Source organism: Centropristis striata, chromosome 11 (assembly GCF_030273125.1).
Source record: "Centropristis striata isolate RG_2023a ecotype Rhode Island chromosome 11, C.striata_1.0, whole genome shotgun sequence".
Lineage (NCBI taxonomy): Eukaryota > Metazoa > Chordata > Actinopteri > Perciformes > Serranidae > Centropristis > Centropristis striata.
The window spans coordinates 19514305-19802662 of record NC_081527.1 but is presented as its reverse complement, the minus strand read 5'-3'; the positions used below and the strand labels follow the sequence as shown (position 1 = coordinate 19802662).

At 38.5% G+C, this 288358-nt stretch overlaps 10 protein-coding genes across 16 annotated transcripts; 5 read left to right on the top strand and 5 right to left on the bottom strand.

The window, feature by feature from the left end:
* Nucleotides 1–34338: 34338 nt before the first annotated feature.
* On the bottom strand, nt 34339–39940 carry ube2v2 (ubiquitin-conjugating enzyme E2 variant 2). The gene is made up of 4 exons (XM_059345159.1): nt 39806–39940; nt 35593–35741; nt 35353–35478; nt 34339–35202 (listed from the first exon to the last, which is right to left on the bottom strand). Exons 1-4 carry the CDS (start codon nt 39819–39821, stop codon nt 35056–35058), a joined length of 438 nt encoding a protein of 145 aa, XP_059201142.1. The 5' UTR covers nt 39822–39940; the 3' UTR covers nt 34339–35055.
* Nucleotides 39941–40838: 898 nt separating this feature from the next.
* On the bottom strand, nt 40839–53343 carry mcm4 (minichromosome maintenance complex component 4). The gene is made up of 17 exons (XM_059343713.1): nt 53301–53343; nt 52065–52142; nt 51771–51929; nt 50661–50824; nt 50430–50531; nt 50242–50337; nt 49761–49856; nt 48147–48285; nt 47743–47963; nt 47493–47613; nt 45585–45844; nt 44182–44547; nt 43943–44070; nt 42606–42813; nt 42256–42484; nt 41654–41787; nt 40839–41403 (listed from the first exon to the last, which is right to left on the bottom strand). The coding sequence occupies exons 2-17, from the start codon at nt 52126–52128 to the stop codon at nt 41308–41310; spliced, it is 2583 nt and encodes an 860-aa protein (XP_059199696.1). The 5' UTR covers nt 52129–52142; nt 53301–53343; the 3' UTR covers nt 40839–41307.
* Nucleotides 53344–57105: 3762 nt separating this feature from the next.
* cebpd (CCAAT enhancer binding protein delta) lies at nt 57106–58511 on the top strand. Its single transcript, XM_059344757.1, has one exon. The coding sequence runs from the start codon at nt 57305–57307 to the stop codon at nt 58184–58186; it is 882 nt and encodes a 293-aa protein (XP_059200740.1). The 5' UTR covers nt 57106–57304; the 3' UTR covers nt 58187–58511.
* A 344-nt stretch (nt 58512–58855) lies between these two features.
* On the bottom strand, nt 58856–99122 carry spidr (scaffold protein involved in DNA repair). The gene is made up of 20 exons (XM_059345179.1): nt 98892–99122; nt 98419–98580; nt 98219–98273; nt 97389–97595; nt 95841–95977; nt 91327–91553; nt 89901–90004; nt 86808–87027; nt 77969–78152; nt 76699–76943; nt 70488–70646; nt 67271–67358; nt 65916–66056; nt 65749–65811; nt 65049–65247; nt 63500–63688; nt 62160–62253; nt 61491–61602; nt 59707–59763; nt 58856–59120 (listed from the first exon to the last, which is right to left on the bottom strand). Exons 1-20 carry the CDS (start codon nt 98904–98906, stop codon nt 59001–59003), a joined length of 2778 nt encoding a protein of 925 aa, XP_059201162.1. The 5' UTR covers nt 98907–99122; the 3' UTR covers nt 58856–59000.
* A 927-nt stretch (nt 99123–100049) lies between these two features.
* On the bottom strand, nt 100050–115378 carry mapre2 (microtubule-associated protein, RP/EB family, member 2). Of its 2 annotated transcripts, none has more exons than XM_059345439.1 (7): nt 115325–115378; nt 105899–106026; nt 104624–104769; nt 104285–104501; nt 103901–104049; nt 101691–101849; nt 100050–101451 (listed from the first exon to the last, which is right to left on the bottom strand). In XM_059345439.1, the coding sequence occupies exons 2-7, from the start codon at nt 106017–106019 to the stop codon at nt 101353–101355; spliced, it is 891 nt and encodes a 296-aa protein (XP_059201422.1). In that variant the 5' UTR covers nt 106020–106026; nt 115325–115378; the 3' UTR covers nt 100050–101352. The 2 variants fall into 2 exon arrangements, with proteins under 2 accessions (XP_059201422.1, XP_059201421.1); XM_059345438.1 differs by lacking the exon at nt 115325–115378 and adding an exon at nt 108829–111333.
* A 1970-nt stretch (nt 115379–117348) lies between these two features.
* On the bottom strand, nt 117349–149511 carry dtna (dystrobrevin, alpha). Its single transcript, XM_059345437.1, has 24 exons — nt 149328–149511; nt 144605–144672; nt 143108–143188; nt 142817–143030; nt 141568–141653; nt 140905–141059; nt 140706–140811; nt 140096–140262; nt 139796–139920; nt 138746–138754; nt 137032–137115; nt 136728–136808; nt 133840–133935; nt 131561–131642; nt 131139–131233; nt 124546–124659; nt 124240–124336; nt 122110–122133; nt 121373–121532; nt 120203–120292; nt 120020–120119; nt 119685–119799; nt 119121–119159; nt 117349–118560 (listed from the first exon to the last, which is right to left on the bottom strand). The coding sequence occupies exons 2-23, from the start codon at nt 144669–144671 to the stop codon at nt 119142–119144; spliced, it is 2166 nt and encodes a 721-aa protein (XP_059201420.1). The 5' UTR covers nt 144672; nt 149328–149511; the 3' UTR covers nt 117349–118560; nt 119121–119141.
* Nucleotides 149512–150537: 1026 nt separating this feature from the next.
* On the top strand, nt 150538–190531 carry LOC131980090 (coiled-coil domain-containing protein 178). 4 transcript variants are annotated; one of them, XR_009395184.1, is made up of 22 exons: nt 150538–150716; nt 150974–151123; nt 155011–155147; nt 155261–155319; nt 155409–155488; nt 155912–156130; nt 156235–156455; nt 170027–170169; nt 171380–171533; nt 171619–171714; nt 171958–172094; nt 172208–172391; nt 172511–172573; nt 172870–172998; nt 173144–173257; nt 173456–173601; nt 175167–175326; nt 177957–178106; nt 181580–181714; nt 186872–186979; nt 189450–189581; nt 190460–190531. XR_009395184.1 is itself a non-coding variant. In XM_059344255.1 (20 exons), exons 2-20 carry the CDS (start codon nt 151066–151068, stop codon nt 184308–184310), a joined length of 2490 nt encoding a protein of 829 aa, XP_059200238.1. In that variant the 5' UTR covers nt 150538–150716; nt 150974–151065; the 3' UTR covers nt 184311–185174. The 4 variants fall into 4 exon arrangements, 3 of the variants coding, with proteins under 3 accessions (XP_059200238.1, XP_059200237.1, XP_059200239.1); XM_059344255.1 differs by lacking the exons at nt 186872–186979; nt 189450–189581; nt 190460–190531 and adding an exon at nt 184191–185174 and having other exon boundaries at nt 155927–156130; XM_059344254.1 differs by lacking the exons at nt 186872–186979; nt 189450–189581; nt 190460–190531 and adding an exon at nt 184191–185174.
* Nucleotides 190532–194958: 4427 nt separating this feature from the next.
* On the top strand, nt 194959–215176 carry klhl14 (kelch-like family member 14). The gene is made up of 9 exons (XM_059344253.1): nt 194959–195702; nt 196515–197415; nt 199361–199482; nt 205732–205821; nt 206907–206985; nt 207326–207516; nt 211211–211369; nt 213744–213901; nt 214666–215176. Exons 2-9 carry the CDS (start codon nt 196538–196540, stop codon nt 214804–214806), a joined length of 1818 nt encoding a protein of 605 aa, XP_059200236.1. The 5' UTR covers nt 194959–195702; nt 196515–196537; the 3' UTR covers nt 214807–215176.
* A 16023-nt stretch (nt 215177–231199) lies between these two features.
* On the top strand, nt 231200–280476 carry LOC131980964 (voltage-dependent R-type calcium channel subunit alpha-1E-like). 3 transcript variants are annotated; one of them, XM_059345261.1, is made up of 47 exons: nt 231200–231931; nt 232022–232286; nt 237203–237307; nt 238168–238307; nt 250283–250386; nt 251042–251200; nt 252728–252918; nt 253008–253111; nt 253194–253309; nt 254498–254551; nt 255170–255250; nt 255390–255599; nt 255758–255870; nt 256077–256189; nt 256305–256436; nt 256701–256770; nt 257165–257282; nt 258196–258263; nt 258415–258482; nt 260802–261572; nt 261686–261930; nt 262192–262345; nt 262483–262612; nt 265297–265356; nt 265498–265604; nt 266982–267078; nt 267177–267337; nt 268827–268964; nt 269106–269307; nt 269402–269566; nt 270506–270616; nt 270735–270815; nt 271077–271196; nt 271309–271374; nt 272146–272237; nt 272370–272544; nt 272638–272765; nt 273055–273151; nt 273979–274084; nt 274316–274423; nt 274508–274608; nt 275449–275555; nt 275640–275739; nt 276545–276649; nt 277039–277174; nt 277364–277527; nt 278682–280476. In XM_059345261.1, exons 2-47 carry the CDS (start codon nt 232023–232025, stop codon nt 279186–279188), a joined length of 6744 nt encoding a protein of 2247 aa, XP_059201244.1. In that variant the 5' UTR covers nt 231200–231931; nt 232022; the 3' UTR covers nt 279189–280476. The 3 variants fall into 3 exon arrangements, with proteins under 3 accessions (XP_059201244.1, XP_059201246.1, XP_059201245.1); XM_059345263.1 differs by lacking the exon at nt 276545–276649 and having other exon boundaries at nt 231202–231931; XM_059345262.1 differs by lacking the exon at nt 276545–276649 and having other exon boundaries at nt 231202–231931; nt 277036–277174.
* Nucleotides 280477–281512: 1036 nt separating this feature from the next.
* Nucleotides 281513–286400, top strand: LOC131980965 (RING finger protein 11-like). The gene is made up of 3 exons (XM_059345264.1): nt 281513–282160; nt 282535–282704; nt 283789–286400. Exons 1-3 carry the CDS (start codon nt 282038–282040, stop codon nt 283958–283960), a joined length of 465 nt encoding a protein of 154 aa, XP_059201247.1. The 5' UTR covers nt 281513–282037; the 3' UTR covers nt 283961–286400.
* Nucleotides 286401–288358: the final 1958 nt, after the last annotated feature.

Here is a 288358-nt window from a genome sequence, read left to right as displayed (position 1 = left end):
ACAACAATAAAATTCTATAATCCACTTTTCCATATTTGGACTTGATAAACGACATGACAACCTCTGTCAAACCAGGAGGTAACCTCTGGGCCTGAACAGTGAAACCAATTTGGAAGTGCCTTGAATTTATAGCATTTAAAGGGAAAGTTCAGTTTTTTTGAAATGGGGTTGTATGAGGTACTTACCCATAGTCGATGTATTACATGCAGTAGATGATGGGCGTTCCCAGTTTTGAGATCCTGATGCACGCCCCAGGCAGGAAACAGGCTGCAGACCTGGCCTGTCACAAAATATATTTTAACCACCTAAACAAAGGCCCACCCTAAAAATGTTATACCTGTTTATGTGTACGCTATTCATTCATTCATTATCCTTAACCGCTTATCTGGAGCCTATCCCAGCTGACATTGGGCGAGAACACCGGGTACACCCCGGACGGGTCGCCAGACTATCACAGGGCTGACATATAGATACACACAATCACGCTCTCATTCACACCTACGGACAATTTAGAGTCACCAATTAAACGTGCATGTTTTTGGACTGTGGGAGGAAGCCGGAGTACCCGGTGAGAACCCAAACTGACACATTTTCCATCTCCCGTATAGCATATACAATATATATATATATATATATATATCAAATTTTGGTGTTTCCATCAAGCTTTTCTCATGCAAATCTTAAAAATGTGCAAATACATTTATTGATGAAAATTGGTTATTCCATGCATTCTTCTTCCTGATTCCTACATTACCCCCAATGTAAGTTTTTCCACATCACAATACCTGTAAACACACTTTGATGTGTGAAACTGATGAACTTTGTCAGGCCTGGCTCAAATTAGGACTCAGATGCAGAGCAGGTGAACTCCTGAAGCTGAGCTAGAAAATAAAAACTAAGAAAAACCACACAGAGGGAGGAAAAACACTATGAATAATCTACGCTAATAAAAAAAAAGGTCCTAATTCGAGTTACGGGGCTTGATATGACACATGGAGAACATGAAAACGCAGGCCAGTGTCGAACCAGCGATCCTTTTGCTGTGAGGCAAGAGTGCTAACCACTACACCACCGTGTAGCCCTGTGTATATATTAATGATATGTCCACTGATTGTTGTTGTACTGTAGAACTTCCATCTTTATTTGTACAGAGAATTTGGTGAGTCATGTTATTCACGGCATTACTCCACCCTAATCATTCAGAATAACTGAAAAAAAAATCATGTGGCTTTGCAGAGCTTTTAATCTACAAAGTAATGAGCAACTAAAGCTGTTAAATAACACATGGGAGAATATGAAATGTAGAAGTATAACATCACATAGCTACAAAATTCTACCTAATCAAATTATTTGAGTAAATGTCCAGTAAAGTTGCATTCCACCCCCATTCAGGAGGCCATGCTGCCAGCGGAAGCAAATCTCAAAAGATCAATGGTCAGTGAAACAATGGCATTGGAAGTGAATGCAACAAGTAGCTCTGAATCAGATTCCAGTTTGTACAGGAAGCTGTTGAACACCAGGAAGGACACTGCCCTCACTCTTCCTCTGCTACGTCAAAAATACACCAGCTCTGGCACCAGACGCTGCCCGATCAGGATCCTGTTTTCACTCTTTTTTTGTTTTTCTGTTCCATATTCATAGTTTCCAAATAGAAGAGAGGTCAATGTGACATGACACGAGCTCTGTGCCGCACATGTGACCAAACGTGGCTGCTAAAAGAGGCTTTAATTTCCTAATCAGGAGCATCGTGTCTAATTTGAGAGGAATCATATGATCAAATAGGAATAACTGATAACTAGTCACACTACAGACTCTGTAGATATTCAAGGGTTTTAAACGTTTGTTATAGGAGGAAGTGATTATTGCAGCACTACGGTGATTCACTGAGTTATTACTGACTTCTGAATCTATGTCACAATATCAAAGTGACTGTGATTCATAAGTCACTTGACATTATTATAACTGCTTGGAAAACTCAATTTTCTTCCTGACCTTTTAAATTGAGATTTGTCACATGTATTTATTGTACGGGCTGTCGCTGCTGTCTTTAAAAGCTTTACAGTCTGTGGTTTAAACAGCGTGTGAAGGATTTAGGGAGAACATTTACCATAGGAATGTACCTAAGTAGAATTTTGAGGTACACATTTACGTATGCATACTATTTTATGTTCCTGTATCGCTCTTCATCACCATGTTCCAGGGAGAAAAAATGTATGCTTGTATTGTTGCTTTTATTTACTCCTTGGTTTGAGATATTTTTAGATATTAATATCACTGAGTGACATGCATAGTATTATTAATAGTAGAAGCTCAAGTTTGCACACAACATCACCAAGCTTGCTAACAGCTGTCAAAATAAAGCACAGAACACAGTGAACCATTTGTTAGGAGATATGCATTATCGTTGTATCGTCATTATGTTGTTTATAGTGACAAATCTGGAAAGGTGGAACGGCTGGATACTTGTGCTGCTTGGGTGGAACCATGCTGGTAATAACATGACGTTACCAAACCAAATGTACTAATAAGGGTGAAAAAGGAGTACATTTTCTTCCTTAAAGGAGAAGTTTGTCATTTTGTGTTGTGTTCATTTTAATTTCCTCCTTTAGTCTATTTCCCAGTTCATTGTAAAGTGTTAGCAGCTTTGTTTATTTGCTCTAAACCAGTTGATGAAAACATCCCTTCACACGACATTTTAACTGATTACTGATAACTGACAATGAGTGTGTTTACATGCACAAAATATTCAGTTCTTTGCCCATATTCTGAAAATCCCTACAATGATGTTTAACATGGCCAATTAAAAATGAATATATAATATATGTATTGGAACAACTAAGATATATTTCCACTTTAAAATACCAATTTTAATTTAAATAACTGATCATGCCCAAAGAAGTAAAATTTACCCCAATTTCAGACACAAAAAAGATTTAAGTCCAAATAATGTATACAATTTTGTGTAGCACAATTTGTCATCTCAGGACCCCTCTGATTTATGTTGTGACCCCTTTGGTGGAGCCAGATCCCTATGTTGGGAACCACTGGACGACAGCACCTGTGTATGAAGAGCTAGCTCCACATCAACCAGCTATAAAGAGGCTCAGGCATTGATCCATCCATATTAAATGTTATAATGTAATATATAACATAGCCGTCACAGGGGGCATTTTACTTCAGAACAAGCACTTTGATACTTTAACAACATCTTCCTTCTGTACTTTAACTTAATGTATTGGTACTTTCACTTCAGTGAAGAACCTGAATTCTTCTCCCTCCCCTGGGGGTGCAAGAGCAGCTCGGCCAACTACATAAGTAATGAAACAGAAATAGGAAAGTACCATGTAATGTAGTATCTGCATTCAATCTCCATTTCCCCCCTTGTTAAACTATAGCTGCCGAGCTGCACTGCTGCTAAGCACAGAGGCTGGACTTCCAGCTGGAAATGTTCTATTGGGCTTTGGGCCCATTTCCTATAATCTTTGCTAATTAAAAGCAGCCCCTCCTGCTTTATTCACATGCTCTGTGCAACAGAATACCTTAAATCCTTGTAAAAGACCGAATGTGTGAGAGAGAGAAAAGGAGAACGGCTGAGTGGGAGAAGATGAGACAGAGCAATTATTCACCATCATTATTATTGTAAGAGGAGATTTATTTTTGTGGGGATTTATTTTGTAATTATCTTATTTTTCTCATCTTTAGTGGGATAATTTGCATAATTTGATTAATTGTATCCTGTTCCTTAATTTAGATCGAGAACTATAGTCCATTTTATCGTGTTAGTAATGGTTTGGACTGGCAGAGTGATATGTTAGACAGCGACAGATTGTGCTTTACCCAAAGAAGTTTAAATTCAGTTACTATCAAGAATATAGTTAATGCTGAGAATAAGAGTTATAATATCATCTTGGATAATTATCCTCCTAATTTTTAGCGAGAGAGGAGACAATATGTTGCTCTCAATACTCCACATATGTGATTCTTTATTTATGTGACATGTTTTAATGACAAAATGTTTGCTATTAATAATTAACTAGTAATCAGTGAGACATAAACTGCTGGATCAACTAGATGTAAATCATGTAAGTTCACATTACTTGATGCATGACTTTGATATTTGCCAGTGATGAATGTGTGTTGGGTATTTATAATCCTTGCACAATCAAGCTTTTTGGGGGCTTTTTCTGTTGGACTGAATATTGTGTGAGAAATGAATAAGACCTTTCCAACAGGAAAAATATGTGCTGTTAATTAATCTTTTGGGGTATTTTATTAATATTGACCCCGGATCACTGCACAAGCATCAATTTACAACATCACAATGAGGAAATACTTTTTTAAATAAATAATAATTTCAGACTTTTTGTTTGCTCAAATATGCATAAATTGCATTGCAAATGAATGCTAATTAATTGAATCCATCTAATTAAAATTTAATCAGATGTTTGTGTAAACACAAGTGCTTGTTTGTCAATTATGAGTTGTGATATTGCACGCCAAGACAATCTTTGTGCTGATTAGTTGAAGGGCTGGAATGATCCAAGCGATGCAGACAACCAATCAATAACGCCATGATCTGAAGTGACCTCCATGTCACTCCCTGCTTATTTGCAAGGGAAACCCCTTTTCTCAGCTGCCATCAGATTGAGTCGCCTTTGAATCCCACGCTCTGAAGCATATTGTTATTACCCGCTTAGGGCGTGGGTATAATGAATTTCAGATTTATTAAAGGAATACTTCAACCACAAAATGCTAACTTAATCAATTACTCACCCCATGTTACATTCCTCAATTCCTCAAAATTCAAGGCGACTTTATTTTTCTCACATTGCTCCACAGTGAACAAGTGGTGGAAGAAGTATTCAGATCCCTTTCTTAAGTAAAAGTATTAATACCACACTGTGTAATTACTCCACTACAAGTAAAAGTCCTGCATTAAAGTATCGGCATCAAAAGATACTTAAAGTATCAAAAGTAAAAGTATTTATTTTGCAGATTGTTTTATATATTCCAAATACATTATTAGAGCTAAAGCTAAATGTAGTGGAGTAAAAAGTACAACGTTTGCCTAAAAAATGTAGAGGAGTAGAACGAAGATTGAAAAATGGCAACAACAAAAAAAATCATATTCATTTGCCTTTAATAACAGCAAAACTACTTCAAAACCTTCCCACAGATCTTGTAGTTTGTAGTACAATCCAAGTCTCATTTATCCAGTTGTTTGCACAGTACTTTAACAGTGCATGCATTTTTGCTGTATTCATACTATTTTTTGTATTATTTACACATAAACCATCTCACTCTCAGCTGCAGGCTAGCCCGAGCTTTGTTTATACTCACGCAATATGAAGACTTGCCAAAGTTATCCGATCAGCAACCTCTTTTTTTGTTGTTGTTTTATCTCTCTTAGATAATCTCTTCTTCTTCTACTGTTTACTGACGGATTAGCCTACAGCAATACATTACACTGCCATCTTCTGACGAAAGTTTGTTTATGCAGCTTTATTTATTCGCTCTAAACGAAGTTTATAGAAACGTCCCTAAATTGCATTCTCTTAACATTGCAAAATCTTGCGTAAAAATTTGCTTCAACTTTAATGGAAGTTTAACTGATAATGGACAATGAGTGTGTTTTTCAGTCTTTTGCCCATATTCTGAAAATCCCTACAAAGCTGTTTAACATGGCTAATTAAAATGAATATATATATATCCTTGGCCATGTTATATATTGGAACAACAAAGATATATTTCCACTTTAAACTATCCATTTTCATTTAAATAACTAATCAAGTCCCAAGATGCACAGTAGCGTTTTGAATCATATGATTTCAGCGGAAAATGTTTGGAAGTAGCGAGCTGACGACTGGATAAATGAGACTTGGATTAATTGCACGAGTTGTGTGAAGGGTTGTAAACAGATAGTTTGATATAGCTTTGCTGTTGTTAAATGCAGCCTCTATTTACCTCAATTCATCAAGAATTTCCTTTTCATTCACCATGTTGGCATACAAAAAAAAACGGTTCAATAGTAACAAGTGGTGAGTAATTGCTCAGTACTTCCCAAACACATGGTCATTTTGTGGGTGAAATAGTCCTTTAAAGGTTATTTATGGCCACAAAATAAAAAAAAATAAAAAAGGTTAATTGTGATCTAAAAAAACACATCATCCCACTTCTTTTCCTTTTATTGTTTTGTTTTAAAGGCATTTTCTAAATTTAGGTTTTACGTTGGCAGTTTTCATGGGCCAACAGATGAGTCAACATGTGGACGGCGATTATGAGAGCCAGTTTCCCAGAATAAAAGCGAGGTGCAAGTCATCCCATGAACAATACAAAAAGATCAATAAGTTGTGTTTGTTTGTGTGCGTGGGAGGTTTGAGTGTGCCCATGCGTCTGTGAAAAAACAACAACAACAAAAAAGGTCATAAATACAAAAATAGAAACGCTAGATGAAAAGGCTACACATCCCTGAAAGTGTAAGTGTTTGTGTGATAATTGTGTTCTGGTTTTTTGTGTAGTACTGACTTTGCATTTTCTCTAACAAGGGTCTGGCGTCCCCACAGCCGTCAGTGGGATCCACGCTGGGCCCTTTCGCAGTAATCAGCCAGACTGTCTTGCTCTAATTGTTTCCAGATTTGTGTGGGAGGTCAGAGCCCCGGAGTGCTGATCCTTGCCAAGTTTATAAACAGAGCAGTGTTTCCAGATGGCCACTGGCTCCAGACTGGCTAGCAGGTTGATTGGGACCAGAATAATAACAGGTGGAGAACAGACAATGAATTCCTTGACACTTTTTACCTCGCACACACTCACAGACGCACCGACACTCTCAAAATACACAGTAACACACTTTCAATATGGTGAGCAGGAGAGACTCCTGACGCCGTCTCTGCGGTTTCAGCTCGGCAACAAGCAGATCTGAGGGTAATACAGGCAGGATGTAGAGCACATTTCGAGAGCTGAACAGAGCCTGTTTTAAGGTTTTACACTTGAGAATATAATGTAAGATCAGTATAGAAAATCTGGGTTGTGTTTTTGGACCAATTTGAACCTCGTGTTTTGACATAAAAGTACAATTATTGGCAGAATCTTTAAAAAAGGTTGCAGACTTGACTTCTCCTTTGAGTGAGATTTTGACATTTTTACAGTGTCTCTTTCCTGACTTGGCCCAGTCCCAGCTTTATGAAACCTTTCCTACTTGTGGGGAACAATGTCAGCTGTGAATTGCAAAAGACGAGATTACAAAATATGAGGTTCCTACAGGAAGCCAACTGCTTTCTTGTGTTGTTTTTGGATGCCACATCAGATTGTGAAATCATTTTTGAACCTCCGAGGCGTATTTATGTTTTCAGATTCTGTAATTTTTTTTGTACTTTTATTTTTAGTCTAAAACCTGGAAGCCACAAAAATGAATTGCCAGGAAATGCAAAGAAAATAAATGTGTCACAAATAATATATGTATAATTCAAATCTCTCCATTGTTTTTTTTTTACTCTTTTAAGTTGTCACTTTTGGAAGTGTTCCTGTTGCAAACTTTGTCAAAGCTGAAGGTTCAGTGTTTTTTCCAAGAATCGACTGTGACACACACACACAGGCACACACGGTCACACTTTCAAAGTGGAGATTTCAGCAGCTTCGGTGAAGACATTCCCACCACAATCACATCATTAGCTCCACCATGTCTCTTAATGCCTCTCTCAAGTTTTTGTTTACAGAATCCAGTCCTTCCAAGGTCTTTGTAATAGCTTGAGAGATCTGGGCTCTGGAGAAGACGGGGGGAGGTTTCGAGGATGTGTGTGTGTGTGTGTGTGTGTGTGTGTATGTGTATGTGTGTGTGTGTGTGTGTGTGTGTGTGGAGGGGGGGAGCCTGCCTTTCATCGGTTTTGCTCTGCTACACTTGTTTGGGCCAAGGTTGGCCCCTGTTTTTCAGTAAGCGTACTCTACTCCAGATGTGCAGCGGCTCCAGAGTGGCTGCCATGTACAGTAAATCGGCATCTGAGGGCTCGTCAATCTGTGGGGTAGAGCGCTGCGGTGTCGTCAGCCCCAGCCACTGGTATAAACGGAAATTTGTACTGCTGAGCTCCCATGAGGCCTTGGGGGAGGTGGAGGTGGGTGGTGTGTTGCAGGGGGAGAGTGAAAAAAAGGGGGCAGGGGAGGATATTTGGAAGTGAGAACTCAAAACTGAAACTGATGAGTAGCAAGGGACAGAGACTGTTAACAAGCACAAAAGGTGCAGCAAATGTCTGAATATTCTCATCCAAAGGGATAGTGAGCTCTGTTGGCTCTGCGGCGCGGCGGTAAATGAGCAGAAGAGAATGACGTCGACATGAGAATAAATGATGACTTTCGCAGGGAAAATTTATCCGCTGCTGAAAATGGAGACAAGAGTGTGGAAGCGGGTCACAGCCGGGGTATTTCAACATGCTCTAAATCAAATCATCCAGCTCCAGAAAAGTTAATAAAACAAGACAATTCAACAGGCGTTGCAATAAAACACAAAAGCATTTTAAAGAGCTGCCACTGATTGCAATTAGTTAATGCTGGAGTAGGCAGAAAATCAAACTACAAATACAGAAAATGTTAATAGTATTAATACAACTTCTCTCAGTTAATATAAATACATGAGCCTGAGTCATAATAAAGACAAAGCTCTTTTCGGACACAGAGCAGACTCTGGAGTGCCATCAGGGCAGACAGTGTTTCCCCCGCACATTCCTCCCTTTACATTTTCCCATGCTCAGAGCTCAGGCCCTGACTCAGCGCCATTATCACTGGGAACAAGTCATAGGAAAGCTGCTGATGACTTACAGAGTGAAGCCCTCATGTCCAGACGAATGTTTTAGCTCCGTCCTCTTTGTGGTTTTCTCCCATCTGATGTTATTAAAGGTCAGCCATGTTTCTGTCACCCTGAGCAGCCTGCAGCATGAGAAAGCCGCAGATAACTAAAGACATTATAAGTGGATGACTGAGCACTCTTTGTTTTAACTGTCATCTGCTTTATTAAGACAATCAGTGCTTTATTGACAGGGTTAAAGGGTTTTTTACTGGTGTGATTTTGGGCTGTCGTTGTCTAAAGTTGACAGCTGTGAGGAAACGTGGTGAAATTTTGGGTCGTCAGTCAGAAAGCCTCAGTCAGATCACTCTCTGATCAAACTGTGAGACGAGTCCACCTGCAGCGGATTTAGCGTCAAAATTGTGTCAGTTTCCACAATGTGACTGCTGTGAAAAATTTGTCAGAATACGACATGAAAAGACAGATATCACACTGCTAGGGTTGGCAGATTTGACTAACATCAAGTAGTATTATAATATTCATTTAACAGAAAGAGCTTTCTTTTACAGACAGATGTAATATATGTATTAAATAAAATATCAGAGTCAAGCACACTGAACTCTGTCCTCTTTATCTTAATCGTACTTCTTGGAGGAGAGAAGGACGATTCATTGATATAGTATTTTTCACTCGGTAAACAGTATAAATGGTAATTGGTCACAAGGTTTTTTGGTGCATAGAAGTGCCATTGAACAGTCTAAAACAGATTTTGGCCAAGGTTATATTAACCACATTGCACACTGCAAGATGACTGTTGTAATGGGATAGTTCTCCAACCCATAGACCACCCTCTACTATGGGCCAGAGGAGTGTTTCCTATATTAGCGCCTTTACCAGTGGCAGAGGATCAGCATGGCCTCATACCTAAATGTAGCAGTTTCCATTTTAAACATGTGGTTAACGTTTAAAAATGTTGAAGTTTGTTTAGGGTTAGGCAACAAAACTACTTGGGTAGGGTGAGGAAAAGATCATTGTTTTAAAATAAGTACATGAACAGAGGTCTCCTGTGTTTGTTTGATCCATCCATCCACCCCGACCTCCTCCTTCTGCAGATTTTGTTGTTCTTTATACTACGTCACTATGTGCAATAAGTTGCTTGTACAAATTACTTATGGAGTCGTTTCTGGGGGAGGACAGTCTTCTGCGGTTACCCGATTTCTTAATGTATTCAGGAAACCTGTTAGCCATTATTGAGGTGGAGGACAACAAGATTTCCCCAGAAGAACGTCTACTTCTTGGCCATGTAACCAGATTTCTAATCGTTTTTTTGCATGTTGATGCATGCAGTCCAACAAAAACTGAAAGTTACACCACGCTGGATGCATATAGTAATGGTGTCTGTGTTGTTATCCTTCTGAAGGCATGGCCATATCATGACCTTTTCCTCTTCGAAAGACAGACCCACTGCCCGACCCCTGTCCCTGGTTTCCTTTGGGATCTCCCACACTCAACTTTGGGACTCCCCCCACCCCTGCCCAGTAACGAGGCAAGGCGTCAGAGGCCTGATTATTTGCACTGACCCAGGTCTGTCTCCTCGGGGCGGCTGCCTCGGCACAGTCGCACTGGATCCCATTGACACGGTGAGAGGGAGAAGAAGGGGGGAAGAAAACAGACCCTGGCTCCAGTCAGTCGGCCCTCCTCGGCAGGTTGATGAATGTCCAGGACTTCACGATCTTTGCCACCCAAGCCAGTGGAGTCAGGCTACAATGAGTTACAGTCTCCTGGTTAGAAAACCCTCCTGCCCGCCACCGCCACCGCCACCACCCCCCCTAACCAGCCCACGAGCCCCACAGTCCCCCTAGAACCCGAGCTGGCTGGCCTCCCTCCCTCCACAAACACTGGAGGTCTATCCTTGACTGCTCCGTGCTGCACTCCTGCCACCACCTCCCTCGCCCTTTCAACTCTCGGCCCTGACTGCGCCGATTCTACCCGGCAACACACACTCACAGATCCAACCACAAGCTGGCACAGGTCACCTCAGCATGCCATTTCACTTCAACCCAGGCTGCTTATGTCAGCACTCATGACCCAAACACCTGACTGTTTGAAAACATATGATACAGTTCATTATATTCTACTCCCTGCAATGCAAACTAATAGAATATTTGTTTTCCAACAGTGAAGAATGCTGCCACAAGCCAAACTGCACTTAATAATAAATGTGCTAAATATTTTATCGTCTGCCTTTACTCCTTACATCACGTCTCCAGCGATTGCGTACCTTGTAAATGCAAAACAGAGGTGAAAACGTGTGCTCGGGATGGCCATAAAACCCAACCGCAATGGCAGGAGGAAAACAACAGCATTGTTAAGATCGGCACCCTGCTGCTGCAGCTAATTGTGCTCCAGTCATGGGCGATTCACTGTCACAGCTAGCTGGAGGCGAGCATCAACTGACTGAGGAACTCTTGCTCAAGTGTTTCTCTCATCATTTGTGCTTGAATAATGGAGAATCGGCTGATGATAGTGCTTCTACAGAAGGGCGAATGTAATCACAGGCTCATACAGCACACTGTAATGTTTTGTGACACTTACTGTCTCATGTGAATACATTCTCTGAACGTTATTGTCTCATCAGGCTGAAAGGTTACTGATAAACTGGAATAAACACAGTGAAAGGAAAGAAAAAAACAGTAAGAGGAATGATGAAACTACACAGAACTAAAGCCAAATATGCCGTGCCATTAGAATTGCAATTATTCGTTATTACGGCAAAGCACACTCATTATGTTACCCTACAATTGAGACTGGCAGCGCTCGTGGTAATTTGATGACGCACAAGTCGTGGTGCGTTTGGCTGCAGAGAGCGAGTCTGAGAGCTTCACGCCATTTTTCCATCTTAAGCCAGAAATCCCAACTGACCCCTTTGATCACTTGAAAACGTTCGCTGACGCCTCCTGAACATGTGTTTATTGAGAAAACACAACAGTTATCGCAGACGTGTTATCATAATGTTTCTATTAGCGCATTCATTTTGCATTGAGACATAAAACCTGATCCGAAGTGTTTACAGGAGTATGAATACTTTTACTCATGTAATGTACTTTAGAGCAATTATGGGGTTCCTCTACCATTCCTGTATTTTTATTTCATGCTCCTACTAATACTACTACTATTACTTCTTCTCCATTCCATTTTGAAAGCAAATATTGTATTTTTTTTTAATTTATTTGATAACTTTAGTTACTTTGCAGCTTTATTTTAATAAATCATGATTGACAATGATATAATTATAGGTTAAGCTACCCAGCAGCATATAAACTAATTTATAATGAGCTCTGATTTTACCATTTGCAACAATAATGTGATGTACACAATAATTCATCAAGTTATATTGTAGACTTTTCTGAAATGGACCATTCTGACATATACTTTTGGTACTTTAGGTATATTCTAGGCTTATATCCTTGTACTTTTACTTTTTACAGAGTAGTTTTACACTGTAGTATTGTCACTTCTAACCCTGCACTTGACTGATATCGGGGACAAGTTTAAGTGTATGTATTTATATTTTGTGTCTATTGAATGTACTTGTAGACTTTTCAATGAATATTATTCTTCTCTGATAGAGACAAGAAAAAGAAAGTGCACTATGTTATTATTTAAGATGTAATGACAAATGACAAATAGTTGAGAAAGCAGTGATCTATCATAGCTGTTGTTTGGCCAATATATAAAAAGGGAAGATTTAAAAAAAGTAATCAAGCATGTATACATAGTAAATGTTTGTGTTTTAGCTTAGACTATGCTTTGTTGTCCTTGTTTTTGTCTGTAAGTTGACCACAACAAAAAAATGTGGTACATTTCCTTATATGTGTACACATGTTGTTCACATGTGTACAATATTATAATGATATTAAAATAAATAAAGCTGATTCTTATTCATAAAATGGAAGAACTAAGTCTATCTGAAGCACAATACTATAAATTATCACACTGTAGTGTCTTTGCTTGGAGTGTTTCAGCACATTAGATACCAGAGAAGAGTCAAAGGCCTTGTAATCAGCTGACACAGTCACTGTCAAAGGATTCTTTGAATGGCTTTTCAAAGGAAACACTGTGCGCACACGGTTCATCCGTCTGTTCCCTTTAAACCACATCTAACTTCCGTTCACCCCCCCCACTGGTGCAGGAGACATTCCTCACAAGATGGTTGAATGGCGGCCCTGTTGCAGGTCAGCCTAGGCGGCAGCAACAGGCGATTTACAGGGTCCCTGCTGTGTGGAGCTGTGACCTGGCCTCGGAGCAGTGCTCCCAGGTGACAAATAAAACACTAGCCCTCACAGGAGCGGGACTTCAGGCTCCACAATGCTAATTCAATACAATGCGTCTAATTGTGGCCTATTTCAGAGAGGCTAGCAAGATCCTCTGCCAGCCATTCAGAGGATTACTGCTAATTGGGAAATAAACGTGTGGTAAAAGAGTCTGGGATGAGGTAGTTAATGTGGAACCCTCTTAATGGACACTTAGAGCTTATTAGCTTCAGTCTAACAAAGCATTGTTTGATCAGAAAGGCTCCTTCATTTTCTCTTTATGGTGGTTGCATTAGATTTGGTGTTTTTCTCGAAACACACTGATTGTTTTGTTAGGCGCCACCAAAAGTCAGCATCAAAGACGTTTCGCAGTGTTGTTCCTCAGTATCACTCCAATTATCTTGGCAATTTCATGGTATGCATTGAAGCATAATTCATACAAAAGCATATTTTAGTAACGGCCTGTAGATATGGACCACTCAGTACCAAAGAGACCAGACGGCCACAGGGCTTATCAGCGATGGCTTTGTTTGATATGTGTGTGGAGACATTAAGGACTCAAAGACCGTTTGTTAGCGCTTGTATACCAAGATAAACTTGAATTTATAGTACCGCCACCATTTAAAATCTGAATATTTATCAATATTTCTGGATACATTTGCCTACAAATTGCAATCATTTGCTGTTGTTGTTGGGTACTTCGACCATGTCACTTTGTGTTTGAACTTTTACCCTTAAAAGTATGTTTTCAGCTTCATCAAACTGGAACATTTCAGTCACTTAAAAATGCCCGGTTCAGTGTTTGGTTGAAATACAAGACACTCTAAGGAGTTGATGGTTCATTCAGAAGAACTTTTGTCCCTTGCTAACCCAGCTAGCTAGTTAGCACTAGCGTTAGCTGAGATGCACCATGAGTTTGGCTCCTGATCCGTTCTGCACATGTACCGGTTGCAAAAAAAACAAACAATATGGTGATCTGTTATTAAACAGTCTATGATCTCAATGCATGGATTCTTCCATCCATCTATGTGCAACCAGCCCCAGATAAGCAGCAGAGAATGGATACATGGACGGATTGTCTAGAGTCAGTTAAATAATTCTATATACAATAACTTAGATAGGTACATATATTCACCATAACATGATTACTGCTTTAAATCGGAACTACGCATTAAATCATGTAAGGTTCAAATGATTAATAGCTTTGGGTTCATGTATTTTCAAAATAAATAGTTTCCCGTCTGACCCAGAAGGGATCTTGACCTAGAAAAAGCTGTCTCATATGTAAAAGGAAAAAAAAAGTCTATTGCCACAATTTTGGAGGCCATACGTCTTGTTGAAACAACACCTATCTCTTGTGCCCTCGATTTCAAGTTTGTGACATCAAATCGAGTGCTCAGATATTTTGGGTCATCAATAAGACAGATGGTCTGTGAAGCGAGACAAGAACTGCTGCATCATATTGGTTTTTGTCTGGCACAACATTGTTTTCTATCTCAATTAAGGGACCGAAAATGATCCTGAGAGCGAATTGAAATCAAGTGCTAACTGTCCAGGGATGAGGCTGAAACTCTGTGGGGTTAGAGCGATGCCAGAGCTGGCGCTTGACCAAATATGGTGTTGTCTCAGTCGCTGATAAGATGGATTCCCATTTACTCCCATTCATTCATCAACAGAAAGTTATGCCATGTTGTTGCAAATTCATTCCTTGTTTTAAAAAGGTTTTTTTAGCTGCCAAGATGACAAATGTCCTCTGTTACAAATCAGTGGTTGCATCAGTGGCTGAAATTATTCCTCAGTCTGAATACACTGATTATGGTCATTAACTGTGCCATAGGAAACTCTGAAGGAAATAAGCTTCTTCAAGTAGCAACATGAGTTTCATAATCTGTATTTTTTTCACATCTAACTTGAATGTTACAACATATCTAACACCAGACACTGAACTCTCTCGCTTGTTTTTACACTGCAAGAGATTTTTATATATAACTATCTGACCTTTTACATTGTTAATAAGCTGCCTATCACTTTAACTCAAAAGGTCACTGCTGGTTTTGCATATTTTTGCCAATTCACTGCAAGTCACATATACTTTACAGTCTGCTGACCATTCCACAAAACAAACAAAGCTTAAAGATGAATGTTATTGTTTGTGAAGATCAAGTTGGAGAGATCTGAAACTTAATTTATTATTTATACATTTTTTTGCATCAGCGTCGTGTTATTGTTGCATGGTAATACATTTGTAAGCAGGGGCTGATATGTGTGTGTGTTCATGTGCTGTTGGGAACCTGTGACATCCAAGAATTGTGAGTCAACTGCAAAACAACAAGCTTTGTGATGAAAGTAGCTTCCAAATGCATATTATCCTTTTCACAACATCCATATCTGCCTCGTTTTTGTCTAAAGTATTCAAACAAATAAAGCTTATTTTGATCCGAGAAGTCTGCACTGCATTAGTATTCAACAATAACACAACCCTGTTCTCTGGCATGTACTTCAGCTGAATTTCATATTGAGCTGAAATAAGTAGAAACAAATGAAAACCAAGAAAAGCCAACAGCTAAACAAAATGTAGTTAACTGCCTCAAACTCACAAAAACATCAGAATAAAAGAGTTAAAGTTTAGTGGACAGCAGAAGATCAAAGACACTATTTTTTCAGTTCAATGTAAAAAACATCTTTGAGTGACGTCTTCACCATGGATGAACACTTGTTATCATGTGACTAAACGTCTGTGTTTAGGTCATGTGCTGACAGCTGAGCCATGTCTTTGACAAAAGAGCAAACTTACGAGGACTTTGAGATGCAGTTAAAAAACTAGTAAGTTGACCTTTAACAGGAATTTCTACTTTATCACTGTCTAATAAGGCAATTTCTGATAAGCAGCTTAATATCTATAACTGCAGTAAGGATGGATTATTGTAAAAACATTTATTTCTGACTTTGGATGCCATTATTTGAGACGAGAAACCCATCAACATGTATTAATGGATTATCAACATTTATTACTGTATTATTACCAAATTAGAACAGCTGTTTGTGTCCTGTGCAAAAACAAAAGTCAGTATTGACTTATTTTAGTGACTTATTATTGTTCAGTTCTTAACATACTTAACTTCCAACATACATGATTTTTTCACTAAACCTAACCAAATAGTTTTGCTGCCTAAACCTAGCCAAACTGTGGCCTTTGGAAATATCTGCCAGCTGTTTAAAACTGCATTTGGGATGTATTTGTTTCACTCAAAATCCAATTAATGTGGGTTGTTGTATGCGACCATAATTGTAAGAGAACAGGTTTGAAAGATAGGCATTAGCCAAAGGGATTTTGCAGAAACTTCTTCTTATTAATGGCTTATAACTGATGTATAAAGCATTGAAAAGTAGTCATTAATGACTACTTTTTATTTGTCAAACTCCTGCTGCTCAGTGTCAGTATCAGCTGACCTCTACTCGCCTCAACTCTCAGGGTTGTAAATGTATCAGGACGTTCTGATGCTCTTTTCCACCCCTCATAATCACCCACACACTTTACCACAATGGGAGACTCCACCAGTTCGTCCCCCACTGAGAAAGTCCAAGAGAGTCTTTTTACGAGTACATCACAGAGCACAGAGTCTGTCCTGCATTGTGTAAAACACAGAAAGAGACTTGTCATGTTTATACATCCTCTCCGCTCTGACCAAGACTAAACAAGATGTGTCTGTGTCCTAACATTGCTTGATGACGTTACCTACCACACTTTGCTATAATCTAGACTCTGGGATCATTAAATATGTATTTTATATATAAATTCTTGATTCTATTTCATGTTGTCATGTACCCATACTCACTTTTTTAGGCTGGATAACAATATGGTTTTGTGCAAATGTGGAAGAAAACATGCACGTGGTTATCTGCAGGATTATAAATGAACCTTTCTTTGATAGTCTGCTGGATGACACCGGTTGTAAAACAGTCCAGAGCAAACTGTCTCCCAGATCAAATGGGCAGATTCTCAGCATGCTATCAGCACTGTTAACTCTGGCTGTAAACCAAACCTCCCAGGAGGTCAGAGGTCAAAATGTTTGGGCTTCAGAGAGCCGCCATAGGCCGAGGATAGCCAGGATTTAATATGAGGTCTGACAGAAAGTTACTGCCTGTGAATAAGTGACCTCAACATCCACCTTTATGTACTGTAAGGAAGACAATACAGAGGAAGTCCAGATGTGGATCATCCAGGCACTCTGACACAGGTGGATATTGTGAAGTTAAACTCACGAATCTGAATAAGACTGCATTCTTTTGTTTTATATATAATTTAGGAAAAAGTTGACAGATATTATCGGCCGATATTGGTCTATCAAAGACATATCGTATCTGTATTTATGCTGTCAGATATGTGCCGTTATGAAAACTTTTTTGACACAATATATAATGCAGAAAATGTTGCTTGGTGTGATTTAGAAATGGTGCTAGCTATTAATGTATTTATGTTTGTTTTTTAAATAGTCAGCAGCTGACTTAAACTGAACAGTAATGATGTTTATTTAGATATGTATTTTATTCCTATTTATTGTTTATTTTTCGTGGGTTATCATTTATAGAATTGGCTGACAATTAAATAAATACAATACATCCACATAAAAAAGGTCTATTTTTGGTCCAGCTCCAAAAATGACTATATCAGTTATTGATTCATTTCCCCCCTCTAAAATCAGTATTCGCATCGGTCTCAAAAATCACATATCAGTCAGGCTCTATAATTAACAGTTCCAATTGTTCAATTTTTATGTTGCCCAATAGGATTGTGTATGTTATGTTATGAGTTTCATTAATATTTAACTGTCCATAGGTATACCACTTTGGTCCAGACTGAAATCTAAACAGAATTTATTGACTTAATTCATCAAATAGACTCATTCTCATACATTTTAAACAGGTTATTATTACACGTGAAGTATGTTTCCTTTCGTCACAAGAGGATATAAATGGTTAACTCTATGCCTTTTAAAACCTGGTGATACATCTGTTCTGATGAGCAAGAGGAAAGTCAGAGAGGTGACGCCTGGATGAATGAACATTATATCACATCACTAGTGTGGAAATGTGTCTCGCCTGTGAGGTGTGCGTTTGTATTAACCTCGTTCAAACAGACTGGAATGCCTGTGTCATGTTGATCTCTGAGCTCTGCTGCTTTCAGGCACGCTAAGGTGGAAAAGCAATTTCTTTGGTCGCATGAATAGTCAACGATCTAAGACAGTAACAGAGATTTAGAAGAGGTCAATTGGATTTTGCTGATATTATATATAAACATTTGACAGGATCGTTTCTGGTTACAACTGGAAAGTTTTATTGTAGTTGGCTAGACGGAGACAGCAGTGTAAATACTAATGAAGCAGACATAAACAATATGCCTGAGTTGTTTTATGAATACAGAGAAAGCAATTTGGGAAGTGAAAACAATAGATAACAAGCTTCTAATTCATTTTCATAAATTTTAAAGGCGCCATTAAGTTAAACAGCAGCACAACAGACATATATACAGTTTGTTGTGAGAATAATGTTGATTTAAAGCGTAATAGATGTCTTTTCCCCCATCTGGGATACTTATATAATGAAGCAGATAGTGAAAGTGCCTTAACACTGCGGTCAAAAGACTGCACTTTTCTGTGCACAGTCTAATTGAAGGATACTTCAAATGATTTATTTCTTTAGAGGAAATTTCAATAACCAGATAAGAGACTTAGAGCACCCTTGCCTGCTTCCCCTTCTTGCTCTTCATTTGGCATGCATTTTGGCAGGCACCTCAATGCACTGCGCTCTAGGGTGGTACAGATGATAAAGGGAGACAGACAGGCAGCGAGGGAGAAGGACACACTTGTGGGGGAGGGGAGGAGGGGAGGGGAGGAGGGGAGGGAAATGTGGTCCGTTATCAGGAGCTGAGAGCAGCAGCCTTTACCTGAGACGTGCACCTGCTGGTTCAGTGTGTTCTGACGGAGGACAAACCCCCCACAATGCTACATCTGGACACACTTGGAATATAGAGGCCAATTACCGGAGTATTAAAGTGCTCTTGTCTGGTATCACAGAGATTTGTCCGCACAGCACTCTGCAGTGGCACAAAGCCTAATTTTCACACATTTGGAGGTCAACCAAACTAAAAGTGCAAGACATCCAGCTTTATCTGCAATGAACATGGAGGAGATGTAAATGAGTATATGGTGAAGAATAACTCATTTTAAATTATCACTATAGTTAAAACTTTTTGCAGAGAGTTAGATGATAAAATTGTTAACACTTTCAAATTCACAAGCTTAATATGTTGCTGGAGCCAGCAGCTGGGTAGCTTAGCTTAGCATATGACTGGAAACAGCTGGCCTGGTTCTGTCTCAAGGTATTAAAATCCACCTGCCAGCACCTCTGAATCTCACTAATTAATGCGATATATCATGTGTGTTTATTTTTGTACTGTACTTTCTCTAAGTTAGGGTGTCAAACAGATCCATGAAAACCAGCAGCCACATGGATAAGCTTGACAGCCCTGCTCTACATGCTCCACAAAGAATTGACAATAACGACATCATTGCAATATCTGGAGAAAATTTAAAATAATAATAATAATGTTATTAATCAAATTCATCTTCAACTTTATTTGTTGTGCTTTTTCCTTTTTTGGCAAATTATCAGAAATAAGTGGAAATAGATGAAGAGTCAACAAAAAAAACAATTTGTCATTTGCTGGACTGATTCTTGGCAAATTAACGTTTTTACATTTCCGTTTTTGAACAGATTAAACAAACAAAATATAAATAGTTCAACATTTTAGGAAATATGTCTATTTACGTAACTTCTGAGAACTGGATGCCGATTATGTTTAACATCTGTGCACAGGCTGTTCTCATTCACCATTGGAAGTTCTAGCAACAAAAAGTGATACACTCTAATTCTAATTCGTAAGATAACTCACGCAATTGTTAGCCAGGAAGCCCAGCTTATTACGACGCATATTTACACTTGCTATTAGTGGCGACCTCTAGTGGCAGTAGTGATTATGACAAAAGTAAATGAGGAAGTGAGATGATTTTGTATAAAGGCTGCGAATGTTAGTTTACAGTGGTTGGGAGGGGTCCAGAAAACATCAACATTATTATTTTAAGTTAACCCGTAAGATTAACTTCCATACATGGACACGTCACATGCTACATCATGTTCGACGTCACCTCCATTACCACTTTCGTTGGTGATGAAAACCTGATCTTTTTCCTAACCTTTACCAAGTACTTTTGGTTCATAAACCTAAGCAACTAGTTCAATTTCACAACGTTTACCATGTGTTTTAAACAGCCAGATACCCGTTAGCTTAGTGATTCCCATGTTTTGTCTTGTTTATTTAATCACTCTTCCATTTCAGTACTTGTGCAGCTTATAAAATGTAAAATACATTGTGTTGTAAACTTTAGAGGTGCTGGTTTGTTGCCTCAGGACAGAGTTTGCTCATTTTCCAGTCTTTATGCTAAGCTATGCCAACTGGCACAGCTACATATTTACCATGCGTAAATGAAAGTGGTATCAAACTTCTGAATCAAATCTAGTCAAAAAGGGAATAAGCATACTTCCCAAAATGTCAGACTACTTCTTTCAGTAATCTTATCTCATAGAAAATAAAGGTAGCTAATCATTTCTTCACATGTCTAAGTATCAAATAATGTTTCTGCAGGGACTGATTGCCCTCTTGTCCCTCCTGTGCGACTGAGCCCAAGATGAGAGCTATTGTAGGGAGCGTTAATGCAAACCAGATGTTTAACTTGTGTCCTCAAAATGAATGGGCCTATTGGGAAACCAAGGCAAGTCTCAGGGGACATTCCACTGGAGGCTAAGCTGATTGGTTCATATTGAAACAACATGGCTAAGATAAACTGGGATTTCAAGAAAGGGGGTCTCTGGACGCTGGAGTCTAAAATAAATCGTTAGGGCTAAAGGAGGAGCTTAGCTCATCCTCTAAGGAAAACAGTGAGTTTTGCAAGTGACTGACACACATGATGACTGTGGCGCCAGGCAACCTCGGTCTACAGCCCAGTTGTGGGCTGCATGGGAAGTGGAGAGCATCAGGGGCCATGCTTCTTTTGTGCTGATGTCACAAAGCTGCAGGGTATTACTTTTTCCAAATTGTTGTATTTATTTTCCCCTCACGATTTGACTGTTTTTGGCAGAGGGAAAGTAGAGCTGAAATGGTCTTGTAAAGGCAAATTTAAATGCAGCTCATTTGTTTAATCTCACATAAAGGCATCAAAGATATCATGTTTGAGTCGAGCTCTGCAAAGACAGCTACATCTTGATCTATTTACTTTTATAACTCAATTCAGTATGATTTGGTTCATGGGGCAGAGATAATGTATTGTAAGAGAATCAGCTCAAATAAAGTCTGTTCCTTTGCTCCCCCCCTCAACTTATTATCATTTATTAGAGTTTTATCTCAAAGCCCTTTGTTTTTGTATGTTCAAGACTCAAAGATTTACTTGTCAAAGACACAGTCATACAGTGCAGTGTGCAGTTAAATGCTTAATTAACATCACTGTTGACTGTGCACAGGGAAAGCTAAATTAAATGCAGAAAAAACACACATTAAAACCTTTGAGCATGTTAAAAGAATAAAGAGCTCATTTTGAAAGAGCAGTGCAGGCAAAAGAAATGAGAAAGTGGAAAAGCAAAAGTATGTCCAATTTAGTAAGGGATTAAAAAGTAGATGTTAAACATATATATAAAATATGGAGCGTAAATACACTGTAATGCAATCTTTCAACTCTTGAAAGGGCTTTACCCTCACAAGCAATAATTAAAAAAAAAAAACTGCTCATCTCCACAGTCCTTCTCTTTCTAGGAAAGTTTGACATAAACTTAATCATTTTTTGCTCAGAGTAAGGCAACAGAATGGGTACCATCCACATGTCTGCATGCTAAATATAAAGCTATCAGCAGCAGCTGGCTAACTTAGCTTAGCATAAAGAATGGACGCCATGGGTGATAATTGCACTGGATTTGGTGCTGCTGCTCAGCCTTGTAGCCAATTGTTTTTCCACTGGCCGTTAGCGGTATTACAATGAAAAATCCCCCTGTGGTCGAAAAAGCATTTTCCCCAGAGAACGCAATAGCGAAATAGGCGTCTTTTGATCCATGGAGGTGAAACACTTGTATAACTTTCCTCGAGACGATTTAAAAATCTGTGACATCATTGCAATGTAAAGTTTACGGGGCGAGCAAGAGAAACGCATGCTGAGCATATTCAGTGGACATAAACCAGGAAGACAGAAAACAATTCTCATTGGACTGAATAGGCACCAATTTTGGGCTTGTTTCTTATAAAACACCTATGTTGAAAACAGGTGCAGATAGCTGAACTAGTTCTATCCAAATGTAGCATAATTTGTTAACCATCTCTTCTAAAGCTTACGAATTAATATGTTGTATCTCATCTGTTAAAGCATTAAAAAATGTAACTATAGATTTTGTTAAATTTGGACAGAGCCATGCTAGCTGTTTCTACATATTTACCACCTTTGTGCTAAGCTAAATTACCTGCTGCTGGCCTCAGTATCATACCGAACAAACTGACATGAAAGACAAAAAGTTCTAATAGGTGTATTACTTATGGGGTCATAAGCCAAAAGTGTTGAGGCAGCAATGTAATGTCACTTAGCACTTAAAATAAGACAACAGACTACTCCTCATCTTACATGACAACAACCAAACAGAACGTTACTTCTTGTTCTCACTTGTTCCAACAGGACTAAGCAGGATATTTTATTTCACTTTTATAAATCAATAGGGACATTGACTCTCATAAAAGCCCATCAGTATCAGCGGTGATGATAAACTCAGCTCTGTGGCCACATGGTTTTGTAGAGGGGGAGTTCAGTTGTTTGGACCTCCATGTGCAGCCCAGAAAGCCTGGATAAAAAACAAAAAACTCCCAAGGTCACAATAGTGGCATTTTAATTACCACCAGCCAGTCAAAGAGGTAATTGCTGGTGCCATGTCCCTCAGTGCTCTGACTTGTCAGGATTTACAAAGAAAGATCTAAAAAGAGAAGCACGCTTCCACACAATAGCTGGAAAGCAGGAGTGCGGCGGTGCTTTCCTCTGTCAGAGGGCTGGTCGGCCTGTTTTGTAAGCACTTCCATCCTGTGAAAGCCCCTGGTAGACCTCCACCTGCTAGCTCGCTACAAGTCTGCAGCAACTTCTCAGAGAGAGTGAGCCAGCCTCTCCCCCTCATTTCACTGGCGCCAGCGCTCAATGGGCCCTGCACTTTGATTATTTGTGTTAACAGTTAATTTAGCACCACAGACACATGTGCCAAAGCTGGCTTCACTTCCTCATGCATCACCAACAAATGTGACTTTTATGAGTTCCTTTTCACAGGGCCACCCCCCTCTCAGGCTAAGTTCTCGCCTGTCGACTCACTCTGCAAAACCCTCTGTGGACTAAGTCTCCCTCTCCACACACACACTCACCCCTGCAGACACCATCTCCTCACCTCCTCTTACCTCTCCTCCCCCATCTCATTTTCCAACCTCCCGCCTCCACTCGCTTATTTCGTTGGTTCAGCCTTAATCTCTTCCACATCTTGCCTCGGAGAGTTATTTCTGGCTCCTCTGTTCCCAATGTTTGCATTATCAGGAATACATTTCATGTCAATTTATTCGTTGGTTAAATACCACAAGAGAGTCACTCTTTGGTAGATTTGAACTTCAGTTGAAAAGAATGCTTATCCCCCAAAAGAGGGTCTTCTCAATGCCTTTTTCCATTTGGATCAGAGCTTACAAAAATAGCTGCTGAGGGGGAATTAAAGAAATAACTGCTTCATACAGCGAGCTCACTTAAAAAGACATTACAGACCACAAAGAATGGATACCTTATTGCAACTGATGATAAATGGCGCGATCATCCAGACTCCTGGCCGTGGATGACCGCTGTAAGTGTTCCACATATTAAGTCAAACCTGAGAGCATGACCTGCACTCTTTCAGTATTAGGTGACACAAAGATATAATCTGCCTTTATGAAAACCTCTACCCTCAATACCAAGTGGAGCCACAGTCTAGTGGGTAGTGGGAAAGGGAGCTCAGAGGACTTTGTCAATGCCTAGTTAGCTTCGACATTGATACTTACAGACTGGGAAAGAACAGTGCTGAGGGAGCACAAACTAGCCGCACGCCGATGAGCTCATGCCAGGACTATGCAAGCAGAAGGCCACAGGAGCCATGGAAATATTTGGACATCTATTTTGCTCCCCCGCTTGTCTGTAGTGCAACCCAGTGCATCATCTTTTGTGGTTGAGAGACACGTTTTCAAGTGGCCAGAGGCAGAACCTTAAAAGGTCGGGTCTAGCATTTTGTTTTATTTTTTTTTATTGTGTGACTGCAATTCAGCCACTCAGCAGGAGCAAATTGCAACCGCATCCCGACACCGCAGATTCTTCTTCATTAATTCTCCATCCGTGCCATGTGGTCTATCACTGCTGCAGCATTGATTCATGCGCAGTGGTCCATAATAGCCCGGCCACTGTAAGTGCCTGTTTTCAGTGGGACAGAAACGGTCAGTGCTAGTATGATGAAGCAGTGTGTTACATGTGGTGAAAGTGCCCGTGGAAACATGAGAAAATCTTGTGTAATCGGTTTTACTTAACTTTAACATGAGCACACATGGGTCCTGGGCCGCTTACTGAGCCCACAGAGGTGTCGTTAAATCTTCCATTTGGATTATATTTCAATTCTTAAGAGGTTCTAGTCCTGGGTTTTAACTAACAGCAGGTGAATTATAACACTCATAGTTAGCATTCAGCAGTATATAAATTATTAATACATGATTTATAACACTATGTAAAGTAGTAGCTGTAGGAATGGCAATGATGGTCCATAGCAACAACTATTGGATGGATTGTTATTTTGTACAGACATTCAGTGAGGATGAATCCTATTGAACTTGTGATCATTTGACCTTACCTTCAGTGTCACCATGAGGTTGACTTTTTTGGTTTTATGTGGAATCGACAACTATTGGATCGATTCTCATTACGTTCCTTCATTTGTTTGCTTGCTTCATCAAGTAAAAAAATATGTTGAAAGTGTCCTCATACAACTGTATCACCTCAGGCTGCATTCAAACCAAATTAGGTAACAGCAGTTTAATAACTGCATGTAGCCCCACTGTACAGCATTCCCAATCTTACAGTTCAGCAGACTGTGGTAGTAAGCTAGCACTGGCCATTTATTCAATACTGGGAGATTGCGGACTGGCCACTGCAGCATGACGTTTAATTGTGTTTCCATGCAGCCACAGCCTAAACACACTACACAAGTTCAAATGAAACGGAGGACTGGCGGTTTCACTGCTACACCTGATTTGATGTCATTGCAGCATTAAAACTATATTATACGGTTATAAACCAGTTACCAGTTTTCGGTATCACTTGTGTCCATCTAACGATTCACACCACCACTAATATATATATTTACTGCAACACAATGTCACATTTTTATACAATGGACATATGTACATATGTAAAAGTGTATGTTTCATACATCGATCACTAAAGGCATAGCTGTTTTACATAACATTTACACTGAAATTACAGTTATGTTACAGAAAATTATTACATTTCTCTTCCTTATAGCTAGCTAAAAAAAAATTGCCTGTACTTGTACTAACAATTTTTTTTGTTACTCTGGTCCATTTCATAGGGAAATATTTTAGGCTGTATTTCATTTAATCTATCTATCCAAATATTGCCAACGGGAAAAATATAATCATAATAATTAATATTATTATTATTATTATAGTGCAGCAATATGAAGTGTAATGTGGTTCAAATTAGTCCCACCTTAAGCAGCTGCAACATTAAAGGGATGTTCATACATTACTACATCAATAATTATGATCCAATTATATAATGCATTATATGGGCCATTTTGCATGAGTAGTGAGTAAATGTGAATGCAGGACAATTACTTTTGTGTATTTCCCACTATAGTATTGCTACTTTTACTTCAGTTTACGATCTGAGTACTTCTTTCACCTCTATTCTATTGTCCTTATATCTCCTTTAAACTACATTATTATGAATTATTTATAAAGGGTTTATATACTGCTTATACATGCTAACAGTGTGATTAAAAATAAAGTGATACTATTCATTTTACTGAAGCCAATCAAATGAAGCTATCATCTCTTAAATGAGGAAAAAAAGCACTTGTGAAGAAGCTCGACATAAAGCAATCTTCATTCTAATTCCCTTCACACACACACACACACATACACAAGGTGAGAGGATGACAAAGTCTATCCTCAGGGGAAGAGGGGGGAGAAGTCACGGGGGAGTGCTCTCAGAGACACTCGGCTGACCGGGCTTCTGCACACAGCTCCGGGATTCCCTCCTCTTCCTTCCCAGTATTGTCTCACATCCTGCAGGGCCCGGCTCTCCTCTCCTCTGCGGCCATCGCTGCCACAATAGCATCAGCGGGCACCGGGCACTGAGGGGTGACCAGAGGGACACCAGCAGTCAGCCTGACAGGATGTGACACACTTCTCTCAACAATTAATGAGTACAAAAGAAGCGGATGACACGACATGACAGCTTAGCGTGGCACTTCAGGCCTTAATGGCGCGCTGAGTGGCATCTTCACACCCGGCCATCACACTCGGAAACAAAAATGGCCAATGATGGTGACACAGAAAAGAGTGCTAGAATGTTTTATTCAGTAGCAGGTCACGTTCTTGAAAAAAAATGATGCTATAAGATGAGAAAATGATTTTTTAAAAACCCATGCTCAGTGGTGGAAACTAGCTAATTACTGTACATCAGTACAATCAGAGGCTGTACTCTACTATACTAGTACTTCAACATGGTTAGACATATATATAGACATAGATATAGGATATATATAGATATATGCACACCATCCAGCACATACACACTGAGCATTGATATTCGCTGGAAACTATTCGAATATATTATAGACTTACAGATGAGATGAGTCAGCGTGGAAATCCAGAGTGAATTGTGTTACTGACCAGGTGTAGGCCTATCACACAATGGGGCGGAGCTCCCCTAAAAGGCGTCCGATCGGAAACAGTGCAATGCCGCAACACGTCCTATGTAAATAATGATATTTTGAAAAATGGATAGATAGATAGATAGATAGATAGATAGATAGATAGATAGATAGATAGATAGATAGATAGATAGATAGATAGATAGATAGATAGATAGATAGATAGATATTTCACTGGCAAATATTGTTCCTTTTATTCCACTATATGTATTTGACACCTATAGTTACATACAAGTAGTAGTTACTTGTTGAAATAGTTTACAGATAGTTAGAATTCAGCTCTACCTGCTACAACAAAGAACTGCATAATCCAGTTATAACACTTAGAGGCCATCCTGATGCCTGAGGCCTCACTTATATTCCCAAGCAAACGCAGACACAGACAGGGGGCATCACAGACGCAAAGTAGTTCTGTTTAGGGCAACACCACAGAAGCTCAAATGTAGGCATGTGACCATCGCTGAATTTGGGAAATACAGAATGTGAAATACACAGAAATTCAGGTCTGTAGTCTGTTTGAAAGAAAAGTGGGGTCAACCACACCTGCTTATTTGCTATTGGTTGAAGTTGACACTTATAAAAGCACACTAAACCAGAAGTGAATTTGCCCCATTTATCACACAGAATTGAAGCAAATAGGAGTATTTGCTGAAGGTAATTTCATTGATGCCTAACTGTGCCCTAATATTACTTTCTGGAGTCTGCTTCGAGGACACGTTCCACACAAGCACAGTACATTGTTACACTACCACTTGTAGTTTAGTCACAACAAATTGGAGGCACGCTGATGTCCAAACTGAGCCCACGCTTACACCCTCAGATGACAAAAATCACCTTACACAGACCATAGTGGATCCTTGCATAATTTCAGCTTCGTAAATACTTTTGATAACTAAGTACAATTTGCAGCTAATACTTCTGCCTAAAGGTGCTGTTCACATCATTCAGAGGCTATTAAAGGTTCCGAGTCGAGCAGAGTTTGCCTCCACACGGTTCTCGTTCCCAGCTCTTTGCTTACTGACACCCCTTGGTGTCACTTTTTAACACACTGGGTACTCACAAGCACACAGGGCCAGACCGGCTGCCACAACAAAGAACAGAGAAGCTCGGATTACAACACAAACAGAGGGTGTGTGATGATCAGGATGCCATTAATCCACTATATCTTTAGATTGTAAACATTTGTTTACTGCTATATTATTGTTCTGAATGTCCACTTTCAAGTAAAATCTAAACAATTCTCCCCCCAAAGCTTGTAGCTAGCTGTATCGATAAGATAATTACAGCAAAGCCCTGATATAACAGCAAAGTTGCCCAAAATATCATAAAATAATAAAGAAAAACAACATCGCCATCACTAATTTCAAAGCAAAGTCGTCAAATTTGTCAGGAAGAAGTTTTTAAAACCACAAGGATAAAACAAACTAGTATTGATATTCTCTTTCCCAAGTGACTTCTCTGGCCTCAGTAAATGAGCAAAAAAGCTGAATTTCTGCCTCCTCTGGCGTTTGCTGTCTTTGAACAGCAGCTTTCTCAATATTAATAATAATATTACCGATGGCACCACTGAAAGAGAGGGATTAGTGCTCATACTGCTGAATGAGAAGTCACCGCTTGGCTGGTATACATGTGGGATTTGACTTGACTTTTCTTTAAACACAGCAAATGGGAAGCCAAAAATCTTTTTCATTTAAGAGCAATTAAGTGGATCCCAGAATCACTGGCTCCAGCACGCCGCCGAGGCTTTTTTTTTCTCCTGGTTTTATTACCCATTTCCTCTCCCTTGCGCCAGCAGAAGGAATGCTCACTTTTCTCTCACAAAGCCACATTTCCAACGCCAGAATCACACAGGGACCACCATGATTAAGTGCAAGCCAGTGCTTCCCTAAACATGTGAGACATTATAGACCCCCCTCCTCCTCCTCAAAACACTGGAGAAGTGTTGTGTTCCAACATTTATGTGAAGTAATTAAAAACATCCACCAGTAATTTAATAGTTCTCACCAAGTAGAGACATGAAGTCTACACGTTTTTTTCACTCTGTATAAATAACCTGGAATGCAGTGAGTACACAGACAGACGATTTGCTAGTTTTTTTTCTTCCTGCTTTTTGCAACATTTTGTAAGAAGCCCTGCTCTGTGTCGCTTTGACCCGAGACGAGGTTGTACAGTTACAAGCGACATGCTGACTTTTAAATTCATGTTCCAGATAGCGTGATCCATACATCAAACACTGACAGCAGATTCGAATCAAAGCTTTCCCTGAACTTGAGACTGTCATTCTGAGAGTCTTACAGTCTAACATCAGTGAGCATAAAAATGACCTCAAGCGCTCGCTGCTGCGGCAGCGTATCCGAATGTGGATGGCTCTGTGAAGTGCATGTCAATAGCCCAGAGAGCCGGCAGTGCAACAGACATGTGGTTTCAATCTGTCTCTTTTCTCACAGTGAGAGAGGAGGCCATTCATTTATCTCACTGTAAATACAGCACTTAAACACTCAACAGACACACTGTTTTCCAAGCCTCCCAAAAACTGTCCATGTGGGTAATTAGCCTAAGCAAACACTGTTGTCACTGATTTTCTTTTAATAATGCACGGATAAAATACTAAGCAGTACCCCATTCTCTGCACCATTTTTTAAATTTATTGTCTAAATTCTGTGCAACATTTGGATCAAAACCTTGTTTCTACCAAATCCTCTGTTAGTAGGTTGAGGATGTTGTTAGTAATCTGGTGGGGGAAACATGGCATTAAAGAACCTGGAGAAGGCAAACAAGAAAATCTAATTTAATTAATAAAGGACGTTTAAGACTCGTGGCCAATTTTCTTGTTTTTGACTTCTCAGCCTGTGCATGGTTTGAGGGTCACTGTAAATAAATTAAAGATTCTATGCGTTAAGAGATTGTAACGTAATTTGAACACTGAGAGCTTCCTCAACTTTTCTTTTCGGTTGCCTACAGTATAACAGCCTGTTGACTGACTTCTATGTATTGAGTTGGTTTTGCCAGGAAAATCCAAAGGTTGTGGCGTTTATGTACGCTCACAAATTCCTCTGCCTGTGCCATTGTGCAACACTAGCTTGTTTGCTTGCCAACATTATTGACGAAAAATACTATCTGAGTGGATATGTTAGCTCACTCGCTACCTCGCTAAATTACTTCACCAGTTTACACGAACCATGATACTAACTTAAGTTATCATGACAAATGGTGTTGATTTTACCCAACAATAAATTATGTAACGATACAAAGAAAAAGGTTTACAACTAACAATGTCTATCTTCAAACCAAGATGCAAGTCAATGGCGTCCAGCTGGCTAACTGTAACCTCAGATAAGCTAAAGTTAGCCAGCCAACCAGTTGTGCTTATAGCTTGTTGGAAGAAATCTATTAGCGCAGGTTTAGACAAATTTAGTCAGGGATGTGTTGGGCCTGAAACCAACAGCACGTTTGCTAACAGCAATATCAACAGCTAAGCGGGCTAAAATTAGCTGTACAATTACAGCTCGGCCTGCTTATTTGATTTGCTCATTTTCTTAAGTATAGTTTAGCATTAATGATGGTCAATTACCCAAAAACACGCTGTTACAGGTACATTTTCTTTGTTGTTTTTTTAAAATGAAGACACTCACCAGAATATATGAAAAATGGCCACCACTCAGAAAAATGACACCCTGTGATGCTGGCCACGTGATTTTGGGATGAACCATTCTGTTTAAATTGCAGGTTTATTTCCTGTAAGTTACATAGTTGACAGGACTTTTTGAGAGAATAAATAAACTGACATATTTACTTATTTTCACTGTGATATTCAGCTTTTTTTTTTTTTAAATGTATTTAGAATTTTCAAAAACAAACAAAAAGATAATGCTATTGTTAATGTTTTTTAATCATTATTTTGAGGCCAAGACTCACTCGATTTGAAAAACTGCCAATTTAGGAACATAGTGACAATTTCAAGATGAATAAAACACAGTGTGGTCAAATTATGATTTCTCTTATATGGTGAAGAATTATATATATTTTTAAAAACAGTCAGATGGGTACTCATGGGTACCTGTTCCTTGGGTTCTGTGGTGCCTGGAACTGGATTAAGTTAACTTTGTATATTAAAAAATAAGAAACAACCACAATTTTAGAATAGGTCAAATTCTGGCTCATGGGAAACTTCCTAGTTATAATTAGGATGTAGGGTTTTTGTTAACATTTATTTTTGGCATGTTTGAGTTGTAGTTATATAATGATACCTTGTCCGCTAAACTCCTGCCTTTTTGTTGTCTTTACATTTAGTACCACAATGGAGACTTGAAATGTATTGTTTCACCCTTTACTTTTTGATATTTGTATATGTCCTGCCTCTCATGTCAACAAAATGAAAGCTTTTGTCATATTTGAGTCATATGAGCTTTCCTCCACCTTATCACATTACAAAACTGCAAATGTAAGTAATGGCAAGGACTTAAAGAATGGTAACAAATGTGGTTTCTCAGGAAGACAGACACATTCTCCCTTCAGCAGCCATAAAGAAGACAAAGCTTTTTACAGTATCAACAGACGCAAGACATGACCTTTTGGCCCTTCGGGGCAAAAGGTGAGAGCTCTGGGAGCGAGGCCTGGTTCCAGCATTCTGCCGGCAGACGAGACGTATGTCCTCCTCACCACATTCCTTCCCATCTTAGATCACTGAACAGCTCTCTCCGGCTTTCTGCCTTCAGTCCCTTCCAACCCAAAGCACTATAACGCTTTATTTTTGCCGGATGGCACCTTATAAAGAAACCAAAATAAAGCGGGTGGTACAAGTGTAATAAGCTCAGCGAGCTTCTAGTGCGGCTTCAGCCGGTGCTTTTGTGCAGGTGCATGTGTTTGAAATTCAGATTAGTCTGATGGGGCTTGAGGTTAAATAGTCAAGGAAGGATTTCCTACTTCCATTCAAATGAGATTCTCCAAAAAAAGTAGTCATCATGAGAAAAGGTTCAGAGAAGTCTGCTCTGGAAATACATAGGGTGAATAAAGAAATAAGTCTGCGTAACCTGGGGCTGCGTCTTTTATATTTGGGGATGACTGTGCTGCTGAGTGAACTGGCTGCAACACAAGCCACTTCTGATTTCATATTCATGACTTCCCAGAGGAGTGGGGGAAAAATAAACAAAACAACAAGCAAGCAAGAAAAGGAGTATAGCTGATGGAAGCTAGGCGCATATACTAACTGTCACATCTCGAAAGTCAAATCTCATCTGGCTCAGACTGAAGAAGAGCGAGGTCATCCTCTGCAGCAAACACTGACTCATCTCACACCCACTCGCATGCACACAAATTGAAATCAGAAATCTAGCTTGCACTCAGATCTAATGGCTTCATAGTACAAACATTTGTTATCTAGTAATGTGCACAACCTCAATAGCCCCATAAGGACGCACAGGGACACCAGTTAAGAGCCTTTGGAACAGTAGCCTACAAACAGCCGCGCTGTCGCTCCCTACAGCAAACTGCAAAACACGTCACTTTTTTAAGGAGTAATGACAGCATGCACAAATGGAGCCTGGAAGCATCACAGTGGCCCTGCCTTTCCAGACAAGTCATGTCCTCTAAACAGAAGCCCCTTCACAGAGACCTGCCAAGGACATGCATGAGTGTGGGGCGCCCTCTAGGGGAAAGAGCTCTGAGCTGATTGGACATGAGGAGCAGTCAAGCATACCAGTGCAACCAAAGACACATCAAAGCTCACTCTATGCAAATGTAGCTTGAAAATAGAAATAGTTTGAAAAAAATGACTTTTGATATGCAAATGCTGCACAAATTCACGATCCAAGCATGTTTTCTTTGTTTATATGATGCTTTTCTCATGCAAATGTTTGATTTATATTCATATAAGATGCCTTTGTGGTTTTATTAATCTTTTATGCAAGTCAGCTGTTGTGACCCTTGTTAAAATGTTTCATCAGGGGGCACTGTTGAATCTCCACCAACGCCGAGCTCTTGCTATGCTGCAGTGACAAGTGTTGCGGTGCGGAGACAACGTGGCCGACAGACGTGCACTCATCCCAGCCAGGAGACAAGACAAGCTGCTCAGAGCCAGGCTCTGCTGCAGCCAGGGAGATATATGGCCCGGAGGTCACACAGGTCGAACGTGGAAGCTACCACAGTCTATCATTTTTAGATGGCGCACACAGACGCACTGTCTTGAAACCTTGAATGCTTTTGAGGACTGAATTGTTCTTGCTTATAGAGAGGGCCCAGTGACTTTCTGAACATCCATCATGAAAAGGCATTCACTTTATTGGGTCAATGTCACAAGCTCTGGATAGAAGAAGAAATGTAAATCGAACCCTTTCACTGTTGGTGCATCACTGTTTTGCGGCTGGGCCATCAAATATTAATCCTTCCAGAATAAATTGGGTCTGGTGCCAGTGGATAATGGGAATGTAAATTGACAGAAATCCCCTAAAATACGCCATTAACCCTCACTCACAGACCAGCTACTTTCACAAACCATCACTGCAACAAAGAATGTGGTCTTGCTCAATTTTTCTTGTAAATGGGGTCCAAAAATTTAAATTCAAAGATGCTTCAGCAACTTAATGTTAAGCAATACACAATTATTCGAAATAGATAAACAAACTGAGCTCACTAAAGACAGAAGATTACACCATCTGCAACGAATGACTTTAAATGCCCATTTGGTTAATTAAAGTGAGAATGTGACCTTTTGTTGCTCTTCAGCGGTTTGATTATTCACAGAGGGAACAGTACCCTTGCTTCTCACTGCCACACTGGATATCTACTACCAAATGTGCAGTGTTCGGACTAAAACGAGAATTGGTGCACAATTTAATAAGGTTTGAATGGTCTATCAATCATTAAGAAGCAGGCTTGTTCATCTAATAAACATGCCACTAAATGAGAAGTGCAGTATATAATAAATGGCCTTTTGATGATATTATTTTAATGAGCACAAGTCACATATCAAATATCTGCAGTGTGGTGTCACCCAGCAGTTTCATTAACCTGGTTTCCATTACAAGGCCCAACAGGGACAGCGAGAGCTTACTCCCAACATAATGCATGACTCGTGCGTCTAGTTGCCAATGAATAAAGACAACTTGTCAGCTGAGGCCCTCTTGTGGGAAAACCGGTAAGTGTTGGTGCAACAAATAAACTTCAAACTTTTGATTTTTTTCGCAGACAGTGATTTTAATTTCAGAAAATCACAAGTTCATACACCTGCCATTTTCACTAGAAGTTAAATGCAAGGGTTTCAGAACGGAACAGGCTTCAACGTCTGTTACATGTCAAAGAGCTGCAGAACAGAAACATATTGGTATTGTGTCAAATACAGATATATATATTTATTTATAAAAAAAATCTTTCTTACCTTGTGACACTACTTTTAGACTACAGCCACAGTTCAATATTTAGCAATCTGCATGATATTTTAATGAACCTGCTAAATATGACTAACAAACTCAAAAATGTGGTTTCTCTTCGACTAGTTATTAGTTACAGAACATGCCTTCATACACACATCTTGCGGTTTACTTCAGTGATCATTCATTTGAACTTAAAACTATTGCGGCTCTGGTATGGCCTCTGCGTGTTGTCATGCTTCCCTCCTCAAGCCCACTCAAGCTGGAACACGTCGAACATAAAAGTCATTGTCAAAGTAAGTTTATTAAAGGCGGATAACTGTGTTCTTGTAGTCTTTATCTATTCAGTGCTTAAATGGAGGGACATTTTCTTTTTCAATGAGCTATGTAATAAGAAAGTCCAATCTTGCTCTTGCAGACAATATTGTTGATGTGTAAAGTGAGCCTCTTGATGATTTTACACAATACTTCTAAGAGAGTAAGGTTTAAGACAGAGGGTTGAAACAATCCATTACGATTAAGTGCTGTAAGTTTGTCCTTCTGGTGGTTGTGGAAGCTTCATATTTTCTTTGGCCATCATTAGACGCCTTAACTCTTGAAGAACAATTTTAATGCTATAGGAATTCTGCCATTTTGCTAAAACTGGTATGCTACGTGAATCCACCTGTGTGAGACGACAAAAACACCAAATCAGTCATTGTGACAGGACGCCTGACAGTGAGTTATCACATTACAAAACTGCAAACGTGAAACAATTTCTGAGTACAACAAATGATGAGAGCAACACTTGTGCATGACCTTATGTGACACTTACCAAGCCGTTGGAATTATTTATCCCATTCATGCTAATTTTTGTTACAAATCTAACAGTCGGGCACGCCTCTGGGTATCTAGATCCACATTCCACTTTCAGACTGTATATCCTGTTCTCATAATTGGTCTGAAAAACAGAACAAAAATAAAAAAAAACAATTAACATCTGTTACAGTATCTGTAATAGTTGACAGTGTCTGCATTGGCACTACAATCCACATGCTGAGTCTGCTCTGCTTACTCTTGCTGGTCCGATGATCATGCCTGTCCACCGTGTGAGAGTCATGTCTTCGTCATCCTCGAGGCCCCAGCTGACTGTGCCATCGCCTTCGCCTTTCTGCCCCTCTTCAAGCTCCTCCAGCAAGCGAAAATTGCGTGGAACTTTAAGTCCTAAAATAACAAATACAGAATATTAATTACACTGATTTAAAGGATTTGTCTGATATTACTTTTTTCTCTACTATTTATTCAAAATAAGAACAAACAGTGAGATTGATGCTCCCGGTAATTACTGTCTGTCTAGCTAAAGCCTGCTATAGTGTAGCTTATTCCTCTGTGCTTAGAGACCTCCAAAACTGTTAACACATCAGTGAGCAGGGATTGTTTCTATAACAAAACCAGCTATTTGAATACGCAACTCTGGAAAACAGTGACAAGCACTTTTCATTATTTTGTAAGGTTCTATAGACCAAAACGTTAATCGATTAAATCTACAAAAGAATGCCCAGCTTAATCAATAAAGTAAATGAAGCTGAACAATCGCCAGAAAGGTAATCTGCAACTACTTCCATGATTGATTAATTGTTCCATTCAATTATCAAAGCAAAATGTAAAATATTCTCTGGTTCCTGCTTCAAAGATGTCGTAGATTTTAATTTTTTTTTTCTTAAATTATTAATCTGTCAATAGCAAAATCAAATCAATAGATAAGTCAATGTAGGAAACAATAATTTATTCAATCCCTAATTGGAAACAATTTTTACTTGCAGCCCTAAAACTGTTATAAATTGCCTTCTTAAATAGAGCTGCGTCATCATTGGTGCTCATTGGTTGGTGCTCCAACTGTTCATCCTTTCTTAACAAAACGGTGTAGACACACTTTCATCTTTTGTAAGCACGGAAAAGGAATGCATCCAAATGAGTAAGAGTGTTAAAGATGTGCAAGATGGGACTGGTTGATACAAGAAATGACTCAATAGATTGATGTGCTGCACACATATGGCCAAAGCACATCCTGGTCTACCCACTGTGGAGCTGCATCTAATTTGATACCTTCTGCACAAGCCATTTATTAAGATATCTGATGCTGCTGAACGTAGAAGCCTAATAAAAATGTGCAGTCTTGACAGTTGTTTGGAAACAGTCATGGGATTTGGAGCACATGGGCCTAAACTGCTGATTTTTCATAAATGATTCAGAGTAACATCTAGTCACCTTGTGACAGACGTTGTAACAGCTGACGAGGTAATATCATCAATCAAAACTAGTCAGTCAAAGCATTCCCTACTGGGAAAGTGTTCTCAGAAGACGGTTCAGACGCTGGCTTTAAACACACAGCCTGACAGCCACTCACAGCCTTGTAAATGATGAACCACTTACAGCTCATGACTGGAAGAGTGGCGGAGGTTGAGGGGACAGCACTTAAGCAAAACTACTGCTATTCATAATCATGATCTTGAAGACAAATTCACATAAGGGGAAGTGAAAAGGCCCCCATGACTGAAACAGAGGACACGGTGAAGACATTAAAATTTTCCCTTCCGTCATCGAAACCGTTAATTTCACCTCCTCCAATCTCAGACAACATTCATCACAGTAAACCTTCACAACCCACTTTTTAAAATCAATATTGCACATCTGGTGTGCAGTGGCCACAATGAAGGATTGACTCTTAAGCGGCTCTCGCATTTTCTTAAAAGGCATTTCCTCACACAACACTGTTAGAGATTTGAGTCCTTTATCAACATGCAAACACTGGTAAAGATACCAATGTAAGCTGCTAATTTTAGCTCATTACAGCATCACTGGTATCAAGCATGCATGTCAGCTGCTAAGTAACAAGAAACTGGAGTACAGAAATGCATAAGATACTACAGCTCCAACTAAAAAAATGTTGACACGATCAATTAGCTTGACGATTATTTTCTTAATTAATCAAAATTGTTTTTGCCCTATAATATGGTGTGAAATCAGTGACAAATTTCCCACAGCCTTAAAAAAGTTCATCAGGCTATTACTTTTTAAAATCTAAAACCCAAGGATGAATCTGTTTATTGTGATGTAAGACAAAGGTAAAGACACAAATCCTGAAATCTGAGAAGCTAGAACATATTTTTCTTGAAAAATGACAACTTATTAGTTGATCCAAATAAAAATATTTGCCAATACAGTTCCTGTGAATCAACTAATCATTAATTAAGTTCGAGCTCTTACAGTTGACAGTAATTACATTTTCAGCAAAGTTGACCATTACATTTGCCATTTGTGTTACGTTTTTCAAACTGTAAAATATCCCCGTCAGTAAGTTGTTTTGGGTCAAATCTCTTCAAATGTGACAATTACAATATTGTTGTTCCTACAAAAATCTGAAAGGTATGTCAAATTAAGTTTGTACTGTAGTATTAAGTATTAGTAAGTATTGTTGCATTCAGTTACAACGCACAAGAGGCTACCATTTGGGCTACGTCAGGAATAGTATCATTACTGACATAGTAAAGAGCATAAGGTGTCCGTCAAATTAGTGATTCAATAAACCTATGCCGTAAATAACCTCTCCTTCAAGAGCTATAACTGTTTTTGGCGTCACCATCCCACTCCTTTTCATCTTACATTATCTATGGCAATAGTAACATAAACCTTTCTAGGTTAAAAATGAATTAGCAGGTCGTGCCAACTTGTCTCAAGGTAGTTTCGATTATTAAGTTACTTCCCTTTACTCCAATTTGTAATTATATCACCGTGGTGTATAGCTAAACCAACGCAGTAGAAACTATGCTAAACTTTGTAAAAACGTTAATCTCATCAATGCAACTTTTATTTATTTAGTAATTCTCAAAGAGTTTATTTTGTCAGTTTGACATCCACGTTTCCTGCTGAGCGCTTAACCTTCTGGAGTCACCAAAAGCGCCAAAGCATTACTTCTTCATTATATCCAACAAAGCAGCGTGGAGCCCTACTGTAAATTTACCTCTAAAGTTCTGGCTGTAAACTCCATGAGGCCAGTTTCAGTTTGATGATGATATACCAAGTAAAACTGGAGACAAGCTCAAATATATTTTGTATAAAATGATAGAACTGGATGCAACCCTCTTATATGTTATATTTGCAACCTTTGTTCACATTTGCAACATTTCAAATTCTTCATTGAGCATGATTTTGAAAGTAAAAATAAGATTCAAAATCACATTTATGTTGTTTTTTCTTTTGGGTTCAAACTGTTGATCCAGTAAGTCAGAATAAAAAAAAAATCAATAATTATCAGGTCTTATAGGTGAGGCTGAGCGTGGTCAAGCGTGGTTAAGTGGTGTATACAGGCAGGATGAAAAGGATTCAAAAATGGACAAAATAGCCCCAGACTCCATAGAGTTAACAAGCCTGGGCTCCGACTACTTGCTGAAACAAAGCGTGCCAACTACAGCGTGACGTTTTAACATTGTGCTGCGTTTTGACACTCGACTCGCCTAACAATGACAGACATGTATCTTATGTTTAAACGTCGAGTTATTTCCTGCATTTATTCCTTGATTTTCAGAGTAGAAATCTTGTTACATGGACAATGACGGCAGCGAGGAGGCGCTGATCAGAGCAGCGGGACTGGTTTCATTGTAATGGTACCGTTATGTGAGGTGTGTCACATAGACACCAACAGAATACCACACTTTTTATTTGTTATTGTTAAAAGTATGGCACCTATGCTATGAAACCACACAAAAATACATATGCATTGACAGTCCTTACAAATAATAGCAGGTTTCTTCTGATAAAATAAAGAACCAGCCGGACACTAGGGTCGATGGAATATTCTAGTGAGTTAGCTAAGCTAAGCTAGCACCGCCTGCGGCTGTTTACAATCATTAATTAATAGACGGCAACATACACTTTCCATTAAACGTATATGTCACATTGTAAAATTTATAGGATACTATATGGGACACGAATAATTAATACTTGCAGAACTAACGTTCGTGTGTGTCGACACCCTGAGCTATTTTAGCTAACTCACGGGGCAAGCTAGCTAGGTTAGCCAACACAGTACCTCCAAGAAATAGATGGCTCCCGTCAAGACCACGGCTCTACCGAGGAAAGCCTAACGGATCAATTACAATTCAAAGCGATTTTTTTGTAAGTATTTGTAAGGGAGCAAGTTGCCACGCTTGGCGGCTGAGAGGAGAGCTCGGCCGCGGCTTCGCTCACACTTTGTGTCGCTGCAGATGTTACTTTGAAGGCACACAAACCTGTGGACGCCGCCATCTTCTTCAGCCGAGTCCAGAAGCACACAGAGCTGTGACATCAGAGCCGTTAAAACCCCCAGTCACACCACCGAGCTGCTACTGGTCACCTCCACACTGTAAAACACACTACACCCTCTTGCTGGCAGTCCCACTGTCAGGGGAGTGGGACTGCCAGAAAGGATATCACTGCTGACTTTAACGTAGTTTTAGCCTCTGGAACATAGATGTTTACCTTAAAGTTTCATGTATTCTACTATCTGCCTTTTCCCACCATTTAACCCTTTGGTGCATAACATATAAACACCTTCGAATGCACAACATGGGTCAAAAATGAACCACATTATCACAACAGATTATATCCATTTTTCCTTTCATACTTTATGAAGGAAAATAGTTTTTGTATTATTACATCAAGTTTACACACATGGTTAAAATGTGTGTAGCTATGTTTGTCTTTTTTTAAGGTTTAACTTTAAAAGAGTTGTTAGAACCACCAGATTACATTGGAAAATCACATATTTTAACATTTGAGACTTATTAGAGCCACCAAACAATAATTTCCATTGGCAAAACACCAATTTAACAAAATAGGATAGTTAATATTTGCGTCTTCTTTGCCAGGTTTTAAAGACATTTTTAAGAAATGAAAACAAAAAATAGGATGTATGACGATCAAAAACAAGTTATTTGAGGAAAACCTGCAATACTGAATGATGAAATGAATTTATTGCAAAGATATAGAATATAAAAACTTAATCGGGTCACTTTAGACCCATGTTGTGCATCAAAGGGTTAACCAAAGCTATAAAAAAAATTGATCATAAAAAGCAGTCCAGTCCACAAAAGTGGTAGTAGTAATTCTACTACTAAAAACAGTGAAATACCAGTTAATTAACTACCACCATGGTGTGGCTACTGTTAGCTGCTTATTAGCGCTAGATTAGCCTCATAATTAATCTTGGCCAGTTAAGCTGTCAGTGAATTGCTTAACAGCTAATAGACAACACCACAAAGCAGAGCAGAGACTTTCCAAGCATTTTCAGTGAGCAACATTTTATTTTCCCTCTATTAACAAGTAGTCAGCTACACAGACAATTAATCTCTGAAAATAATAAGTGATTGACTTAATTGTCATTACAATGTAAAGTTGGAACAAAAAGCTTTTCATCATAACACACCAAAAAAACAGCAAGAGCATTACTTGAAAACAAGTACATAAATGAAATACAAGCATTTTTAAATATTCACTCTATTAATTGCCAATGTGTTTTTTTAATGTTCTCCCTCTCTTTTTTTTTTTTTTTCAATCCAAACAGACCAAGTCTGAATGAGTCATGTGGTTATTCTGAATCATGACACTTAATTGCAGGAGATTCCAACATCTAATATGGCCAGAAAACATATGGTGGTTCATTTATACAAAATATTTTTTATAGCACAAGAAAAGAGGTTGACACGGGATAGGGTTTTAAAATTAAGGACTGTACATAATCGCAGGGTGTGCCTCAGGCGAGGAGACGAACGGTCTTTCCAGTAACAGTCAAGTAATCCTCGTCAGACAGGGCTCGGAGCGCCTCGTCGAACAGCTCCTTAGTGATCGCCTGAAAACAATGTGACAAAGAGGGACGTCGTTACAGAAAGGGGTGCTGTGGTTGATAAAAATTGACAATGTGTAATAACATTTTTATTGAGTTTTATGGACTAAAAATGAAACATCTCTGCTCTTACTCAACCAAATCAGAAACAAGACATTTTTTTTTGCTCTCACAGCACTGACATGTTATCTCAAAAGATGAAAAGGAAATTTGGTGCACAATGCAAAATAGAAATAGACAATATAAAAAAGCTTACAGTTTCAGACTGTCCTCTGAGATCATCAAGCAGCTGCTGGTATTTCATGGCAGGTGTCTTTCCTTTGGCCTGGATCAGTTTCTTCAGGGCTTGGGCCACCTCCTCCTTGCGTTTGCGGGCGGTGGCACTCATACCTAAAACAACAAATTAATTCACTGTAATATGCTGTGGGATTGCAACTAAGGAGTATTTACTTTGTTGATGCATCAGCAGGTTATTTTTGATTAAGCAATTGATCTATAAAATGCCCATCACAATTCACCCGGAAACCCAAAGTGATATCTCCAAATGCTTGTTTTGGTCGTCCAGTCAAGATATTCTAGTCAAATATATTTTCTTTTGACTGAGAGCAGTGGGAATGCATGCATCTTCTTTCATACGTTGATGTCCCTGGCTTGTTTGCTGTATAATTTGTTGATGAATACTGTAACTTTCATTGTTTTACACGTACTTTAATCATGGCATCCTTGTTTAAGCAGTAATTGATTACTTTATTAATCCCACAATGGGGAAATTCAACCTCTGCATTTAACCCATCCTTTTTTTTTTTTTTTACACACAAGTGCAAGGAGTTAATATTCATAAGGCCCCGTGGTCTGTACCTGTTGTGAGAATAGAGATGTCAACAAATCCTGTTCTGGGGTCAGTGGCCGATTGTTTGAGGGCCTCTCTGTGCAGCCGCTTGGCCTCCTCCACATCGATGGTCTCCACCTTCTCAGAGAAGCGGACCTTGGCGTGCGCCTCCGCCAGGCGGATCAGGGACTCCAGCTGTCGGGGGTAGGCGGAGACCATCCCCCGACCACTGCCGATCTTCCTCATGTCTACATAGGCCTGAAGACCGACATGGACAAAGTCAGTTAAGGGCTGGTTGATAAAACTTCAGTCATCACTTGATGTTACTTGGCAAACCTTACTGCAAATATTCAACATAATTTGTGGAGGGAAAACAAACCTCGATGAGAGCCTGGCTGGCCTCCTCACTCAGCCTCGGGTTGATGTATGTTCGTGCATATGCAATGTAGTCCCTCAACACAGCCATGTCCAGGAACTCTTCCTCCATCTGCTCCTCGCTCTGGTAGTACAGCGACACCAGGTGGTGGGCCAGCCTGCGGTCGTAGGCCTCGTCTTGGGGATCCAGCATCAGGAAGATGAGGTCGAATCTGATGGGAAGTGCCATGAACGGGAAAAGTAAGATGAAATTAGGTTGGATGTTGCTTTTTAGTTTGATATATCACAATTTTTCTGTAGCCAGCTCTTAATGAGCTGTTCAGATACAAGGGACTCAGTTTAAGAATTCTAAAGCCAAAAGATGTGTTATTTAAGTATCTGCTTGATATGCAGTCACTTCAGTTATAATAGGAACAGTAATAATACATGAAAAGAAGACTAGCTGATCCCACACGGTCACCCGACATGCCAGAATTTCCTATTTATCAGATTTGTATGAAACAAATTCATAACATTCATTTCAAGCTGTAGGGTAAAAAGGGGTTGCCAAACTCTGTCAGTCATCATGTTTGATGATGTCATCACTTTATTCAAAGTGAGGATTTGTCTGAGGACACTTTCTTTTTGTTTTAAAGTGATTCATAGATTTAAATTAGTTAGTCTTTTTAAAAAAAATCAAATTAACTTTATGTTGATGAATCTGACGAGTTATATTCATTTCATTAACATGTAGGCAGAAAGCTAATCCTATAAGGGCATTAAATAAATGATGAAATCATAATCGCGCCCTGAGGCTTGTAGCAACATAATGCTACGACTTTGCATTTCAAGTCATTTACTTTAGTAATGTTTAAAGCCAAAATTTTTTTTTTTTTTCTTATTGTGGTTATGTAAATGTAATTTATGATGCTGCTAGATGCCCCCCTTATTTTAGGTGCGTGCCTCCACAGGAGAGCACACTGTTTGGTGACCACAGGGAAACTGTTATAGAAGCAGAATATTTTCACTAGAAATATTTGGAATATTTGGAATTGATTACAACCATCTTATTTACACCCACGTTTGACTGCCTGGACTTCACAATGCTGTGGAGTTACTGGAAATGTTTGGATCACAGGAATCGGAAACAATCCTACACTACCACCACTGGAATCTAGTTCGAGTAAAATATTAAACATGAAAAACTACTGGGCTTAAACAAAATGAATCAAAATGTTTAAAAATGTGCACATCATGTGAATGTCAACGTTATGCAAGAAGTTTTTAAACTATTTGATGAAGCCCTATATACAATTTTCCATCGTGTGTTTCAGTGCGATTGTGCAGACAGAGGCTACTGACCTGGACAGCAGTGTGTGAGGCAGCTGAATGTTCTCAATTGTGGTCTTTTTGGGGTTCCACTGAGACTCAATGGGGTTAGCAGCGGCCAGCACAGACGTACGGGCGTTCAGCTGGCAAATGATTCCAGCCTGCAGACAGATTTTTTTTTTTTTTTTTTAAAAAGGAGAGTGTGAGAACCTTCCTTTTGTAACATGTTCCAGTGTTATCTGCCTATACATATTAATATGTATGCGGCATACCTTGGCAATAGAAAGGGTCTGCTGCTCCATGACCTCATGCAGCACGGAGCGCGTGCTGTCACTCATCTTGTCAAACTCGTCGATGCAGCAGATGCCGTTGTCGCTCAGCACCAGAGCTCCGGTCTGCAGGACCAGCTGCCTCGTCTCCGGGTCCTTCATCACGTAGGCGGTGAGACCCACGGCGCTGGAGCCCTTCCCTGACGTGTACTGGCCGCGGGGCACCAGGTTGTAGACGTACTGCAGCAGCTGGGACTTGCTGGTGCCGGGGTCTCCGCAGAGCAGGATGTTCACATCTGCTCGGAAGTTTCCCCGGCCGGTCTGGCTGAAGTCCTTACGAGTGCCACCGAACAGCTGCAGCAAAATGCCCTGGAACCAACAAGGAGGGAAACAAAAGCTCGTAAAATAGTTTATATGTTACCGTTCGGAGGCTTAATTCAATCTGGAGTTATCAATACTGTGATTTGAGCAGACATCACCTCAGATTTTAGTCATCGTAGCATGTAAGTAAGGGTTGTAGTAGTAGTAGTAGTAAGTAAGGGACAGTAAAGGCTGCAGAACTTAACAAAATAATATTAAAAAAACATGCTCTGATGAACCTGTCAGCAGATCAAACTCCTTATCTTAAAAAATGTCAGATTATAAAATAAAAAATGTTTTAAACGTGTTAAATATGACAAAGTGTCAGGTGTAATTGGTCCATTTTTACGATTTCCTCCCACTTAATGCGGCCGACTAAATAAATCCACCTTTTTAATGTACTTTTTCTCCTTGCTCAGCCTCAGAGGGCCTGAAATATTTTCTGTGGCCATTAAAATGATGGCATTCGATTCCGTGAAGACCGCATAACTCTGAGTCCAGTTATTCATCATCATCGTCCTTATGTTACACCTTTATCCCCTTATCTAAATTTGGGTGTGCACCTCATTAACTAGATTTTTACTCAACCTTAACTTGACTTGCCACAGCAGGAAACACACAGGTGTGACTCATAATATTAATGATGATGAGGATTAATGACTCCGGTGACATTACATAGCCATTTAAACTGGTCATAGCAGGAGAAGCAGGGGGGAAACTGATTTAGTGAGCGATGGCTCCGTTCCATCAAGTGTCCCAGTGAGTCAGGATGCACAATATCAGAGCGCTGAAACTGAGATGCAATCATTATTGTTATTAATTGCACCTGTTACCTCATGCTATAATGTATCAAAAAGTCCCCTGCGCCAACTCGGGCTCTTTAGTACCCAAGGTTTTTGTTGGCTTTTCTTAAAATGCACGATAAATGCATTAAATGTGACAACAGGGTGTCATTGGGAAATCAGTGCGAGCTGTGATGAGTCATGTGATTGGGTGCTTGCGCAGGTTAACACATGTATTTCTGGCTTGCGTCTATCCCCACACACCTTTTTGATGTCCTCATGCTCGTAGATGCTGGGTGCGAGGGCGGAGGAGAGGCGTTCGTAGACGTCTGGTTTGGCCGCCAGCTCCTTCAGCGTCTGCACTCTGTCCTCGGTGAAGAGCTTCTGTTCGGCATCCTCGTCCAAACCGTGCAGGCGCTTCTCGTCTGTCTTACGGAAGTGGATCGCGTCGATGTGAGTCTTGTACACCGACTTCACGTTGCTCTGGCGTGGATTCACGCGCATGGGGACGGCTCTGTATACACCTGCGGGGACAGACGGGGAGCTGTTAGCATGTCGATGTCTGACAGATGAAATATCAAGGTGTTTGCTAAAAAGTTGATGTACAGTACCGATCAAAAATTCGGAAGCACCTTCCCATTCAATGGTTTTTCTTATTCTTTTTATTACATTTTCTACATTGTAGATCAAAACTATGATGGATCACATATGGAATTATGTTGTAAAAAAAAAAGTGTTAAACCAGAATATGTTTAGATGGCTACTTTGAAGAATCTAAAACATTCTGGTTTATTTAACACTTTTGTTTACTACATAATTCAAAAAATGTTCTTTTAAAGTTCTGATCTCTTCAGTATTAATCTACTATGTTGAAAAGAATAATAATAAAAAAAAAACATTTCTGGTCTATTGGAAAAAAAAGTAAATTGGCAATTACTCTTATAATAAGCAATTGGGTTTTTTTTCTTATTATTAAATTAATTCACAAGCAAATACTGTTTGATATTCTGTAGTCCCAGTTTGTAATTTGTGAGTACTCTCAAAGCCTTTATCATCACATCTAAATCTACAACAACCAATGTTAACTGACAGTTTATTTTACCAGCTGCTCTAATAATCTGTGATCGTAGGTTTTGCTCATGATTATTTAATGCAGAGTTAGAATCAACAGAAGACTTAGCTAACTATTAGAAAGCTGAGCTCGTCTGATGTGAGACAAACAAATATGATGACGGAATTGTTTAATTTGAAATATTTTAAGGTTTTATATTTCTGTGAGTAGATCACCCCTCAGGAGCTAGAGACTCCCCTCACTCTCCACCAAGGTTATAATAGTTTTGGTTTTAAATTCATTGTGAATTTTTGTTTTCAAATTCAGTTAGTTTTAGTTAGTTTTTAGAGTGAGTTTGCTAGTTTTAGTTTAGTTTTTATTTTTTGAAAATGCTTAGTTTTAGTGTTTATTTGTAATGGGTATGTGCCTTCATTTCCTTTGGTTTATCCGTCTCAGCCTCAATAAGGTTAATAACTCTTACAGTTCGGGGTGTTTTGTATTTTGGTTGAAGTGTGGACATCCCAGTCTCAGTAAACATATTTACTGTGTTCCTGCATGTTGAAATAGAAACACTGAAATATGTATGAAAAAAGTTGACAAAGACGAAAACTAAGGACATTTTCACGATAATTTTAGTTAGTTTTGTAACCACGCAATACAGTTTCAGTTAGTTATCGTTTTTGAAAAAACTCTTTTTATTTTTATTTCAGTTAACGAAAATGTTTTTTCAATTTTAGTTTTCGTTATTTTGTTAGTTTTCGTTTACTATAATAACCTTGCTCTCCACCTTCAACAAATCCACCAACACACCTCTTCAACACTGCCTACAAAACCCAACAAACTGTTTTCACCCTGCTTCTCTGCTTTGTTCCCCTTCTCATCAATTATTTCATCTTTGAACCTTTGCCTTCGTTTTGTTGTTCTTTGTTTAGCACCTTTGAATATTCATAATTCCAATTCAAACAAATTCCTAACCTAAAAAACACAGTGGTTAAAATTAAGCATTTCCAGACTTTCATGATTTTGTATGGAGCCTGTAATAATAACAGGGTGATTAATTGATCACAAAATCTAAAAAAATGTTGTTGTTTTTAAAAAGACAACGTTTTAGAAAGTCTTACCGGTGATATTAATACGATCTCCTGGCTGAACTTTATCAACCAGGTCGTTGTGGGCGTAGATAATACTTGTGTGAGGCGTCTGACCGGCCGGCATGTCTTCAGGAGATTCTTGAATTTTGATCTGTCGTGAAACAGGATCAATAAATGAACAGATGTCGTGAACACGGCACTAATCACTTGACATGTTCGGAGATTAGGTGTCGCTGACTGACGGCAATCTGACCCTTTATCACCCGTGCGGAACACTCACCATCTGTTTGTCTGAAAAGGCGGAGCGGTTGTGAATGAGCGCCAGGCTGTGGGTGGTGTTGCAGTTGCGGCACACAGCCGGCTCGGGGATGCGCCCGCGATCCACCTCCACACGGGTGCTGAAGGCGCACACCTGGCACTGGAAGAAAGCCTCCTGCATCTCTGGGATGAGCTGCGAGGTGCGGATCACCATGCCGCTGATAGTAATCAGCTGATCGATGTCTGTGGGGGCAACACATAAGGCACACAGATGCTTTAGCCTTGAGCTGATACCTCACATTTTACCAAAGCAAGGAACAATATTCACAAAAATCCCACATGAAATATGGGATGGGATATCGCGGTGTGCTCGTCTTAATAAGTGTGATGTCACTTCGCAAGAGCTGGATTAATGAATCCACACACCTTCTGGGTTCAGGCTCCTCATGTTTTTGGTTTTCAGGGCGTTGTAAGGGCGGACTTGGATCTGGAATTCCAAGATGGAGTCTGGGAAACGCTCAAAGAAAAGCTCGTTGACTGCCATGTCGAAGGTTGGGATGACTTCCTGCAAAAGGAATTAAACTTAAAGTTCAACAAAACAGATGATTGAAACAGAAAAATAACAGAAAATGAACAGAAAATATATTGTCTTTGTACAGTTTTCAATTGAAAATCAGTCACAAACTATTAGCAAATTATCATTCTGTTTCATTTACGTTTTAGAAAATGTCCCATTTTTAGAAATCTGGTAGTATAATGTCTTATACAATATTAACCAATTAAAGCCGGGAAAGCGGATGCGTCATTTTGTAGTATTTGTAGTTTTTTTCACCTATTTTCGGTCTCTTGGCCAATGAAATGCATCAGAATACATGCGGGAGTATCGCAATGCAACATGGGACTTTTCCAGAACTTTGAAATCATGGCGGAAGACGACTAAGCGGAGGAGCTCAGCAGTAAGTGAAGGAAGCGATCTTGATGAAAATAGAACCAGCGATGTTATTGCTGATCCGGACTTTGAACCCTCGGAACCAATCGACCGGCATTTATGGATGAGGAATATGTTTTTAGACGACATATTTTCACCGAAGAACAGAAAGATTTGTGGCCATCTGGAGATAATAACAATAATAATACTAATTGATTGTGATGATATAAGAAATCATGACTGTTTATTTCTTATATTACTTTATACGTCGTTGAGTACCCTGAAAAGTGCAATATAGATAAAATGTATTTTTATGATTTTTATTTTTTATTACAGTAGGCTAAAGAGAACTATGTCTGTTTCTTCCAGTGGTCATATCATTTTTACATCTTGTTAATGGGAATGTATTAGTATTATGCATAGAATTTTTATTCAGGCATCATCACACAACTGTAAACAGTAGCTTACAGTCCATATACAATCATACTAGTACATGCACTTTATGTTTTACATTTTTATTGAAAATAATGCTGCACTGACACTTAAAAAAAATGCTTGTACTGACACTTTATTTTTAGATTTTTGATTGAAAATAGTGCTGCTAAGTTGGTAGAGCACCTGCCCCATGTGTTGAGGCTGTAGTTCTCACTGCCATTTCCTGTCTCTTTCTTGGATTCTGTTGTTTTTTTTCCTACAAACTTATTTTATACGAAGATGTTCAATAAAAGGCGAAAAGGCCTTTTTTTTTTATTTGCCGAGTTTGTTGGTTTTAAAATGTACTTTTTGAATTTAATTTCTATCTGCTACAGAGGCTGAAAAATCTATTATTTAGTAGGCGCTGACACTTCTGTTGAATTTCCAGAAGAACTTCAGGTTTTAGGGGGTTATTTTAAAAATGCCCAGAGGTTTTAAAAGGCATTTTCCAGGCGTTTTAGGCCTAAATGGGTTAATGTAACTATTATGTGGCTGTTTAGGCACTTGGATACATGTATTATTATTTTAACTTAAAGATCAAAATTGGTGGCTTTAAAAATTTAGCCAGAAAATATTTGCATTAAAATTGTTCAAATTATGTTTGTAATGCGAATGAGGTGAGGGCAACAGGACATTACCTGTGGGTAGCAGATGAGCTGCCTGTAAAGTTCAGCATCAAAGGCCTGAACATGCAGACAATTCACATTCAGCACTGGATCCCCAACAACACTGATCTGAGAGAGAAAAAGAGAAATTCATATTTAAGACTTGCTCAGACAGAAAATCACTTTGTGGGGTTTACTCCTTAAAATAATTAACAGTTTGAAGGATATTCCTTTGAGGATACATTTGAAACGCATGATTTTGTAAAATCTTTAAACATCTTGTCAGAACAAGAAAGCATCAGTTTGACTGATATTCCCTAGCTTGAACCCAAACAAAACAAAATAAAAAGGGCGACATCTGTTTTTGCAAATTAACCCTATAGATCAAATTAAACATTTTAAAACAACATGTAGTGAGAAGCCGGATTAAACTGAAGTATTGATCAGCCTTAACAGTATCACTTAATACAGCTACAGACCACAATTAAATAAACGGGGGGGAAAAACACACTACCTCTTCCAGTTTCTGCATGTATATCGGCTCATTCAGGTCCAGACCAGCGTTCTCATCCTCAGTGGAGGTCTGGTCGATGAACCTCTGCAGGAACCTCTGAAAGCAAAGTGACACCAAGTATGCAAACAATTAACTTTGCTGTACTAAGAATGGAGAATATATTAAGATAGAAATGTAAGATTTCATACCTGAAACTTCTCCTTACAGGTCCCAACATTGACATCAGTCCCCCAGATCACCAGTCTCTGGGCTGCATTTGGCTCGCTGGCGACGGCACCATCACCACTGGGCTGCAAAACAACATGAAAAAACTGTTCACAACTAAGTTTTTTTTTATCCTGATTAACTTAAATCTGAAAAGCTTCATATGCTGGCTCATACAATATAATATAAAAAATATTCTTGGCTCCTGCACTGACCGGCTCAGAGTGAAGATCCACTTGTGGAGCCTTCCTGACTGACCCCAGATCAGGACGCTGTCTGGCTGGAGTGCCGCGCACTCCACTGCGTGGGGTCCCTTCAACCCTGGAGCTGGGGGTCCCGTACATTAGAGGGGAGCTCATGTCCACTTCATTGGGTTGAACTGATTTAAAAAAAAAAAACAAGACACTGGAGTTAACTCAAGTGTGTAATAACAAAGAATATCAACCCTTGAGCCCCAAAGCCTGCATGATTGATAAGCATTTTTTCTAAAAAAGAAACAGCCTAAATGACACCATTTATCATGGATATTATTATTGGATTTTCAGCTTTCGAACATGAACAAATCTTGTTTGGTTATACTTCCATCAGTAAAAGTAATCAAACTAAGCTTAAAATAGTGGGGTTTTTTTGTTTTTATTTAGATTATTTTTTGGCATTTTTGCTTTTTATTGAAAGTGATAGATAGAAAGGGGGGGACAGAGGGGAGGACATGTGGCAAAGGGACCTCAGGCCGGATTCGAACCCAGGTCCGCCGCAGGAAGGACTCAGCCGTACACACTCTACCAGTGTGAGCCACCGGGACGCCCCTAAAATAGTGTTTTTTCATTGCATTTAAACATCTTCCAAAAATTAAGAGTAAGCAATAACCAGATCCTTAAAAAAACATTAAATTCTGCAATTCTTCACGCAAATGTGAAACCCTGAATCACTGGGCTGAGACCAGTCACCTGGCAAAAATTCAGTCAAACTTCGATTCAACGGCAGGCTGATTACACAGCACAGGGAGAAGTTGATCCATTTCTCTTGGTCATATTTTTTTAATTTTCTCATTTATTTAAGGCCGATTGTTTTGCTTTGTTTACTGTTTTTTCTGGTTTAATATTCCTATTTGGCATAATTTACTATTTTTCTTGATGTTGTGCTTCTACTTTTTACTTTCACTTATATATTTTACAATCTGCTGTTTTTTTTAATTGTCCAGTTTTATTTTCTGTTTTATTTGTTATTGTAAAGCACTTTGAACTACATCTGTTGTAGGAAAAGTTATCTAATTAAAGTTTGTTATTATTTATTTCAAACATGGCACAAAACTGTGCGTTTGGTACCTGATGGTCGTGGGCTGGAGAACAGAGAAGTGTCCTGAGGTGCTGCTGGACTGAGCATGTCGGTGGCTGGGGAGATGGGCATCTGCATCAGGTCCCCGGTGGAGGAGTCCAGGCCTCTGCGGCGCTGAGAGGGAGGCGAGATCGGGCCCTCGCTACTGGCTGAGTACACAAAAAGACACAAAGACAAGTGAATAACAGTACACCACGTACAATCATTTGGATATCTCAGTGGCACAACAGCTGAAATAATTAGGAACTGTTGAGCAAAGTGTTTTATTTAGCATGTGAACTTACGTGTGGACGGGTTGGTGCTCCTTTCTCGTTTGCGGCCACTGGGAGTCGATGTTGGGGAAGACATTGTTGCTTGGATATCTGGAGATCAAATGGATCCAACTGATTTAATTTTTTTAGCCAAATGAATGGCTGCCATATTACTGACAGACATCTGCAGGTGAAGTTGAACAAAAACTACACATGCAGATGGAGTTTATTTTGCATAACACCTCGTGGATGGATCTCAACTGACTCATGAAAGTCAGGGTGTTGTGTTTAATTGTGCTTGCTTTCTGCTGGAGGCCAGGGAAGACAATATCCTCACTTTTAAATGAGTTGAGGTTTGTGTTGTGCAGCCACAACATTTTACAAGTACAACTGTGGAAAATATATCTACTGACTCTGTAGAAAGCTGTATTTTAACATCTTATAAATTGTTTTCCTGCCCTTGGTGTTACTTTGTTTAGCAAGTTATTGTTTAGTTTAGTTTTATATAAATCCGTTAAGCCTTGTAGGGACGAGAAATAAAAAGAGATATGGACAGTTTGTTTGTCCCTTTTATTGTTCAACGTTCATACCACAATACCTGCTGAATATTGTGTATAAATTGAAAAAAAAATGTTAAAGTCCTTAAAGCTTTTATATATTAAGATGATTTATTTTAATACATCTTTCACATTTCGTACATAAATTATAATTAACTGATGCTGACTGCAGGTGTATGTGTTTCCCTTCACTTTGTCATACTCAACTATATACAATAAATGTATGTAGCTCCTCTGGTTACTCTGTAGTTTGACGCTTTACATGTAAATTATACAATAAACAGTTTAAACAACATAAAACCACAATTAAAGAGTTGTCCAACATCACGCAGCCAACCGTCAAAGCTAAAATACTGCCTTTCTTCACATGTTAATGCATCAATGAGTTATCTCTTAATTCTTCTCAAAAACATATGTTTATACTTGAGCACATTGTGCTGCTGAATCTTTATTACTTTATTATGCTTTTCCCGATTTCCCTGATGGCTTCTTTGGGTGCGTTGATAATAACTTTTCCACCATTTGACATGTGGCTGCGGAGGAAACAATGAGCGGAGACTAAATACGCTGTTTGAACTCATTAACACTTAAAACTGAGCTTGTTACTTGGTCCACCATCAAGCAAACATGTGTAATAATAGGGACTTTAATTCAATCAACGTGATCGATGGATTAGTAAGAAATAAGTTAATCAATAAATCCTATTCCTTACCTCTTCTTGTGTGTATGTCCGACTGCTGCAGATGTGGCGCGAAACTGCGAGTGACGTAAATTTCGCGGGGAACTTTGGACCAATAGCAGCCAAGAACTTCGTTGTCTTTCCGGCCGAGTCCTTCACCGCAGAGGGGGAGGTTCATTTTGAGATTCATTCGTTGCGCCTTCAGTTAAATGTAATAAAATAACTTAACACAAAACAAAAAGTATAAAATAATAATAAAAAAACACACATTTCTCTATATTACATTTTAAATACGGTCTGCGTTTTCAGCGCTTGGCCTTATGCTGACTGATTACCCTGAGCTGACTTGGTTTGGTCCAACAATAAATAACGTTTTTTCCGTTTATTTTTTTCTTTATTAAAACAGTTCACACACACAAACATAAAAAAATAATATCAATAAAAGGTAGTACAACATGAAAGTACGCATACCTAAAAATATCAATATTAAAATAACAGAATAGCAGCTTAATAATTGTGTTGATATATACAAACAAGGTATAATACACTTAATGAGTTTGTATTTATTCTGTATATTTTTCTTATTCTCTTCTGAGTGCTACACCCCATGTAGATATATATAGCAATTTTATTTTTATTGTGGTTTTTTTGTCTTATATTTTTCATTTATCTCTTTTTCCTTTGCTTTTTTAACTCTTGAGCTCCAACAAGTGAATTTCCATTAGAAAAAGGTAAAGACATAGAAAGACGAATTATAGCCCAAATATCTGATCATGGTGCTGTGTGCATTTGGTTTTATGCAAAATATTTGTACTAGGAAAAACCTTTTTTATGAACAGTCTTATAAATACAGGCAGAGGTTTGGTTTGAAAGTTATTGTTTTCTATCAATGAGTTGAAACTTTTTTAAGAAGGCACAGATATATGCTGTTTAAAATTACTCAAATTTAGCTTTATATCAGTTCAAATAGTTAATAAAATAAAAAGCAGGAACATTTTTAAATAAGTGGATTAAATCCTCTGCTTTGCTGCAAAATGACCTGCCTGAGGACATTTAAATTGTATTATATTTAACTAATGTTGCAAGTTTTTTTTCCTTTATCTTTATTTTTTTAAATCAATCAAGCATTTTTACTTGATTGTCCTGCAGTTACGCTCATTGGCCACCATGTGGCGCACTTTCATTTTCAAAAAGGCCTTTGACAGAGGAAAAGTACAGCACACTTCCTGAGGGGGGAAACATTGGAGCATTTCCGAGAAGTGTCAGAACATGTGTCCCTTAAGGTGGTAAGATCAACCACAGGTCTTCAGTTCATCCTGTCCCCTTATTTTGTTCCGTCAACATGAGTCAGTGCAATAAAATGCTGCAAACAAGTCAACAGGTGACCACATTCATTATACAGAATATATAAATTCCTGCATGTATATGTTCAGTTCAGAGTAACAGTTTGGCCTGTACATATAGACAGTCTGTTGTCTGTATATAACAACATCTTCTGTATGTTTAAGTTTATTTGTTGTTTGTACTTTGTTCAGTTGTGCCTCTGGTTTTGTATCCCTCCCTGTATTTGTTTTTGTTTTCTTTCTGTATGTAAAATCAAGAACTAAGAACAACATTAGTTAATTTCCTTGTATGTGTTAACTAGGGCTGCAAGCAATGTTTTTTATTTTATTTTTATTGATTATCCTGTCTCAATTAATCAATGATCAATCTTGCAGCCAAAAAAAGGTGGGTAAAAATTCAATAGTCCAAGCTGACACCTTGAAATTGCAGATTTGTTTGGTGCAAAAAAAAAAGGATTGATTGGCCTGTAGATAGTTGTTTCTTTCAGTTATAAAACTATTTATTTTCTTTATACTACCTATTTCATTATAGATTTCTGGCTGTTATCTTGATTATTTGTCCGTTTTTGTCTATAAAATGACATAAAATAGATTAAAAAATGCACATCCTAGTTCCTTGAAGTCCTCAGTGAAGTCTTTAAATGTCTCGTTATCAGTAGAAAACTTGAAATCCGCTACACAAAACCTCCTCTCGCCTCCTTTCTCTACGTTGCAGGACGGAGAGATACAAAAGATCCTTCGCTCCTACAGCCATCAGTTTTCCCCTTGGGCATGAATAAAGTAATTTTGATTTGATTTTTGATTGATTTTCAATATGACATAAAACAGAGAAAAGCAGGAAGTCTCAATTTTCTGACATTTTTGCATGAAAAATTACTTAAGTGATTAAATGATTATCAAATGTAAGTGATGTTTTTCATATATATTGACTGATTAGTTGACAAATCCATGCAACTCAACCTTTAACTCACATTTAGAGCATAAAGCAGTAACAGTACAGATATTGTACTTATCTCAGGAGCTTTGGTGCGGAGGATGTTCTCAGCCATCTGTCTGTTTTCAGATATTGTATAAATGCCAGATTAATCTAAAGAGAAATTAATCCTTAACGTCCTTTGTATTTTCACACATCATTTGTCTCTTTTTACCCATATATAGAGTAACCTTTAATACATTGAATGTTAAGAATAAAATAGAGCACACAAGAGTTTCATTATCCATCAAGAAAAACTGGTGTCAACAATATAATGTGCTTAAATGTGTTTATTTTCTCTCTGCTAGACTTTAAAGCTTGATTATACCTGAAGCTGAAAGGTGACACATCCACCTGAATATGTTCCAATGCTGCTGTTCTCCACATGACCTAATGGAAATACAAAGCTCAGAAATCTACTTGTTGGATGTTTAACATTCTTGATCAATAAAATGTAATCCGAAAATCGATTATATATCTTTAAATACTTCTTAGATTACTGCATTTCCTCTGAATGGTCAACCGCCTCATAAACTACATCAGCATGACAGCAGTCATTAATATAATAAGAGCTAAAACAAAAGAAGATATGTTGCCTTTGCTTTTGGTGTTTTGCCTCCGCAGCATCACTTTGATCACATACTATTTGACCACTTAAAATGTGGATATAATTTACTCAGGTACTGTACTTCACTACATTAGTGAAGCACTTGTACTTTACTTGAGTATTTTCATTCTGTGATACTCATACATATATGTGTGTGTGTGTGTGTGTGTGTGTGTATAGCCTGTCTATTTCAGTAAATCATATTTTTCTGGTTATGGCTAATACTGAGTTGAGCAGTTTTCTTTCAGACTTTTTGTATGCAGGTGCAGTTTGCTGGATTCAGTGTGTATTGATTCGTGTCCTTAACACAATCATTATTATTATTATTATTATTATAAAATATGTGATCAGTTTATAAAATATGATGTATTTTTACAGATTAAACTGCCAAACAGTAAATAAAGTAGTTATAATAAGCTGCAAATACATTAAAATACCACTTAAAGGTTAATGCATCAGTAATAATGACACAGTAACACATTCTGCATAATGAGAACACTCAATTCTTTAAGTACATTTTGCTGATAACACTGGTGGTTTTACTAAACATTACAAGTGCAGGATTTTTACTTGTAGTTAAGCACTTTTACAGAATAATATTGGTACTTTTACTTCAGTAAATGGTCTGAACAATTCCGTTTGAGTCTGACATTAATAGTGCTGGTAACAAATTAAAAGTTAATCCCAAACAACCAGAGCCTTTAGTATGTAAACAACTCTGAACCATTCATACTATCGTAGTAAAAAAGTGGGTGGCCTCAGCAACACGCCCCTCGCTCCTCAAATGGGAAGTTAACGGACACCACGTGACCCCCGATTGGACTTGACTGGCTCGTGAGAGGGCGGTACGTGTGACGTCAGTGGGGAAACGATACAAAACACTGCGCGAAACTACAGACACCTCAGAGAAGTGTCAAGTGTTGTGAATGACAGGACCCTGACATCCAACAACAACCACCACCAGGGCTAAAATCCTGAGGTTTTTATAAAAAGGGAGAAAGGCGCGTGCACAGAGAGTGAAGCAGCTGCAGGGTTGTTGAGCTGTCATTCCTGTGAGTTACATTTTAACAACTTTATAATCTTCCTAAACCACGTGGGCAAGCTACCAGGGTTCATGTGTGACATATACAGCCTGGACTCTCACTGCGTGTCTCCACGATGCAACATGAGTTGGGCAATGGAGCCTGCTAACTTCTACGAGAGCACCAAGCTGGGCGCCCCGCAGCAGGGGGTCTGCAAGCCGGGCAGCCGAGGCGACGGCGCGGCCGAGGACGGCACCATGGTGGAGCTGAGCACCGCCCCTGCCATGTACGACGATGAGAGCGCCATCGACTTCAGCCAGTACATCGAGTCCATGACAGCCGTCCCAAACCTGGAGCTGTGCAACGACGAGCTCTTTCTCGACCTGTTCAACACCGTGAAGCAGGAGAAGTTGGATTTCTACAACATGCAGAGCCCCGCGCTGCCCCCCAGCATGCAGCAGCAGCTGTCAGCCACATACACGGCGGAAAGGAAGGCGGACAGCGGGATGGATAAAGCGGTGTTTGCTGCGCCTATCAAGCAGGAATCCGACTGGAGTGACAGCGACATGTCCTCATCCCTGCCTTCACAGATCGAGAGCTGCGCTCAGACGTCCGTCAGCCTCACAACAGGGCAGCCGACTCCCCCCACCACCCCGGAGCCCGTCTCCAGCGCCAGTTCGGCCAAATCCTCCCCACGGAAGCTCGGGAGAGAAAAGTCGAAGAGGGTGGACAAGTACAGCACGGAGTACCGACAGAGGCGAGAGAGGAATAACATTGCAGTGAGGAAAAGCAGGGACAAAGCAAAGAGGCGCAACATGGACATGCAGCACAAACTGCTTGAACTGAGCTCTGAAAACGACAAGCTTCACAAAACTGTCGAGCAGCTAACCAGAGAGCTCACAGGGCTCAGAGATTTCTTCAAGCAGATGCCCAACTCCAACTTTGCGGGCTCCACGAGTGCAGAGAGCCGGTGACAGATTTATTATTCTATGAACTAAGCTTTTAGGAGACATACCTCAACAGACATTTCGTTTTTACCATCTGTACCAGATGTATTTTAAGCTTACCATAATGGCACTGGAAAATATATGATGTTGCTGCCATATTTTTGTGGGATTTTCTCTGTATTAAATTATTTTACCACTGCATTTACATGATGTTATACCTGACATGGTACATGTTTATAATTCCAAACTTTGTATAAGAGCCAGAGCATGATCTTTTATATAGTTTGTATGAAACCTTGAAAACATTTTTGTTTATGGAATCTATAATAAAATTGCTGAAAAGGTAAAGAAATATTCTGGTGTGCGAGTAGTCTTTGCATAAGATATATGTTGAGGGTGAGTGAGTGTGCTCAGAAGTGAGAAAGTGCAACAGGAAATGGAAAGTAGCAAGTCAGCAAAAATACAACTTTATTGACAGTGTGTCAGTAAATACAGAGGTAGATGAGTTGGAAAATTAGTTGTTTTTTTTAGAACACTTAAATAATGTCTTCAAAGCCAATAGTCAAATAAGTCCCAGTTGATGAACCACGTGGGCTGCTTTGACAGACTGCATGCCACTGGTCTACCCTTGGGCTGTCAACTCCTGGTCCACAGGATCACATATCATTAACACAAACAAGACCTTGTCTTCTTGCAGCCAGTTCACTTCAGCACAGCCTGAAGCTGTCAGGGAGGCCTTCAGAGGGGGGCTGAACTGGCTCATACTGAGGCCTAGTGTGCAGATCTTTGGAACCTGCTGAAGCCTGAGGATTGATATCATTAGCTACTTGCCCTGACAGCCTCAGAGGCAGATCTCTTCCAGGCCGATCCAGAGGGCAGGTTTCCTGGTGACCACTCGGACATAAGCAGCGAGGGGGCCCAACTCTTTTCCCAGGACATTCTCCACATCGTAACCTGGGAACTGAAACAAACTTTATTTACTACTTGTTTAGAGCATTTCAGGCTCACATCTTGTATTTTTCTCCACTTAAAAACGTAAAAACACTACCTGCACGTGAAAGAACAAATATAGTTTTTATATCTGCTCATGTTGCAAGATTATTTTAGTGCACTTAAAGCCCTGATCTTTGCATTCTTCACATTAGTCAGCAGTATTTCTTCTGATTTAAGAGTTCATTCTGCAGCCATGAGTTCCCCTGGTAAACAGCATTAATGCCTATATTGCAAACAGCACTTTATTTGCAAGATTATAAACAGCTTCACCACCTGGAGATTATATTATTAAAAAGTGTTAAATCTGCATGCAAACTTTAAAAAAAAATCACTAAATACAGGAGGTGGGTGGAGGATTACGTCAGTATATTGGCAGCAAATTCTTTAACTATCTGTGACCAGCATGACTTAGGGATTGTTCTGGTTCAGTCCAGAAGACTCTTTATCACCCTGACATGGACGGATGATGGGGCTTTCAGGACGTATTGACACAAGATCAATGCAGCGAGCAGTCCAGCCCAGGGTTATGTAACAGTTTGTAAAAGCAAACCTACCTCATTTCCCTCCAGCGCTGCAATGTTCAGGACAGACATGATCGTCTTTTGCTGCAGCTGTCGGGAGAGATGAAAGGGTTTGAAGCCATTAATGCCTTCTTAATTATCGGCTCAATGTTGTAAATAAAAAAAAAACAAATGCTGCACTGACACACTGTGCTTGCTGGTGAGTGACAGACTGATAGAAGAAGCCGAAATATCAGTTGGCTGATAAGAACAGTCATAATTTTATCAGTTTGGCTCACTTAGTTTTCTGATTAGGAAGTCACAACAGGTTTTACATAATGTTTTCTTTAAAAAAAAGAAAAATCCTCCAGAATGACGTCACATCATATGTGACTAACACTTCTGTCAGGAAAATAATCAAAAAGCTTAAATAGTATTATTCATCAAATTCTAAATTTAAATTTAGAACATTCACTCTATTCTACATGTCGCAAATAAAATGTTGCCCAAATTATACAGTTTGCATGAATCAAATGCTGTAAAAAAACCCAAAACATTTAATTTTGCACTCCTCAGCACATCTGGTAAGTCATGAATGACTTGACTGAGACCAACAGTCACGTGAGAAAAAATGTGCAAAACTTTGACTAAACTGCAGGCTGTTTATACAGAGCAGAGAGGAGAGGATGATAGAGCTTGTTAAAATGTAAACAGTTTAATATGTTTAACATGTGAAACTCCCCATTTTCCCCCAAAATATCAGTAACGATGATTAAAACGGTAAATTTCATGATAGCAACCTCTCAAAGCACTATTCCATGACAAGTCAACTTTCACCAGTTCATACACACATTCATAAACTGGTGGGTGGCCGAAGCTACAAAGCGCTGCTCATCAGTAAGTTCAACCACTCGATATGTACATGGACTGCCATGGCCAGGGATCAAACTACCAACCTTCCAACTGGGCGACCGCTCTCCCATCTGAGCCACAGAAGTGCATGCACAGAAGACATTACTGAGTGCTGCCTGCATCTAGCCATGATTGTGCTGTTTCCAAAGAGGTGCAGGACTTAAATACTGAAGTGAGTAAAATGTGTTTAAAAAAAAAAAAACGCCCTGAAACTGCTTCAGGTTCAGGAGGTTAAAGTGTAGGAATGTGTCTTCAGTGGAGGATTCAGTGTCTTGCTCAAGGACACCTCAAAAAGACGGTCACCTGTCAAGAGGTTTAAATGCAGCCAAACCAGAGCACTAGCCTTCTGCTCTTTGACTGTCATACTTTTGAAACTAAATTAATTTTAGATTTTTAACCACTTCCCTTTTTTCCAGCTTAAAGTCATGGTAGGACACGTTTTGGGACAATAACACTTTTCCCTTTCGTGACAAGAATTAGATGAGAATATCAACACCACTCATGTCTGTAGCGTCGGTTAGCTTAGCTTTGCACAAAGACTGGAAACAGGGGGAAATGGCTCTAAAACCTGGGTTTCCAGGAAATCAGTGGATACTCCAGCAAGTTATTAGTCCCAACCAAGAAATATCCTGACACACTACCTCTCATCAAATTGCAACTCGTCCCTTCAAAACATCTGCTTTTGTACGGTAGGTGGGCCTTAGAATTTAATTGTCTTATGCTAAGCTAACAGACTGCTGACTGTAGCTTCATATGAGTGGTATCGAGATGCTCATCTAACTTGGCAAGCCAGCAAACAACTATTTCTTTGAATCCATGGGAGCCAAAAATGCTCTATCAGCCCTAAAGCATTTTTATTTTTGAAGCCTGATTCTCCATACAGTGGACAGAAATGCAAACTTATTACTCAATAACACTGTTCTTACCTTAACCTTCAAAGTGCAATTAGTTAACGAAGTACTGAGGAACACTTCTAGTTGAACCCTCATAACAGGCTGCTCCACCAGCGACTTACAAGAAACACAGTGCAAGTTTTGACTGTGGACAGAAAACATAAAGACAGATAGTCAGTAAATGGAGATGTGTCACACATCACACATCACACATCAAGTAACACAGACAAGCAGCTGTGTGAAAAATATAAAACCAAAAAAGCTGTAGGAAACAAATGTATATACAAGAAACATGTAAAAGTGAGTTAAATTGATTTCTTTGGTTTTCTTTTATAGTTTGTCTGTTACTGGAAGTAAATGTAAGCTTATTTTGGTGAGAGAAACTCATTTTGGACACTTTGACTTAGTAACATGTATAATATTTGACCAGAATCTCTAGGAAACAAATGTATATGCAGGAAGTAGCAGTATTGCATAACTGAGTTCTTCCTTTAGGTAAATTCAGATGATGTTTTTCAGATAACAAGGTTAAGCAAAATACATCCATGAGATGTATTATTAACAGCTTAGTTGTTTAAGAGGGAATAAAAGAGAGGAGAAAAGACAGTATTGGATTGGTATCAGGCATTAAAAAGTATTTTTTGCAGCATCCCTAGCATCAACATTGGGCATTTACATTTTTGATTCAACCTGAGAGCTTACGGTATTTCAGCTGACATCTCTAAGTTGTCACTTCCACAGTGGTTGCAGGTGAGCCAGGAATAGGCAGTGCTCTCATCCACACCAACTATCACCCCTGCAGGCAGAAACAAAACTGTTGCAATCAAATATTAACAGACAAAATAATCTCTGGGAAACATCCATGCACACTTTTGCAAATTTTTTATTATCGATTTTGTTTACATTTCAAATGATTTTCAACGGGTGAATGCCAAAAGGAAGAACGCTGACGCATTAGTAAGTAACACTGATAAATGATCTACGCATAGGTTTCAAAGTGTGTGTATGTTTGTGACAGGGTGTAAAAGATAAACACATCCCTTTCAATTTTATCTAAGATTGCAGTGATAAATGCAGCAGAATGCACTCACTTAACAACCAGCAGCTGTTCCACAAACATAAAAACACAAACACAGGGCTTTAAATAAGATACTGAATTCAGCACTGATAAATCGCTTTAGTACATTCCGGTCTGAGCCTTTTTTCCACTGGTAATTTCCAGAAGATAGTATTTGCGCTTGAGTGCAAAAGATAATAAGTTTGTTTGATTTTTTTCAGACACCTGACCAAACATGTACAGCCAGAGGGGCCTGAACCAAGAGGGTTCACAGTTTGATCTTTGCCCTCAACTGTTACACAAAGTCGACAGATGCAGATTATTATCTGATTGAGGTTGCTTTTTTTCTGCAGCACATTTACATAATTGGAAAGAATCAACGACAGCAAAGCAATACTTCACAGCAATGACTTTTAAGTGATACTTCATGCAAGTGAAGTTGAAAAAAAAAGAAAACAGTTTTCTATATTTTATCAAGATGCCAAACGTCGAGTTTGTGCAACATATTACATACTTTTTTTTTTTACATTATGTAAGAAAATAGTATAAAGCTTGAAAATTTGAAGAAACATGCACACTGACTGCATGCAAAAGAGATGTTGGGGAAACAGTACTAAGTTCCCTCAATCTGTAACTTATTTTCACAACATTACTGCATCCTCATCTGAATTTTTAAGCCGTATGGGGAGCATGAATGTTAATTATCTGACATGAGAATTGACACAAATCCAACAGAATTTCATGTGTTTTCATTTCACAAAGTCCCAAACAATGACAGCCTGAGGACACTGAATAACAAACAGCAGAAAGCGATGCCTTGAAGCCACATCAAGGCCTCTTGCTAAGCTGTAAACTTGCATGTGAAAGAAACAAGTGGTTTTCTTCCCCTGAGAAAACAACACATTGGGCATGTTCTGCAGGAATCACTTCAGATGAGGCGGGTTACATGAAAACCACAGGACTCAGTGAAAGGGGGGAAACCGACCTGAGAGAGAGCAGAGGGAGTTGGGTGTGATCTCAGGACTCAGAGGATCCAGTCTCACAGGATGGGGCAGGGTCTTTGCCTGAGGCTGCGACTGTGAAAGTGACTCTGGCCTGGCTGAAGACTGGAGGCTGCCCTCAGGGTCCACAGAGCTCATCTCAACAACTGACTGCTCCGCACACAGGAGAACACCTAGATGTAGAAAAAGAAATATTATTATAAAGGAAATTATATTATCTACAATAGTTTGTGATGTGCATGGTCCCAGTTTGGTATCCCAGAATACCAACAAAGAAGCTAAGTGACATAATACGGTGGACAGGGGCATCAGCAAAACATACTTTAGCCACCTTAAAAAAATCTAAATCAGTATAGGTGTATGCTATATTTAGAATTTTTTCACCACTGTACCCAGCCAGACATCCCATCAGACAGCTCTATTTTACGGGGAACTGAAGTTGTCATTTATGCTTTTCTTCAAAGCCACCAGACTCCATTGACAAAAACAGTAAATTTACATTGTACAACTGGAGTTGCTGGCCTACAGCAGCCTTGATTGTTTAGTTTATTTGTGTTATTGTGTGACTTTGTTGAATCTGAACAAACCCTTTTAAAACAACACAGTCTCACAATTAGCAAGCAAACCGATCGAGGTAGTGGTAGACCAACAGCTCACATGCTCTGCACAATACTACACAAGTTCTGTTTTTGTCTTTGAAGACAGCACAGATACATGCTTTAGCTCCCTGTCAGAAAGGTTGTCTAACAGCAAGATGAAGAGGTGAAAATTATTATATTATTATAGGACATGCACTTAAAAGGACATGCACTTAAAATTATATTTTTTATACTTTGTGGCGTTTTTACTGTAGGTAATACACTGACTGTGGATTTAGTACCTCATACAACCTCACTTAAAAAATCCAGACTATCCCTAAAGTAGCAAAAGTACTCATTACACAGAAAACCTGTGAATGATGTCATATCATCTATGAGATTGGATGATTGTAGATGGTACTGATGCATCAGTATGAAAGTAGCATTTTACTGTAGTAATAACTTTATCACATTGTTTTTACATTATCATTTGATATATTGTTACAAAAAAAACAACAGATTTACTATCTTTGTCACACAACATGTGCCCTATTGTTTTCAAAATTGGTAACAGTTGTTGGCACTTCACAACTTTGTTCATGATTTGTAGTATTATAACAGTGTTATAATGCACAGCAAAACATTTGTATTATTTTAAGTTTAGCTATGATTGTGCAGTTTCCACAAAGGTGCAGGACTTATCTATTGCAGTGAAAATCTAGGTCACAATGAGTAAAATATGACAGGAGCAACAAATAACAAAATGTTAACTGTTTGGGAGATTGACTTAGTTTGGAGTGGAGGTATGAAATTGCAGAAAACTGGACTTGAGTAAATGTACATATTGGCTCTACAGCACTGTTTGGGCAACATGTGCACACAGTCCTTTAAGATAAAACACCTCATGACACAGTGATTGAACGGCATGTCAGGTCAGGTCACAATAATGCTCTACCATGATCTCTGATGGCATCTGTGAATGACATGCGGCAAGCAACGGGGGAATTTAGTGCTTCGAGGACAGGGGAAGTGAGCACACAGGAAGTGCTCATACATAGGGCCACAGTTCGCCTGCACGGCCTCTCAGGCTGCTCCTCCTGAAGACTGGGGTCTGTCAGCCCCAACCAAACCTCACCCTGGCCTACATCACTGCCCTGAAAGAGAAACAGAGAAGAACAGGCTGAGAATTACTTAGAAACAGAATGGCCTAGAAAGAAAGGGGAAATATTACATAACAAAAGCTGACAAAGCACTAATTTCATGCAAATTGTCTATTCTGTCCACCTGAAAGTAGCTTTGACAGGATTATTGCGCACACACACACACACAAAAAAATGCTGGTTACCAGTGCAACAACATTCAGAGGTGTTTCAGTGGAGTGAGCATGAGGCAAAGTCCACCACTTTGTTCTGAGCTGCTATCTCATCGTGGTCAAAGTTCAGATGTCTCTCCAATCAATGGTAAAGAACGCCCGGGCCTCTCACAGACTATCACACACACAGCGATATGAACGCTGCACTCTACGTCAGAGCTCAATCTTATCAGTTTGTTGGTTCAAATGATCTCAAAAGGATGACTGAGGTGCTCAAAAAGACACAGTGTTTATCAAGTCAAATTAAATCAGTATTTCTGTATGGAGTAATAAAAAAAAGTACCTGCATTATTCTCTTGTACAGAACAGTGGCAACAAAACTGCAGCGACATGTTTTCAGCTCACCCTGCAAAAGATTTTTTTTTTTTAAGTTTGAGATCGACTTAAAGATAAGTAATCAAGATCTGCAGCAACTTTTTTTTAAAATGTTCTATGTGAGAAAGTGTTCACCTGCAGTATGTCTCGTAGGTTTTGTTTAGTGGGTGGAAGGTAAAGCGGGGACACAGTTTTCTGCTCAGTGGGTTCAACTGAGCTCTCCTGACCAGACAGCAGGTAGCAGAAACTCGGAGCTGGACCTGCTGGTCGACTTTCCTATAAAGACAACACATGTGAAAAACACCCTCATGTTTAAGAAAATATATTAGTTCCTAAATTTGAATCAAATTGTCTTCTTTGCCTCCATATCTTTACAGAGAGCTCTTCTAGGTTGGCCCTGAGAGCTTAAACCACTGCAAAAAAGAAAACACATTCAAATGTTTGTTTTGTGTTCCAGATCTGTTTGTATTTGTTCTTATTTGCAGCATGCTCTCTTTTGCTGACTACGTGTTGTCAGCTTGTTGAATTTGTCAGTTTGCCCATTTCTCTTTGCAGCATTGTTCAAGTTTTGTTGAATAGGTGAAAAAAAAATGTCTTTATTTGATTGTTGGCTAACATATTGACTTATCTCAGCACCAATGGTATATTTCTGGGGGGGTTTTGGCAGAAAAGGCTGTAAATAAAGGTGCCCTATAACCATCATTAATCATTGAATTAGTTCAGTAAATGTTACAAGCAAAAGTGCCAAAAAATCCTCTAGTTCCTGCTTCTAAATAATTTATTTTTTGTCTTATGTGGTAGCAGCTTAACATCTTCAGGGTCTCAGGTTTTGTTTGGAAAAACATGCACAATCATTTCAGTCATCTCAGATATAGACAATACTGTGCCATTCAAAATAAATTTATGTGACGCACTCAGTGTTGCCAACTTATCGACTTTCACGTAAATTAGCAAGTTTGTTTCCAAAAAAGAAACTAGCAAAACATTTTGAAATTTATTCAGACCAACGGGGAAAAGGGAGAGAGGGACTAGATATTATATTATAGACAAACCTTTACATTCTTGTAAATAGATAAGGATTCATTTATAATTATGTATAAATAAAAAAAAAATAGATAAATACCTAGTTTCAGATAGATAATAAACAGTATATATAATAAACAGCACTTTTATTTATTTATTTATTTGAGGATTTGTTTGAGTGAGAGAAGATCCTGTAACTTTATCCAATTTGGTAAAAACGTAATCTCATAGTCAGTGTTTCATTATGAGCATATAATACAATTTCTCCATCAAAGAAAAGTAAAAAAATGTTTGTGTATGGTGTTATAGCTCTTAGAAAGAAAGGAAATGTTTAGAGACCAAAACAGTTACTCAATTAAGTCTGCAGATTAATTTATTATGAAAACAATCATCCCTTATTTCTATGATAAAAATAAGAATATATTCACAGAGGAGGATGAATGATTTATATTATAGTAAGAACTTACACTGGGCGTACTGGGTGTGTTTCCATGATCTTTAAGAGGCATCACTGGAGGCCACAGACTGTCTATCAGGCTGAAAAGCCTGGTGCTCCTGAGAGTGAGACACAAAAAAAAGAAGAAGAAAAACAGTGAGAAGGAGGGGGGGGACTGAAGGGGGGGGGGGGGGGGGTACTATTGAACAAGGGACTTTAATGGGAAGATAGAGACTTTCACAATTCACAACCAGTTTCACTTCCACTGAAACATAAATCTGCTCAGACAGAGCTTGTTTTAACGAATCAGCAGAGAGCATGCTTGGGCTGGCAGAGCACACACTCACAAAAACAGTTTTTAAAAGCAGGTTTTGAGATGCTGAAGGGTGGGAAACAGTTCACACCCTTTTGTAAATCACAATATCATTGTGGTGCAAAAAAAACAAGGTTTACAAAAGCAATCGCAAGTGATTTTAACGGCTTCATTGAAAATCCTTGATTGGTGATGTCTGTCTGCTTTCACCAAGTTCCTAATCTCAGTAATGACGGATTCAAATTAAATCCTTCTCAGTGTACTTTTGTGATGTCTCACCTACGTCAAACTAATACCTGAAGGATTAACTAATTTAACTGGGGGAAATTCATCAAGTTGCAACTCCAACAGGATATGTCAGTCACTTGATTCATTGTCTCTTTTCTGAGAAGTACCTGTTGAGTTCAGGTGAGCCAGTCAACGTTACTTATTCATCGTGTGTGTGTGCCTGTGTGTGTGCTGTCATATCAGCCAGCGGTTAACAACCTGTTAGTCAGCCAGTAATCACAGGGTTTCTTTGTGTGGAACTGGTTCTGCAGCCCATTCAAGTCCAGTGAGGCCTGCTCGAGGATGAGTAACAACAGACTTTCAGGACTCATTCAACACCCGTTGATTCTGACAGTGAGCGTAGAAACTTCTTTAGCACACGTTAATAATGCACCTTTTTTAATGCTTTCTTCTTCAGTTGTTGTTAAGAGATGAGGAATTGATCATTACTTTCCACTACAACATTTCTATTTAGTTGGCATGCATCAAAGAATTGGCATTTTTCCTGTGAAAACACTTCCTTGCCATAAGGAAACAAGTCTCACACAGGCCAGAGTCGCCTCTGATTGTTTGCTGAGAAACACACACCCCTGAAAGGCTAACATTGTCTAACAAAGTAGCTCAACATCTCAGGAATTATTCACTCTTTTTTTTTCTTTTGCCAAGAGACTGATACAGCTCTTGTGTCTGTTTGGTAAATATGAAAATTGACTAAGGAGCTGGTGAGCTTAACTTGTGTCTGCAACTGAAATGTTGAATTTTCTTTGATTGATGTTTCCTCGGGTTTCCCTTTAAACACAAATGAAGACATTTTCTAAATCGATCAAACCATTTTGCTAAAAAGTGAGTTTCCTAATTCAACTATATTTAGTCTTTGGACACATGGGACTGCTGTTAATATACTCCGTTATATTTTAGGAAAAAAGTAGTCCCATGCGCCCAAAGACTAAAAATAGTATGATTTCTTTTCAATGACAGTATCTCAGAAACTACAAGGAGCACAAACAGTATTTGGTATATGAACTCATAATGAGATAAATATCATCACTATCATGCTTTGGTGTTTTTTTTCTCTTTCCTTTTTAATAAATCAATGCTATTGGTTACCTTTAACAGCTATATGATGGTTTTAATAAATATTAACTAATATAAAGTATTAAAAAGAGATTGTGACTAAATCTTGCAACTCATTGGACCCTCAAACTATCAGTGACATCTCCACCCCACCTTCATCTTGAATAAAGTGCTGCACACAGCCGAGCTGAAGGATTTTGTCCAAGGTAAATAGCTCAATTGAAGGTTTTATAAATTAGCCTTTTTCATTTCCTGATCCTAATGTTTTATATATTATAAAAAGCTTTCACCTCAATAGCAGCAATATAAAAGACATGCACACATATGCAGTGTAAAAAAAATCATAAAGAAGACATTCAATAAACACATGTTTTTCCCTCATTCTTCCAAAATCTGGACTTAAAAAGAATAAATGGGATTTTTTCATTTGATCGAAACGTCAGAGTTGTATTTTCAGATACTTGCCTAAAGTATGTCTGTACCAGATTTCAAGACTTTAAACCAATCAGAACAATGTTTATCATACTAAAAATAGTCTTCGGGCTACAAGTGGGTTAAAATAGAGACTGGAACCAGGAGGAAAACAACAATCTCTTCATAAAATTTGCGCCAAAGCTCAGTAATTAACACATTATATCTTCTTTGTTTAAGTCAAACAAAAACCAGAGTAAGAAGGCAGAGTTGTGGTGTAATTGAGAGGTTATATCTGGGACTATTTCTTGGCTCATTTACCTTTGGACTGAGCCAGACTAGCGGTTTCCTCTGTCTAACAGTCTCCTGGCTGTAGCTTCATGTTTACTATACAGACATGAGTGGTATCAATCTTCTCATCTAAAAGCAAACAAGTGTTATTCCCCAAAATGTCAATAAATTATTAATATTATACTGAGAAGGTCTATATTTACTTCTTCTAAGAAACGAATGAAAAGAAATGAATGCCTGATTTATCCCTGCCAGGCCCACGTGCTTTTCCACTTGAGCTTGTAAGAAGTCCCGTGTACGAGCAGTGGAGATGGCCCATCCATCACAATCTGACCACAGAAAACCTCCGCAGACATTATGGGCTGCGGTGGCATTGAAAATACCAAAGATGTAAACATACCCCCAGCCAGTCTCTAAATGTTCTAAGTCAGATGTTCTAACTGCTTCTAATCTGGGACCCTGACTATGGAAACTCACAAGGGACACAGAGCGTGCACCTCGGTATCACTTTACATGTAAACACGGTTGCACTGCCGGCAGGACGGCATAATCAGGTTCGTATGAGCTGCAAACATTAAAATCTCATTGTATTGCAAATGTGGGTGTTAGTGTTTCAGAAGGGCATTCAAGTGTAAAAATGGGAAATTTGGAGATTCAAACGTTAGACACTAAAGCCAACGTGTGAAGGTTTAGCTTGAGGCTCAGTGACGCTATAACACAGGGCGTCAAGACATTCAGGGTTGCTGTTCCAGATGGCTAAGGAGCGAGATAAGATAACATCACATTTAGTGGAAATCCATATCACAGATTGGTCACAGGTTGAAGTTTACTCATGAGTGTGGGTGAAAGGCTACCCGGGTTTTAAGGGACGGGTACAGTGTGTGGGTCTCACCTTTCTCGAGTGACCCGCTGCATCACTTTAATGGCTCTCAGCATGCAGGTCCTCCCCTGCCACATGCGGCGGTACTGGTGGAGGTCGTCCTTGCAAGGTAGAAGGTGGAGCTGGATCACGCTGAACATCCCGTAACTATCCTGGACAAGCACACAGAGCCTGGGAAAACACAAAAGGACAAAATTAGTTTGTTTTGATACACTGATTTTAATCTTAATATTTTCATGTTTAAAATGTTGTGATGTGTAACCAAGCTAAAGTTTCTGTTTACATTCAGGGTATTTCACCATAAAGCACTGAATGCATTGTTTACTTGCCAGCAGTGTTCCTCTTTTTGCCTTTCCTTGTGTTTTGCAACACTTCTTTGCATGTTAACGCAACTGCAGAATAGTGCAAAACACACAGCAGATTTGTATGCCGTGATTACTTGTAATGGCGCAACACAACCTACCAAATTGGACACCCCCCTTGTATTAACACTGTTCCTTATGCTACCAGTGGAAAAAATAATAATTATAGAGTTGAGGCTTGTAATTTTACTGAATAATACCATAACTTTCTAAAAAGGAGCAGATAAGATTGAACTGATTTTCACCTAAATCTTATGTTTTAAAAATTCCAAAAGCTGTGATTACCTTCATTATGCAAAGAGGCGATCTGCACACTGACGGGCGGAATCACACAGAATGGATTGCGGCCACTGATAGCACCTTGAAATGTGCAGCACTGGCAAATACTAAATACCCCGTGTCAAGGTCCAATTCACAAAAAAATATTGCATTAATGACATTACAGCGCAAACACGCCCATAACGTTTTGCAGCTGTGTGCTTTTTTCCAAAAAGTTGTCCTTTTTTTTTTTTTACATTTAAGGAACGTGAAAGAGAAGAAGAATATCTGAAATGTTCTCTGAATAATGTAAAGTTTAAACAGCTAGCATACCACTGCAGCTGAAAAAACTGTGGTTCAAACTAGTGAGTGGACCTCGACTTTAGATTTTGAGTTTTGTCACTTTTTGGGGCTGGACTGGAATCAATCAATCAGTAAATAAATAATTAATAAATGGTTCAACTACAAGTATTTGCATTGAAAATACTACATAAATAATCAGGTTTAAGATTTTTTTTAAATCAGATAACCGAATCCTTTTTTTATTTTAAGAAAATAATTACTATGAAGCATTTCTAGGAATGAAACAGCAGTGCTCCCTGTGACACACTGACAAAAACACACTTCAGGCTCAGGACTGACATTATGAAGTGTTACTGCTGGTGGCCGGTTTGACAGGCTGCTGCTGACAGAAAAGACCTTTGGCCCACAAAGTTGTGAGACAGCGAGCTGCGTATTCCTGCACTCTGCTGCTCCCAGTGAGCGAGGGACTGGAACTGCTTTAGGCTCCAGTATCTGAGCCAGTCAAGCCCAGACACAGCCCTGTACCAGCCCTGAGAGTAAACAGTAGAGTTCATATCCCCTGGTTAGACAAGCAACGGCCAGGGAAGAAGTGGAGGAGGAGGAGGAAGGGAAAAAAAACAAGAAGGGAGGAGGACTGTCAACATGCCCATCATGCATGTGCATGCAAGTGCACATCCCAGACATTGGGAAAGTTTTTGAGACTGTTTTCAACCACCTGATTAGGCCTATAAATGTCTTCTGTTGGTAAACATGGGGTCTGTCTGCGTTTGTTTAGGGAGACCTGAAAATAGATATCTGAAAAACATTCTTGACATGACTTCTGGTGGTGCAGGCCGATGTTTTCACCAAGATTATTCTCAGTTGTTTGCTTTATTCACAATCCAAAATCAGACCTGTCCTGTTAAATGAATACTGAATAAACAAATAATGTTTTGTTATGGAGCTCAGAGTCCAGCCCATTTTACATGGGTGGTGTTCATAACTTCAGTCACTTTTTGACATATTTGACACTTTGTCATGTGAGACAGGAGAGAGCCTCAGGGAGAAAAGTAATTCCTAACCAGTTTCACATTCTTTCAAAAGACAAAAATAATATTTACTACTGTTGGAAAAATATGGGCTACTGTCCTACCATGAACCCTGTCATAAAAACTGTAACCAATCGGCTACAACTAACAATCATTTTCATTATTGATTGTTCTATCTTGATCTATTTTTAGTCTACAAATGTCAAAGAAGGTGAAAAATGCTTTTCTGCATAAAAGACTTTGCTTCTCCACCAAACAGACAACAAGAAAAAAATGTAGAGTGATAAAACAAAAAGAATCAGCAAGACTTCATTTTCGAGTAGCTAAACGGTTTATGTACTAATTGTTTCAGCACTAACACATTAGAAGTTGTTGTTCTTACCAACCAACTTTTTTGGAATATACAGTATGTCAAGATTATACATGCAAATGTTCACACTTCATTTAGGCGGGGATAATAAAGACAAAGCCCATTTAAGCCCCGCCTCCACAAAAGGGAAAAACTCTGCACTGACTTTATATTGAATGAAGGTGACTTCTTGTAAGTTCTGTCTGCTAGCAAACAACATAAAATCTGATGTGTGGTGAAATGCACTACCATCCGGTTAAAATAATCCAGAACGAACCAAAAAAAACTGAGTCTTAAAGTGGAAAAAGTGGAGACAGACATACAGACTTCAGGCATTATCATGAAGAATAGGAAAAACAGTGGGACCCTGACACTCAGTTTGCCTAACGTTATGTGTGCAGCTGGCATTTATTCACTAGGTCATATATCTAGATTTAAGTTTTAGCTAGGCTTTATGCAGGATTATGTTTGCAAGTTCCATAGCTTTTAATATATATCCAACATTAGCCTGCTTACAGCTAACTTTTCCTCTCCGGGAGACATACAGTGCTAAAGTAATCATATGTCATGTTTAAATGTGATTTTTTTAGCTACATACAGGCATTTTGTTAGTGTTTCTTTTGTTGCACTCAGACTACGGCCAAACCTTTAAAACATCTGGACATTATGGATTTCATCAAACTCAAACAGGAGGAAATTCAGCAATTTTCAGCTGCAGTTGAAGAAAATTGGTGAGTAGTTACAGAAGCAGGATGGTGTCTGTGTGATCAGGTCATAATGACCTGCGGTGACATGAAACATGTGACCCAGTTCAACAGTATGGCTCATTGATGTCATTTTTGGTCAACAAAGGAGGAATGTTCAGGATGATTACTGCACAGAGGAATAAGATGCATCAGACTTTGGCCATAGTGGAAATACGGGTTAACAGGATCAGTTCATTGTGGGTTTGTTTTTGTTGATTTTGTAAAATATTTTGTTGATTTGGTTCATTATTATGAATACATTTAATGCAGTTACACACTGTATTCTGTAATTAATCTCTGTGTAAAACTAGGAGTTTACTTTTTTAATAATAATGAACTAGGCTAATTAAATCTATAACTTAATGTGACCTTGCTACAATATGGATACAGCAGTTACACTAACATTTGGTGGGAATATTTGTATATTTTCACTTTTAGTGGAGCTTGTCTGAACTTGCAAAAACTTTGTATGAAATCTGATGTGACACTTGACAGGCAGAGAAGAAACGGGTGATGAGACTCTTGGTGGTGCCAGCTTAACATAAACAACCACCTCCCCATTCAGTCCCTCCTTTTCACAGCTCGACTCCCTCAAACAGCAACCCCTCACTCCTAAAAAAATCCTCTGCCATTGGCCGGATTCAGTCGCAGGCCGTTTTCAGGAATTTGTTATTGTGAGCGATCACAGAATTCTCAGCAACTCAGTTTTTCTTCCAGGAACTACGATCCACTGAGCCTGTGCAAACACACACACAGGCTCCTTCACACACATACACACACACAGTCACACTGTGTGCGCATGCACATTACTTGGCAACGCACAAGTAAGTGACCCACGCATTAAGAATACAGCAGAGAGGCCTCATTGGTGGGGGGCAGACAGGCGGGATTCCTTCCTATGTGCTGTCCACCAATCAGTGCAGGCAGAGTGATAAACACGGTTGTAACAGGATCCTCGCAGCACATTGTGTTCCTTCTCCACAGAGGGAAAAAAAAAACCCAACTAGCCTCTCCTTCTACTTCCTGCAAACAGTTAATCTTGTTGTTTATTCTATTCTGAATTTACGGGAACTTAACATCTTCTTCAGGCATAAATATCATACTGGCCTCCCTCCCCTGTGAGTGTTAACATAGAGGCTAAACAACAGAAGGATCAAATAAGCATGCTGACCAGGGAGTGAGTCATAGAGGCTGGGGACACAACATGAGAGGTACAAACTGTCCTTGTCTTCCTACATAATGGGGCAAGTGGGCTGCGGAGTAAACTACCCTGCCCACTGCAGAACAGGCATGCATCCTGGAAAAGTACTATAAACAACACAGTGTCCCGAGAAGTCCTTATTTAAACCAAAATACTCCAAAGAGGATTAAAAGTGGTAGGAACTTTGTAACGATAGGACCTTATTGTATTTTACTTTTACCTTAATAAAATATAGGACTTTAAATTTGTCACAATAAGCAGGCAGGGTCACCTACTTACTCTGAACTCAGGCCCTCATGACCACCTCCTAAACTCCATCCCTTCACCACCAACCGAGCCTGTTGAATCTGGATGAGTTGGAGAGAAACGGGAGGGCAGGGTGTTTCCGGTCAGAGGGCGGCGTTTGTTTACCAGCACCAGAAGCAGCATGGCAGGAGCAAGTGTCATATTACAACCCGACCCTCATTTAGGCAGTTAGCCTGTCAGCTGACCGGGACTCTCCCTTCACCACAGAGTGCCCCTTGGGTCCGCTCCACTCAGAGGAACCAAAGCTTTTCTTTTATTACTCAGCAAAGAACTAAAACAACAAGCCCGGGGAGGGTTCAGGCAACTAAAGGTCATGCTCGCTGGATTTGCTTCAAATAGAACCTTCACTGATTCATTAACTGTAACAAGACCACTTGAGTAAACCTCAAAGTAATTTCAGAAAACACAGGAATTTTTGAAGAGCTTGCACTGCCCGTCTTTTGACAGTTAGTTATTCTTTTATAGAAAATAGGGCTGTGCGATTGATAACATTTTATTTTCAGCCACAATTTGGCTTCCAGCAATTATGTAAACAAGATAAATAATTTACAGAGTTACTGACCAGTTTATGTTGATTATAGTTTTAAAAAACAGGTTTTCTGTAAGTTATGGCAGTGCATTTGAATATATTAAATCTAATTAATTTGTTTAATTTATTTGTATATGTTCAATATATTTTTAATAGTTTAACATTGCAATTTATTGTTATTTTTCTTTGCCCCTGTGGACAAAAGTGGTAGTGTTTCCATGAACACCGCCACCTCTCCTTAAGATCTTACTCTGACTAGCACATGCTTTTGTTTTGAAGGCGAGAGAAAGAAAGACGCAATTTACTTTTACTTCTTTTTTTTTTTTAGAAACACACACAATCATTTTCTTCTTCTTTGCTTATGTAGATCATTAGAGGCTTCAGTATTAAACTCTGTTTCATAATCAGACTGTTTCATAACCAGTTAAAAACCACTTGTAGTTGACTTAAATTGTTATTTGATTATCAAAATAAGTTGCAATCAATTTAGAATAATAATTTTAAGCTGTATTTCTTGTGAATATGAATACAATGTGTGGGCTCCACCCTCAGATAAAGTTACCAAAGCTCAAACAAATCCCATTCCACACAACTGCACAGTTTCTGTAACACTGAGATAGAGAGGCATGACATTTTTACACCCATATTAAATGTACTTGTGGTTTTCTTTCGAGCATTAAGGTAATAAAAGCTGTTGAAAACCTGTTCCACCCAGCGGAGAATGAGTGGGCACCAATTCAGCTCTGGCTTGCTGGTGCATGAGATTCTGAAAACATCATGCTGTCTTTCCCGAGAACTGGCCAGAATCACTCACAGAGGGGCTGGATTCAATTAGAAATGTTTGTGTCCTTTGTCAAGCAATGCCATATGGCTGGAGACAGTGTGAGCACTTTGTGGGGCCCGCTACGCTGTGAACAATAGCTCGACCACTTAGACACATTGTGCCACCAAGGAGAAGCATGCAAGGCCTGAGACCAAGGAAACCAGCATGCAATTTTCTCCAGAAAGAGTAATTTATATTGTGGAAGAGAAACATACACAGAAGATAAAATGTGATTCATTTCCCCATTCTCTCTTCTGGCATCAAGTGACAAACCAAAGGCCTCACTAGGCCGCCAATTATCAGCTGCTCCAACAGTACCTGGTTTTGCCTTTCTCTGCAGGAGGAGGAGCTGAGGACGACCTGGTGGGAAGTCTGGGCTTGAGGATGGACACGGGAGAGCAGCCAGGCAGAGGGATGGAGTAAACTCTCTGGACCACCACCATCACGTCCTGCCCCATAGAGCCAGCCTGGCCCAGCCCCTCAATCGCTTCCAGGAGAGAAAGGCAGTGCCTTGTGAAAACGCCCGGACCACCAAAACTGCACAGAGCATCAGAGGCAGCAACCTGAAGGGAAGACAGAGAGATACATGAGACAGTACTTTACTGAAATTATGGATTACATGTAAAATTGCAGCAGTTTACCAAATAATCAATTAGTTGATTGACAAAAAATAAACCTGCATGAGTCATTTGTAAGTAAAAGTACCAGTTTCAGCTTCTCAAATATGAACATTAGGTGGACTTCTTAGTCACTTAAATCTCACATAAATACATATGTCTGTGTATGTGTGCGCAGAGGGAGGGGCAAAGTCAGGGTTGGGGGAATTTCTAACATGTTGGGGTTAGAAATGTTATTCTTGTTTGTTTTCCCTTTATTTATTTTATTATATTATTTCATTATTTAATATTTTTTGTATTCTCTATTTGTGCTGTAAAGTGTACTTATATAACATATTATTTTTGTACTTATATAACATATTATTTTTGTTATTAATGTTACTGTCATGCACTGTTATTACCATTTTTGTTCAATCAATTATTGTTCAAATCAGTAAGTTTTGAAAAGCTGCAAAGCACGGTGTCACTATTGAGCTACCCCCCTTCCCCTTTAAAATAAAAGATTCAGATTTAACAAATCAATCATACACATAAACCAATATTTAATTGTACCATATCCCTGCAGTAGAGACTGAATGCACCTGTTGCTGATTGATGCTGCACAGATACTATTTATTGTTCTTTGTGTAAAAAAACATTGTGAATTGAAAGCATGAACCCTGCGGCAAAACATGTTGTTCCCACAGTTGCACCTGTGAGTTAATATGGATTTATGAAGAATAAATTCAGTATGAAAAAGATTATTCATACAAACTCCCTGATGTGTGCCAATTCAATTTAGTTATTTACGTTTTACATATAAAACGACTAAACATAAGTAAAAACATACATCTAGGAGCTCAAACGACTGATTACATTTTCTGTCATAGTAAAGGGTTGTTTGATGCCTTATGTGATACTAAACACAGTACATTTTGAACTGGGAACTAAATGTAACGCATGTGATCTTAATGATATGGAAGCACACACACCTGTTTGGCACTGATCCCTGCTGTGCTCCTGCATTGCTCCAGTAGTCCAAACGTCTTGCACAGCGAATACAGATTGCAACGAGGAGCGGACGTGTTGGCTGTTTTGGTACCAGAGAAGACTTTCTGGCTGAAGTGTGTGTTCAGAATAATGTCACAGCTGAAGCCCTCGATAGAAAGACTTTGCCTGCAAAGAGAAAAAGTTAATTAGTTTTAAACCCTGAATTCACCATGAAATTAAACAAATTTAAGTAGGGCTGTCATGGTTTGTTTATTCATACCAAACCGCCACGGTACAGGGTCATGGTTCGATGCACAGAGCTTTACAAAGAAAACACGGGGTGAGGATTGATGCAGATTGAAGATTAAAAGTTTACAAGTGCAAGTCTGCACAGGAACATGTGGAGTGTATTAGTAACAGGTGCTGAGGTTGGCAAAACATGCAGATTGATCAGGCGGCAATCTCCGTGTCTGAGCATGGAGTCCAACCAGGAAGTGCATTAAGCCTGCAATCCACCGAAAATTCCAGTAGGGGGTGCTAAGTTTGGCTGCCCATTCATTTCAGTGCTCATTTCAAACTTCTGACTTGATTTATTACCTCAGAAATTTTTTCCAGGACAACGATATGGTCTCAATCGCTAGTAAAAAATCATCTTCAAGACAATTTGATGTCAATAGTTCTAATAATGGCCCCATTTAGAAGAAAATAGAAGATTAATAATCATATGTTTTGGGCGTGGCTAGCTTTGATTGACAGGTCACTGACGAGGCGAGCCGTCATCAGGAGAGAAGCAGAGCAATGCGTATCCACGGCAACGTGTCAATAAAGTTATATATAACGTTATATAGATAGAAAAGAGGACGTTTACCGATTTGGTCTCATAACTTTGACCCTTTCACACTGTATTTTCACTTAATGACAGTTTATTTGAATGTTTTGTTCAGTAAAAATGTCTTGTAAGTGTTTGGTTGGACTAACAGACACTCCAAGGAGTCGCTGCTCATTTTTCTGAGGGAAGTAATGTACATTTTGTTTTTGTTTTTTTGCTAGCCAAAATTAACATCAAAGTTAATGCTCCAGTTAATGCTAACATGAATTATCAGCGGCTTCTCTCAGTCGGGTTGCCGGTGTAGGTGTAGAGAGGCGTGTAGTCAGTGTCGTCAGATCCCTCTCGCTCCTCCACAGTCCAAATATGGTCTGCTCAGCGTATCGGAAAACCAATGGGTGACGTCACGGTGACTACGTCCATTATTTAAATACAGTCTATGAGATTGATGCACAAGTTGATCACACTATGGCAAGCTTGACTGCAACACTGCAGCTGGAAGACCTGTCTGCAGGTTCCCGGTCAGCTACAACACAGAAAGGTGTGTATATGACATGGGGACATAGGATGCCTTTTACCATGTTCATAGTACGGTATATCTGTTCTTATTATAGTCCATTTTATATTGTGTACTGTTGTGTAGGGTGTTATTCATTATGTGAGCATTTGTGTCTACCTATAGAGTATTTGTACTTTATTGTGTACTGTATTTTGTTGTATGTACTTAGAGATGGAAATTAGATTATTGCTAAATCTGGTGCATTATTCCATGAATAATCAATGTAATGTTGCAAGTTGTCCCCCTGACAAAATAAACTGAATCAAACATGGACAGTGTGTCAGCAAAGCTCCACCGTTGTAGGATATGTGAACAGAAATACATCCAACCAGCATCATCCAGACGTGTAAATCACCGGGACAAAGAAGTGTTTGGGTGCTTTGAATGTTTAAATAAAGCCAAGGTGGAACTATTTGAAAAAGTCCTCCCAATGCACATGTTTTATTTGTATTATTATGTATTTTTAAGCAGTATTTTCTGTTTCGAAGCATACAAGATGTTTTTTTAGTTTTACTGTTGTTACTTGTTGCCTTTTGGGAAAGTGTCTGCACAAAAGTGTTCCTTATTTTAATAATGAAAATAGTTTACTAAAGTAGCTAGTGGTCAAAATTCTACCTCAGCCTTGAGCAAGAGGACTGAGTCTGAATGAAAAGGAACATATCTTCATGCATTCATTTTTTTCTGCTGTACCAAAATCCCTCCATACTATGACTCCTACACCTCTATCTTTAAGGTGTTGGGCATTGCTAAACATTTCGTGCTGTGATTCCATTGATAACAGATGCAAAGACTCAGATTTTACATTACAGAGTGGATTATTGCACAAACGTAGGGGGGCTGAGAGCCGTTTGAATGTCAAACTCAGATAAGGTAGGAACCACCTCCACAGGTCTCTTGACTCGGTACCACCCAGCACACGGCACAAGTTCAAAAACCTACACCGAGGCAAGAGAAAATACACAACGGATGCATTTCTCCTCTTTTACTGAGGCGAAAGATACATTTTCCATGAAAGTGAAATTGTTAAAAGGCTACACCTCGCAGTGCTGCACAGCTTGATTAAAACACTTTCCAAATGTGACCTCATGTGTGGAAAAATATTTCAACACCCGTCACGATCAAACAGGCTGAGAGTTTTTTGGATGAAAAATTAAATGCAAAGGCTGCGTATGTGTAACCTGAAGTGCTCTCGCGTTTAATTTCACCCGCTTTTAACCGTTACCAGCTTAGATTTCACTCATCTGTGTGTGCCAAGATGCTGAACTTCTCCAGAAAATCTAAGAAAAATGTTTCCGGTCAAGTGTTTGAACTCATCAAGGTAAATGACACACACCTGAGCAGCAGCAAGCCTGAGAATAAAACAACTTGAATAACAGCCAGATAATTATATGGCGTGTTGTTTGTGGTAAGTTTGAATTACGACTTAATTTCTTCCACATGTGACACGGATAATAAGCATGAAGAAGGCTTATCACTGACTCAGAGCCAAGATCACTGTGTGACTGGAACTGCCAAACAGGTCACAGCTCGTCTAGTTGAACCAGAGAAATTGAACACACAGATAAAACAGAAAAAACTATTTGTTTGCATGAACACAGAGAAGGAGAGAATATTCAGAAAATGGAGAATCGCAAACATTCAGTTGACAGTTTTTCAGCAGACTAAAGCTTCCTCTGTGAAGGTCATACAGTTCTGTATTTATTATTTAAGTGTTTATGGTTATTTTAAAGGCTGGAGTTCGGTCCTTCTGTTGAATTAAACTGCATTAGACTGACAGGTTTTTCCAATACTTTGTCTGTCCTCACTGATATGCACCTACAAATCAAAACAGCATTATTCATAACAATTAGTGAAGACATATTATTGTGTGATATTCGACTGTCACAGAAATATCAGGATCTATTAGTACTGGCGTAGTATATGTTGTCAAAAATGAAAACTTGTTTTTCCAGACCATATGCAGAAAATTATGTTTTCTTGGTGATTATTTTTATTGATCCTCTATTTGACTGGTCAGTAACTGACTGAATGTTAATTGAGCTATATTTTTAATTTTGTTTGTTTTGTTGTTGTAATTTCTAGAATTGGCTGACACTGGAAATGCACTGTATGAATAATGTGTAATATTGTATAATAAAGTTTAATATTCTGTAATGGATCTGTAATGTGTTTAGGAAAGCAGCCTTCTGAGTACCTTTGCATAGTCATATCGGTGCACAATAAACAAGGTCTATTTTCATTTTAATTTCATTTTTTGGCCTCAAATATCTGTATTGGTCTCAAAAATCACTGGGGCTGTAATAAATAGCTACAGAAATTATTATATATTAACAAGATAGATATTTAGACAAATATTCAGATATTTACAACGGAGAACGTAGAAAAAGGGTGGAGAGAATTACACAAGAGTTATATCAAAAACTTAATAGAAATTTAGTTAGAATGTAATTGTTACAAAGGTAGTATTTTTTTGGCAGGTTTTTGTCCTTGAGTGCATTCAACCTTATACACATGCTCATGGCACTTCTTTCATGCAGCCAAGCAAGACTAATGCATAGAATGTTAAGCATTCACAGCATCCACTACAGCGCCTAGCAAAAGTATTCAACCCTGTCTGCAATTTTGCCTGTTTTGTTGCATAACAATCTGAAATTTGGACTTACACATTACAGTCAAAACTGAAAAATGTACTTAATGTAAATACATTTTTAATAAATACATTATTATGATTATCATTTACTCAGTTATCATTTAAAGAATTTGCTGACGTGTAAAAAAACTTTTTATTAAATTTTATACATTATAGAAAGTTTTATATTTCAGAAAATATGAGTGGTGAAAAATCAGTGCATAATCCACATATAAAAAGGTCTATTTTCATTGCAGCTGAAAAAAATGACTATATCAGCCACCACATCAGTTATGGATGAATTTTCGCCTCTAAAATCAGTATCAGCAAAATCCTGCATCAGTCAGGCTCTACTCCACAGCGGAGATTCGACTATCTGTCCATAGAATCACTTTGAGAAGTACACTCCACAGATCTGGGCTTTATGAATAGTGAACAGAAAAAAAAGAAGACTTCACCAAAATATACCCAAAACATATGGAAGAAGGCAATCGGTCCACATGAGGCTAAAACAGAACCTTTTTGCAATAAAGGAAAAGGCTTGTATGGCCCAAACCCAACACCTCTCATCACCACGAAAACACCATCCCACAGGGAGGCTCGGTGGTCGTATCACGCTGCGGAGAAGGTTTTCATCAACTGAAACTGGAAAACAAGTCAGAATTGAAGGAATGATGGATGGCGCTAAGTACGGGATTTTTTTAGGAAAACCTGTTTCAGTCTTCTAGAAATTTGAGACTGGGACAGAGGTTCACCTTTTCCCCAGGAAAAATCTATGTAATTGTATGTTGTAAGGCAACAAACTAGGAAAAATGCCAGCGGAGGAGGAAGAATGCTTTTACAAGGAACTGTACATAATGTATACTTTACCATGCTGGTATGACATTAATTGATGACTCATCCATCAGTGAGTCAACTGAAAATTAATCTGTAGGTATTTTGACAATAAATCACTCATCAAGTGAACATATCGAACATTTCGATCTTCTTTATTGCCTATAAATCATATATAAATCAATAAAGTCATAGTTAGAATAAGTATGCATTATTATTTTAAAACTGTGTCAGTAAGCAATAATTTAAACTGGTAATAAATTATATATAGACATCCATAAAAAACATCCACCATACAGAGTGAATACATGATGCACTGTACTACATTAATTATCTAGCAGGATGTAAATCAGTTATAATAAGTGCCACTTAAACCTACGATAACAGTAAAGTACTGTTTACATGTTAATGCATCAATACTAATAAAAATGTTGTTATTATTATTAAATAATATGACATTATCTCTTATTTAATCCTTGTGCCTTATTAAAATTAGTAACTTATTTGTCATTCATTGTGGCTACACAGTATTATAGACTTATGAACTTCTAAAATTCTGAAAAAATAAAATAGAAAATTCATACCTTTGTTTAACTACAGCCAAAATGATTTAAATTTTAAATTGGCCAAATCTTGTGCTAAATCTTACTCTCCTATTCTAATTCTTCTATTTTATAACCATCTTCTTCCTTAAATTTACCGTTCTGACACCTGCCAAAACAAATTCCTTGTCCACGTGCACTTGGTAACACTGCTTGAGTGGTTATACTTTTGAGACCACGTTTATCAGTCCAACATCTGAGCAGAGATCAGTGAATCATCTCGAGCCATACAGTATTCTTAGTAGAGCAGAACATACTGTTCATGAGAACAGGTACGCCACCCGCACAGGAAGTGTGACCCCATTGTGAACAGGTGAGTGGGCAGCTGTCATCATCAGACAGGTAGCCAGGTTAAGGAGTGGCCCCGGCTGCTGGCGTCACAAGTCGTAAGTGAATAATCCCTGCAGGTATTTCCGCTCAGTCCTCGGCCCACTCACAACAAGGCGTGGGAGGTGGGAGGGGCGAACCTACTCACTGCAGGAACTGCGGAGGAGGTAAACCATTTGCGAGTGTCACACAGGAAGCTGTTTAGAGGAATTTTACCAGACGCTCTAAATTCCGTGTTTTTCCACTCGAGCCTGTCCTGCTGCTGTCGAAGATATATGAATGAAAATCTCTTCAGAGAATATTTAGACTGTCATCAGCTCTTCTTGCTCGTGACTGTTTTGTTATGATTTAGGGACTTTGAATATTTAATATATAGAGATATAATTATCTCTCTCTTTGAGAGTGTAAATGTTTGCTGGGGGCTCTACTCATGTGATTTCAGGAATAGAATACAACAGGGAGGCAGAGATACTCTGAAACCACCATGTGTTTTCAATCTCACTCCTTTGGCTCCCTCCACTCTCTGCTCCCAAATGCTCCAGAAAATAATCCTACTGTGTTTTTTCCCCGGCTTGCTGGAAATGACCTAACTACTGCCAGGAAGAGGAATGTGAAGCATTCCCTGGAGCTGTTCGTGACGTCAGAGCTCTGAGGAGGCCCCTGCGCTTCCGCCAGCCTGGATATTCCAGAGTACACTCAACCTAAACTCCCAACAGCTGGAGTCAACTGCTGCCTCGCTCCAACTCCAAAACAATCCTAAAAACACCCCCCCACATCTCCTCCTTCAAGCCTCTCCACCCTGCCCTCACATCTGGGCCTTTACCGCTCACTATTGTGAGCTGAAAGCAGGACGTTTTTATACTTTAAACCTAGAAACATTGTGATTTCTAAATAATTATTATAAACAGGGTTCCTATACTTTTTCCAAAGTCACATTCAAGCACTGTTCATGCATTTTAAAATGCCTTTTCAAGAACCTTACAGCTGTAGTAAATTACATATTTATAAAAAGTACAAACAGCATACACGGTGTACTGATGACTTCACCTCTTTATCACATTAAATTAGTTGTTATAGTCAAAATGTTTGCTTTGCACACTACATAACTTACATTTCAAGCAGTTTAAAGCACCTTTATGAAAATCTAACCTTTTTTTTAACCTAGAAAACTCCACATTAAATTCAAGGGGTTTCAAAGGTTAAAACTGTCTTAAAGAGTTTAAGTTTATTGAACATGCTCATGTTTTTGGTGGACTGAACGTATATGTTTGCAACTACTGAACTGGGTTTGTGTGCGTTTGTGTCAGCAAACAAGGATTTATGGCAGGCGGCAACCTGAACACTTTCAAAGTCTTTTCCCTGGTCAAATTGTTCCAGTACTGTTAAAATGATACGTCGCCCTCCATGATAAAGGTTCGAGGTAACGTTTAGTTCAGACTTATAGGGGGAAACGCATATCAACAGGGAAAGTCTTCAGTGGCACAGCTAGTGCAACTGGCAGTTCAGACAATGCAGCTCCGGAACAGCCGAAGCCAGTGTTACGAACAAATCAGATTCCAACAAAAAAATCTCATTTTTTTTTGGTAAATCATGCCAATAGGGCTCCGGAACAAGCCCAAATGCCAAAGCCGTATCTGCAACAAATTTAGAAAATGCATATTGAGTGAAAATATCCGACCATCCGTCATCTGAAAGTTAACGATGATCACAAGTAGTCACAGCTCGAGAGTATCTCTTCTGAAAAAATTGAGTGTGAACTTTGTTCAAATTTTAAAATTGTTAACGATGATTGTGATCTAGTTAACTTTAATCTGTGTTAACTGAACTCTGAGCTGCCTCATGTGGACTATGAACTTGCATAGCACTGATTAAAAGTATTAAATGTATGCAATCATGTATTGTATTCTGTCAATCAGAAGGCCTCCTCAGCAGTTCTTTATGAGATCCTGTTACACTTTGTCCTGAAAACAATGAGTCAGTCTTGAATTGTGTAACTGTTCATTTTGTGTGGCTTTTTTCCAACACCTGCCAAGAGATGTCAAAAATGCAGAAATGCAAGAAATCATTAGCGCTAATTTAGACAATAGAGTTGTAAAGTAAAATCTTTCCATTTTACTATAGTTAAGACAATGAATAGACTAGTTAACAAACAGAAAATGAATCGGCATCTATTTTTAATAACTCGTTAATAATAATAAATAATTTTTTTAATCATTTTCTGCAGATGCTGCTTGTCACGTTCAGACCCTGCTAACAGCTCTGCAGCATCAAATATTCAAATCAAACTGCAGGCTAACTGCAGAACAATATGATTTTAATTTAAATACCCCCTCCAGACCAATTTTAGGACATGTGGAATTATTCTGGTTTGGACAAAAATTTGTGTCTGATGTGTTCTTTCCACAGAAAGGGCGAAATTAACATCTAGTCCTCTTCCCTCGCTGCAAAATCCAGAATCTTAGCATTGATGCAAATAATGGTCATTTTTAAAGTTTGAAAACTAAACTGGAACAAATCTCCTAATTCACTGAAATGCCCAGTTCCAGTATATGTCCATTGAATTTAAACTGAATGGTTTCATGTTTCCTCATCATACAACTAGTTGTAATGTAACGTTGTCAAAAGCAGCAATACTTTTGTATTGTTTTTCCATACCAAATGTTTAGGACGAAACAATCTCCGTCAGTATAGAAAGTACCACAGCTACAAAAAAATCCCCCAAAAAACAAAACAACAGATCTGCAGTTAGATTTTCAGTCAGGTAAAACACAATTGTGTGTTATGTGTTCTTTTTGCCATAGTATCAAACAGGATATTGAATATCCTGTTTTTATAATAGTTTTCTAGTGACATTTAAAATTCTGGTAGTGTTAACCATATTGTCGTCATAAAACCCTGCTCGTATATTCATGTGTTAAACTCATATTTAAGGTGAGCACAGAGAATAGTGAATGTTTAGGTGTGAAACTCTGCACAAACATCATTCTGCACAGCGAGGTGCAGCAACGAGCAAAACACACTTTTCAGTGGAGTGGCTACGGTAACGTGTACTGTATCCTCTCACCATGGCGGGTATATGTGGATGATATCTCTGGGTGCAGGAATCAGCTGGGCTGCAGTCTCTTTGTTGAACAACACCAGCAAACGAGCTCTTTGCTCAGAGGGAGGCTCGCTGTGTTGGTGGCCCTCTCCAGGAGGCTGGTGGTGCTCGCAGTGCGCCAGTTGCATGCTGCACTCCTCCTGAACCTCCAGCACCTCCAGCACCAGCACGCCAGGCCTGTCCACTGGAGAGCAGAGCAACAACAACACAGATGTTGAGTGAGTGAGTGAGTGAGTGTGTGTGTGTGTGTGTGTGTGTGTGTGTGTGTGTGTGTGTGTTTCAGTGTGCGTGTGTGAAGGAGTGTACTTGTGCTCTCACGGACTCTTGCTCTCTCTGGGACTCATTATTAGTTATGAGAGTAATTCAGTTTTAGCATCAGAACAATTCGCACTGCATAACTGTAAAGCTCTTAGTGACTCAGGCTGAGTTAAATATGAAACGCATTGAATCCCACAGCGTAAGTGTGCAAATGTTTGGAATTTTACTTTACGCTGACTGTGCTTTTGCCCGAGCCAAGAAACTCAACAGAGATAATTAAGAAGAGCAAATCGAGACAATGCCCTGGAGCTGTAAATCACACAGAGATAAGAGACTCAACTTGGCTGCATGGAAATTCTGTGTGCAAACTTGATTGCACTGAATTGTGAAAATTGCAGCACGAGAGCTCATAGTCAAAGCAGCTCAGTGTCTGTGTGCATTAACAATCCCTGAAAATGGCTAGAGGGAAAATTTTAATACGATAAGAGTGAATCGCATCAAAAGGGAGCTGGAGAGCTATTAACTTTAATATGCATTTGTCCAAACATGAAATCCAAGCGCTTCATTTGTGCTTTTGGGTCCCAGATCACAAAATCATCAGAATAACCACAGGCAGTAGGCCAGAGATAGTCCTCGAGTCCTTTTAACGATCTGATAAAGTGTAGGCAGGGCAGCATGTCAGAAAACAATTGAAGGCCTGTGTGTGAGTGCACTTGCATCATACACCAAAATAAGAGCAACAGAGATAAACAGGTGTCCTGTAACAGCATGATCGAGCCATGACAGGTTACAGTGTTGTTATTGTTACCAGGGAGCGTTAGGGAAAATGCAAATGAACAAACTCTCCTGAATAGGTTTAATTATGCCCTCTGCACATAATGGGATTTACAGGATCAGACTGAACTCAATGTACAGGTTTCTCCCTCCCACTATAATTCTCACGTGCAGCACTATAGTGCAGTACCAAAGCCGCTTTTGGCACCAGCTAAGGCAAATCACTGTAAAAATAAATGTGCAGATCATCAAATTTAACTAACTTTTCCCAGATCTAATGCTTGCAGTTGGTCCCTAGTGGACTTGTCTTGCCATTTTAGTCTATAAGCTTTTTGACTGTTGTTTATTCATTATCTGCTCTCGCTTTTCCAACTTTTTGTGCACAGTCTTCCACAAACCTAAAAAAAACACTGATTACTATACAAATACCTCCATGCACTCAGGCTTTGTACAGCAACACAACATTTTTTGGAAGAATTAACCGATACATTATCTCAATTCCTTGGCTGTAGCATCCCAATATCCACTTCCATATGCACACTCTGTGAAATACTCAACACATGTTGAACACAAATCATCCTGATTTAAAAAAGAGTTGCGCTGTGGGAGAAAATGTAATAAAAACAGAATGTAATGATTCCCAAATCCTTTGTGACCTACATTCAGTTGAATACAGAACAAAGACAAGATATCATATGCTCAAACTGGAAACTTTTTTTGCATTGAATGAATTTGTACATTAATTCTGAATTTGATGCATTCTGTTTTTATTGACGTCTAACACAGCATCCAAACTTTTTGGGAATTGTAATTGTAATAGCCCTACTTGTGGCACTAACTATCGACAAGAAAACAATGCTGAAAAAAATCAACATCTATAATAGTTGAAAAACCACAGAAACCGACGGAACAATCAGCCCTTCAAAAACAAACTAACTAGAAAGTTCAATAAACTTTATTAAAACAATTCTCTCTCTTCTCTGCTGCCAGTGAACTAATGCCATATCTCAAAAATAAAAGTAAATGTAAGCATGTAACTGTGGTAACATGCATTAGAATGTAGGAGTGCGTTTGTATGAACTCGGGCCTGACAAACAAATCAGTTGGCCTTTTTTAATCAGCCATTATTGGCCTATCGCAGATACATCGGTACTGAAGATACATCGGTATCCGTAATATTCTGTATCAGCATTAAAAAAAATCCAGTATGGTTGAGCTCCAGTATAAACAGAAAGAATTCCTAACCAAACCCATACTGCAAAGTTCACATGTAATGCATTCAAGGCCAAACAGATCACACCCTCTGTTTATAAATCTTTTATTTCTTCTTTTCACCTTTTCCTTGTGTGCTTCTTTATTTTCAGCTATGCTGCGTCCGTTTTCAATATGTTTTGTAAATCAAAAGCATCTGTTGTTGCCTTTATGTTCGTTTGTCCATATTGTCTACATGTCTTTACATTTATAATAATAATAAATAATAAATAATTAATGCACTTTGCACGCCATTTGACTTAAATAGCTGAAAACGCTCAATAAACAGAAGCAGTTCTCAATGAAAAAAAAAAACATTATCGAGTGGACCTTTAAAAAAGAGGTAAAGCCAATATAAACCTCCACGCTTTAATCTCTTTACGCATTACACTAATCAAACCATCAGCTGACCGCAAAGTTGGGTGAGTCAAGTGGGTGTTTTTCTTCTTTCCACATTCAACTGTCACCTTTTTAACTGCTTCTGTCCTTTTATAAGGAGATACATAACACAATGAGAAGTGGTTTGGTGCGCCACGAAAAGGAAAAAAGAACTAGGCAAGCAGTTTCCTGTCACCTACATACTGAGTTCACAGTTCAGAGCCACAGTGATCAACCTACAGCCAGCACTTCCTTAGCGTGGCCCCTCCGTACGATCGTAAACACAAAGGCTTCATCCCACTCACAAATCAAAGTTCATTGTTATATGTGAACAGTGATCGAGAGGTGACTGTGTGCAGTTTCCTGGGTGTAATCATGCAGGTTTGCGTGCAATACCTGTTGTTGTTGTTGAGGTGTCAGAGATGGACTGGTGCCTCCAGAAGCTCACAGCTGACCTCTGTCTGCTCTGGAGACGATTCAGCCTCTCAGCAAGACCTCCGCTGTGCAACAAACAAATACAGAGGTATAGAAGATGACCTTACTTGATAAACTCCCGCTTGAACAAAAGCACGTGTGAAATTGTTCATTTCAAAGAAAAAGATTTTCTGATGCAAAACACAAGGTGTCGAAGACTACAGATAGCCATCTGTCAGATTTGGTGGGCTTGGAGATGGCAATGACATTTAGCACCCACATCATGACACCAGGTGTCTCTTTCATCATCAGTTGTGCCGTGGAAACATTGCCACCAAAGTTTGACTGTCGCCTGGCAGCAAGCTACATGTCTGGTTACTTTGTTTGCTCTTATTCTGAGGCAATAGTATAGGGCTATTTACAAATGTGTGTCTTACTTGTGTGTATTTCCAGCTCTTGGAGCAAAGAAAATACAAGGGCTTTTCAGCAATTTACAGATTTTACACATTTGTCTACACATTTACAAATGTCAATTAGACCTGTTACACCGATTACAATTTTGACTTATTGAGATCAGCAAGGTGATGTCCAGTTATCGTACGACATTACCCCTTGTGTTTACATGCATGTTTGTTTCGATAAGAATGTCACCTCCATATATCTTGGCCAACATGATGCCACCAAACAGCAGCGTTTTCCCAACCATTAAAAAACTATGCGGAGACACGTTTGCAGTAATTTCTGTTCCCGCTGCTTTTGTCTCCCATGCACATAAAAGTTCATCGTTCTTTAAACAGGGTGTACCTCCATCATTATGCAATTATATTATCATTATATACAGTGTCATTAAGTTGTCTTAAAATGACAATCATATTGCTTATTGCAGTCATTTCTGGGACAATATATTGTCCATCAAAGTGTCAAGACAGGCCTACTTTCAATACCTATAAAACACAGATCCGAATAAATAATAGCTAACACAAAGCTCTGTACGCATTTAGAGAGTCTTTTACACATTTACAACTCTGATTACGCACACACAGATTAAGATCCAGTTACACAACTCTCCACACACATTTGCAATAAGTTCTGCAACAATATCAGTCCTATAGCATGCACTATGACACTGAGTTTATGGAGTAATGTCAATGAAAAATTCTGCGTTAGTTCAGTTACATTCATTCTTCCACGGTGGGCTGCTGACCCATTTTTTTGTGCCACAGCAATCCCTGGCCTCATGTTACCTCATGTTCCACATACTATAATATGCAAATTTTAATTTGGGCGGGGAAACAGGGAACACTGGTCCGGTATCAGCACATTTTTGTTAAAATATGAGAATCACAAGACAGAGAGCTGAATCACTGCACGCCCTGATGTGACTTTGAAAAAGCAAGAACACTCAAACCTTTGAAATTTCCTTTTCTTTTTGGCGGAGTCTTCTGGTGTCTTGGACTCCCTTTTGCACTGCGGTTTCTGAGGCGTCTGCAGCATCGCCTGAGCAGATCTGACCCAGTCACTGATTGACCTTTTGCTGCCCTCACCCGCAGGAGGAAAGCCCAGTCTGCTTGAAGTCAATGTGGTGTCAATATTCTCGCCATCAGACACGTAGCCTGAGATTTCGGGCTCAGTCATCTAGGGAACAAAGCAATATTTATTCATTTACTTTTAAAAAAATGATTAGACCCAGTTTTTAAACGTCATTTAACCGATAATAAAAACAACTAACTATATATCAAGGGGATATTACATACGTAAAATGCCTCAGCCTTCATTAAATTCATGAGTCATTAAAGATGAAATAAACTCAATAAAGTGAAATTATACAGAGGGTGGATATGGTACACTGACACACTGTGAGGGTGATTAATTCACAAGATATGGTAACAAACTATGTTTTTTGCTGCATCACTGCTCACTACACCTGAGGGAATCAGTTCTCATGGAAAAATCCACGAGAAACCTGAGTTCCTGTCATGTGCAGACAAGACCAACATACCAGGCTCTCTGTCAGCCAACATGCTCTCTTATTTGAATCAACTTGACCCTGCTAGGCAGAGAGCCAGCAGACGTCACACTCTAACCAGCTACAGAGAGAAAGGAACACTATGTTCCTGGCTCTGGCTCAAAAATGTTTTCACCCGGCACTGAAAGCATTGTAAGTACACAGCTCTGCACAGCCTCTTCCACTTGCATGTTTTCCTGAACAAACAGTAGTAAAAAGATGTTTATAGTCCTGCTCTGTTGACACGGCCCTGATCTAGTGAAGAACCCTGATGTGGTCGAGGTTGTTGACCCTTTTAATGCGGCTCATGTTAGCGGACTGGGACGGGCCTCATCTGGCTTTGGCCTTGAGGTACAAAGTCGTCCTCACAGCTCCGCCTATCCACTTTCAGCGTTAGTACAATAACACAGAAATCTGGCAGGCATACGTCCAGTGAGTCAGCCGTACATTTATCTGGAGTAATAAACTTTGAGTTGGACTGAGATCTTCTCCTCCGTGTCCTGTTAGATCCGGTTTGATTTAAAATTGGCAGTGTGTAAGCAAGATTTCCCGGCAGCTAAGAAGCACAAACTAGGTTGTTCCATTTTTGTTGCTCTAATTAAATCAAAATCTATCGTATTCTTTATTTGATTTAGTTTGGGGTTCTGGAAATGTATTAAAGAAGAAATTGACAAAGTTATAACAGTAGATGTCCAATGTTATTTTTGTTAGGACCTCTTCCTGAATGAATATAAATCAGATGTATATCCTATGGATACTTTTATTGATTGACAAGAAAAGTATAACTGTGAAAGTGAAAGGATGCAAAACTTCAGTGGCTGCAGGGATTGAAACATGTTTACATAACGGATAACTGCGTGTCTGAAACTGAAATAGGATACTTTTAAACAAACTTGGACTTGTATTTCACTCTACTTTGGCATTTAACCAGGTGAGATGTAGTGTTGCAACAAAAATGTGTGATTATAATGGAGTACCACAGAAAACACCATCATTATGTCCAACTGTCACTGAACCTGATCTCCTATAACCGCCTCCCTTTTGTAAATGTCAGTTTATTTATTTATTTATTTTATTTTACAGGGAAGGTCAGGGAATATTCTAAAATAGAATCCAATAGTTAATAAACCATTTAATTAAAAAGTTCCACAAAAAATCTGCATTTTGACTGAAATATTATTATCTATCTATAAAAGCAAGAAGCGCCTGTGTGTGTGTGTGTGTGTGTGTGTGTGTGTGTGTAGGGTATATCTCGCTGACCGTTAGTCAGACTGACCTAAGATTTCGTATGTGGCTTGCTCATGACACAAAGGTGTGCATCCTCGATTTTGAAGATTTTTTAATTCATTTTTCATTATTATCATTATTACGTAGGACGTGTTGCGGCATTGCACTGTTTCCGATTGGACAGGCCTACACCTCAGGAATCCTATTCACTCTGGATTTACACCCTGACTCATCTCATCTGTAAGTCTATTTAGCCAACCTATCTTTCGGAGTTTTAAAGAGTGCTACAAGGTTCGATTTTCCAATAATATTCAATAGTTTCCAGCGAATATCAATGTTCAATGTGTATGTGCTGGATGTTGTGGGTACCTTATGAAAAGTAAGTGTTTTATAGAGTTGCAGACGCTGTAGTGTGGCATGCAATGTACAAATTCATACTTCCTACGGGCACTGCACTAGTAAATGCTAAATACTCAAGTCTGTATTCAGTAATGGGATTAGCATTTAAGTGAAGGGCTGAACAATTTATCCAAATTTTATTGAGATTGCAATATGGACTATATCCAAAATGCAGGAGTAGCGAGATGTCCATACTACACACTGTATTCTGCAGACTTAAAAACGTTGTTTGGTACAGAGTCTGGGAAAAAAAGAAGAAAAAAATATCACACTTTGATCCATAATGCAAAAGTCTGCCCTTTGAAGTACATTAATCAATTATAGCATCACTTATGCAAGGTTATGAAGTTCCAATTTATTTGGATCAAAAGTACACTTTGGTATGCCTGCAAACCATAATCTCTCATAGTTGTGGCAAGTATTTATTTGTTGTGACAGCAAACAAACTTTGAAGCCATTATTAAGGCAGTTTGCTTTTGCAGTGGAGAAATGATCAATGCCTCCAGTATCATGAACTACATCACAATTGCAATATCAGTCAAAAAAAAAAAAAGAATCACAATTATTTTTTTGAAATCGTGCAGCCCTACTAGAGCATTTTAACTGTGTTTCAGTAAGGCAGTAAGCAGTAAGCAATATTTTTAAAAACTAGGACCCTTTAGAGTCTTTGTGGAGGGCCTCTGACCACAAGCCTCCTGTTAGGTGATCTTAAGTCGCATTTGACCCCAGAACGCTGATAGCAGCAGATTAATCTGTGACAAGAGGAAGTAGCTGGGTGTGGGGGTGATGTGAATCTGTCAACAGGCTTCCTCTCAACATACAGCCTGCAAAAACTCATCACAGCATACTGGAGACTTAAATGCATATTGAGTTTAATTAGCGGACATAGCATTGTGCTGATTCAATCGCTTACCAACTGGAACCATCTGCATCATGTTCAAGAACATTTTATAAACTGATATCCGCGCAACCGCATCACCTCAATAATTTGGCCACATAAAGCCGATCAATTACATGTTGTAAATGTGTGCTACCAACCACTAAACACTGTGTGCCATCTTGAACGTGAGCACAACACCTTCACCACACCTTGTACATTCTGGATTCTGTGTATGCCAGCCATGCCTTTAACAAACACTGCTGCTGAATGACTTCTGAGATGGAATAGTCAAACTAACAAAGTCACCACAGCACACAGGAGGGCCCCACAAAAGATCAACTGCTATGATTACACAAACAAATTTATCTAATGACAAGTGTGTTCAGTAAACCACAGTGTATGCATCATATTACGTGGCGTTCTAGTGATTATTTTCGTTATCGAGTAACAGGCTGATTATGATTACATGATACATGTTATCTTACGGCCTAAAAAGATGTCATTGAATGACTTGTTTTGTCTTAAAAAACTCCGAAAACTTCAAATTCTCAGTAAATCCCCACATTTAAAAACCTGGAACCATCAAATATTTAGCATTTCTGCTTGAAAAATGACCTAGTGCTCAATAAAAAAAAAAAAATTCTGTCTATTGATTTATAAACTGTGTTGCAGCTCTGCAGTGCTTTCACTTTCACAATAACACTATCGAAATTGTCTAATTCCTTACACATGTGAGTTACAGAGGATTAAAATCAACTATCGTCTTCAATAAAGTGAAAAATGTCATCTTCATGAACACTCCAAATGGTTTTAACATGTGCTTTGGTTCAGTGAATAAATGGCAGCTTCTCCCTCAACACTCAGTCAGTGTTTTATTGCTACCTCACCTCATGAACTTTGACAGTTTGGATTAAAACCTAAACCTGGAAAGACAAAAAGGCAGTACTGGTTGGAGTCTCTCAGGCCTTTTCAGGACATGACAACATAACTGCAAGACTCCCCCTAGTGGCATAATGGTTGAACATACAATCAGAACAAATACAACCAAAGTAACTAAAACAACAATGATATGAAGACTTTAAGTAAAACACAATAAAAGCATCAATACACAGTATACTGAAACATTTGCTTTCAAGCCAAAGACAAAAAAACCGAGGGAAAGCTCATGAGGTTTAATCCATACAGTGATCAGAATATGATCTGGTCTGGTTTCTTGGAAAAGTACTGACACTTATGGTGCTAATTCTAGGCTTACTGCATGCACTGACACACAGCTGAACACTTGAGAAACATACGCTCAGTAAGTTATTAGTGGTTGTGTGGCGGCATCTAGTGTTTATAAAAAGCATAACACCCTTGAGAAAAGGTGTTATGTACTGTCTAGGTATCAGAATTAGGGTAGTTCACTCACATTTGTAGGATTGGGAGATAAATCTTTTGGTTTTTCATCCGAGGACTCTGATTCACAGTCAGAGATTTGTTGTCCACTGTCCGTTTCACGATCAGAGTCATCCAGATCACTGTCTGTGTCAATAACAGGGAGGTCATCTAAAGGAAAAAAAAGTAATAATTAAACATGATGAGGTCAACAAAAAAATCTTAACTCAAGGTCCATTTACAAGCTTTTTATCTATCTGTGAATGGAAATTGCCCAGCTGTTATCAAGTGTCCAAAGTTCCTTACTTAGGTCACAGGATGAAAAGTGAGAAAACTGAGGAAAAAGCTAATCAATCAAGTGGACCTTGACTTCAAGGAATAAATAGACATTTAGGAAAATACACTTGTGCACTTTCTTTTCACATGTTTTAAGACTGATATCACTCTCATGTCTGTACCATAATGCTGAGCATTGACTAAAAGACTATGAACAGACTTTTCAAAAACTGAAGTCTGACATCACTCTCACGTCTAAAGACAGGAGGCATGCAAGAACCAGAATCAGAACCAGAAGTACCTTTTAAATCCCCGGGGGGAAATTACTTTCATTACAGAGAAACCGACTTCTTAAAAGGCTTAGGAGAACTTGCCGAATTTACCAACTTTCTCTTATTTTGAATTTTCTCTTAGGCTGAAACACAATTTTTAGTGGTCAAGACCTCTTGTAGAAGTCATGTGTAGGTCTTCTATAACATATTGTGAATTTCATAACTCTGAAACGATTTCAAGTTTGAAAACCCTGTAGGAAGGAAGAGAAAGTTAAGGTAAGAATATGAAGAAGTTCTTGCATGAAGCCCATTGTGTCATAAGTCACAAAGTTTTTAGTCGTGCAAATATTGGAGGTCCTACAGGGTCACTATTTGCAAGACTGCTATTTATTCCACTTTGCTCTCGGTGGAAATTTATAAGAAGAAAAACAGTAGACCAAAATGGCTGGTGCAGGAGCTTGTGCTGGGGATCTGACCCTAGACCAAATCAGCAAACAGTCTGTTGCTGCTGTTACAAAGGTTAGACCCAGGGCTGCTGCCAAAATTTGTTTACAACAATTAAATCACTTGAAAACTTGTTTGATGTAAGGCCAGCATCCGATTTGCTTAGCACAAAGACTGGAAACAAAGGGGAAGAGCTAGTCTGGCTCTGTCCCAAGATGTGGTTTTAAAGGCGATTATATGCAAGAATATTTCTTGGTCAAGTGAACCTGCTGGAGTCTCAGCTAGTTGGCCGACAACCTCACAGTGACAACAAGACTATGTGATGTTACTGTGCCCAGCCAAGAAACAGTCACATGTTTTCATATTTAACAAATAAAAATTATAAAGACTGGTATCCATCTCCTCCTCCAACTCTGAATAAGCATATTTCCCAAATGTTCTTTTAAAATTCCTTGTGTATAAAATATATAGAAGTATTTTAATGTAGAATAAAACTCAACAGGTCAGCTCTCAAAAAGCTCATTTTCACAGTTAGAACAACATAATATGTCGCAGTCGTGACTTAGTAAATCACAACAGTCATCAGTTACCTTTATCAGCGCTGAGCATGCGCAGCGCTCTTGTGTAAGACTGAGTTGGACCTTGGGGTCTCCGTGGTCTCTGAGGATGTCGTTGCTGCTGAACCACAACTCTGCAGGGATGCTGCTCCTGTGTCTCATTATCAGACTGTTCACTGTCGCTGGAGCTCCACGCAATGTGCACTGGGCTCTCATTACAGTGAACAGCACTGGTCTGCACTGTGCAAACACAAGACAAAGAAAAGATGAGGTGTTTGTTAAATTTCAGCCATTAAAACCAGAGAGTCAGAGTTGAGTGGCTACACTCCCCTCTGCCCTCTCCACTGTTTAGACTGAGAATAAAATAAATCAGGGGTTGGTATTGTTTGAAATGAAACTCTCCCTTACTTACAAGAATTTTTTTTCCACAAAAAATGAAAAAGAAGGAAGACATGCCAAACATTAAATGTTAAACACAATCATTTAAAGAGAGAGAACTGTTATGCTGTCATAAACCTGTTCAAAAATTGCACATTTGAGATTTAAATCAGGAACTATCTGATCAAAGAACAAGTTCACAAGATTGGGATATCTGCCCAAACATTTTACGCCAGCTTTCATTATATTATTGATAATTTAAAAAATAATACTCAGCCCTATTTAAAGCAAAGTCTTCAGTGCACACATACTAAAATAAAATAAATACATTTTGCTTATATTTAATATATAATACTTTGTATTACTGTGGATCATGAGTATCTATATTGAAAAAGCCTGTAATATATTTACAGTGGTGATAAAATATCAATATTTTACAGTCCTTGATGTAATTTAAGCAATATAATTAGACTAAACAACATTACCAAAAGCAGGGGACTTTCTTATGTCAGACAGTTTCCTTCCAGATGACTTCAGGTTCTGCAACAAAAACAAGTGTGGACACCATTAACAATGTTAGATGGACAGGGGAATAATGCATCAGAGTTTGGGGTAGTGGTAATGTGAGTATCATAAGGGTCTCAGTCATCTCATGATGCATCTCACAAATATGAACTTTAATAACCTTTATCACTGGAGTGTGCAGGAAACTGTCTCCACACTTCTCCCAGCTCTTGGCGGTAGACACTGATGAAAGTGATGTTGGCTCCCTCTCCACTTTTTGTAAACCATTTTCGATATCGTCCGGAAAGAAAACACACTTAATGTCCTTGTAGTATCTTTTACGCTAAAAAGAATAAAATAACGGAGAAAGAGGGGTCAGGTTACAAAACACTTTTCATAACTAACTGAAAGTAGTTTGATTGTGAGCCCTCCATCAAGTTTAGTCATACGCATTAAATTACAACAGTGTGGTGTACCTGTTGTGACAATAAAGAAAATCTAAAGCTAGATCAGTTGAGTGACAGGTAAACTCCGCCGTGTTGTGGGCGGGCAGAGGCAGACAACTCGGGTTTCCAAAGCTGAGTAGCCTGTACCTTAAAGTTAGCGTAAAATGGCTAACAATTTAGCTAGCTAGCTAGCTAGCCGGTTTCTTACCTTTCTGGAAGACATGGCGACAAAATAAAAGTTTAAACCACAGTTTTAGTTTATATTTGTTCCTACAAAACGTCATCAAATCATATCTCTCGTTTTAACTCATAATAGCGGTTTGCCAGCGGTTGCTAACTCACTAGTTTATGAACTAACAAGCAGCACAGAGAGCTGTTGCTCAACCTGAAGAGGGGTGTGTTTGATTAGCCAACATCGTGGACCGGAGTCCGCCCGTGTCAAAGTAAATTAAGTACATTTACTCAAGTCAAGCACTACAGTACTTTACTTTTTTTTTACTACTTAAGCAAAAGTACTAATACCACACTGTGAAATTACTCTACCACAAGTAAAAGTCCTGCATTCAACATTACTTAAGTTAAAGTACTAAGTATCAGCACCAAACTGTATCTAAAGTAAAAGTACTCGTTATGCAGAATGGCCCCACACCGATTGTTAGAGATATTCCAAATATATTATTGGATTATTTGTATTGAGGCATTTATGTAAGCGTTTTAAGTTACATAAAATGGAAATACTCAAGTACATCAACATTTTACTTAAGTACAATACTTGAGTAAATGTACTTGGTTACATTCCGCCACCAAAGGCAAATAATGTGCTTTTTTACTCTCACTACATTTATTTTACATTAGCAGGCTACTTGCAAACAATTGCAACAATTATTTACTTGAGTAGTACCTCAAACTTGCATTTAACTGCAGGATTTGAGTCAATGTATACTATCATTACTGTAGAGGGAAATATTGGACTTGATAGTTTAGTACATTGAACTAACTGCTCTAGCTAGTGGGCAGGTTTTTCAGATTAAAACATTGCAAGTAAAACATAAGATCAAGTTATTAAATTCTATATATTGTTACAGATTTAATGTAGCCAATAAAATTACATATAACACTTCATAACAAGTGCTTTTACTTGCAATACGTTTTACTGATAATACTTCTGTACTTTTACTTGAGTAAAAACAGTATTTCACAGTGGTATTAGTACTTTAATCTAAGGAAAAATTTAGTTCCTCTAGTTCCAGTGCTGCCTGCTGGTATTCCTCTGTATTTGAAAACAGGTTTTATTAAATTAACTTTAGTTATTATCATTATGGCAAAGGCTAGCAGCTGCCGTTGGAGTGACATGACAACACTCCCATGGACTCAAAACGTAATTTATTACAGCAAATCCATCCGAATCTCAACATCTTTCAAATAGCAGGTTAAACATACAAAAAGCTCACTTAACATACTTGTTTTTTTATTAAATATGTAAAAAGCAGGTCAAGTTATTCACAAATAAAATGCAAACATGCAACACGTTTTTGGGGAATGCATAATGAGTGGGACATGAAAAAAAACATTTACCATTCATTAATTATTGACAGTACATGTTTACATTCCTTTTCATTTACACAATAATATATAACTAAAGCATTATGGTGCACTGCCCAGTTCAATATTAGTAAATGCAATATTAAGAAAGGGTATACAATGTACTTTCTGGAATATAGCATGGCAAATTACTCAGTGAACCGACTCTCCCTAAGACCTGTGGCTTAAAAAAAACCCACCTGAAATCTGAACAGACCACAAGTTCCAGCTGAGGTTTAAAACTTAAAAAGCTGCATCGTAATAAGACTAGTCCACGATGATGTTTCTTCCTTCCCTACGTTTATGGCATACCAAGTTAACTCTATTACCAAACCACCTTGTATGGTGTGAAAACACATTGTTGAGCACACTGATTATCTGAAATTGTGTAATTTGTGAGAATAGTTGTCCTTATACTACATTTTATTCACAATTCATTGACTGTATTGTCCTCCTTCATGAGGATGCAATATCTCACACTATTCCTAAGGCTTAATAATAATAATAATAATAATAATAATAATAATAAATATGGTGAGGGTCTATGGACAGATTGTCCAATACAGAGTCAAATGTCAGTGCAACGTATGGAAGGAGGTTAAATAAGAGCTACTACGAGCCCTTTCAGGGCTTTGCTTATTGCATTCTTGTGATTTATAGTTGATATGCAAAATAAAAAAAACACAAAATAAAAATAGGACAGAAGCTGGGAAGTTAACACTTGCACTGACAGGTAACACATACCCGTCTAAACTTCAGCATTTCACCACGTCTACTGTAGGACTTGAATTGACTTTCCACCCACACAGTCCTCGGGATCTTCTGTGATGGTCTGAGCTTGTTCTGCTGGTGGAGGCCGTCACCACAAACCTGCCTCAGCAGTTCACCAAAAGTCACAAAAACATCAAACAGTGAGCAGAGGGATGCAAAAAACAAAAACTGTGATGGTGCTTCTATTCAGGAGGTTGCTTCATGTGCTCAGTCTTGGAGAGAACAAAAACTTAAAACCATGAGGAAAAAATAAAAATCCTTTAACAGTTCTCACATATTAAAAACAGGGGTGTGCCTGCAGTGAGGGGTGGTGGCGGTCAGTATTCATCCTGCTCCTCCTGCTGATCATCCGCCACCTCCTCATGGCCTTGCTGGTCCACTTCCTCTCCGTCACCCTCAGCCAGCTCTGCTCCTTCCTAAATCAAAAGGAGGGCACAGACAGCTTAATTATCATGCTACTGTAGTATGCTCCAAGGCAAGCACAAGACTTCTTATCTTTTTCAACCACACAATAACTTCCACATGATTTTGCCGCCAGGAAAAACGGTTTAAGAGAGCACACTACTGCAAAAAGTTTTCCCAAGTCAGAAAAAAAATAAATAGCCTTCAACTGTCCTGAATCTTGCCTAAAATCAATGGAAGGTAACACACTGACCTGTTCGTCTGAAGCATAAAGGACCTCCATTAGCCGATCAACAAACGGGGCATTTTCTTCACCCTGTTCCTGGCACAACAGCTCCACTTCTCGCAGCTTGCTGAAATAGTAGTCCCTCTCCTTCTCCACTCCTTCCAGTGCCGACTTTAATGTGTTCAGCTACGAAAATAAAACGCACAACATTATTTTTAGCATCAATAGATAGATAAATTACTTTATTCATCCCCGAAGGGAAATTCGGTTGTCACAGCAGTCCAGTATTCAAGTACAATAAAATACAATAGAATAAAATACTGAGGTAGCATAAATAAAAACAACAATAGAAAAAAACACAGAATAGAACAAGGACACTTAAGAAGTTAAAAAAATAACATCAGTTGGTAGGATGGTTGGCAAGATGATGGTAATAATTAAACTGGTGATATGATGGCAACAATGCTATAGTGACTAGACGGTATATAATAATAATAATAATAGTACAGTATATAATATATATAATATGTAATAGTAGATAATAAACAATATAAAAATAAAAATAAAATGAAAAATATAAATAAAGTAATTATAAGTAAAATAATATGATATATAATATATAAAAGTAATAATAATAATAATAGTAATATATCTAAACATAAACAAAATCTAAACATATGAACATTGTGGACTTTGGTTACGGACGTATGAGTAAAAAGGTCAGAAAATCAACTGGACAACCAACAGATAAATACCACCCAAAGTATTAAACTGTTGAGAGAGTTCAATTCATGAGTTCAAGATGTTGAATGTTGAAGGATTTCGATAGAGGCAGTCAAAATAAAAGTTCAGAAGAAATCATGTGCAATGTTTCAACCTGTAATAAGTATTTTTTATGCTGATTCAGGTGATAATTCGCTGTAGGTTCATCAATGCGAGCGATCCCTTTCACCCTCTTTAGACTTGGTGTTTAAAATACGTTTTGACATTCTGGACATAAGGACAGCTGGGACAGACTCAGCTCACAATACATGCCATGACTTCTATGTTACTGAACAATGTGCTGCCCAGCATTTTAAACCTTCTCAGTCATGTACAGTGCCTGCTATTTGACTTTTACTTATTCCCATCTTATCTTATGCATGTCTTATTGTTTTTAACCATACTGAATTAAGTGAATGTGACACTGCTCAACAGAAAAAGTGTAAATGTCATAGTTAAAACAAACCTAAATGCATTGCAAGTATAACAATAACAAAATAAATATAATTTCCCCCTTCAAGTAAATACCAGATGCCCCTGCTCTGGTAGGAGTCCCTCTCTATCTTTAAAAACCTCCTGAAGACCCAGCTCTTCAGAGAGCATCTTCTCTGCTAGCACCACACGACAATTCTACTCCTTAAAGCATTGTCAATAGCACTTATTGCTGCTCTAATGGCTCTTATTGCACTGTACCTTAATTGTTTCCCCTTTTTTTCCCTCTGTAAGTCACTTTGGATAAAAGCGTCTGCTAAATGACTAAATGTAAATATACAAGCACCAGCAACTGCAGCCTTTATCATGTAGATAGGTCTGTATGAGCCCAGATCCGGTCATAAAAAGCCAAATTGTAACATATTTTTAGACCAGTTGCTGTTGTAAGTTGGTCTAACTAGTCATTGTGGTGAAAGGGAGGCTTGAAAAGCAGAAGTGGTTTGTGGTAAATACGACATTAATAAACTGGCTACAGAATTCGTTCATAATGTTTTTACATGTTGCTGCATTACCTGGTTTGAATCACAAACCAGTTGAGCAAGTTTAATTCAAAAACAGGGAGTGGAGATATTCAGAAATGCTGTTTGGTCCGTGACATTTAGTTGAGCTTCTCTCTTCACTTCTGTGACTGATAGTCAGTGGTCAGTAATCAATTATTGTCCCTGGCTCAAGCTTCTTAAAGCTTTCCTTTGTCCTACATTGTGATAAACTGAATGTCTTACACTCAGAGTTTTGGAAATTTGGTTGAACAAAAAAAAGTAATATGACAATGCACCTTGGGCTTAAAAGGGCACTTTTAAAGGCAATTTTCACTATTTCCTGACCTTTTAAGGATAAAACAATTGAACAAATAATTGGTAGATTATTCAATAAGATAGATAATTATTATTATTATAATAATAGAATAATCATTAACTACAGGTGATCTGATTGTTGGTTTCAGAATGATAGTAAAATTGGATCAGATCCTTTAATCAACATACCTCCTCGGTAAGATGTGTGACCTGTGCTTCCAGTTCTTTCTCTCCTTTGGCAGGAGTCGGTGTTGCAACTGCAGGGATCTTTTTGGCTGACGAGGGTCTGGATGTTGGTGTTGAGGATTTGGGGGTTGTAGAGGCTGACCTTGATGCTCCTACAGCAGAGCAAAGATTTGTTACTCAGGGGTGGATGACTGCCAATGTGCTACGTTACTCTCTCACAGGAAATTACACAAGTTGCCTGTGTTCTGAGCTTGAGAGAAAATAAATATCACAGGCGAGGTTCATAAATGTGAAAATATGCCTTTGTTTCTGCAACATTCATATGTTCTTGCGGGACATGCTACTAACGTAACCTTCACTTTTCTTTCTGCAGCAGATTAAGTTTACCTGCAGTCGGGGAGCTGGCTGCATGGTGGGACTTCTTTGGCAGGTTGAAGATCTGCTCACCGGGGTCAGGTGGGGGAATGGCATCCTGACCCTGTCTGGCTGCAACTGGGTCATACTCTTTTCCGTCGTAATTGGCATCAAAGAACTTCTTAAACCACTGGATGAAATCAAGATTGTCCTGAAATCTGCCTTTAACCAGTTTCTCCACAGGAATAATCTGAATCAAGGAAGAAATAATAAAAAAAATATAAATTCATGTAGTTAGCTCAATGTGCATACAGTGTGAACAAAAATGTTAAATATCCTGAAAAAGGTTAAAGTAAGAAGAAGCAAACTCACCTTGTCCACATTCATCCGTTTGAAGGATGCCTGTAACAGTTTGAAATTGTGAATGTACTCGTGCTCTAACTTAGCTTGAAACTTGACCTTCTTAAGACTGATGCAGCCAGGGAAGAGCAGATCCATGAACTGGCAATACGCAGCTCCTAAAGACGTAACAAAATGTTAGTTGAGTACATAATCCCTTGCTTTAAAAACGACAAGATTAGGGCCCAGAAAAAAGCTGCCTTTGCACGACAAAAATCAAAAGAAAAAGCCACGGAGCCTTTTGTAGGTCCAGATCAATGACCCGGTTTCCTTAAAGCAGCGACAAGAAGTTTTTAACTGGTTATGAAACACTCTCTGTAACAGCAATGCCTCGATATGACCCACATAAGCAAACAAGACCATCAGTGAGAAGACTGTTATTCTTAATGCCTGTCATTGATTCCAATTTCCTGCAAATCAAGTGTAATAATTTATGGCACGTAGACAGGAAGAGCCTACGTTTTAAAATGTATTTATTACATTATATTCATTGCTTCAGGCTGATACTGGGGCAGGATCAGCAAAGAGAAAACAAAAAACATTGACCGAAGAACAAAAAAGAGCCAAAACAGACAATGATAAAGCACAGTTAAAAAAAACATGAGTCAACATTGGTCGCTCATTCAACAGATGGAGAGAGCTGCAGGATTTGAAAGGATCCCAAACCGATCCTGAACTGGCCCTCTTCTCCCTGGACAACATGGCCTTAACAGTAAGGACTATCTGATTGCATGGGGCAAGCAAAACCCCCCCATCAGTCTAGCAAATCCAGCAACTCAAAAGGATTAAACACATTGTTTTATCTGTGGCTGATGATCAAAGTAGAGAAAAAGCGAGCCATCTCGCTACATTTGAAATCGAGGGCACCAACTCTGCCTGGTAGTGTGTCAGCTGGCAGATAAAACTTACATAAACCCAACTAGAGGGTACATAAGAGGTAATCTACATATAACAAGGAGCTTACACCTTAAGAAAAAGGGGTGTGTGTGTTTGTGTTTCTGAAATTGGATTAGTTGGTCACAGCAGGAGAACACGGCAGGCTACACATTTATTTATAGACAAGTGTCTGCCACAGAGAGAGGAGCATGTTTCCACAGGTTGCTTCAACTGCCAGCTTAGACAGAAATTATTTTAACCGTGTGCTCTACAGGCCAAGATGTAATCTCTTAAACATGCTCTCCATCTGAAACAGCTTCTCTGAGTAAAGGGAAGACGATAGAAAAAAAAAGTACTTCATTCTGTTCTCACCTGAGGAGAGCTGCTCCACTTTCGTATAGTTTAGGCAGAGAATATCGTTAACCCAGGCAGTGATGTCATGCCTGCTCATAGTCTCCTGGGTTATTGAGGTAGAATATACATTGACCGCCATCCCCCAACTGCAACAGAAAAACAACAACAGTTGAAAACAAGGGCAATGCATCCAGAATAAATGTGCTGCTAAATAAATGTATTCTCAAAACAGCCGGCAACATAAAACATAATGACAAGCAAAACATTTTCAGTGCATTAAAATATTGTTCTGCATCTTTTGTGAAATACACTGAAATAAAGTGTCTTTACAGTATGCCGTGCGGTAGTAACAAACAACCTTTGTAGGGATGCCCTGATTCATCAGCCAAACATTGGGATTCACAAATATTCGCTTTTTTTAACTCGGTGAAAGCAATCTGCTTTCTGATAGGCTGATGGCAGTGGCTGTTGTGTTGCATCAATTTTGCGCTGGCTAAATGTTGTGTTTGTTATTTGAAGTCAGACTTGAACAGTACAGTAGCTTGCATATGCTGCTACTGCAGCTGCTGATTGAGACAAGAAGACACTGCTCGACATGACTCTAGCAGGACGTAAGAGGGCAATGGGTGCCATGGGCACATAAAGCTACCGCTGGGACAAAAGGGGAACTAAATAACAAAATGAACAAACAGAAAAACGATCGTATCAGCATCAATTATTGGCCAAATCGCTATCAGGCGAGACTTTCCTTGGTGTATCCCAAAGCCTTTGCTGTAAACACCTCGGTTGTAGCACACATTGTAGGCCGTGTTTGAATGTGTGCCTGGGATCCTTTAATCAGATTTTACCAGCATGATAAATAGCAACAGTAGTAAATTTGGATTAGAAAGATCAACTTGCTTCCAGGGAACCTGCCTCACTTACAGTTACACTCAGGCCTACACACCAAAAACACACCATGTGGAAGAACATAGCACAGGAATCCTTAAGCTACAGATTAAGTGGGTACACAGCATGGCCACAACACAATGAATAACAACTTAACGTTTAATTTTTTCACTCTTAGTTACAGAAGCAGTGGAGGGGGCGCATTGGCTATACTTCGAAAGCCAAGTACATGAACCACAACCACAGTTAATCTCATCTCATTAAACAATTTAACAATATTGTTGATCATGCTGAGATTATGTAACTATTCATTACTTCAACAATCACAACACCTTGTTTGCCTGTGACTTTTTAATTGTATCGCAACAATACAGGGTATTCAGTTCTTTAAAGCCCATTTGGTAACGGATATGCACACTATGCGTCTGTACATTAGGATATATGATAAAGTAGAACTCAGTTATATTCATCCTGTACATTAATCAAGTGTGCAGTCCTCTTTAATCCCCTTAAGGTGAGACACTGAAGGCAAATCACTGTTTCTTCATGCACTGGTCTATTTCCAGATTTTAGCTTTTTTTGCTCCCTAATGTCTTCTATCAGACTCGTGGAAATAAAGCATCCAGAACATACAGATTTGTTTTTGTTTTTACTGCACCTTATCTATACAGAAATTTAGATTTCTCCTGAATTCACCAAAAGTTAGCATTAGATAATGCCTCAAAAACCTCAGAAAACTTGTCATTAAAAATATATAACAATAACAGTAATATCCAGGTCTGTCCCTGACTAAAGAAATTCTAAGTCGACACTTATGATATTGTTGATCACTCAATTGGTTGATTGGGGGGGGGGCTAGTGAGATCTGTCAACTATTTCTTCTTGTTTTCCCCCCAGTCAACAATTCATATATTTTGAGCCAGAAATCTCCACTTCAGTAGCACTCACATTCCTGTCTTTATTCTTTTGTTTTGGGTGGGTTTTTTTGCAGAGGAGATTTTTATTCCGTAAATGTAGGCAAATTAGCACACAATTGATATGATGATGCTTGCATATTTAAACATAAAATTTCAGAAAACGTTATAGAAAAATAGTCTCAATTGATGGAGCTGTTGAAGTTTCAGTGATATATATTCTTTAAATTAAAATGTTCCCCTCTTCACCTGTAGTGTCTCACCTTAACAGACTAACAGACTTGAAGACTGAATCGTAACCATTCACCTTAATTCAATGATAGAGACAGCTGCATTAAAACACCCCTCTGTGTTGGTTTATGGAGCTACATCATGCTAAATCATCATCATCACTATCACTAGCCGACACCAGGGTCCGCAGGGTAATAAAAATAACCCTTCAGCGGTAAAGTTGGACTATCACAGTAACGCAGGAGCAGATCCTTGGTTGACTGACTCTCTGGGAAGGAAGGAAGGAAACTGGGACAACCGATCCCATGTCAACAAAGCGGATGTATGTGCCGCCGCTAGCATGCTTTGTTAGCCGGGCAGAGCCAGCCAGCCGACACCGGGGCTGGGCTGATGCCTGGATTCAAACAGGAGGGGAGGGGATCAGGCTTGTGCAGCAGGTCGTAAGAGGTTCCACACATTAAAACACCACTCTAAACACACACACACATCGCAATATTAGGGATTATTAGATAACTGCGAAGTGTCATGTCACGATGGGAATATACTAGCTGCAGCAGCAGGGGCGGCTGTCTGTGTATTCCTGTCATTTAACAAGCGATCCACTCCTCCAAAATGTACCAGAGTCACTGCGCACAAACACACTTGACAACGTTATACTGGATGCCATCTATAATTCGGGGCACTTTATACCAGCAGGAGAAGGGTTTAAGCTAATTGAGGAGCGGTTTACGCCACATACAGAGAGCTAACATGACAGGAGACTGAGAGACAACAGGGGGGAGATAGCGGATGGGTGCAAAGCAAAACCAAACACACGACGAGGAGGAGGACCAGGCCGGAATGCAGGTTTCTGTCTGCAGCAGTTTTATGATTTTTCTTACATGAAATCAAATGCGGATCATTACACTGATTTACCTGTAGGCGCGCTCTCCTCGCACTGTATTTTTCCTGTAAGGAATGATGTTGGTTCCGTTGTCCGGGACGATGTCGTTGTTATTCTCTCCATTTGGGGAAAGGGCTTGGGTGGGACCGGGCATTTGGGTCTCTAAAATGTTGAACAGATACTCTGTTCTCTCTCTGGCCAGGAAAAAAACAACAACAGGAACGATGCAAATGCTAAGAAAGTGCCGCACCTCCGGGTTTCTCTCGTTCTGTCTGCTTATTCTTCACAAATCTCTGCCCTAATGACGTTGCTGCACCCTGTACCACGTGACTGATGGGGTTGGCTGCCTGTTCCTTATGGTGGGCTATTTCAGTACACCAAATTACATTGATCACTGGCGCGCTTTAAAAAAGGCATCATCACCGATCAGATCAACACTGATCGCTTTTGAGATGTAGATCAACTTTGTGACAGCTCATCAAATGCTCAGAGACAAAACCCAATCAACTGGGAAGTATGGATATGATTAAAAGGAAAATGCAGCCCACCCAGTTTCACCTTCAGATAATCAAGGTGATTATTTATACACCCAACAGATCTGGGTATAAAGAAAAATAAAAGGAGCAGGCAGATCCTAATAACTGATGACAATGATTGCAACATATGATATGAATAAGAACAGTAAAATGTTTTGATTACTAACCATATGAACCAATCAATTTTATAAAACACCGTAAAACACATCAACTACTAAAATGTTGTGGGGCTGCAACAATGAGTCGATTAACTGATTGATTAATTTGCATATCAACAAACTTCTATTAATTGTGCCAAGTCGTTTTTAAGCACAAATTCACTGTTTTGAGCTTTTCAAGAGTGAATATTTTCTGTTTTTCATGATAGAATATTATATGTTTTTGGATTTTTTGACAGTTATTCATCACCATGGTTGCCTGTCTGACTTAGGTACACATATTTGCCCGGGGGTTTGATAGTCCCCTGTTAAAGCCAAAAACCTTAATGACAAAACTTGCTAGAAGTCCACTGGGAACTACAACCATTAGATCTGGGAAGAGTCATTTAGTTTCTTTTTTGATGCTCTCTACATTGATTTTACATTCATTTGGCTTCGGTGGTGCCCAAAAGTGCCAGGGTACTGTGCCTAAGCCTACAAAAGGCTTTCTATCAATAAACTGACAAAGCCTTGACTAACATATTTTATGAATGTTTCATATTATATTTAATGCAAAACATTAACAGTACAGAACAACTGACAAACTGTACAATGAACCCAAATAGTAAACGCAATAACTGCAGGAAGCTTGTGTAAAACATGCACTTTGGATGAATTCTGAGCAAATTATTTCCAGTGAATTTGCATTAGATGAGTTTTCCTGTTATTTTGAGGAACTTTTCCACACAAATCTCTGTATGATGTTTTATTTTTTATTTAAACAATATACTAAATCGGCCTTCATTTTTTGACTATTTCAGTGTTTCCTTCTTTTTGAAACAGGACTAGGCTGTTTTACAGAGCGGGAAGGCTCTGTGAATACATTTGTCATGTTCAGGTCTTCATATGTCTTAAAATCAAGGAGGCCTCACAAGCTCCTCTGAAGCTTTAGTGACCCCTAGTGGGGGTTGGGAGCCAGTGGATTAATAGATAATGAAAATAATCCCTTTTAATCCCAATAGCCTTTGGGGTATTTTGCAACAAAAAAAAATGTAATAAAATGATAAATAATGCAAAATATATGGATATGTACCAAAATACATTGAACGTACTATCATTGAAGGCTAAAACAATAGCAAATATTCACATCTGAGGAGCTCGAAACAGTTTTCTGCATGATAAATGACTTAAATAATACAATGGTGGTCGATTACTTTCTCTCTGGAGACCAATAAATCAATTAATCAACAAATCATGTAGCTCTAAAATTTACAAATACGCAGTAGGGGTGTAACAATATGCTTTATTGTTGTCACAAAGTTCTAAATTCATCACACATGGTACTGTGTTGCGGTCCTGTGGTCGCTTAGATATCTCCTATATGTGTTGCCACATGTTGTTTTGATATTGCCAAACTCTGCTTTTGTTTTGTCTTTTATTTACTGCTGAGCAACAAACACTGGGAGGCTCAGAGAAAACAACACTGTTTCAAGTATTGTGCTACATTTGAAAAGTACACATTATTTTTTGTGAATTTAAATTTGTCATTTTGTGAGACTGGCAACACATCCTAATGTCCCATACATCATTACACCCCTAAATATTAGAACATCTGTATGAGTCAAGGCCAACTCAGTCCAGATTTAAACGAACATGGTTAGTAATCAGTAAGAAACTACGGTGTGTGGACCAGCAGGTCATGTTTTTTAAAAAAAACATGATGGAAAACTGATTTAATGACACAGTTCCATAACAGTACTGAGCCAATACAACACAGCTATGACGTTTTACACAGGAATTTTATGCATGAAGTATGTCCAGCCAGTCATAAAGCCTCTAATTCTACTGATGCAGCTTTGCCTGTGCTGCCAGGACCCTGACACCCTGACAGCAAAGGCTTCTGGGAAAAGGTACAGAAAGTTGTTTTACTGCCTTGATTTTTTTCCTTCAGTTTTTTCCTTGTTTTGTAGCTTTATCTAAAATGCCACTGTAAAGTAAAAAGTCATTTTATTTTAATATAAAATGTAAAACTTAGACACAGAAAGACAGGCACAGACTTTGAGATCAATACAACGACCCGTCTACTGCACCACCATCAGTCTAAAAGGTCAACCCACATGTTTGGCCAATAATGTTTTAAACTTCTTTTTTTTTTTTTTTTTAACAGTTTTGTCCTAACAGGGTTTTCCAACCAAGATTTAATTCTCTAATTTACTCTTCCACATTCAGCTGCAGTGCCAGCAGTTACTTTTTCTGTCAGAGGGGCTAAGGAATGTCCAATACGCACTACATTTGGTCACCATCTGTGTGCTCACTTAAAACAGTTCCTCTGGTGCCACCATCAGGACAAAGGTGAGCCCACTTTATACCCAAGACAACAAGTTTTAAACTTAATCAACTGACTCTTAATCTCTAATAAATCAACAAAAATAAAGATCCAACAAATGAAGTCTAATTAATTTTACCCAATAATATTGACCTCCTTTTTGAGTTCTTTTCTTTTCGTACCAGCTAGGTGTGTAAATCTCAAGTCTTATGATACAATATTATATCTATTTTTTGGATAATGATACAACATTTGCTGAGATCTCAAAGTCAGCCATGATACAGTTTTGATTTGATTCAATTCAGGGGCCTGCGATCAATACGGTATTATATGCCCATTTAACACAGTTACAGTGACATTTTTATTAACTTACAAAAATCAATGAAAATATAAAGACATTCAAATGAAAAAAATATCCATTTATTTTAATTAAATCACTACACACCTACCAGTGCTAGTTCATCCAATCTTCACTAAATGTTCTTAGCCTATTGTGATTATTCAAATGGTTTTTCATTCTCCATACTGTATGTCTAGCCTCAGCTTGATAAAGTAGCCTTCTGCTAAAGCTTAGCTTTGAATGTGTCTTAACACATTTTTAAAATTCCAACAGAGTTCAGCTGTGAAATTATGGCCATAGTTTACATCATCACTCTCACTGATTCAACTAAAACTAATCACACTGGAGCTTTTTTAAAAGTCACATGACAGCAAAGAGGATGTATGTGCCACGGATTGAATGCAATAAATCACCCTTGTACTAAAATATGCATTCAGTTTGTGTTGTGTAAAATATTAGAAGACAAAAAAAATCAAGGCAGTGACATAAATGCAGGATTTCCATCCCTTCCCTTGTGTGGTTATTTTACAAATAGTCACGATCCCCTGCACTAACTGGGTCAAAAGTACAATTAAACTCCTGCAGAGCCAAACACAAAGGCATAACCAAGCGCTAATCTCATTAAATGACCAAACTGTGGGTATTAGAAATGTATCCACTAGGAACCCAAAGCATGCAGCACTACATTTCTACTACAAAATGCTATGGGCTCTTTCAGACTGGAAAGTGACAACTGCAGCGAATTGGTCTCATCACACTCACACAGTGAGCACAGAGGTCCGCTTTGTATCTGTCGTTGAGCAGAAAAAGTGTGTCAGACTACAAATAATTAGTCAAACTTCAAGGACAGCAGGAAATCAGGAAACGCTGTGCTTGTTCACATGGGCCGCAGCTGCATTCCCTAAACTGTGCCACTGCTAAGTTGGGTGGCAAAGTTATCACCCGGCTGTCAGTGAAATGAACTTGCCACTTCCCAGTCTTACGAGTCTTTAAGAGTCACCACAAAGGAAGTCTAAGAATTAAATATGTAAATATTAGAGCATGACATGAGAGACCGATGCCTTCTGGGCCCATTTCTGAATTTGCCTTCACCTGTAGAGGGGGTTGTCCTGCTTGGTGCTCTTAACAAAAGGCTAGCATTTATATCCAAAAATGAAAAATAAAGACATATCTGTTAGACACAGCTGCCTGATAATTTATTCCCAGGCTTTCTGGATAAAAAAAAAAGCACAGTGTATATATAAAATACAATCAAAGTCTAGTTTGGGTAACAGAGTCATGAATATGAAGGCTTAATAGATGCCAAAACACTACATAACAGCTTATAATACTCCGAGGAAGGAGTTTACAGCACTGAAAAGTAATCTGCCAGGAATGTTACATATATTTAACTGCCTGGCTAACGCAGTGCATTACCAGATGATGTTGCAGCAAAAAGTGAGTCCACCTTTTCCCGGACAACCCCATGTCTGAAATGCATTAAGGTGCTGTGATGTTATGAGTTAAGAGTTTAAAGCAAGACAACACAGGTGCTGTGTTTTATTAATGCACTGTCTGTCTGAACATGGCCTTAAATGTTAAAAAGGCTTTAAGTTTAGCTATAGAAAACATGCACTAAGCATTCTTGCAGGGAAGAATAGACAAAAAGCCAAATTATGTGACAAGTCCAGGGCTATAATTTCAGGAAACAGTGACCTCAATGCAAATACTTTTTGTAGTTTGGTGTGATGTATTGGTTGGATCTGATGGGGTATTTAAGCAATTATGATAGACTGAGGGGACTAAAAATCTAGAAACACACACAAGCAAGATAATCTATAACAGCTGTTTTTTTGCTTACGTGTTCATTTAGCTTGCTTTACAGTAGAGCCTGTCTGATGCTGGATTTTTCGGGGCTAATACTGACACTGGGAAGAAAAACAATTCCTGTGTCAGTCAGGGTGATATTTTCTTTGTTTACTATGTAAAGTTTGCTAATGTTATTATTCATTACTGTTTGTAATGAGAACATGGTGACTTATGTTGTTAATTGTCATTCTTATGCTGGTTTGTGATAGTCATTAGTGAGGTGGCTGTTACATTTTTTTGACACCACATATACCTGATAGACTCATATGGGACGATATTACTGGCCCACCAATTTATCGCTCCGGCTCTACTTTACGGTCCCTGTTAATGCTGTTTGTGAGGCTACAATAAATCAATGGGTTGTTCCATTAGGAGGTAACAGACTATGCTTGGCTTGCTCTCTGCATTCATATCTCACCAGGCTTTCTCTTGCACTGGATGATCAAGTGGGTGGGTGAGGGGTGGCAGCTCCACCCATCAGACCCAGCCCTCAACATTTAAAAAATAGTAAGAAGGGCAGCGTTATCCTGAATTTCGAGTTGGGCAGGTTAAAATGTTTGCTATGTATATAAGGATACTATTCAGGCTGGAAGATATAGAAGGATTTTGAGTGTCAGGGTTGTGAAAAAACACTTTTAGGGGAACCTCAAATCTTCACCAAAATGAAGGCAGCAAGGGCAAGGACCAGAGGAGGGGGCACTGATTTCTCATATGGTATCTATTAAGCCAATTCTTTTAAATACAGCATGTGTGCAGAGAAAAGTTTAAGTTTGCTATTGGATAACGGAAATTTTGCACCCAAGACAAAAGACCAAAGAGGTCCATGGTCACCCCCTTCCACTCGTCTGTCCCCAGTGCAAACCAATGCTCAGACACAGCTTTAACTGAGGCATAAAAGCGACACAATCTTGCTAATTTCTGATATTTTAAAGCAGCTCCGTAACGAAGCAGCAGCTAGCTGCAGCCAATGTGGTTAATGAAGCTAACTCAGCTTCGTGTCGGGAATGACAGTTAAATGGAGAAACAATGATTTGAAAGCAGGCTTCTATGCAGTGAAACAATGGCAAAGCAAAAGAAGAGTGATTTACCGAGGCAGACTTTACTTACAGTGGCGATAGTACACCTTGTTCAGCTAAACGCCAAGTTACAGTAAGCTAATTTTGTTCCTGCCAACACTTGAGAATAGTGACAGCCGACATATGCCCTGACCCGGGGTAACATCACCGTACGAACCACCGACACACGCGTAAATACGCTCCGGGTCTGGCATTTAGACACCATACTGACCGTATCAAAACAAATTACAGACTGGAATTGTTAGGGGAAGCAAATGAGACTCACCAGTGAACTCTGATCCTCAGGTTAAGGTGTAAAAAATGCTGTTTTCCGGCTGAGTCACCCCACCCTCAAACGCCCGTTCCTACTAGACGTTGAGCTGAGAGCTGGCATCTGATTGGACAACGATTCATCAATGTAGCAGCTGATTGGTCTATTGGTGAAATCTGTCGCAAGTTTGACCAATCACGTCTAGATGCGTTGATCACTCAGAACATCCGACAGCTTTCCGTCCTGTCGCTCTGTGTCACATCACTTTCCCCCACAGAGAAACGCAAAAATATCGTCACCATGTTAAAATAATCGCCTAACTAATTTTTTTCAAGTTTTGCAGGAAACACAAAAAACTTCACCAAAAGTGTAACATATGACATTTATTGATCATTTCCCTATGATCATTTCACTCAAAAAGGATGTAACAAAGGATGGCTATTAGTATAGTAATAACACTGTGTGTAAATTATGTAACTTAAGAGAAATAAATGACTTAGGCAATTTTTTGAACATGCCTTTATGACTTAAGCAAGATATGGTAACACTTTATTTTGAAGGTGTCTACATAAGAGTCACACAAGCCTGTCAGAAACATGACAAGTATCATGATTTAATTTCCCAGCTTGGGATAAATAAAGTATATCTATCTATCTATCTATCTATCTATCTATGAGCATTAATGTTACTTCAAAAACACTTATAATTAATTAATTAATTAATTAATTAACTAATTATTTTAACAACGTGAAGATATTCTAATAAACCAATGCATATTTACTGAACGCAAAAAAATACTAAATACTTCACTTAATGGAAAAGTCATCCGCATCCGCAAGAATTCCTTAATAAATAAATAAATGCCGAACACTAATTGGCAAAAAAAAAATTTATAGTCACTGTTACAGTGGTTTAAACAAGTAAAAATAATTTCTGGTTCCAGCTTCTCATATGTAAAGATTTAATATTATTTTACGAGAATAACTGATTATCTGTTGATTTTGTTTGATCTTCCATGACAGTAAATTGAATATATTTGAGTTTTGGACATTTGGTCAGGTCACATGGAATTTTAGATTCTCGTGAGTTTGTGAAGGCCATGTTTGACTACTCATGTATTAACAATTTATTTATATTTTTAGGGAAATTTTATGAACTAAATCCTGAATTTGACAATAAATATAAACAAAAAATTAAAATAATAAAACATTAATATGTATAAAAAAATATACAATAAATGGTATTTTACTGTTAACTCTTGAATTCCTGTTGGGAAAATGTTAATATAAATTTATTTGGCCTTGCTGAGACAGCAACAAAAATATTTATTGGTAAGAACACTTTATATACTTTTTTATCATTCAAATAAAATTTTATACAAAAAGCAATATTGTTTTTCACAGAGGGAAATACAGTCCGCAAAGTTTGCATCTTTGATTAAATAAACCTGATCTTCAGGTGCTGGCACAACTACATTCCTCATATTTTAACACCAGGGTGCAGTCATGTACTTGATTCAAGACAAAAGATACCTGAAAGAGGATTGTACTAAAATTATTCTCTATTATAGCTACTTTGCTAACTATACTGATAGATGAGACCCACCATGGACCACCAGATGAAGAAAGGACAAATTGTGTGAAGACGTCATTCAGTTATGCAAATTCCTGTTGATGGATGCTGTATCTTTCTTATAAACACCGTCTTTAAATGTGGGAAGGACAGGCTTATGCTAGTGTCTTATTACTGATGATAATAATAAAGACTAAATTACAACGATCATATGCTGATAATATTGCCTGAGCCTGAGAGCAAAATTCTCCCTCCTAATATTCTCATGACTGTGAGATTCAGTGCTGGATGGTTGCTTTTATGTTACCTCAGATGGTGGGTCTATGTGATGAATTATAGACAATAGGTTGAGGGCAGCCAACAGTGCATTTATGACAGATAATAAATGTGCGCTGCCAAACCAAGCCAATTGAAGTGTGCCGGTCTGGAATGGAAAAAGAAAGAGAAAAGGAGTTCATAGGCAAAAATTGTGATATTGTGTCAACACTTTATTATGCATCACCACCATGCAAAATCACTGCTATGAACTTGCTCAAAAATCAAACTAGATATATTTCACACATTTATGATTTTAGATTGGCTTGCCACTTTTCCCAAAGTGACTGAGTAAAGTTTCACACACACTCAGGAGCGTGAATGTTTGGTGTGCAAGTCACACAAAGATTTGTGTGTGAGAGCATCGATGCTAACAAATGAAACAATGGCAAATGATCGAAACATTAATTCATAAACCATTGATAGTAAACACAATTTGTTCAATGCCCTTACCAGTGTAAACCTTTGAATTTGAGTGATTTGGAAGTCTTTGTGTTACATCTTTTCACTGAAACACTTTCAAAACCGATCCATCAGTATGTCATATTTGACTGACAGTGTATATGTAGACAGTGTACATAAGTCCCTCTGCAGGTAAAGTCACCTCCCAGCATCAGATTTAACCTCATTTGTCCAGTGAAGACAACTAGCATTGCGGCTCAACTGATGTGTTTTGCTGTTAGCTACATGCTGCATTGACAGTTTGAATGAACTCCTTTAAGAGGTCATCCAATCAGCTAAGGCATGTGTGCATTAATATCACTAATGTATTAAATAAAACAAACTTATCTGATCGGCCTTCTCCGATAACAATAAAAAACAAAACAATACAAAAGCCACTCAACAGCAACAGTAAGAAATCTATGGACTAGCAGTTAAATCTGGAGTTATACATTTATAAAATATTGCAATTTTTTAAAAATCTATAACTTCGACTCCAATGCAGGTTTTTGTTTTTTAAAATCTTAAATCAGTAGACAAACAAACACTTAAACCTGGTTCACTGTTTGCACAAACATGAGAATTTGAAAGAATCAGGTTGCTACCCTGAACCAACAGAGTACATTTGCTTGACAACTCATATAAAAAGGCTAAAAATTAAGAAATAATCCCCAAAAGTCATGTGGTTTTTATGGCACCTGTGGTGTAGTAGACAGCTCACTAATTAATCTCTTTACATCAGCTCACAGTATTACCTTAAATATGTGGTTGGTTAAAAAATATATCTTTACATAAATGTATTCTATGGTTGGATTCAGCCATTTATTCAACTTAAATTCTTCGTATCTTCAGTGCTCTGTACCGCTGGCCCAGTGTCGTCTCGTCCAGTGTCTTCTACTATTGTTGTTTTTTATATTGCTCACCTGTTAGGACACAGAACATGTTGCTAAGAGCATCATATCCCAAATATGCTACCTGGAATACTCAGTTAAAACCTGAACACTGTGGGATGTACACAATTTATCGGAGTAAAGATTTTGTCAGTAAAACAAGAAAAAAAAAGTTGTAATGCTGTAATGATGACCTTCATGCTATAACAAAAGAGAATAAAACCCCTTTATTGTCACTGCACGGTGTACAATATCAATAAAGCAGCAATCCTGATGGTTCATTCATGTACATCAAAAAACACAGAAACTTCATGAAGAAAAAACAAATATATAAACTATAAATAAAGAAAATAGGTATTTGTTGTGACCTGAGATAGCTGAAATATTGCACGTATGGATATAGTGTATTCCTTGTACATGCATATATATATATACATATATATATATATATAGTTATAAGGTAAAATAATACGGTTGACAATAAATACGTACAAGGAATGTGCAAAGGTGAGTTGAAATTTATAGTGTTCTCTGTAAAGGTTCAACACCATTGATGTAAAAAACAACATTTGATTGTTGTTTAAGACACTTACCAGTTTCGTGGACTAACACAGTCACTGCTGCAGCGTCACCTGTACCACACCACCAAAACACACGCAGAAAGTTAGAACAAGAATTGATGAGGTGTAATTTAATAATTTGTAATCACAGATTGTATAAAAGACGTGGATGTGCCTCCGGGTCTAAAAAGTGAAGCCTTGAAAGTGCCTTAAGCCGGCATTATGGAGAGCTGGTAGATCATCAGGTTGAACATGTACCATTATGGCTGTCATCTACTCTCTCCTCTCTGCCTTTCCTATCGGTCTCTTTCACTATTTCAACACAGTAGGAATACAAAAAAACATAATCTTAAAAAAACAAATAAAAAATCAGCATTCTTTCTAATGGCCAGCAGAGGGAGAACCAACTGATTGCAAAAGAAATCCATCAAAACACAGTCACGTTTGGCTCCAAAAACGTGGTGACAGTCAAAATGCCAAACTCAAGGCCTCTAAATGTCAAATTGATCATGGTGGCTAAGCCCACTTCTTTATACAGGCTTTGTTCAAATTGTCACCTTCTTTTTACATTTTCAGTCCTGGAAAGCGAGAACTCACCATGCACGACTTGTCTGGTTCCTGCCTGTGCTTCATCAGCTCCTCCAACGTGAGCTCGTCCTCCAGCTGCTGCTCCAGATCGTTCTCAAAGCGTTCCTCTGCTGCACTGGTACTCCTGTGACAGATAACAGGTATTTTTAACGCATTTATAACGCACACACAGGAGCTCTTTTATTTTGCATTGTATTAACTTTGTCGTGTGTCATTTAAACTTCTCTGTCCAGAACCTTGAACCTAACTCTGTGTAATCATGCTTTATAATTATAACTTCCTTTGCCTTATTACTTATATTATTTCTTACTACTTATTGTTGATGACACAGCCTACATTAGTACCTTGATTTATATGTGAAGAAGGGATCTGAAGAGGTTGCAGCCAATAGGTCACCACGTCCAAAGTCTGAATCTGCATTGCTTTCCGTCTCACTTCCACCTTCTGTGAAAGAAAGAGATTTTAAAACAGCTGTTTTATAAAACTTCTGAAAGCAAAATAAAACCGTTTTCAAATTCATTTTTTACCTGAATTGAGTTCCCTAACCAGTGATGACATTGTGTTGGTAATGGAGTCAGCAGCAATGAGTAGGTTGTTTCTCAAATTTCTCCTTGGACCTTCGAAACACACATAAAAATAGCTTAGTGTCTAACCAAATTTTTGAAACCATATCTACGAGCTAATGTGTGTTTTTCCATGTGTTACTGTTACGGCCCCAGCCGTGTAGTCTGTGGATGTGTGTGTGTCTGTGCACATGCGTGTGTGTTTGCTCCCTCCCCTCAGGCTGCTGGTGAAGGATGATTGGAGCTTCCGGCGACCACGGGAGCCAATCAGATTCGGCAATTAGTCGTCCACAACTTTCAAAAGGCTGGCTGGAGCTTCAGTCAAGGCGGCTGGATCTGATGTGAACCGTCACCCAAACCTTTGTCTGTGCTCGGCTTCGTTGTATTGTACACTGTGATTAGTTGTGGTTGTTCTTGAGTTATTGTGTAACAGTTAAACGGACCCTGGTTTTTGTTGTTATTTTGTTTTGTTAAACCTTTAGCCTGATGGGTCCTTTTATTTGTACCTATATCTTACTGCTATTTTATTTCATATTAAAAACACCTCTGTTAAATCCATTACATCTGGTTTATGTTACCTCCTTTTACCCCTTTAACCCTTAACAGGGCACTCATTGAAATACTTGCAAATTCCAAATTTCAACCCTAGAGAATATTGGAGGATATTACATACTGCCAGAATGTGTAAAAATACGGACCCGGGGGAGGGGGGTAATATTTTGAGAAAAAAAGTTTACAAGATTAAGGTGTCAAATCTAGGAGAAAGAATGCGCAAATTTATGAGATTTAAAGTGGTGAATCTGCAAGAAAAAAAGTAGTTTTTCCCCCCACTTTTTTCTCGTAAATCTTCAACTTTTTTCGAGCAGATTTGCCACTTTAAATCTCTTAAATCAAAATTTTTTCTTGTAGATTTGGCACTTTAATCTAGTAAATTTGCAACCGACCCCCCGGTTTGTATTTTTTATTCATACTTGGCTTTAATATGCCGTCATAGTCAAGTTCTCCTCTTACAAGTCCATGTGGTTCTACGACCAAACAGAGAGACACGGGGACCCCATTTTGATATCCACTGAAGTTACCAAATATAGTTCTTCGCCCGAAAAAGGGTTAAGAGCTGGTGGACGTAACAGTTACCCTGAGCGAAGGCCTCCTGAACGTCCCCTCCTACGCCCATGAGTGAGTCCTGAGGTGTGTGCGTCGGGGTCGTGCCAGCAGAGTCCGAGTGGATTGGTGTGGGGATCGACCGGCTGATGGTGTGGCTGGGGGAAGAGCGCGGAGAGCCGGGACCCTGAGTCTGCAACACAAAGAGACCACCTTGGTGTTAACGAGGGCCACCCTGTTGGCAATATTAACAGAGATATCCATGCTGTTATGGAAAGACTGTAAGAAGAACAAAACATAATCTGAAACAAAAGGTTTCTTATCAAAGCAAATCTTCTACAAGCAATGCAACGAGTATCTATTTTCATTTTCAGCCTTCAAATCATAGCAAAGACTCAATCAAAGTCCAAAAAACAGCTACAAACAATTCAGTTATGTAGTTTTTTTAAGCCCATGTGTCACCACAATATATTTATAAGTAACAAACATTACGCACATGCTACAAATTTGTCAGTAAACTGAATTTCTATGGCAGTACTTTTCAAAAACAACATGCTGTAAAACAGATTTTCCTTCTAAAAACTATTCCAATTATTCCCACAGACCAAACCACAAGTTGGTGCCGTCTGCTGAACACCATGCAACTCCAACAATATCAGATACAAAGTTTTCCCCCCCGACAACAGCAAAGTGTTTACTTCAAACATGCAAACATTTGAATCCAAGATAAGTTTTTCTGCCTCTTTTTGCTTCACAGTTTCCACACTTACAGTTTGTTTCCGTTCCTCCTCCAGCTGAAAAAAAAACAATATTTTATGGCTCATGAAACAACGGACACCTAACATTGAGTTTTTTCCTCAAAGAAAATCCAATCAGTATTTCCTCCAGGACGTGACAAGCATGTGGTTTCCTCATGCAAGTTTAATAGATTAACATTGATCCTTTTAGCCTAATTAGATTGATATCCTCTCCACTTAAGCCGGTATAGTGAGCAGTTTATCTCGGCTTTGAGGAACTCCTGTCTCGTTGACTGTGGAAGATATTCTCTTACTAAAGGTTATCCTCCGCAGAGGGGGGTAGACATGCTGTCTTGTAAGGTGTGATGGGGCATAATCCTAAACTCAATATCCTGCTCTGGAAACGGCAGTCTGGACATCTGCCTACTGGATAACAAAGCTAATCAGGGGCATATGTGATGTCATTTACAAAAAATGTAGGTAACGCTTTATAATAAGGTCCTTAATAACCATGAATTAACAAGTAATAAGGCATTGTTCTCGCTTTAGATCCGGTAGTTGCAAAAAGCATAGTTAACTTATAGTTAACTTATAATTGATGAGCAATAAAGTATATTTTAATATCTAGGGACGGAAGTTGAAAATTAGCTGAAGCTATATCTCTGTATGCAGCACATCAGGTGCATGTCCTGTATCTATGCTAACTGCATTGTCCCTATCAAATAAAATAAAATAAATTCAATTCAATTCAATTCAATAAGCAAACAAAATAAGATTAATAAAGGCATGGCAAAGACATAATGGGTGGGTCATGGGTGTTTGTAATGCCATTATCAACACTTATATAAGCGTATAAACACGCAATAATGTTAATAAGCATCTTGTAAGGACTTACAAGGGCCTTATTACTTGTTAATTAATGGTTATTACAAGGACCTTAATATAAAGCGTTACCAAAATGTCACCATAATTTTAAAATCGTAGGTCTCTTTACTTAACTGTATTTTATTTTTATTTTTACATTTTAAATATTTTTGATTGATCTATGAAGCTATTTGTAACATTTTAGGGCTTTTTACACAACTGTATTATATTTTTACATTTTAATCATTTTATTTATCTAGGAAATTGGCTTACATAATTGGAACATTTCAGGGGTTTTTACATATTAATTTTCTTAATTTATCCACAAAATGATTTTCCTCAAACAGAAAGTTTTGATATCATTTTATTTCATATCAGTTTGTTGTTGTTTTGTTTTTCCTTTCTCTCCTTTGTTTTTGTAATTGACTTGATGTCAGTGTAAACTAAGATCTGTCAAGTACAGTAGCGGAAGAAGTATTCAGATCCCTTACTTCAGTAAAAGTACTAATACCAGACTGTGAAATTACTCCATTACAAGTAAAAGTCCTGCAAGTAAAAGTACAAAAGTATCAGCATCAAAATGTACTTAAAGTATCAAAAGTAAAAGTACTTGTTATGCAGAATGCCCTCACTCAGATATATCGTCTAAATATATTATTAGATTATTTGTTGTAATGTAGTCATGTAAGTAGTGTTTGAATTGTGTAATGGTAGGGCTTCTTTTAACTATATATACTGTTAGGAGGTTTAATTCATAAAAATGCTTCATCATTTTAAATTAATCATGTTTCTCATGTTAAATGAAAAGTAGAAGTATAAAGTTACATAAAATGGAAATTTTAAAAAAAATACAAGTACCTAAAAAATGAATGAAAGAGAATGAAAGTCGTGTATCTGTTTAATAGGCCTCAGCAGAGCTTGACTATCAAAGATGTCTGCCCTCTATCGGACATGTTGGGTAATTGCTCACATGCTTCCTCATCTGCAAAGTGCAGTGCTTGCTTTACATCAGCTGAAGTGATCACACACAGCTGGGAGAAAATGTTATGCAAGTAAAATATATCACCTGGCCATATTGCCTACCACCTGCCTCGGAATTAAAACACAAAACACAAGCTACAGTACACATGTCCATGTATATCAACATAAAAACTGATAATGTGCACCAAAAAAAAGCAGACTTGAAACTGAATTATCAACGCTTATGTTCGCCACAGGAAACACAACGTGTGGTCATTTAGTTATCATGAAGGAGTCTTTTCTGTGAAGCCAGAGAGATGAAAAGCGTGTCTGCAGTACCTTGAGAAGCATCATTAGTTGCTCCAGCTGCACCATGAGTTCCCTGCGACTCTCCTGCAGAGTAGACATTCTTTGTTCAAGCTCATCTTTGCGTTGCCTAACGGAGGAAACAAGTTGTTCAACGTGATGATACCATAATGTCCCGTCAAAATAAATGTCCATGAGCATCTGTACACTCCAACATATGCTGTTCATTTGTGTAGTAAAAAGGCAAGCAATTACAACATGCACGTTCTGCTGCAGCCTAAGCAAAAATGTCTGTTATGAATGCAGGACACATTGGAGCGTTAAAGTATGCAGAGTTACCTGAGAAGTCTTAGCTCAGCCAGAAGAGTGGGGTTCTGCTGACCCCTGTCAGGAGGCGGCTGGGACGCCTCCTCATGCTGAAGGCGCAGCCGCTGGATTTCCTGCAGGATTTCTCTGTTACAAGCACAAACATATCATTATTTTTCTTTTACCTTTGCACATCAGGCAGGCCTCCTCACTGTCCGCTTTTAAAAGAAATCTTAAAACCCATTTTTATTCACTGGCTTTTAACTCAACATGAGCCTTTGCTCTGTTTTTATTTTTTTTTTTTTTCCCAATTTCTTTATTGAGTTTTTGCAGACAGTACAGAATAAAATCTCAGTTACACATTGTGTTGGAAAGCGTCTGCCTTAGAGTGAAGTACTAAAATAAAAGAGAACAAGACAAAAAGAGAACCCCAACATGAATCCCACTATCCCTCCCAACAACCCACGTCAGATGTAATCACAACTAAATTATTACACAACATACAGCAACATAAGTAAATACTGAAGTATGGTTAAGACAAAAAAATAAATAAATAAAATAAACAAAAAATAAATAAATAAATAAATAAATAAATAAAAATATGGGGGGGGGGGGCACTCTCTCTTTCCAAGAATTAAGAAGCGTCCTCGGCATCATCAGGAGTCACAATAAGACTGTTGCTAATATAGGCCAGCAGTGGGTCCCAAGTTTTATGGAATGCTGTCAGAGATCCCTTCTGTGAGAACCTTAACTTCTCTAACTTTAGACATTGTAAAATTTCCCGTATCCAACTGTTATGGGTCGGTGGAGAAACATGCTTCCATTTGAGTAGAATGGCACGCCTGGCCAGCAGGGTGGTAAAGGCCATGACACGCTGTACAGAAACAGGGAGATTCTTAGACAGAGGAAGACCAAAAAGAGCAGTCAGGGAATTTGGTTCTAAATTTACATTGAAAGCCTGTTTGAGAGTTTGGAATATACTGGACCAAAAGTTGGTCAACCTCGGACATGACCAGAACATGTGCACATGGTCGGCTGGGGACTGTTTACAACGGTTACAGGCATCACTGTGACTTGGATATATTTCTGCCAATTTAGCGTTGGTGAAATGGGCTCTGTGAAGCACCTTCCACTGTAATAGAGCGTGCCTGGCACAAATAGACGAAGTATGGGTCAGTTTTAACATGTCTCTCCACTGGATATCAGTAATGTCTATCCCCAAATCCTTCTCCCATGCATTTTTTAGCAATATAGTGAGGACTGGGCTCAGAAGTGCAATCGTATTATAAATAACAGATATCAGTCGCTTTTGTCGCAGGTCGAGAGACAGCAATTGGTCTATTTCAGCTTCGGGGGGGCGGTTTGGGAAATGTGGGAACTGTTTTTGGATAAAATGTCTCATTTGAAGATACCGAAAAAAATGGCTATTAGGCAGGTTGTATCTATCTGACAGAGATGCAAAGGATGTGAAAATACCGTCTTCATACAGGTCCTTAAGTGTTCTGAGGCCCTTATCCGACCAAATGCGAAATGTAGGGTCCGAGCGGGAAGGGAAAAATGCATAATTATTCAAAACTGGGGCAAGAGTCGAAGCCCTATGAAAACCGTGCTGCTTTCTGAACTGGATCCAAATTTTAATTGTATTGGTGACCACCGGATTAGGTGAAACATCACGGGCACTTATGGGAAGCTGTGAACAGATCGTCGAATGTAGAGAACAAGAAGAAGATGATATCTCAGTGTGAGCCCAGGGTGGACAGGTGTCTGCACCTTCCCCATGGAGCCAGTATATAAGTTTATTAATGTTGCAGGCCCAAAAATAGTAGCGAAAGTTTGGCAATGCTAGCCCTCCTTCAGGTTTAGGAAGTTGAAGAATGTTTTTCTTAACACGGGCTGGTTTATTCTGCCAAATAAAAGTGTTAAGTTGTTGGTCAAGATTAACAAAAAATGATTTATTAAGACAAATTGGAATGTGTTGAAAAAGATAAAGAAATTTTGGAAGAACTACCATCTTAATGAGATTAACTCGGCCTGCAAGAGACAGGGGGAGGGCAGCCCATCTGGACAAGTCTGACTTACATTTATCTAATAAGGGCTGAAAATTCTTTTGAAAAAGTTCCCTGAAGGAGCTGGTAATAAACACCCCCAAATATTTGAATCCTTTTTCCGCTATTTTGAAAGGAAACACGGATTGTGGGAGAGATCTCGCCGAATTATTAACAAAAAATAGCTCGCTTTTCTGAATGTTTAATTTATACCCTGATAGGCGCCCAAACTGATCCAGAGTTGATAAAATGGGGGGGAGGGAGGATGTGGGGTTTGAAATAAATAAGAGAAGGTCATCAGCATATAGAGAGAGTTTGTGAACTAAACCGAAACGAGTAATGCCTTCAAACTCATTCTGGTTTCTTAGCCAGATGGCTAGTGGCTCGATGGCTATATTGAACAACAAAGGTGAAAGCGGACATCCCTGTCGGGTCCCACGTTTGAGAGGGAAGTATGCTGAATGGACGCCGTTAGTATTTACAGAAGCCGAGGGGGTGGCATACAAAAGTTTAGCCCAAGAAATAAAGTTAGAATCAAAGCCAAACTTCTCTAAGATGAAAAATAAAAATCCCCACTCCACCCGGTCAAAAGCTTTCTCTGCATCAAGCGCCACTACAATTTCAGGAGTGTTCGACGCAGGTGAGTATATGATATTCCAAAGCCTCCTGGTGTTAAAGAATGGATGCCTCCCCAATGTGAAGCCTGTCTGGTCTAATGAGATTATTGATGACATCACACTTTGGAGGCGAAGGCCGAGGACCTTAGCCAGAATCTTATAATCTATGTTTAAAAGTGAGACAGGTCTATAGCTACCACAGGACGTAGGATCTCTATCCTTCTTCAGAAGTAATGAGATAGATGCCTCATACAGGGTCGCTGGCAGTCTGCCTTCAGTGAAGGAATCATTGAACATTCTCACCAGGATGGGGGCTAGTAACATCGAGTACGCCTTAAAGAACTCGACTGTAAAACCGTCGGGGCCGGGAGATTTCTTGTTTTGCATAGAACTGATTGCTTCATGCACCTCCAACAAAGAGATGGGTCTGCCCAGTTCTCTGGCAATATTTACTTCAATCTGAGGATATGTTAACTGGTCTAAAGGATTGGGGGTCACTGTAGTAATTGGGTTGCATTCAGAAGTATAAAGTGTGGTATAGAAATCAGAAAAAGACTTATTGATAACTACTGGATCAGAAGTGAGGTTACCATCAGGTTGCTTAATTTGAGAAATCAATCTAGAGGCGCTAGCTGCACGGGCCTGCTGTGCCAAAAGTCTTCCGGCTTTATCTCCCTGCTCAAAAAAGTTTTGTTTCGATTGTCGCAGCTGTCTCTCCACTACGCGTGTCATTAACAGGTCGTGTTCCGAATGTAGTAGTAACCGCTTCTTATAGAGAGTGGGGGATGGAGAGGTGGAGTAGGTTCCATCAAGCTTTAAAAGTTCCTCTGCAATCTCCACCAGCCTAGCTTGCTCAGCCCTTCTCATTTGGGAAATATACGATATAACCTGTCCACGAATAGTAGCTTTAAGCGCTTCCCACAAAATGTTGCTGCTGACCTCAGGGGTGTCATTAAACTCTATGTAGGTACGTATTTGAGTCGCAACAAAATCTTTAAACGTATTATCTGACAGCAAGTGCGAGCTGAACCGCCACCGTGAGCGTGGAATTGTATTCTGTGGAAAACTAATGTCAACTGTGGTAGGGGCATGGTCAGAGGTGGTTATTGGGTGATACTCACATGCATTCACGGAATCTAGGAGATTATCATCAAGTAAGAAGAAATCAATTCGGGAGAATGTGTGGTGTACATGGGAAAAAAAAGAAAAAGCTCTGCCATGGGGGTTTTTAAACCTCCAGGGATCAGAGATTCCCAACTGCGATGCATACGTTTTTACTACGTTCGCTGATTTGGATAGTGTGGTTTGTGTAGGGGAAGATCTATCGAGAGTCACATCTTGCACCAGATTAAAGTGTGTTTTTATTTTTTGTTTTTATTTGTTCTTTGTGGTTTTTTAAAATTAAGATTAATTTTAAAATTGAGATTAATTTTAAAACCCACTTTTATTTACTGTTTTTTTTACCCAGCATGAGACTCGCTTTGTTTTAGTTGTTTTTGCTTGTTCTTTGTTTTTATTGTTTTTTTTGTTGGTCTGTCCTGCCATGTGCAGCATTTTGTATCAGCTAACGCTGTCTTTAAGGGCTCTATAAATAAAGTTGAGTTGATTTGATTTGATTTGTGTGATATATCATTGTAAAATTATTTTTGTGCTCTTTAAAAAGGAAAATCCATAATTACATCAGCTCAATATGAATTTAGTTATAAGGGAATTTGCTGAAGGATTCAGAATGTCCTTTTATTGTAGCAGATGAGGTCAAAGGTTGCCCCCAATGTCATGAAAATGTTACTGGTAGAGAAATTATAGTGTAAGCTTTATAATGCCACATGCCTTCATGATATTATGTGTAGGTTACCCTCTTTTATACTGGAAATAAACAGAAAGCAGCCTTTCATAAAAAAATGTTTACATTAAAAATTACTTAAACAACCAACATACTTTACATTACCTCTCTGTCAATCAACTATTTGTATTTATTGTTTGATACAACTGTTTAATTGATAAAAAAAATAGCATCATATTTAAAGATAAATATAGTGAAGAATATAGTAGGATTGTATATCTGCATACGTTGTAGTACAGACTACAAGTATAAAAGTAGTATTCAATTTATCAGCTCAGGTTACAGAAAAGACAACATTAGTTTGTGTCCACCTGATGATTTTATATCCATTATTCACTCTTTTTAAGTTATTTTTTTGTCTCCACCAACTCCTGAGGGAAATATTTGTCTCTTTGGCTTCTAAATACCTCACTATGTTCACCAACTAGTCATTAACTATGTCTCCTTACTGTTTGTTGCTGGACAGGTTACAGTTTTTGGTAACGCTTTATATTAAGATCCTTGTAATAACCATTAATTAACAAGTAATAAGGCCCTTGTTAGTCCTTACAAGATGCTTATTAACATTATTGTGTGTTTATAAGCGGATTAAAGTGTTAATAATGGCATTACAGACACCCATGACCCACCCATTATGTCTTTGCCATGCCTTTATTAATCTTATTTTGTTTGCTTATTGATATTAAAATATACTTTATTGTTCATCTATTATAAGTTAACTATAAGTTAACTATGCTTTTTGCAACTACCGGATCTAAAGCGAGAACAATGCCTTATTACTTGTTAATTAATGGTTATTAAGGACCTTATTATAAAGCGTTACCCAGTTGTTTTCTTTAATGCTTTTTTCTACTGGGTCCAAAAACAACACAACGAGAGAGGTTATAAAATCACGAAAGATGATGGAAGAAAACCAGAACAGCGAGCTCAAAGACACTTGGGACTTTTCTCACAACAGGTATTTTGTCTTGTAGAAAAAGCGCAGGTTTTACTAACAACATAAAGTATATCTCTGTACAATTCCAGCTTTGACAGTGTGACCGTGAGCACATAAAGCTCTGTGGAGCTGAAGGTAACTGCAGCGTCGGGTGATAACTCTCTGTGGTTTCCTCACCACCACTGACCGCCGTCAAATACAGGTAGTCATGTGACCCATTGTTGAGATTAAATAGAACTATTAATTATAGCTGCATTAAAACTTGTTCAATGTTGCCTGTGATTGAACTTTTTTCTCTTCTTTGGTTTCATTTTTCACTATTATTTGTTAATCTATTGTTTAATGTTAAATATTTCTTTTACTTTCAATGTTAAGTCTCACGAGCAGCTTTTTTTTTGTCTTATCTTATTTTACTTATTTGTAACATTCTTAAAAAAAATTTTTTTTTACAGTGCCAAAGCCAAATGACCAGAAAAATATTTACTCTCATTTTTGGTAGCACTGTTTCTGTCATCTCATCAGCTTTCACACAAATACAAAATTAAGCATTTTTTAAAGCAGGTTTTTATTATAATTTTATCAGTGTAATTAAATTTACTTAAAATTACAATAATATTTTTTTTTTTGCCGAACAACACAATACCTTTTTAGGATATAGCCTAATTATAATTTATATTCATAATTTTATTATTATTTGAATACCTATAATAACCGATACTTAATATACAGCAGGCCGACTTTACTGTATTAAAGTGTATTGAATTACAGACATTTATATTGTACATTTATTTGAAAAGTGTTTGAAACACCTGTAGTGTCATTTTAAACAATAAAAGTCAGTAAATATTGAAGGTGCCTGCTTCATTACTTTATATTCACATAATAAATAAACCAATGGCAATTAAGTGGTAATCTGCGAGAATAATATATTAAAAAAATTATAATAATTAATCACCCATTTAAGAGAGATCAGTGTGACCCAGACAGGCGTGATCATAAAAAGAGGTTAATAATAACAACGGTAGTTTTCAGTAAATAATGTGCTTAGACTAGATTAGTCTGTTTATTTTATCAAACCGTAAAATCTCTTTACTCTCAAGGTGATTTTTTTGTTTGGGAACTGAAAAAAAGAAGAGAAGAGATGAACTGAAGTGAACAGAATCTCCAAAGCAGTCATCCCTGACCTGTTTTTGCTCTCGAGCTCGGCGATGAGCTGCCTTTGCTGTTTGTTGGCATCCAGAGAGCAGGGGAGGTCTGTGGGGATCCTCTGCTGCTGAGCCTGTTGGCGAAGCAGGAGACATCACGTGAGCTGGCTCTACCTGTGGATGATGTCATCCAGTACCTTATCTCATATCTCACAGCCGGGGGAATAAAACAGTCAAGTCACCAGCTATCCATCAGGATCTGATCAGAACATAAACAAGTCTGGTTAGAAATGATCCCCACCTGTAAATTCCTTCATCATCTGAGCAATAAACAGGACTGCTAGAGTAGCAGCATACGTTAAACCCTTTTCTCATCAAGGACATATTTTTGGCAGTAGACTCTGATGAAAGATGTCACGATATTGTGAGCAATAAATGTCTTATATATAAATATATCTCACCGCAGCATCAGCAGCCAGTCTAGCAGCATAGCGGGCGATGAGGCTGTGCTCTTCATCTTGATGGTTACTGCTCTCCAGCAAACTGATCAGGACGAAAATAGAGTCACAACACCATGGAGTTACCACACAGCTACGCAGATATAAACTATGCAGGGGAGAAAAAATAAGCAAAAATCCAAAGTTTAGTTCAGTCAGATTAGTTCTTGGGCAGGAAAAGTTTTACAGCAGAGCCTCTTTAATCATGCTAAGCTACTTATGCAAAACCCCAAAAGCAGGAATGAAGTTGGGTTATTACATAAAAGTGGAGCTAAAGTCATTAAAAAACAGAAATGTTACTTATAAAGTCCGATCACTGATCCAAACATGTATTTCCAAGCACACACACACACACACACACACACACACACACACACACACACACACACACACACACACACACACACACACACACACACACACACACACACACACACACACACACACACACACACACACACACACACACACACACACACACACACACACACACAAAAATTCAGATGAATTCACACAGGAAGACATGCGAGAGCTGCTATTTATATGATACAGATATATGATAGAAGACACTGCAACCACTAAGACACACACACATACACGGACACACACACACACATACACAGATTAGTGCACACGCCGCACACACATATTGAAAACACAGGCATCACTATTTCATGTTGCTTGTAAGTGAGGAAATAAGCAGTAATGCTTCAAAGAGCTCGGGCCTCATGCAGGAAGCGATATACGAACAAATTATCTTTTATTTTGCCTCGTATTAAAGATTTTATACCTATTATACCCATTATATCTATTACATTCATACATTTTCTGGTACAATGCTGCACACCATGTGTGTTTTACAATTATAGGTATAATTACTGTTTGCAATAATAATAATAAATAATAATCCTGTGCAATATTTTCACATATTTCATTGTTTTTCTAGTATAATGCTGCACAATGTGGATGTATTACAATTTCAGGTGTACTTATTCTTTGTAATTACTCTTTATGGACATATCTGTAAAAGTGTTGTTATTTTATTTTATTCTTATTTTTTTCTTATTTCTCAAGAAACACGATCACAATCTTGTTATTTCACCTGCTTTTCTTGACTCTAGAGCTGCTGCAACAACTGAATGACCTCAGTGTGAGAACAATAATTTTTATCTTATCATTGATTTTATCAATGGATTTCTGTCAGTTTTTCATCTCTTTCAGCCTTTTTTGGTGGCACCTCTTCAATTCTTATATCTTAGTTACACACAGCATAACACCTGCCCTGATGTAATAATAATAATAATAATAATAAACGTTATTTATATAGTGCTTAGGGGGTGTGACCTCTGCTAATAAGCAATCATAATCAAGTGGGATTAAGAAGGTTTTGTGCTTCTGGAGTTGACTTCTCTAAATTTTTCTCTTGCCAAAAAAATGTGTTATAACTTCCAGCACTCACAAATCAGTCTTGCTTTGTTTTTAACAATTAACCAGGATTTACTGGAGCAAACTAATTTTAAAGATTACCTTCCAAGGAGGCCGTCAAATCAAGGAAAACAGCAGCTAAAAGTGTTTAAAGTATTTGGTACCAATTAATTGAATAATCCGATCCAAACATTGGACTTTTCAATGTGACATGAGGTATATCTGTCCTTTTTCATTTAAAAAAATTCAGACAAAGACAACAATATGTCGAATTTGTGACTGAGGGTAAAATGTAAATTAATAATTACCCCCAAATGACTATTTGAATGTCACTTACTCACCCCGTGTTTCCTTGAATTCTTCAATAAAAATGTTTTTTGTCACATGCTTCCATGGTGAACAGAGAATCCAAAAAACTGAGAAAATTCTTAAGAAATTGAAGTAAAGTAGCAGAATCGTTGTGTAAGGCTTCCAATTTCCATGAGTGTAACTGATACACAAAATAATCTTGAAATTATGGTTTTGGGGGTTAATTATGCACAGTATAATTGCACAGATAGATTTAAGGAAATATAAAACATATAGTTTCACCTTGGAATCAATAAAATATACACTGCTCTCTTGGTAGAAATAAACTCTGGATTCAAACTGTTGCTGCTGAACTACAATAACATGTTGACAGAAGAGTCAAAGGCCGAGGCGACTAGTCTGGAAGTGTGGCAGCATGCAGCGTTAAGGCTGTAGCACTCAGAATAAGGTTAGCTCAGAGGGAGGATTGCGAGGGCGCAGTTCAGCAGAGCACATGGTACCAAACTAACCATGATTTGGGGTTGTTTTGTAGTAGATTCACATAGAATCCAATCAGAGTATGCTCGTCTGCAAGTCTATCGGCAACATCGAGGTTGTAGTTCAACCTGGAACAGTGAAGGGTTTCACAAAACATAAAACATGACATTACACAGGTGACAATAGAGGGACAGGGGACGAGAGGGGAGAGGCAGCACAGAGAGAGAAAAGGAGAGAACGCAACAAAAGAGAAGAGGAGGAGGAGGAGAGCGGCTGAAAAGCAGCCATTCATGGGTGACTAGAGAGAAACAAGGCCATATTATGTTTGGGAGAGACTCCAGTGATAAAGGCCAGGAGCACGATTAAGGACATGCCCAGCAGAAAACAAAAAGACTCTACAAGCTCCTTGTTTACATTCTCCAAGCATCAGTCACTCAGTGCTCTGTTATTAAAACTATCAAAAGTCATTCTTTTTAAGTCAAACAATCTACCACCCAAGATATGTGAAGCATGCACACTCTTTTTGATGTAGCCTTTATATTTATAGTGGGTGCAACCTGCATCACACTCCTATAGAAACCATTCCTGCTGCCATTATATGGAGGGTCGATGCAGCATTAGCTATGACCATAAAATGTTTTAAAAACCGCAACAACAACAAAGATAGGCTCAGTCAATCCACCCAGAAAAAGGACGGTTTAAATATATTACACATTATACTCAGAATGTATTACATTGTCTATCTATTCTAGAAATGAAAAGATGAATAAAAAATTTAATAAATGCTAATTAGACATAAGAACTGTATGCTCAGTATCAATAGCTAACCATTTAAATAAAGAATAAATAAAATGTAAAATAAATAGCTTACACCATTTTAAATTGTTGGTATTTTTTTTAAATTGTATTGTTTTCTGCATTATATGTTCTGTAAAAAAGTGTTCATATCAGACAACATATACAGTGTAACTGATAAATAACATTATGCCTGACAGGCCAATATTGGCTGAAACAGTCAACCAATATATATATATTTAGGGTTTTTTTAGCCTTTTACTTCTGGAGATTGCATTTATGCTTCAAATTTCATAAAAGTGGTGTTCATGTATGATGATCTTGCTGAACAAAATTGTTAAGTAAACTTTTGTTTGCTACAGAGCATATTTTCTGCAGTAATCTAAAATCCAGTGGACAAACTGGCTTCTTGCAAGTGGATCCAGGGTGATGCTAAGTAATAGAAAAATCATAATTCCTCTCTGCTGCACTTTATATCTGACTTCTTCTCTTCTATATACTCCACTGTGTTCACCAGATAAGAAAAGAAGAAAGCTTGCATTACAAACTGTGGGCATGAACCCTTTACCTGCAAGGAAATGTAATGTGTTGACTCATGGGGACTGTAGGAGCTTGATCAACATTAGAGGCAAAAAGTCAGAATAACAGCATCTATTTGATTTTTACTAATCTTTTCCTCTTAAAACTTCAGTTAAGACACTTTCAGTCAGTCCTGTGTTGTATCTGCTTCAAAAAATATGTTTTGCTTTATTCGCAATAATTTTAAGTTTTCTAACTTGTGTATTGGGTCTTCCAAGACTTCACATGGTCAAGGCTCCAGGGGTCTAATTTCTGATTTATTACTTCACCTATTTACATTACACTTGCTGTGTAGTTTGAATTGTACATGAAATCTTTCCATGAACTGCAGGATTTTATTTTATTTATTTACTTTACTTTTTTCCCTACTTGGAACTGTTTTGGATTTGTTTTTAATGTTGAAAAAGTTGAGAAATGTACAGGTGCATCTCAATAAATTAGAATATCATAGAAAAGTGTATTTATTTCAGTAATTCAATTCGAAGAGTGGAAATAACACACTATATTGATCCAATACACACAAAAAGAAACATTTCATGTCTTAAATTATTGAATTTCTTCTAATTATAATGATTATGATTATGGATTTGATGAAGACCCTAAAATTCAGTGTCTCAAAAAATTTGAATATTACAAAAGACCGACTTTAAAAACTATGTTTAATATGGAAATGTTGCCCTCTGAAAAGTAGGTCCATCTATATGCACCCAATATTTGGGCTATTTGACTTGAACTACTGGAAATTTACTTTTCCATCATATTCTAAAGTATTGAGATGCACCTGTAGCACTTAAAAACAAACAAAAACAAAAAACACTTTCAGTCATAAAGTTCTGAAATCTAATCAGGTATTCTCAGTCATTGTACTGCCGTGTACTTCATGGAGTCTGGGCAACCAGAAAGCACAATGTCAGACCCTCTGACATGCACATCAAGCATGTTTAACCTAAAGAACATCACTCACTCATCATATCCATATGTTTTTCTGTACGTTATGAAAGGGAGTAGTGTTCCCTAAAGAACAACTTTCTTCATCAAGCGCAGGTGCATAGGAGCTCAACGGCCTCCTACCAGTGAAATCAGTCCCAATAACACTCTTATCTTCCAAACTACAACATAAATAGCAACTGAAAACAACAAGTTAATCCCATTTCATATAAACAGGCATACATGTTCACATACATCATAAACAATGAGGCTTGGAGTTGGAGAAACTGTTTAACTGCAGCAGCTTCGACATAGAGGAGATTGAGGGTAACATTTAAAACGGCTTATATTCCAAACTGGCAGTTAGTATTTCCCATTTCTGTGTGAATGAAAATATTGTAATAGACACTCCAAAATAATTGCCAATGATCTTTATGATGCACGCTTCATCTAGCATTTTTGAAATAGCCCCTGGAGAGCAACAATGTAAACCCCTCTATAAGTAAACCGGTTCCTTACGAAGATAAGCTCTGGTTTATGCCCTATGATCATTATCTATATTAGTTCACGCATGCATTTGAGCTACAAAGGCATTCTCATATGCACACCTGTCACTTACCCTCTCCCTTTCAACAGATGTGGAGCAGCCCGAGTCACAGGCTTTCTTTGCTCAACATCATTATTCTTGCTGGAAGGCAAGCTATTTACATTCAGCACAAGAAACCACAGAGAAAAAAAGGAAGCACGATGATACAAAAATGCTCGCATACACACAAACACACACTTTGGGAAATAAAGGCAAGAAAATAAAGACAGTGTGGGTCACAGAGTCTACTGGGACTGGGGCCTTTAGGGAGCATGGCAAACTGAAAAGATCTGCGGTAAGAATCCAGGACATCCATTGTTTGTGCTGTTGTACTCACTTTTTGGTGGAGTAAGGGTTCCCTGATGTAGGCATGGAGTGGGAGAGTGAGTAGTCATTGGTGATGTTCACTGGTCTCGGTGGCCTGGATAGTAAACACAATTCTTTTTAAATCCCAAACTGATGTGTTGAGACACTTAGATAGATAGATAGATAGATAGATAGCTAGATAGCTAGATAGATAGATAGATAGATAGATAGATAGATAGATAGATAGATAGATAGATAGATAGATTACTTTATTCATCCCCGAAGGGAAATTCGGTTAAAAACACAGAATAGAACAAGGACACTTAAGAATTAAAAAAAAGAACATCAGTTGGTAGAATGGTTGGCAAGATGATGGTAATAATTAAACTGGTGACAATGCAATGGCAACAATGCTATAGTGACTAGACGGTATATAATAATAATAATAGTACAGTATATAATATAATATATACTTAATGCTCCTGCTTATTTATTCTTCCAGTACAAAAAGAATGTGAAATTGTCTCACATTCAAAGATTTGTTGTGTTTGAACCACACTCATCAGTGCTGCAGCTGATGTAGTAAGGACGGCAGTGGAATGTAACTAATTACACTCACTCAAGTACAATTTTGAGGTGCTTGTACTTAACTTGAGTATTTACATTTTATGTAACTTTATACTTCCACCTCTACATTTTAACAACAAATATTGTACTGTTGACTCCACTACAGTTAGCTGCCAGCTTCGTTTAGCTTCCAGTTGATGAATAACATGACAATTTTAAAATTACTACACATTTTTACAAATTTACCACACATTATGTCAAAACAGTCAAAATGAACCCTACCTTGACAACAACTAAATGTTGCTTTTGTAAATGCATCAATAATAATAATAATAATGATTTAATAATATATTTAGAATATATAAAACAATCTGAGTGGGGCCATTCTGCACAATGCATACATTTTGATGCTGATACTTTTGTACTTTTACTTCAGTAAGGTTTTGAATGCAGGACTTTAACTTGCAATGGAGTAATTTCACAATGTGGTATTTTTACTTTTACTTAAGTAAAGGATCTTAAGCGTTAAGTCTGCACGTCAGTGGACATAACATCATCTTTAATGACACCATAACAAAACCTGCAAATTATCATATTCAACCAGAGTGAATGAGACGAGTGAGAAGAAGACACAGCACCGTAAGTGAGTGAGTGAGTGAGTGAGTGAGTGAGTGAGTGAGTGAGTGAGTGAGTGAGTGAGTGAGTGAGAGGAGGTGTGGCTTTGTGATCACCGCAGGGGTGTGTGAGACAACTCACTGTCAGAGAGAAGACAGAGCAGTACCCATGTATTGATACAGCAGAAAATATCGTTTCAAATATTCAGCATTGATATGTATTTTTTTTAATCGCTAATTTTTTTTTTAAAAACACTACAACCTGACAACACTAATCTCACTGAATTTCCAATTTTGATAGATGATCTGTTGTACAAATATCAGGATGTGGCAACAAAGTCAGATATGATTAGTTATGTAGGGTTGGCTAAACAATGATGACATGCAATGAACTGAGGAATGAATCAGTGAATTGACAAAAACAACAACAGTGGCTGTCAGTACGCTACAGTGGATGGGACTCCACTATACTGTGTCAATACTGTGTATGATTAGCACAAAACAAAGGATTCAAATCTACAGTCACAAATGTACAAAGAAACATAATAAACAAAGCAAACTCACCACGTATCTCTGAGGGAAGTACAGAACAAGAAAAGGAGTGGAAATAATTCATTACAATCAGCCCAGCAGTGCAAAGACTACGATATTCCAGTCATTTTGACAAAAAAACACAAAGATTCTTCAAAAGATTCACCAACAGGGAACATGCTGAACAGCGAGGACAATTTTATTGACTGATATTAGCTTAGAACAGACATATGTTGGTATCTGCATTTATATCAGCCCATATGAAGAAATAAATTACAGGACAGAATATATAAATATATTGAATTAATATGTCTTGTGACACAATTCTTTAATGAGCAAATTTAAGGGACTCTTATCCTTTATGACTTAATGTAAATTAAAAAAATAAATAAAAAATAATGATAGCCTTTAACCAGTTATACAAAACTGACTGACTGAACCCTTTTAGCTGTTAGGGAATATAAAATAAAAATAACTTTAACAATAAAAGGGAACTTCAATTTTTATCCTGAGTTAAAAAAAAAAAATAAACACAGATAAAGGCAGTAGGTATGAAATGCCATTTGAGTATATAATAAATAATTGCATAAAAGTTCTAAAAATATATATACTAATATATATAATTTATTATGGAATTATATTATACATTTATATATTTTATTATTGAATTAAATTGACTAATTTTGTGAATTTATATTTATATCCATATATTTATATATGTATTGCATAATTTATTTAATATTGACCTAAATGGCATTTCATAAATAGGGTGTGATTTTTTCTGACTGTATGTCCCTATACCTGTCTTTAATAAACAGCACCAGAGCGTGTTGTTTCCTTTTTTTATATAACACAGCACAAAACCCCAGTCAAGTGAAGGAAAAGGTAGCAGCAGTGTTGCAGATCACCATCATCCCCAAGGCTATAATTAAGCCCCATTGATCAGTTGACCCAAGAGATTGACTGGAATCACTTCAGACTCAGAGGCAGCTACGAGATAATTATCAGCAGAGGGGGAAAAAATCAAACGTTTCAAAAAAACCACAGATAGAAAAAAGGGAAAGAAAAAAAAGATGAACTTACACAATGTGAGCTAGGTTGAGAGGTTTGTCTGGCATTTCAGGGAACATGGGGTGAAGAGGCTCTCTGCTGGATGCACAGCTTAGTGACTTACTGAGAGCATGGGATAACTTCTTAGCGGGGGATTTCTGTGAGAAACACATTACAGCGAATACTGTCACCTGCATCGAAACATTCAGCATCCTTACATTGTGATGGAGAACGAAAATAGCCACAACGACTGGTCCAGCGCAGACACACCTCCCTTAGCCCGCCCCTCTCCTCCTCCTCCCCCTCCCCCTCACCACCTTCTCCTTCCCTTACCCATGACGTATACTCCTTCATTTGGTGCTGGTTGCTATGGGAACCACTGGCATGCCCCCTCCAGAAGCAGTCCTGACAGAGCTGGTAATTATGACATTGCTGGCAGCGGTAGCGGAAGCCCATCATACTCTCAGTATGGCAGTAGGAGCACTCGACCGGGTGAAAGACTGCAGGGAGGAGAGAGGAGGGGTCAGACACACACAGATGGACAAACACACAAACAGATGTGGTCGTAACACGGATATTTTTGCACATTGCAAAGACTAGGAGGATTAATTTCCATTAATTTAAGAACAGATGTGCAGTTCAGTCTGTTCTGGTGATTCATTTTAACCAAATACGCAGAAATGCTCCTGCATGCTGCATCTGTATCTGTAAGCATGTGCTTCTTCTGCTCACATGAAGGTGGACAGTGACAATGAGTGCATCACAAACACACACAAACTCATGCACAGGATGTAAGGTCCCTATGGGTCATCTTCACTGGAGATGTGTGTCTGCTTGACTGGTTGTGTGCGTGGTGACTGAAGATTTTGATGCAAAGCTGAACTTTACATTGTCAGAGCCCCGCTAGCTTCCCCATTTATAAATATTCTGCATGGTGTCTCACCGTTCTCCACGTTGGTGAGCCGATGCATGAGTGGCAACCACACCAGACACTGAGGGGGCGGGTCTGACATCAATGTATCCAGGAATGTATTGAGGGAGATCTTTTTCTGTTGGGTGCAGAGGAGAGTAATGAAAAAAATCCTCCACAACGTCAATGCTAAAACAATCACAGATACACTCTGCGGTTAATGAACCCTCACCTGCTGTGTAAAGCATGTTCTTGCAGCTTGTTCAGTGTAACCAAAAGAAGGTCCCTCAAAAACCGCCATGGGTAATTTGAGAACCTCCCTTAGAAATTGGTCAAACTGCGAGTGCACCATTATTCCAGCAGAATCTGATATCTGGGAAAAAATATCTGGGAACAATACAGGGAGACATTACACAAAATGAATCAAACTAATTGTCAGTTGCCACCACAGTCGGATAATTACAGCTTTACACAATACAATTATCCCACTTATTTGTGAAAACAAATCAAAGTAAAGCAGTTATTCAAATCAATTGTTATAATACACAAGCTACATAGAGCTCCTTTTTTTCCCTTCACGAGCCATTGCGATCGCTCCCACAGATTTTGTAGATTATGTAATAAACCCTATCCTTCCCATAATAATAAATAATGACTCCTCCTGGCCATAAAGAGCCAGGCCAGCACTGCTTCTTCCTTTAGGAGTAATAGGCTAAGCAGTTAGAGATAAAGAAAATACAGACACTAATAAGTTTGTATTAGAAATTCCAAAGCAGGACATTACTTCGAATTAACTGTATGAAGAAAATTAGCTGATTTATCACAGGTGGAAAGGGTGATTTTAATTTCATTTTTCACAATTAAAAGTAAAATATGAATTTGTTGGGTTTCTTACATCTTAATTTATCCAGGATTTTCCCTCCACAGATGGTTGCTAGAGCCATCTTCACAACAAAGACAGATATCTTGCCATGGCCCTCTCTGAAAAGGAGGAAAAACATTTTACTGTGGTGAGAATCAAGTCAAGTCAATGCTAAAAGTCAAGAAAGATGAGTCAAGTCATTGCTCAGGTCAAGCAAGTCACAAGTGAAGTAATATGAAATTCTGATGATCTACCCAGGTCTTTACTTTTGAATAAAACTATTTAAAGTTTCAACTATAATAAAGGATTTGTTCAACCCCCCAAAAAACTTGTTTTCATTCCATTAAGGATCATTTTAATTTATAATAAAGTATAAACCATGATTTATTCTGAGACAGTTATTATACCATCAAAATATCATACTGTTGCAACTCTATAGTTTATATTTTGTGGCAATCAATATCAAGCCTCCTAAATAAACAACAATGGAAAGTGGAGCTCTGAAAGTATAATATAGCTTTCTATATCACATTTGACCTGCAAATTAGTTCATAATTCAGCTAAAAATACACATTTGTGCACCTTTCTTTGTGGGTTTCTTAGCAACAGACAAAGTTGGAGTTGTGTAGGTCGTGTCACTGATTTTTGAGCTGCACACCGTACATACAAGAGCTGCAAAGATTAATCAATTAGTTGTCAACTATTAAACTAATAGATGGCTATTTTGATTATTTGAGTAATTTTTGAGAGTCTAAGTAAGCTTATTTAATGTTAATATTTTTTGGTTTCTTTACTCCTCTATGAAACTAAACTGAATATTTTTGTGTTTTTGGATAAAACAAGACATCTAAGGACATCACTGATCAGCATCTTTTCAAGTCTCAAGTCATGAATACAAAGTAGTCTTTATAATTGTTAGTCAATCAGGTCCAAAGTCAAGCCATGTGACTCGAGTCATCTCACCTCTGCATTATGGTTATATAAAAAGGATCTTTTAAAAGGAGCTGCTTTTCTTACAGTTTTTCTAAAAGGCACCACCTTTAAAGGAAAACTTGAATGTGAAAACAGTGAGCATGTCTCAAAAAATGTTTAGCTTGGCTTTTAGCATCTCTAAAAATAAACACTCTACACAAGCATGTTGTGAGATGCTGAAAGTCTGTATTTTCACTCCACTTTGGCAGACACTTCAGCGTCACTTTTCACACCACATGAGCTCAAGTCAAAACCTGAGACAAGGGAGTAAACAACCCACCGCCACCGTGTCACGTGACGTGTTACTCACGGGTCATATGATGCCAGCAGGAAGTTGAGCAGCAGGCTGATGGACTGTTCCACGTTGATCTGGTGGGTGGTGGGCATGCGCTTGTTCAGCTGGTAAAAAATAGTGGATATTACCACTTCAAGACGAGCCACAGAGAGCTCCGCGTTGAGGTCCATGGTGTTGATGCCGTTCTCTCGGAAAGCCTCGATGACGTTCCATATGTCAACCAAATGCACTGAAACGGGAAAACTGAAGATAAACATTGATTACGAGCAAATTGATGTGCTTGAAAGTGCAATGCATCATACTCACAATTGCATTTCTTCTGCACAAATCTGAGTTTGCAGGCTGTTCTGTATGTCGATAATCGTATGGAGTCCAAATCTTGAGCCCCTGAGGAAGAATTACTCATCATTAAATAACAGCGGAAATGTCAATGCTAGTTCATAGATAATGTGGAGCTCCGGAGGGAGAGTGTATTGAGGCCGAAAGTGTTTAATATCAAATAAAGTAATGACACTATGAAGTCTACAATAAAATATATAAATACAGAAAAAATATATATAATTTAAATTATTTTGTGAAATAACGCAATTTAAACCCAAGCTCTGTCATATTAAATGTTTTCTTTTCACAAAAATACTTTTTATTGTAGATCATTATTGATTCACTATTCATTGTAGTGTTTCTTTAAATAGGGTGCCACAGGAATGAGTTCTTAAACCAGGAGGTAAATTGGCATTTTAGCCCCCTGGGGTCTAACCTCTCAAACTCAATGAGGATTTTTAATGGGTTTTTGGTTGGATGCTTGAAATAAGGTCTGCGGTGAACACAAGAGTTTTTCCCGTTTTGTTGTTCGACATAAAATACGTTAGTAAATCTCCCCCACTTGAATTTTGAACATTTTACATGTCCTAAAAATGGCAGCTGCTAACAAGTGGCTAGGCTGGTTCACCTTACAGGCTGTAGTCGTGTTTTTCAGTGCTCTTGTAAACTCTTGTAGATTGTAGATTTGGTTAATTAACAATTTATTACATTGCAGTTATACTCGCTTGTCAAAACCGCTAGTTAGCTTGTCGGAGATTGTCTGAAGCTAATGGTAGTGTCGTTCAAGTCATGTGGAGTAGTTTGCTATAGTATAACGTTAGCTTTTTACTTCTGGAGGCTGCATTAACGCTTCAAACATAATGTGTGTTTGCCACAGAGCTTATTATACTGCAATGATCCAAACTCCAATGCAAAATGCTCACTTCCGGGTTGGCCGACAAAAATACATAATTTTGTTTGCTCTCAATAGCACACTCAAAAAAATTATATTATATGCCTACTGTACTTCGAGTGAACACAAGCTGTACTCAAAACTTGCCTCTAATTAGTATTTAGTATAGCAGTGGGGCACAGTTTAAGACTTGGCATTATGGAATAAAGTTATTGGGAAATTTGCTGATGTGAAGTAAAAACCGACTGGTATAAATGAGATACAATGAATAAGAATAGTTTAAAATAAAAACAACCATACTAGATATAATCGCTTCCAAGGTTATATTATGTTAACATTATCTTCTGTATGCATTTGCGTCTCATAGGATTGTGCCTCGACACTGTGTAAACAGTGAGAGAGCCTGAGGTCATACTTGGTGCGTGTCCATCAGAGTTTATAATCAATCAGGTTGACACACATGGAGAGACACTTGATCTTCATGATATTTGCTTTACAAGAAAGCTACAGAGAAGAATTTGCCATTTTTATGGTCACCGAATAAAACAGTCCGGCATAGATCACGCTGAGCTGCAGCCCTGAGCACTTACTCATCTCGACCAACAGTTGCCTTCTATCTGCCATGTTGTCACCGATCCGCCCGAGGTCTTCAATCATTCTGATCAAGAGGAGAGAAAGTAACGTCAGAGGCTGTGTGCCCAGAAACACTTCCAATTAAGGCATTGTTCAATCACTGAATATGCTCTTCCTATTGATTTCAGCTTCTGTATAAATTAAATGTAAAATTTAACTGTGTTTTCAGAAGCAACACAAAACATAAAATACTGTGTATAATGAATCTTTTAAAGCAACTCTTTGTTAATGCAGTACTGTGATAACATTATGCCCATTTGACAAATCACAAATATTTCACTTTAAATATATATAATTAGTGTCATTATATAATTACATATTTAAACTCTCTAGCTCTATGTTCTTGCTCAGCACATATGTAGTTTACAAAGATAACAGTGACAGACCTAAGGCTCAAGAACTATAATAATAATAACTTAAAATTTTTAACTACATACGAATGATGTTGAGTTCACTTTCAGAGCGATATGAATGATAGAAACAGACAGGCAATCAAATTAATCTGAATTGAGACAAATTTGACTAAAATTTGTCTTCAAAAGACATTAAAGTGTTGGATTCTCTCATCCCTTATACCCTCATTTTTCATGCATTTTCTGAACCCATAACCATCTAGTTTTCTTTATTTTTTTTTTACGTACAGCAGGAAGGTCATATATATCTATATTTGGGGCTCTGTCACAGCCGGAGCGTGCAGCGGGGTTGGCACCACCATTTATAGAACATTGTCATTATCAGTGTTCATGCTTGCACCAGTTTTGTTCTTTACCCCTTGAAATTCATAGTAATTTTTGAAAGTTCCATAATTGAAGATCCATGATTTCAACTGTCGCTGGCAGATTTTAGCTAGCTAGATAATTAAACATTAAATTTCCGCATTGCTCTTGCATTGCAGTAGTGAGCTAATTATCATTACTTACTTATATATATATCCATATACATATATATATATATATATATATATATATATATATATATATATATATATATATATGTAGGCCTAACATAGCTGCAGAATACAGAGTAGTGCAGAGTGAGACAATGCTAGTCTTAACTTTAATAGCATCCAGGACAAGCTTCCACACAGTGGAGAAATGCTACACAGTGATGAAAGTTGTATATATACATACTATAACTGAACAAATGAATGTGTCTAGCTAATGATATAGTCCTTGATTTTAGAAAAAAACAGAGGTTATTATTGTAGGCCTGTGTAGTCAGTTTAGTTAGCTACCATGTTAACAAACATGCTAACCATTTCAGCTTAAGTAAGAGAAGAAAAACACACTGTGTGTTCTAATGTTCTAATGTGTTCTAAACACTTGTTCTTGTGTTTTTTAGTTTTGGCTAAAGAGGGAAACCACCTTTCAGTTTATTTCTATAAAGAACGATGAAAGGCTCTCACTACATATATCCCATCACACCCATCTACATGTGGATGGAAAGCAACAAAGCTCGACAGGCCCACTGTGCCTAGTTATAGTGGCTAGAAAGATATATATATATATATAAGTACTCTATTTTACCTGAGGGAAATTCAGGTATCCAGTAGCTTAAACAGAAACATTGCACAGTGCAGTCACTGCTTGAGGGAGGTTTTTTTTTTAATGAACAGTGAATTACTGAATTAGTTTGCAATTATTTGATAAATTAGACGTTTGTGTTGGTATCAAAATATGAACTGGAATGATTGATGGCGAAACCGGTTTAGTTATTTTATCTTGGCTTGTCATAAGCATTGGCCTTCCGTTCCAAATATTAAGTACTTATATATTATTTTATGCTTGCATCTTGCATTTTCATGCTTAATTAAATTACTGAAAACAAATTATTAAATACTGATGAGGAGGGCAATAGTGGTCCACATCTCATTTTGATCCCACAGCAGCTTAATCCGGCCGTGGTAAATACACACTGACCTCACTTTTTCACTTTTTTTTTTAATAGTACATTTGCAAATTGAATGCATCACACTACACTGCTTATCACAAATGTGTGGGGGTGCACAGACAAACTTAAGTAAGACAAGGACAAGACTTTCAAAGGGGCAGAGCAGCAGAGAGAGCGCTCACACCATGCCTCGCTGCACACTGTCCAAGGCAATCTAATACACCTAGTCATGTGGTTTGTTGCCATGGCAGCAAAGATCCCAGCCACTCTGTTCGTAAAAACATAGTACTAGTCACCCCCCCAACACACACGCACACGCACACACACACACACACACACACAGTTTGAACTTGAAAAGTTTTTTTTTGCACAAGTAAATATCTTTTATGAGATAATGCTCGGTGAGATGATAGTGGAGAACACAGCGGCACTTCTTGGCAGAAAAAAACACTGTTCTGCAAGACAATCATTCAGGCATGGTACTTCAAATTACTTCGACATTAACTAGTAGACCCAAATATTACACTGCAGAGACCCATGGTGTGGAAATAAGAATCCTGACTGTGTTAAAAGCAAGAAAAAGCAAATTTTTCTTCCCCCTCCAGACAGTATAGGCAGTCAGTTATGGTCCTCTAGGAATCTTTGAAATCCAGTTTAAGAGGGAGAAGATTAGGCTAATAAATTAACCTTGTATTACAGAATCAAGTGCAGTATTTCAGGAAATCACCTCACAGCATAGCAGTGTAAGCTAAAGCATCATCATCATCATGACAAGATGGAGCAGAACATCCACAAAATAATGAAAATAATCTACATTTTCAGGTTTATATATTATAAACACATTTTGCAAACGACAAGCCTGCAACAAAACAATGTTAAATCACTTAAAATTAAGCTTTTTTAGATGTTTACACAGCAATGTTAGGCCACTACCAGCAGCATATAGTCCAATGTCATCTTGAAAGTTATGGATATGCAAGCCCATTCATCACTTACACAGTGAGTGAATGCAAAAGTGTACACATACATGCATATATATATATATTATTTCCTAGATTAACATTGATATCTTTTCCACATCGCAAGCAAGCACATCCTGAGTGCCAGATATGTGACCTTCCGTGGTCTGCTTTCAGTCTCGGAAATAACTGAGATTGATACAATCTATTACAAGAGCAGATATTAAACCAGCACAGCCAATACAAAGTGTACAGCGGTGAGGGGGAGCCGGATGATCAACATACCTTTCATAAAGCACCATGGTCGTATTCCTTTCCCTGGCCTGACCTGAGTTATCACAAAGCCAAGTCCTCCTTTCAGAAACACTTGTATACAACAAAAACTCCCGTCCAACAAGGAAACATTACGACAAAAGCGGCCCAAACGGACAAGCGAGGATATCTGAAATTAGACACTGTCAGCGAGGATACAGCCTGTGCTGCCTCTATCTTTAACTACAAATGAGAAGGCTCTACATTCTTGTCCAGCTTTACTGGCTCTCTAGTTGCAGACCCCAAACCTCATTCCTGGCATGTGCCCAGCAAACATTACTCTTTTCTCTGTGGCACTGTCACACTGGCAACATAACTGCCCTTAAAAGAGCAAATCATCGCACACCATTAACATTGCAGAGAGACTGGTAGGGCCAAGCACTGCCAAAACCACACCAAGGGTCTCACAGTAATGACTCATTCTGTCTTTTAATGCTGCACCGGCTTCTGTTGGATGAGTATCCGACTGCAAAAATGCCTTATTAGTCAGTTATTTACATTATGAGTCTATTCTTGTAGCAGCTCAATAAAACATAGTGCAGTTAATTTATCTTCCTTGATGTTGGAACAGACCGTCATGCAACATTTCCAAACACAAGCACTTACTTGAGTTACAGAGCAATCTGTGTTTGGCTGGCTCAGTACAGTACATCGCAGCTGTTACCACTGATTGGCCAGAGTTATTTTTACATCACGAGACTATAAACTACACTGGCATCCGAATCCCATCCCCTGACAGGAATTAAAAAAAGCTGCGCCATTGACTTAAGGTTAATCAGTTAGAGCTCAGCAGCAGCAGCACAGCCAGAGATGTTTAGTGTTGTAGTAAAAGGTGTATAGTGAAACAGTTTTCTCTTCCTGACTGGTACCAGGCAGTGATGTCTGCTGATGATCACCAGGGTTTCAGCTGCAAAAAGGCCAAAACTTTAAGATGTTGAATGAGAGTGCAGCTACAAATTTGCAGTTTACCAGTGCTGTGATTTTGTTTACAACAGTTTTTTTGAGTTCTTTGCACAAACCAAACTCGGTAAAGCATAAAATAAACAGAATTATTGGAATAAATTAAAATGCATTAAGTCTGCCTGTGCAAATGTGTGATGTAATTGATACACAACAGAGAATTACATTTGCATTTCAGTCACAAGCTTGAAAAGAGATCCTGAGCATAGTCAGTGAAAAGGTTGCCCTAACATTTAAATTCCACCACAGCAATACTGGACAAAGGTAAAAGGGCAGCGACAAAGGCAACAGGCACCTCATGGTACATACTCAGCTCAGACATCACCTGTCACGCCAGAGACACCTGTGTGTACGCGAGACAAAGGTCTCATTGTTAGAAATATCTTCCTGCACGCAATCACGACTCGCTTTCCAATGTTTTTATCCGCGCACATACCCGTTTTTTATGGCTGAAACTTAAACTAATTTCCGCCAGAGTGACAAAGTAGGCTAACGTCGCTCCTCTGCCGCTTTGCCAGCCTCTCCGGCAGCTGCAGCAGCGCACTTGCACAAGACTTACCACAATTTATTTCGAGGCATGTCATGCAACATCACTGTTTTTCCATCCAGGGATCCGACAGCCGGTCGTGTCCTGCAGTGCAATCAGGGTTTCTTTGGTGTGGGATGCCGCATCACTGCACGAAGCGGCCGATCTTGTGGCGCTCTCCTGCAAAGCTTGTGTTGTGGAAATTTTCGGGTAGCCTACTGGCTGAGGAGAATAGAGGCAGCGTTTGCCTCCAGTGTGTGGCCTTCGCGATGACGTAATGCGGAATCTCTTCACTTGCGTCAGTGTGGCTGCAAAATGTTAAAGTTTGATACAAAAAAGGGGGGAAATCGAGAAACTAGGCATATTGATTTTGCATGTCCACATAGAGGTGGACATGCAAAAGTGCAACTCATTTGCTGGTTCAATCATTTTGTTGTTGTTGTACTTTCGGAAGGTGACGTCATCGAGATAAATTGTCCTTTCAGTAACTCTTTGTGAATGAAAACAGTATTCATCAAAATAATTGAATTTACAACAAATCTAATATAGGCCTATATATATATATATATATATATATATATATATATATATATAGACTTTGCAGATGTTTTACAACACACACAAACGACAGTTCATTCTATTTGATTTTGTTAAGTTCTTAAGATCTTTTATTTAGCCAATATTTCTATTTCTTGGCTACATTGAACTAATTTATTTTATATATTAGTATTTGTCCTATGTATTTTTTGTTTTTATGCCTGTGAAGCACTTTGCAAACTAATATTATTAAATTTTTTATTATTACCTCCACATAACAAGCAAGAATGGTGTTGTCATATTTTTTCATCTTTGATTTTGTATTTGTAATATTTGGAGGAGAGTCATGATCTGATTTAGCTTTTACCAGCATTGGAGAACAATGACATTATTTCAATTTAGCCTTGCCACGCCCCCCTATAACCCTGGGCCCCCCTAGGGGGCACGCCCCCCAGTTTGGGAACCACTGCCTTACTGTATAGGGGTGAAAATACTGTAGCATGTTGTCATTATAATTGTGGCTTACCGTGCATGTGTGTATACTTGTATACACACAGCATAGGGGTTGTTATTAATGCCTTAACATAATTTAAATAAGAATAAAAACTGTCACATGACATGAGTAGTAAACACCCTTTTTACGATGCTAAATAAAAGCACAGACCTTCACTGCTGCTCTTGAACGCAACTCACCCTCTCCAAGCGCAGCCCTTTGTTGCTAAGCGACGCCGGCAGAAGATTGACAGCAACTTCAGTTGAGTCATTTGGAGAAAACTTTATTAAAAGGCGACTTTTTTCTCTTCACAAGTCAGCTGCGGCGTTGGCGCACGGAAGACCGATAACAAACTTTAGGATAGCTCACAAATAGCTGGTGTATTAATACAAGTAAGTTGATACCTGCCATTTTTCGCTTTCACTTTCCGCCATGACAACAACCCCCCCTGCTCATTAATTTGTCATTAGCTTAGTTAATTAACTGTCAACTTAACGTTAGCTAACAGAGCGAGATGAGTGAAGGTATCAGTTACAACTTTAGCTAACGTTCGCTAACGTTAACTTTATCCGAAAGATTCACGGCAGATATTAAACCTAATTCACTTAATGTTTAAATAAAGAAAAGCTAATTAATGGGTGTATTTCAGGTTAATATTGGACGTCAACCCCTCAACGTTTCCACAGGACGGCGGAGATTAAACGGGTGGTGTTTTCCTAACATATTGGACACATTTCAGCGATGCCAGACGTGGAACCGCTCAGATTCCCATCAAGGGAAGATCGACCAAGTCAGCAGGGTGAGACCAAATAAGTTGTTAACGTTTTAAAAAAACCTTGAAATAAATATTGTTTAATGGTTCTTATTGGCAGGTGAATTTACCAGATATGGAATGTAACTAACTATAAGCACATTTACTCAAGTTGTACATAAATACACTTTTGAGGTACTTGTACTTTGGTTGACTATTTCCATTTTATGTAACTTTATACTTCTAACGTTACACCACTACAGTTTGAGGCACATAATGTACGGTTTACTCCACTACATTTACCTCACAGCTTTACTTACTTTTCAGGTCAAGCTTTTGTGTGAAAAGCATGGAACATTTAAAGTGTTGTTGTTTTTTAATTAAACCTCATAATATATTTATATTTGGAATATCATCATCCTGTTAAAATAATCGCTTAACTCATTTTTTCTCAAGTTTTGCAGGAAACACAAAAAACTTCACCAAAAGTGTAACAAAGGATGGCTATTGGCATGGTAATAACACTGTGTGTAATTTATGTAACTTAAGAGAAATAAATGACTTAGGCAATTTTTTGAACATGCCTTTGTGACTTAAGCAAGATATGGTAACACTTTATTTTGAAGGTGTCTACATAAGAGTCACACAAGCTTGTCAGAAACATGACATGACAAGTATCATGAGCATTAATGTTCCTTCAAAGCGTCATTAATGTTCATGACACATCCCATGTCATGTTTATGACACGCTCATGTCACTCTTATGTAGACACCTTAGAGTAAAGTGTTACCAATATTAGTGTCAACAACAAAACACTGATAAACTAAACTGATAACTAAACAATCTCCCTCTAGCTCTTCTTTGCTGGGTTCTTATCTGATGCCTATAAATGTGGCAAATTGTCAAAGAAGTGATGATCTTAAAGGGGTAAAATCACATGATCTGATCAACTGAGGATGTAGGCGATTTTACCATAGGTGGCCTGCGTCATGAGGAGATGATTTAGGCAAAAAAAAACAATTTTGATAAAAAATGACTTAGGCGATTATTTTAACAGTGTTACGATATATATAACAATCTCAATGTGTCCATTCTGCATAAAGAGTACTTTTACTGTTGATACTTTAAGTATATTTTGAAGCTGGCACTTCTACACTTTTACTTAAGTAAAGGATCTGAATACGTTTCTCAGATCTCAGAATACTCAGATATTTTACTTACAAAAGTATGAGAATCAAAATATAAGAACTCATTATGCAGAATGACACATTAAAGAATCATTTTTATTTCATGATTAGATTATAGTTTTTAATGAATGAATATATTCATCACTTTAATGTTGCAGCTGGTGAATGTGGAGCTAACTTTAATAAATTTACTGGGTGGTTTAAAAACTAAACATCATAACGTAATGTATTATTAATACTATTAATCTGTAAGATACCTAGACACTAAAGCTGTCATATCAAGCGCAATATTTGGCTTTAAGATGTAGTGGTGTAGAAGTATGAAGTAAAATACAAGTACCTCAAAACTGTACTAAAGTACGGTAATTAAGTAGATGTATTGAATTACTTTTCAGCACTGACTACAAGCAAATATGCATAACAGAAGCTAACCAGTGTGGCAGTGGTCACATTCTACAATAATCATTTTGACAGTTTTTAGGTTAACACACAACTTAGTGTTTTATTTATTGAGCTGTCTACAAATATAGAACTTAATTTGTTGACCACACCTGTCCTAAAGTAGAGCAAGAAAGCTGCCCACACACATTCACCAAGTCCAGCCTATACACTATCCTGACTGGACTTGAATTCAGAAATTATATGAAGGTGGGGAATACATTTTTATGATAATTACGGTTAAATATCTAATGTCATTAGTGAAATGACAGCTGTAACTAGGCGATTGGCCCTCAGACTCACATGGGCCTGCTCTGTGGCTATAATACACCCTGCCAGTATGATTTAGAGCTTATTCAGCGCGCTGCCGGTGACATATTGCCTCACCACCTTCCTACCCCACTTGGTTCTTTCACTGTGTATTATTCATCTAAACTGCTCAGCAACAGATGGCCTTCATTTCAGGTCTACCCACAGTTTTTCCTCCACTGTTCTTGTATCTGAGTCAGCTCACTCACTGGCCATTGTTCTAATTAATGGATCGTCATAGCAGGATAACTGTTATCTCTGGTAGGAGAGGTCCAATAGTTTCACATGCAGTTTTTTTAACCTATTTTTATACCGATCAGAGTACTAGTTTGTCTGAAGGTCCTTGATAGATTTGGTTGTATCTTTGATTGTCATTTACCTATTAATGAAGGGTCCTATCAACAACCCCAAACGTGATGCTGTCCTCAAAAAGGTGCCAGGTAACAGCAGATGTTACCATTGCTGCACTGCTGGACAGACAGGCATATGGCCATTTGGTGAAGATACACTTGTGTGCATACCATTAGTCCTCTTGTGATGTACGTTCACATTCAGCTGAATCTGTGGGTGTACCCTTTATCAAAGGCCTGTCCTCACCCTGCAAAGTTGAGCAAACATCATAGGGTTCAACGTTAACTAAGGCCTGATTCACCCAATGTGGCCACAAGATGTTACTCAGCGAGCCACTTAATATCTCCTGTAGGTAACCCCCTGTCATCAACAAGTTTCATTAGGTCTCTGAAAGAGTGTGAGGTTGTATTAAATTTCCTTTCTGTATTATTAATATTATATAAGTTTAAGTTTGGGCCACAAAAAAAAATACTTGCCACCAAGTTTTGGATTGTTTGAGTACAGATAAATACAGTCTATCCATCATATCTTATCATATCATATCACAATATTACGTACATCTAGACAATGACAGCAAAAACTTTGCCCTCAGAATAAAATACTGGAAAGTTGAATAAATTAAATTAAATTATTGAAATGTAGTGCTTACTGTTAAAATCTCTTGCCCCCTCTCTCTTATGGGCCCTGCAGTGAAATAAATCTCACCTGCTATCCTACGCAGCAGCTTACAGTGTAAGACAATGGATTGAGAATTATATAATGTATTATCTATACATTTGGTGTTGTTTCCTACCGTTTTAGCTATTTACTGCAGTATATTAAAAACTGATTTTTTTTACATAGATTCTGGGAGATATTGTTAAAAGAGTTCACCTCACTACCACAAAAGGACACAAGGACTGAAAATCCTCTTCCATACATGTAGAAATGATTTTGTATTTTTTGTGTACTGTGTTAGACTAACTGTTATACTGCTGTATGTCTTGGCCTTTTGGATTGATCATTGAGGCACTAAATTAAAATACTGTCTAAGTTAGCATTCACATACTGTATATTGAAATAACAGTCAATACGAGGAAGCTTTGCCATTAACATCAACTTGTTCTTCAGCAGTCTTCACTATTTAGAATTTTCCCAGTACCCTTTGTACTATAATATAGACAAAAGTCATTATTTCTCCTGTAAAGTATTACCATCTGCACTGTCTTCTACCCTCTCTGTCAGCCAGATGGCGTCCTTTCACCATTCAGAATTGTGCCCTTGGGTTTGTCTTGAGATGTTCCAATTAGTTGTCTCTGCTCTCTCACTGATGCTTCCAATATATTGCAGAGTTTATGCAACCAGAATCAAAGAGAAAGTAAAGAATCACAGAACATCTTTCACAGCCAAATACATATTTGTAATTACTTTTCAAAATAAAGTTACTGAAGTAGGGTGAGTGTTTGTTCCAACAAAAGCCTTGTCTTGGGATTTTTTTTCATTGAGGGGATGGTTCATCAGTGTGTTATTTTTCAAATATTTCAGGGGTTTTGTGCCATTATGTAAAGAATATCTGTATGTAGGGTTTGCCTTTCATTGCTTCCTTGAAAACAATAGTTTGTGATAGACTAAATATGTCTTTACAGATCTTATTATTTTGTGTTTCTCAAGATCAAGCAGATCTTCAAGCCGTCTGCTCTGGTAGACGTCGCACATGTGCTTTGCTCAACAGTCCCTCGCCATGTGTCAACAGTGCTATTTACCATATCCAAGAGCTAAAGATGACAGTGGAAAATTGGTGTCAACAGGTAAACTGATGTTAGATGTGACCAGACATGTGGGAGATTGTAAAACAAATATCGATAGAAGATAGAAGTAAAATCTATTTCAAGCATTTTTTTTGTCTTTTGTCTTATACCAGTCTGGAAAATATCAGCCACAGATCGATCAGGACAAGCACCATTACGGCAGAACTTTAAGGTGGGGTCCTCTGTTCTCTGTTTCATTTTCATTTATTCAGTTGAACATAAAAATATGACATGAAGTTAACTTCTTTTTTTTAAAAACAGATTTCAGTCCAGAGACTCAGATACTGAATCAGTGACGTCTACAGAGTTGTTTGTTGAAGGCATCGCAATAAGTGCAAGAGGTGAACCACTTTTTGCTTTTAAATAGCATAAAGTCATTTTTGAAATACTTTGTTTTCAATTTTTGTTACGCAACAGAAAAGCAAGCACTGCCCCTAATGCCCATGCAAATAAAAGAGTAATGCATACAGTAAGTGTGTAATGTTCATTTCGCTTAAGAAGCTCTAGGTTTAATATTGTTTTATTTGGTTCTAGTAGTCTGTCTGAAAACGATTCCTACCAGTCCCAGTTACTGGCTTTCATCTTTTGTCTATGTAATAATGAATTTGATATCATCCAGGATCCACTTCAACAAAGAGAATACCATGGATCAAGTTTTTTTTAATCTGCACTTTGTTGTCCGTCAGATTATGTTAACGTAGCTTTCCAATGCATTGAATAGAAAGTGGTGATACAGTACAATAGAATGTAGCAATCTTGTGAAGTTTTTCTTCCTCTAGAAAGTTGTCCTTTATCACCACTATTGAAGAAAATAAATGATGTCCTTGGAGAGGTTGTGTATCTGATTGAGCGGCTGGAGGCTGATAGGCAGTATGCAGAGGAAGCTCTCCACAAAGAGAAGAGAAGAAGAAGATTTTTGGAGAACAAAGTGGACAGCATTTCACTGTGGAAGCAACAAGAGCACTCTTTTGTTGTACAAAAAGGTCAGTGACTGAGAGGTGTGTTATCATCTCCTCGTAAAAAAAAAACTGAGGCGGTTGTTCAAAACAGTGAAAAAAACTCTTTTTTGGCTGTTTTTTTTTTCTAGAGCATGAGGCTTGCATTAGAGACATCACTGAACTGAAGTGGCAGCTAAAACAGGAACGAGAGAAACTTGATCAAGGCCAGAAGAAACTTTCACACATTGAAGTGTGGAACCAGAGCTTACACGAGGACATCAACTTTGCCAAAAAACAAATTCCAATTGTGAAAGAAAACCTGGAACTCCAAAAAGGCATCATAAACCAAATCAACACTGCCCAAGCTGAGGTAACTGCTTGTATATTCACACATAGAAAGGCTGGACACTTGTGTTTGTCAGCGATATGATTAATAACTTTGTCTTTGGTGTTAGTGCCATACAGACAAGTGCTCACCAACATTCTGGAGCATTTTATACATAAGCAAGAAACATTAAAAGCAGTGCCAAATAAGGTACAATTTCAAATGTGTTTCTCACTCACCCACTCGCTCTTTTCTCTATTTTTAATCCACAAGTGGCTTGGCACCAGGGATTGCGATGTTTGTTGGTCCGTTGTCCATCCAAACACATTGGTCGGGTAAAATCATTCCATTTTAACAATTGACTGGACTGCCATGAAATTTGGTACAGACATTCATGGTCCCCGGAGGATAAATCCTAATAACTTTGATAATTCCCTGACTTTTCATTTAGATTTTCTCCTTGTAATTCCTTTTGTTCAAGTCAGGATGAAGCCACATCTAATGACCAAATTCAGCCTCAGCTGTGCTTTGAGTTTAATGTCTATAAGCAAATAAGTCATGAGCGTAACAATAAAGAGAAGAGTGAATGGGAAGATATAGAGGGGTCAGCTTTGACTCACAATCCATGCAGCTTTATGGTTGCTAACGGAAACACCAGACTGGCTCAATCAGAAAAATATATTTTTTTGTCTTTAAAGGACCAGTGTGTAGGATTTTGGAGGATCTATTGACAGAAATGAAATATAACATTTATAAATATGGTTTCATTAAAAAGGAGTCCATATGAACGCTCTCTTATTGTGGTTTTTCACAACTTCGTAAGTGGAAATTTTCTGAAAGCTCAAACTTTTGAGAAATTGAAGAGGCCATGGGAGTTTATTTTCTGTTAATATATTGTAATTTTAGTAGTATGCAGGGCTTGAAGACCTCCGGCACGGTGCCGGTGTTATATCCCTACTGGTTTCCACACCAACTGGTTTCCGTAGACGTGCATGCATCAACATCCGTAGCTGTGGCCCCCCTCTGTCAGCAGATTCGTCACATATTTATAAACATAATACCTGACGTTTTACGAGTCGCATCTCCTATCTACTGTGGGGAACATCATTGAAGAAGTGAACACTACATCACTGCTGCCTATAAAAAAAAAAAAAAAAAAAAGAAATGGATGAAAATAAAATGTTAAGCCATTCATCTTAATTTACTCTCTATGCCATCAATTACCCTCCCTCTGTGTTGCTACCTTGCCGTGGTGGGGAGGCTTGTGTACTTCCATGACCCTGGAGGCTATACCGGCGGGGGTTATACCCCCGGTAGGTCTTACCAAACCGGGCAGGTTTCGGGGTAGAGGTCCGACGAAAGGCAACACCTGGTCCTCCAGGTTGGGGGTTGGGCGTAGGGCTAACAACCCCACCCCATAAAAACAATACCTGTTACAGATACGCAAACAAGAGTAAACCATGATATCCCGCCCAGGGGAGAAGATGGACCTTCGTCAGAGGGATTTATGACGCAGGGTGGTGAAAGCCGGAAGCACTCGGAAGCCACTCTGCCGAAAAGCATCCTTTCAACCAGGGTTACAACCACCATCGGTACATGGAACGTAAGGACCATGTTCGAAGCTGGAAAGACCGCACAAGTTGCCAACGAGATGAAGAAGTACAACCTTGCCATACTCGGAATCAGTGAATCAAGATGGACAGATTCTGGACAGAAAAGGCTGGCCACAGGAGAGCTGCTGCTGTACTCAGGCCATGAGGAGGACAACGCACACCACACCCAGGGAGTCGCTCTGATGCTGTCAAAGGCTGCTCAGAGAGCACTTATGGGATGGGAGGCACATGGACCGAGAGCAATTGCAGCCACCTTCAAAACAAAGAAGAAAAGAATAAACATGAACATCATTCAGTGCTATGCTCCAACCAATGACAGTGACGAAGAGATCAAGGACAAATTCTATAGCAGGATTCAGACTATCATCCAGAGATACCCAGGATGAGACATAACCATCTTAATGGGAGACCTCAACGCAAAAATTGGAAGTAACAACAGAGGCTATGAGAGGATAATGGGGCAGCATGGTCTTGGAGAGATGAACGAAAACGGGGAGCGTTTCGCAGACCTATGTGCAAATAACAACCTTGTCATAGGAGGAAGTGTTTTCCCCCACAGGCGAGTACACAAAGCAACATGGGTATCACCGGACCTGTCCATTGAAAACCAAATAGACCATGTGTGCGTCACAAAGAAGTTTAGGAGGTCCCTCCTAGATGTACGAGCCAGAAGAGGAGCTGACGTAGCATCAGACCACCATCTCCTCGTTGCCAAAGTCCAATTGAAGTTGAGGAGAAACTGGACAGGTGAGAAGAACCGGAGAAAAAAATTAAACACCACGCTATTAAGAGATCCAACAGTAGCAGAGAAATTCAAGATCACGCTAAAGAATAAGTTCCAAGCCCTGCAAGAGCTAGATGAAGGTGAGGAAAGAGACATAGATGGGATGTGGAAGGTGGTAAAGGAAGCTGTAATCACAACCTGCGACATAGCACTGGGACCACAGAAAGGTAACCACAAGCCGTGGATATCGGCAGAGTCAATAAAGAAAGTGGAGAAGAGGAAGGAAAAGAAGGCAGCCCTAAACAGCAGTCGGACAAGAGCAGAGAAAGTGAAGGCACAAACAGAGTACAGGGAAGCAAATAAGAATGTGAAGAAAAGCTTGAGGACAGACAAGAGGAACTACATAGAAGCCCTTGCATTAGAAGCAGAAGAAGCAGCTAGACATGGGAATTTGAAAGACCTGTACGACATCACCAAAAAGCTGGCAGGAAAGACCAGTAAACCTCAAAGACCGGTAAAGGACAAAGAGGGAAAGCCAATAACTGGGGATGAAGGACAGAAGAAAAGATGGATGGAACATTTCAAGGAAATACTTAACAGACCAGCCCCACAAGACCCACCATACATCCATCAGGCAGACAGAGATCTGCCAATAGACCTCAGTGCACCAAGTAGAGAGGAGATTAGGGAAGCCATTAAAAAACTCAAAAACGGCAAGGCCGTAGGACCAGATAGTATCCCGGCCGAGGCACTGAAGACAGATGCAGAGATCATCGGAGAGATGCTCCACCCCCTATTCAAGAAGATGTGGGAAGAGGAAAACATACCGTGTGAATGGAAGGAGGGTTATCTTGTTAAGATGCCAAAGAAAGGGGACCTGAGCAACTGTGCCAACTATAGGGGGATCATGTTACTATCCATCCCAGGAAAGGTCTTCTACAGGATCTTACTGGACAGGATGAAAGATGTGATTGATCCTCAGCTCAGAGACCAGCAGGCTGGCTTCCGCAAAGACAGATCATGCATGGACCAAATTGCCACACTGCGCATCATCCTGGAACAGTCACTAGAGTGGAACTCACCGCTATTCGTAAACTTCATCGACTACGAGAAGGCTTTTGATAGCGTGGACAGGGAGACCCTCTGGAAGCTTCTCAGACACTACGGAGTGCCAGAGAAACTAACCAACATCATCAGAAACACCTATGAGGGAATGACCTGCAGAGTGATTCATGCGGGACAACCTACCGACGCTTTCTGCGTACAAACAGGAGTGAGGCAGGGATGCCTTCTATCACCGTTCTTGTTCCTCCTGGTGATGGATTGGGTAATGAAGCAATCCATATAGGCCATAAGGTGAACCAGGAAAAAGTGGCTAGAAAGTGATTTTCGTTCCCACGTCTGGGCACTACTCTTTTTTTGCATTTTTGCATAGACAATGCCATTGCGGACATTAGGTTAAAAGTTCTCCTCAAAATATCCTGCAGTTTTTTTTTAAGAGCCATAAATGTATAAAAATAGGAATTACAAAAAAACGAAAATCTTATGCAGCTGTTTTTTCTTGTAAATTTATTTACATTCATTCTGGAAACAGAATCTCTCTCACAAATTGACATTAATACATATACCTAACATTTGAGACAAGTATTTTAGCATTAGTATACTTTCATTTGAATTTAAACCATGAAATGTACAAAATAAATGAAAAAAACGCTTCAAAATAAGTGAATAGCAACCTGTACAATTGAACATACACATGGTACATTTTGCTAAACAATGACGTTTTATACATTAAAAATTTCAGTAGATACTGTGTTATAAGAGGAAGTAAAAAATAAAATAGAATAAAGAACACTTTGGCCCAAAATGGCTGACATCAATCAAAATATCAAATAATGCCAAAAAATGGATAATACAACAAAAACTGCATTACAGTTCAGAATCTGTACACAATATTGTATAAAACAATATTTACCTGAACAAAACAATGTGTTGATGTCACAGCAGGTCTTAAGTATTTTTTAAATACATTTTTGTATTATTTTGTTTTAACGTTGCACATTGTTAAAGCCATATCTCAAGAATTCTTTGATACATTTTCCTCAAATTTGGCACAAACTCAAACTATGATAATTATAATTGTTTTAAGGTCAAGTGCACTGTAACCTCACATTTTATTTTAATTGTTTAAGTATTTAACTTAAGTAACAAAAAAAATAGTAAAATACTTTTTCTCAAATTTGGCAAAAACTCACATTTTTATTAGAGAACTAACTGATTAAGTGTGACTTTGAGTATTCTGAACGAGGGAGACATTGTTCATCTCTTAGCCATCACTATCATCAGAGCCATCTTCCCATGTGCTTATATCCTCTGTTTCCATGGAAATATTGGCACAATTTTGGCACCGACACAAATCAGTACAGGACAGTCTTGCAGACATACAGGAACATCTTCCTGACTCACATCTGCTCTGCTTGCAGCTGCAGTGGACTACCTTTAACACACTCTCAGGGGCAGGATTTGTAGTCATCCATGTAACTTTTAACTCCCCATCCTCAATGTGCCATCCATTGCCATTGGGTGAAGGGGCAGACATTTTACCTTTGAGAGAATGTCTCATTATTGCAGCCTGGTAGTTTGCTCTTTTGCAGTGTTGGTGCAGGGCGTCACTTGTAGGGGGTATTGAGAGTTCCGGCAAAGCTGATGATGCCATGCAGAATGCTCTGTACCTTGCATCGTTGACATTTTCTGCAGATGATTGGCCATACAGGTGGCACACATATTTGCTCAGCACATCAAATGTTGACTGGTCCAATTCAAAACTGCTTCCCAGATGTGTAAATGCAGACAGGTATTCTTCTTTTTCGCAAGCAACAGAAAACGTCTTTCTTTTTCCCTTGCCATGAAAGGCGCTTGTGGAGTCGCAACCTGAGAAGGTATGAATTCCAATAAGTGCCAAACACACACTGTTTCCAAGGGCTGCTGACACCTTAACAAGGTCAATGATTCTTGTCCTGTTGCCAACTCCTGTTAAGAAATACAAGCTACATGGAAAATCTCTCTGCAGACTTAAAGAAATAACTGCCACATCTGTATCAGGGCTCTTAATGATGACTGTTTCATGTTCCTGTGCAGCATGATGTGCATGTAAGAACACCCTTGTGTCACATTCCTCATGATCACATTCAAGATCCTTAACAGCATTTACAGTTTGTGAACCATCTGTTACTTTCAAGCAGTGACACAGTTCTCCATGTGCTATGTATACAGTCAAGTCCTTGCCCACAACAGTTAGATCAGCATCTTTCCACACATAAAAGAGGAATTCAGCCAGTGCCGCTTTGTTTGTTCCATCAGATAGAAACTTTTTCCATTGAGTTGGTGTCTTCTGGTTCCTTCCATAAATTTGCACCTGTTGTGTGCCACCAACAGCTCTATGTGACCGTTCTACATTTTTAATGCTCATTTCAGGATACTGGTCTATCACAAAGTCTACCCTTTCACACTTGTACTGCAGAGCAAGCTTGACTAAGTACTTCAGTATGGTCTCAGCGAGCTCTCCAAAGGTGGATGGTCTGGACTGAAGGGCTTGTATGACCGCCATGCCATCGAACAAAATAGCTCCATTTGCTGGGATTTTATCAACTAGGCAGTCCCCACCTTTAGCCTCTAATAAATCCATGAGAGCTGATTTGTTAGTTTTGGCAAGTGAACCATCCGTACTGGCTAGAGGATAGGAAACCGTTCCCAGTGAGTAGGATAGAATCTCCCCGAGGTCAATTTTTCTACTCTGGCCTATTATGAGCAGTCTGGAGAACAGCTTCTTGTCAGCCCGTAGAATCACATCCTTGCCCGCTGCAGATTTCTTCTTCGTCTTTGCCTGGTCACTAAAGGTTTTCAGTTTAAGTGCCTTGATGGGAGCGAATATGTCGACAGATTTTGACAAAAGTCGCTGGTCCATAAACTCTTTGACAGCTTTTTCCCCCTTGTCTGGAGCTGCGAGCAAATCCTTCTTGATTTCTTCAACTGCTACCGTCCCAGAGCTAAGACACACAATACCTTCGTGGTGTGTGTCGAAAGGGTTCAGCATAGAATCTAGGGTGGAACTTAGTCTAGTCACAGCCTTTTCATCAGCATGGATCCGTGTGCTGTCAAGGTCTTTCCGTTTCCGTTGTTCAGGAGATTTACCTGCCATTGACTCACATTGTCTTGTTATAGCAGCCCTTTCATTTTGGGATAATATCCAGCGATAAACTGCAGCTCGATTCTGTGTTATCCCTGTCCATCCACCTTTTGTCTTGGAATCTCGGTTGCATGTTTGCTCAATAGCCTGGTCACAGGCAATCGAGGCAAATCCATGGACACTTTGACGTTGGACAGTCCACTGTCCTTTAACACTGAGGTCATTGTGGCAAGAAGGATGTGTTACAGGCAAATTGACCATTTCCAGCCAGTATGCAGGTAGATACCTAGCATAGTTCACACGATCATAGGCAAAAAACATCGGCATCATCAATCGCACTGTTGACAGGTGGAGTTGCCAGTCAGATTCTCTTGTTGCTCTCACAAACAGAAGGAGTGTTTGAACCATATCGATGTATGAACTCCAGAATGCAAATGTTTGGTTGACTGCACTTCTCCTTTCCACATATTCTGCATACTTAAAACAGATTTTTTCAAATTTGTCATTAGCACCCAAAACTTCAATTGTTCCCTCTGGGAATGCACATTTTATCTCCTCAATAACATCCAAACACTCATCTCTCTCCACTGGTGGCAAAGAGTCCAGGAAGGTGTTTACCCTGGCGCGTTGCAGACACTCATACATAAGCTTGTGCGCCCTCATGCTGCGGTTATACTGATGACCACTGATCACCCCATTGATGGATCCTGGGGCAACCACTTCAGACTCAATGAGTATGTCTTGCAGTCCTGCATCTCCAAACCTTTTCCCTAGAATACCGAGGTAGGACATGCATGTGTGAAACTCGCCTAGTCTTATCACTAGACGCTTCGTCAAGTCTTCGTCTTTCCAACGGATTTGTTGAGCCTTGGCATATATAGCTTGGTCAAACACTAACACGATATGGTCCAGTTCAAGCCGATCAGCAATTTGGACACTTCGCTTCAGAATTGTGTTTACCGTTGACATCTCTGTCGGTGAAGCCTCAATGACTGGAAGATAATGCAGTGCTGACTTTTGCAGAGTAGCATCACCTTGAAGCAATGTATGGAAACCTGTCCAGCTTGGGACTGTGCATCGTTCAGCATCTATGTATTTTACAAAAACATATGCCAGTTCAGTTTGGGCTTCAGACACGGTGTTCAATCTGTATGTTTCCAGCTGCAGTGGAATAGTATGATGATGACACAAGTTCTGTGGCCCTTGTCTTTTAGACTGTTGGTAGTGTTCTACAGGAGTGCTAGGGGGTGCTTTGAATGAGGACACTCCCTTCTGTAGTGGTTGTCTGTTTGTTCTTAACACAGGTTCAGCGACAGAACTTTGCAGCATAATGCCATTTGTATGGTGAGTAGTTCCACGACCTGACAGTGTCTCCTCCCCAAAGTCAATATTGTCCCACACCAGTATTGTAGGAGTCTTCTTCGAGAATCCAACTGGGATTTTGTCTCTGCCCTCTAGTAGTTGTAGTTGGGCAAGGCTAGTGTCTAGACTGACAACTGTGTCCCATGAAGCACAATGTCCTAGTCCACTCAGCAGTGACACAACTTGTGAGGAACCTGTTAAATGGCGAATACTTAGACCAAGACATAACGATTTGGGTGTCTGCCTCCGACCTTTAGATGCAAGATACATAATGTCTTGACAAACAGATATCACTTTTAGGTTCAAATCTTCTGGAATATCAACATAACAGGCTAATGTTGGTTCCTCTGTTGCACCTACAATCCAAGCAATAACATTGTACAGTTCAAGTGGCACAACAGATTTTGCATCAGACACATTTAAATCATCTGATGTGGGTGGCCAGGGGCACGTCATACCGGGAGAGTCACATAGTAGCTGCTTCAATATCAGCGCTGCACTATAAAGTGTCCTTGTGTTCTCAGTAGTTTGCGGACCAGCTGTTGTTCTTGCCATGTGTTCAGTGTCACTTTCAGCTTGGCTTAGTTCAGTTGACTCAGTGTCTGTACCTGATGGATGAGGTAGCCTGTCTATCAGCGTATCTGCAGACAATGTCTCAACAAAAACCAGTTCGCTGATGTTGCGCTTGCCGGGGGAGTGAAACACCAGTTGGGGAAAGTCCAGGGTCAGCCTTCTCTTCAATTTATCCTGCCTGCAACATAAGAACACATGGAAAGAGGAGCAAAAGGGTGTAAATAAAGATATATTCATACTGAAAAGTATTATTAGTTTAAATATACATTCAAAGCCTTTTTTTTAAATCCAGCATAAACGTGTTTTACATCGCTGCCAAAAAAAGCTTCAGTTGTTACCTGTAGTTTGAAGCATCACGATCTTCATGTTTTTGCACCGTATTTAAAAACATTCGTCGTAGCTGGTTCATTCTCAGCACCTCCTGATTTACAATTATCCTTTGGCGGATGATCCTCTCGCAGAATATCTTGTAGCTGGCATCAAAGGTTGGTTCACTTCTGAAAAGAATCACACACACAAACACACACACATTTAATATGTGCCAAAAGGTATGCAGTCAAGATTGTAGCTACATACAAACAGCCTTTACAAGTGCATCTAAAACAAATGTAATATCATGGAAAAGTCCATTCAAAAAGTGAAACTTTTATTTATTCTATATTCATTTCATAATTTTTGACACTGTATCTGTCATGCATCTAGAATATGAATTGTAATTTATAATGTGTATATAATTGATAATGCAATTTAATAACTCACACTTCTTCGTCTGCGGTTCCATTAGCTGTTACAGCAGACTTTGTCAGGAACCTGGTGTACTGTCTGTAACAGGACTTGTGGTACCGCACCCCTATGGCCACACAGTCTCTGTCTTGAATATGCAAGAGAATGCTACTGTCTTGCTTTATCCTGGCAGCGTTCATCAACTGGCCTAAACATAAAAGATGATTAAATGGTTTGTATGTGTGTAAGTGCTATGTGTACTGTGTGTAGGGATGGGTACCTTTCATGTGGTAATAAATGTTATTTTTTTAAAATAATAAAATCTAATTTTTTCAATTCAACATATTTATTTCTCAAAATATAAACTTCAAAAAATATATCAAAACAATATAAAATCCAGGATGAGCAGTGCTTTATTGTTGAGTGAACGTGCATTTTGTAACATGAAGGTTGCAGTGTTACCTAAGAAAGCAGAGGAGCGCTCTCAGGTGGCAAGCGCACGGAGGAGAAAAAAAAAAAAGGTTGCAAGTGCACGTGTGATTTGTTGTGATGACGTCGTAGCTGTGGGTGCAGCACCGGTCAGACAGTATTGTGGGCATAGCATGGTTGGAATAAACAAAGTTGAGTCGGGCTGCTCTGTGCACATATCGAGGATGATGCAGGAGTCTGAGGGATTTAATTTCGGCGAGGCAGTTTGGAATAAAGTGGCAGGTAATATTCCTGAGTTGAAGAGCGCAGTATCAGCGGAGGACCGGAGATGTAGCAGCTAGCTGCTATCTGTTAATGACTGGTCTACAGAAGAATGGAGAGAGCAAACGGAGTAAGGAAGGTCCAATCTGGAGGCAGACGAAGGCCAAGCCCGGGTAGAGACATTGGAGAGATAGCAGCTGGCGGCTAGAAGACCTAGAGCCGGCTGTTCGTCTCTGTTCCGCGGTGGAAGAGAGCAACAGCTTGTGGCCGCGGTGAGCAGACGGGACCAGACGAGGAGGTAAATAAAAAAATAAAAAATAGTGCGATCGTCAGCACGCTTGTTAATCAAAGACGTCAATGGTACCGTTTGATTTTACATGAATCGGTACTCGAATTCGGTACCCATCCCTAACTGTGTGTGTGTGTGTGTGTGTTTACCTGCTGAAAGCGTTTCTGCTTGTGAAAGATGGTCTTTCTGCCGTTTGCCTCCCACAGTAATGCTCTTGTCCGTTTTCTTGCAAATTATACAAAAGGCAGGGAGCACGGGGCCAGCAGAACCGATAGGCAGGCCCGTCTTCGATCGTAGTTTTTTCCGTGGAATGTCACTTGAGCCTGAACCTGAAGCGTTGTCCGATGGCACAGACTCATCTTGACCCAGAGCCAGCCGTTTGGCCCGTTTTTCGGCAGAATCCAATCGCCTTTTATCAATGAACCGCCGGTAACAAGTCGGGTGAAACCCAGCGTCACCAGGAATATCTTTATATTCAACATCAATACAGGATTTAAATGTCTCGGCTAATTTATGAGAGTCGCTATGACAGCAAAGCCACCGTTGCAAACAATTTCTGTAAGTATCCCACCTTCTGATAGTGAAATCATTCACCTCTTCATTCCGTACAGACGTAACATGCATGTAGCATATTTTGTTCTTCTTTTTTCTAACTTTTTTAAGGTGTTTTAGATGTTTTAGAGTATTTTCCTCTTCATCGCTAGACGTTGTTGACATCGCCATCTGGGATCTGCGCGGCTACCTGATTGGTCGAATGTGACGCACGTTACAAAACCGTCACCTCTCGGAGCGAAAATATTGTTACGCTAAGCAAGAAATAGTCCCGACTTTAAACACGAATTAAAAAAATACTGCAGGATATCAAGAGGAGAACTTTTTTTTTCTCGTTGAAAAGCAAAATATCTTTTTTAAGAACCAAAAATTATTTAGTGCCCAGACATGGGAACGAGATGAAACGAAAAACGGGTTCACCTTATGGCCTAATAGCAGAAAAGAAAAATGGCATTCAGTGGACAATGTGGACGCAGCTCGATGACCTGGACTTTGCGAGGTAAGTGTCCAGGTAACATTTTGTTTTGGGTCGATCTAAAACAACTGGTTACCTTGAGCTGAACATAAACAAATACCAAACATATTTATCAAGTTTCTCTCTCTCTCTCTCTCTCTCACTGCCCGTGTCTCGACCGAGGCTACTGTCATATTAACCACTTTATGACCCCCATATGAAACATATTGTGACATATAAATACGTTTAAATAGTGACGATCTAACGAGGCAATACTCAGCGCTACTTCTCTGGCCAAAACACTCTTACTTTTAAATGTCCGTGCTTTTCAAATGCACAATGTCCATGCACACTTTTAAAATTATGTTTATTCTATTAATCATAAACAGGATAGAGCAATTAAGGAGCTGATCACTAACATTAAACGCAGGAGAGTATCAAAGAAGCATAGAGCAGGTGACACGTCTTTTGCTCTGTTGCTAAAATAAAGTAGTTTAACGTTAGCAATCAAACAATTAGAAACAAAAAAAACCTAAAAAAAATAACCAAAGAAACTATGGACCCTCAGAAAGTCGAGGAAATATTGAATTTTAAGCTCAAAAATATCTACCCTCCAGACGCAACAAAAAAATCAGCGGTATGTACTTAAACGAAGGGCAGAAAGTTATTGTTATATACCTTATTTGAAGCTTATGAAACTTGATAACTATGTTCGATAATTTTCTATGTTCAGCTCAAGGTAACCAGTTTTAGATCGACCCAAAACAAAATGTTACCTGGACACTGACGTAAGCAATTTGAAGGATATGTCATTGATGGCACGGAGCGTAAATGAAGATGAATGGCTTAACATGTATAGTTGATGGATGAAGTGCTACTTAATTTTGCTAAGGTGAGTTCGAATCCAGCTCTTACCGATCTCGCAAACATTTTATTTTCATACATTACATTTCTTTTTTTTATAGGCAGCTGTGATGTAGTGTTCACTTATTCAATTATGTTCCCCACAGTAGATAGGAGATGCAACTCGTAAAACGCCAGGTATTATGGTTATAAATATGTGACGAATCTGCTGACGGAGGGGAGCCACAGCTGCGGATGTTGACGCACGCACGCGTACGGAAACCAGTTGGTGTGGAAACCAGTAGGGATATAACACCGGAAATCCGGCTCGGGATTTTTTTGGTGTTTTTAAAAAATAAAACACACACACTAAAAACCCCTAGTTTGTTAGATCTGGATATGACCGGTATAAGGCAGCATTACGTTGGATAGCGTACAGCCTGCCGGAGAAGAAGAAGAAGAAGAAGAAGAAGAAGAAGAAGAAGAAGAAGAAGAAGAAGAAGATTCCTTCTTGCATTTCTTAACGAGCCGCTAACGAGCCGGAGGCCGGCTTATTAAGAACAGCCGCAGTTAGCTACAGTTAGCTCTGTAGCAGTGTAGTATGTGCTGCTGCTGCAGGAGGTGTTCACTTAGCAATCTCTGTTTGTTTACAACAAGCACCGGACACTCTGTGCACAGTTAGCGATGTCGTTAATTCAAGTACTCAATAATTAGCCATGCTGCTTTTAGCTGCTGAGGCTGTGCACAATTAGCGACGGCGAAAACCATGTCAACTCTAAATCCCTCTGGGGGATAACTTGTAACGGAGACACGCAGAGTGAGCGGACATTTGAGAGGGTGTGGCCTGAGACTTTCCCGGTGGCCACTTTCCCCCCTAGTCGAAACACGATGGTGCGTTCTCCCACACGTCAACCTTACTGGGGATTTCCACCAGGCGTGGAACGGCTCCGCCGTGGGTTATCTCCGTCCTCTGCCTGGCGTCAGTTCCCACCGGGCGCGGAACGACAGCGTAGCGAGCCAGCCGTATACACGCGAGATAACGAGAACACGCTATAATCCTGAACGTATGGGAGACCGCGAGATCCCGTGATAAACTGTGTGTATAAAGTAAACAACAACAAACAGCTTACTTTGCTTCTCTAACGTGGAAGATCTGTTGATCTGACAATCTATCCTTAAAAAGAATGTTATGTCTCGTTCACGATTTCAGTCAATGCAAGAATGTCAGTTTTTTAGTTATGCAGTATTTGTTTTGGTGAACCCCCCCATGCATAAAAAATTTTCTGGCACAGGATTTTTTTCTGCTTCACGCCCTGAGTATGGAGTTTTTCTTGTTTGAGGAAAATGCTGATATTCCAATGACCTCAGTCTTTTCCTCTGTTATTAGGTTTAATGCATTTTCTGCATTAGTTCACCTGCTCACTAGTTTGGTGAATTGTTAGCCTCAGTGGCTTCCAGACACCAACAGTAACGTTAAAATCAGTTCTCATGTCATAAACAGGAGTTCCATCTGAAGGCAGCATAATATCAGTACCTTTTTATGATATGCTCAGGAATAATATCTGAGAAAGATAATAAGCCCATGATTCTCTCACTTCTTTTTTTAGGCAGATGAACTATGCGCAAAAACAAGAAGTGATCTTGTACTTGTTCAGAGGGAGTTTAAAAAGATGCAGCTGGACACCAAGAATGAAAAGATATCACTGGATCATATATTGTTAGCCATGAAGAATCAGTTGGCTAACAGATTGTGAGTAACTCTACTAACTGCACTGAAAACACACAGGCTTACTATCAATGTAGTACAACTGAGACAGGAAATATTATATACACCTAATGTTATTAGTAGTTGGTGACTTTTACTCTAATATGGTGGGACAGTTTTTTGTTATGTGACTTTTTTTATCTTGTGGATTTTTTGTTTTCAAATGTATTTTATTCTGTGATGTCTTTGAGGTTTTATGCACAGTTTCTATTCAAGTACAAAGGAAGTAACTGAAAAAATGAAATTTTAAGTATCAACTCTAAAACACCTGTTTCAGTCTGACTATCGTGTGTCAGGACACCTTAAACAAATACATGATCAACAGTTTAAACATTGCTTTAAAACAGTGTGCAAGGTATATTGAACTCTACATAACCATAGCAACAATACTTCTGCTGGATGTTAATGATAAATAAATTAGATAACAAGTCTCATTGTAACGTACATCACCATTCATTCTTTTAAAAATTATTTAAATGTCTTTGACGTTGACAAAATCAAGACTAGGTTGTGTTTTATATCAACTATCTGTATTAAAAAAGAGATCAATAGAAGTTTGATTCTTGACTTGTTAAAAAAAAGGTATATTTTCTTGTTCTGTCACACAGTCACACATACTGTGTTGTAGATGATTCCCTTGAGATATATCAAGTATCATCGGTTTCTTGCTCTTTGATATATGTGCCTCGAGAAATAGTTTAGATTTTTTAAAGTGGGGTTGTTGTCTACAGTCAGTTTATCACCTACAGGAATTTGCAGTCCACTCACCTCCAATGGGGAGAAGCAGACAGGAAGTACCGGCACTGATCTAAATAATGTACTGCTGAGGATTGGGGCATTAGCATAATGTATTTTAGACAACTGAACAAATCAATATCAGTTTAAGTGTGCACTATATTTAGAATATTTTCACTGTTGCAGAAAACCCCTTAATTATAGCATAAACTTAAACTGAAATAGATATTTTCAGGTGGGCTTTTTGTTAGGTGGTTAAAATACATTTTGCTGCTCCCCCGTCCTCAGTGGTACATTGCTTGTCTTCTGCATCGCTACTCGTGCCTGCTTCTCCAAACTGGGGGCATGCCGACCACCCTCTGCTGTAGATAATACACTGACTACGGATAATGAATTAATATATAATACAGCCTTTAATTCCAAACTTAATAACAAAAGACAAAACTGTCTGTCTCTCCAGGGAAGATTTAAACCAGTTGAAGAAAGCTGAGGAAGGTGTATGTGCTGAAATAAAGGATGCTGAAAATACGGTTGCACTTACAGAGAAAAAGTCCGCAGCCATAACACAACACATCCCTGAAATGATGGACCTTGAAAAATCTGAAAAAGACTGGGTAACTTACACTGTCTATATCTTTTTTTTTAAGAAAGAGTTTACTAAAGCAGTGAAATTCACGTTTTTCCCCTCTTTTATTACAGATTTTGCAATTGAAACTTCAAATTGAAGATGAAATGCGAAAAAATAAGAAATTAAAAGAGAAACTAATTGCAGTACAAGAAGACATTGAAAAAACTGTAAGTACTGCAACTATAGTGTTTAATCCTGTCACAGAAAGTGGACATTCTTGTTTCATGTTGCTGCTGCTTTGTCTACTTATGTTAGTCTTCATTGGGTAGAGTGTGGCACATAACTGCCAGGCTATGATTGGGCTCCCACTGGAGCTATGCATGCTAATAATGTGTGAATTCATGGTACTGTAAGGTGTTTTGAATAAGTGCATCCACTCAGCAGCACACTGTATGTTATGTTATCCACAGAGACTTCATGGGGAAGCAGAGGTTTCCTGCATAGAAGAGCAGCTCCATTCAAAACGTAATGCTTTTGCAGCTCTTCGTAAGGAAAACATGGAGTATGAACAGAATTTGGAAGACTACAAGATAAAAATTTCTGAGAGGTACAAGAGAGTAAAAGCCAAAACAGTACAGAAACATATAACATCCCACACGATATACAGTAGAAGGCCACCTATATGTGTTCACCATTACTTTTCTGTGTGATTTTTGGTAGCGAGAAGGCAGTGAAGCAGATGCATGAGGAGAGGAAGCAGATGCTCCAGAAAATCATTGACAATGACGAGCAGTGGGAAAAGGCCAAGGAGGAAGTGACCCAAGTTGTAGCCCAGCACAGTGTCACCCAGACTAAACTGGAAGAGCAGGAGCAGCTCACCTTCATGGAAGAACAGAGGGCCAGGGTCAGTGACAACATATGTACATGTTCTATGTATACTGCATGGGTCAGAGTTTGTAAAGGAAATGAGGGATACCAAATGTTGTCTTTAGTGTTATTCAGGGCTCTCTCTTTGCTCTGCAGAAAGAGATTGAAAACCTGAGGAAAGATCTGACAGGCCAGATGACTACGCTGGAATTACTGAAGGTATATCCATGTGGTTTCCATGATTATATCACTATATTTTTGCAGCATCTTTCAAGTTCTGTGGAACACTTTTTATAAGTGTGTAGCTTTGATGAAAGATATCAAAGCATGGTCTCAATAAAAATAGATAAGTATACGTTTCACAAAGATAGTTTTAAATTCACAGCTGTGGTGTTGCATAATTGTGTACATTACCACACCTGATACATTTCCTGTTATGCACAGAATTCCCCCCCTGTAATTATTTTAAGACTTAAGGATGGTAACATTCTGCCTTGTATTTTCTTTTGCATCAGGGTCTGTGTGCAAATAAAAATGAAGAATTAAATCGACAACAAAGAAGCTCAGCTCTAACTAACCAAAAACTTCAGAAAGAATTTGAAGATGCATCAATGGCAACAAAAGAACTTGAGACAAAAGTGGAGGTAAATAAAAAATGTAAAGGAATAGTTGGGATAAAGAAACTGAATTATCTCTTAAATGATGATCTTTGTGGGACAATACACAAAGCTTAAAAAGTATAACTTATTGAAGTCAACTGCATTTGTGACTAATCTTTTGTTTGTATAGAAAATAAAGGAACTGACAGAAAATTTTGAAAAGATTCAGTGTCAACATGGAAATACATTACTGAACCTTGAGAAAGAGAAAAACCTCAAATGTGAACACCTGAAAGCAGCTCAGGTAAGAAAAAGAAAGTTAGAGGTCTTGAGTCAAAGGACAGTTGCTTTGTCAGGTTTATTCTCTAAAGCTCATTGAGCACAAAGCAGTTACAGCTATTCATCATGTCATTCTTTTGTAGAACTAAATAATCTCTCACTCACAAGCACTTTGAAAGTAAGTTTTTTCCCCCTCAACATTAATTCAACTATTTCATTACAGGATTTATACACCGTCACTGTAAAGAGATATGACAATGCCCTGGGCAGGATCAGTGACCTCACAAACAGGAGCCAGCAATACCGGGATGCTTCAGATAAAATGGAAAAAATAGTTGAAAGCATGCCAGAAGTCATAGCAGAACACCAGTAAGTTGGTTAAACACAATATAGTAGTTTATAATAAAGAATTGATATTATTATTATTAGAGAATACTCAACCTCTCTTCCCTATCAACCTTTTGGAAAGAAAGGGAATTTCTTAACCCCTTCAAAAAGTTGCTCCGGTGTACTTAGCAGCAAAAACTGCCATAATATTATAAATTAATATACTTTTTGTCCCTAGTCCTGAACTAAAAAATATAAATTAATTCAATTCATTAGTTCATTTTTTGAATTTCAACCCTTTAAATTCCTGTTTGTTTGCATAATGCCACTGTTGTAATGTTATAACTAGTTTTAATACATGTTTGGGGTATGTCTGTGATGAGCAACAACATTGATTTTGATGCATTGCATTAAACACTGTAGTACTCCATAATTTAGCAGCAATAACCCTGGCATTGCTGCTATATAAAACCAGGAAAACAGCATATATTTGCCCCATAGGGCAAACATAAGAAAGTGGCTCAATCTGGTGGAAAATACACTTTAGATCAAAACGCTAACACATGAGTATGAGTTCTGTTGTGCTGTAATGGAAGTGTGATCAAACAGGTTTTAATGGGTTTCAATGGTTACATTTTTGTCCTTATATGTCTGATTATCTGTATTTTGGTGACACCTTTTTTATAGACCTATAGAAGCTGAGGTTTAACAGAATAAAAAAATCACAGTTCAAAATGTATTGCATATACATTAACACAGCCAAAATGTCAAACGTCCCTGTAGAACCTGATAATGTAATAAATTCCCGATAATGTAATAACCCTGATAATGTAATAAAAATCTACACTTGAGTCCATTGAAAATATAATAAAACCTGATAATGTAATAACTTCCCGATAATGTAATAATATGTATTTCCCAATAATGTAATAACTTTTTACCAATAATGTAATAACTTTTTACCAATAATGTAATAAAGTATAACATTAATGGGAGGTTATTACATTATCAGGTTAGCCTTCATGTCGCAAGTCCTGATAATGTAATAATTCCGCAATATTGTAATAATTTAACAGCAGACCACCCATTACTTGGGTTCAAGTGGTGATACTGTGAAGGCAACTCTAGTTCAAGAGCTCTAGCGCCACCAACAGGTCAAAGTTGAATGTTAATTAACTTTTGACCTGTTCATCCATTTTTCACAAACGAGGTATCCACGACACACGAATGCATTCAACAGCTTCTTGAAATCTTAAGGTGCTTGGTGTTATACTTTATTACATTATTGGTAAAAAGTGTATTACATTATTGGGAAATGCACTTTATTACATTATCGGGAAGTTATTGCATTATCAGGTTTATAAAATTTTCAATGGACTCAAATGCAGATTTGTATTACATTATCGGGGTTATTACATTATCAGGAATTTATTACATTATCAGATTCTACAGTCCCTAGTCAGGCACAGGCTGGTGAATAAATGCCTTGCAGTGAGCATACAGTACTCTACCAGCTCCCCCACCGATGCAGTAATCATATATGTTTATGATATTCAAAACTAATTTTAGAAAAATAATAATCTTTTTATGTGTATTTCTCCTTCCAGAAGTGTTTTTGATGTGGTGGAATTCAAAAACAAATCAGCTGCTCTCGTAATGAGCACCTTGCAGTCTGATATTAATAACTGCCAACAACGAACACAGCGATCCATGCAGACACACACTGCTCATGTTACAGCACGACAAAAGGAACTGGAAGACACCAAGGTAACACAATGTTGTTCAGTATTACTTTCTGTAAATACATGACTTTTTTATGTCAAATACTGTGGAATCGGAGACAAGCTGTAAAAAAAAAACAAAAAACATCTCATTGTTTATTTGTTTGTGGATTAGTGTCAGCACATTGCTTGTCACAATACTTCCCTTAAGATGCAGAGAAAAGAGCTGTGTGCAATTAAAATTACAAGCCATGGTCAATCTTGTTTAAGTGCTTTTCCCACAAATGACAACTCACTGTTGTTATAGTCTTTTGTCTGGACGAATTTGATGATGCGTGTCGTTGTGAGATGATGCTGTGCCTATTTTGTTACCTGTAGGCCAACATTTTCAATAGCAATTTCAATGTAAGCATATAGCTCACAATATCAAATAAGCATATTATCTGGAGTTTTTCTTTTATTAATGTCAGAAATAGGCTGTTGTAAAACCACGGGCACACTGCACAGAATGGCATGTATTTGAACACTCCTTTGTAAGAGAAACCCCTATTTATTGTAAGGTTTTCATCTGCAGGATTATCAGCCCCAGCCAGAGCCTCTTTGCTGATGGGGGTTTCACATGGCTTATCTAATGTGAAATCGCCATGTGGTATATAGTTTCATTAAACGGTGATCAAGAATGCATTAGTTCAAAACAAGAAAAGGCAATGGAGCTTAAGCCGCCATGCATCCAAGTGCAGCAACTTTAAAGAAGTTGTTGGCGTGAGACAATTTAAGAATTAGAAGTCTTCCTCATAGACACAACTCCCATTAGCCAGATAAAAGTTAGCCATGCAAAAAAGGGTTTAGTCTTTTCACTTGACGAAATAAGATGATATAACAACAATACTCCTCACCAAATAAAAAGATCAGAGAGTCTGAAGTTGGAAGGAAATTGGTCAGTTTAATCATTGCGACCAATATAAAGCACACATAATGTCTGCATTAGCATAACATAATAAGCAGAGTGCATTCAGAAACCACAGTGCATGAAGCAGAATGGTTAGACTCTTTCAGACACTTCTTATAGAAGAGATTTCTTCTAAAAATGCTGACCCCATACTATACTCCTATATGCTCCTGTAGGTCACAGCTCTTCTTTTCTATAGAAACTAATGCAGGTCAGTAAAGTTAATAACCTGAATGGAATTATTATTAAATAAAACCTGCAGATGAATCATTTTAAAGATACAAATTCAAGGTGAAATTGGTTGACTGGTTAGTCCTGTGGAATCCAGGGTCATCTCTATTCTGTCTTTCATACATGCACCTATTTTTTGATTTGATCAGGGCTTGTCGTTTGGCGAGCACAAAGTAAACAATGCAAACTGCCGACGCTATCAGTTTCTTATGGGCAATGAAGTGTAATTTGTTCCATTTACACTTCACAACAGCATCAGATGGGCTTTGTCAGTGCTGCATGGAGTAATTAAACCTGAAATCAATAGCAGGCATTTGTCATGTTTACAGCCCCTCTTTCTGCTGGGTTAAACTCATCACTTTAGTGCTGTTCTGTTTTACTGCAGAGACACACTTCATTATGTCTGCAGGTAGAGTTGAGATATTCACCAGCCACATATCCAGCACTTGGGGAACATTGTTCAAATGAAAAGAGGACATGCAGGGAGACACTGTATTTTATTTCCTTGATTTCACAGAGAAGTGTCCATTGTTGTATCCCTGCTATTTATATTGCCTTAATTAACAGCACAAATATAGAATGCATGTATTGTGTTGTACGCACACATAGCGGGTCAGTGGTACAACTAAAGTATCTTCTTCTGTAAATGGTCAGTGTGGTGTTACTATAGAGGATAAACAGTACTGTGTATTGACTCTCCAGATCCCTTCATCATATACAATGTTTTCTAGGGTATCTTTACATGTCATGAAAACATTGGTCTATGTGATCATTTGTTATGTATTTTACATCTGTACTGTACATAATGCTGCATCAGCAATTGTTCTTCTGCCTGTGTAGCTAACCCTCTTCTACCAATATATTGTTCAAATTATCATTATACTAACACATTCCTCTAATTGTAAATTTTACGTTTGAATCCATATAACGTTTTTAGTATATTGGTACAAGGACAGAAACAAATACAGATAGGTACACAAAGTAAATAAATAATCAGAGGTACATAAATGAAAATAAGACCAGAGTAAAAATAGAAAGTTGGAGACAAAAAGAAAATGGTAAAGTGCCCGTGTGGTAAATTGCAGTACAGTCAACAAGTCTGTGAAAACAGTGTATAACAGGCTAATATATGATATGAATAAGTAACAGTACTTGTTTGCCTGTATTAATACATATTAATATTATATATATATATATATATATATATATATATATATATATATATACATATATATATATACATACATATAGTTTACAGTATAAGTATAGTGCAGTATAGTGATCTTAAACATCATTGGATCGGTATCTAGTATTGACAGATTGAACTGATGATCATCACCAGTGATAATCTGATGTATTCATTTAACAATTACAATAGTTACAATATTGGTCTGAAGCCGACCCTGTGCCTGCTTGGGTCTTTGTGGTTATTTAATAGCACACATTATTCACCTTTATCATTTTTACCTTAACCTTTTGTTTTCATGTATTTGTAGGAAGCACTAAAAACTGCACTGAAGGAAAACAAACAGCTGGCAAGCGAGTACGAAGGTCTTAAGAAGATCCTCATGGAGGCCAAACAAGAGGCAGTGACTGCACTGAGCGAGAAAAACCATACACATAAATCTTTTCATTATTACACGCAGGTACAGTTTATATAACCTTTAGTTATGTTTACTATCACCCCCTCTCTTTTTAATTATGTTTTATGACTTAGTATTTTTGCTCTGTTATCTTATCTTCGATTCCATGGTTTTCTACTTTGCACCGGAGAGCTCTTCTTTGCATGGGCAGTAATTTTAAGAAGGTTTTAGTTTGGCAACCAGTGAGGAGGTGACTGCAGCAATCTAATAATGATGAGATAACTTGAGTGGAGGAGGATGATGGATGTGACATAATGTAATGATAGCTGTGTAGTTTTGCCACCAAGGGGAGTAAAGAGAGAGGTTGATGGTACATGTAAATACTATACCTTCTACATTTTCTTGATTATATTTTTTTTTAAAGGTGGTTGGAGGTGAAACGTTTTATTATCAGGGGTGTTACAAATTTGCCTCTATTCACCACAGCTCACACACACCATTGGCTTGGGATCAGCAGCTAACACAGGTTAGGATCAGACAATGAATGTGCCTTCTGTACTAAAATAGCACCAGAGGTCCTGACTAGTTGAGGGAGACAACTCAGCAGCATTTTACTGTTTAATCTTTATAGATTTTGACACTATTTAACTGGAATAGAATTACACATGACAAGCCTAACGCCAGGAAGAAGCCACACTGCTTCTGCAATGAAAAATTCATATTATTTGTTCCAAAAATGACTAATACCTTTACTTGAGCAATTCCTCATCTAACTGCATGAATGTTATCAAGTGAAAAATGCATGCAAAAATAAAATCCTGTGGACAGGATTTTCCACGCTCATGATCAAAGCCTGATTTTCTTTTACTCCGGATTCAGCCTTCACCATTTTTGTTTGTTTCAACTCTACACTTCTATAACAGCAGCCTCTCGGCGAGTGTTTTATGCCTGAATTTAGTTTTTATAACAAGCTTATAATCAACAATGTTTCTGAAATGTAGATCACATTTAATCTGATTTATACAGGAAGATTTAAGCACCCTTCTTTCCTGTTTCAAATGTACAATTATCCTTATAATTTTTTCATTTTATGTCCCAGTTAGCACATATGTCACACAATGTGATTACACATAATTGATTTGTTTGTAACTGCAGGCAACAAGGCAAATGCATTTAACATTTGTCAGGATCATTTGAGAGATCAGAACATTAGTGCATGCGTGTGACATACCTCACACTAGTCATCTGTGTGTTTGCAGAGCCCATAATCTCTTTCACTATATTCAAGTGAGGGACACAATGAAAAGCATATCTAAAGTAGCCTTGAAATATAATCCTGACAGCGGGCATTTCTGACATATAGTTCAAGTGACAAGTTTAAAACCACCCATACTATGCTTTCATAACAACTAGGTCTATCATACAGCACCTGTATAATGCCTGAAATATCGTATACAGTATGGTAAGATTTCTTTTATACATACATTTTTTTTTTCGCATCTTGCTTTTGCTTCCAAAACTATACAGAAAGCATAAAAAATGGAAACCTAAGAACACATGTAATAAATGGGCTCATATTTTTCCAAGCCATCACAACACAACCCAGAGTTAATATTCACATGTTAAATGCAGGTAAAATTATTCAGACCACCGGATGTCATGTTGAAATACATAGTATCTAGTGTCAAGTTTGTTTCTTTATCTTCTTATCAATCACGTACCTTGAATGTTGAATGATGGAATGTAACTAAGTACATGAAGCACTGTACACATTTGAGGTAGTTTTACTTCTATGCTGTCACAGATTAAACTACCCAACAGTTTATATAAAAGTTAAAATTAGCTCAAACACAATAAAAGTCTACTGACATTTAAAGGTATAATATCCCTGTCAATTGGGTCTTATCCTCTTTGTCAGTGATGTTGTTTAGGAATAGCTGTCATAAAGTGAGTTTTCTATACAGTTTTAAGCCACTTTTTTTTTTTTTTTTTACGATGCTGCCGATACATCTTGGTTTTTAACTATATATTTTAACCAGATGAAGGATTTAAGTCATTTAGTTATCAGGGAAATTAAGTCAGTAGAAGTTTGCGGCAGCTGTCCGCCAAACAGTGCTGAAACCACATGACAACTCCTATGACTTAATATACAACTGTATAATGCTCATAGGGCCATTTATCTGTATAACAAGTACATTTACATTAATACTTTAAGTATCCTTTGCTAATTGTACTTACAGTACTTTTACATAAGTGCAGATATTTTATTTGTAATAGATCATTTTTTCATTGCAGTATTACTACTTTTACTGAGGTAAAGGATGTCAACATGTTGTCCACCACTGATGGTAGTCTAACATTTATTCTATATTTATTAACATTGTTACCCAGGACAGTTGCACAACAGCCAATCATGAACATTTATTAATAGATGTCTTAATACAAATGTGCTACTTTTAGTGTCCTGTACTGCATTATAACAGATGGGATATAAAAAGATGTATTATTTAAACATGCAGCTTTAATATACTTGTATTTCAGATATAAATACTTTTACTTAACTAAACAGTTCCACTCAACCACACAAGTGTTGCATATTTTCTGATATGTGAAAGCTTTGTTTGTGGTTGAAGAAGTATGTCCTATTTATTAATTTTTCAATTAAGACACATGTCAGGTGAGTTATATAATATTAGAGATAAATAGAGAGACAACAAATGTAGAAAATAACATTAGGATAATTCAACAAGTTTAAATACATAAATCATAAATGCAAAACAGCATGATTAATTAGAACTGATAGCACTTGCCAGTATGTGCCTCTTATAAAAATCCTCTTGATTCTACTGTACGTTATAAGCATTGCTTTGTTTATGTGGAGGCTTTCAGCTCTTGGGTTTTAACAGGGTACACCATAAAGAGCATTCTTGTTATTGTCTTTCCTTCAGGAGCTGATGACTGAGCTAATTCGCTTTAGTTTTCAATGCACTGGGGAACACATTGCCAAGCAATGATAAGCTTTGTAGGAAGAGTAGAGAGATGGAGGGGGAAGAAAAGCAATGGCATCTATCAGAATTTAAACCTCTTTGCTTGAAACTGTGTTCAAATAATAAAGCAAGCAGCATGTCTTTCCAAGAGACTAGGAATAATTTCTGGTTTCAGTGGGGGGTTCATGACTCTGTGTGTATGTGTAAAATATGTCTTGAGGGGATTGGTATAAAGTTAAACTGGGTGAAGTAGAAATATTTTACTCATCAGCTTTGCAGTCACAGAGTTTGCCTCGGCTAGAACAAAACTGCTGAAGCATTTAGAGAAAATTAACCCCCCATCCTGGCAGCCAGATGTGACTGGATTCTGATGAGTGCACACGAGTGGGCAGAGAAACCAAGAGACTGTGAAATTCCTGTCAGGCCCGTGTACTGCAGAATGGGCTATTGACTGCTTTCTCTATTCCCCTCCATCATTCTTCTTGAACACTGCCATTAATTTCCTCTCCTGCCTTACCAATTCCTTTTCTCTGCCTTCTCTCCCCCTAGCTCTCTTTGTTGCAGAAGAGGATGCACAAAGCTTTGGTGAAATACTTCAAACAACGCAGCCTCTACAGCCAGGCTGAACTGGACCGGTGCCAGGCTCTTTCTCAAGACACCGACCAGAAAATAAAAACAGCCCAGGTATTTGTACATATACATGTAAAACAGGCTGGAAAACTGAACAAACTGTCACTATTCATTTAAATGGCAAATCCCTTTATTCAACTTTTATCCCAGTCTAGGTATTCTACCGGATAGAAGCGTATTCTTTTGCATACTACAGTAACTCCATGTTATGCATGGCATTGTTTGAGCCTCATCCGGCTAGTCAGTCGCCTTGTGTCTTCTTTGCCAAGCAAGGGCAGCCAGGCAAACATCCACCAAGGCTTTGTGCCTCACTGCTGTGGTGGAGTTAAAGACGCCACTGTTACATTACAGTCTATACATTCACTCATCAGATCACAGACTCATGTGATGGATGATGTGTCTGCTAGAGTGCCTCTGCAGTGACCCCGTGTCTGAGGCTGCCTCCCGAGATAACTCTATATACACAACACTTTGTGTTTGGTCACATCGCATTAACATTTGAGCCTGTTTCCTGTTTAGCAGGGGTGTTTTTTTGGACTTAGTGCTTAATTCAGAGTGAGTTCATTGCATGGAAGATATATGTGTTGCAGCTTCTACTTTGTGAGCAGTATAACCTTCTGTCCGTCTTGCAGAAGAGTAGCGGCATATTCTACAAGGTTGAGAAGTAAGGATCTTCAATTAGAGGATAATCGGTGTCTAATCTGTGCTGTGATGTGAGATGAGGTCAAAGCGGACAGAGGGACAGTGATGAATCTTTATGAAATGTCCTGTCCAGCATTACCGCAGAGCCAGGTGGCATGTAACCATACTTACTTCTTCTTTACCTCAACAGTAGAACATCCCAAACCCCTAATTAGCTATGTTTGTGTTGCTATCTGTTGTTTTTGTCTAAAAGTAAACCGCTGTTTTGTTTTTGTTGTTCACCGAAATTGTACTTTATCAGATGTGCTGGAGGCAAAATATGCTCCAATTTGATTAGAGGTTTTCCAGGGGAGTACCCAGTGAAAATACTATTAAGTGGTTTCCATCTCTGTTCCTCCTCCTCTGACTGCTGACATGTTTTTTTGATGGGTCTAGTCCAGACGTTACAGGGAGCAGCCATGTCTCAGTGGCCCAGCCTCAAAAGGCCCCAGCAGATCACAGCTCAAGGCAGGGAGGAGTGGGGCACAGGGGGAGGAGCTATCAGAGAGCTGCAGAGTGTGAAGGACAAAAGAGCTGGTGTATTCAAGCGCACCACACCGTCACCCGTCACAGCTCAGCACAGGGTCCATCAGAGCAGGCAACACTCGCTTTAAACAGGCTCCTCATGAACAGTCCAGCTAAGCGTCTATCCTCCAAAAAGTACAACCTTTGAGAAAAGGAAAAAAAAACATTTAAACACACTATCTGTATTATGACCTAAATATTAAAGGGACGGTAGCGATATGTGTCAATCTTGATTGTTTTGGGGTGAGTTCCCAAATGCTGGAGAGATGTCTGCCTTCTCTCAAATATAATGGATCTATATTGCATTCCACTTGTGGTCCAAAAAATATATTTGAACAACTGAAATTAAATAATTTTGATTTTGGGGTGAACTGTCCCTTTAAGACCTTTTAATGTGATCTTAGATCCACAAAGAAATGCATTGACAGTATGCAGATACACATGTAATTTTAGTATACTAAACACAGAGATTAACAATTACATGATACATATATTATTATCAGTATCATTGCCACTTTGTGAGAAAGAATGAAGAAACAAGTAGAAATGATACCAGTTGCGACTGGAGTGAAACCAGGCTGAATCCCGACGAGGCCTATACCAATCCATCATGTCCACTTAACCCCACAAGCAGAACGTAAGAGAGGTCAGGTTAGCGCTTTCACGGCTACAGCGTGCTTGAATCAGACGCCAAATGGCAGTTTGTTCAAAAGTAGCTTGAGGGGAGGAAGGCCGGGGAACCCTAGGGTGGGCGAGTGGGAGTGGGTGGGGGTGGTGGTGGGAGTTGGGAGGGGGAAGCGGCGGGCTGTCATCCTGTTACACTCCTGCCAGAACTGGCAGTTCAGCTTTGTGTTCTGCGAGTTTACACTAGGGATGGCATAATTGACAATGGCTAACAGCGGAGAGCAGTGCAGAGCCTTGTTGAATGGCCAGTAATGATTGGAGCAGACGCCCACTGCCCCAGTCCCAGGGGACTGTAATCCAAGATCCTGTTTCTGATATAATTGTTAGTCAGAGAATTTCTGCATGGCTAGGCCGGTTCAGATTCCCAAGCTGGTTGACAGTGCCAGGCAGTTTAATAGAAAAACTGGATGCTGAGGTTTTTAAAACAGAAGAGCACTGAACCTGGACATGGTTCACCAGGAGCCTCTTGTTCTCCTTCCTCACAAAAATAAAGAACAAGATGGTAACTTTACTTTTCACAAATGTAGACTTACTATCAGCTGTGTGTGGGATGCACATAGAGCTTGTATTATTGCCTTTCTTCCAAAAAAACAACAATTTCTTAATTAGCTTGTTTCCATTCATTATGTTATTCAAACAGGAGGGGTTGTCAGCAGAAATTCAGCTCATCTCTGCGTTCCTGCAATCCTTGACAGATGACTCTACTACCACTGATGATGCCGGGGTGAACAAACAAGCCGGTCCAGGATCGAAAGAGTAGATGCCTTCAGTTCAAATCGCAGTGTAATTGGACATTCACCTGTACCAGACAACTTACTTACCCTAGCACGCTTCACTATTCCCCCCTCTTTACTTGCAGCAAATCCATAACAATGAAACAGGTGACTTTCATGCTGCTGTCAGGACTGATCTAATTTTAGCTGGGTGAATGATTGCAATTGGCTTTGCCTCATCAGATAATTAATCTATGTCACCATTAATTGGAAAAGAGAATAATTACAGGCAGTGTTGACAGAAATTCTACGCTTCTCCAGATTCCAAGATCTAATTACAACTAGTGAAACCCTATGACCTTAACTAGCACTTAGTACACCTTGGCCACCTTGACCATGCCCATGTGAAGAGCAGTGTCTCTTCAAAGACCCTGTTTTTGTCGCCGCTTTCCTTACTCCTCCACTTTCCTCACTCTCTGAGAGCTGTCTCCCTCAATCACTTTTCAATATTCAATCTTAATTTTGTGGAAGTTTAGCATTTTCAATGAGCTGGAGATGAATGATTAATGAATAAATTTAAATGCTTCATTTTGTCCATGGATCATTAGTTAAGTCCTTTGTGGGAAGGACCTGAGAAAGGAGTGAAAATTATTGAGACATTAGCCTGAAGCAATCCAGGGGTAAATAGTGTGCACAAAAGGATGTTGTGTGCGCACTATCCACTGGCTTTCTAAAGAACCCTGGGGAAACACTGTTTTCAATTTGGAATCTCAACTCAATCACATTTAGTACTTGTAGAAAATAGATTTTTGTTTCATCATGTTTCAGCAATGTCATACTAATGGTACACAACACTAATGCTGTTCCACATACACTTCAAAAGTTAAGTAAAAATGTTTCTGGATAAATAATACTTGTCTTATTCTTATCAGACTTTTGCATATTTTTTATTTTAATTTAAAAAATATATAAATATTATGCCCATGTGATTCTCGAAAGAGCCCACATGCTTTTGGTTTTCTCAAGGTCGCTGCTTGTAGACTGCTCCTTCGAAATCTGTGTTGCCCTCTCCCTCTGTCTGTGTCTGGTTGATAGAGATGCTGTTGTTTTGTTGATACACTGGATGCCTCTCCTACTCATGGGGACAGAAGGGGGCAGTGTGAACACAACAACCTTAGAAAGACATAATTGACTGCAACATGGTCCACTCCAGTGTCTTAACATGACCATAGTATTTCATTTCCAATGCGTTTGTTATAATTATTCAGCCACTTGAAATATTAGAAATAAGTATTCACACTTTTATACAAGTATAAATGTATAAAATATCTTTTATCTGCCAAAATTTAATTCAGAGGTATAAAGGAATACTTCAACCCCTAAAATGATCTCTTTTTTTATATCAATAACTCACCCTGTGGTATCTTGAATTCTTGAAGAAAACTTTGTTTTTCATGTATGCCTCCGCAATGAATGAAGAATCAAAAACCGAGGATATTCCTCATGAATTTACGTCCGGACTCGCACTGACAAGTAACGTGCCTACAAAAGCTTGCAACAGTTCATGTAGATGTTTTTTTAAATTATTTTTATTTTTATTTAATCAAAATTGCATGTGTTTAGGAAGTAGTGAGCATTATTATTCATTATTATGACTATAAATGAAGTGTATAAATGTGTGTGAGAGTTTGGAAACCAATATTTTGATATATTTTCTTGTTAAACTTTCCCCCCGATTTACTTCAATTCATCAAGATGTTTTTCAGTTTCTTCTTTGTTCACCGTGGAGGCATGCTAAAAAAAACACAGTTTCTTCTAGAAAACAAGGTAACGTTATAACGAGTTATTGATATAAAAATTATCATTTGGAGGGTCAAGTATCCCCTAAAATGTTTTTTACCTATCTGTGAACTTAAATATGCTATATAATATTATACATAGAGTACAGCCTGCCTAATGGCACTAATGCGGTACCTCATATCGACTACTTGCATGGTGCCACTTAGATCTCCAAAAGCACCTTGAGGAGAAAAATGTTCAGTCCATCTCATATTCCTTACTGACTTTATGGCAATATCTCAAATGAAAGTGCCTCCCCAACACATTTATCTAGTCTCTTTGCATCTAATCAATCCCCCAAATAAATGAAAGTGAGCCACAACTAGATGTCATCACATTTATCTGCAGGCGTGCCTCAAAGTGCACACACCTAAATGCTGCTACACTAAAGAGGGTGGACTGTGGAAATACTGATGGGGCTACTTGACAGCTGAGATGTATTTTCTTCAATGTTCGATGCTTGTTGTATGATGAGGATGGAATATAGAGCACAGAGCTCACTGTGTTGTAGTATTCTGTGATATAGCAAAGCTGGTTTGGAAGATGTTTTTGTACTTTTGTGCAAAGACAGATTTTGCAAGAGACATGTTGGGGAAAATCTGATTTACAGGCAGCATGATTCTCAATTTCAGCCTGGCGCCACCATGCAGACGATGGGCCCGTTTCATTTGGATTCACTCCAGTGATCACTTCCTGATCGTTGACGTGAAGCCGAGTGAATCAGAGCAACGTTCTGTCTTCTCAAGCTAACCAAAAATTCTGTTTTCAGATCTTTTTAAAATCAGGAAAAATGGAGGTGTCCACTCAAACCGTCCTGTCTTTGTTCATGAGCAAGTGGAGAGTTGAGCCATGGAGCTGATGGAGTCAAGGAAAGAATGTGAGTTGAGAGAGGTGCTACTGTGTCTAAAATATCAATGAGGGAGTTGCTGCCAAGTTTTGGAGCACACAAGAGGGAATAGGTCTTCTGTTAACATAGAGTAGACCAGGCAGCTCTGCACTGCTTCTCACTGTATAGTAGCTTTTAAGGCAAGACATCACAGGTGAAAAAGGTAAAAGATTTAACTAATATATATCAGCATTTTCTTTTGTATTTCAAGTTCTCTAAAAAATACTGTTTAAATACGCAAATGAGGCATCTAATTAATTATGCACTAATTTACCCATTTCCAGAACAAAAATCTGAACACGGGATGAAGCCACTTTTAAAAGTTTTAAAATTCACTTTGTTGACATATTAGAGTCGAGAAAGTTTTTCCAGTGGGAATGTTGGATATCTCTTTTTATCACTTCATAAATAAGAAAATACTGTCAATACTAATTCATTTCCACCATGTTTTTAGGAATACATCTTTATATAAATCAGGCTTTAAATAATTTATGAACAAACCCCTCTGGGAAAACCTTCAGAATATAGATAGAAATCAAACTGGAAAGTTCGGTGTATGTAAGTGCTACTGAAGTGGACATTTCTGGCTTAGAATATGAAAAAAAAAATTGGGGGGAGAAAACAGGCTTTAAAGGTATTTATGTAGGCTGACGCAAATAGACACAGTGTAATAAAATAAACAGCTAAATGCATATTTTGGATGTTTTCCTTCCTCTAGTCTGAAAGAAGACATGTTTGCAAAATTGACCAGTGCATACAATTATGATGTAATGTGTAGTGTCTGGCCTTAATATCTTTAATCATTTGGAGAATATATTATTTTGTTTTAACTAAATAGTTAAAAACATTATCTCCTGTTCATTCCAGTCAGTATGTATACAGTGGAGTAGGTTATTAGGGAGTGTGTTCCTTTAAAGTTTAGCAGCATCTGTCATTCAGTCATACTGTACAGCTTAACAATGCACTGGAACAGTGTGTTTGCCCAGGTGAGTCTTTAATGTGGAACTCGGCGCAAAACATGCCAAACAAATTCATCAGTATAACAATACATGTTCCTTGTGTTGCCACACTCATTTGATTTCAAAGATATTTATCTTAACAGGATAATAATTTGTGAAAGTCTCTGACATTTGTGGCTAGCTAGCATGATAATAAATCCATGGCTTGGAACATTTTTTAGTTAATTAGAGTCAATCAATCCAAACTTTGCTCACTTACCGGTGTGAAACCGGAGTATAATGAGCAGAAATCAGCATGGTGATTGGAAAACACAAATTACAGCTGTTAAAGAGAAACTCATCCACTTTTCTTCTGTTGATGCCAATGCCTGCTGCGAGGATTTAAAATTAGCATGGCATTCCTTTAATGGATGTTAGGAGAATGTGCTCCTCTATAATTAAAAAAAAAACCTGTTAATATCCTTGCAGCCTAAAATAAGAGGGCTTCTTATGATTACAAGACAGCTATTTAAAAGGACACATTGGTCAGACCAAAAAAATGTCTGCATATATTTAATTTAGTTTTATAATAACAACAACAGTGTTCATCTCTATTGTAAAAATATACACCTAAAAGACCCAATACTGCTTACATACTGTACAGTATGTGGTATATTAGTAATATTTCCCTGTTAGTATGTATTATAACAAATTAAGTAACACTACATAATGGTGTGTGACCACAGCAGTGAGGTGGTCAGCACTGCTGCTTCAATAAGATCATGTGGCATATTAATGAACTTTCCTGCTATATATGGGACAGTCTTTGCTGTTTAAGGCTGTGTACATCTCAATGGTCAGGGCTAAATTTATATTATTCTTGACATATTCAATGCACCTTACATTCATGGTGTAATGATGTGAGTAATAACCTTGTGATGTTAACAGCACCCTACAATAGGACCTTTATCTGATAGGCTCACAGACAGGGGTATGATGTGACCCTGCTGCTAGTGGTCGTGATGTACATGACCTCAGCGCTGGATGTAATTTCCTCTCAAGAGCTCTTGGAAAGGGAGAGCTTATGTTGTTGAGCTCATGTCGTCGGGGCTGGTAACAGCAGCTTGCCATTGTATTAATTATTGTCAGGGAATCCAAGGGGTGTAGATAATACAGAATGCACTGGTTGGTCCCATTTGTTTCACTTGTCAGTGGAGTGAATAATTGGGAGTGCTGACCATATTAGACACAGAGAATTTCTAAAACATACGACTCAAACAGTTGCAACACAAAAGTACGGCTCGGAAATGAAAAAGCTTAATGTCTGACAATTTTCAAATCAGTAAGGAATAATTTGCTGGCTTCCCATTGCCAAGAGAATTTAATGAAGTTTAACACTGACAACAGTAGTTCAGATTCACAGTGAAACATGCAGTTTAGGATATTATGTTTAAAGGGGCAGTTCACCCCCAAATCAAAAATACATATTATTCCTTATACCTGTTGTGTTATTATCGATCTAGATTGTTTTGGTGTTGATTGCTGAGTGTTGGAGATATCAGCCATGGAGATGTCTGCCTTCTCAAGAAGTGTTTGGTGTTTAATGGACTTTACTAGAAAGAAAATTGTTCCTACATGAAACTGCTCACAACAAGGTCAGTGGATTATCTTAAGTAACGAGGTCATGATTTCTGTAGTAAGAGAAAAAATATGAATTTTTGATTTGGGGGTGAACTGTCCCTTTAATTAGAGAATCCTTGCTTTTAGATTATATATAGTACTTCAACATTATATTTATTTTGTTAAACAAAATGTTCAAGCAAACAGCCTTTGCTTCTCAGGTATATCAAGTATATCAGATATTTTCAGTGGTGGAAGATAACTAAGTACATTTACTCAGGTATGAGTAAGGATACTGTTCTTAATTTAAAGTTTGAGCTACTTGTACTTTGCTTGAAATTTTCCTTTAATGCTACTTCATGCTTCTACTCCACTAGGCCTTAATTTTAGATACAAATATTGTATTTTTTTTTCTCCACTACATGTGCTTGACAACAATAGTTACTTTGCAGATACAGATTATGACTACAGATATAAATTAACTAATAAATATTGATGTATTGTTATCAGTTAAGTTATCCAGCAGTATACAAAGTCTGAGCTCCACATTTACCTGCAACACTGAAGCAATGAGCACATGATCACTAATAAAATCCAGTAATACTATATATGCTATTCTGAAATGGGCCATTCTGCATAATGAGTAATTTTACTTTTGGTGCTTTAACTCTATTTTGATGCTGATACTTTTGTACTTAAGTAAGAGTCTGAAGAACTTGTAACTGAGTATCTTTTCACTGTGCTTCTTAAGTAAAAGATGTTACTACTTTTTCTACCACTGGGTATTTTGCACCCCAAGTTGTTTTTTTTAAAGGCTTGAGAACATTGATACAGTTTCAGTAGAAGGGGGTTGCTAATACAATGGGGCTCATCTTGCAATTCTCCGAAGGAATAACTATCAGTCCTGCTACAGCAGCTTCAGCGTCCCTAGGTGACCGCGCCACTGAGCCCGTGCTCGCTCCATCGCACCCCACTCCACGCCTGCTGCCACCCTGAAGGTAGATGCATCACGCTGGGGAGACTGCGCAACAGCATCCCCCTCTCCCACCAGCCCCCAAACCTCTTCCACAGCACGGTGGCCTCCTGCGGCCCCTACACATCTCCGGGTCGCCACTACAGCCATGGTCCCAACAGCCCAGACTCTCCCTCAGGTGAGTCTCCTCCCACCTGAACTGCACAACTGGTATCCCTTTGTCATTTGAGAAATGCCACACATACTGTACACACACACACACACACACATACACACACACAAGCTCCTGTGCTCACTCTGAAGGGGACACCGCCTGTTCCTTTCTGCTCACCTCCCGGCTGCCGGCTGACTCTCTGAGCCGTGTCTGTGGTGGCTACGCCATGTGTGGGGATCTAGGGGTTTAAAACAGCAGGCCTCCCATACTCCCTGAATGGCAGATATAAGTGCCTCCAATTTATTACACCATGGACGTTTATGAATCATCTCAGACTAACTTTGATCTGAGATGACAACTATGTGCTAATCAGTTCCTGTATCAAAATATATTAAAACATTTTTGAATCAACTAATCACGTAACTGCATCTGTTCAAATTCATCACAATAAACTTAAGCCGCTGTTGCACTTTAACTGACCCTTTCACCCTCTCTTCACCTCTATAGATTAAACTGGTGCTTCAAAGGAACCCATTGGCTCCCCACTGGTACAACCACTGCTACAGACAGTTATAATTTTGGATGACTAGGACTCTGAAACAGGAACTCCCAAACAAACCCCCCCCCAAAATACTGCGTAGTAACTAAGGGAGTCACGATTGCAAATCTAAACCGAACAAGGATTGGAATTACCTTTTAATTTAAATGATCTAAATCAATAGCAGGATCAGCGAAATCAGAAATATGACCACATATGAGCACTTAGTTTGGTCCAGTCCAAAAAAAGGTGCCAGTCATATCACTTTTGATATCGCATATCCCACCTTTTTAAAGAAGAATTTAAAATGTAAATGACAGTTGTCAGTGTGTAAAACCAATGATTTGATGATCTTTATGAATCAAGATTTGTTATGCCAACAATGGGAAAGCTTTTAGTAGTGAAAAAAATTAATTGAAAATTGACTAGAATCAATACCTTAAAAAACAAAACTAATAAAATCATGACATCCCTAATATTTCTTTATCCAAAGCAGTTATATCACATTATAATATTATTTCCTACATAACTCTGAAGTCCTCTAAGCTCTTGTAAGATAAAGGGAGGCGGATGTGGTATTAAAGGAAACCTGCTTGTGTTTATAGCTAACTGGAATTGTGAGGGGATCTTTAATTCAAATGTAACTGCTGAAAGCTTTATAATTCAGTATTTACTGTAACCTGCAGTTTGCATTCATTTAGTCTCACTACAGTCTTTCTAAAAAAGGCTGCCTGCTGCACTTTCTGTTTCCCCCCCTTTTTAATATTTTTTATCAGAAAACAACCTTTCACTAACACATAAATTACAACTTTCACTTTATAGGTTGCCATACCACACCACACTTAGTTAACAAAATATTTTACAAACAAGATGATATCACCCTCTCCATGATATTAATATGATATGTTCTCTGATCTGTAAACAGCTGGTTATCTTGCTTTTCCACGATAAGAGAAAGTGCTGAGGATTTACGCTTGGTGAGCACATTTGGGCTGAATCTTTCACACGTCACAAATTGCAGATGGGAAGCAGTGATCTTGAACAGCCGATCACATTTCCGTGACCATCTGACACCTTCCATTTAGGAAAATAATACTTTCTATCTTAGCATACCCCTCTGCAGCAGCCAGCAAAAGGAATTATGCCTGGTAGACTTTGCTATTCACAACTTTGGAGCTTCTCCTTTTGTTTTGTTTCATTGCACTGATTAGATTAAATGCTCACTCTTTAATGAGTTATTCAAGGCCAAAAAATGTCTACAGTTTGTGTTGTTTGGTTTAATATTTATGTGTTAGAAACAATGAAAAATCATGCTAAAATATGAGTATTACACAGGAAGTAGCTGAGGGTTAAATAAGGAGTTAATGATACCATTTCACTGAGCTTTGTATACCATCTTTAGTAGCTGTCTCTTTGAGTGAACTACAGTATATAAATCTCATGTAGCTGTTGTTATTTACTCTAATATCTCCCCCTCTTGTTTATCCATATTGTTGAGGACAAAGAGATGTAAAGACTTTTTACCCATGGAGGTAGATATGGTATCTGAGTAATATGACAGATAAATATGAGTCGGGTTAACTGGTACAGAGAGTTGTAAATCACTGTGGTGTGATTCTTTGTCTCAAAGGGTTTAATTAGTCTAGAAATTCTTCTCTTATCTGATGACCCCCCCCCTCACCGCCCCCTCCCTCTTGCACACTGCAACAACTTACAACCATAAACGCCCTGCAATCTGAAGACCAGTGGCCTCAGGAGACCGAGTTGCTACAAAGAGCTGAAAGAGTTGGAAATGGTCATTTTATTGCGTTGGAATAGCTCGCTCGAGACTTGGGTAATGTCGTGCTAACTGAGTGCTAGTAAAGATAACAGTATGCGACTCTGAAGTGAAATACAGTGCAATGCTCTGCAGTGACAGGTGCTTTGAAAAAGAGGCAGCACAGTATTAGTCGTAAACAACAATACAAACTGCTTTCCTAGCTGTTACAAACCACTAATTAATACAACAGTATTATATTTTTCCTTCAGTGATGATTATTATTTGAGATGCTGTGCACAATCTAATCAGTCATCTCAGAGTTCATGTAGAATGAATTTGCTCAGTATAACTACAAGTGGGGGATATGCAGGCTGCGTGCTTGTCAAATACTCAAACATCAAACAATATTTTGCTTCCATCTATTATAAATGCTACCTATATATATGTGGCCTGTTATTTGCTTGACGGTAGCATGGTGTTGCTCTATTTCATAGTACATGAACAAACCCATTTATCCCTATCTGTCATTTCATAACTTGTGAGGTATCTGTCACTTCTGGTCCCACGGGAGTCCTGTATGTAAGTTTCTTTACTCTAATTGAGCTCTTTATTTAATTGACAGTTTATTCTGTCCTAATAAGTAATTTCGAACAGTTTTTGATTGTATTTGCAAGAATCTTATTTTGCTTATTTTTAACCTTCAACCATCCAGAGTCAAACCGTTAATGATTATTCATGTACAGGGTCATAGGAAGGATACAGTCTTAATTTAGATGATAAGATTAGACAGGGTTTTTTTACCAAGAGTTTTTAAATGTCAGTGTAAGACATCCAGACCTCAACCCTCAGGCAAGAGCTGCACAGAACTGAAGGGAGTTTGTATTAGGGGAGGTACAATATTACTTTTCATACCAATACCGCAACTTTGAGTATCAGCTGGTACCAATCTGGTATCATTATTTTTCCCTCTTTTAATCAACTAAGCTGTTAATAAACAAATATTCTAGCCCCTTAAAGGAAGACATACATAAACTTTTTTTTAACACAGAACTTTAAGCAGCACTATTAAAACATTTAAAGTGACTTTGTGCAAAAGTTTAAGTCTGATTATTGACGATAACAAAATTATTCAAATTCTAGTGCAAAATGCTGAATATACAGCAACACTCGCTGTAGCCTATGCCCCAGTAACATAGCAAAACACATGTTGCAATGCAGAACATAAAATAAAGTTATAGTTTAGACTAATTGATTATACTTTTGTTTCCGATACCCGATCTAGGGATTTTGGCCAGTATAGGAGCGATACGCAGAGTCAAATCAGGGCATCCATACTTTGTATACTGTGGTTAAAGTAAATGCAGATACCCTACTTTATTATGACAGTAACTAGATTGATAATTCTGGACTGAAAGTACATTTTGACTTTAAGCTTATTGGTTTGTTTGAGCGCCCTGAATTTCACCATGAGGTCAAGTGGACATTCACAGAAGACAAGTCTTGTTTTCTTTGTGCCATTCATCGATCAGCTCTTTCTAATGGATAAAGGTCAGCCTTGTAGGTGAAAGTGTGTAGGCATATCTGAATATCCAACCAGGACTTTGACATACAACACACTACAGTGATGTGTACTGATGGATGTTGTATTAGGTTTCATCCCTTTGTGTTTCCAGGCCTGCAGCTCAGACCTCAGGTTGTGAAACAGTGCACTGATCAGACAAGATAACGGCACATGAGAACACTGTGTGTGTCATGTTGTTGTTTTATAACTTTACATCACTTCGTGGTGTGTTTCATGGTGTGTGTGATGCTTTTGTCACAAAGGAATGAATAGGGGGATTTAATATGCTTTTAATTCTGCATTATAAACAATGTGTGGGCATTGTAGTGTATGTAGTATTTATGATGCAGATGTAAAACTTGAGTTTGTGTAGAGCACCTTCTTTTGAAGGACTAGCAGCAGCAGAATGAGATGAGGGGTTATTTTGGCGATGGAGATTAAGGCAGGGGCTTTTTGTCATTTGTGCGAGACAAGCCATTCATCCATCCAGTTCACAGCCAAAAAAAGGCTGGTCCCAGAAATTAGCAGTTTCAGCTCAGCAGCAAAGTCGTCGGGCTGTGAAGGCAGAGAGAAATTGACTAATTAGCAATGCGCACTAAAACTTGACGGTTCTCTCTATAACAGCGAGGGAAAGACTCGGTTTTTCTCCCCCTTTCTCTTTTCTTTCTTCCATAGATGTTTGAAATCGCAGTCATTTACGCTCGACAGTTTTTACAATAGCCTTGAGCCATAATTTTGCGAGTCTCTCCAGCATCCATACCCCTGCATGGTCTCTCTCCACCGGCCATGCACGACCGTTTCTCTCCCCAACCGTGGATTTCCTATTACTCTCGTTACGACTCACTGAGCCCCAGGCCCAAGGATAATGATGTGTTGTTTCTTGGTAGCATAATTTGTCACACGTATATTTCTTCTTCTTCTTCTCTTGCAGAAAGCACAGCTCCCTCTCACACACTCACACACTTCTTGTTAATTCAGAAGAACAAATGATCAACGTCAACAAATAACCTGAAATAGTGACTTTATGAGTTGGAATCAATGGTTATTTTGAGACAACACCGACCATAGACTTTAAAGGAAAAGGACATTTCTTAAAAAGGAGAACAAAGGAAAAATTCAATATTGGGGAACCTGAAGCTTACTTTCTTTTTTTGTCAAGAGCTGAAGTCAGGTAAGTTTGGCTCCTTCTCAGGCGAGCTGCTCACATCATTTAGTTGTGACAGGCGCTTTTAGTGAATCTGGCGACAACGTTACAGCACGCTTGTGTCAAGTTTACACACATTACGCACATAGAAATAGCTTTTGTAGTGTATCGGAAAACAATAGATGTGTATATTACGGTTAACTTTACCGAAAGCTGCATTTCAGTGAATATTTTTTCGATACTCACGTCCGCTAAAAGCGAAACACACCCGTAGTGCTGCTGACGGCTCGGAGAGACAAACTAATTGCTTTTGTATGACTCCGTAAATCTGTGCGATGTGTAATGTCCTCATTGTGGGGGTGTGCAGCACGATAGGAGAAGGGATAAGTGTTAGCTGAATGCTGCATGTTATCCGTCCACCGTGTCTCTTTTTCCTTATCCGACAACTTCAGCCGCGTTACCGAGGGGGGAAAGCGCTGCAGCATCTCCGTCCGTATCCTCGTTTTGTTTTGACAGCGCCCTTCAAACATCAGCCTCCATTTAAATCTTGAGTTAAGAATGAATAAGAGTGGCACGCTGTGGGAACTACTGCGTTTTTGTTTGTTGCTTTACGACCAGAGCTCAAAGTTGAAAGAAGCCGTATTGGATGTAGATTCTCGCCGGCTGCTGGCATGGCATGATGGCTCTTCCCCGCTGGATGGACGCGAGATCTGCTCAATAACTTACTCGAGAAATCGTTTTCTATTGTAATAGTTGACTGATAGCATCTTTAGGGCTGCGTGTGTTGTGCAAATACATGACCTGAGGTAAATGGCTTGCATGGTTTATTTGTTGCCTAGGTGGCGTTCACAGTCAGGAAGTCATGTCCAGATCGGGTGATAGAACATCCACCTTTGACCCAACACACAGTGACACCCTGCTGCACGGGCTCAATCTGTTATGGAGAAAACAGCTTTTCTGTGATGTGACTCTCACTGCCCAGGGACAGCAGTTCCACTGCCACAAAGCTGTGCTGGCATCCTGCTCCCAGTATTTCAGATCCCTCTTCTCTTCCCATAATGTAATCAACAATGAGCTAAGCAAAGGGGACCAGGGCAGCAGTGGGACCCCCTCATCCTCTCCTGATGACAAGCTGGTGACCCCCAATGCCAGGCCCATCAATAACCTGGTACTCCAGGGCTGCTCCTCCATTGGACTACGATTAGTGCTGGAGTACCTGTACACTGCCAACGTGACTCTTTCCCTGGACACAGTGGAAGAAGTGCTGTCAGTCAGCAAGATCCTCAACATCCCCCAGATTACCAAGCTCAGCGTGCAGTTCCTCAACGACCAGATCTCTGTGCAGAACTACAAGCAGATCTGCAAGATTGCCGCACTCCATGGACTGGATGAGACCAAGAAGCTGGCCAACAAGTACCTGGTGGAGGATGTGCTGCTGCTGAACTTTGAGGAGATGTGCGCCATGCTAGATGCTCTACCACCCCCTGTGGAGTCAGAGCTGGCTCTGTTCCAGATGTCAGTCCTCTGGCTGGAGCATGACCGCGAGACTCGCATGCACTATGCGCCGGACCTTATGAAGAGGCTGCGCTTCGCCCTCATACCTGCTCCAGAGCTGGTGGAGAGGGTGCAGTCTGTTGACTTCATGAGGAGTGACCCTGTGTGCCAGAAACTACTCCTGGATGCCATGAACTACCACCTGATGCCCTTCAGGCAGCATTGCAGGCAGTCCACAGCCAGCAGGTGAGCATGAGACAAACATATACAAAAAGAGAAACACACACACATATCCACACACTCACAGCAATGAGCTGTTTGAGAGTGGACGGAAGGCGATTAAATGCCTCCCACTTGTTAAATTTGAACAAATTGCTGCCTCAAAAATTGCCCACTTGCTCAAGCAGGGGTCACACCGCCTGTGTAGTCCCGACCATGTAGGTGGTCAGTCAGAGATGAGAAGTGTAAGGCCTAGTTAATGAGGATTGTGGGGCTTTTCCTGTCAGAGACTGCCAGCTGTCAAGGGTCTTGATCTACTCATTGCTACACTGTATCCATATTTACAAGGTTACCTTGTGTGTTAGTCTCTTTATTTCTTCACACATCTGTGTAATTGCTCTCTAATCAGTGTCGACAAGATGCAGCAAACTAGATAAAGGTTATGCATTTGATGTGTAGCAACTCTCATGAATACAATTTGAAATGCTGTAATTTAATTGTTACCAGAATTACATGGTAATTATGTAACAATTCTGGTATGAGGACAAGACTACGGCAGCTTTCAGGGTGATGATAACCAACAATGAAATGCAGTCAGAGGAAATGCAATATATTTGGGTAATTGAGGATTTATAAAAAAAAATCACAATTTACAATGCTCCCTATAATCAGTTTAGATAATTGTGTCTCTCTTACAGCAAAATAAGCAATATCTTACTTCCATGTTTGTCCTAATCAGCACTTTAAGGAGCTGGTAAGTAGGCAGGCATTGTCAGGAAGTTGAATGATTGATGGTGCTGTTGTCAGGTTTTGTTTACAGAACTGTATGTAAAGTCAAGGCTGAAAATATTTTATGTAGTGATGGCATCAGTATTAGAATTCTCTGCATTTACCTTTAAAGAGCAGAAAATTAGAGCTGTAGCATTGCAAATCTCTAAACTTAAAAATCAAATTTTGCACAAAAAATCTCAAAATGAAATAATTTTACATGTATCTATTCCTCCCAATAACATATCTATTCCCACATATGGACCCGAATGAGCAAAGAATCAGGAATCCTCATAATTAGTTTCACATGCCACTGTTTCTCTCCTCTCAATTAATCACCATTATCTATGTCCAGGGGCTCATTTGCATATGAATAACCCCAAAACACTTCCGAGTGGGCCAGTAGCAGAGAGAATGTACCGAGACGACGGTGATTCTCCCAAGCATAAAAAAGTAAAATATGAAAAAAAGGTGAACGTGACTGCATATAAAGGCCAGCTGCTCTTAATCTTTTCACTGCATATTGTGATTAATTGGTAGATTTGTGTTCAAATCCATTAAGAGCCAGATAACGGTCATTAATGTACAGTAAAGTGTGCGGCTTTGGGGTTATATATCATATACAAACAGCAGGAAATGTCTCACAACTGGCTTAGAGATGTCACATGAATCATTGCAGCCAATGAAATCGAGACATTGTATAGGCAGGTTTATGTACTCAATTGCGCTTTTAGCCTCCAGCATGGCACCCCACAGGATCATCTTCGCTTCACAGCTAATTGAAAAGATATCTTTAGAGTACAATAACCATTCAATAACACATCAAAAGGATAAGTATGCTGTTGAGCAATTTTTTGTTAATTATAATAAAGTGGCCACATATTGTCTGATTTGTAGGTTCAAGTTCAGTAGTTCTACCCAGAGAAGAAGCAGCTATTAATCTAACGCATTCATTTGTTTTTTAATTCATTCACTGGTTTTATCATTCATACATTGGGCATTTTCAGAGTGAAAAATCCAAATTTGCCGGGCAAGTGCTGCTAATACTATTAACACAATTATGTAAATTAAGAAATTAGGGGTTTCCAGCTTCAGATTCTGCTTATTTTGGCCTTTTTTCGATGCTTTATTTCAAGGCTTTAATACCTGTTTTGTTCTCTGTTTCCTAACACTTGTCCACACACCCACACTTTTGACATTACAGAATCCGTTCCAATAAGAGAATGCTGTTACTGGTGGGTGGTTTGCCTCCTGGACCTGATCGTCTCCCCAGCAATTTGGTCCAGTACTATGACGATGAGAAAAAGACATGGAAGATCCTCACAAGTGAGTAGAAAAGGCTTTGCTGCTTTTTTTGTGCTTTTTTTTGTACCTGAGGCATCTTATGTTAGTGGCTTTTATGATGAGAAAAAGTTGTTCCTATGGATGACTTTAACACAGGTTAATTTCCATGGAAAATGAGGGGAAGGAGTTCCCTAAATCCTTTAGGTAATAATGTATCACTATCACTTTTAATATAAGTTTTTAATCAGAGCGTGACTTCACAGCACTGTGGAGCTTCATGCCCGGTTTCCCTTGTTTTTGCTGAAATATGCTGGCAGGATGCATGATGAGATTTACTTGAATCTAATGATCTATTGTGGCAGAAAGAGAGAGAGAGAACAGAAATGAATGACATCTTTCCCCAATAGCTTTTAAATGTGGCTTGATTATTCACTCACATTGATCAATACATGACATTGAATTACGCCATATATACAAATGGCACAGCCTGCTGACCTGGTGTAACTATTAGGTTTATATAAGGTGAAATACCAAAGAGATGGATGGGGTTATTGGAGCGCAACAGCTGTAAGGTTGATTTTTATTATTTTCATTAACTGTTGTTTTTTTAACATTTAATCATTTGGTCTAATGTCATAAAATAGTAAAAAAGAAAAAAAAAAGTCTGTTCCAGTATGTCAAAGTCCAAGAGGACGTCTTTAAATTATTTTGTTTATTATTTATTCATTTTGTCAGTCCAAGAATCCAAAAATGTTCAGTTTAATATGATATAAAACTAAGCAAATCATGAAATATTCAAGTTTGAGGGGCTGAAAACAGCATTTTCTACCATTTTGCATGAAAATCAAAATAATTGGCAATTATTTCTCTTTTAATCGAAAAATTAGAAAGTTGCAGTTGCAGTATATCATATTGGAAGCAAGTTGTCATAATTCCGCCTCTATAGAGAGAATACTTCCTGCAGCACTCACCTCTCAAGTACTATGCTCTTTTTTTTTCTCTCTGTCTTCCCTGACCTTTTATGGCTCACCACTATATTGTTGTCATATTGCAAAGGTCAAACAAGAGCTAATGGGAAACCATATTTGTCCTTTGCATCATCATTGCCAGACATATTGAGTTTTTGTCCTTTTGTTTTGGTTGGAGCCATACTTCAGCGGTGTTCCTTCATTCGTACATATTAGCCATGTTTTCTGTCAGCTCGGTACTGTGCAGTTTATACTTTCACTTTATGGTACAAATTTTTATTAGTGATGCACCGATCCGACTTTTTTTTAGTCCCGATACTGATACCTGGGCTTTGGGTATCGACTGATACCGAGTACTGAGCTGATTCCAGTATTTAATTAAAAAGCTGTATGACTGGGATCATCATTCTTTTATGTGTAAGGCAACATCAGGCTTGACTTAAACATTGCTTTATTAACTTTGTAATACAAAATAAAACAAATAAATACACAAATATAAATTACTGAATGGTTATCAAGCAGATTTAGGATTTTGAAATATTTTCTTCATCAGTTAAGTCCTTGTTAAAATAAAGCCAGAACTGTAGTCATAACAACAGTTAGTCATTATTTGTGTATTTAAGTTAACGCTGTAAATGTCTAGTGTTTTTTTTGTTTGTGTCATTTGTCTGTTTGATTGTTATTGGACACTGTTTCCACAACTGTCAGTGTTTCTCTCAACTTGTCCATTATATTAAATAAATAAATATAATATTAAAATAATAAACCATGCAACAGCAACTTGGTAAAACATTAACAGGAATAACAATTTAAATTGGTCAAAAAATAAACCCAGGAATTATCATTGCAGTATATAATGTATATAGAATATAAATATAGAATGGAACTGAATACATCAGCCTCGTTGTCACTGATCCAACAGTTTGAGTCAATATCAGCCTGATGCAACTATCAGTACATCCCTAGTTTTAAATTATTTTTGATTTGTTTCTCTTGTTTTGTCTTAAATTCAGGGAAAGTTTTGGTCATTGTTTGCTCCAATATTCAAACTACTTATTACCTATATTTTTTGGCAGTTATTTGTTAATTTTTGCTCATGTTTGGCCAAATCTGTCAGGGTGCATTTTACTAAAGGAGCCATGCAAACACAACAGCCTGCAGCTCACTGGTGTTTATATTGTCATTTTCTCATTTAACTCACTCTCCTGGGTATAGACTGCAACAAGCAAAAGGTCAGTAGGGATTTCCATCACTCAAAACTAAAAAGTTAACACTCAAATGGTCCGTGGCCAAGTGGAAGGACAAAACTGCAAAATCATCCCCTTAACACACCAGTGACCATCTGATGTAGCCTCCACACAATGGATGTGGAATAGAAGATTATTAACATTCAATCATAACTTTTCAATGAGGCGAAACCTGAGAGGGACAGCCTTTGATTAAGACATTCATCAACACAATTTGGGGAAGAATCTGATCCCTCTCGTTTGTGTCAGATATATCTACTGCTCGATGATTCTAGTGTAAAGTTTGCCATCTAGTGTACCCACAGCAGCGTGGACGAACACAAGACAAAGGCAGATGCAGGCTCAGGCAAAATGCTGGACTATTCTCTTCTCTCTCTCTTCTTTTTAAACCAACCTGATATTAAAGTCTCCCACTTGGAAATGGACCTCATCTACGCAGCATGGCCTAGAACAAAGGAATTCAGCTCAGTGGGATGCAATTGTAATGGCGTTTAAAGGCACGTCAGAGCTCGAGCAGCAGTGGTGCATTAGCTGTGGAGTCATTCAACCAACCCCGACTGTGCCTCTATGCAGAGGCTTCTGACTCCCTCTAGTGAGCCCTAGAGCTCACTGTAGACTGGAGTGATGGCGTCCATCTCGGAGTAGAGGACGTGCTCATCCTACCCTCTTATGGCTGTTCACCCCTGGGGTTAGTGGCAGATTTAGAGGAGAGGGGGTCGGATTGTTAGATTAATTTCATACCCTCTCTCAGGTAATAACTCTCAGTAAATTCTTACAGATCGTAGAAGGAAAAATAATTCACATGTTATTATTTTCACTGCACAAGACTATTAAAGTGATCTCATTTATTTTCCCAATGTTCACCTGTTTGTGAGGCACCTGTAGAGGCAGGCAAATCCTCCCACAGCTCTCCTCATACTGCAGCCTGTGACATACTGTAGAGCAATAATCTTCTTTTCACTTGGGTACAAGATGATTTTTAGTACGAGTACAAGTCGCTAGACATCAAATAAAAAGCCACCCATCCATGTCCTATATACTGCTGACTGAATGATAATGTAAATAGCATGTAAGGGAATTTGGCAGTCATATGGCACTCGTCTTTGAGGTGCACTGGAGGCAGGCAACCTAATCCCCTCGTTTCGAGATAAAGCTGTGTTTAGTGTATGTAGTATTAGTTCCCTATCTAAGACTCCCCTCCCATAGAGGACCGGCACATGTCAGCCAGCCAGAGTGAGATTGCAGGGAGAGGCCAATTGGAAAGAAATGAGATTCAAGGCTGTCTAATTTTGCAGCAACTGTGATCCATCAGGCGGTGGGGAGGTGACAGTGGAAATGACTGATGGAGACAGACAGGTGGGCTTTAACATTTCACTGATTTGTGCTCAAAAAGCACCGGGCCTGAGATTTATTGAGTGAACACGATCATGTTCATTATGACTGTCACCTAAGACCATTTCTCTACATCTCAATGGGGTCACTTCAGCAAAAGAAGATGGAGGAGAGGAGGAGAGCACAAAAACATACACATGGGAAAATCTTCCACAAGGGGTCCTGCCGAAGCTGTGGGCCGTTTATGCTAACTTGTATCAGTATAATACACTAAAGATCATATTTTTATGACACACACTTACTCAAGAGATGAATAGCTGCTGTGGGATATTTTAATGGTAGATAATGAGAAAAGGGAAACTATGAGATTCAGTCCTTACAGACTAAAGTCTCTAAAATAGGAACGTATTGACCTTATCAGATAGATAGATAGATAGATAGATAGATGAATAGATGGATAGATAGATGGATAGATTGATGTTTGTTCTGCCTCTTTCATTCATTTGTTCCAGTTTAAGAGTCAACAGGTTTGATTTCCCCCAAGAAATCACATCCTATAGTTGGATGAATGGAAAGTTACAAAACAAAAGCAACGAGGAGGGGAATAAATCCTTTAACATTGACTCACACTGAGGATCGTGAAAGAGACGTCTGCCCCTGTCTCTGTGACAAGCACAATGACTACACTGCAGATTAAATCAATCTTGACCTTAACATGTACCATTAGTGCTCCCTGTCAGACAACAGGACAATCAGCATGATGAAAAACAAAAGTAACTTAATGAGGAAATCTGCCAGCACAGTTCATTTATCAATATTTACCTATCATGCCAAATATCTGGCCCGTCCCACATGGCATTTCAAGACATCACAATTTTACGAATCTTCCAGTAATATATATATATATATATATATATATATATATATAAAGATGTCAAATCTGTACACTGAAAAATACTGCTACAGTTAATCCTGATAAACAGCTTTTTTTTACTTGTCTCCCAGACTTTCTCCAAGTAACTAGCAAATCTAAATGTCTCATATGTAAACAGCCAACTCAATCTTTATGCATCATCCATATCCATGTCATTCACAAAATCAATATCTGTTTTTATCTTACTAAGGAAAGTATTGCACAGTTCTCAGTAAAAAGGGCAACAGAAAAACAAAGTGGAGGTCACACAACATCTTAAACAAATCCTCTTTTCTTCCAGAACCATACGTCCTAAGTTCTAAGTTTTAAGTTAGTTAAGTTTCTAATTTTATCACAGATAAAAAAATGTTTTATTAATAACTTAAGATAAATGTTCTATAAATAAAAACCTAATTTTATTGTGACTGACATTTATTGTCCAGCCCAGTAGAACTTCAGTATATCAAAGAGTCAACCAGAGTCGGTCGTTTAAACTTTGTTCCATGATGGGTCAGTGTAGTTTAGACATAGGCCTACATGTTTTCAATATCTTAATTTTGTTTTGTTTTTATTATGATTTATTTAAGAATGTGAAAGTTTAATAAAACTATTTTTCGGATATTTGATTGCAGATGTAGTTTTTTCATTCTTGTGCTATGCAGTAAAAATATTTGGCACTTTTGTGACTTCATTCATTCATGGCTGAAAAAAAAGTAGTAAGTTGTTGTTTTTGTTGTTGGCTTAGGGAAAATTTGTTAACACAATATTACATGTTTGTGAGATGCTAATGTATAATGGTAAAATCAACTATAAAACTGTTCAATTAAAACTGTGTTCATGGGGAACCTTTTTCATTTAAATGAGATGTTTATCTTTTAACTTATTGGACTTCGGACTGTCAAGCTTAATTTATTGTTACTGTACAACAAAGGGTTGCACAAGAATTGCAGTTGTTGTCCCTTTATGCTATGTCAGAAAAATAAAGAACAACTTCTATTTATGGTGAGTGTGTAGCATGAGGTGGAGTTGAGAAGTCGAATGATGTTGTAGGCGGTGATTGTCTCAAGGTCCACTGCACTTTATTCAATCCTCGCACTTCCTTTTTTAAAGTTGATGAGTGTATTTTTATCATAAATGTAGCAATGTTTATTGGAATTACTGTCCGCATGCAGCACTCTTCATCTTGCAGGCATAGATTATTATTTGAGTTAAATGCAAATTTATTTAAATAGCACCCTTTTGTATAAAGCAAAGAGTGCTTTACATAACAACCTAAATAAAACAGTATAGTGTACAATTACAGTGTGTTCATTTAAGAAGATGGTGAACAGAAGGTCCTTAGTTTGGTTTTAAAATAACAGTGTCAGAGCAGGTCTAATATCAGCAGGCAAGCTTTTCTATTCTTTAGGTACATAAATACTGAAAGCCATCTCACCGGTCTTTGAAAGTGCCTCAGGCGCATGGAGGAAATTTTCACCTTGTGACTGCAGAGGTCTGCTGGGGTTCTTAGCAGACAGCATGTCTGAGTAATACTGTGGAGCCAGACCAGCAAGTGCTTTGTAAAGCAAAAAGAGGATTTAGAATTTTATTCTGAAAACAACCAATGAAAGGTAACCAATGACGGCTTTACAGGACTGGAATTATATGGTCTGATCTATAAGGTGATGTTTGTTGAGGTTTATGTTAGCCCTGTATTTATAATGGTATTTACAGTACATTTAAGAGAAATAATCAAGTTTGGATTCAGACTTTAAATGGAAGCTATTTTATCTACTACTGACCTGTATTATCTACATGTTTCAGTGATGCTTTTGGTTTATGTGTCTTCTAGTAATGCCTTACAACAGCGCCCATCACTGCGTGGTGGAGGTGGAAAACTTCCTGCTGCTGCTGGGTGGAGAGGACCAGTGGAACCCCAATGGTACAGTAACACCATGGACTGACCGTCTTGCTTTGCAGTGATTTCACACAGCAAATTTGTCAGTGTTTACTTCATTTGGAGATCGCTCTGAGTCGGAGTTTGTGCGAGTTCAAACCCATCAGAGTTAATGTAACACTTTAGTTTCAAACACTCATCCTCGAGCCAGTTCAGCTCTGAGTGGACAAACAACACTCCACAACAACACTTGTCAATAATTGGCATTGAAAAAGAACTGTTATTAATGGTGAAATATTTGTGGTGTAGAAGTGTTAAGAGTGCTTTTTGTGAAATGGTGGCAACACACCGTCATAGTAAGCAACAAAGACTGTAAATGATCAAAAAATCTGATACTGTCCTTTTGTTCTTATTCCACTAAATATCATAACAATACAGTGCTGCTGCATGAAGTGAAACCAGTGTTTACTTAGCTCTGAGAGTGAAAATCAACACAATACCCAAACACATCATTACAGATAATTTAAGATGCTTCAACAAATTATCCTCCAAACCCAGATCACTCTATGATTAGAGAAACATGTCTTCAGTCAGCACTTGTTAACTCTAATGGCAGTGAAAAACAGCACCTACTAGCACTCAAAGTCTTTTTGCGTGGGTGTTGATTTTCCGATAATATGATTATATTAAATGAAGACTTGCAGAGTCACAGTTGAGCATTTGCCATGTGTAGCTTTGTAGGGCTGTACCAAATGTGTTTTTTTTTTATGTTTTCAAATTAGTAGTTTGTTGTCATATTTTATGATGTCATCAGCCTGAAAAAAAACCCCAACTCAATTAGACTAAAGTGATTCATCGAATTAAATTAATCTTTTTTATTAGAACAAATTTCCTTAATGAATACAACATTTTGAATATCAACGTTTTATTAACAAAAGTACATGTTAGATTACTGCTAGACTGCTCAGTTGTGTGTGGCAGATAAAAAAAATTGTATTAATAAGTTAAGATAAATGTTCTATAAATAAAAACCGAATTTTATTGTGACTGACGTTTATTATCCAGCCCAGTAGAACTTCAGTATATCAAAGAGTCAACCAGAGTCGGTACTTTTGTTCTTTGTTTTGCAGGAAAGCACAGCACTCATTTTGTCAGCCGCTATGATCCCAGATTCAACAGTTGGATACAGTTGCCTCCTATGCAGGAGAGGTAAGTTCCTTTATGGTTGAAATCAGACTTGTACAAGTAAATCTGATAATGCATTAAAAGAATTTTCAGATGCAAAAACATTATTGATGCCTAATAAGTCCCACAAAGAAAACAAACAATATTGCTATTAGTATTTTTTTTATCATGAAGATATGATATTACATTAAATGTCTTTAAATTAAGTACACCCATTATTTCTGCATAAAAAGAAGTGCTCTCAGCTGGTGAGTGTGTAACCAGCACAGGTAGGATACATTTGTGTGTAAGGTGATTTCTGTGGAAAATAAATCTTGTCATTGCTGCTTTAATGATGATGTCTGGTTGACACTTTGTTCCTCAGGAGAGCCAGTTTCTTTGCCTGCCGCATGGATAAACACCTGTACGTGATTGGTGGTAGGAACGAGAGCGGCTACCTCTCCAGCGTCGAGTCCTACAACCTGGAGACTAACGAGTGGAACTACCTGTCGTCTCTGCCGCAGCCTCTGGCCGCTCATGCAGGAGCAGTGCACAACGGCAAGATCTACATATCAGGTGAGGAGAGAAGCTGCCACACCTCTTATCCCCTCTGCTTTTGTCATAACAAAACATCGGATACATAAAATATACAGAATGGTCATTGCTCAGAATTAGAGTTATAGAGGTCACCAATGAAGTTGGAATCATTTTGTTTTCAGACACAATCCTCTGTTAACTGTGGTTTCCTTATTGATTGTGATACGTTTGGAAGAAATTGATTAATTAAACGTTTTGAGAAGATATACACTTAATCTGTCAATAATAAATCACATTATCACAATCATTTCGTGGAAAGAGGCAAAAAATATTTTATTCTAACATTATGAGCGACCGTGTATATATCCTCTAAAACAGCTATTCTCAACCTTGGGGTCGGGACCCTAATTGGGATCGCGAGATGATTTCTGGGGGTCGCCAAATCATTTTGGAAGTCAGCTCTGTCTCCACTGTGTTAAAGAGTTCATGTGTTTTAGTCTTTTTGGTCACTTAATGTTTTTTTTGGTCATTTTGTGTCTTTTTTGGTCATTTTGTGGGTTTTTTTGGTCATTTTGTGTCTTTTTTGGTCATTGTGTGTCTTTTTTTGATCATTTTCTGGTCAATTTGTGTCTTTTTTGGTCATTTTGTGTCTTTTTTTGGTCAGTTAGTATCTTCTTGGTCATTTTCTGTCTTTTCTGGTCACTTTGTGGTCATTTTGAGTCTTTTTTGGTCATTTTGTTTCCTTTTTTGGTCATTTTGTTTCTGTTTTTGGGTGATCTGAATTGTGCGTGTGAGATTCTGTCCAGTGAGCGGGGGTCGCAGACAACATGCATGTTAAATTGGGGGTCGCGACTCAAAAAGGTTGAGAACTACTGCTCTAAAACATTATTATATCATAAGTATTTGATGACTAATAGTTTCAGTCAATTCTTATTATCACAGCTAGAACACAACAACAATTATAAACACATACACAGTTCAAAAAGTACATTTACTCAAGCACAAACTTAAAATAGTAATACTTTTTAGTATTAAAACGTTTCCTCTATTCTACTAAAGTTCAGAGTAAATATTAATCTTTTAACACATTTGCATTTATTTGACAGCTGTAATTATAAGTTACTTTAAAAAAATAAAGATTTTATTATGAAACATGATCAGTTTATAAAATATAATGCACTGTTGTACCCAAGAGTATATTAAGTAGTTAAATTAGCTTTCACTATGGCATTGTACACCAGAAAAGCACTGCCAGCAATACATCACCATTTATAATTAATTAACTTAATATGATAATTTAACACTAACAGGACTCATGCTGTTCCATAATTAGCACTTACTTTTAAATTGTGATATGTCTACATTTACTTAAATAAAGGGTTTGAATGCAATACAAATTACACAAATCCACAAAATATAATAAACAAAATAACATGGAAAACAAAAAAAAGTATTGGGCTGTACAGACAGGAAAAAAATGTGCAAAGGTCCAAACATTTCAGTTTCAATTTCTTGTTGGACTTTCCTCAGTGCAAGATGACAGCGTGCATGAGTCACTCTACATGTGGGTTACTCTACAGGTGCACCGAGTCAATCATCTAGGGCTTGATTGAGCAAACATGAAGCCAATTGCCAGCAGGTCGAGTAATTACCAACCAAAAATAGCACTTTCATGTTCAATCTGATTATTCTGGACGTGAGTTGTCTCCTCGTTACTGTATGTTATGCTACCTATACACCAGAAGACTTTGAAAAGATTTGGAAAGACTCCTGCAAGACTATCAGCTCACACCTGCTCACATCTAAAGACAAGTGTTTAGAGTTTTTAGTCCCAGCCTAGTCTCACACTGAGATCCTACAAAGACTGTGAATCTTGCAGGGTCACTATTTACAAGACTACAACTAGATTTTCTTTAGCATTTTTTTACCTACCATGCAATATTTGTGTGTGCAGTGGTTTGTGTTGGAAAAAAAAAAGAAAAGAAGACGCCACAAAATGCCCCTCACAAAGCTGAAAAGGGGTTTCTGTTTTTCTGACATGAAAAGTTGACTATTTTACAGTAAAAATAGACAAGAAGAATAGATAAGGAAGAATAAAGGAAAGGAAAATTTAGAAAATAATTCATGATGTACATTTATGTCGTATTTAATTATATTTAATTTATTTGTTTAATAAGAATAATTATACTTATCAGCTCTATCAACTTTCATTTAGTTAATCACACATTAATCATCAATTATTTATTACTTATTTATGAATACATTTATTTATACATTTTAACCGGGTCTGCTTACTGTTCTCTTTACTATGAAACAGCGCCCCCAAAATCCCGCTTGTGGCTGTAAATATATTACATCTCTATATTTGTATTTAGGCTTGAGCTTACTAACATTATTGTGATGTAACTTTTTCCTGTCGAAGTGGTTTTACTGGCCGGTCTGCTCATCTATTGGTTGTTGATTGTGTTCCGTCACTGCGACTTGCGATAATATCAAACACGTTTGATATGATCGCAAACCCAAGACTAGGAAAAGACTGATAAGAAACAGCGCAGATTACTACCTTACACTTAACGATCGGGATGACGGGAGCGCGCTGTGACTCCAGTAAGACTCCTAGATTTACTAAAGACTTTCAGTTTTTAGTCTGGGACTGGGAAAATCGTTCAAATCTTGCATTAGATGCAAGAAGGTAGACAACATTACTACAGCTGCATGTTAAAAATGTTTATTCTTATTTTTGTCACTCTTTAACTTTTTTTTTCTTTTTTCTTTGGTCACAAATCTGGTAAAAATGTTTCACAATTATAACATGCAGCACAATTCCAAGGAAAGAAAAAAGGAAAAGGAAATAAACCTGAGGCATTAAGAGTTTTGTTATTTTTATTAATCAACAAAATATGAAGAGCCATGAGCAAAACTGTAAAAGTACCCATTATACCACAAAGATAACCGGACAGCCGTTTTCACCCAAAATAACAGTAAAAGCTTCAAAGTTAATACATAATTTGCAAAATAGTTATAAGTGAGAAAATAGCATCACCACACTCAAAAGGGATAGTTTAAGAAAAACATCATGATTTAAATTGATGAAGCTTCTTTTTCAAAAATGGCGTCTACATTGCCCACAAGGAAGGTTGAACGCTGACGGTTGTTTTTGGAGATTCTCTTGATGTAAATGTCACCAGGTGAGCTTTCTCGAAAAGTATTCGAAGTTGCCATGAAACGCCACAATACAAGTATTTTAAAACTAGCTTAATATTGAATTAATAATAATACAAATTTATATAAAATACTTCTTCTGAAATCTATAATAATATCTTTCGTTTTGGTGACATTTACTCATCACAACAACGCAGAATGCCACAAACTAAAATCCTCCTCTTCTAAATGCTGACTACCACTGAATCACCAGTGAATTTAATCCACTACGCCAGTTATTACCATATAATATTAAAAGGACGGAACAAAGGCAGCAACCTTGAGTTTTTGAATAGAGACGGCGCCATTAACTCTGACGCACTGCCATCTATTAGTTAAAAAAGAAAAACAACATGGAAGGATAATTTTCTACTATATTTTAATCCCGGTAATTATTAGGTTCAGCAGTAAATCAATACATATAATCGATCAGCATACATGTGATCAGCAGAGTGTATTACATGAGCATCCGGTGTGTCTTCCTGCAGTATGAGCAGTATTAAAGGCACCGTTCTGTGTTTATCTGTTGTAGGAGGAGTACACAATGGAGAGTATGTGTCCTGGCTCTACTGTTATGACCCTATAATGGACGTGTGGGCGAGGAAACAGGATATGAACACAAAGCGCGCCATTCACACCCTGGCTGGAATGAATGACCGCCTATATGCTATTGGTGGAAACCATTTGAAAGGTAAGCACTCAAGCGTTTCGGGAAATTAACGGAAAACAGGTCAACATTTACACTTTTTCATTTTTCAAAAGAGAAAAGTGAAAGAGATGCTGCCATTATGAGAAGGCTGCGGTGACCTTTATTACACTCTGCAACCTCATATGACTTCATCATTCAAGGCACAAAATAAAATAAAAAACTGAACAAACAACTGAATATCAGTCTTACAGTATCAGCAAAACTGAATGTTTGCATTTGAAAGGGAATTATTAAAAGCAGAAACTTGTATGTATCTCTTTCACATATATATATATAGTATACATTGTGCAATCTTTAATTGGCTTTTCACTGCCACTGCCAATGTGTGCTGTGATCTGTCACAACTGGATCCACATTCAAAGGCAAATTTTTTTTTTTTTTTTTTTTTTTTTTCACAGGCTTCTGATTATTGACTACATGTGTGTGTGGGTGTGTATATCTGTGCTGGTCATTGTCTGTAGTTTTTCTTTTTTCTTTTAGTGTTTTATTTTGTTGGATGGATGTGTGTTCTTTATTGTCTTAGCTGGGCATATGTACACTTTAATGTAATGCACATAAAGTTGATTTGTGCTATATTGATATGAAGAGCCTTTCCTTCAGATTTTGGCAACATTTGGGATCATAAAAAATACAGATGTTTGTAGATTTAATCGAACAGGCTGCAGAGGCCCTGAGAGAAATGAGGAAAGAAAAGTGTTCATCTTTTATTTTCTCCTCTATTTGCCTGCATATATAGTGGGTATCAGCTCTAAGAATATTGACTGAGCAAGTTTAAAATTTCTAAATCAAACCAGAGACCATCTTGCAGCGGGATCACACCTGGTGAAATGCCAAATTAGGCCACGTGTGTAAAATGGGGAGGGGGCCCTCCGTACTTCCTGTGCCTCTTGCTTGGACCACACCGATCTCCAAATATGCCCTTCATATTGATCTCAACTACACACCTGCAAAGTCTTGTGACTGCATCTTGGTTGCGATGTTATCGTGGTGACAAAATCTGTTCACAGACTGGCAGTATAAACACCTGGCAAAGTACTCAAAACTGCTTACTGGTAGTTCTTGCTACAGAAGGTGTTTCCAGGACCAAGATTTTGCCAAGATGACACACACAGCCTCAGAAGGTGAAAACAATATGAGCCACACACTGTCACGGCTGCTTATGTAAGTGGAAAAATAGTGTAAAGTTATGAAAAAACCCTTTGGTTTATTGAGAGTTAAACACTTCTCTTATTATTATTTTATTTATTTTATTAATTTGTCTTTTTAAACCGAAAAATAAACAAAAACATTAACTACAACAGCGTAGGCTAGATGCACATACATATACATACACATACTCACATAGGCACCATTAAACAGATGTACATAAACATATAAACATTTACACACATACAGTATATATAGCCCTATACATATACATGCATCTGCCCCGTCTAAGTAATGAGATAGATATAAGAACCAGTTAACTTAATATTCACTACGCATTTCCTTATATCATTTTGGTCCGAAAAAAAAGGGAGTAGGCTGAAGTAAAAAATACTTATCTAGGCCTATCCCCTGATACTCAACACTTCAAATAAGAAATTTTCTCTCTATATATAGCCACTTAATGTCAAATAAATATGTATTATTTATTTATTTATTTTCTTATCATTCAACCAAAGTATATCAAACAAATTAGATCTGAGAATCTCTATTACTCCCGCAAAGAAAACAAACGAACAAACAAACAACAAAACAAAACACTGAAGGCAGTTACAAAAACGTCCTCATCCAGTTTGCAACTTATACTTTTTTAGCATATCATTTTTCATAAGCCATTTTAACTTAACAATTGTTGTGCATTTTTTCATTTCATCGCTGCAGTTCTTCCATATTCTCACTCCATTACTTGTAATGCAGTGATACTCTGCCAGTCTGCTTTATCAGGACTGCATGGATGTGGTTTGATCAGATTTTATAAATAGCGACTTGGCTACATAAATAAATAACCCCATAACTGTCTTTAGATTTTGATTCCAATGTTGTTAAATCCTGATTTGTGCAAAGAAATATGTGCCGCCTACTTAGAAACCAGTATGACGAACACAGAGAAAACAGCACACAGAAAAAGAAATTGAAATTTGGCAGAAAATAATGTTCATGTAGGAATCCATTGCTCAGAGCAAGAGGCTGATTATTCAAATGTGTTTTCAGGCAGCTTGTTAATGTAATATATGTGTATGTATATATATGTATATATGTATATATATATATTTTAATAATGTAATAATAATATTATAATAAATATTACCTTCATATGATATACTGAAGTTCTGTCATCATTTTGAGATATTTGTCTTACTTTTGCACACAGGTTTCTCCCATCTAGACGTAATGTTGGTTGAGTGTTACGACCCGAAAGCTGACCAATGGAACATCCTGCAGACACCCATCCTGGAGGGTCGCAGCGGCCCGGGCTGCGCTGTGTTGGATGACAGCATCTTCCTTGTGGGGGGCTACAGCTGGAGCATGGTATGTTCTTACACATCAGATTAGATTATTTTACAAAGAAGGAATAGGCTGGCAAAGTCCAAAATCCCACAAAAGACCAAAACCAACAAGGTGTTATCCCAGTTCTTTTCCACACTGTCTGTTGCAGGGTCCACAAATACAAACTTTTTTAAGCTTAAAGTTAGTCCCTCCTCCCTGACACAACAACATCTAATTAGCCAGCGAACTAAGCATCTTCAGTCCATCCTATTGGATGTAGCATTTGAGACCACGGTGGTGTCCTCGGGTCACTTCTTGCTCCAAAAAACCAAGATGGTGACAGCCAAATAGCCAGACTCAAGGCTTCAAAGCGGTATTCCACAAACCAAGGGGTGATGTAACTTTCGTTATGTCCATTTTTATACAGTCTGTGTCTGGAACTGACACAAAATAAACTACATTGTGTGTGTATATGGTAATGAAGGAATGTGTCACCAAGTCCAATGGTTTTTCAACAGTTTTTGGACAACATTGGAGGTCTGTTGCACAGAGCAATGAGCCATTTCTGGCTTTGGCTACACAGACACTACTTGTTAGTAGGATCAGTTCATTGTTGGTCCTTTCATGGAATTTGTTGACCAAAGAAAAATACAGAAAACCACCAGACTTAATCTGTAAAGGAAAGCCCCCGCTGTTTTTGTCTCTACACATTTATATAAAGCTGAGTTTTTTACATTCCACACTTAGAAATCTAAACAGCGCTAAAAGGAACGAAGAGAATCACTTCCTTTTTTTTTCCTCCTCAGGGGGCCTATAAGTCTTCTACCATCTGCTACAGCCCAGAGAAAGGAACATGGACAGAGTTGGAGGGAGAGGTGGCAGAGCCTTTAGCGGGCCCAGCCTGTTCCACCGTCATACTGCCTGCCTGCCTTCCCTTTAACAAATGACAACTAATCCAACCGAAGGGCGGTAAGGGTGAGGAGCAGCAGAGTGAATGGGGGGAGGACCATCAATAAGCAAAACAGTTGTCAACAATTTTGTGACAAACCCTCCGGTCAGACGACGAGGGTGTGTATAAATTATTTTTTTACAGGTTTGACCAGAGCACTTTCGTTATTCCCTACTGAAGGTTTGAACAAAAAAAAAAAAAGAATTGTGTAACTCATGTATTTAAACTCATCTGTGTTCTGAGAAATGGTCGGTTTCATATTTGATTTGATTTAACCTGATAGTAAGTGTTTTTGGCTTCTCTTCTATAGCACGCATAGTGTTGAACTGAATTATAGCTTTCAAATCCATTGTATCTTGTATTCAGTAGAGGCATAATTCCATCAAAATGCAGTGTTGTTTAATGGACTGACACCGGAGAGAAAAGGTGATCAGTCCCAAAATTGTCATGGGGTTAAGTTAAAGGGACAGTTCACCCCCAAATCATAAACACACATTTTTATCACTCACCTGTAGTGCTTTTTATCAATCTAGATTGTTTTGATGTTATTTGCCAAGTGTTGCATATAGAGATGTTTGCCTTCTCTCTTATATAATGGAAATAGAAACTAGCTTGTTACAACTTTTGAAAAACTCAACAGCAATGTGTCTTTCCAGAAATCATGACCCAGTTACTCATGATAATCCTTGTTGTGAGCAATTTCATATAGGAACAATTTACTTTATGCCAAATTATACACAGGAACCGTACCTCGTAACTGACACGACAGCTCAGACCAGGAGGAAGCCATTCATTTTTACATCTATCGCTGTCATAAGCCTTTCGTCCACGAGTAGATGCACACTTCCATCCATGCAATGATATGGTTGGCAGGTGTATTTTTGGTGGAAAGAAAAAGTTCTACATTAAACCTACATTAAACTGCTCACAACAAGGTCTGTGTATTCTTGAGTAACCGGGTAACGATCTCTGGAAAGAAAAGTTCCATATAGTTCCTTTATATTTGGCCATCATCCAACCCTCTGCAACTCACACCTGAACAATTAAGAATGATAAACGGCACTACAGGCAAAAGTAAAAATATGTATTTTTGTTTTGGTGGCGAACTGTCCTTAAACTAGGGCTGGGTGAGTTACATTAACCGTGATGAACCAAGTGTATAAATATTCTTCATCACTCGCGTTATAACTCATTTCTCTCTAGCTGGATTGTGCTCTTATCCCGCTGTCGGATCATTATGCAACTGTTTTGTTGTCTTTCTCTAAAAATGAACATATTCAAGTGTCCCAAAATGGGGACATTTCCAGAAACCTTTCTAACAGCAGTCCAAAAATACAATGAAACTGGACCTTCACGCAGGTCAAAACCCAACCAGAAGGAAACTGTAAAAAAGGCTAAAATACACAATGATCTTAATGAGGATGCGTATTTGTCACCCAACCCTAATTTATAACTAATTATCTTAATCATTTACACCCTGAAGTTATGTTTCTGTGTAATTTGACAAAAAATATCTTGCCAAATGTTTGCAACTATTCTTCACTCTGCAAGCAAAAAACTGAAGTTTTTCCATTGATTCTGAATGTTCATATGACGCACTAATGTTCACATTAATTATACAATGACTGTACAATCAAATTGAAATTGCTAGCCAATGTACTGATGGGTAGCATGTTTGGGTAAACAGATGGAGAGGAAGTTGGTTTGTTCACCTTTAAAAGTTAATGTTAACAGGCCCGTTTATGAGGCCAAGTAGCATTTAACTGATCAGAACTAATCAGATTTTAATCTTTAATGAATGAAAAACAAGAAAAGCATATCGTACAAATGGTCCGTAATGCACTAGTTGTGAGCTTTTAATTCAGAAAACAAGTTCACAAAAATGTAAATGAATTAATGTGTTTTGTTTTAAAAAAAAATCTCTGAAGTGCAGTCTAGTCTACGTTAATAGGTTCACAAAGTTGACTCTAAATATCGATGCAGTACCTGTTGAATTCTGTAAAGATTTGTTGATTTCATTCTTGTACATATTCGCTTGCAGTGAAACATTTTTGTGCACTCAACCTTGGATTTATTCTCAAATCCTGTTATGTCCTTTGCATTTTAGAATATGAAAATAAATTGATGACTCTTGATGATTAAAAATTTGCTTCATTCGAATTTTATTGTGAACTACAACCCCAATTCCAAAAAGGTGGGAAGCTGTGTAAAACGTAAGTGGTTAGCGCTCTGGCCTCACAGCAAGAGGGTTGCCGCTTCTCCTCCCTCCTATGGCTCTTATGTGTGGAGTTTTCATGTTCTCCCCGTGTCAGCATGGGTTCTCACCGGGTACTCCGGCTTCCTCCCACAGTCCAAAAACATGCACTTAGGTTTAATTGGTGACTCTAATTGCCTGTAGGTGTGAATGAGAGCGTGATTCTCTGTATCTATATGTCAGCCCTGTGATAGTCTGGAGACCTGTCCAGGGTGTACCACGCCTCTCGCCTAATGACAGCTGGGATCGGCTCCAACCCCCCGTGACCCGAGTGCTGATAAGCGGTTAACGATAATGGATGGATGGATGAATAACAAAAAGCATTAAATACAGAATTAGTGTACATATATATCTACAAAAAAAACTCAAAAGATTCCCAGTTTGAGCATTATATATCTTGTCTTTGTACTGTACTTAACTGGATGTAGGTCACAAAAGTTTTGCAGATAATTCTGTTTTTATTACAGTTTTCACAGCATCCCAGCTTTCTTGGAATCAGAGTTGTAGATGTGAGCAGTTCTGTTGAAGATCTTAAAAACAACAGGTTTTTACAGAGATTATGATCCAGCTGCTGCCTGTAGCACCTTTAGTCATCTTCCTCCAGTTAGGATTCCTTCAGTGTTTTTACCAGAGCCGAACAGAACATTACCAAATGTAAAACACAGGTCTCCTTATTTTTAGGTAGTTTAAAGCAGAAAAGTTACACATTGTATCTTTAATATAAAGACAAATTTGCTCCTTATCGTACATACACTGTGATAAAAACTGACTTTATTCATAAATTCTCCAAAGTTTGATTTTCAGATGTGCTTCTGACAGAGGCAAACGTGCTTCTCCCATCAATTTTTTTTACTTTTCTTGGATTAGTTTTCCGCCTCAATGTAATCAAACGAGCCGAAAATCATTCTTTGGTTGAGCTGTTCGAGTAGGAATTGCTTTAATTTTAGGGAGTCATGAACCAAAAGTTTGAGAGCCACTGAACACAGAGGAACTTCGAAATCTGTCGAAGTTATTAAAACAAAACTTCACACTTTGACAGAATGAAGCTGAGACACAAAATTAATGCCAAGTGTTCACAACTCATAAGGACATTTAAAATATTTGAACAGGAACATTTTCCCTTCCTGCTCATTTAGTATTCAGAAACTCGAGACAGATAGAAACTCGCTAGTTGTGTTCGTTGGAGATGAATTAATGTAAACAGGAGCTGACCTCTGCAGCCACTAGTACCTAATAAAAACCTGTCTCTGTATTCTAAGCCTACAAAAGGTTAATTATTAATAAATCTGAGTTTAAGATAGAAAGAAAACACAGCGAGCAGCAGTCTGTAAAATGTGAAGCAGTGAGCAGAAAAAGCAAACCTGCCTGATGTTTCCCCTCAGGCCGGCCTCTCATGCCAGACCAGATTTGATTTGCCAACCATTTACTACCAACTGTCTCATGTACCAAACAGCATGCTCGTCCTCCTCACACACACACACACACACACACACACACACCTGATGGTTTATTTCTAATGTTTTTTCTTCTTCTTTCAATGGCAGCAGTTTCTCTGCTTGGCGTCTCCACGTCATACATCCACTTGGCCGCGTGCCGGTAGGATAAGACGGCAATTATTTCCTCACAGAGATGATTCTGGTAGATTACATAAATCCATATCTAATTCACACAATATGGCATTGGGACATTAGAAAACACTCTTCGTGTCACAAAATCCCCAGAGACACGTGTGACAACAACTCCTGCAGTTTATAGAGATATTTGAAGAGATAGTTGAGGGGACTCTGGGCAATTAAAGAGTAATACATTCTTGATTAAGACAATGATTTGGAAAGCTGTCCCAGGACAACATTTTTATAGGAATACAGTTTTAATTTGAAGTCTTCATTTACCCTTCAGTGTAGGTGGCAGCAGATGGTTTCAGCACCACTCTCAGTCCCACAGCTAACACCTCTCCCTCAGCTTAGGGAATAGCATGATTGGTTGAAATGAACACGGCTGACCTTTTAATTAAGTACGTGGACCAACGTGGCTCTGTTGTAATCACAGAAGAAGTATTCTCTGTCCTTGGCAGGGGGTTCATTATTTACTACAGACACACGACACACTTTCTGTGCCCTGGAAATTATTTTAAAATGCATATTTATACTAAAGATTTAGAAGAAACTAACTTTTCTTTTGCCTTTTTTTTACATTGCATACAGGCTGAAAGGATTATTACTGACAAAGTGTTCTACCATATAAACAGTGCTAAAATAAAAAGAATAGAAAAACAAACAAAATTAGGAGTGCTACTCTTCATTAGTGCAATAAAAACACAGAAAAAAACACCACAAAAAAATAAAACAACTTCAGCAACAACAAAAGATCTAAGATAACAAGTAAAATATGAATAAATCCTATGTAATCTTGCACTTCAATAAGTATGTATTGAATTGAATGTAAATATTTTCATAGAAAATGTCATTATTGCACCAGAATACATGAAATTATTGCACCACAATAATTACATTGGTACTTGTGAAATGTTTACATTTATTCTAGTGCAATAAATAGTTATTCTTTATGATTTCTTTTTGGTAAAGCTTGATTGTAGTTATTGTGAATTCATGCACGACTTGATGTATGACAAAGCATGAATTAATGCATGTTGTACTTAATGAACTATCAGGAATGCGTAAGAATCAATAGTATCTCATGCATGAGTTAGTGCAAGAACAATATGTTAATTAATGCAACAATAAGGTCTCTAAATCTCTCATCATGATTTCTGAGTTTTTAATGATGTCCATGTCTTTTTCATAGGTAAGTCAGCAGGTAACGTGACTGGCCAGTCACAGCAGTGCATGTTTTCACCATGTTGTAATCATGATCAATTAATAATTACTTTATTATGGCTTCATCATGTTTGTTGCCCTGGTTCAGTGACCTGGTCCGTCTTTAACTCTTATGAATCAATCATCTTTGTCATTTTAACAATCACAACTCATCTGAGTTTTCCTTTTCATATTCTGTCATTTCTCATGCCTACATAATGTGTCAAAATCACATTCCCAAAGGGCAAGTGAGCCATTATGCTTTAATCTTACTGCTCCAGCATCTTATTCTCAGCATTAATGCTTTTTTCCCGCCTCAGTGTATATGCAGTGTCCCTCTGATTTACTGTTCTGCATCTTCCATTAGTCTATGTGTCTTTTAGACCTCAGTCCACTTTTTCTTCTCACTCTGAGACATGCTTAAGAGACGTGATTGTTGGTGAAACGTTTGTTGGAAAACAGGCACCTTACTGTACACCTTTTTTTTTCAGTTTTACCCAAATTTATGTTTTTGTATTTTTCGTATATTTTCTGGTACAGATATATAAACATAAATAAGCAAATCTGAACTAAAGATCCAGTTATTGTCCTTTTTAACTACATATTCCCTCAGTTTTTCAACACAGTTAAAGACTTCTTCTGCTGAAACTAGAAGCCTATAACATCTGCTGTAAATTCAGTTCATGCATCTTCTCAAATAAGAATTCAGGAATACTAAACCACAAAGAAAACAATGGGATGCAACACGTGTAACACTTCTTGAGTGACTTGAGAGTTTCTCAAAAACGGAATAGTTGTTAAGACTTTATAGATACCTAATAATTTCTTTGGAAGGTTCCTGGAAAGACTAATATGATTTGGTTCAACAGTTAAATAAGAGTTTAGCTGTTGCAATTGATAAATTTAGAACAAATAGATAGCTATAAACAGTTTTTAACGATTGCATTGCAGGTCACAACATACAAAATTTGCAAATGTGTAAAGACTCACTTCAATTTGCATGAATACAATTAACAGTACTAAATAAATGATGGGCTTAAAAGTAGACATTGTTTTAAGGATGGTATAGTGTAGTATAGTACAATGGTCGTAATTTCTCCATGGTGTAACGTTACACGTTGGTTTCTCCTGCAAATAGGTATCTGTCCTCTAAATATTGTGCTTCTTATTATTAGTATTATTTTATTCTACCCACTCACTATAAGCCAAAAGCACATGGGTGTAAAAGTCGGTCATCATTTCTTAAATTAAATTGGTTCATGTAGCACAGTGGTTCCCAAACTTTTTCAGCTGGGCCCCACTTTTGTAGATAAAAAAATATCAAGGGCCCCCCCAGCCCAAAATTGTCTGTAATTAATACAGAACCACAACGTCAGAATGTGACATGTTATCAAAAAATTTAAATAGGAACAAGTCACCTTTAGAGTGAACCATAAAAAGTCACACGGGACTCGCTCCTCTATGTCTTTTGACATGTCATATATGAGCCTCGCGACAGCATTGTCTGCTAAATTTGCTTGCTGTTGCTTCATCAATCATAGTTGGAACCATATCAATAGCTTAAGGTAGTATTAATTCCTACGCTATTGTGCACACTACTTTGTAGGAGGCGAGTTGAGCATTTGCAGGCACAGAAGCTGCTTTAGTAAAGCAACTCTGTCAGAAATCAATGGGCTTGTCTTTGTGTCTTTGTGTTTGGGATGTGAAGTCTCCAAGTGGCGGTTACTGTCAGAAACTAATATTTTGAGACACACAACACACTCTCTTCATTACCCATCGTTGTACTGGTGAAGCCAAGGCGAGATATGCTTCATCATATTTTCTTGTCTTTGTTTTAATAGTTGTGACATTTGTGGATTCATCTTCTGCTTTACGTTGACCTGGCAGTACTTACACAAACGTTTTCATAATTTGTTAGCTGGCAGTGAAGAAGAAAAATGCATCATTTATATTTAGCCTCAATGCGCCCTCCCTGTCATGACTCCGGACCCCCCCAAGGGGGCTCGCCCACCAGTGTGAAAACCACTGTAGCATTCACGATCTTGCATAGGTTGATAAACACACACTTCCGTTGCCAAAATACGTACGTACCTGGTACGCACCCGCACCGACCCGTACATACTTGCGCCATCCTTGTTAACAGGAAAAAGTAATGTTAGTTAGCAAGTGAGCACAGACGTTTAGAAGGGTAACGTTAGCTAAAAGTAGCGGAATATCGGTAGATATCAATAGCTAAAAGGACTCACTATGACGTTTTAATAAGTAGCTTACATCATTTGACAAACGGTTGAACTAGTGAGCTAGAAGCTACATGAACATTAAGTGAAGTAAAGCGACGGTTGAAATAGAAGCTTTAAGATGAAGCAGTTGGACAAACGGTGGACATAACCTTGTTAAAGAGTAATGCTAGCCTATTAGGTAAGCGGTTGAAATAGCGAAAAGTAATTAATTAATGTCAGTATAATATCAGCAGTTAAAAGTACATACTAAACAGTTTTTAAAAAGTAGTTATTTTGTACTGATACACTGTTTGAATAGTTAGCTATCGCGTTAAGTTGGAGAAGTGACGGTTGAAATAGTAACCTTAGCTGTAAGTGATGGATAAATGGTGACACAGAGTATTGGATAAGTGGTTGAAATAACTAACCTAGTTATCTAAAAGTAATATAAGCATGAGATAAACAGTAGAAATCGTAAAAGTATTGAGTAAAACATGAAATAAGTTAGCTAAAAGTAATGGAGTAACTTAATTGGTAAACGGTTGACATAACTAGCTAAAAGTGAGATTGGCATATTGGATAAACTGTTCAAATAGTTAAAAGTTAATAAATCACATGAACATTCAGCTACACTCCAACTAATAGTAACGTTAGTAGTAATAGTTTACTTGGTAAGTCAAACCAACCTAAATATTGACTAAAATTAATGCCAGCAATATAGCTCCATTGTGAACGTACATGTTAATTGATGAAAGGATGCATAATGTGACAGGGCAGTAGGATACCTCAGACCAAGGCTCTACACAGGGGCAAGAGGGAGCAGAGCCCCTTTAAATAAATGTCTTTCCCACTCAAATCAAAATTGAGAAAGCACATTTTAATATACTCACAAAATTAATATACATTACAATTTGACAAAATGATTTGGAGTAGCGGAAAAATCCGCCGAAAAAGGGACACAAGATACACGATTGTTGGTTGAAATCTGGATGAAGGATGTTTTATTTTATTTTTATTTTTCAGCCCCTCATATATGGTGCCTAGAACCGGTCCTGCATCAGACAACATTAAAGTTTGAAAAAATACTATACCTTTGATAACAATTCCTTATTCACAGCTGTGTGTCAGGTATGCAGCTTTAGTCCACCATCTAGTGGTAAACATATCTGACACTATGCAACGTGCGCACACCAGATCACCGTTTCAAATGAACGGACCTGTTGCATTTTTCTCTTTCACTAAAAAAAACCCCACAACTCTTCTGACCTCCGGACAGGTAAATAACTTCCAGGCTACAATAATTGTTTTTGAACATTATAATTACTTCTTCAAATGAAGTTTGAAGACTCAGTCATCCACACTGACCCACATAAAGTGACTCATATCACCGCAGCTCAGCTATAGTGAAGATGATTGGGATTATCTCCATGCCTCGCTCCTGTCCCCATGTCTGTTTACGCTCATGTGAGCCACGCTCCTCTGGCTGCCAGCCACCCCGCGGTATTTATAGTCAAACAGCCGTAATCATCACTCAAGGAATCCTCGCGAAATCATCCTCAAACCTCTAAACTTGGACTGAGTGAGAGAAAGGGGCTGAATTTTAGGATCTACCTGAACAGGGCTCTCTGACGATGAAGGAGCGCGCGTCACCTCAAGGTAAAGCTGTCAAATTCATTAATCATTTCATCACTTAATTAATATTTTTCCTGTCGCGCGCGCTGCTTTAATACTCTCCCTCAAGTGAATATTTTTAGCATCTTATTAATCTATTCTTACTTGTTATGACTGCTGCTGCGTTTTTTCTTTCTTTCTTGCGTCAAACACTTAAACTCCACAAGAATAAAGAAACAGCATCCTTATTAGCAATACCCGTTAACAGGATAGTTAATGTATTCCTAAAAAAAACGAGCGCAGACCTGCAGCTGGTGCACAAATTAGACGAGGTGGGGGCTGCCCGTTGTGCCAGTAGGCTCTACAGTGGTTGCACTAATTAAAGGAGATCACAGAAATTTGAATTTGAAATAGAAGATCAAGTGTTATAACTTTAATGCATGATATAGATAAGGTAGATGCCTCTTGCATCAGTAATTATTGTCTTTAGGTACATTGCAGTGATGCTCTCATCCATAGAGCAACCTCGCCAATGCTGCCATTCATGATTTATTGCATATCTGTTTGTATAAGTAACCCAGATTAATTCAACTAGCAAATCGTCCTATTTTTGTTGCACCTGCTGCTTTTTGAAGATGTGCTTGTTGATACAAGTGTCTTGACATTTCATTTCTCCACTGGCTGCAGAACTGGCCGATAATGCAAGGTATCACATATATTTTTGAACTTGCACGTCTGTGCTAAAATCAGAGGCAGCCCGCCCATCAGCAGCATAAAGCTGCAGTCAGACCACCCGTGTAAATGTGCGCGCTGACCTCGTAGCCTCTCCCAGCTTTCAAGCGAGTGCTGTGCTGCCTTTGAGGGCAGAGCTCAACTCAGACTGTGTCCAGTTCATGTCTGAGGAGCCCTGCTGCTTATGTGTGAGTCACTGTGCCTTTTGCTTCAGCTCTCCCACACTCAGTCATCTTCCTTTCAGCTCCAGCTCAGTGGGAACAGCCTTGTTTCGTCTGTCTCTGGCTGGCTAGCCTCAAACTTGCTGTTTTCCAGCCTTGCCCCCTCATGTCCCTCATATTTCTGTTACACGCGCTTAACTGGACAATTGCAGAGAGAACAGGGTAATGATGTCACATGTCTGTTATGTTGTTTTCAGTATTCTGGGAACAAACATGAGACTACATTGAACCAAGAAACTCCAAACTGTGTCCAATGCTTTTTAGATGTAGAAAATCTCACCCCTCTGACTGGCTTGCTGTCTTATTCTGCTCATAGGTACAATTACTGGTACTATTTCTGCATGGCTGCCTTTTGTTTTCTCCAGTCTTACACTCTGCTTGCATCAAACATCCCGCTCGTTGATGTGATCATTTTGATCCTGGGAAAATGCAGTCTTATCCATTTTCAGTGTTAGGGGAATGACTTTAAAAATGTATTCCACTACACATTTCCGAACATACTATATGTCTTAAAATGTATTTTGTAATGGATTCCGTTAGATTTGTCAAATTAAGTCAGCTTATCTAAATTTTTACCTTTTTTTAATACTTTAAAAACATCTTGCTGACTTCTGTTGTCTGGATCTAATATGCTCATGCCAAAAAAATATTCCTGACAGTGTCCTGGCTGTGTGTCTCCTCTGCCATTGTTATGGGGCAGGTATACACAATTTGTTTTCTCTCTTTAATCTGTTTATGAGCAATGTGAGCCTCATATGAATCTTAGACAAAATAAAAACAAACTAGAGGAGCACCTGAAGAGCGCAGACATCTACCAAAGCCAAGCCTTATTTTGCAATGTGCAAGTGAAAAATAATTTGTTCGTCCGTCCCGTAATTCAAATCTGTGCCAAAATTTAATGGGATCTTCATTGGTCCATGCTACACCTTTCCACTTAGTTTCACAAAAATCATGCCAGCAGTTTTGTGTAATCCTGCAGACAGACAGACAGACAGACAGACAAACAAACCAACAGACAATACCTAACTGAAAACATAACCTCTTTAGTGGGGGTAATAAACTATTCCCTTAAAATTATCTGTTTATTAAAGATAGTAACTCTATTGAGATGATAATATCCCGTGACTTGTATTCTGTTTCTTTATTAACCTGTCCATATCATAGGCACACTTGAATACATTTGAACAGTTATAAAATAAAATGTGAGATATTAAGAGGATATATTGAGACTGTCTGGTAAGAAAAAATATAAATGAATTGCAATACATCCAGTAGCAGTTGAGCTACTTCACTCTGGATCAATGTGGTGGAGTGACCAACACACCAACACTGCGCTCCCTTGAGCCAAGCTTCTATCGTTGCTAAAAATAGACAAACAGAGAGGGGACAGGCAGGAAATGTTTCATGAATGTGTATCGCCATTTTTCAGATTTTTCTGCCTTTCTGTCCTTTTTCTCCTATTTGTAGCATTATGGTGAAACTGCCAACTACCATCCTCTGTAGAGATGCTCACCAGTTCAGACCAGTCCCTCTCCCGCTCCCTCACACCCAACCTCCACTTTCCATCCAGCTGTGGTCCAGGTGAAAATATGCAGTCTTCCCTGTCCCTCCCCGAGCCTGAGGCCTGGAGGAAACCCAGCTTCACTCCCCGCCACGGCCTGGCACAAGTTGACCGCTCCAGCTCCCTGCAGGTCCCTCATGCTCTCCCTGAGTACCTGGAGTTGCCCCCTCGAGCCGCCAGTTTTGATGTGCCTTGTGGTCAGGAAGAGGTCTCCTCCGATCAGGGTTCAGGATCTCTGAGCCCCCATGGCATGCAGCGGCGGCGTGGGGGACTTGTAGAGCAAAAGGACATCATCATGGCTCACCAAGCTCACAAAATCCAGAGCACGCCGCAGGCCCGCAGGAAGGAGTGGGAGTGAGTATAAAAGAGATTCAGAGGCAAAGGATTCCTCTTAAATTGCATGTGTAAAGATGATAAATCTCCATGGAGGAAGATGAAAGTGCCAGTGTAAAAGAACACTCAGAACGCAGTATATCTTTCAACCTGTTAAGCCTCTGTCATTACAAACATACTTTAAATCCACAGAACTTTATTTTTAAATGTTAAACAAGGTTCCAAGGCTTTTTAAAATATATTGTGATGAGTGACTGTGCCATACAATAAAAAAATGGATCTTTGATTTTAACATTTCAGTCACTGATGCTTTTTCACAGCAGACATTTAGACTTTGCAGGATAAGCACAGGTGCAATTAATAACATTAATGGTGGCTTCATTCCATCTAAGTGTCCCACTTTAGTTATTGTTATTAATTGCACCTGTTCTTTTCCTACTATGATGCCTCAAACTGTCTGTTGTTAAAATGACCTGTACTTAACAGCTGTGAAATACTGTTGCTTCACCAATAGTGCAGGGAGATACAAAAAAACCAGCAGAATATGACTTAAACTTAAATAAACAATGGGTCAAATCACTTGGTGTAAGAGAGAATTATCAGAACTGCAGAGCCTTTTAGTATCTATTAGCTCCTTATTTTGATTTTTATGGCCCACAAATGTACTGTTTGATTCACTCTCATTGCTCTCACCAACCATTTGATATACCCCCACCGTGTGCTTCCCGCCCAGTACCAAAGAGCAGACAGACAAAAGTTACATTGTGAAGCATTGGACAGCAGACTGGTTGCTAGTAGTGATGGGTCTAATGGTCCCTCCGCCTCACTCCCTTCACTAGGAGACTACTTCGCCTGGTTGAGAACAGAAGGCAGCTTCGGAGATGGACAGACTAGCTAGCTAACTAGCCAGCAGTCCATCTCCAGAACTGCCAACAAACTTCATGGCCCCACCCACATTTGATGTCACCATACCACCTAACAATAATCACATTTTCTGTTGAACTAGTCAAAGAACCACGGCAAAGACTTCAATGTCCGTTCTACTCTCATTATTCCTATGGATTATAATATGCCGTTGTTGGGTCACTGCTAACAAGTGACAGAAAATAAGCATTCATGTTCACACATGACACAAACATGACTCGAACTGCGACGTCCTGGGTGAAAGTCTAATGTCTTTCTGACCTCATCTCTCTACAGAGTTTGACACTCTTTATACAACGTCACCTGATTTCCGGAGCACTTTCTCTGAGCTTCTAATACTGACACAGTTGGTTTTTACATTAGAGGTAGTTGAAAGCCAACAAACTAAGCTTTGTTTTGTTTACATGGACAGTTTCACACCAAACATAAAACACCTGCCGAGCTGAACTTTGAAGGAGCTTGAAACGTGCTTTGTTTATATTTTCTTACAAGCATTCTTCTCTTTCCTTGCTCTTTGTTGGTGCATTGCATTGCATAGTGTATCAGATCAGGCATTTGCTCCTTGTGCATGTGAACAAAATACTAACAAAACAGGGCTCTGCTCTTGAAAATGTTATTCCATACTGCAGCTATGGGTTCAAGTATTCAAGTGATTAGCAATAACTGTATAAAGTATAACACTTATTATTGTTTTTTTTGTTGCTTAGCTACAAAGTGCTTGTTTCAAAGGGTGCTCCGTAGTAGCAGTACATATGCAGATTCCTTTGTTTCTAGCATTGTTATAGTTCCACCAATGAATCACCATATCGCTGCTTTCATCAGTTGATTTGATGGGGTTTTTTTTTATGCCTGTGTTACGTTGTTGGCTGTGATTTGCTGTAATCAGATACTGGATAACGTTATTAATGGTGGAGCTGAGGGTGCTTGCTTGTGAACTTTTGAGCTCTGGAGCCACATCGCTCTGATTATCTGCTTCCCACCACTTGAATGTGGAGTGGTACTCCATCAGCGTTACCCCCAACCCACCAATAAGCCCCCTCCTTCCTCCTCCACCTCCCCCTCCTTCCTCCATCCTCTGATTTACTGTACCTCCGCCACCCACTCCACATCCACTTTACTGATGTACTGTCATTCTCCCTCTGGCTTTCCATCTTTTCTTCCATTTTTTCTTTCATGTGCAGACACACAAACACAGACCTTAAGTCAGTTTTTCATCCTTGATCCTTAAGGTGCATCTTCGCTTATTTTGATTCGGTAAGCTTTGACTGCACTGTCTATATATAGCACTGAAAAGTACAAAATATTAGAAAAAGGACTACAAAACATCAGCTGAACACTGATTTTAAACTGCACATGTATTGTGGTTATTTGTCCATTAGGGGATGCTAGGGAATCAAAGTAGAAGAGCAGCAGGGAAGTAGCAAGTGATGTCTTTAGAGTCAGCAGCTGAGTCTGGACATTGTTGATTTTTACAACTACACAACTGAAATATTGATAATATTTCTTTAAATAGGAGGATGATATTTCAGAAAAGATCAAACTCTGTGACTAAGTTTTAAATATAACTTTTGAGAGTGAGAAAGCTTTTTTTTCTCACAGCAGAAACTTTTAGATGTTCACTGATGAACTTGCAACATTTCTACCCCTTTTTGTGTTAATCTGCCAGGTTGTAAGATTTCTGTGATATAATCATAATGTTAATATTATTCAAGGTAAACTGCACTGTGTCACACCAACCTGTAATGATTTAAGCGATGGTTATTGGTCGAATCAAACTGACATAACTCAATACTAGAGGATGTCTGTTGCTAGGAAACAGAGAGAAAAATAAAATGCTAAAACCACTCCAGTCAATGCTGGATGAAAGCCTGTCTGCAATTATATAAATGCTCTTCAGAGTTCTAGCACAAAGTACGCCCATTAACGTTTTAACACAGTGCATGTCACCTGCAGCATCACTTCATCTATCTTCCTCTATAAAGATGTTCTGCTGTACTATGGACATAAAACTACAATGCAGGATAGTGTGCACTAATAGACCCCTTAATTAACTAGATATGACCTTTTCTTCTACAGTAAATTCATCTCATTCAAAGTTCGGTCAGTCCCAAGCAAACTAATATGAGCTTTTCTGCTTTTATCCGCTAACAGTTCACTCAGCTATTTTTAGAAGCCTTTGAGTAGGCTGTGAGCAACAGCAGAAACAAAAGCCAAACACTCCTTAAGCAGACTGCATCTGGTCATATGTACAGTAGCATGGATCGTCAGTGTAGTGACAGTGTTGTACAGTCAGATTGCTTCTTTTTTGTCCAATGACCCTGACGAGGGGTGTGTGTGTGTGTGTGTGTGTGTGTGTGTGTGTGTGTTTGCATTAGGAGAAGATTTCTGTAGGAAGTGGTTGCTCTATTGTGCAACATGGCTTTTGTTGGCAGAAATGAAAAGAACGGAGCAGGAATTCAAGAGAGCTATGTCGCTATGGAAACAACAGCAAAGAGAGAGCCAGAGACACATACACATAGAGAGAGAGAGAGAGAGATGTACTGTTTGCAAAGATGGACAAATATTTTTGTTGGGCAACATACAAGTAGATTATATTTTTTTGGGATAATGAATGCCTATCTTACACATTTTTTAGTAGAAAGTAGATATGATTGTTGTAGATATGTCTAGTGCATTCCTTCTAGATATTAGATGCTAATATCATCCTGATATATCCTGCATATACAGTCTGCACTTGATGGGTCAGTGTAGCCTTTTGTTGCTCTCCTGCTTTGCATGAAGTGACACGCCTGCCTGCTTCATGCAGAGTAGGAAGAGGAGGTAACAGAGTCATGGCTGAGTTTTTGGAGCTCACTTAGGGACTTATTCATAGATCCTGTTAAGTCAATTTTTTTCTCTCTTCTCCCCCAGATCTCGACTTGTTTGCCAAGCATAAATTTGTCACTCTCTCTTGGCTTGCTTTCGCAATCCCCCCCGTCTGAGCCCTCGCTCGCTGCCCGTCTGCACACTGTGATACCTGCATTGTGCTGCTGCACAGTTGTCAGTCAGCAGCAGATATTCTGTGTCAGGAATGACGCCGATTTTAATTGCGTTTACTTGACGGGATCAAACAGCAGCTTCAGCCACGAATAAATAATATCGTGCTATCTGTGGGGGCTGAAGTGGTCATCTTCAGGAAACAGTGGGGAAGGGAGGAGAGCAGCAGATGGAGTGAGAGAGCCCAGTTGCCTAATGAGGTCTCACTTGTGCCACTGAGTGTGAAAAAGACCCTGCTTTCTTCTCTGCTCCCTCAAAAAGGGAGCAGCCCTAAGATCTATTTCATGCTCTATTTTTACTCCTGACTTTTACTCCAATATTAGCACAATGGCCTAGTTTGTAAATGTTTTAATAGTGCAAGTCTGTCTCCATTAATGAAAATATGACAATGCTGTCTGGCTATCAAATGCTGAAAGCATTTAAATGGAGGGGAAATGAGTCAAGCTTGTGTTCTATTAATCACCTTTAGGTCAATTCTTTTACTTGCTTGCCTTATTATACACACACTTGTTGCTTTTTCGTCTGTGCATTGTCTCTCCTTTTAAATGTATTTTCACACCATTCTTATGCCTCTGCACCCACTAACATCTTTACATAATTGTTTTTGAGCCACATACCCACACAGACTACTGTATATAGGCCTCTCTTTTATTTATTTATTTTTTTAGGAAACTGTTTTTGTTCATCCTCAGCAAACTCTAATTGCTATGGCAACAAAATATATGTCCCTCCTCTCCACCAGCTTTCATTCAGATGAATTTCGAAATCGCCATCATGAAATATTACTGTGGGAGGGGGCTGCCGGTATGCGCTCCTGACTGCCTGATCATTTTCCAGTATAGGTGATAGGATTGTAAGATGATCTAGCGATTCAAGCAACTCTCTCGATACATTTTTAACTGATTATAGAAAACTTCTAGTGCATTTTTATAAGGAATCTGGCTTAGACGCGTTAAACGGGCTTCCTTTCACGTGAGATCTTCCTTTTGACAAGTTTACCGGGTAGAGAAGATGCCTAAAGTTTGCGAAGACTTCCCTCGGATATCTCTGTGTAATAATGAGCACAGAGTAGTTTTTGATCACGCAGCTTTGTCAGATCAGCTTGGATGTTGATAGAAAATTAAAAGGTCTAATCTCGCTGGATCTTTTTTTCCTCCCACCGTCTGCAGAGTTTAGAGACGCGCACGCATTAAAAGTTGCTCAGAGCTGATTGCAACGCGCTGTTAAACAGATGGGATAATAGAGATGCTGAGTTTTTGCACCTGAATCGTCATTAAGTAGATGGATGATTTTCACCCCCTTAAAATATAAGCCGACTGAATGATATAATCCTTTTTATTCTTGTGGATATGGAGTGATAAGAATCTGCAACTTTTGGGGAATTTTGGCGCTCGAAAAGCTGTCACCGGATTGAAGGTGGATCTTTTCTCCCGTTTAGCTCCACTTCCACATTTTTGTTTACCAGTGAAAACACTCTAAGCCGGCGGTCTCCTCATCTCTTTGTAGAATGGCTCGGTTTGGAGACGAGACCGCTCCCAGCACGATGGACTCCGGGGATGGGGACCCGGAGCGCGGCGGGGAAGGACAGGACGCGGCGGCGGCGGGGCTGACGGCTTCCATGAAACAAGCCAAGGCGCAGCGGGCCCGGACCATGGCTCTGTACAACCCCGTCCCCCACCGGCAAAACTGCCTCACTGTCAACAGGTCGCTCTTCATATTCGCAGAGGACAACTTCATTAGAAAAACTGCAAGGCGAATCATTGAATGGCCATATCCTTTCTATTAAAAGCATGTTTAAAGTTGTTTTGTTACAGTTTGTTTTAAAGTGCATGTTCAGAACCACGGACAGCTACAGGCAGCGTGCAGCATTAAACTACAACTCACTCATGCATGTTAAACCATGTCTATAAAGTGAAAAAGTATATTGTTTAAGTACAATGTCAGTGCTTTCAATGTGTTTTGCATGACTCCTTCCTATATAGAGATCTGCCTTGCATCTGCTTTGTTTAGTGTTTGCTTATCTGCATAATGATCTCCAGCTGTTAGTTAAATCATCATATTAATTAATTCCTCTGCACAGCTGAATTTAACCTTCTCATGATTCTGCCCTGATTTTATTCATCTGTGGGCTCCATGTGCTCCAGTGTTGGCAGAAGACAGAAAGTTAGCATGTGGTGATCATTAGAAGCAGCTCTGCTCACTGTGGGGGTGGCATGTAGGCACATCTCTGCTGCCTCAGTGCTCATTGGAATATGAACCTGGCCATGAGTAGGTGTCAGTTCAAATCCACCAGGCAGCGTTTCTCTGCTTCCTGCTTCAGCATCGGCCAACAGTTTCTATCTCCTGAACTTCTGCAGATCCAACAAAGAAGTTATTTTTCAAGCAACGGCAGCAAATTCATCTAATGTGAACAGAGTGCAGACAATATCAATGCACAATAACTAATAACTGGCCAAACATAAGAATACTTCTTTTCTTTATTCACTTAGAAATATTTACTTCATTTTGTCAAACAATTTCCTGATGAATCGTGTATATTTAGATATTTTTAAAGCATAATCAGTTTAACAACATCACTCAGTTGCCATATCTACCCACTGCTCCTCCTGTCTTACACCCCCTTCAGTGCAGCGTGCCAGTCTCCCACTGTTACCTAACCGCAGGCTCTGTGTGGTGTGTGGGAGTGGGGCTAGTGGTCAAGACTAGCTGGCCACTGGCAGCACGTTAATGTGACTGTCAGTATCACAGAGGCAGAGGTATGTGGGAGAGAGCTGGCCAGTAGTACTGTGGTGGATCGTGGGCTGTAAAAGCAGCACATGTCAGAGTATTGACTGGGCGAGACCCAGAATTTTGCTCACAGTGTCCAATTTCTGATATTACAAGTGAAATCAGATTCATATGTATTCATTGCAGTGTTGTTTCTTTGATTGTATTCTTGTATTGGAGTGTTACAGTATGATATTGCTCACAAGTTTAGAAGTTGATGGGACTTCTGTTGCCCAATGTAGGCCAAAGTCTCTGTGAGTCTCAAATTTTGTTAAGGCACTATACTAGTGTTCCTGCAACAGAACATTCATTGGCAAGTGCATTGATAATCAATAAATTGCTTTCAATCATTTTTAAGGGCAACACAATTCTCTAGGGATGGGAATTGATAAGATTTTATTGATACCAATTCTGCTTATCGGTTCAGTTGTTTTTCGATTTCCTTATTGATTCCTGTGCGAAACAAAAGTTGACCATCACAGGTTTTCAGCATCAACACAACTGTTTTATTGTCACTGAGTCTGCACACGGTATAGATTAAATTAAAGAATATTGGTATCGCACTTAATTTTATTTAGATTTTCTGAAAATCTGATATCCAGTTATGTTTTTATAACAGAATATTAACCATCGGTAATAGACTTGCTGTGTGTGTGAGGGGTGTCAAATCTCTGGCGTTCCAAGAATTTTAGCCCAGGTTGCATAGAAAGTTTCAGCATGTTGCTGGTGTTTTCACCCTTACCTGAAATGATCACTTTTAGGCATTACAAGAAGCCCTGTTGTCATCTTCATGACCGTTTCTTCCTCTCCGCCATGACTCTTGTTTGTTGCAAGTTTCCTGCAGCATAGATGCATGAATTTGATATCCTTGTTTTGCAATACACAAAGAAAAACATGCAGGCATCAGTTAAAGGAGTAAATTGGCACCAAGGCAAATGACTCAGATGGATCAGATCATTCCGAACTGGTTCTCAGCTGCAACTGATTCTCATTACCCGGCCATCCCTAAAATCTTCTGTTTGCACCATATGCTTTATTTTTTGTTGTGTATCATTGGAGACTGAATATATTTGGGGTTTTGCGTGTTAGTCAGACAAAACAAGAAATTTGAAGACAACCTTGAAGTCTCTGAAACTAGAATGAATATTTTGATATATTCTGATGTTTAATAGATCAAATTATATAGAAAGATAAATCTCAAAAGTATTTGACAGTTTGATGGATTCCGAATGATCAGTCATTGCAGCTTTTGTCTATACTTTACTTCACTGCTGACCAATTTTTTAAATGTATTTTTCTACCTTCATTTGTTTCCACTCATTTGCATACAACACAAAGGCACATAAGCACACTCCTAAAGCTTTGATTAACTATCTAATCCATCACACTCCATTAAGAATATAACGTTAACATAACAACTGTAGGCTTGATGTCGACTGCAGTGGATTGCACATCTCAGGAGAGTTAAAAAAAAAAAGTCTGTTTCAAATATGTTTCATTAAGCAGCTTATTTCACATACAAATGCAAACAGAATTGATTAGTTGATATTCTGCAGCAATTCTGAGAATCACTTAATAATTTAATTAATTTGCAGCCTTTCTATGGGTCAGTTGTTGCTCACTTTGACTTTATATGAAACTAAAGTATGTGTTATAAATTATTTCATTTGGGAAAGAAAAGGCAAAGTAGGAAGTAGATAAACCCACCTTGTCAACCCTATTTCACGTTCTTAGAGTGAGTCAGTTGATTATTTTATTGAAACAAACAGATGCTTGAAAGATCACAATAATATATTAAATATCTAAAAAAAACAACAGCCTGGTTAACTGTATGCAATTCGTCCTAAATAGTCAAAACTGTGCATAATCTCTGGTATGGAGGTAACAGGTAGTGAGAGCAGGTAGAGTGGGCGAGATTTGTTAAGTATTTCCCACTTAAGCTATTTTCAACTTCCTTCAATGGCAACAATGTGGACCTGTCAATGTGAGTCAGTGTGGGTCCCAGAGGCCCCCATCATAGCACTCCTCTGTGAGTCAGTGACCCCATTTCACTGAAGGCAGGAAAATTAATAACAAGGAGCAGCTGCCTCATGGGAACTCCAGGGGACTGAAAGTCACAGGCACATACACATAAGTGTTGGGGTACTTATAGTCACCCGCAGTGCTTGATGGTTCACACACACATAAAAAAATATTGTATCCATAGCATATATGCATACACCCATGCATACACACACATACAGATGTTTGAGTCATGATGGTACATATAACTCCTGAGAAATTATAGAAGTGAATAAAGAGCTTCTATAAATAATGTGAACTTTAAAGCTTTGCAACCTACAGAAAACATGCAGACAATTATGTTCTGATTTTTGAGTCACATCCCTCCCTCACCTTGTCCCTCCCCCTCTTTCTCTTTGTCTCTCTCTCTCTTTGTCTCTCTCTGTCTCTCTCTCTCTCTCTCTCTCTCTCTCTCTCTCTCTCTCTCTCTCTCTCTCAACCCAACCGGGTGAGGCAGATGGCCGCCCACCAAGAGTCTGGTTTAGCCAAAGGTTTCCTCCTGCTAAGGGGGAGTATTTCCCCACCATAGTGGCACTAGTGCTTGCTCATGGGGGAATGGTTTATAGAGTATGGTCTTGACCTGCTTTATATGGAAGGTGTCTTGAGATAACGTGTTGGGATTTGGCACCATTAAATTAAATTAAATTGAAATTAACTGAAAATCCAGAAAATACAAATGTCCAAGAAAAACTACTCCCACTTTAAAGTTGCATCTGCACGTATAAGTGCTGAACCATGCTTCTTGCAATAAAGTTTGCAAGATTTGTGTTTTTTATTTAACATCTGGACAGAAATATACTTCTGAAAAATGATTTGCGTGTCTGAGATGTAAGAGGTTGAGATCACTGATTTGCAGTTGTCCTGGAAGAAATTATTCAAGTAGAAACAAACATGTAAATATTTTTAAGCTGTTCATTTTTTGTTGATTAATCTGCATTTTAACTGATTAATTATTTGGCCTATAAAATGTTAGAAAAAAAGTAGTTTTTTTTTAATTCCGTACAAAATGTTCATCAGTTTCCCAGAGCCTGAGGTTACATCTTCAAATCATCAACAGTTGATCACAAAAGCACAAAGAAGCACAGATTTTCTCCCCCTGAAAAAATGACCTAAAAAGAGTGATTATAAAAAAAATGTATGATTAATTTTCAGTTTCAGCATTACATAATTTATGCTTGTCATAAAACAACTCTAGCTCTAGCTCTATTTTTGAATTAGCTGTTGTGCCTGTTGAATTTTAGAGGATTTCACAACTGTCTGGTTTTTAAAACCTCACAATCAAGTAATTTGACTCCAAATCTAACAGTTCAACTTAAATCCATGACTGCAAAGACATAAAATTGATGATGTAATACACTAAATTTAGTGTACTGTAGTGTAGCTCCATGCAGTAAAAGGAGTTAAGATGACTGTTTGCTGTAGTTTGTGTAGTTAAACCTGTCAGGCCAAGGTGACTTCACTGTGCTCTCTTTCCCTCCCTTACCTGTCTCTTTTTCCTCTTCATGAAAAGCACTTTTAAAAGCAGGTTGCCATGGATACTGCAATCTCTCTAACAGATTGCTTCCAATACCAGAGAATATGAACCATGCCATAATTCATCTGTCATTTAATCATCCATCCATCTATGTTTTTTTCTCCTTTCCACTGAACCAGGCACACTTTGAAGCATTAATGGAATTTAGAAAAACAACAACCTTGTATATATGGAAAACATCAACATTAATAGTTGGTGCTGTTAGTGAATTGGGCATTTTAAGCTTGTTTAACTTAGAATATTTTGCTTATTGTTATCTTTGATATGGTTTGTTTTTGTCCTTGTGTTGTGATAAAAGTGCTTTCCTTAACTTTGCGGCCTTTACACCATTTGAGTACATGATCCTGGCCACCATCACTGCCAACTGTGTTGTCCTGGCTTTAGAGCAGCATCTCCCTGGAGAAGACAAGACCCCCATGGCAAAGAGACTGGTGAGGACAAAATCAGTTTTCACATCCTCGACACACAGACAGAGTTGTGAGCGAGGTCACAAAACAAACCAGAGTGACTGAGAGTTTATGTGAAGATCAAGTTGTGTTTCTGCAGTAATCAAGTTCCAAATCTCCCAAAGTAAAACCACTCTTTCTGTTAAGTGTTCATACTTTACTATAAGAATGTAACATATAGGATTTAAGGAAGGTGGTGGATAGTTTTGCCCAGAAGTTGGTGCAAAAGAAAAGCAATTTAACGTAAAGGGTTGAGTTTTAGAAACATGAGATCAAACACCACATACAAATTAACCTTCAGTTTTGGAGAGTGATATTACATTAGAGTAATTTGATTTGTATTCATTTCACTATTGGAGTTACTCACTATGACTGTTCAGATTATGTAACAAAGATGAGTCACATGACTTTGACTCGAGTCAGAAATTTGATAACTTTAGACTTGACTTGATAAAATCAAAAAAGACTTGCAACTTGACCTGGATTTTAACAAGAATTACTAGTGACATCACTTGGATGTGAGCCTTTTTACTTAAAAATGCTTGATACCTTCCCTAAAGTCAAGTGGTATTTGCTATAGAATTGCAATGTCAGAAATACCGTTTTATGATTAAGTACAGCTGTATTTGTTTAAACAAATATAGAAATGATCATTTCGGCGCTGAAGTATTGAAATTGAAGAATGAAGAATTGTTGTATTGTTTTTTTGTAAGTGGGATGCATTCTTTGCAGTACACTGTGTTTATCTGTGAAGCCTGCATATGCACATTAAACCCAACAGGTCATATTTTTTTGACATCTTGCCTACAGACTATGCTGACCTATTTCTTACACTATTTCCACAGGAGAAAACAGAGCCATACTTTATTGGGATCTTCTGTTTCGAGGCGGGGATCAAGCTGGTTGCCCTCGGTTTTGTTTTCCATAAAGGTTCCTACTTGAGGAATGGCTGGAATGTCATGGATTTCATAGTCGTGCTCAGTGGGTGAGTGACATCACTTCTCTCCATGTTTGGTCTCCAATGTTTGTTGTAAACATTGTCAACAGACTCTTAAGTTACAACTTGCCAAGCATACTGGTGAAATATGTTTTTTGGAGGAGGAACTAATAGCAGTTCTCTGTAACTAACCAACTATTTTAACGTTGCCATACACTCTGACTGTGAGCCAATCAAATCAGAGCAAAGCAATTGCACTAAGACTTCGGATTGGCAGTAGTGTCTAAACTTCTTGCAAAGCTTTTCCTCACAGGTTTTTTTTCTTCTGTCTCTCTGTCTAATGAATAGATCTTTTTCAAAGCAGTTGTAGCTGGGAAAAGCCCAGGTGTGACTAATAACATTAACGATGGCTCACTTCCATGTAAGCCATTCATTCCAGTGAGCCAGCACAATACCAGGACCCTGTAGCTGGCTCAATGGAATGGCACACAGCCATCGTTAACATTATTAATTACACCTGTATTTTTTCTTACTATGGCAGGTGAAATGCCTTCTGTGAAAAAGGTCTATTACACTACTGTTAAATGAGCATTAAAGGGGTATATTGCTGTTATTGTGGAGGAGGTTACAAGTTTTGAATGCTTTTATAGTTAACAAGGCGATGTGTATAGCTTTTTTTGCATATGACATCATACATGAGCACACTTTCCAAAAAGAGGGCATGCAACTGGAGGCTGGTTCTGAGGCATGGAGATTTTTGCTGTTTATACCTGTTTCAGTCAATCAGAATTGGGAAAACGACAACTTATTTTGAGTGCCAAAAGATGTTGTCAAGTTAACTGTCATCTTAAATCTGAGCAGAGTCAAACTTTACATTAAAGGGTTGCATTACACTGTCATGAGTATGAGTTGAAGAAATAGTTAGAGGCCTCTAGTCCCTTGTACGCTTTCATCTGGCTTGCTGTGTAGTAATAATTTTTTTTATGGCAAATAGGTTCACCCCGGGCAAAATGGTCAAGTTGAATGGTTCACATCAGTGTGTTTGAATTTTTTAATAATACCTGCTGTGTGCAGGTTCAAGGAAATCCTTTTATGTAGTCAGTTTTCTCTATTCCCACTGTGCAGTATATGGATTTAGCACTACCTGCTCTCCATCTGAATTTGAAGACGCTTTTGTCACTGCCTAGCTACAGTTTCAGCTACTGTATAATAAAATTGACTCGTATGCCTACATTTGAGCATCTTTATGTTTGAGTTGTGTGAACTGGAGCAAAAAGCATGCGCAAAATAGCAGAGACATAATAGTGCAGATTTCAGTACTGGAGTAGTTTACAGTAGCTACTTTGCAGTTACTGTTTTCATACCATAACAAATTTGCGACACTGGTCACACTCTTTTTTTTTTTCTTTTTTTTTTGTTTGTTGTTGTAATATGCAGTCAAACAGTCAGTCCTGTCACCTTTCCATGAATTTCATTTCTGAAGTGATTAACTAAAACATGATACTTGGTATTTTTGTCCAGCTTCTTGGCTTTATGATAAGTGATTATTTTGTGAGCTTTACACATCTCAAATTAGTTTTAGACACAGAAGGCCTGGCAAACCAACAAAAGAAAGCAGCAGCTCACTGTAGCGCTTTTTGGCTTTCTGTACAAGAACAGATGACCAGTGAGTAAGTGTTTCTGTAATGTACTGCTGTGTTTGCATATGACCAGTGATGTTTTGCCATATGTGGCTATATATTTAATAAAAGTAGCTCGTGTTCAGTGTGTCTGGTTGAAAACAGATGCTGGTTAGCTGTGCTAATAAGTTACCTGGAGGTCCATTGCTGTGGCTGTGCAGAATAGTATACACTATTTGTTTGATTGTTTTCATAGCTCTGAATATCTGATTCCAACAGTAACTTTGTATCATCAACGTTTTTTTTTGTGTGCTTGAGCAACAGTTGTTAGTTCTGAGGGTCAGTTTCCACTGTAGAATAAAATGTACCTTTTTTGACATTAGATTAAGGGGACAAATAATTTAAATGAAATGTACCCAAAATCAATGAAACGGTATTCTAACCTCCAACCTTGGACTTAAGCATTACCATTTCTAAGCTCTTACAGACGTTAAGGATAATCTTGGCATTATTCTGTCAATTTCTTACTGTTAACAAGTCACATGACTTCCTGAGCTAGTCTATGGAGTTCAACCTCTACATCCTTATCACTCCCTCCGGGACATCAACGACACCATGGTTCTGATTACTGATGGCTTCATTGCTTCGTCGTCATCACAATCCACCGTCGAACTCGCTGGCTGCATATAACCGAGAGGGAAATGAGTACCTAAAATATCCGGTTCAAAATATAAAAAATAAAAACATTTGCTTCTCGACACAGGGAAAACTTCTTTTCATCACATCAGGGAAAAATGTGTCGCCTCCTGTGAATTACCTGTTACACATTAAAGTGTCCGAGTGCAACGCAAACTGAACTTTAGTTCCTACTTCTAACATTCACAACTCAATATTCATGAATAATAGATTAAATTAATATATAAACCAAACATATCAAATAATGATATAAATAATAGTTATGGCAGTTAAAATCCTGACATAATCTGATGTAAAAGAGTCACAGTTTAATAAAAAAGACTGGGCTCTGTAGTTTTTTAAAAATACATTTAATCAAACAGGAGTACATAGCACATTTGTAGGGGACTATTTTCAGTTTTGGATCAATACACATTCAGTGGTGCTCTTGCGAGTATTTCCAAAAGCAGGATGTTGTACACAGAATCAACTCAAAATAACTACAGCGGTCTTGTTCATTGTGATGAAGCAGCATGTCACCTAGTGCAATTATGTGGTTCATTACTGTGATTTTAGACAACAGTGAAGGTTTATAGCACAGACTAATAAGGTATATCAGGCTTTGGCTACACCTGCTTATTACTAAGAGCAGTACAATTGTTGATTATGGGATTTGTCTACAAGAAAAAATATAGAATATTACCAGCCTTATCCTAACTTAGCAAAGTAGCCTTTCGGTATTAAAAGGCCAAATGTTACTCTAGATAAGTTTAATTTGTGTTTGTTCGTGTGTGTGTGTGTGAGTGTGTGTGTGTGTGTGTGTGTGTGAGCTTGGGAGGTGTGCCTCCAAATGCTGTCTTTTAATTTTGAATTTGGTTGAACTCCATGATGAATTACAAACTTCACTGATTGTGGAAGAGAGTGAAGAAAAAAGAAAAAAAAGTTTTAAATTAATGCTCAGCAACTGATTCTGCAATTAATTTTGACAGAATTCATTTTTACTTTACCAGGCTGTGGCTGCTGAACCAAAAGATTAATTTTGAGACACTGATTGTCAAGTTATGTTGGTGCATTCATGCATGTGACGCTGCTTGTGTCAACGTTTATCAATATTGTTGCCATGCGTGCTCGTGCTGCATTTTAAAGGCTTCTATTCCTCACATGCTGTATCTTACGTCTGGCACATGGTCAGCAGTGACTGACCCTATAGAAAGGTCTTTATTGTTAATATGTTGTTGTTGATTTTTCTCTATAAGCAGATATAAATATTACATACATCCACAGAAAAACACATAAATGCAAGAAAATGTGTGTTTCCATAGCACAGTCAGGCTCTGCAGTCAGCGATAGGTGGGTGGATAAGTGGATTGGCAGTTGTGTCTAAAACCTGCTTCGGTTCGCCCCCAGGACCTCTGTGAATTAAATGTGAATGCAGCACTGTTATGCAAAAGCATTGAAAGAAAAGATGGATGGTAGAGAGAAAGAGAGAAGAAAGGAGAGGGGAAACAAGGGGTAGAAAGCATGGTGGAGAGCCATAATGAGAGACTTCATTCTGTTCCCTTTAAGACTGGGTTTAGTGAATTAATTGCGCAGGAGATAAGCATAGTTATCACTTGTGTGCTGTATATGGCTAAGTGTACAGTATTCAACATGCAGGGAAGATTGCTGTTGGCGTGTTGACATCTCATATCAACCTGACACCCACATCTTTCTCTTTCTCAGTATCTCTTATTTCTCTGTCTGTCTTTCTATCCTGCTGTCTCTTTCTGCCTCTTACATAAAAGGCACATCAGCATCACGTTTGCAGACCAGTTAGTGCTGGCCTGAACACTCAACAGCTGTGTTGTTGACAGACTTCCACTGAATTTTACAAAGTGTTCAGTCAGTTTTAATAATCTGCTCTGAACAGTTGTTACCTTAGCAGTACTGGTTGCTTTAATGCTTTGAAATTCTCTCATTAGGCATTCGTCTCTTTGCTACAAAGCAGTTCGCTTTCAGTTTCTCAATAAATGGCTTGTTAGCCAACCTAAAAAAAGCACGGTTTGGTACAAAGCAACGGCTCGTTAGTCACAATCCTTTGCCTAGTTGTGGATTTAAAACGTTTTTTTTTGTTTATGTTTTTTTGAGATAGTGTTGGCCACGCATGGCTTTAAAAATGTGTCAGTAAGTAGATGTTTTCCATTTCTTCACAAGCATTCAGAATCATTTGTGATTTAAACAGTGATTTTAAACAGGGACAGTGTGTTGCCAAGCTATATGGTCCTTGGCTTGCTCAATGCACCAAAAAAAAAAAAACATTTAAAAAACTCCTCAGCAGAGTCTCTTTCCAGACAGCATAATAATGCACACTTAAAATAATTCACAGACCTTGTTGTGAACAGTTTCATGCAGGAACAACTTTATTTCTACTAAGTACACCCACCAACCATATGACAGCACAGAAGAAAGCATGCACCTACTCAAAGAAGAGAGGCCTGTGTTCCTATCAGGGCAAGATGTAAACATCCTCCTCGGCTGAGCTGTAACATCAGCTAGCTGCTGTTTAGCTTCTTTCCTTATGTGCAGTTATACATTTGGTGTAGTTCAGTAGGAAGAAAACAGTTCCCCTATTAAAATGCTCACAACAAGGTCTATGGATCTTGAGTAACCTGGTCATGATTTCTGGAATTGCTTTCAAATGTTTTTTTTTTTTTGGCGCTTTGGGAACCACATGAGCCATCTATTTCTATTGTATTTGAGATACAGCCCATATCTATACAACACACCAAAACAAGCTTAATTGATAAATAGCAATGTAAGAGTGAATGCAAAATGCAAATATGTAAGTTGTAAGTAAATTGTCAACCAGGATTTTAATTTGTAGTTTTCCACAGCAGCATTTGAAGTTGAAATTGATATTTCATAATGTAAGAGCTATCGAATTTCTATAGAAAGATACAGAATCAAAAAACAAACCACTCTTGTTGCATAATCCACTTGTCTATTATCTACCCGTATTCTCCGTATGTTCCAGTATAAACAAAGTATGGCTAAAGTCATATGCCGCTCCTATGTTTTAATACTTTAATTCTGCTGTGAATCTGTTGTAACCAGATGACCACAGCAGCAGGAAACTGTTGTTTTTTACCAGCCGCCTATCAAGCATAGATGAGTGTTGCTAAAATTAGAGATTTGGCGTAGGATCTCACTTGAAGGCCAGTGGTGCAAGTTGTGTAACAGTTTGATGGAGTTCAGCAAGGTCTGAGTGAGCAGTGGTGTGGACCCAATTACAGCCCTCCAAAAACACACTGGTGGGAACTTGAAAACGTGTCTTACATAACAATTAGTGTCATTATTGATACATTTTAACAATTATTTTGGGTTGGAGGCTATGCTGCTCATAGCGTTGTTTTCGGGAGGAATGGGTACCTGTATTAAGCGAGAAAAAGCTTGAAAAACTCACTGTAAACTATCCAATCAGAACCAAATAAATAGCACATTATTACATTCTGTTTTATTTACATTCTAGACAACATCCCAACTTATATGGAATAGGGGTTGTAACACTGGGCTAAAGAGTAGTGTGTCAGGGCTAAACCCAGCATCACTCTTAAAAATGTGTGAATTTTAGTGGCTTTTAATAGACGAAACTGTTGAACTTCAGTTCTTCTAACACAGCTGAAATCATGTCACTTACAGTGGGAAATGCGAAAAGTGTACTTTCTGCCGCCTACAGAACATCTCGTTCAATTCCAGCCACAACTGGAAAATAACGACCTGGTTTCCTGCCACCTATCTGACACATTTTCTGGTAGCACATATGCTGCTCTCCTCTCCTCTCGCTCCCTGTCTCTCTCAAAAACACACACACACACACACACACACACACACACACACACACACACACACTCTGGTGGCACAGTGCAAGTAAGTCAGACTTAAAAGAAAACACACATGTGTCATAGAGGCCAGTTGGGAATAAAATCGAGGCCACTGGGCCAGCGCTGGAGGCATTCATTCCATTTCATATTAATGAATTGCTAGAAGCGAATCTGCTGGGACACTGAGCTCAATTAAAATCCTTAATCTGAGTGAAGAGTGTGTAGCAAAAAGGACAACAGCTAGAACAAACCAATTTAATTCAAAAATGGTCAATTATATCCTGCGGCAAACAGATTGGCTCAGGTGGACTCAATGCTTTGATTAGCAATAACATTTCTCCCAAATGATTTGTGTTGAGTGTGCGTGTGCTGTTCACTTCATTTATCAGGCTGAAGGTACAGACTTTTGCCATTGAACCTGTTGCCCTCATGTTGTTAGATTAGTTCTGACAACTCCCTCATCAGACCTGAGTGATATTGATCCCCAGGTGTCAATGTCAGCTTCCCATCATGTTGTATGAAGGATATCAACTTTCCCTTGTTCCCCAGTCTGCTATCCCTCTTACACAGTGTGACACTTTGCTAAAATCGTTGCTCTTTATACAGGATGAATAATACAACTGGGTGGGAGTTGGGAATGATTCATTAGCCATCTGGCACAAAGACAGACACACAGGAGTGAGTCTGTCTTTGCATGCCCAAGCAGTTTTCATCTATATCATTTAATGTGTATCTGTCAGTGGACTGACCAATTAAGGGTTCCAAAAAATTTGCTGTCCTGACTCCATCAATCAACTTCTGTGCACTGTGAATATACCCTGTCGCCTTTAAGTTTCCATCAAGCTTACAGCAGTACTTTTTTTATTTGCCAAAAGCCCCAATAACTAACAAGTTAGCGATTACTACTGCCTGCCCTCACTTATTCTGTATGTTGTTATGTTCATTTGTAGAAATGTAATTAACATGACCTTTTTTAGGAATATGCACCAAATAATTACAGTCTTTAAACTGTCATATTTTGGCACAGGTACTACAAATTTGCAATCAATGTCAAACCAAATAACACTCTGGACCTGAGAGGCTTTTTGAGACCCTAGGAGCTGGTTGCTACAGCTATTCCTGAGATCAGACTTTTAGACTTTACTAAGTGGAGTTTTGAGCATCACAAAAAGAGATCCGGTTGTATAGAAGTCATTGAGAAAAATACCCTACTTCTCACTTGGTTTATTACCTCAGTAAACATTCTCCTGATGAGTTAATGGTCATCTTTTCACTCAATAATTCAATTGTATGAACTACTACTACTACTACTACTACTACTACTGAAACACACATATTTCCCCTTGTATGTCTATATAAATAAAACATAGTCAATGGTAGTTATGTGTAAGATATTGTCTGATCCACAGGTATAGTTATTTTTTTTAGAAAATATTAGGCATGTTTTATTTGTGCAACTCAAGTTAGATGATTGCTGTCTTTGCACTTAAACTTCAAAATTGTAATTAGTTTTTGGTAAATTAGTCCGATCTACCAGTATGTGGCACATGATTGGCAGTGTATTTCAAAGCACCAGTAAACACCAGTCTCACTGCACAAGTGTGACCTCAAAACTTTGAGTTAAATTGCAAATGCAAATTGCAGCCAAAAGAGTTTCCAACCATGTCAGTGACTCTGAAAACTAATTCAGGAATAAGGCCTAAGACTTCAAGATTTTGTGTATTATGCCAGGCGTTTTCAGGGACGACTGCAGTGGTCTCAGCTCCAATTTTTTTCTCATAATTGAACTGAACAAACAATAGCTTACAGTCCCTGGTGGCTTTTCTTTGGGAAAACATACACCCAGAAGATTATTCTATGACTAATAGTGAATAAATGTTTTTTTTTCTAATGTAATCCCAATTCAACAGAGCAGTATTAATGTTGCCATTAGATACACGTTTTATGTTTTTTCCAGATTTAATGCAAAGCCATTAATTTGTTGACACATTAATGTTGACATTACCATATGCAGAGCTGTGCTGAAATGGTGAGCAACGTGATGCTGCTGATTACTGTAGTTTTTGGTGGTGTTCTTAGTGTAGGTGGAGGTGTGTGGGAGAGGCTGCATTCTGTGCATGTAATGAATTCAGCCTCTCCAGAGCCGGTTTGGTATAATACTGTGCAACAGTGCTTCACTTAAAGAGCCAACAAGGAAGAGATTAGCCTCTCAGTATGAACATTAACTCGCTGCTGGATTGTTACAGAGTTGAATCTGTAGAGGGGTGTATGTGTGTGGGGCTGTCCTATCCATTTTATTGTCTCTTTACTGTACTTAAAGCCCTGATAAAGTGACACATTTTTTAGCCTATATACATTTTTTCACTGGATTTTTTACATGCCAAATGAAGGATGGACAAGGCAAGGCAAATTAGCAAAAAATGTATAATATTTTAATTTTAAAAGGTACTGAAAACAAACTTTAATAGACAATAATATATGAACATAAATACAAATGTAGAAGCAATCTTAATGTAACAAAAAAAAAAGGTTCACCAGTATTTGTTCTCATTATTGGAACAGCTAGCAACGTCTTATGTTCAAGAGGTCTGTCTGTTTCATTATGTACATGTCAGCAATATATTTTGGGCCTCTGCCATTAACTGATTCATACATTTTCCACTTTCTTTCTCTTTGTCATGATTTTGGTTATTTAAATAAATAAAAAAATGCTTGACAAAAAAAGAGGATCACAGTAATCAAATGTACTTGCTGTAAAAGAATTTATCAGTTGTTGACACAAGGTCTATCATTTTTGTTAAATTTAAAACAGTTCGTGTGTCGTCTTCAAACCTCTGTGATACCTAAAAAAACAAAAACCTAAAAGAGCAAACATTGACTAACAGTAACTAGTGGAAGCATTTGAGATCAAATAAAGCAGGACCAAAAATTGAACCCTGTGGAGTCCCATATTAAAATAAGATGCAAATTGGTAGATACAGCATCTCAAGTGAACTGTATAAATATATACTGAATGTATGAGACTAGAGGCTTTTTCAGTGAATTTTGTTCCTTCAGGAAAACAATTTCTAAACTAAATAAAAGAAAATAGCCTCTGTGAGTGTGTGTGTATGTGTCTGTGTGTGCGTGTGTAGGGATGATTCATATCACAAACAGACTGAATATTTGCTTTAATTTTGACGGAGTCTCCGCTGAATTGTTGTGCTCAAAGTGCAGCCTTGAAGGAGCTGTACTGCTGCCTGCCTTTGTTCAGAGTGTTTGGTTTGAAGGCTATTTCCACAGACTCCCACTCCTCTGCTCCTGCTCTGTCTCAGTGTCTCTCGCTGTGTCATCTCTTTGTCTGACACGCTCACTCTCTCACTCACTCACTCCCTCACTCACTCACTAAAACCCAATTACTGCTAATAACCACACTGAAGTAAAAGTGATAGTTTGGTATCCTCATTAGTGCCACAAAATTAAAGAAGACTAAATAGGAAGATGCTTTGTCGTGTTGATTAATTTACATTAATTTGATTTGATGTTTTGCCGCCACTAGCTGTGTCATTATTTGTGTGTAGAGACAACACTTCTGACACATGCACTGAATTAAAACAAAGAAATAACATCAGAATACACATGCCACAGTAATTTGAAAGACTGACATGTAATATACAGTATGTATGTTAATTAGGTTACAGGCTGCTCCAATTTTAACTTTAATCTGAGCAATCAAACAACTGGCCAACAAACTGACATTTCCGTCTGTAGAAAAATAGCCTCTTCAGACTTGTTCCTGGAGTCTGAAGATTTATAAGATTAAGGATGTTTTAAAATATGAATGTGCGGACTTTTAGATTCAACGCATTCTTCAGGGTCTAAGCAAAGAGGTTGTTGGGTTGTATCATGGAAAATAAAGCATTTTACCTTAAATGTCAGGATATCTTGTATCTTATTTTATCTTATCTCAGATGCACTGATTTTGTCCTTCAAGTGTCCCTCAACTTTAGAGAAGTGCAACCATAATCAGCTGCAGTACCCCTTAATAATTTGTGGTTCTATCTGTACATTTTGTAACGAGCAAATGTGCAAGACTTGGAGAAGATCAGTTTTCCTGGCTACTTAAACTGCCTGTTGCCTTTAAAGATGATGTGAGAATTTGATGTGACTGGTCATTGATGAAGCTCAAACACAAAATCATGCAGTAATTGCCGTTCAAATTGTATTTATTTCTATGTAAACACACAGCTTGACAATGCTTGACAACAGCATGAATCCTGCCCAGTGGCGATGATTCACTAATAGTCAGTCTCCCCGTGGCGCTCATTGGATTGAATGCAAGACAAATCAGTGATATTGGTGGATGGTGTATTCAAAGTTCTTGACACCGGCAAAGCCACACCCTAAAGCATACCCTGCTTTATCATATATTTTACTCTAAATTGAACCAACATTTACACAATTAACACTATGAAAACTAATGATTGAGACCATCATTTACTAATCATAAGGAGAATGTTTAATGAGGTAATAAATCAAGTGAAAGCAGGGTCATTTTCTCATAAACTTCTGTACGATCAGACTTCTTTTTGCAGCCAGTAGAGTTGCCCCCTGCTGGCCTGTGTAAGGCACTTCCGCATTGGCTTCACTTGGTCCCAGAGGCTATGTCCACTTCTTTTATGCAATCTACGGATGACAAGCTTTCACCACGCTCAACAGCATTTACAGGTTTTATCCGCAGTAGTGTGAACGTGGCTTCATTCACTCACTCATTCGGCCTCTCTCCCTCCCACTGCTTTCAGGAGAGATTCTGAGTGGGCTTACACTTGAGTTTCTGCCATGTGCTTCCTACCCCCTGCTCACACACACACACACACACACACACACACACACGCACACACACTTACCCTCCCCCACACTTCGCAACACTGTCCAAAGATTTTTCGTTTTAGTATATTTAGTATATTTGTATCTGCGTGTGTATAACAGCGAGAGAGTGAGAGAGAGAAATCTGTAAAATAGAAATAATTATGATTTCTAGGATAATTTTCACAACTTAGTTAAAATATTACTTGGCAAATTAGCAGTGGACGCTGACCCTCTCCACAGTGAAAGCTTTAGTGGTTATGGGTCACCAAATTGGTGCAGTTGACTTGAATAAATTAAAATGTTTAATTTTTTGGCAGGGTTATTGTAGCACTTGTATATCATTTGTTGTAAAATGATCTTTTTCTAATTGAAAGTAACATTAAACTGGCTTTTTGCCATCGCTACATAAACATTCACATGTGATTTGTGGTGTACGTTGGTAAGATATTGCCTTTTGGTCTCTCCTGTTGCTGTTTTTCATTGTTTGTGTGTAGGTGGAGGAACATCAATGTGTGCGTGGGTAGATGTGAGTAGAGATGCCTGCCAGGTGTATGGAGCTGTGCATTCTTTGTCTCTCACCATACAAGTCTGATACACTTAATAAATATACTGTACCACTCAATGACTGTACAGTTGTCTGTGTGACATCAAATCAGTTTATTATTTACCCTTTTTTGCTTTAAAATGACTGATCCTCAAAACTGTCCTTGAGATACATCCATTTGTTGCTTTTTACCTATTTCTGTCATAAACACCACAGACAAAAAGCATTAATCTCAAGCAGGGAAAGTGAGGCTTTGTACCAGATTTAGCTACTAATGGATGTTGCCTTTTTTTTTAATATGTCCCTGTTGCATATTTCTCTATTTTAACCCAAATGTCTTTTTCCTTTTCAGGCCATCACAAATTATAGCTATTCATTTAACCCGATAGATAACAATGTACTTTTTTACAAACAGTCCAACCATCACAAATGTATCTGGATCAAGTATACATAATGTGTGAGCATGTTTTCCATCAGGATCCTGGCCACTGCCGGTGCCCACATGAACATCCCAGTCGACCTTCGGACCCTGAGGGCTGTGCGAGTGCTGAGACCTCTCAAACTCGTCTCCGGGATCCCGAGTGAGTTAGTTACTGACCTCTAATCCTGCTCTGTGAGGTTAGGCAAACAGCTATAATATTGCAAATAACAAGCGCTTATTCTTTGCGGGTAATCTTTAGGATTTAATCAGTTTGTGAATCTACTCTTGAGAATTTGGTTGTCAGTAATATTTATCAACTGTCTTAAAATATTATTCCCCAAATAGAAAAATAGCATTTGCTGTTGCACAAACATGCTTAAAATCTACTATATAAGCCTGGCAATATATACCTTTGGGCATTTTTAAGCTTGTAAATTTAGCATAGAAACCAGGTTTTTCCCCATTACACAGCTGAAACTCACCAATGTATTTCCCATATTCATAAGCTACAGTGTGCTGCAATTTACTGACATCTGTGTTTAATAAAAACCTGTGCAAAACAGCTTAACATGTAGAATGCTGAAAGGATTTTGTGGGGTTTTTTTTTGCCGTTTCTGGCATTTTTGACAATGAATTACTGTGTTTGTCGTATGAAGACTGCATTCCATCTGAAATTTTAAATTTTCTTTGATGAAAGAGTTGTCTTGCACAAATCTAAAGACATTACTGACAGTATTGACGAATACATTTCATGTACATTATTGTAAAGATGTTATTCTTGAACATTGTGTCTTTTTCTTTGTGAATACTTCAAGGCCTGCAGATTGTGCTGAAGTCCATCATGAAGGCCATGATCCCGCTGCTTCAGATCGGCCTTCTCTTGTTCTTCGCCATCCTCATGTTTGCCATCATCGGTCTGGAGTTCTACAGCGGGAAGCTTCACCAGACTTGCCTGCCATCTATTGACATCTTCGGTACGTCACACTGTTATATATTTAAACTTGTTTTGTATTAATTTCTTGTTCTCGAGTTAGTGCAAGTCTTTTACCAATCGCACATGTCTTGAAACACCTCCTAGTGCAGTTCTGGTTATTAACGGGTTAAATGTAGATAAGATTAAATAAAAGACTTTCCTAAAGTTTGAAGGCAACAACTTTTTTGACATAATGTTAAACTTAGTTAAAAACTATGTTTAGTATTAGTCTGTCAGAGTTAGAATAGAAGGTGTCTTCACACTTAAATTACAACAGCTTTCACCCTCTAGTTTTAATGCTTGGAAGGCATTATGATGTCCAAACAGTGTGATTGTATAAGGATATAATTTGGCTTGACCGCCTCGCCATCTGTGGGCACCTCCTGTCCTGAGGTGCGCCTGCTTTTATCACAACACTAATGCCTTTAGAAGATTATTTTCAAGCTTTGGTTTTGGATTGTTTATTATTATTTTTGATTGGTTTACCAGCAGGTACACCAAACGTGTGGTTTGTTCTCAGAGGGGTGCAAACATATTTGTTTGAGAACCTGAGGCTTTCATAGATTACAGTAGCAGCATGCTCAGAGGTATTATTAGAGTTGTTGCTGGCTAATTTAGCTACTGCTTAATTAGTCAACAACTACTCTGTAATCAAGCGCCACACCATAGCACTTACTGTCATCAACCAGAACAACTCAAAGATGGATTCGGATATAAAAACTGAATAAGTATAAACAGCAGGAGGACAACTTAATTCCCTTTAATATTTTAAAGATTTCCTTCAGACATGTAAAAAATATTGACGCCTGCACCATCCCTCCTCTTTTAAAAAACAAACATATATAAATATTGTTCAAAATATTTGTCTAATAAATATTATTCAAATATTGTCCAGTTTAACCATTGTATAATATTATTTCAGATTTCTGCATCACATCACCAAAATCCTGCTAATATCTTTTGTTTTGTTTTGTTTTGTTGTGTTGTGTTGTGTTGTGTTGTGTTGTGTTGTGTTGTGTTGTGTTGTGTTGTGTTTTCTTTTCTTTTCTTTTCTTTTCTTTTCTTTCTATTTAACTATTTTACCAGAATAAAATCCCACTGAGACTTAAAATCTCCTTTTCAAAGCAGAAATGGCCAAGATAACAACTAAGAAAGTTTCACATAAAAGCATAAGAATCATACTAAAAACAACCCAGCAAAAAGTTAAAATATACAATGTGAAGCATTTCATATAGAAGAATCTAACAACAGGACAAGTGCATTCAGTGGTCAAATAGTCCTTAATCCTGTTTTTATAATCTACCATGTTTATAAAATACAACATAAAATTGCAAGAGAGAACCATGAAGAAAGTTATGTTTACTGAGCACCATTTGCCACCAGTTACTCTGTTGTCAAAATTAAGTTACATATAGTGAAGGGCGCATTACGACGTGTTCAGGACTCAAACTCAGAACTTGACTTGTGACTTGCAAAACAATGACTTGGTTCTATTGTTATTGTTTCTATATATTTTCTTTTTTTGAAGACAATGAGACCGTCGACTCGTCAGAGTTGGCGTTCGCCTGTGGAGTGAGGAAGTGTCCAGAGAAGTATGAATGCAACGACACCTGGATCGGACCCAATGACGGCATCACGCAGTTTGACAACATCCTGTTTGCTGTACTCACTGTCTTCCAGTGTATCACCATGGAGGGATGGACGGCTGTTCTCTATAATGTGAGCTTCAGCCGTGCTGAAACAAACGAACCACGAAGCATCATGCTGTTGTTTTAACTGTGTAATAACGTGAATGTTGCGGGTTTCAGACCAACGATGCCTTGGGTACCACATGGAACTGGATGTACTTCATTCCTCTCATCATTATTGGCTCATTCTTCGTGCTGAACCTGGTTTTGGGAGTCCTGTCTGGGTAAGCGTGATTCTTCTTATGTGTTTAACATTGATGTATCTATCTGGATTATGCATTGTGTTGTTAATGCTTCCCTCTTCAGAGAATTCGCCAAGGAGAGAGAAAGGGTGGAGAACAGGCGAGCCTTTATGAAGCTACGCCGGCAGCAGCAGGTGGAAAGAGAGCTGAACGGCTACCGAGCCTGGATAGACAGGGCAGGTACTGGGCAGCAGAACGACTTCACATCTGCAGACACACACTTGTTGAGTAACTGACTGAGATTTGTCCATTTTTCTAATTATAAGCTGTCAAATGCATATAAAGGGAAACTTTGATGATTTTCAACTGACTTTGAGTAATGGCAGTGTGGGTAGTACTGTATATGCAGATGAACTGTGTTTGGCTTCCCTCCATGCTGCCAGTGCCCGGTTCTCGCTACTCATTTGCCATCAAATGGATGACACATTTCGCATCATTGAAGACACATTTTGCGTCATCCACAGAAGGAAGCCAAACACTGTTCATATGCATATACTACCCACACTGCAATGACACAAAGCCAAAGATCCCTTTAAAGGAATTATTACTTAGACAGGGAATATATATTTCTTTGTTTTCTTGCTTTCTAAACTAAGCTGTTGGCTGTAGTTTCATATTTACTAAATCCATCTTCTAGACAAACACTTGGTAATAAAACGAAAGAAGATAAAATGTTGAACTGTTCCTTTAATATCAGCATAAACAGCATTTCATGAGGTATGCTGTCAATAATGACTCAAAAAAAATAATCAATAAGATTTAAATGTATTTATACTGTTAATGTTAACAATGATTTAAGAGCTAAATGGTCAGTCTTTTTTGCAACTGATTGTGATTGTGAAGCGATATCTCTGCTACAGACACACACACAGTTTTTGGATCTACAGTAGAGTAGCTTTGTTGAGTTGAGCGCATGCACACACACACACACACACACACACGGTGGTGTAATGGCAATCTACATCGGCAGTCTCCTACGCAAGTAGAGGGTGAGAAAAAGGTGATACTGACTCACTGACTTAAATTTGTGTGCATGCGCATTTGTGTGTGTTTACATGCATGTGTGTGTGTGTGTTTGAGAGAGCTGCGATGCATATTTATGTGTGCACGGATGTGGGTGAGTGTGGGAAGGGAGAGAGGAAAGGGAGAGAGAGATATTGCGCGAATGTAAAAGAGAATAAGAGCTCCTTCTCTAAAGGAGGTCATACTGGCCTCTCAAAGCAGCGTTTACATCAGTTTGGCCTCAGTTCCTGTAAATGTTTGCAGACATCCTGAAGAATACAACCCTGCAATGTATATTTCTACGTCTGATGATTTAAATGAAAACAAATAAGCCTGTGTATAACCTCTATTTTTATTGTATTACAGAGGAGGTAATGCTGGCAGAGGAGAATAAAAATTCAGGGAGATCGCCGTTAGATGGTGAGTTTTCACACTAATCACCCCTAATTACACATCATCACATTATACAATGGCCACAAAACCACTCTGTCTGATCCCTCTAACTGTTGTCTGTTCTACCTGTATATCAAAACATGTGAAACGTAGTTCCGGTCAACCTCTGTACTGTAAATCATTATGCAAGCTGCAGGTAACCATAGCAACAGTACTAATGCTTGATTTAACATTACCAGTATCATCTCAGTGGTGAAAATAAAGCCCCTAACAGAAAAACACCTCGTTACATGTATGTGTCAACAAAACATGTCTGCCTTGTGTCTGAATAAGTTATTTTTTACATTAAAATAACAATAACAGCCACACAATGTTTGGGTTCATTAAGCATGCTGTAATACATTTCACTTCATTATTAGCTCCATGCACAAAAATAATTCAGTCAGATTAATAAACTAGTAAACACTGTGAATGAGTGCATCTTCTGTTGATGAGGAAAATGCTTTTGATGTCAGATCAGTCTGCCAGAAATATATTTCAATGAATTAATTTTGATCAATAAAAATGTATTTCCTTTGCAGTTTTCATTTCCATTTGAAATATATTTAAATTTGTAAACCTTACGTTTTTGTGGAACATTTTCAGTGCTCAAGAGAGCAAGTAAAAAGACTGGTGCACGGAGAGGAGCCCCAGGGGATGAGAAGTATCCAGACATGTCTACTGCCAGTGAGTGAAGAACTTTACCATCTGACTCTAGAGCCGCTTCTTCTCTGAAATGACATCATCTTCACCTACATATTATGACTTCTTCACCCTCCTGTGAGGGTGTAGTAACTGTAGTTTTCCCTTTTTCTCTCTCTCTCAGGTATGTCACGATCAAGGATGAACTTCCGCAGCGGCCGGCGAGGCCCCGCTGCCTACTTGCGACGCAAAGAGCGCATGTTACGCATCTCCATCCGCCGCATGGTGAAGACAGACACTTTCTACCTGATGGTGCTCAGTCTTGTGGCTCTCAACACCATCTGTGTGGCAATCGTCCACCACAACCAGCCGGACTGGCTGACCATATTCCTCTGTAGGTTTCAGTTTGGAATGGTTGTTATTTCTTACATTTTTCTATGATTCACTACTTATTATAATAATTCAAGTCATGTCTGAGGAATGCATTGTTTTTGCCAGACATATGCCTCCTTCTTTTTTGACTTAATTGCTTTTTTGTTTTCTCATCTCCAGACTATGCAGAGTTTGTTTTCCTTGGGCTGTTTTTGGCTGAGATGTTTTTGAAAATGTATGGTCTGGGTTTCCGGCTCTACTTCCATTCATCTTTCAACTGCTTCGACTGTGGGGTGAGGTCCTTCATCCTTTATTCTGACTTCATATCAAACTATAACAGAAAGCAAACTATTTTACTTTATAATAGAAAAAGCTGAATTTCTGATTTTAAAAAAAGCTGAATTTCGGATTCGGAATTGAGTGTTAAAAACATGTGAATTGATCAATTCAATAGCGGGAGGTCTATTATGATATTTTTGGTTGCTGACATGTTTTGCAGGTCATTGTTGGCAGCATTTTTGAGGTGGTGTGGGGCTTCTTCAGGCCTGGCATGTCATTTGGGATCAGCGTACTGAGAGCACTGAGACTCCTGAGAATATTCAAGATTACTAAGTAAGAAAACAAAAAACAGCATTTCAGCTCAGTAAGGCCTGGGTTGTAGTGCATTTGTGTATATATCCACAGAGCTCTGTACAAAAAGACAAAAAGTGTGATTTCTTTTTATCAGATACTGGGCCTCTCTCAGGAACCTGGTTGTGTCCCTCATGAGCTCCATGAAGTCCATTATCAGCCTGCTTTTTCTTCTCTTTCTCTTCATTGTGGTGTTTGCTCTGCTGGGGATGCAGCTTTTTGGAGGAAGGTGAGCATTCAAGGACAGCTTTCTTTTGTTTCAAGATTTGCGGAGCTGATTTTCATAAAATATTTTAAGCTACGTAATTGATCATGCAGCAGTTCTAAAATGGTAGCTACACACCGAACAAACCGAGCAGCAGTTTCTTCAATGATGAAGAGGAAAGGAAATGACATGTCCGGATGAAAATAGCTCTGCATCCTCCTCCTCTTCTTCCTCCACCTATTCTTCCTTGGTCATATCTGACCTTGCTTTCTATCTGCTTCCCTCTAGGTTCATCTTTGAAGATTACACTCCCACCAACTTTGACACGTTTCCAGCTGCCATCATGACAGTGTTTCAGGTTTGGCTCCCACAGATCCCCTCATTCTGCCTGCTCTCCATGACACATTGCACCCTGGGATATTTCTCACCCCAGGCGCAGATTAAACAACTCTGCTCACTCGCTCTCCACCCCCTGCCTCCGCTATCATCCCACACATCCATGCACACATATGCGCACATGAATATCAGACAAGTGAAACGTGAACGAATCCACATCAGATCTGCTACAAAACCAACCGCACTGTGAAAGAGTGTTTTGATCAGCACACATAGTAATTACTTATCTTGCTGCCACTTTTAATACCATGTCTTGAACTGGTTTGCAGACAGATAATATGTCTCCTGTATCATGTATTTTAGGCCGATCAAATATGTAATTACCTATGCTGAATATTCTGTGCATCTGCCTACAGATTCTGACTGGTGAGGACTGGAACGAGGTGATGTATAATGGGATTCGCTCGCAGGGTGGAGTGCAGTACGGCATGTGGTCTTCCATCTACTTCATAGTGCTCACCCTGTTTGGAAACTGTATCCTTATTTACCCTTCAAAAGTGGGCAGAGAGCTCTAAATGTGAACATAATCAGTGGTGGAAGAAGTGCATGGATCCTTTACTTGAGTAAAAGCAGTAATACCGCAGTGTGAGAATGCTCCATCACATGTTATCACAAGTCCTGTAGTCAAAATTTAACTTTGGTCAAAGTATAGTGATTACAAAATATACTGTCAAAAGTAGAAGTACTCAAAATGCCAGCACTGTTGCCCCTGTCAGAATTGAATGTTGTTGTTTTTTTTTACTGAATTATGGTTGCTGCTGTCAACATTAAATATTTAATGCTAATTTTACTTCATTTTTTTTTTACTAATGTTTTATTGGAAGGAATGTAAGATGTACAGAAACATACAACTACAACACAATTGTTAAATACAGCAAACCCCTTCTACATTGTTAATGCAGAAAAGGTCAAAACAAAACAAAATAAATAAACACATAAATAAATAACAATAAAAGATAAATAAGACAATAACATTTTATTTTAAAAAATATAAATAAAATAAACAATATGTAACATATTCTAAATGCCAACAGTAATGATGAGATAAATACAAAAGTACAAAAAATAACTTTATATCAAATTCTCAGTGCTCCAAACAAAATTATTTAAACAAAAATGTACAACATCACACTATATGTTATATAATGACTTCATAATTCATAAGAAAAATCTAAAATAAATAGTTCAGCATTTTGGGAAATACGCATATTTGCTTTCTTGCAGAGAGTTAGACGATCAATACCATTCTCATTAGGTAAATATGAGGCTGCTGCAAGCTGCCAGGTATCTTTGTTTAACATAGACTCAATATTAAATTTAACAGACTCAATATTAAATTTAGATTATTCTATCATGCAAAAAAAGTTCTTAACTGCCTTGATGACAGACACACTGCTGAACGTCTTCTTGGCCATCGCTGTGGATAATCTAGCCAATGCCCAGGAACTGACAAAGGTTTGAACCAGTTTTTAATCAATAAAATATATTGATTTGTACAGTGTACACCCTAAGTGATGCATGTTGGCAGGATAATATTTCATTGTATGTAGTTCTGGTCTTACAGTAAGTGGTAATTAAATGTGCGTGTATATTTTGTGTTTATCAGGATGAAGAGGAGGAGGAGGAATTCTTCAACCAGAGATATGCCAGAGGCAGAGATGGCCTCATATCTGAGTAAGTTATTGTTTAACAGCTAAGAAAACGAGCCTTCTAGGATGAGATACTCTCAAGTAGTCGTGAGTGTGTGACTGTTTCTCAGATCAGCTCTCCTCTTGAGCAAATGGAAAATTCCGATTTGGCTGAAAACGTGCCTCAATTCTTCAAATTGTTTTGTCTTTTTGCGGCAGATGCAAGCTGTGAAATCAAGCTTAGATTTTACTCAATATACGTTACGGATGTTTGTGGGAGAACTGGTGGTGATCCTGAACTCGATCAGTAGATCGAGTAGAAAGATCAGTATTTCCACAGTGTCATTGATTGTGGACTCTCTGAGAACCAGTTGAAGGTGTAAATGCTCAATCTGCTCCTCAGTGCCTCCAGTTGCATGGTGAATGCAAAGTTAGAAAAGGCATGTTGAAGGCATTGATGACATAATTCTGAATGTTTATTGAATGTGCCTGATTTAAAAGCATGACCTTTTACAGACGGGTTTTGCCACATTTCTGAAACTCCTTCTATAAGCGTCTTGGCCTGTGTGTGGTAATGGGCAGCCTCTTTTGTTAATGAGTTTCTTTGCTGACCTCCTGCTCCTTCCGATGACCTGGTGGCTTTCCCACAGGTCTAATGATCCAGGAAGAGTCAGGAGGAGGGCAGGAGGTAGATTTCAAAGATTTTGGGGGATTTTTTTTCTCAGTGTGTCACTCTGCTGGGAGGAGGCACACTTTGGAGTGTGTCAGATTGTGATCACGATTCCCTACTTAGCATGTCTCCATGTGATGAGCATCGAAACTGTGACAATGGAGTTGTTACTACAGTACATGTTGCATCGGGAGCATTACTGACCCAGAGTGACATATTCTGAAAACACTGATTGCTAAGGAGTACTTGATTGCACTGCAGGGATGCAATAAGCCCTGGCTATACTCATTATTTTGCATGTTTTACACCATTAACTACAAACTCTTGGTATTACCATCACTAGCTAGATTCTCCAAACTATATATGGCAGATTGATGAATGTGTATTCCTGCTTACCGGGTGGACCTTTATTTGGAACTCATGCCAGTACTAAAAAATCAACTTGCAGAAACTTTTCTCAGAATATCACCTACTATGTGCACATTAACACATCATTTAGTTGATGCATTCAGTCTTAAGTATTGGAAAATTGAAACCAGAATACCAATTATAGCAATTGTGAAATTTTGTGGTTACTGAATTAAAAAGTGTTTCTTTTTGCATCAGATCTCAGTCTTAAATGTTGGAATGTCCAAAAACACCTGATAGCACCAACAAGAAGGTGTTTTCAATTTCTGCTGACATCTGCACAAGCAAAATAATTTACCAAATGAAATGCAATATTATGAATGTTTACATGACTGGAAGTTAATAGGCTAAAACATGCAAAATCCCTGATGAAATTATGGTGGGTCCTTCAAACACCCTAAAATCATGTAAAAATGATAACACATTTTTTTGTGTAGGAAAATAATCACCTATGTACAATGATAGGTAACTGACTCTAGCTGTGACACTGAATGTATCATTTGTCTGTTACATATTTGAATGTTAGTCTTGTATGTGTTGCAGCTACCAAGATGCTGATTCTGATGTGTATTACAGTGTTTTGCTGGTTCCATCACGTTGTCTTTGTTTTATGCCTGTTATGTGGCACTGACCAAAATGTTGTGTATTTTGACATTCTGTTAGCTTTTGAATCAATATGAACCTTACATTAAGAAAATATTAAATGGTAACAGCCATGAAATGTAATGCTTCCTTGAGGAACAAACTGATTTCAGTGTAAACCGATGATCACATACACTTTTACACATTTTGTTCTGTGCCACAGCAAATGTTCTGTGTATGTTGTTAAACACTAATGTCTTGTTTTCAAATAATCACTCATTGATTACATGGACAACAAAAGAATCTGAATACCAGTAAGTATTATTGTATGCATCTCTGTCTCACAGAATTTCTCCCTTCAGTTTTCCTTCCTCAATTATTGAGATTATTTTCTACACTCTGTTTGTACTTAAATCCTGCACCTTACCTTTTTTGTTCTTGTGGCTTTGGTTCTTTTTATCTGTTCTTACCTCTAAAGTATCTCTCTTTTTTTTAAATGCATTTGTATTTTTTAGCTTGAAGTATTTTGCACATTTTTCCATGGGACCGTCCTTTTCTTGTAACTTTTATTTGATTTGTTTGAATATTGTTTTATATTAATGGTATGCTAAATGGACTCAAGTCTTGATGTTTCTTGTCACCAATTCAATAAATTTTGGGCCAGTTGCTGCTCCATATTGACGTGAAATATATTGTGGTCCTTAGTGGGAGAAGAAGACCCTACCTATACAGGAAACGAGCCATCCACCGAGGCCGACCAAACTTCCCAGAAGAACCCGAGGACAGTAGAGGGGCCGCAGATGAACAGCCTCTCAATGGCTCCAACGCCTTCGCCAACCGCCGTGAGAGGAGGAGAAAGGTTAACATGTCAGTGTGGGAGCAGAGAGCCAACCAGCTACGCAAACGTCGCCAGATGGCGAGCAGAGAAGAGCTGTTTGCAAGCCCTACGGAGGACACCGTTGAAACTCCCACCATCCCCCACCACACCGCCGCCCTCACCCCAGAGGCCAGCCCGGGTCACCTGCCTGAGTCTCCCATGTCTGTGGGGATGCCCCTCCCCGAGCCACCCATGTCCATCAGCATCCCCATCCCTGAGCCTCCTGCGGCTGAGCCTCTGGTGAACCTAAACGAGGAGAAAACAGGAGGAGCTAACCACCGGGCCACAGGCGGGGGCAGGCATAGGATGGCCCGCAAGTTCAGACCCAGTCAGGGTCCGGACGAAGGGGCACGACACAGACGGCACCGTCACCGAGACGCCCGCTCTGAAGCCAAGAGTCTGGACTGCACCGTGACGCCGCACGAGGTGCCACAAGTCAGACGGTCCCAGAGCCAGGAGAGGAAGATACTGGATGAGAGGGAAGAGAAGGACGACAGAGAAGAGAGAGAGAAAGCAGAGGCAGAGGGAGGGTCAGTCCAAGACGATGGTGGAACATGCATTGTCAACCCATACGCAGAAGTTGGGGAAGAATGTCGAAGGTAGGGCTTTTCTCGTGTATTCCTTGATGAAGAAGCTGTATAAGGTTATAAGACACTTTCTTGTGAACTTGTATTGCACTGATTTAAGTTCAGTGATATTTTCTTTACTGCAGAGACATTCCTGATCCTCCTCAGTGTGAGCAGCTCATGGACTGTACCTGGGCGGAGCAGGGTGAAGGCGGGCACTCGGACCAAAACATCCCAGTGGAGCCCGCCTTAGAGGCCACTGAGTTCAGTGTGAGAGCTGTTGAGTCTGAGAGCCGCCCGGTCTCCATCAAACGTGACAAGTCCCACCTGGCGGGAAGCGTGGCCATCGAAATGTCAGCACAACCGCTGCTGGAGCTCACGCCCATGACAGGTAGTGCTGTGATCACTTCTCACTTCACGCGCCTTTACTGTGCATCATAACGTGGGATTTAGTGTCGGTATCACACTGGATCACCGTGTGTAGGTGTTTGACATCTGATAAGAGTGCCACAGTCTTTTTTATTTTTTTCTTTATTTTTTTGATGAGTCCATTGTGCCCGTGAGTCACCCAGTTCTTTCTTCATCATAGCTGTCCATGCACAGCAAAAGCATATTGTTCTCACCTTTCCTCGCACCTCTGTCTGGGTTTTAGGGAACAGTAAAGAGTTGGAGGCATACCACAGTGAACAGACAGACAAAGATGAGGACACGGAGGAGGACGAGGATGACGAGGAGGAGGAGGAACCTCCGATTCCTCCCAAACCTATAGCTCCAGATAGCATGTTCATCTTCAAGGCCTCCAACCCGTAAGATGCTAAAAAAATCCACTTAATCACTGATTATCAAATGAAATGTAGTAGTGTTTTCTCATTTTAAAAATCTTTAAAAATCTCTTTGTGCGCTCTTTCATCAACCAACAACTAACGTCATGGGTTACCTGCAGTATCAGGAGGATCTGTCACTCTGTGGTCACTCTGCGCTACTTTGAGATGACCATTCTTCTTGTGATTGTGGCGAGCAGCATTGCACTGGCTGCTGAGGACCCTGTGTGCACCAACTCAGACAGAAACAAGGTGAGATCAAAATGTTTCCTTCTCAAGTGTCTATAATCAGTAATGATCAGTTATGTCAGAAGAGGCACTTTTCCAGGGGCAAAAAGAGTATTCAGCAGTGCATTACATGTGAGTGGGAAAGAACTGGTAGGTTAAAGGCTGGAGGAGCGCAAAACAAACTAGATTGTACAAACATGCTGACAATGCCCGTAGGCAACAGTGTTAGTAGCTATTCTGAAAGGCCACACTCAAAATGTTCAAATGTGGATAACAATAGGACAGTCTCTCCTCAAAGGCATTCATAGTGTTGCACTCATTGCATAAGAAATTAAATGAAATTAAAATTTAAATACTGCTTATTTTCTACTTTACACACAGCTGGCTAATCACTGCATTAAGTAGGCGGGAATGCCTGATTGTCAGTTTGGAAAAGGTACAATTTTAATGTCGAACAGATGTGAAGGGAAGGAGTTTCAGATGCTGTTTAGTTATCTGAAAAGTACTTCATTTGAAATATACTGACACCTTAAACACACAATATGTAATTTTCTACCACTAGAGGTCTCTCGATCTAAACATTAACGTAGTAACGTTTATAAGTAGCGTGGGATCATGGATCACCACCTTAGCAGTCATCTCAGTCAACTTCTCCCAGTTAGGATTCCTTCAGCGTTCATCAGGTGTTTATTGGGAGCTGAATTATCTGCAGAGGTCTCCTAGTATCCAAAACAAACAGATCAGGTCATTAAAACCAGTTAAAAACACTGAATAAATCAGTATCGCATTAAAAAATCCTCAAGCTCAGCTGCTGCTAACGTTTGCTCAGCTTCTTTCTCTGATAAATCAAGATTCAGACGTGAGGGAGATCTTTACCAGGATCCAAATTATCCGCAGAGGTCTCCTCACCAAAACAAACAGGCCGGGTCATTAAAATCAGTAAAAAACACTTATGAATACTTTCTCTGATAACTTAAGATCCAGATGTCCTATAGGACTAAAATATTTCATCCGGTCAATATATGTGGTTAAATTGACCAAGATCTAAAAAGTGAATCGTAATTTATTTTTTTAACTGTATAAAAAGTCAGATAATGACAAGTGCTGGCAGACAACCAAAACACTGACGCATGCTGAAAGGGAATATGACATCATCATCACAGGTGAACAAACAAAGAGGACTGTTAACTTGAATAAAATTACAGATTTGTATAGGTTTAAAAGTTGTTGGAAACATTTGGGATAATATAAGTACATGAGTCAACAAAATATATAACATAGGTCTAGTGGTTTTAGACATTTTAATGCAGAAAAGTGACTTATTATATGTGGATGTCTGGAGTGTCAGCTGATTTATACAGCAGTCTTAGATTTGTTTAACTGATACATTGACTTACACCAGAGCAGCCTGATGGTGTCACACTGACCGCTTCAACTCGATGTAAACTCCATCTTTTTCACACATTTATCGTCAAGGAGTCTTTCCAAAAGACTGAAAAAGAATGAATGAATGAAAAATATGAACTTAGTCATTCTGAAATTCGACTGACAAAGTTTTAGCCTTCAGGTTGACTGTTTGATGTCAAGTTGACATAACACTGTGTCAGCAACAATGTGTCGTGACACATTTGGTTTCACACACATAAAAGGTGAGAATCAGCCGTTTTGCCTGCTGTGCAGTTGGTTTTTCACAACTCTGTGTCATGAAAAAGTGTCCAAATAAACACAAACTAGTAAAATCCACAGTTTAATATGAGAGAGAGACAGAGTAAACATCAAATTCCCATTTGAAATGTTCCACACCATCTACGTGTTCCCAACCGTAACCCTAACCCTAACCCACCGTCCAAATGGAAAAAATGATCAGGGTCATTAAAAAAATCCTTTTGGGTTGGGTCGCAGGATTTAAGGAAGACCTAACCTAAAAACTCTAAAAACATTTGCGATTAAATCATGGCATTGATTTCAAATGAATACGGAAATAGCACAAAATTAAACAAAATGCATGTGTTTACTGTGGTAAACAGTAAACACATGCACACATTTTTGCTCTAAAATAAGAAACTTCTCCATATTCAATTAAGTTATGAGGCATGATCTGAAGTATCCAAAGTAATCGCGGCAGAGACTGTATTTTAGCACAATGCATGTCAAACCTGGTAGGAAAAGTACCTCTATTGCCTGCATTATGAAAAGCACTATATTAATGCAATGTAAAATTATCATTATTATTATTTTGTAAATGCTTATTTATAATTTGATCATTGCCATAGTGTTTTATTAATGCCATGCATTGCTTTAAATTATTGATATCTTTTTGTAGAAAAACTGGTATTTTACAATTGGTACAGCTATACTTCTGCTTACTTCAGAAACGTTTAAATTGTATTTTGGGGCCTTTTGGGATGGTGGTGAAAACAGTTAAAATTGTATTGGAAAACAGAGATGAAGTATCAAATCTTAGGAATGACATGTAATAATAAACAGTGATAAAAAGTAAAAGTAATAAAAAGCTAAATGAGGAAAATAACTAAAAGCAATGAAAATTTTAAGCAAATCCACAATGTTAGTGTGTTAATTATTTTTTTATATAATGACAATTAGTATGCGGTATGGAATTAGTATGTGTTAGGAATCCGTGAAAGATGTAAATGAAAGTAAACGTAAAATATTTTTTATCAATATTTCTCTGTGTGTAAATTATCCAGGTCCTCCGTTATTTCGATTATGTCTTCACTGGAGTGTTCACCTTTGAAATGATCATCAAGGTGAGGAACTGAAACATGTCTTTTCTCCACTTTGACAAACCCAATACACATTTTTAAACAACTATATATATTCTATATGCACTGTGCGTATTGAATCTGTTCACTTTACGTGTCCGTGTGGGTGTTTTGTTTGTCCTCCAGATGATAGACCAGGGTCTCATTCTGCACGATGGCTCTTATTTCCGAGACATGTGGAACATCCTGGACTTCATTGTGGTGGTGGGGGCTCTGATTGCCTTTGCTCTAACGTGAGTCACTGTATAGTGCTGCCTGCTGATGACTAACGACTGACTCACTGCAGTAAATCATTTTCTTTTAGAGCATACAGTATTGTTATAAACGGCCTTCCCTCAAACACACCTTTTGCAGCTTCAAAAATATGTTGCTACATTGCAGCTGCAAATATGGAGGCATGCATGTTTCTTTACAGTGCATAACTCAATTTAAATGTCACTTTGTTCTGAGTGTGCCAGATAACTCGATAAACCTTTTGTGCCTTTTGTTGTACTGTACAGGATTTTTGTATGTTAATTTCTCTGTTGTGAATATAGCTGTGATCCTCCGAGCGCTGCTCACGGTGTATCTCTTTTTATGCCTCAATTTTTCTCTGTTGTTCCTGTGGATTTTATCACTGTTGGGGCTACCAGGAATGTGATGGGGTAAAAATTTCAGTCACACTAAATGTAAACGTCTCCCATACGCTTCTCAAATATGTCTTTCATTTTCATTGTGTATGATTTGTGTGTGATACTTTGGTGTACTTTTGTTTTTTGTCTTCTAAATCTCACCACACTGACAGGTATCAGGGGTAAGATTTTTGCTCATTTGGGCACACGAATGTGTCATTCTGCCTTCTAATTAATGATTTGTACACTCATTTAAACTGATTTTTCAAATAATAATAATAGGAAATAACACATTGTTGTGATATCCAACAAAGCCCAAAGTGTATCCATGTTTCTCAGTTTAAACTTTACCACACACACACAGCTCAAACTTGGGTTTAATATATGTTGAATTACAAATAATAATAATAAATATAATAATATTAAACTTTGTACAGACCCTTTCAAAAGTAGAGTTACCGGGAGCTTCACAAAATACAACACCATTAAAATATAGGTGCAAGGATAAGTCATAGAGAAATACAACAAAAATATCATCATACAAAGAAATGCAAAAAAAACACACAAACATCAGCAAAGTCGCAATAATTCAATAATTCAGTTGCATGAGGGCAGTGCTTCTGACCTATAATAACTTAATGCTATTAGCCTAATTTGGCAGAGTAAAGACATTTGAAGGCATAATGATTTCATGATTTGAGGACAATAATTATAAATGCATGTGAACTTATTACTAATTTGTTTTTACAGATAATTAATTCAAAGGCACAAATTGCTTGAATTATCAAGACTTTTACCCGTGACACATGCTGGACTCCGCACAAACACACTCAAGATGACGTTCTGTGTTTCATTGTGTTTTTTGATATGCACTTTGTGTGTTGACATTTTGCTTTTACTGTTTTTTTCACTGTTTTGAATGTGTCTATGCCATGTGTCCTTGTTCACTAGTTTGAGCGTATAACTATGTTCCTAAGTGCTGCATTTCATTGTCAACAGAAACAACAAAGGCAGAGACATCAAGACAATTAAGTCCCTCAGAGTTTTGAGAGTTCTGCGGCCTCTTAAAACCATCAAGAGGCTTCCTAAACTCAAGGTATGATGCAAGGACCCTCCTGTATTTGGTTTTTGGTGTTATTTCACACATATCTGACAGATTGCACTTGCTTTGTGATGCCTCTTTATTCTCCACAGGCTGTTTTCGATTGTGTGGTCACATCTCTGAAGAACGTCTTCAACATCCTCATCGTATACCAGCTCTTTATGTTCATCTTTGCTGTCATCGCCGTGCAGCTCTTCAAGGGGAAGTTCTTCTACTGCACTGACAGCTCTATGAATACAGAGAAGGAATGCCAGTAAGTGCATATGAGTGATTCTCATGAGGCCAGTCTAAGTTATGTCTGTGAAGATTATAAGGACATACTTTATTAAACTAAATACATTTCACTTTTATATGAATTAACAATATAGCCATAATGAGGCACAATTCATTGTTTTTTGTTAAAATAATATTTTCTATATTTTTAAACATATTTTTGATTCACAAATTCATCACCATAATACGTCCAGATAAAAATGTCATGGTTTCCCCACACTTATATACAATAAATATTTTAAAAAACCTTATAAAAATAAATACACATTTGTTTAAAAACGTATAATTTAACATAATATAATCAAACATAACGGTTTTTAACAATGTATAAAGAACAAAATCTGAATGAAAATTGATGAGAAAACGTGGTTAGATGTTATGATAATGATAGAATCGTTTGCATTAAAACATGTGTATATTTTAATAAAATACATTTTGGTGATACCCGCTACCCTTGAGCATATTTAAGTGCTTGCCAAAGAAAAAAAAGGGGAAAAAAACCCTTTTGTTGTTGTTGTTTTTTTATATAAAAATGTGTTACGGTAATGAATTTTGTTGCTCACAGTGTCTCTAAAAATGTCAGAAAATACCTTAAAGTTCTTTAAATAGACTATAAATTCATATTAAACAGTGACTTTAGATTGTAAATGTTATAAAGGGTCAAAGAAAATATGTATTGACAGACCTGACAAATGATGAATTCAGACTTTTTATACATCAATATCATGTTGTAGTTATTTTTAGGTCATTTTTTTCTGTTTATTGCCATTAAGTCACAGTAAAATCTGTTTTATTTTGGGTACAAACTGATGTATTTGTGCTGATTTTTGACATTTTTTAAATATACTTAATGTAAAAAAATCAGCACTTAATAAAATAAATCTAGTGGAGCAAAAAAATTGGGGGATTTTTTCCTGCACTATTTCTTGCCCTACATATAATGTGAACTTCAGGGAAAATCCAGGCTGAAGTAATAAACCACCCAGCCTTGAAAATGAAACCAAAACCACAGAAATTATATTAACTAAAGATTTTGTTAAATTACTAAACAACTCGGTAACTCAGTTACTATCCAGAAAAACAGAAGAAAATTAACTAAATTACACATCTCTATAGAACTTTCTGGCAAGGAGTACTACACAGAAACTACTCATACTACTCAATATAAACTACTAAATAAATTTAACAAGCATGACCATAAAAGTTCTGATCTTTGAGAGCACTAGAAAAATCCTACACAGAAGTCCTGTGACAAATTACCTACAGCACAGAGACAGTGTAAGAAGTGCAGCTCCTCAGACTTTATATTCTGTATCCCCAAATGGCCTGTGATTGCAGATCCCCAGATTCACCAGTTAATAGTATTTTAACGTAGTAAAGGCTTTAATGTCTTTCTCTGCCTTCAAACTGCTGGTTTAATCAGTGAATTAAGCGAAACAATGACCTCCGGGCCGCTCTGCTCCCTACAGAGGCTACTACATTGACTACAGCAGAGACAAAAAGGAGGTGAAGAGAAGAGAGTGGAGGAGACACGAGTTTCACTATGACAACGTCTGCTGGGCCCTGCTCACACTGTTCACCGTCTCAACTGGAGAGGGATGGCCTCAGTAAGTGGATTTTCAGTCAGGCGAACAGTTGTTTTCCCCCCAAAAAATCTAGTTTAAGCAATTAAAATATATGTCAATTTCAACTTAATATCCCAAAAAAGATAAATTACCTCTCTTTTTTTCTATCTTTTTTCCTGCTAGGGTACTGCAGCACTCCACCGACGTTACAGAGGAGAGCATGGGGCCGAGTCGGGGGAACCGGATGGAGATGTCTGTTTTCTACGTGGTCTACTTCGTTGTCTTCCCGTTCTTCTTCGTCAACATCTTTGTGGCTTTGATAATCATCACCTTCCAGGAGCAGGGTGACAAGATGATTCAGGAGTGCAGTCTGGAGAAGAACGAGGTGTGGAGCAGTAAAATATAGATATCCAGACATACACACTGTTACATTCACACATATTCATTCCTGTCTGTTTTGCGTGTTTTTTGTCCATCAGAGAGCTTGCATCGACTTTGCCATCAGCGCCAAGCCGATGACCCGCTACATGCCCCAGAACAGACAAACCTTCCAGTACAGATTGTGGCACTTTGTTGCATCACCTTCTTTTGAATACACGGTGCTTGTCATGATCGCTCTCAACACGGTGGTGCTCATGATGAAGGTAAAGCACTCAGCAGGACTCAATAAAACAGTATATACTTTATCATGTTTGCATGTAACAGTGCGACCAACTATAAGTTACAGGTTTAAAAAATGCTTGAGAGAAGTCTTGCATCACAATAAACATTGAGTCCCTCTTCATTATTTCTCAGCAGGTTGTGTACTGTGATCAAAGGAAAACACAGTACACACAATTCAGCTTAATTTTTGATTTCTGTCTGGCAAGGTGACAGGCACAAATACAATCACAATTAAATCACGTAAAAGAAATAATACAAAAGAATAGCACTGTGTTAATTTGCTCAAGGTCCCTATTCTGAGAGACCATTTGATAGCCATTTTTCGTAGCCTTCTTAAAATGTATGCCGGCTTCAGAGAGTTTCAGAGATGCTGGAAGTTTACTCCATACAGTTGGGGCCGAGAAAAAAGTGTTTTTGGCATTTAAATCTGGGATAAAGGATAAAATCTACTGAGCTGCTCTTACTTTGGTTGATACAGTTTTGTCCCAACCAGTGGTAATTTGATTGGATTCTAAGACAAGGCCCTCTTTTAAAACTGTCTGTTGCATTTAAAAGGAGAAACTACATCCGACACTTGAGACAAAATGTTGAAATGAAAGAATCCTCAAAATTCACACAGTTCTTTTCACAGCGTTAATGGCTCAACGAATGTGAAAGCAAACCCCAGATTTAATCTTGTTTTGGAATAGCCTATGTTCGCTTGGCAGCAACACACACTTCTAGTGGGTCGTAAATGATTATTGAGAGGGATTGTTTTTATGTCAGTCTATTGTTTCTTTTTAGGGTTGTCATACTAACTGAAACTAACAGCTGTGTGGAATCTATAAACCTCAGATATTTCTCGGAAAGTGGTTGATACTGTTGTGTTTTATGCAAAATCTATTGTCTGTTAGTAAATTCAAAGTGCTCTTTTCCTTCAGTACCACTCAGCCCCGACAGCGTACGACATGGTCCTAAAACACCTCAACACGGCCTTCACTGTCCTCTTCTCCATGGAGTGTATACTCAAGATCATGGCGTTTGGCTTAGTTGTGAGTATTAACACAAGAAGTGATCAGTCAGACGCGATTTAAATCACATCTAGCTCTACTGATGAAGAATTTGTGTATGCTGACTCAAATCACTTAAAATATTTTCTTTTCCCCGCAGAACTACTTTCGAGACACTTGGAATATTTTTGATTTTATCACTGTTCTTGGCAGCATCAGTGAGATAATTGTGGATTTACAGGTAAGACACTGCCAAGACACCATTCATTTTCACAATGTTGTGACCCTAAAAAAAAAGACACAAATAGCCAGCATTAAATGCAGCATTCATTCTTTCCAAGTTTCCCTCGTGTGTTACGATCCCTGCCTCCAAACACAACTTAAGTCATGTTGTGATGATTTTTGCCATCTGTGTTTTACATCCTGTCTCTCCCTTCTGTCTGCCACTCTCTCCCTCCCTCCCTCTCTGGTGTCACCCTCTCTCCAACCATTTGCGCGTCAGTCCGTGAACACCATCAACATGAGTTTCTTGAAGCTTTTCCGAGCAGCCAGATTGATCAAGCTGCTGAGACAGGGTTACACCATCCGTATTCTGCTGTGGACCTTTGTACAATCTTTCAAGGTCGGACATTTGTTTGCTTCCTCACACAAGGATAGTGACAATATTTTCAATGCAATATAAATTATATTCATGACAAGTACTAATTAAGTCTTTGCTGTTTCTCCTCCAACAGGCTCTTCCTTATGTCTGTCTCCTCATTGCTATGCTTTTCTTCATATACGCCATCATTGGAATGCAGGTATCTTTTCACTTTCATGTCACAAATAAGGCTTAAGCATGTACTGAATGAACACAAACATGATGAATGAATCTCTCAGATGTTTCCTCCAATGCTAGCCGTTTTGATGTGCTCTGCTCTTTTCACGGTCAGTCTAGCACAAGCAGTGGTGGTGGGCAGGGCAAGAGGCCAGATCCAGAATTTCTCAATAAGGGAGAAAGAGTAGATGTGTTTACAGCCACTTTAGTTTCTTTTCTGTTAACTTTTTATAAAGGAAAAAAATATATATTTATCTTTATATTCATATTTATATTTATGACATGAGCTAATTTGAACTACTTATTGATATTTAGTTATATAATTGATTGCTTTCATGATTTGATTAATGTCTTATTTATATTTTTAAATTTTAAATATGTGGAGAGTTTGTTAATTTTTAGTTAATTTTGATCTGTTTATTGAAATTAAGTCACAGCAAAATTGTTTTATTTTGGGTACATAATGATGTTTTTTTTACATTATTTAATAAAATAAATAATAATAAAATAAGTGTACAGGAGCAATAATTTGGGGGATTATTTCCTGCACCATGTCTTGACGTAAAAAACAACAACAACAAAAACCTAAATGGTAATGAGTTAATCTACACAGAAACTACCCATACTACTCAATATAACTACTAAATTGATTTAAGAAAGGTAACCATAACATTTCTGCTCTTATAAATATATATGGAGATAACAGTAATGTGGATCCAGTGAATTATAATTATAATAAATCTGTTTTTTGCAGGTATTTGGAAACATCAAGCTGAATGATGAGAGTCACATCAATCAACACAACAATTTTAAGACGTTTTTCAGTGCGCTGATGCTGCTTTTCAGGTAGGCTTATCAAAAAAAACAACCTGTCAAGCCTTGATGCCTTCAGTTTCGGTCCTCATAATTCTCATAATTTTTAGAAAATTAATCTTAGATTGATGTCTGCTGGGTGTTTGTTTGTGTTTAAACCGCCAGGAGTGCGACAGGGGAGTCCTGGCAGGAGATCATGCTTTCGTGTCTCTCGGGTCAGGAGTGTGAGCCAGACACCTCCCTCTCCCCCTTCACCACCTCTCCAGACCACGAGGGAGGCTGCGGGACTGACTTTGCTTACTGCTACTTTGTCTCATTCATCTTCTTCAGCTCGTTTCTGGTCAGGACTCCACCAAAATTACTTTCTGTTTGTGTATTTGTAAATTTCCCTGTTGCCTTGCACACTGCTTCCCTTCTTTATGTCCCCTTTCAGATGTTAAACCTGTTTGTGGCTGTGATCATGGATAACTTTGAGTACCTGACACGAGACTCCTCAATCCTGGGTCCCCATCACCTGGACGAGTTTGTTCGCATTTGGGGGGAGTATGATCGTCTGGCATGGTAAGACTTCATATTTATTGCAGCATGTTCAGTTTTATTTAGCCTCAACATTGATGTTCTCTCTTCATCCAGCAGAGGGCTGTCAAAGCATGTGAAACACATTTATCAGTGCAATGAGCTGTCGTGTTCAAAACAAGCTGATCAAATTCCAAGTCCAAAAGAGCATCTAGAGTTCAATGTGCTGTTTCTCTTCATCTGTATTAGATCTGAGTTTTATACTGACTTCTCCTTAACCTCTCCACCTGCTGCTTCTGTTTGTCTGTGCCTCCCTTCACCTATCCCGTTGCAGTGGTCGTATCCACTACACTGCCATGTATGAGATGTTAACACACATGTCACCACCCCTGGGCCTGGGCAAAAAATGTCCTGCTAAGATCGCCTACAAGGTACTGAAAACATAATCATTTTTTACTAAACACATATAGCTAGATGAAATGAAACTAAAGTAAAATCCTTTAAGTATGATATAAGTCTGTACTACAAAAAAGAGAAATATGAATTATAAATAACAACATACTGTTGTAAGTTAGGTTGAATTCAAAACTTTATTAGTTGTTTAGAGCTTGAGATGTTTAAAGCTAAAATGGGTTACTTCCTGATCATTTATAATGTTCAGCTGGTGTGAAACAAATAATTTAATTTTAAAACATAGTTTGTACAAACTACATTAAAGGAATAGTTTGGATTCATTTTTTTATATGTACTCATTCATAATCAGTATTTAACCTACACTAGACCGCTGTCAGCACGCCCCCAGTTTGGAAAAGCAGGCAGTAGTAGCAACACAGAAGCTAAACAATGTACCAGTGAGGACGGGGGCGGCAGCTAAACGTATTTTAGACACCTAAAAGATCAATGTCAGCTGTGTACGCTATATTTTGAAGATTTTTAACACTTTATCTTGTCATCTGACATCCCTTTACAGCGTTGAACTGAAGCCAATTATCTATGCTCTCTTCAAAGCCAACAAACTCCATTGGCAAAAACGTGTTGTTGACGGCAACAGTAGTTAATACACTGACTAGCGATAAATTACTCATACAACCCTACTTCAAAAAAATCAGAACTATCCCTTTAAAACAGGTGTTGAATAAAACTGGGACTCCGGCGAATAATTGCAAATTTATAGAGACTAAATGATTGTGTGGTATTTTGTGTTGGAAATGTAAATAATTGGATGATTCAATCTCCTTTTATCCCCGTTGTCTCTTAGAGGTTGGTGTTGATGAACATGCCGGTGGATGAGGACATGACCGTCCATTTCACCTCCACCCTGATGTCGCTCATACGCACAGCTTTGGAGATTAAAATAGCTAGAGGTCAGAGTCACTAATTAGCATGTCATGACTGGAATATAGCATCCAGAGGGTTCAACTGAAGATCATTTCCATTATTGTTTATTTGTAGATTATTACTTTTAATATTAGATTAGTTGTATGGTCTGTAAAATTACATGGTACGTTTTGTTTCTTTGCTTGAGAAATGACATCACTGGAGTCACTAATTGTATAAAATTTTGTATTGTGGCTGAATGTGGATGTTTGGCACAGGTGGTGAGGACCGTATAGGTCTAGACAGTGAACTACAAAAAGAGATCAGTATCATTTGGCCTTATCTGCCCCAGAAGAACTTGGATCTACTGGTACCTATCAACAAAGGTCTGGCTCTTACTATGGAGGAACACACAATGAAATGCTGAGAGACAAGCAGTAACAGTTAATGTAGCGTGTCTGCCCTCACAGATACGGACATGACGGTGGGGAAGATCTACGCTTCGATGATGATAATGGACTATTTCAAACAGAACAAAGCCAAGAAGCTCAGGCAACAACTCGAAGCTCAGGTCAGCTCTGCATGTGGTTATCGACTTCCTCACCCTATTTTACAATTGTGTATTTAGAGAAAAGAGGCAAGGAGAAGAAGAAAAACAATCCAACGCCACAGCAGTTACAGATATTTCTATCATCTGTTACATTTCAATTGTGAAGCATTATTTTTCAATGATAACAGAACATGGTATAGCCAGGCTTCTTTTCCATACAAACAAACATTATGTGAAAAAAACAAAGGAAGAAATCACTTCCAAGAAAGAAAGACAAATCTAAATATATTTTGTGAATAATAAAATTTATAAATAAATGAAAGAAAGAAAGAAAGAAAGAAAGAAAGAAAGAAAGAAAGAAAGATAGAAAGAAAGAAAGAAAGAAAACAATAACAATTAAAACAATTCAAATAATTGATTTAAAATAAAATAACAGTACTAATGATCATAGTTGTATGACATCAGCTGAAAAAGGCTGCCCGGTCGTTCATCTATCAAATGGGATATTATGTTATCATTTCAAATTTTCCTTCAACTTCTTTTGGACACATTTAAGACACAATTTGATAAACTACATAGAGAAACAAAAAAGGAACGGAAAGACGTAGTAATGCTGTCTCGTCTTGCCTCCCATGTTGGCTGTGTTTCTGAAGCATTCATCGTTGTAACATAACTACTGTATGTACATAGAGGCAAGTATGGTTATTTGCACATGTTACCTTTTTATATTGTCTTTGGGGTTGGGGTACTCCATCCTCTTTGATCCTCTTAAATATGTGCCAAAAAAATGTGAAAATAAAATTGGACTGAAGCCCTCTGACATCAATTTGATATGTCGTGCTTTTGTTTCTCTCATTTCAGAAGAGCAGCTTAATGTTCAAGCGTCTGGATGCCTCTACGCTCCCCGAGGACATTCTGTCGAACACCCAAACACTACCGATGATGGCTCACAGTGCTGGCTCAGCCCTGTGAGTCTGTGCACATATTTGTTATATTTGTACTTGTGTCTCTATGTATATGTTTGTTTACGGCTTCTCTTTGCCACAATACAGGACCAGAGGAGGCTTTGTGGCTCTGAGCCCCATCTCACCTCAGGAGCTGTTTTTGCAACCCATAAGCTCCGACACTGAGGCTGGTCAACAGCAGAATCCGGTAAGAAAGAGGACCAATATGAGCCTACAACCATTAAATCCACAGCCACAGATTACAGCAATGTTTGGGTTGTGGCCAGTTAAAAGAAACAGAAATTTACCTCCTCAAATTGTTTCTTGAATCATTTCTAGAGGTCAAATTAAAAAAAGCATTTTTTTTCTTTTAAACGTTATTCTGTTATTCTTTTCACAACCAAAGTGCAACACACATCTGCTGTTGCTGTGACTTTTCTCCATGCCTTGCAGAGCACGGCGTCGCTGCTCTCTGTGCTCTTTATGTCTTTGAGTCCTGTGGAGGTTGGAATAACAAAGGCAGATGTCAAACTTGTTGTTTTGCTGTGTCTCTACTGTCTGGTTTTACTAGTCTACATTGCTTGCTAGATGAATGATATATTAGTCTGAAAAACCCACATATTAGTGTTTGTTCTCACAGAGGAATGTGTTCGGCCCCGAGACAGATGTCGTCTGGCTCTGTTTGTGTAGCTATTTAGAACTGCGCATGACTTGAATGTACTACCAAGCTGAAATATGGACTCCATCTTTCCCTGTTTTGTTATTTGTCTATTCTTGCTCGTCTGCTCCACTGTTTCTATTCCTCCTCGAAGTCAGTTTTCCTGTTGTTAGTTGTTAATCTGTCCATTTTTGGCTGGAATGGCTTCTGATTGGATGGCGATGGTGATGCCTCAGTGATGAATTGGCCCTCCTCTCACCTGAACTGGACCTCCGTATATAGAGGCAGTCCTGGCGGGGACGAGCTTGATTGGTGTCTCTCCTTGCCCCCCTCTCTTGTTTCTGTACTCACCTAGGTGGGCGAGTGCAGTAGGGGGATTGAAGCCCCACAGGAGCTTCCACTAGGGAGGGGTCTGTGTGTGCGGGCCTCTTCCATGCCCCGTCTGGCTGTAGAGTCGCAGGTACACACATCTTCCGTGCTGGATCACGAGGACGTCAGTGGCTGCATGGGCTCTTGTTCCTTATGTGATGCCGAGAAGTTTTAATAAGTTTTGGTTTGTCTTTTGCTACTTTGGGAGTCTGATTAAGGTTTAAAGAATTGTTAAAGTGGGGTTTTACCGTTGAATGCTGATGCCTTCTTACCTTGAACTCTCTCATCTCCAGAATAGAGGAAACTAAACCTATTAGGATGCACTTTTTTTGCACTGACTACAGCATGTTTTTCTTCTGCAGTGATCTACGTTTCTTTTAAAGAATAATAAATAATCTGAATGTAACTATAGTATGTTTAATGCTTCCTTTGTGTATGCACCTTGTGCTTGCCTGTTTGTCTGTTGTCACATACAAGCAGACAGAGGTTGCAAGCAGCTCCATGAAGCGTTCAGCCTCCACTGTTGCAGATCAGCGGGTGAACGGCCTTTGGGAGGAGGACAAAAGTCCTGAAAGAGTCCTTTATCGACCTCGTCACAAAAGCTACAAGGCTGCTGGTTAGTCCCGGTCACGTATTCTTATCACATCAGCTTGTGTGCATACAGTATGAAGTGTTTATTTTCTCTCTACAATATGTGCAAAATACAGGTGAAATGCAGAAATAATAATGCAAAATAATGTCCCACCTTTTAGCCATCTCTTTGTCATTTAATGTTTTCTCCTCACCCTGAATATCTTCCCTCCAGTTTCTCGGTCAGAACACTGGCAGCAGGGCGACAGGGAGCGTGGCCGGTCCAAGGAGCGCTGTCACCTTCTTTCTCCAGATGAGTCTCGCTGTAACTCAGAGGAAAGAAGTTTGCAGCCCTCACGGTCCTCTAGTGTAGACAGAGCACACGCTCAAGATAAACAGGTAGGTCAGAAAAGCTCTGTCCAGCTAACTGATTCAGGGATTTGGGTGGAAACTTAATACCACAGCTCATTAATGCACAGACTCCAAATAACGTCACCAACGCAAGATGATTTTCACTCAATAGCCGAGCCAAATAAACCAGACAAATCAGTGGCGGTTCTACACAGGGGCCTACAGGGGCCACTGCCCCTGTAAAGAAGCCTTTGGCCCCTGCTGTGGCCCCTGTGTCAAATTAATAATAAAATTATCAATTTATAACAATGAATAATGGAACAATTCTAACCTTTTCGTTCAAACAATATCTCATTGTACACAAAAGGAACCCAGAATGTGAACATTGTATAATAGTTTAACTCTATGGAGTCTTAGAGGGCTATTTTGTCCATTTTTGAATCCTTTTCATGTCTTCACGTGTCTTTGTAAGTCATTTTGTGTCTTTTTTGGTCATTTGTGTCTTCTTTGTGTCTGTTGTTGTGTCTTTTTCAGTTATTTTGTGTCTTTTTTTGTCATTTTGTGTCTTTTTTTGTCATTGGTGTCATTTATGTGTCTTTTTTGTGTCTGTTTTAGTTATTTTGTGTCTTTTTTTCATCATTTTGTGTCTTTTTTGTCATTTTTATGTCTTCTGTGGTTTTTTTTTTGTTATTCTGTCTTCTCATTTTGTGTCTTTTTTGGTCATTTTGTGTCTTTTTCAAGACATTCAAAGATTTTGAATGCTTAAATATCATCTTTGCCATTTTTTCATGTGCTAATGCGCCCCTCTGATTAAACACTGGCCCCTCCCTGGCCCCCACAGTAAAACTGGTCTAGAACCGCCACTGAGACAAATCATAATCGGTTGTCGCTTTTCACTTGTAACTAATAAATGTAGCTTGTGCAACTGTTGTATAAAAGCTATATCACACTCGAGGTCATGATTATAGGATTAGGATTATCTTTGGCACTCGGGTAGCGACTTTGTCCCTACAGCCAAATCACAGCTGCGATCATATAGACAGTACATCACTCCCTCTCGTGTGATTTTGCTTAATTACACTTTATAACAACTGACAAATTTCATACTCTTCATTGGACCTCTTTAAAGTCAAAATGAAAATCATGAAGACAATTCATCAAGTCATGCTTTGCTTTATTTTTGTCCTTATCCTCGCCTTCAGGGCAACAGCTCGGACAGTCCTGTGCCCTCCACCTCAGAGTCCAGCACCCCCAGCGGCCGACGACCCTCATCACAGCCCCGATCTCGCCCTCACATTTCTTACTCCCCACTACATCCCTCCGTCGGCGAGGACGAGGATGAACAAGGCAGCCCAGCGACCACGAGGCGGGGCAAGCCGGACTGGGAAACCCAGGAAGGGGTCGCAGACGAGAGGCGGAGCGAGGCGGGCCGACACCCATCCCCACCTCGACGCTACCCCTCCGAGCCGTTCCTGGCCTCCCAAGAGGGCGACCACAGCCCAGACCCCTCCGGCCCCATGGAGACGTTGACCTTCGAGGCGGCCGTGGCCTGCAGCCTGGGACGCTCAAACACCGTCAGCTCGGCCCGCCCGCGCTTGCGGACTGGTTGGCAGGTCCCCAACGGACACTTCCGCAAACGCCTGGCGCAGACAACCTCTGCCACGGGCTGTGATCCTCTCAGCGACACAGAGGAGGACGACAGGTGCTAGGGACAGGATGAGGAAGGAGGGGGAATCCCAGAGAGGTGTTAGAAGACTCTGTATGGCAGAGTGAAGGTCAATGTGACTCTTTTTGCATCAGTGCTTCGAGGCCATGAGCCATCTGGATATTTGATGAAAATGTGAAATCCAAAACAAAACAAAAGAACAATACTTCCTGAAACTGTAGTTGCCAATTCACACAGAACACTGACAATAAATAAGGTCTATTTCCTGACTTGTACTTGATGACAGAGAGTAATAATACATCTCAAATAGTTGCGGGATGCAAACAATAAATGAATGGATAAAATTATGTAATTTGTGTCAATAGGTATTTTCATTTCTGAAGATGTTTCTAAATGATTCAGTGTTGCTCTTAACAGTATTTATCTGTGGGGTGTGTGAATATGTAACTACATTTTCTTATGAATTGATTGTTTTGTAAATACATTGTGATCATCACACCATTGCCATTTATTAGACCTGATCAATACAACAAGCCATGACACAGAGGCAATCTGATACTTTACCAGACAATGTGGATACTAATAAGTAACACTCAATAATGCTGGATTTTTTTACAGTATGAATGAATGTGCAGGGGGAAAAACTGCCTGATTTCCCCCGTCATTTTACTTTTTGGTATTGAACATAATAAGTTGTGAGATATGAACACAGTAATAGAATAACATTTTTAAAAAAGTTGCTTATTTGTTATTTCACCCCGCATTAATGTTAAATCATGCCTCCAACAAACCTCAGACCTTTAAAATGATCCTTCGAAACTGTTTTATTTTAACCAGTCTACACCCTTTAAATGAGACTTTCAATTCATTTGATTTTGATAATTGTTTGGCGTGTTTACCATGAACTGACATGAAAACAAAATCTTTCATCTTCTTTTCCACCTTTTTCTTCCTTGTGAATATTGTATGAACCATTGCAGACGATGACTGTAGAAACACTTTAGACACCCCATGACACATTTGCTTCACAAACTAACATTACTCTATTACTTACTAATAATGTACAGAGAAATTATGCTGTTTGTAACATTAAGAGAAAAAATAATAATAAACAGTATCAGCTGATGAGCTTTAAAGGTAAAGGAATGTTTGGAAATGTTTATTTTAAGGTTTGTGTTTTTGTTTTATTTGCCTGAAGAAGGCCAATTCTGTGAAACTCACTTAACCAAAAAACATGGCGATTTGTATCATAAGCTCCTGGAATGCAAATACTTTGTGGGTTTTTATGTGTACAATAGCTGTATATACAAATAAAGGTGTCCTCAAGTTGCCACTGTTACTGGATGTCTTTTTATTTGTTTTTTTTAATATATATATATATAAGAGTCTGGAAAAACCTGAAAAACCTTAAAGCAATAATAACTTACGCAGAAAACAGTTCATGTTGGAAACTGACAGTTTGTAAATTTATTCAAATGTATTTATTGTACTTAGTAATGGTGGAATAAGTATCATACTGTAAAAATACTCAGTAGGTAAGTATTTGTTATTTTACTTACAAAAGTATTAGCAACAAGTAATTATCTAAACTATTATGGGAATATACTCATTAGGCAGCAGAAAAGCCCCTTTTATTGTAATGCTACCGTATCATTTACTGTATTATCCAATTATTATTACTTTAACATTACTATTACTGTTGTATGGTCGAGGTGGAGCTCATTTAAAAAACCCATACTGTATAAACATTTCTAGTTGGTAATTCTACCCTTAATATATAATTTTGGAAACTCATATGTTTTCTGAGTACGATTTTAATCTGAAAAAGCAATAAAACTAACTAACAACTTCTTGGAAATACAGAATTTGTATGGTTATAGCCAAGCTTTGTTCCAATCAGGGTTTTTTTTCTCTCCATGTAACACCTTTTTATATAAAACTGATGATCATTTTGAATGATTTTTTTTCATTACAATAATTAATTTTTCAACAGAGTAAGTGTCAACAATGATTATTTTTTATCATTATTTTTCATTTATTGTAAATTATTTAAAAAAAAATTTGCATGAGCCATATATTTTTTTATTGTTTCAACTATTAGAATGTGCAGTTAATCATACCAGTTAATTTAACAAAGAAATACAATAATGGAAAAATAATAATAATAACAACAATAATTATTACTGTCGTTGTTGTTATCATTATAATTATTATTATCACTAGTATTTTTCATTATTATAAAAAATACTAAATTTTGGTGACAGACTTTTTCAGATAAACATCTCTAAAGTCAATTTTAGTGATTGAAAGAGGCGGGACTTCAGCTGTCTAGATGAATACGTCAAGGAAATGATCCAATCACCGCGCAGAATTACACCTATGCGTCATATCCAACGGACCGATAACATGTTCTCCGACTGAAGAAAGAGCTAGCACGGAAGCAAACTGTTTAATGTTACTCACGAAGTTCAAAGACGGGAATGTCGCCACAGTCAAACCCGCAGGCCGCTCAGTGTTATAGCCACAGCTGCTGCTGAAGTAGATATTTTGCAGAAATAGTGATTCGTACAAAGGAATGAGAGATACTCACCAAGGAAGTCGACCAGCTGGCTAGCGAAAAGTAGCTAGCTAGGCTAGCTGTCGTTAGCACGGGAGTTCTTTGTTTTGTTTTTCAGTTGGAGGTCCGTGTAAACATGAAGAGAAACTAGTTTAACATTTGACTTTAGTGCGGGAGTTGTATAAGCATGCGTATGGTTATATTTAGCAGGGTGTAGTTGAACTGTAAATGAATGGTCTCTGGGATCTTAGACAACATTAGCCACCGAGAGCAACTTTAGCAACAAAGATCGGGTTTTTATCGTCGGCCAGGAAAAGGACTGGAGACACGAAGACATGGGCAACTGTCTCAAGTCCCCGACATCAGACGATATCTCTCTGCTTCATGAATCCCAGTCAGACAGGGCGAGTTTCGGGGATGGGACAGACCCTGACCTGGAGCCCCCTCCACCGTACCAGGTAAGAAACTGCTCACTCCCAGGGTTTTAATTTAAGAAAATAAAAGCTTCTCACACCCTTAGAGCAAGGTTTTACTTGTGTAATGTTGGAAAAACGCCAAAATGTTCTTATACAGGGGGTTATGTTCATGCACATATGTCTTTATCCCGTGTTTCGTGCCGGCCCTCTTTCTAAGTCCATTCAGCAGAATTCCTGAGTAAACAAACAGGTTTTAGTGTAATTGTCATTAACTGGCCTGACAAGAATGTCAACACCAGACAGCTGCCTTATTCTCCAGTCTAACTATGCACACAGCCGCACCAGTCAGACCTCTTCATTTCCTCAAAGTGAGCTCATACAGTAGATAATTGTTTTTTTTGTCTGTCTGTCACCAGGAGCAGGCTCACATGCCCATGTACCACCCCACACCCAGTCAGGCCCGTCTGGCCACCCAGCTGACAGAGGAGGAGCAGATCCGCATAGCTCAGCGTATCGGCCTCATCCAGCACCTCCCCAAGGGTGTTTATGATGGAGGGCAGGATGGCTCTGAGAAGAAGATCAGAGAGTGAGCATTTTGTGTTTTTGGTGGTGTTTACACAGAGGGAGGCTGCAGGCCACCAGGCGTTATATATTTTTTTACTCCTGCCCTGAGTATCCATAGTGTGACAATAACATTTATTGTCAAATAAGGATGCTAGGATATGGTTCATATTGGAAAACAAGTCATTAGAACATATTTTATTTGTTTATGTATGTGCCTTATTCCTTCACTTAAATTTGACTAACCTTACTGGAGTTTACCTTTCTTATCCACATCTTACTTATTTATATATGAACTTGTCTCTTCTATTTGCACTTGCACCTCCATCTGTTTCTATATGAGCTCTGTGCTGCCTCATATATGTAAATTATATATGTATTCTCATGTTCTTGTTTTTTGCATGTAAAACATGGGGAATTACATTGGTCTTTGAGTTACATTTATATTCTGTAGACCTTTTACTAGAAGTCTTAGTAGTATGGCCTTATAGTGCAGGGGAAGCTGTAGTTGATTACTTGAGCTGAAACATCAGTAGATTAATAAAAGTCCTAAATGAAGGAAACATTTAGTCAATTTGTGATTTTGGGCTATATAAATAAACTCAATTTTACTTTAAAGTAAATTATTAAAAAGTAATGCCAAGCTTTTAGCTTGTTAATATAATGATTTGCCTCCATCTTTTTTGTTTTATATAATTTAAACTTTATCTTTAGATTTGATAGGTAGTCGAACTATTTTCAGACATTTTTATCAACTAAATTAAAAAATAATATAAATTAAATCAAGAAAAAAAAATGTAGCAGGCCCAATTTTAGTTTATAAAATGTCATGGTAGCAGTATTTTTAAGCTGGATCAGAGAATAGTTTTGCATTTGTGTATGTTAGACTGAGTTAATCAATTCAGTTCTATATACCTGTGAAGCGTCCTTGAAGACCAGTAAGAACCAGCATTTAAAGTTATATGAAGATATAACTAGAAGTTCTAGATTGTTTGAAGTCTCATGTCACAATTTCAATTTTATAGCAGTGTGCATTTGAAGCTACTACAACTAAAAGATGTGTTTATGTCAGGAGGGGACTTACAGCTGTTTATTTGGTCTCTTTTCAGATGCGTGATCTGTATGCTGGACTTTGTATACGGGGACCCCATCCGGTTCCTGCCATGTATGCACATCTACCACATGGACTGTATAGACGACTGGCTGATGAGATCCTTCACCTGCCCCTCCTGCATGGAGCCTGTGGATGCTGCCCTGCTCTCCACCTACGAGACCAACTGATTTTTCAGCCCCCCCCCCAAGCTTGGTTCAAACACAGCCCTCCCCCCCAGCCTCAAACAACACACACACACACACACACACACACACACACACACACACATACATATACACATACACATGACAGCTGCCCTCTTATAGACTGAGAGGAGCTTTAAAAAATGTGTTGGCTGTTTTCTTGCACTTTGAAAAAAATCAAAATTTAACTCACCTAACGTTGGCCTTCCACACCCCCTGGTCCGAACAATAAGCTGGTCTTAAATGTCAGTCACACAACTGTTTCCAGACGATCCCGCATGAGTGTGTTTGTGATCACGTAGGGTGTGTGTGTGCGTGTGTGTGTGTGTGTGTGTGTGTGTGTGCGTGTGTGTGTGTGTGTGTGTGTGTGTGTACCGGGTTGCTTGATGACTGCATCTCCACTCGAGCTGGTCTCGGTGGTGTCTCTCCCCAGTTCACCTTCATTCCCACTTAGTTGTCATTCAAATGAATAATTAGCTAAACAGATTATTGACCAAAACGCTACAAGGTGTTGCTACAAATCTGTTGGATTCAATTTGAAGTTTTCTGTGCCAGCAGTAAGACTTCCTCAATATATTGATCTCCTGCTCTCACATTAAAATGGCCCTACGCTTTTGGAGGTGGGGGAACACACAGCAACACAGCTGAAGTTTACACTGTTGGTGTTAGATAATAAAGGGGAAATCTCTGTCCAGTTTGTCAGGATTACAAGAAAAATATGCACATGCTTATCAGAAGTCACCCAAAGTTTATAAGTACACAAAGTACACCTACAGGAGATCAAAGCTATGTGATATCTGTCCGCTAGGAAAGGCCAGACTTCAAAGAAAACGCTTTGAATTGAAAGGAAAATTTTGTTGTGTAACGTGAATGTTTCACCGGGCGGTGTGTAAGTAGCTGGCAGCCAATGTAAAGGGCTCATTTGTGCATGGGCAGGCGGATCAGTCAGTCAAAATTAGAAATGCTTGCACACACTTTTCATCTGATCCAGAGATTTGCACTTTACTTAGAGGACAGTATCTAAACAATATATTAATATATGTACCTTATAACCTTGCACTATCAATACTTCATTCCTTTATTTCCTGAGATGCAAAAGCTCAATAGCTGAAAAAGGTATTTTCAAAGCTGTCAGTAGTCACTTATCACATTGAAGTCAGCCTGAAGATGTATTTCATGAAATCTGTGATTCAGTAGTGTGAGCCTCCGCTTTGTTCCGCTTGACTTTTGATTCTTGTGTGTTTTTGTGTGTGAGTGAAGGGACAGAGGTTTGCTCCGGTTTAAAGGAGGAGTTCCACATTTTTGGAGATACGCTTATCTGCTTTCTTATCAAGAGCTGAATACACCAGTTGATAACGAGCATCACACAGTATTTTGAGCACACAAACACTGTAGCAACAGGAGTTGGACAGTACTGTATTTACAACTGATTTAATGGACACAAATAAAACAGAAGTGCTAATAAACTGTTTATTGCAACATAATTCACGACTGTTGATGCACAGAGCTTCCATCTTTGATTTTGAGGCCGGGTTGTTGAGATTTCTTCAACTTTCTGAGTAGGAAATCCAACTTCCAGTTTAAATTAATGACTGAAAACTCAAAAATTCTGTCTGCAGTTAAAATGGAGTGCACCATAAAGAGGGAAAAACTGCTACCTTGACTCTAAGATCAAACATATACTTAGCAGCACTTCTGATGCTCAGTGATTGGTGGTTTTATTTTAGGACGATTTGAGTGTTCGATAATGTGTAAAACATGTAACTCCCAGTAAAACCATTTTTAGTGCAGATTAATCACAAACAAGATATAACATGTTAATTAATTAACTTTAAAGGTGCTGGTAGGCCTATTTTTGAGCCATGCTAGCTGTTTGCCCCTGCTTCCAGTCGTTATGCTAAGCTAGTTACCTTCAATCGTCTAGCTTCATAATCTGTGTACAAACAGAGCGAATCAATCTGCCCCTCCTGGCAAGACAGCGATAAGCAAATTTAGCAATATGTGGAACTGCTCCTAGAAGAAAGAGAAGAGGCTACATTTGTGAAGTTGGAACTTTAATCTTTTTAGATTCCACATTTGTCTTTTTCTTTAGTTTACGTCATTTATTTCCATTCACTGTAGTTACATTTCCTTTTAATTTGTAGCATTGTTTGTTCAAAGTGTGACTGTCTTTTTTTCTGTTACCTGTGTTTTATCTTGTGTTACATTTGTGTAAAATCCACTTTTTATTTAGGACGAGACTATATAACTTTTACACTGGTTTAAGCCTGACTGTGCAAACCTCTGTCCCAAATGAATTTCAGAGTGTGAGAGACTTCTTTTATGGTGTGATAGTTAAAACTGAGATATCAAGTTTTTCCATTGAGCTTTTCCTTTGCTGTGTTTTTCATCTTAAGTTTATTCTAAAGATTAATATTTCCTGTAATCTTGTTTTCTCTCTTTCTTCTTTGGAAGGCTAAAAAGCCGTCATGTAAAAAATAAAGAGGAAAAAAAAAGTTTAAACGCACAATATGTGATTTTCTGCTGCCAGGGGTCTCTCAATCAGAAGAATAACAAAAGATGAAGTTTGGTGATGTCTTAAAGTACTATGAGATCATGGGAGTTGGGCTTTTGGGTTTTTTGCGCCAAATTGCCTGCAGAGGTGTCCTCTCCAAAACAAACAGACCTAGTGATTAAAACCCGTAATAACGCTGAATTAAGCAGCTCATCTTGTTTCTCTGATAGCTTAAGATCCAGATGCTGAGGAGGTTTTTATCTGGACCCGTATTGTCCGCAGAGGTCTCCTCCTCACCAAAACAAACCGGCCTGGTGATTAAAACTGATGAAAACACACACTAACGCAGCATCGCATTAAAATTAAGTGTTTCTTGGTCTTTGGCTGAAATAGGACATCCCAGACGGGCTGCGAGCTGAGCTGCCGTTAATATTTGCTGAGGTTGTTTCTCTGAAGTCTGATCCAGATATCCTTCATCAGGTTAAAATATCTAGTAAGAATATCTAAGATCTAAAAGTGCATCGTAAAAATGTGATTTTAAACTGGATAGAAAATCTGCTTATCAACCACAAAATTGATGCATGCACAAAGTGATGTGACGCCATCATCAGCTGATGAAACGGGCTGTTTAAGATAACAGATTTGTCTTGGTTTAAAATTATTGGAAACATTTAAGATACTATAAATCCACAACTCAACAAAATATCTAACATCAGTCTATTTAAATGTTCATTAGTCGCTGAACCTTAAAGAACAGTCTCTGTCTCGAAAATGTGTTTGCATCATTCAGGCAAAGTGAACTAAATGCATGCAAAGGGGGCAGATTTGTTTCCCCATGATTTCCAAAATAGGAGATTACAGAATACACGGTTGCAAAATATTCCTTTGAGCCTTTCATTAAGGCAATCCTAAAATCTGGCAGCGGAGTGTAAAACGTGACAACATAATCAGGGTTTTCCATTTGACTGATGAAGCAAGCGAGCCAGAGCCACATTAGTGATGTTTGATGCTTTGTTTCCTCGGCTTGCATCAGCTGGCGAGGAAACACGTGAGTCAAATTGAGTGTTAAGAGTTTAATATGTGATGCACAAACATCAGAGTGGAGTGGCAGTTTTAAAGTTAAATCCTCCGGTGAAGCTTTTTCACACAAGATCCATTCAAACCAAACGGGTGACTTGGCAAGGCAAGGCAAGGCAAGTTTATTTGTATAGCACAATTCAACACAAGGTAATTCAAAGTGCTTTACATACACATTAAAAACAGCAAGACACAATTGAAAACAATAAAAACAGTCAATTAAAACAGGGAAGATACAGCAGGATAAAAAAAAAAGAGATAAAATAATAAAAAGCACAAGTCAAACATTGTGTAGTTAAAAAGTAAGGGCAGTAGAGTAGAGCAGATAAGTGTTAAAGTTAAGAGTACGCTTCAGTAAACAATAGTGTTTTTAGTCCTGATTTAAAGGAGCTGACCGTTTGGGCAGACCTCAGATCTACAGGTAGTTTGTTCCACAGGTGAGGAGCATAATAACTGAAAGCTGCCTCACCCCGCTTAGTTCTTGTTTTTGGGACACGCAACAAGCCAGTTCCAGATGACCTAAGGGGTCTGGATGCTTCATAGAGAGGGAGCAGATCAAGCATGTAATTTGGTCCGAGACCATTCAGAGCTTTGTAGACCAGCAGTAAGATTTTAAAATCTATCCTCTGACTCACAGGAAGCCAGTGTAGTGATTTAAGGACCGGTGTAATATGGTCCAGTTTCCTGGTGTTTGTGAGGACTCTGGCGGCAGCGTTCTGGATCAGCTGCAGCTGCCTGATTGATTTTTTGTTAAGACCTGTGAAGATGCCATTGCAGTAATCCAACCTACTAAAAATAAATGCATGGATAAG

What these genes read in the sequence shown, in the direction of transcription:
- cebpd (XM_059344757.1), top strand. Translation starts at nt 57,305, where the DNA reads ATGTGTGACATATACAGCCTGGACTCTCACTGCGTGTCTCCACGATGC.
- klhl14 (XM_059344253.1), top strand. Translation starts at nt 196,538, where the DNA reads ATGTCCAGATCGGGTGATAGAACATCCACCTTTGACCCAACACACAGT. An exon ending in CGGCAAGATCTACATATCAG is followed by an intron (nt 207,517 to 211,210) that starts GTGAGGAGAGAA and finishes TATCTGTTGTAG; the next exon opens with GAGGAGTACACAATGGAGAG. An exon ending in GGGGCTACAGCTGGAGCATG is followed by an intron (nt 213,902 to 214,665) that starts GTATGTTCTTAC and finishes TTTCCTCCTCAG; the next exon opens with GGGGCCTATAAGTCTTCTAC.
- ube2v2 (XM_059345159.1), bottom strand. An exon ending in TGATCATCGGACCAGCAAGA is followed by an intron (nt 35,479 to 35,592) that starts GTAAGCAGAGCA and finishes TCTGTTTTTCAG; the next exon opens with ACCAATTATGAGAACAGGAT. An exon ending in TAAATAATTCCAACGGCTTG is followed by an intron (nt 35,203 to 35,352) that starts GTAAGTGTCACA and finishes CGTCTCACACAG; the next exon opens with GTGGATTCACGTAGCATACC.
- spidr (XM_059345179.1), bottom strand. An exon ending in ATCCACATATACCCGCCATG is followed by an intron (nt 78,153 to 86,807) that starts GTGAGAGGATAC and finishes TTCTCTTTGCAG; the next exon opens with GCAAAGTCTTTCTATCGAGG. An exon ending in CAGGGATCAGTGCCAAACAG is followed by an intron (nt 76,944 to 77,968) that starts GTGTGTGTGCTT and finishes TCTTCCCTTCAG; the next exon opens with GTTGCTGCCTCTGATGCTCT.
- LOC131980965 (XM_059345264.1), top strand. Translation starts at nt 282,038, where the DNA reads ATGGGCAACTGTCTCAAGTCCCCGACATCAGACGATATCTCTCTGCTT. An exon ending in AGCCCCCTCCACCGTACCAG is followed by an intron (nt 282,161 to 282,534) that starts GTAAGAAACTGC and finishes GTCTGTCACCAG; the next exon opens with GAGCAGGCTCACATGCCCAT. An exon ending in TCTGAGAAGAAGATCAGAGA is followed by an intron (nt 282,705 to 283,788) that starts GTGAGCATTTTG and finishes GTCTCTTTTCAG; the next exon opens with ATGCGTGATCTGTATGCTGG.
- dtna (XM_059345437.1), bottom strand. Translation starts at nt 144,671, where the DNA reads ATGATTGAAGACCTCGGGCGGATCGGTGACAACATGGCAGATAGAAGG. An exon ending in TGTGCAGAAGAAATGCAATT is followed by an intron (nt 143,031 to 143,107) that starts GTGAGTATGATG and finishes TTCCCGTTTCAG; the next exon opens with TGCATTTGGTTGACATATGG. An exon ending in TGAAGGAGTATACGTCATGG is followed by an intron (nt 139,921 to 140,095) that starts GTAAGGGAAGGA and finishes TGTTTCTCACAG; the next exon opens with AAATCCCCCGCTAAGAAGTT.
- LOC131980964 (XM_059345261.1), top strand. Translation starts at nt 232,023, where the DNA reads ATGGCTCGGTTTGGAGACGAGACCGCTCCCAGCACGATGGACTCCGGG. An exon ending in GTTTTGGGAGTCCTGTCTGG is followed by an intron (nt 253,112 to 253,193) that starts GTAAGCGTGATT and finishes TTCCCTCTTCAG; the next exon opens with AGAATTCGCCAAGGAGAGAG. An exon ending in CCAACTCAGACAGAAACAAG is followed by an intron (nt 262,613 to 265,296) that starts GTGAGATCAAAA and finishes TAAATTATCCAG; the next exon opens with GTCCTCCGTTATTTCGATTA.
- LOC131980090 (XM_059344254.1), top strand. Translation starts at nt 151,066, where the DNA reads ATGCCAGACGTGGAACCGCTCAGATTCCCATCAAGGGAAGATCGACCA. An exon ending in AAGATAAAAATTTCTGAGAG is followed by an intron (nt 172,095 to 172,207) that starts GTACAAGAGAGT and finishes GATTTTTGGTAG; the next exon opens with CGAGAAGGCAGTGAAGCAGA. An exon ending in TGGAAGAACAGAGGGCCAGG is followed by an intron (nt 172,392 to 172,510) that starts GTCAGTGACAAC and finishes TTTGCTCTGCAG; the next exon opens with AAAGAGATTGAAAACCTGAG.
- mcm4 (XM_059343713.1), bottom strand. Translation starts at nt 52,128, where the DNA reads ATGTCTTCCCCAACATCGACTCCCAGTGGCCGCAAACGAGAAAGGAGC. An exon ending in TGGATCTTCACTCTGAGCCG is followed by an intron (nt 50,532 to 50,660) that starts GTCAGTGCAGGA and finishes GTTGTTTTGCAG; the next exon opens with CCCAGTGGTGATGGTGCCGT. An exon ending in ACATGCAGAAACTGGAAGAG is followed by an intron (nt 49,857 to 50,241) that starts GTAGTGTGTTTT and finishes TTTCTCTCTCAG; the next exon opens with ATCAGTGTTGTTGGGGATCC.
- mapre2 (XM_059345438.1), bottom strand. Translation starts at nt 108,950, where the DNA reads ATGCCCGGTCCCACCCAAGCCCTTTCCCCAAATGGAGAGAATAACAAC. An exon ending in AGTGGAGCAGCTCTCCTCAG is followed by an intron (nt 104,770 to 105,898) that starts GTGAGAACAGAA and finishes TTACGTCTTTAG; the next exon opens with GAGCTGCGTATTGCCAGTTC. An exon ending in TTTATGCTTCAGACGAACAG is followed by an intron (nt 101,452 to 101,690) that starts GTCAGTGTGTTA and finishes CTTTTGATTTAG; the next exon opens with GAAGGAGCAGAGCTGGCTGA.